Raw genomic sequence first — 288,358 nt, forward strand, 5'->3', positions numbered from 1 at the left:
ACATCATATGTGTAATTCATGGCGCAATTCAAACGGGATCAAAACAATATTTGTGTCTTGCCGTTGTCTTCCGTATATATTTCTTCTGCAATAAGGTCCCCTGGTGGTCGACTGGAAGAGGCTTTTTACTGTAGCATTAAATAATAGACAATTTAAATACGAAACACTTCTTAAAATCTAAAATTATAGTATGACACAACAGAGATTAGTCTGTCTCTATGCGTCAGCCCTGTGATAGTCTGGAAATCTGTCCACTGTGTACCTCGCCTTCGCCCAATGTCAATAAGCGGTTACAGATAATGGATGGATGGACAACAGAGGTCAGATAGAGATAGTAAAGAACCAAAACATCCTGTCTAAATCTGGCTGCCTTAAACATTATGACGGAATGAATCTAAATTAGATGCACCACCAGACTTTTAACTGCACTGTTTAGTACTTAAGGCTTCAATCAATCAATAAGCACATTTATGGTGGCGGGCATTTCATACTTGTTCACTTAAAAATGACTGTAAAACAAATAAGGACAAGAGACATCAGCGTGTACAGAAGCTGATCTGTCAGTCATAAAAACTGTGGGCTCAAAGGAGAAAATACATTTTAAAAAGGAAGTGAATAATTGTCTCTCAAGAGATATCAGAACTCATCACCTTTGCTCTATATTTCCCGAATACAGAGTCATCATCAACAAGACGTGTTAATCTCTGGAGACGACCCGTAATGGAAAGTATGGGACTATTTCCTGCTACAAGCTGTGCTCCATTACTGCCGCTCTCCGATCTAACAGCAGACATCCTTGGAATCACCCCCAGAGAAACTGAGACGGACCCATCAAGCTTTTGCTGTAAGTACATCTTCAATATCCTGTTTACTCCCTCAGCCAAAGTCAACGGTAGTTTACGCCCAAAAACACACACGTCATCTCAACAAAATGCGTACGTTCCCTGACCTGCCGCTCCGCACCGACCCCGCTACACGTTCTGACATTTTTAGTGATAAACTGCCAGCATTTTAAAGCTAATTCCTAGCCGCCCCTCAGCCACAGAGTCACAGCTATTGATTGAGACACTTAAACACTCAGCATCCATCCACCCATGACCACTCGTTGGTGTTGAGCTCAGGTCATGTAGTGCACTACATTTGTTCCTCAGCCGTGTGTCAGCGGTTAAGTTGTGAAATGTTATACTGCATGTGTTAAGTATGTGAGATCCTGAGAGCACTTAACAGGAGAGCTATGTCCTTGACAGCTGGCCTCGAAGAGACGTAGAGACACGCTGGGCTGACGCCGGCTCTAAGGAGACCTTGGCTTTGTCTGCCTTTACATCTAGATGGTGGCAGGTTCAGTGTGAAGGACACGCTCACATCACACTTAATGTCAAGTCTTATTTAACCTTCCTTTACTAAACGCGGCTGATAAAGCGACTCAGTTAAATACGCTTGTTTGCTTTCTTCCTGAGAGTTACATGAGAAGATCGTTATTACTCTAATGTAGTTTTCATTCTGGCAGCTATTCTTTTAAATTTAGTCTTAGTCAAATGTCCTTGTTAGTTTTTATCTTACTAGTGCGATGCCCGTTCGTAGCAGGCTGATTGCTTGGCACCGAGGAAGTGTTGCTTGCAGCGGTGTCGAGAACCGCTCGCTCAGTGGTGGAATGTAACTAAGTACATTTACTTAAGTACTGTACTTTTTTTTTTAGGTACTTGTACTTTATGTAAGTTTTTCCATTTTATGCTATTTTATACTTCACTGATTTCAGAGGCAAATATTTTATTTCAATACATTTACATAACAGCTTTAGTTAGTTAGTTACTTTGCAGATTCAGATTAATACTCAGCAATATATAAACTATTTATTTTCATTACTTTTAAAGTTATGAAAATTAGAAACACACTACTGCATCACTAATTATAATCCGGTAATATAATGTATGTGATGTGATATGATTCTAAAATACCTTTACTTTTTGTACTTTGAGTATATTTTTATGTTGATACTTTTGTACTTTTACTTGAGTAAGATTTTGAATGCAGGTCATTTACTTATAACAAAGTATTTTCACACTGTAGTATTGCTACTTTAACTTAAGTGAAAGATCTGAATACTTCTTCAACCGCTGCGCTCGGTGCTCGTTGACTCCAAGGAAGTGAAGAGGAGTTTGGTTGTAACGTTGGTACATCCAGCAGTAAAACTGAAATATGAATGTTCTGCATAACATTAAACTTTGGTGAAATTTGACACGTGAATCTGCGCCGTTTGCCGAGAGCAAGCCGTCTTGACAGTGCTGACCTTTGAGGGGATGGAGAGCTGGAGTCCAAAAAAGAGGAAGCTATCGCAACTGTTGGACAAAAGAACAATGGTTCGCAGACGGTTATAAGACAGAATTGATGGTACAAATATATGTTACATCTTTTGAATAATCTGCATGAAATTATTGTCCCGTTTGCGGCTGAGCTTTGCTAATGAGCTTGCTAACTGACTGTTAGAAAGTTCGTTAGCTCTGCTAACTTTATTTTTTCCCCTTTAGTATCGTTTTATTGAACAAAATGCCAGGGGGAAGTAAACAGTAGCTATTCTGAGTGACTAGTGCTAACCCGATCAGTCGGGCATTTCAGTTTAACAGTCAGCTAGCCGAGACGTAACTTCTCGGATGTGTCTAGATGGTAACCCCGCAGTTTGCAAAAACTTGCGAAAACTCTCACAAGACTCGTTGTCTGACACCTATCCTAACCTTAACTATTCAAGGTCAATGCCTAACCTTAACCATCTCGTGAGAGTTTTGCAAATTGTTGGGCATCATCTAGACACGACCTAACTTCTCATCTAACTCTCAGCAAAAAAGCACATTTCCCAGAACTATTCCTGTAATACACAAAACTAGACAACTAAATCCAAGTTGTTGTTGTTGTTTTCTGGTGCCGTTAAAAGGTCTGCTTTCATTTGAAATGTCTGTAAACACGAAAGGAAATCAGGTAATATTATCAATTCTAATTTCTAATATTCAATATTTATGGCTGGTCCCCACAGAAAGCACATTGTGCATGAATAACACAGTTCCAAGAAGAGTTCACTGTAAAATCAAGTCATTAGGAGATTGTTAATTTTTTACCAAAATAATAAAATAACTGATCAAAGTCACAGGTCTAGTCTCACGCCCGTCGTAAAATATGAGGAGCATCTCCATGCAAATCATGTGAAAACCTACAGTCTAATCAGCGCACTATTCATGCCCCCTCGCAGATTATTTCCATTTCATTACATTGTCACTCAGCCAGCTTTGTTTGGCTGAGTCTACATTTGCCTTTGAACATCAACGGCACCTTTTGTCAGAAACTGCTGTAACGTTTCCAGCAATGATCAGATAGCACTTCTGCTATTTTTACTTCTAGATGCAGCACTGGCCCAGAAAAATAAGATCTGAGTTGATTAGTGAAGCCTGCAAACCCTTTGTGGTGCATCTAAAAGGAGGCCTTCATCTCATGATACACAATAGAACTGAAATATGCAGATATAACTAAATAACAGGCTCTCTCATTCATCCTATTTAAGCACACTAAGAATATCAGCTATTTCTTTGAATCACTGAATGACTAAGGAGAGACATTTTAAGAAACACATTTATTTTAGGGCAACTGTCGGGTGCTTAGTCAGTCCGAGAAGGTAAGAATCAAGAGTACACTGTGACACAAGATGTCCTTGACTGGTCCTTCAACATTTCTCTTAGAGTCCTGTATCCTCCATTTCAGTACGTTTCCTCTTAAACGTCTCTTTTTCAAACTTGTTCAGTTTAAATGTTTGAATGTTTGAATATCGTGTCAGAGATCATCCTGTTATACAGTAAGTGACGGGATCGATGATTAGGTGGGATAGGCGCAGAGGCAAGTCAGCGCTCTGTGGAGGTCTTCACGCCACCAATCACTAGCGATTACAGTTTGTAGTTGAAAAGTTTATCGAGCAGCAGAAGTGTTGCTGAGTGATGAAGTCAGTATGGCTCATGTACACACACTCACACTCACACACACACCTGAATATGGTCTCAGCGTCCATTATAAGAGGTACTTTTCACTGATTGAAGTCTTAACATTCCCAGCGCTGATTCCCTCATCATTTCGCCTGGATGAGTGTCCCACCCTGTCTTCCAGTTAATCAGCCGGGTTCACTGTGTGTTAACAGCTCCAGCCAGCCTGTGGACGAGGAGGAAGGCAGCACGCAGCTGGATCAATGTCCTGATGTCTGAGGGAGACAAAAGCCAGTGGAGATCCGGGAGGTCTGCAGCCTCCCTGCCGCACTCTGTCAATTCCATCAATCTCCCTCGGCTGGGTCGCCCTCATGAGCCTCTCAGCTGAAGAAATATGTGGATTCTTTCACCCGCTGGAGATCAAAATCACCTAGAGAGGTAAGAGGCGAGGTGTCAGAGCAGGTTAAAGTTTGAACAAGTACTCTGGACAGTAGTTACAGAAAGTAAGTAACATAACAAAACTTACTACATACTATTACAGGATAGGTATGCTAACTGTCGTTGTTCTAATACCGATGCAGGTATCAGAAATACGTCCGATATTGCCCAAAATTCGGGATTGGGTATTGACGAGTACGCTAGTCTGTGCACTGATCCATAATTTATTTACCCAGAAAAAAAATAGGGGTGCACCGATCCAACTTTTTCAGTCCCAATACCAATACCTGGGCTTTGGGTATCGACGAATACTGAGTACCGATCCGATACCAGTGTTTAACTAATAAACTGTATGCCTCACTATGTGACTATGTGACTGCGATCATTCTTTTATGTGTAAGGCAACATCAGGCTTTGACTTAAACATTTAATGATGAAACAATGTAGCGGTTGCACGCGACCGGCCCAGCGATGTCAACAAAAGACGCAGAAGCTCGGATTACAACACAAACGGAGAGAGAGTTCTCTCAGTCTTATTCTCTGCTCAGGTAGACATTAATCCTCTATATCTTTACATAGCAAATAGTTCTTTGATGCTATATTAATACTCTGAATATCGTATAAAGCACCTTTAAGGAAACTTCTAAGACCTGTAGGATGTAGTTTGTAATGAGGTGGATTATAATCCAGAAACACAGAAGAGGTTGATTTTTTTTTAAGTGGGTCAAACTCAGGAACTTTAATTTTAACTTTTTAGTTTGACTGGGCACCACCAGTAAAACTTCTATGAGCTTTAATATACCTCTTGAATATTAATTTCAGCTCTGGGATGAGGCCCTGTCCTGCACTCTGTGTGCTCTTTGCCTCTCTGACAGCAGACTACACCAGCAGGAGCTGCAGCCTGAATTATTGAGGTAAGGCCATAAAAAGTTTAAGAATGCAGAAACTTACTGTAGCTAGAAAATGATGTTAATATGAATGCTTAAGATAATGCATTAACTAACTAATAAATGTCTAGGTACCTGTCAAAACATTAACACGTGCGAGGAACTGATATAAACTCTGTCTTAAAGGTGCAGTGTGGAGGATTTGGCGGCATCTAGCGGTGAGTTTGCAGATTACAACCAACTGAAACTTCTCCCCATAGTGCCAAGCGTGTAGGAGAACTACGGTGGCCGACGCAAAAACATGAAACCGCGAATGGTCCGATCTACAGCCAGCTTTTGGTTTGTCCGTTCTGGGCTACTGTAGAAACATGGCGGCTGCATGAAGAGGACCCGCTCCCTATGTAGATATAAACGGCTCATTCTAAGGTAATGAAAACACAATGTTATTTTCAGGTGAATATACACTAAAGAAAACATACGGTAACACTTCATTCTACATGTCCGCAAATTCCATGGTAATTAGCAAGTAACCTATTTGAAAGTTCTTTTGAATTACTGCCAAATTACCCTAATACTTACCTCACATTTATCACAAATTACTTTGTTTGGCTGTCTTGACTGGACTTTTATTATTATTATTTAATAATTTTATATATATATATATAAATAGCTTGTAATTTATTTAATACATTTCCAGGAAAAGAATACAAAGTTAATTGATATGCTTTATTTCCATGTCTGCTGGTAAATAGATTATAATTATCAAATAACTTCTTTGAAATTTCTATTAAAAAAAATAAATAATTAATTATTAAATAATGTTTATAATAAAGTAATTTGCAGACATTTTTTAGGTAAATATTGGGTTAATTTGGAAGCCATTTCCAAAGAAATTTCCAATAGGTTACTTGCTAATTATCACCTAATTATCATGAAAATGAAGTGTGACCAAACATACTTATTAATATCATATTCTACCAATAGATCCCCATAAATTTTACACAGTTCCTTTAAAACAGTTTTTGTTCTTTAATATGCTCGCAGTAAGGAGCTCCGAACTCCAATCCTCTCCACACAGTAAATGTTTGCACTTTCTATCTTGTATTTTTCTGAAGTTACTGTGTTGTGTAAGAATATTATGTAATCATGGTAACACACAAACAGACTGTTACCATGATGACGTAATGTTCTGCGTTGTGTGCCAAAGTGAAAAAAAATAAGGAGACATTTTTCTTGACAACCACTCACCTTGGGTCTTACAAACTCATATCAAATGATACCAAAGTAAATGTGCCAGTGTTTAAAAGAGAGAAGACATGAGCGCACAGAATAATTTAAAGCGTTTGCTATACAGACAACTACTTTATCATCGTTAAAGTCAGATCCTAGCTGTTGAAACACAGTGATGCAAGTTATTCAGTGTGCTCTCCAGCCTTTTTTCTCCATCTGATGTCCTGCTGGATTACACACAGTAAAACCCGATTCACCTTAATAACAAGTTCAGCATCCTTCACAGTGAAGATTATAGTGGATTTTAGTCCACATCCATCGAGTCCCATATTGAACATTAAGCACAGTGTGTGCACGCACACGCGCACACGCACACGCACACACACACACACACACACACACACACACACACACACACACACACACACACACACACACACACACACACCCCCCTCAGGAGCACACCTGACTGGTCTCAACCACATAAGCTGATTATGCAGAGGAGGGACACAATTAACAGTAATCAATTTATACAACCAGCTGTCAGTGCCAAGCAGACTGTACAGATGGAGATGGAGCGAGGGGTTACATAACAGCAAAGCCTCCATCCACCTGACTGACAGAGAGAGACACTGCCTTTGTATCTCCACTCTGGACAACAATAGACAGACGCTCGCAGTGGCGTCGAAGGAAAACAAGCAAATCTGTATCTGCTAGTGGCCACGCAGGCAGACATGAATACACCACTCATTACTGAAGCTGAAAAATTGATTTTTAGCCAAACTCAATGGATTTTGCTGTTTGAATGAGCAAGCCGAATACCATGTCTGGGCAATACAGACATCTAGACAACCAACTACAGACAACGGGATAACTATACAGACAAAAGGCAACAACAATTAGCAATTATAACCAGGGTAGAAAGTACAGGGTTGTGCGAGAACCCAATTTAACAGCATTCCTGTCATTTCCCGCTAACCTCAGACAGAGCTTCAGGACATACAAGTATTCTTCAATCCAATTAGGAAAAAAAACGCATCCTGCATGTTGACGCCTTCAAACAATACCCCAGCCTTGGCGAAGCCAGGTGTTTGGGAGCCAAACAGCTGCATCGAAACTGACCTGTCTGGGGCACTTGGGCCAGCAGCAGCATCAGCCTCCTGTACTCCTGGTACTTCTTGTTCTTGGCCTCAGTCCTGCAACAAACAAGGAGAATAGAAAAAAAAAAGTTTAGTAACTCTGAGAAGAACATGTTTGTGTGTCTGTAGATGTGCTGAGTCAAAGACAACAGCACTTTCTGAGTTGTCTCAGGGGGGAAGGTTCAGCCCTCATTCACGTGTCTTCATCAGTTCTGCTGACTGATGGTATTTAAACATCTGCAGGTTGTTCGCACCTGGATGTCACATTTGAGCTGTTGATGTTACGAGCGAGATGTTTTTAAGACCAAACGGTTTTGGAGAGGCAGACAGGAGTACCGGCACGGAAGCTAAGCAATGTACTGCTGTAAACGCCACGTTAGTCCGGATCCCGAAAGTCACACAATAACAAACTAACCGATCAAGGCAGCGGTAAAAGGTAAAATTACTGTTTTTGTGAATGGAGTTTGGTGGCTTTGAATACGGCAATATAGCGGCTCCAGCTTACTATGACTCAGCTAGTGCTGGCATTCGCATTATTCATAACCGTATTGATTAGCTTACTTTGATATCCTACGTCACGGCTTTTTGCTAACAGCTAAGTGTTTCCATTTGAAAAAAATCAACAAAAAACCCCGGAAAAGAACGCAGATTGAATTGACCTTTCAGCAGGTATGTTTACCATGGTCACCGACTTGCTTTAGTGTATCAGCATGCTAACTTTTGCTATTTAGCACTTCACACAAAGTACAGCTAATGTGAATGTCATTATTTTTGCCGGCGTTTGGTCATAAACGTATACGAAAGTATTGAATAAATTAAAAATGTTGGCCTGGTGATGGCGCTAGGTGAAAAGTTAAGGTTGCACATGAATGTTTGAACCAAATTCTATGGTATTAAATAGTTGTAGAGACGTTTCACTCAAAGCTACAAATGTTAATAACAACAGATTTAATAATTGTTGAGATATTTCAGTCTGGACCAAAGTGGTGAACCAACCGACAGCCATGTCACCAGTGTTTCACCTATAGGAGGGCAGGCTGACTCAATGGAAAGTCTGTTGGCTGGTCTTCAGTGGCAAATTTAATGGTAACATTAATTAGATGTCAACGAACAACTGAAGAATACTGCGCTGTAACAATAAAATAAATGCTTCAAATTTTAAAAAGTTGTATACTAGGGCTGTCAAAGTTAACGCGATAATAACGTGTTTACGCAAAGTCGTTTTAACGCCACTAATTTCTTTAACGGATTAATGCAACGTGTGATTTTTAGGTTGTAGGGGGCTCAGTTTTAAAGCTAGAGTGAAGATACTGGTATCATATGCAATTACAAAACCTAAGAAATCCATTGGTACCAACCATGTCATACTAGCTTGTTGCAGAGGAGGTTAAATAACGCTCCAAACTTGCGCTAAATTTTGGCGAGGAAAAACTGGCATGTCAATTTCATTAAATATTTTAATCGATTGACAGCCCTACTAAATATATTGTAAGGGTCTAATTAGCAAAACAAATCTATTTAAAGCAGGGGGTTGTTTTATATTTAACAAATTCTTGTAGGGAGAAATCTATACTGTCACATTGCAGCAAGTGAAGGAATCCAAAAAGTCTTTCTATTCCCACTCGTCTATCTCTCTGTGGTGTCTACAAGAATGAATAATGTGTTTGCGAGGCTCAGGGAACAGTAATGTGTCTGTGTGACAGGGAGGGAGAAAGACAAAGACGGCGAGGGCTGCTGTGGAGTAAAGGCTGTAGAGAAGGTGTCCAATTATCCCAAAGAGAGAAAAACACAGTCAGATGATGAGCATAACCCAGCCTGAGGCCAAGACAGATGTATGGAGAGAGAGAGAGAGAGAGAGAGAGGGAAATCATTTTGGATCTAATGTCACGGACAAGTGGAGTAAAAACTCTGGCACGCTAATATAACTTTTACAATCTCATAATCTCTTGTGTGTGTGCACCTTCTGTTTGGACTGTTTTATAATGTATGTACATGGAGGAGTTGCATGTTCAGTGTACGATGGCTTTTGTCTGTACCATAAAAGTCCATAAAAAACACAGACAGAGAGACAGAGACTGATGGCTGTGATGGTTGTTATGTGAGAATAATTCAAACAGAAAAAGAGGCACAGGCTGCAGAAGGTGGTAACTAAGTGGGAAAATATGACCTTGTAACTAAGACATGTAGATACTGTATGACTAAGTATTTGTACCTGAACAGGAGAGGCTGTGAAAAACAGCTTTTTTTTGTCATCATAAACCTGATAGACAGCTGACCACAGTGTTGCTCCTGAAACTCACAGGAACTTCATGTGTGTATGTGAGTGTTGCACAATCAAATGTGTTCCTGCATGCAGGTGTGTAAACTCACGGGAGTGCGGTGCAGTATTTCTGTAGCAGGAAGGTGGACAGCTCTTGAAGGATTGGCTGGCTGTGCAGAGCGACAAACTGTTCCCGACAGACCTGACAGGAGGAAGAAGAGGCAGAGAGAAGTGCACTTTGAGTTACTCTGGTCCAAACCCTCGACAGAAAAGCTCAAACACCGTTGTTGCCACAATTTAATGATAGCTTATATATGGACATTTTGAATATTTAGAAATACAGAAACGTGCTAGATTGGTATGCGGCACATCTGGTGGGTCTGGCTAACTAACATGACACATGGAACTCCAGTTACGCTAACACAAACTACACACAGTTAGTGAGAAATGAACAGTCAGCAGAGGTTGAGAGCACAGAAGCCCCCGCTTACACAAGTAACGTTAACATAAAAAAATGTTAGCATGTATGAACTTCATGCTGTTTAAACATTAAATATATGCCAGACCCCAAATATATGCCAGAATTTGTCTTGAAGTACATTGTAGTATGTATGTGTGCAAAACTTCACGTTTGTAGTGTATACAGGCAAAGCTTCACTCAAAGGAAATAAATGTGAAGTTTTCATCCAAATTTATCGCAAGTTTGTTGTTGTGTTGGCCGAATCGAGATTAACAGTTGGTGGCGCTAATTCTCCAGTCGGGTGCCATTAAACCGTTGTAAGAGACGAGGGTGCAACGAGATGCTTTAATTAAAAGAGGGCCAGTCAAACCTCAAACTTACGAAAACGTGATGGAAATATGGCACGTGTTTGTTTCATGTATTAATTTGAGGAACGTTAAAGTCTCCTAATCGCTCCACACAGATCTGATGTTTCTAATGATTTAAGAGTTACTCGGTAAGTCTCTTTCCACTGCACTTTGTCGTATTTTGCTTTTATCGATACACTAACTATTCTACGTCAGCCGAGCGTAACACTTTTTCCGATATTTTGTTTATGCGCATTTCAGGCGTTTCCATTCCGGTGTTTTTATGCGCAAATTGAAAAGTCACATAAAAACAGGTAGATGGAAATGCACTTTGCCAATAAAGTTTTATTCAAACTTGTTTGTGACTTATTTTTCTCTGAAATATTACAAGCGGAACTTTATGACGCATTTTTTCATCCAAAATCATCAGTCTGCCTCCTCTACCAGCTGTCACCAAGTACCACACTGAAGCTCTAAACACAAGTGAAACTGATCAGCCGAGCACTGATCATAGAGCTTGATTAACTTTTGCATTATTCATTAAAGAGTCATAAACACACAGTAACCGTGTGAGCTGTCTTGCCTTACCTAACGCAGGTGTTTCTTCCTCACAACTTTCTGTGCAAAAACTATCCACCGCCTCATTAAAATGCAGGGATCTGATCAGTGGAGCTAACAGGGAGGTTTCCTTCTTGGAATATTGGACATTTTCCACGCATTACTTTTGTAGTTCGTGCAGTTTAAAGAACAAAAACAGGTCCTCATGTTGATCTTCAAGCTCTTGGTCATTGTGGTTTGTTTTCTACCCCCCACGTGAGCACGTATGATGACGTCACTCAGAAACCCGTCTATACTGGCAGTCAGGGGGTTCAGTTAAATGGGGGGGGGGGGGGGTGAGTGATGAAGGAAGGCTCAGTCGCCATTAATATAAGGACCTTCTTGATGTGCTTAGGTGTTGACTAAGATATTGATTACCCCTCCTCCGCCGCTGTGTTCAATTACCTGTGTAATGAGGAAAGCGTACGCTCACACATCAAGAGAATATGAGAGAGAATAAATGTACTGAGAGGGAACTGCCTCATTGGTTGTAACTCCTCCGAGATTGGATGAAGACATAAAACTGTGACTGTGGTCTGAAGCTACATTTACAGAGAACTGTGACTTTATGGTAATTTGATCAATTTTATGCTACTGCAGCGTCTCAGTCTGGGCCTGTTGACAAGCTAGTTTCAGGAGGCTGGGGCAGACAGCCATTTATTCAGCACAACAGACTCTGTCTAATGGTGCTACCTGCAGCCAGCAGCCTGTAAATGTACCAAACTGTGAAAGGATTTCTTCTTTTTTTTTACTGGCTTCACAAAGCTAAAGCTTCTACTTTATCAGAAGGATGCTACAAAAAGGGAGTCTGGATGTAAAGGCAAGAGAGAGCCAGAGGAATGGAATCACATGTGCCACCTTAAGCTTCAATTAATCAGCAACAAGACTTGGTCAAAACCGAGTATATGTCTGGGCCGTGTACGGTCAGTCTGTGAATTTGTGGCTAAATTGTTACACAAATAGTCAGTAGTCATGTCTATAATGTTAAATCCAGCAGTACATTTCCACCAGATCCGGCGAGGGTGCTAGGGGAGGTGCTGCTCCTCTCAAACAGGAAACAACGTGGCGGCCTGCTCGTAAACTTCCTGTTAGTCCGTCTAAACAATCCACCAAAATCTACTTCTGAAAACATTTTAAGCGAGAAATAGGCGATGCCGCTGCTGAATCTCACTTCATTTGAGAACTAGATCGCCTAGTTTTACAGCTTGGTCCAAGTTTTGTGAGCCGGACGCATCGCGCTGGACGGGCTCATTTGCATAAAGGACTGTTCCCCACCTTTTCATTTTGAAAGAGTAACGGCCAATGAGGAAACTACAACACGTGGCCGACCAATTGTGTAACTTCATCACTCAGTGACAGACTTTTGCATTTGTAGACTAAAAAAAAAGAAGAAAAGAAACCTGATACATGATCAGGCAGGATGAAACAGCTCTGAATGGATGATGAGGAATGGTGACATAATCTGGACAGGCGTGAGTAAAAAGAAAAAGGTTGTACTGTAATGTGATACCTTGTTCATGGTGTCCACAGTGATGGCGTGGGTCCAAAAACAGTCGTGAACTGAGACGAACGTCAGGCCAGCACTGAGACAAGAGGAGAGGGAACAAACAAATGGATGAAGATAGTCCACGTCGTGCAGGGATTGAAATCAGAGGAAGAACATAATAACGGAGAGTAGACAGTCATTAAAAATAGGTAGTCTTAGGTAGAAGGTGCATTACAGCGACAATAATTGCTAAAATCCTGGCGGACGTTCATTCAAAGCCAGTGTGAGTTATCACACCTGTCAAGAGCCTCATTTTGTGAATTGAGCTAATATTACAAGACATCATACAATGCTTATCGGAGGTGATAATTACATTCAAGACGAGAGGGTACATTATCAAAGCTACTTGAGATCATACATACATGGAGAGTCTGTGTCACAAGCATATTACAGACTACCTTTCTAAGAAGAGACTCTGCATGGGGAAGAGGAGATACAAGACATGCATCTCTGTTTGATTTTCTTTAGGTGTTCCAGATGTCCGTGCTCTAAGTAGAGTGTGTTGAGTGATACCTGTAGCAGTGGAGAGCAGTCAGCATCATGTGTGTGGAGTCAAGAGAGTGGATGAAGTTTGGCGGGAAGGCATTCTTCTGTTTAACTGTGTCTGGCCTCCTGAGAAACGACACAAAGCCAAGAAGAGAGATATAAAAAACACACTTTCTGTACTTTGCTGCTTTCCAATACAAAATAGGATGTTTCAGCCAGCTGAAGTGGCCTCATCATGATTCCCCAGAGGAGACAGATAGCAATCCTATATTTCGATTCCCTTTTTAATTTTGAGCGTGTTAGTAACCATTGCATTAAAAACCACTGAACCATTTTAAATCTGATGTTACAGTAAATAGGCAGATGAATAAAGGACTGTTTGAACAAATAATCTGTACATAACAATCACAAAGGAATTGTACAAAGAGAACAATATGCTGCAATTTAAACATTGATTTACTGACCGCTGTTTAAAGCAGTCTTGTATGTGCAGTACAAAAGTATTATTCTGACACCAATTATTAATCTCTGCTTTCATTTAGTAGGAATGTCTTTATCAAACACAGAGCCAACAAAATACCGTCAGTAACATTTGAAATGCAGCATTTAAGTGTTTTTCAGTTACAGGGTTGTCGTTTAGTAAATCAGGCGCTGATGGCGCGGCGCTGTATTATACTTCTTTATATAGGCTTTTTTTGCCTACCAAAATGTTGTGCACTGATCAGAGGGTTAAAATATTTCAATACATTTTTTTTAGAACCACTGGTCTAACTCACTGTTTTTAGTTTTTTTTAGTTTTTATTGTTTTCAAGGTCAGACTCTTAATGGAAAGTCTTACTAACAGACTAACATGTCTAATTAATAACACTATTAGTGTCTGCATCATTCATTTTATTCAGTCCCACCTGTGCTTTCCCTGCTTTGACAAGTCAAAATCACTGCTCTGAAACTCTGCGGCTCTGTGCTTTCTAAACAATAGTCAATATGAGAGCATACAAATATAGAAGTGATTTAAAAGAAATAGTACAAGGTAATATAAATGCAGTGCTGCTGCTGCTACTGATGATGGAACTGGCAGTCAAATAAAAAAATGCATCCTGCCAATCTGTATCCCCGTGTTCCCATTACCCTGAGCCTGTGCCATTCAAATCCTCTGGGCTGCCACAGACCAGAACGCTCCTCTAATGGGAATGGAGACAGAGCGGAGAGAGAGCTTGGGCCAAACCCAGAGCTAAAACACACACACACACACACACACACACACACAGGATGCCTGTCTGTCAGTTTTGTTTACCTTCTGTCCGCTTTATTTTTGGCTTGGAAATGTAAGACTTTTATCAGAGTGCCTTTATTTCTGCTGTTTTGGGCTTGAGCTGAACAAAAAAAAGATTCCTGGAGATTTATTTTCAAGCTCACTCAGCTGTCTACACAAGACTGTCTTTCCCTTTGTGTCACACCAACATGTCGCCTTTAACTCCCATAGGCCTGGAGGTGCACAGTCCGTACTCTAAGGGTTAGCAACCACAGCTCTCTAAAGTGTAACTGTTCTCCCTATAGAGCTGATGGCTCACTTCATGTCACCAGAGATGGTGAACGTTGGCATCGGGCTGAGCATTTAATGTTCTTTTTTTCTCCACTGCAGTTTAGAGGCCTGGATAATCAGCAGTCCTCTAAAGACGAGGAGGAAAAAGCAAGAAAAGCGAGGGCTTGAAGGCTGTCACTACTCCGTCTGTGACTCTATTTACATATTTAGACGCTGGACGAGCTTTTTTTAGGATCTTTAATTACAGCGAGTGCAGTTGTGTGTGCTCCCGTGTGTGTGTGTGTGTGTGTGTGTGTGTGTGTGTGTGTGTGTGTGTGTGTGTGTGTGTGTGGAAGGAAACGTGGAGGAAAATCGACCATGGCGATTGTGTCAAGTTTAGCTCAGAATGTCAGCCTGTGAAACACTGATGCTTTCTCTTGACAGCAAATTTCAAGTTTCAGACGAGACGGCCTTTCTGAGCGGCATCCTGCCCTCTCTCTCTCTCCACCCCTCCCTCGGCTGGTTTTTAAGTATTCACACTGCTGGATCTGTAGAGCACTGTAGATGTCAGATTGAGGACAGCTGTCAGTCGCTCTCACTCCCGTCTTCCCTCGACTCTCCGTCGCTGTCTCTTTTTGTCCTCTACTCACCTCTATCACCGTTTCTCTGTCGTCTCTTTTAAAACTATATCTACACATTGTTCTCTCGCTTCCACGCCATCGCAGTCATTCACACATCCCAAACTGTCACTTATTCAGAAAATACCACAAAATCATGGTCTTCTTTATCCCAAAAGATCAAATATCATCTATTGAAGTGGACTGCCACTCAGTAAATCACAGGTGCAAAAGCAGCTTCTCTGATCAACCTATTGGCATCAAAAGGATGTAGGTTCTCTGTCGTCTGTCATACATAACTGCACTGGAGTAAAACAAAATCTAGAGGTTGAAATCCTTTTTAAGAAGCTACACAAGAACATCAGAGGCGCCTTAATATTACTTGAGGCCCTGGGGCTACGTACGTTTTGGAAGCCCTCCAATCTTTTTACAATATGCCAGAGTAACCTTAATTCAGAACCCTCCGTCAATGGACAACGACAAATAGTGAATGGAGTGTCCTCCTAATCAGTTATAAGACAATACGTCAACAATAAGTCAAAACAAAGCTAGATTATTGAGCCATAGGCCTGTGTGCATAGTGGCACCATGAGAAGATCAGTTTTTTCAAATAAAAATAGGCAAACATCAGAAGCAAAGAACCGGTATAAATCTGAGGTGGGGGTTTTGGGGTCCTCCGTCAAGAAAATTTGAAGGTTTATGACCTAAAACTATGCAATTTTCTATACTTTTGGACCATTATTATTACTATAGAAAATGCCCAAAAAGCTTATAAACAAAACTTGCTGTAGTTAAATAATTACTTTATTTACACATATCACAGCCTTCATCTGAACATTTAATACTTCTGGTAATGTTTGCCATGTGAATTCATATATTCTGTAAATCAACAGAACAGATTCAAAAAAACTTTGAAATAGTGTTTCATTAATTATATTTATTCTAGGCTATAGCCTAGACCCTGGGTTCCCAGCTCCAGACCTCCAGACCCCTTTCCTGCCCATTTTCCATCTCTCTGACCCAACAGTAAGGGCTGCCGAGGTGCATCAGGTGTGTTCAAAACTAGGGCTGTCAAAGTTAATGCGATAATAACGCGTTAACGCAGAATTTGTTTAAACGTCACTAATTTCTTTAACGTATTAACACAACTTGTGATTTTGAGGTTGTAGCGGGCTCAGTTTTAAAGCTAGAGTTAAGATACCGTCTTCTGGTTAATGAGTGCATACTATTTTAGCTGTAATATATATGCTTCTGGACAAAGGAGTTTGAACTACCTTTTTGAATTAATTTCTGAAACTTGAAGTGTAAAACTATGCTTTCAAACACTTCTGATGGGATTTCCTACTTTATGACAAATGAAAAGTTACATCGGAGTTTGAGTAGTAGTTTGAGTTTGGCAATTAGTGGAAATATCCAGTGGAGACAGAGCTTTTGTGCAGCTGAAATTCTTAAAAATGTAAGCTAATTGCCTCCAGAGAGCTCTACTTTCTACTCCCATTCACTGAAACCACAATTTCTCTTCTCAGCTGTCCTCTGTCTTTGTTCCAGGTCACTAATGTGACACTTCAGCACAAAATGTCAATGAGCACCATGAGAGGATAAAGAGGAAACATTACATCTGCTGTGGGTCGGTTTCAGTAGGAGAGTGGAGAAACAGACACAAACAGATGTCAGTCGCAGGAAGACTTACTCTTTGGCGTCGTGGGTGATCTGGAGGTTGATATGCTGCATGGTACTCTTCAGCTGGAGAAACAAAACAAAGAAAGATATCAAAAGGGTTAATAATCTCAAATCCAGCTGGTTGATAACTGTTGTAACTTAAGACCAAGTTTTAACACTGAACTTTCAGATTCTAGTTAAGATCACAAATGTTTCTACAGTAAAATGTTTTGATTGCATGTCGGTAGTTTTGCTCTAATATATTCTCTTTGCTTGCATAATAAAGACATAAAACTCAATAAGAGTATGCCACAAAATTACACCTTACTAAAAGTACTAATAGTATACAGGTATAGAGTATTATCAATACAACCCTAATGACCAACCACCGGTGGAAAAGGAAGGAATTAAGCACAGCGAGGTATTTGCCAGTCTGTGCACACTGAGAGGGCATCTGGCAAATACCTCCATCTCTGCTGTTTTCTTAATTCCACGTTATTTTCAAACACTAAGACCAACACCTAAGCCTTTGGTTCCTAGTGGAGGGAAGACTTAGTGCTCTAATCTCCCGAGCCTTGAGGGTCCATCCAGCCAGCCGTGCCACGGCATCTGTGGCAGGGCAGTCTTCCCCTGACCCTTGGACCCACGCCTGGGTGGGAACGACGGGCGACTATCACGAACCAGATAGGACTGGCAACAGGCAGCCAACTTCAACGTCAATGTGAGCATTAGTCTGTTTACCTTGCATTCAGCCTACACTAATGTATCCGAGTGTTTCTTTGTCTGTTGCTCTGCCTGAACACATATTCTTTTTTCACTGATTGAAAGCCACTTTGACACGAAAACATTTTGCCATTTCAATTCAATGATACTCAGAACGCGGCGAACACTTAGATCCATCTGTACTCTGAATTATTAAAGTGCTTTTATTGTGAAAAGTCATTAGACATGACATCAGTATTCTTAGTACTACATATCCACAATAATAAGAATACATAGAAAATGTGTTTGAGTTATTATATGCACATTATTATAGGTGCAAGGCTATCAGAAAAACAGCATTAGTAAGGAAAAAGTAACGCCCGCACACTCAATGCCACAAAAATGTATTAATGACTTCAATCCTGCTTGGATCTCTGTCAGGTCCGAATTTTTTAAAGTGGAAACTACACCAGATTTATACATCATCTACACTCATAAACAAACAAGCTCTATGATGGCAGGTGTGGTTCATCCAAAAAACAGGGTGATAAAACATCCACAAACAATTATTCAATAAAGTACATAAAAAAACAGTAGTACAAAAGCCATGTTATTTATAAGCATTATGTCATATTCATGAACACATATCAGAAACTACATTCGTTCAAACGCTCTAATGTCGTTGTTAAATAACTCTGACGTCCCTGGGCTGCACCAATGTGGCGTAAACAAAGTGGTCGAGTGGAGTGATAACAATTCCCTTGATATTAACACTAAGTCCACCATCTGACTCTCATAAAGTTCCTGTTGTTATCCATAAAGAAAAAATCAAGCCGGTACTATCATATACTGTCAGTACTTGGGTGTAATGATAAACCATCTGTTATCCTGGAAAGACCACACTGAATCTGTCTGCAAAAGGACAAAACAAAGAATTTATTTTTCTCCGCCGCCTTAGATCTTTTGGGGCGAGTAGACAAATTCTTCTTTTGATCTTTACTTCTGTAAGTATGAGTGTTCTAAAGTATTGTAATACCACATGGTACAAGTGTCTGTCCACCACTTTAAAGTCAAAACAGCTCCACCAAATGTAAATCTGATCAATCAGCCTACCATAATAATATACTAACGCTGGGTAACAACATTGTCTCTGACCCCAACCATGTCCTGAACAAATTGTTGCCATCACATCGGAGATACAGGGTTCCACAATTCAATAGGGTTAGATTTAAGCACTCTTTTGTGCACCAGTCAATCCTAAAATTAAATATGGAGCCTAATTGCAGATCAAATGTACATCGAAGGGTCTTGAATATATTGTCTGCAGTAATTGTAAATGTACAGTATGTATCCTTGTTTATTGTCTTCAATTTTTTGTCAAATGGAGCTCCTGAAATGCAAGAACAATTTCAGACCTAAGCTGAAAAAGTAATATCATCATCTTCATCAAAAAATATTCTATTAAGTTAGACGAAAAAAAGGAAAGAAGAAATCTTGAGTACATGTACAGAAATTGAGTCTAAACATCCTTCTAGTTTTTGTGGCATGGAGTAGTGTGCAGGCGTTACCTTGAGTTTGTTTGTTCCCAATTATTATCAGGCTCACATGAGGACAAATTTGCATTCATGTCTTTGTTTTTAGGTCAAATATATGGAACTGCATCACAAACAGGCAAAATAAAGAAACAAATCAACTCATATTGGGCAGCATGGCGGCTCAGTGTTTAGAGCTGAGCCTTAAAGTGTGGGGTTTATATGTCCTGTTTGCGTGGGGTAGGATAGGCGGAAAGGAAATAGATGGATCAACTCATATTAGTTGTGTGTTTGCTTTATACTTCCACTGACCGACTGTAAACAAATTCCAAATTCGTTACGAGATGGGGGCTTTGAATTCAACTCCTTTATTATCCGTAATACAAACAACTCCTCTGAACAGGAGCGCAGGAGACCGCAGCATGACCGCAGCCGTTCTGACACCCTTAGAAACCTTTAATAATGTGTTTGGTGCTAATGTACAGCTCTTTTGTTTTATCTTGCTTGTTTCTCTGTGGGATGAACACCGAGGACACGCAGGCCCTTTGAAGTGCACATCCCTCCGCAACGTGAACTATTCCCCATTCCCATTTGTGATCTTTCCGAGTCTATAATGACCTCCTGGAAAGTTGGAAACCAGACATTTCATGTGGGATTCTCTCCTGAGTGCTGTAAAGGTTTTAGGATGAGTGCATTATTTTGTGGAGCCTTTTACATGTTTAAAGGGGAAAAAATGCACCCTAGAGTAGAATTACACAGTGCTATCAATGATTCTGTTTACTGATTTTTAAAAACACAGAGCTGGAAATCAGGACATAAAAACCGCCATTTATAACGACATCAGGTGACACTTTTTGAAATTGATCCACTGACATATTGACAGAGACATATCATGTTGCAAAAAAAGAAATGCAAATTAGGCGTGTTTCCATCAACTGGTATTGAGCGAATAAACTCGGCTTGTTGGCTGCAGCGTAGTTTGGTAGTAATAGGCTACGCATGGCTATAATCCGCCAGTAAACAGAGTAGAAGAAGTAGAGGTTGCGAACCGGAAACAATACAAGTCGGCTTGGTCATCTAAACATCTATGAGAGAAAAATGGAGAGAGGTCGTCAGGAATTTGTTTCAATTGGGCGAGTTTTAATTGTTCTTTCATGTCAGCTAGTATTGGACATGTTTCATGTTATCTGGCAAAGACAGGCATTTGCTTATGGGAATATCTGGCATATTTGGCAAAAGGTGCACATACCATTTAGCGCATCAACTCTTTTGACAAAGGCAAAAAAACACCTCAAGCAAGCGTAGAACCTTTTTTTTCTTTTTTACAATTTGAGGAAGTTTTATCAAATCTTGACGTTTCCATACAGCTGTTCTAATGTGATACTTCAAAAATGTGAATTCAACAATACAAAGAATCTACATATGGTATTGAACAAATGAAAACTTTGACCTGATGATGACGCTAGATGAAAAGCTACGAGGTCACCAAGGTTATTATTATTATTCATCTAGAGGGGGGCATGAATGTCTGAACTAAATTTCATGCCAATCCATACAACTGTTTTGGAGAAATTTCAAAAAAGCTAAAATTAACCAACCGTGGTGGCTCACAAAAATCATTAGGATACATTGTCTGCGAATGATGAATGTCTGTCCAAAACGTGTGCCAATCCGTCAAGTAGATCTCGAGATATTACAAGTGAAAACTTTAATCTGCTGGCAGCGCTAGTGGAAAAGTCAAAGTCAGTAGGATTTATCCTCTGGGGACCTTTGATGTCTGCACCAAATGTCATGGCAATCTGTACCAAAAATGTCGATGATGGTGCAAGACGACTACTCACGCCACTAGCTGTATGAAATAGTATTAGTATAAAAATAACTCAAGCGCACTAAGATAATGTTGCAGATTACACTTTTGTTACATCATCTACTTCTCAGAAATGTTAATTATAGAGGAGTACAGCATCAACAAAGCACCTCCTCCACCTTTTTTTCTACTCTATGACAACCTTGTAAAAATTAAATACTGAAATTATTAACTGGATGCATTCAAAAGGGCATGGATATAAAGGGATTAAAGTGACAGGTGTTCATGTGGTTGAAAGTACATTAAAGCCAGCTTCAAGGATCCAGCGAGCTACTCGGTTTGGCGATTCCAGTTGAAAGTTTGAAAGTCGCTGTGTGATGAATGACAGAATCAAACAATTATCGAGAAATGGTTTTAAAATAGAAGCGTAGTGGTAAAACCCCATTAGTTTCTGCCATGGCTGCTATCTCATCCATCATTGCTCTAGGAGGACTTGTGGGGGGGAAACTGTCCATCAACCCCCTCTTTACATCCCGTCTTGTGTGCTAACGGATAGGTTAGGAAAGGTGTCGCTGTGACGCAAAAAGGTGTGAGGGTGAAAGGGATGGAGGTTACCTTTGATGTGAGTAATGGACTGCCACGCTGTAAATGAGGTCACTACCCTACACGGTACATTATAATGCATACGTGCATGATTTGTGTACAAGGCCTGACTCAAACCCTGAGAGGCTGTGATGAATGAGACCTTGGCTAACCCTGCTGTGTGTCTGTGGGGAATAGGCTCCTGCAGTCTAAATCACATGAGAGTGGCAGCACAGATGGTCATGGATACAACAGCCATCACTAACCACATATAAGCCGTGCTGCCAAGAGGGGAATCCCCATTCATCACATAGTGGTTAATAACACACGTCTCATCCATTCAAGTGGAAGCAGCTCTGCGTCACACCTCCTTTCTCTGCTGTTCCGGGTCACCTGGTCCTCCCCCTCGCCTTCTAGCCCTGAAGACAGCTGCAATACACCCCCTGAGTCTCGCCACACTTCCACTGACCTTTTCCAGACCTTCTTTCTACCAAACTTTCCACTCGGGGGTGTCCTTGAAACTCAAACTGCATTCATTATTTTACCCCAAAATGCCACAAGATTCTGCAAGATCAGCGAAACGCCATGCTACCCCTGGGAAAGGCTCGCTTCTGTTCCAAGACAAAGAGAGGCATGGAGGGCATCACGCCGACATTTAGAGATATGTAGTTCCCCAGAATTAGAAAAGCCGACTCACTCCGATTGTACAAGCCCCGAAAATGTTTCCAAGTCTGCAGTAATCCTGCTTCTACACAAAAGAAAAGCAGACCAGACAGACAAAGCATATAATCTATTTAGCAAAGAGATGCAAAACGACTACCAAGAGACACACAATGACCACAGAGACACAAAACGACCAGAAAGAGACACACAACGACCACAAACTACCACAAAGAGTACAAAAACCACTACAGAGACACAAAATGACCACAAAGACTTACAAAACAACTACAAAGAGACACATAACCACAACCACACTCAAATTGACCACAAATGACCATAAAGAGACACAAAACAACAACAAAGAGATGCAGAACTACAAAGAGACACAAAATGACACAAACGGATGCAAAACGACCACAAAGAGATACAAAACAACCACAAAGAGACTCAAATTGACAACAAACGACCATAAAGAGATGCAAAACGACCGCAAAGAGACACAAAACAACAACAAAGAGATGCAGAACAACTACAAAGAGATGCAGAACAACTACAAAGAGACACAAACGACCACAAAGAAATGCAAAACAACCACAAAAAGACACAAAACCACTACAATGAGACACAAAATGACCACAAAGAGACATAAAAACGACCACTGGACTCAAAGTGACCACAAACTGCCATAAAGAGATGCAAAACGACAACAAAGAGACCACAAAATGACTACAAACAAATACAAAGTGACCACAAACTGACAGAAAACAACGACCATAGATGCAAAATTGCCATTGTCTCATAATCTGTCCATGATTAGGAAGATTATTTTTTTTAAACTTTCATTTAAAACGTATTACATCTTATGGCTTATACCACATTATACTAAACTGTTCTTTAATGTTGACAGTTGACTATACCAAAAAATATTCACAAAGCTTAGCTGCCCAGGGAAATCACCAATTACTACCAAAAACCAAAACCGAACTGAATCTTTCCACATAGCGGACATTAGATCACCCAGCTTTTAGTCACGCTATAAACTCACAAATCCAGTCAAATCCGGCCAATCCAGCGGATGACTCCCTTGTGTCACCATCCCCTGAGCGTGAGATTTCACTGTAACCTTGCCCGGGACAGGAGAATGAAAAATAAACACGGAATCTGAGCCAGAGTGACCTCTGATCCGATTAGCATCTCCCAATCCTGTTAAGCAACCTCCCTGATGTATATGCATGCTCCATTCAGCGACTCCATCCTACTCTAATTTCCTCACTTCACATCAGCTATGGAAAATACTAGACTCGGCATTTTGTACTCATCTCTGTATGCACACTGAAAAGAACCAACAAAGAAAAAATGCTAAAAGATACACACACATGCACACACACTTCTTTCTGATTATGTGACACTGTAGCAGCTACTTTCTCTCCACTCATTGGTTTCCTTTCCGTACATCGCACTTCATCTTCCTGCTCTATCTCGAGTCTAATTACTAACGACCCCCAGAAACACTGTGGCCTTGGATTTAAGAGGCAGAGAGGAGACTGGGAGATTGAATTTAATCCAGCCACGCAGGGAAAAGGTGACCTTTCTGCAAGTTTCATTGTTGTTGCCCAGTGATGCAACTGGATTAGAGAATTAATGCAGGGGATAAAAAAAAAAAAAAGTTATCTGTGAAATGTAAGCTAAAAACATCATCATCTCTGGCATCATCACCGGCTAATCAGCTTCCTTGTCCCTGCTGGACATTGAAAGAAGCAGATCAAATCGGGGGGAACTCGCCCTACTACATGGACAGAGAGAGATGCACCCTCAGGGGACCCACCATCTGTCACCATCGCTCTCTTGCACCTTCTTATGAGGTGTCACTCCCCCTCTGAGCCAACCTTCTGCTTGATGTCAGACTAAAAGAGCAGGCAGCATGCCGCTCTATGTGCTAGCTGTGTTTGGCTATATGTCCGTCTCTTCCTCTCACTTAATTAATGAGATTGAGGATATAGAGGTCAAAATAGATTTTATATAATTATCACACACACATGCAGGCTTTTCTTTCCATGTATACACACAAACACACCTACAAAAGCATGCTATCTGCAGATGTGCTGGCACACAGACATGTTGTGCTACTGCCAGGATCTCCATAGTGACGGACAACTCTACTCTGTTGTTGAGCTCCATTAAAGTTGAGCCACTCACAGAAATCACAATACACCATCAGTGGTGCACTCGAGCAACAAACCCATCGTACATTCCAGCCGCAAAGCCTCCAGTGCTTAAAGCTACACGATAGGTTGGGTGTCCTGCATAGAAGAAGACCGAAACATTCATTGTTTTAGGGAGTTGGAGAAGAAAAAGAAAGTAGACTGAGGGAGGGGAATAAAGAGAGGGGGGAGTGAATTAAAACAGCAAACACAAAAATAAGATGGGAATAATTTGGGTTTAAAAATAGTTTGAGGCCAACACAAAGGGATGGGTTGTAGACACACTAAACCCAAAACCAGACTACAGATTATCTCACAATCTTTTTGCTTGGAGATATTAGGGGCCGTACACATGCCACGCCTAAAAGCGCTTTTGTCCTTTTATCCAAGGTGCTTGGGAGGTTACACTCCTGTCGCGCCTGCCGTTACTAAGCAACCAAAACCTGCGTGCTGCGATGACGATTATGAAGTTGCTGAAGTAATTTAGCAGTAAAAGCCTCGCTGACTAAACTCAAAGTCAAAATAAAGATAAATGGATTTCCAGCACCGTCAATCCCGAATAGTAACTTTACTGCTTGATTTGTCCGTGTCAGTTTGCTGACCTTTCAACCGGATGTTGTGACGTCCTCGGACGGAAAGGGGGAAGCAAGTAAAGTCCATGGGACAGATAGTAAAGCTCTGGGTAGCCCTGCTCTAAAGTTCTCCTCCATGTTTTTACTGTAGACTGTCATTTACGGAAGAAAGAAAAGATATCTGCCAGCTGTGATTGGTAGTTCCTCCTCACATAACATGCGGTGCGTGCTGCAGTATATATCTCGCGCAGTGCTTGGGAACGCTTGCGCGCCGTGACGGCATCGCTCTAGCATTTGGGTGTGCCTGCCGCGCATCTACATTGACAACAATAGATTTGAGCGAGCAAAAAACGTGACATGTGAACGGCCCCTTAGTCTGGAAAATAAATCCCTTACCCCTGACAGGTAGCCAGTCTACCACAGAGCTACAACCTCAAGAGTCATCATTTTTTTCCGGATAGAAATCCTGAAGCCTTTTTGAAAACGTGGACAGCCCAGTGAGTGTTGAGTGCATCCAGTCACGTTTGTGCCGAGAAGAAGAGCACTTGTCAATTATCCGTTGAAAACAGGCTGATCGAAATACATGCACAGTAGTGTTGGCCTATGCACGTTGGCAGTGCCCGTAATGCAAGCAAATGCTTATTGAGCCTCGCCAGACCACAATGAGTGAAGCAAAAAATGTGTGGGCAGACTGTGTAAGGACGACAGCTTGCTCTCAGTGGATCAAAACACAGAATGTTAACTAGATTTATAGCTTGTTATAAGATGACAGCCATCAGGAGAACTGCTGTTCTTAGTGTTATTATATTTGTGTGTAAATACTCATTGGACTCATATGCGTGGTAGCATACCGTAGCTTAAAACCAACCAGCTGACTCAAAGCTGACTGGCCACCCTGATTTATTATCAGCTTCATCAGAAATTCCATCAAAGTCCAAATGAAATATAATGAGTGGAAATTGCACTGTGAAATTATTATTATATCAAAAGATGATGATTCAAAGCATCTCACCACCGAACAAAAAGACAATGAGGGGTCCAAATCCAACACATATTACATTATAAGAGCACTAAGCTGGTACACACAGGGGATTCTATTATTAGTCAGTATGCCAACAGAGAGATACATGAGCATAAATGTATATACTGGTACTTATGCTAGTCAAAAAAGTGTAGACAGTGTGTGCTATGAAATTATGTCAGTTGTGGGAGTATTGAGATTGGTGTGAAAGGTGAAACTAAGAGTGAAGAAGAAGAAGACACAAGGTGCAGATACAAGAGGAGAACTTCAGAAAGGTCTGAAAATACAGAGAAATGAAGACAGGCCAGTAATTGGCTAAGCTGTCTATCATACGGTGTATGAAACTACTACTTGGAAAATGTTTTTAATCACCAAATTAGAAGAGCTTTGCTAACATAATACTGCAGGGAGGAAGAGTAAGCAGCAAAAATAACGGGGGACTTTTATTGATAAGAATTTATAGGAGGTTTTATGTGTTTATCCATCATTTTACAACCGCTGCTTTGACCACAAAAAATATATCCGATCACTATCTGATCAGGCAGGTCGCATTGAAGTGTCAAGTGTAGACACACATATGCGGACCCAGCTGAGATATGATCTGATGCATCCGATCACAAAAGTCGCATTGAAAACACAACCTTAGAGAGACGAGTAGAGAACCCCCACACATGCCTTATGCCGACCTTACACCAAACGACTTTTCAAGCGATTTCACTGTCGCAGACACATTTCCGATGTCGGAATAAAATCACGAGAGTTTTGCTAAAGTTGCAGCGCACTCCCGTGATGTCGATTGTTCAGTGTAAGGTTGTCATAAAACTGTCTTAAGTCAGTGTTTTTCTCATCTCGACGTTCTGATAAAAAACAAACAAGTTTAATATCATCCTAAATTCAATGACGCGAACATTGTCAACAGCCAATAGTTGTGCTCTCTCCAGAGCTGCAGTAATTCATGTCCACTTCTTTCTCAACAGTTTTCCTTCTTGTAAATTTCCACCAGGAGCAGGATGTGACATAATCTAAAAAGGAATCTAGTTGTAATCTTGTGTCATTGTGTCAACTAGTGACTCTGCAAAATCCCCAGTCTTTGCAAGTCTCCTAGTGTAAGGTAGGCATTAGTATGAGACTTACCACTTGGTTGCGTTTGCGGTGGTAAGGCTGAATGACGGGTAAACCCAGGGGTGTCACCCACTCCACAGTGTGGCCGGACTTGGAGATGAGCCTGGCGCTCTCTGTCAGCCAATCCTGCAACACATGGATGCCAGCAGAGGTAAATTGAGGACACACAATGGATTGAGGAGCATACTCAGAAAATATGCAAAGCCATTCACCAATAGAGAGTGTGAGTCTGCCTATTTGTTGTGTTTCTAAGTGTGTGTATGAACAGAGCAATCCAGTTCAAATCAGAGAGTTTGGACAGTTGGGTGATGGATTTAATTAATCAGGCTACAAATATAAAGACACAAACTGAAAATAGGAACTTTCTCTCCACAGCATCAACAGATGATCTATGCATTAAGGTCTGCTGTTCTACTTCCCAGAGCAGCAAACAGTTGTTGATAACATGCAGAGGAACAGGTGAGGAGTTGTTGCTTAACTCTAAAAATGAAGCTGTGTCTGACACAGTTTATCTCCAAGAATAGAAGCCATATTAATGCCCCACAAGTGCCTCCTCACACATGCAGGCACACAGAGAGCTGTAGGAAAGATATATATGTATGTCCTAACAACTCGAGGTAGCAGACTGGCCCAAAGCATCTCCATTCATCATCACCTCCCTCCTTATACACCCAGGTACAATGAAATGAAGATAGCATGAAAGCAAAGAAACGGGAGTGAGAGATTAGCTGGCGAGGAAGCTGGAGGTGACTGATCAATCAATACTGATTGATAAAGAGGCAGAGAGAGGAGGAGAGTGAAGAGTGGACAGACAGTGGGAGCACAGTTTGAAGAGAATGAGTAGCTGTGTTGGCAGAATAAATGGGAAATGTACAGAGAGCGTAGGAGAGGTCAGAGATGACAGCACCGGGGATGGATCAGCTGCCTCTCCCTCACTCATACTTCAACTCACCGCTGCGAAATACAAGAGGATGTGACCTATTTAAAAGCAGCAGGTGCACACACACACACAAACACACAGAGCAGCATCAGGTCGACACCAAGGTAAGACAGGGAAGGGGATTTTTCATCTCAGACTGGGCCATCCCCACACATTCCCCAAAGGACACACACACACTAGCAGTGGGTGGTGTTTCTATTTGCTCGCCAGACTCCTCTCTGCCTGTGGAGATAATATACAATCCCCCACCAGTTGCCCGTCCTAAATCTATAAATGGAGTCTATGTGATGAATGGGTGCCGTTCCCAGGGTAATACTGAAGTAAACTAGTCATCAATAAAAAATAAAATACCATCCTATATAGAGTAGTAGGTTAGTAGTCAGAAACTGGAGTAACCTTCTCATATCCTTTCTCTTTTTCCTAAGATTTTCCCCGGAATAAAACAATGTCATTTTGTATTAATTAAAAGGCAAAAGGGGACTTAGTTATGTTATTTAAGTTATCTTATTAAGAGTTAGTAAGTGAGTTAGTTAGTTATGTTGGGTTTATAAATAGTGGTTGATTTCAAGGGAAATTTAATTGAAAAAAAAACAAAAAACAGTAAATTAAAATGTAATATTCATTCAATATTGGAAACTGTATTCTTCATATATGTTGAACTGTTTGTTTGTCTTTCGACAATTTTTACAATTTTGCATGTTAAGCTGACCTGCTGTGGAAGACTCTAGGTTACACTCGCAATTAAATGGAATTGAAGGAATACTTCATGCTTAAAATGACCATTTGTATTTCAATTACTCATCACGTATTACCTTGAATTCTTAAGATCTTTAACCTTAATATTTAAAACTTTAGATTCGTCTGGACTCGCACGGACAAATAGTTCGCCTGCGCAAGCATGAGATGGTAGCGGCGGAAGTGTTTTAAATAGTAAGATTTCGGCGAAAATACATTTGGGAAGTAGTGAGCATACGACTGGATAAATGAGATTTGGATTATACTGCAAGAGTTGTGTGAGTTTGTAAACAAATGTTTTAATATAGTTTTGCAGTTGTTAAACGCGGCCTCCATTTACTTCAATTCATCAAGACTTTTCTCCTTTTTCATTAGTTTCTGAATTCTCCGTTCGCTGTGGAGGCATGCGATAAAAACAAAGTTTTCTTCAAGAGCTCAAGGTAACACGCGGTGAGTAATTGATATACAAATGATCATTTTAAGGGTGAAGTATTCCTTTAAGTTTAAGTGTGTTAATTGACCATTGTCTCTATTTTCCCCATAAAAAGTACCAAATTACATTGTCCGTTATAGAAAAACTTTTATCAGGAAATGACAAAAACCTAAAATACATTTAGCAGAATACACGTTACTCTATACGAGGGGTTAGGATTTACTGAATGTGTGGATGTAGATTCTAGTGAAAATAAAAGGAGCAACTGTATTTTTAGACAATATTTTTACTGAATGTCAGCCCTGTTATGCAATTAGTAACAAACAAATGTGAGTTAATATTGGTGGTGATTTGTTAGATGAGAAAACTTGTACGTATTTGACTTTCTGTAGGTGCAATGAACCCACCTGGATCTCTCTGGTCCCTGTAAACATCTCCTTTAAGCCGCTGAACACCATACGCACCAGGTAATGAGATGCATCCCATACATGCTCCTGGAAATACATGAAACACGTGATTATGTTTGTGTATTTTTTCCACACAGTCACACACATTAACTCTTTGCTCCACTGCATTTCTCATTAAAACAAACTATTGATGGTTATTTTTCCACTTAGTTATTATTAGGGATTAAATGTATAATGCAAATAGAAGTGATAAAAGCTGCAGCACTGAATGAGCGTGGTATATTTCTCATATCATTACAGCGATATGATCTCCTCCTCCTCATCCCCCTCCATCCATCCTCCTGTAATCAATCACAATTACACTCCCCCCTAATTCCCTGTTTAAACAATTAGGGACATTATGCAGAAGTCATTTAGCACAATCCTCCGGCTGCAAGATAGGAGATACGCTGACAGCAGGATCATGCCGATCCCATCTACACAGGCAATGAGATTAACGCCAACTACTGTAAGGAAGTATATAGCTATTTGACAGATAATAAGCACTACAGAGCTGTAAGAAGATTAAATGCCTCCATTCTCCTGCCATGGTGTCATTTTACAGAATGGGTGTGCCCATCAGAGAGCCATTTACGTCCAACCAAAATCAAAGCGCAGTGGTTCTGAACTAAAAATAGATTCATAATGACTGCGCACAGGATATCAAATATATCTATTGTTGTATTACACGCCTGGCTTCCCTGATACAACCATGCAATATCTTATTTCACTGCAATACGATAATACATAAATAAACTTGACTAAAAGAAACTTTAAAGCTCACTTGGAGACAGTGTGGCGGGACTCTTAATGTCAAGGTCGAAGCTACTGGAATCCCTTTGGGCGGACGATCAAAGGTGCTGAAATTATATGCAGTCGCTGTGATAAATGCCTCCATGCACATGCAGGAGACAATGGAGCAATAATATCCGAGGAGGAAAGACCTCAGCAGAGAAGACCTTGTACTTCATTACGAGTCTGTCTGGGCTCAATGTGTGTAAGAATATATAGCCTGAGAGGAAGGCGTAAGGGGAGACCCATATAGAGGAGATCCTGTGCTAACAGGCCACTCGGTCATACCACGCTGACGCTGATACAACACTAAAAATAAAACAGTATGCAGTGCGAGGGAAGCCCCCATCCACCACCACCACCACCACCACCACTGTACCTTGGGGAACTCATCAATCTCCTTCAGTCTTTTCTCTATCTGTAGGCGTCCCCCGTAGCGCGTGACCCCGTACACGACCGTCATCACGGTCTGTTTGACCACCTTCCTGCTGATGAAGCCCTCCAGCACCTGGGCGGTCTTCATACCACTCGCTGCGTCCCGCGCTCTGAACTCCTCGACCTGAAACACATGGACATGTAGAAGGTACACGCAGATGTGTCATTTATGCAAATATCAAAACAGCCTCCGTTCAAAATGTGTCATTTGGAGGATATTTTAATGCTCATCCACAAATCCACATACATATAATTTAAACTTAAAACCTTAAAAAACACCTAAAACTTAAACTTTATTTCAATCGTCACATACATAGTCTACATACATGAAATTTGACCTCTGCATTTAACCCATCCTAAGCATTTAGGGGCAGTGGGCTGCTGTAAAGCGCCCAGGGAGCAACTTGAGGTTGAGTGTCTCGCTCAAGGACACTTCAACATGCGGACAGGAAGAGCCGGGGATTGAACCGCCAACCTTGGGATTAAAAGACGACCCGCTCTATCCCTATCAAATGTCTGTCTTTTAGTCAAAGTTAACACGATAACGCGTTAACGACAATTTGTTTAAACGCCACTAATTTCTTAAACGAAACTTGCGTTAAAATATTTTTTAATTAAGCTCTTAAAAATCCGACGGCCCACCATTGGGCCCGGCCATTATTTGATCTTTCGGGGGTCGTAGCTGGCTCAGCTAGAGTGAAGATACTGGCATCATATGAAACTAAACCTAAGGAATCCATTGGTAACCACAATGTCATACTAGCTTGTTGCGAAGGAGGTTAAATAACGCTCCAAACTTGCGCTAAATTTTGGCGAGGAAAAACTTGCATGTCCATTTTCAAAGGGATCCCTTGACCTCTAACCTCAACATATGTGAAGGTTACTGGACAATATGTGTCATTGTTTTGTGTTGGTAATTGATTTCCAATAATAAATATATACATACATTTGCATAAAGCAATCATATTTGCCCACTCCCATGTTGATAAGGGTATTAAATACTTGACAAATCTCCCTTTAAGGTATATCTTGAACAGATAAAAAAGCTGCAATTAGTTTGCAATTAACTATGGACAATCATGCGATTAATCACGATTAAATATTTTACTCAATTGAAAGCCCTACTATTTTTAAGTGACCAAAAATCAAAACACCAAGATAAGAAAAGAAAAGCAGCAAATGATCACAGTTTAGAAGCTTCAATCAAAAAATGTTTGGCAAGTTCTCCTTAAATATGACTTAGCCAACAGTCAATTCAATTTCTGTTGATCAGCTAATGGAGTTATCAACTAATCGTTCCAGCGGCTCTACTAGATTTAACATCGTCTACAATAATATGACCGTTGCCACCGTTACTTATTGTACAGCTTATCTTTACAAGTTAACAAGATTTATTTTTCCAGCTAGCTGGCTATTTCACCAGCCTGATATGATCTACAATATCTTCTTACAACAACTGTAATGGTAAAAATACATCAGTGAGATAGTGTCCTGCACTCTCAGTCAGCCCCTCGCTCACTGACAACACCACGATGTACTTTGTAATTACAGTCACTGCCGATGATACGTCCTGGGACAGACTCTTTTCCCTCAGCACACTGTGATCCCTCCTGTACTGAAATGTCAGTACATAACAATTAGCTTCAAATTGTTTCTGCTTAAAAATACGCAGGTTCAGAGCAAGCTGGGTTCTTTGATAAATATGTATGCACACATGCCCCTTCAGCCTTTGGATATGTGAGTCTACTTTCACTGCACTTTGATGCAAGGCATGAGAAACTAACCTTTTAATGCACGACCTAAAAAGAGAAACTTGAAATATATTCTCAATGACTTATCTGTCACTCACTACGGGATACAGTGACTCATCTGAATATTAAAAGCTGAGCAACTACTGTACAACCTACGTCAACCGCACTTCAGTTGCCCATGCAGTTCAAAGAAGGGGAACAAAAACAAGGCAAACCAAAAACCAGCCCACTGGTGCTGCTGACCTGCTGTGCTACTCCGCTGTACACATCCTGGGGCACGTCACAGGGCATGAGGTTGACTGATGTTGCACCAATAACATCTCTGCCTAGAGCAGCGTAGTGCTGGAGACCATTACAGGAGCCGTCCTGGAGGAGAGGAAAGATTAAAGCGGTGATGTGGAGGAGGAGAGAACAGAAGCAGAGGAGGAATTACAGGATCGGCACACAATGGGAGGAAAGGTTACAGGTGAACAAAACAAAGAACGGATGATTTAAAGAAGGAGGAAGTGAAAGAACAAGAAAGAAACTGAAGAGAAACAAGGGAGAAAGGGCGATATTTAACACATAAGCATCGGCTCAATAGATGAGGAAAAAGATTTGCTTGAGGCCGTTAGTTCATAACAACATATTTCCATGTCTCACAGCCCAAAGCCACAAAGTGAATATTGCCCTTAAAGGGACAGTTCAACCCTAAATCAAAAATACTTATTTTTCCTCTTACCTGTAGTGCTATTTATCTTTATAGATTGTTTTGGTGTGAGTTGCCGAGTGCTACAGGTATCGGCTGTAGAGATGTCTGCCTTCTCTTCAGTATAATGGAACTAGATCAGCTTGTGGTGCTCAAAGCGCCAAAAAATAGCAATGTCTCTGTCTAGAAATCATGACCCGATTACTACAGATTATCCGTAGTTTAAGTATAGAGTAGGGGTGTGGGAAACTATCAATACACATGAGTATCCCGATATTGTGTTTTGCGATACTGTATTGATTCTCCAAAACACTACAGATTTTTAATCAACTTCTTACAGACGGCCCGCTGTCAAGCCCGGCGGCTATTTCATCTTTTGGAGGTTGTAGCAGGCTCAGTTTTAAAGCTAGACGCACGAGTCTCCTCTTTACAGACATAACGACTTTATGATCATCACATGCAGCCTGATGAGCAGACGGTGTTGCTTTACCCTAAAACATGGTAAACGTCTCAGATTATGCTTAAACCTGTAAATCACTGGATTCAGTTAGAGGGCTTCATAGTGTAGTAAATATAAAAAACAACACTGGCACTATTCTAGAGGATTTGTCTGCTGCTGTGGTTTGTACCTCAGAACAGGATAGCTGAATCTGGGGTCTGGTCGGTAAGATTAGGGCTACAGGTTTATGACAGATAACATGAAATGGCCCCAGATGGCTGGGGAGGTCTTGCCTGTTTAACTTTGATGTGCTTTCTAAAATAGCTCTATAAAGCATGAATGAATGGCACACCTTTATTTTAGGAGGCTGTAAACTGTAAACTACGATCAGCCCAAAGTGTTAATATGTAGTTAGACAGATTTATCTTACATCTGTAGGACATCAAACATGTGTTTCAAATCTCTATACAACTCTGTCAACAGATAAATAACTGTGTTGTTTCATGGTGTACCTGGTGAACAGGAAAATGAGAGATGAACTGTGTTGGATCAGGAGATCTCACAGCGTTGGCTATCTCCATGCAGCAGCCCAGAGCCTGCCACGGCTCATCTGTATTCATCCACCACATCTTGCCCTGAGAAAGACAAACACAAGCACATGACACATTATCCTGCATACATAAACACTGCCGGAAAAGCATTTTCACTTTTTGTTTTGACAGATATCCATATCCCCTTTAGGTTTTGTTCACTGCTTAAACTGACCTTTCCTCCAGTAAGACAGAAAAAGGATATGCTATAATAATCTGCATATTTCCGAAATTTAAAATAGTAACTGTTTTGGTATTTCTGCAAAATTGAATAGCGTATACTTCAAAACTAATAAGTTCTAACAAGAAATGACATGTGGAACTATGAATGTATGGTTGGACAAAGCTATAAAGACAAACTGACATTGAGAGGGTTGTCGGCAGAGTCCAGTACGTCCTCCATGATAGTGTTGGCGTACTCCAGCCGTCCCTCTAGTGAGCTCCTCTTCTTCAGTCCTGTCAGATTGACTAAGTGGATCTTTAGCCAGTCCAGTCCCTTCGGACCGAGGGGCTTCCCCTCTGCAAACACAAGGACAGCCCGTGTGACATCACTTCCTAGGTGATTAAAGTACGGAGGACAGGGGTAGGTACGTCCCCGGAAGTCCATGTTGTGAGGGAACCAGAAGATCTCATCACGCATGTGGTTGGCGATGGAGAGTTTATATAGAGCACTCATACGCAGGCTGTGCATCTCGCTGCTTTTCTTCTTGGCATTTATCACCTCCCTCTTCATGAGGGCTTTCTCAGAAGCGGTATAAGCGGGATCTTGGGCGTTGAAGTGGGGTATTACGGGGGCTTCCGACATAGGAGGAGGGATGTCTAGCTTATCGTTACCCCGATCATTGAAGATGGAGATGATAATATCCAACAAGGGTTTGTTGATACGCCAGGCACAGTTGCCCAGCTGGTTGAGAGAGTCCAGGACAGCGTGGAGGTTCTGGCATCTCTCCAACAAAACCTCGTGTTGTGTGGCCCCTTCCACTGTGCGCATCAGCTTGGTAGGTGTCAGCAGGTAGGCTCCAAACTTGGCAGACGTCCAGGGCACAGGAGGGCAAAGCATCGGCATCACATAGGAGTCAAAGGTCAGCCTGGTCTCCGTGGCCTGCTGCTGCATCTGAGACAGGATGGGGTGAGGTTTGATGAAGCCGACCTGGAGGATGAAGCATCAGAGGAAATCCCATTAGAAGCAGCAATGAGCAGAAAAAATGATTTGAATGTAATTCTGATAAATAAATACCAGTAGATCAGATACATATTCAAACTGATTCATAGAAGAACAATCAACAACTTCTGCACTGAGTACAGACCCAAACAACCAGGCCAAACACAAGTTTCCACTTACTCCATTCAAACAACTGGTCACCAGTGAATATCTTCAAAAGACTACGATAGAAAACTGTAGCTCCATAAACCTTACCGCTAAATTGGTTTGTCCCATTGTCCTAAAAGTGGTCACTGAAATGTTGCTTACATACTTGAGCTTCCACATCGCAGATGATCTGGAAGAACTTCTTTCTTTTCTTTATTTAAAGCTGCTACGAGGAACTTTAATTTTGTGTTTACTTTGGCGGTCCCTGTGGACGAAAGCGGTAGTGTTTCCGAGCACCAGAGTCCCTTCAGAAAACCTCTCATTTTACTGCAGCAGGGTCTGACAGTCTGCCTCAAGCAGTCCTGATTCTGGTTCTCCCGTGCCTTCCTTCCCTCCAGCAGGCCCAGCAAAACGGACTGGGCCTCCAGCAGCGTGCGGTCGGTGTTGGCTTCCAGCGTAAACCGAGGGAGCAGCGAGGCGAAGCTCTGCTCCTGGCATGGAGCTCTCCACCTCCTGCTGGAGTTCCGACTGCGGGTTTAAGGCGGCAGCGAAGCCGGATCTGGGTCTGTCAGCGGTGGGCTGGTCGCTGCCGACCCAGTGGAACCGACGAGAAGCATTAGGAATAACTATAAATAAATAGCCAATCTTCTCGCTGATGCTCTTGTTTGCTAACGTAGGTCAGTTAGAGGCATCAGTATAAAATTGAGACTGTTTCATAACCAGTTGAAAGTTCCTCACAGTAACTTTAATTATGTAACCCAGGTCAGGAGTCAGGGTGGCAGACTGGGGGTGATGTTTTTTCTCAGGCTGTCTTTGTTGTGAATGTAATGTGTGAATTATTGTGTCCTAGTTCTAACTCACTCTTACAACATGTAGGACTGTACATAAGAATACCATCATAAGAATAAATACAGTAACCTGACAGAAAAATAAAACACCTCAGCATTGTTGCATGAGTCAGACTGTCATGCTGTGATGTAAAATCATTAGGATGCTCCCCCGATGGGCTAACCTCCAAAGAGAGAAAGAAAGAAAGGGGAAGAGGAGGATAAGAGAAAAGAAAGTAGAGGGAGGAAGAGAAAACACGCGAACAAAACTCTGCAACAGTGTCAAAGTGCATTAAGTCCAAAAAGTCCACGACTCTCTCTCTCTCTCTTTTTCTGCCTCTCTCCACTGCCACGGTCGGCTCACCCTCCTGCAGGGTCCCGTCGCAGTAAACCAGCGAGCCAATTAAGGGGGACACTAAAAAAGGGATTAGCCCAGAACCTATTCATCTCACTCGACTGTTTCCCCATGCCTATTCACACAAGGGGGAAATGGTTTTATAATTCACACTCTGGAGCTTCACACTGGATAAGCGGGTTCACAAGTGTACGAGGCAATAGGCTTTAGAGTGAAGGTCAAGTGTTTCCAGGTATTTCCTTTGTTTCTGCTCCACTGTGGTTCTTTTCATATTATTGAAAGTATTAACTTTGCAACTTAGGGCTGTCAAAGTTAACACAGTAATAACGCATTAACACAAATTCATTTTGACGCCACTAATTTCTTTAACGCAACTTGTGATTTTTAGGTTGTAGCAGGCTCGGTTTTAAAGCTAGAGTGAAGATACTGGTATCATCTGAAACTAGAAAACCTAAGGAATCCACACTAACTTGTCACGAAGGAGGTTAAATAACGCTCCAAACTTGGGCATTTTGTCGAGGAAAAACTGGCATGGCCATTTTCAAAGGGGTCCCTTGACCTCTGACCTCAAGATATGGGAATGAAAATGGGTTCTATGGGTATCAACAAGTCTCCCCTTTACAGACATGCCCACTTTATGATAATCACATGCAGTTTGGGGCAAGTCATAGTCAAGTCAGCACACTGACACACTGACAGCTGTTGTTGTCTGTTGGGCTGCAGTTTGCCATGTTATGATTTGAGCATATTTTTTATGCTAAATGCAGTACCTGTGAGGGTTTCTGGACAACATTTGTCATTGTTTTGTGTTGTTAATTGATTTCCAATAATAAATATATACATACATTTGCATAAATCAAGCATATTTGCCCCCTCCGATGTTGATAAGAGTATTAAACACTTGACAAATCTCCCTTCAAGGTACATTTTGAACAGATGAAAAATGTGCGATTAATTAAATATTTTAATAGATTGACAGCCTTATATTTGAACAATGTGTGGTAAACCTTTTAATCAGACTAATTGTGTGTCATTTTCAAAAAGTCACAATGGATAAGATGATTATTTTGACTGATGGATGGTTCTCATAATGAACAGCTGTTTCATTTTTAATCCTTTGAATATTTTTCTCAAAGTTGGTTTCCAGGAGATCCCTTTAAACATAATCCTTGACCATTTCCACATAAAATTCAGCTGAAAGGATGTTTTTTTTTGGTCTGAGTGAATGCTCAGGAATCCTGTTACCAGGTTATCAAAGCCCTCTCTATTTATTATACCACTTTAGTATAATCGCTACCAACTCCAGGTTAGACATTTCCTTTGATATCCCTGTGAGCACTTGGAAAGACTTTAACATCCACTGTACCTGTCGGGTGCTTCGGAAGGCGTACATGTGGTAGAGGATGGGGATGAGCTTCCTGTTGAAAGCCGGGTTTATGATGTCGCTATTAATTTTGAGGTTCTTGACCATCATATCCACCATGTAAGTGCCCAGCTTCAGGGATACTATGTATGGCCAGTGGGTCTCTCCTCCCTGCAGCGTGGGTCCTGAACTGTGGTCCATCTCCAGATTACACCAATGCTCTCTGGGAAGGTTGCCGTACTCCTAGAGGGAGAACAATGGAAGTGGGTTGTTTTCATTTTTTGAGGATGGAGTCATCACTCATCACAATAAGCTACAGTGTTTGGAAGGAACCCAAGAGCTCAGTTTTGATATTCAGACCTAAAAGAATTTGTCAAACAGGCACTGTTTTAGTGATCAATCAAAAGATAGCTTTCATGTTTCAAGAAATATGATGAATACTGTAAAAGCCTAGATGTATTAAAAGTTCTGCCAAAAACAAGAACCCACAGCTGCAGAGCCTTCAAGAAAGGGATGATCCGAGAGAATAAAAACATAATTTGGTCCTCAGACAAGTAATTAAGAAGTTGGATTAATGTTTTGTGTCATAACAACAACAACAAAAAACACAATAATAGGCATCATTTTAACTACAAAGGCTGCATGTAAACAAACAGCTAACTAACTTCTAGAATAACTAGCTACTGCAGAGTAATGAGCTGTTGCTCATTACAGTCTTGATGACATTAGCGCTTTTCCCCACCCCAGTGTACCAGAACCATCAAAACGCCGGTGGAACACCGAGTCAGTGATACCGGCTGTGGTGTCGTGACTCCACACATTTTCAACACTAAACAAACAGTGCATGATAACTGAATCTAAGCGCGCTTTCACAAGCCATAGTCCGTTTGGCTAGTCTGAATCAGAGTGAAATGGATACTTTTGGTTTGTTTTCTATTTAATCCGGTTCGGTTTCACAGTGCACAAATTAAAGCAGAACAATTACAAAAATATATTTTCTGAGGGGCGTGTACGAAGGAGCGAATTTATCTTTTTCGTCTCGAGAGCATGCAGGGCATCGCAGACTTTGAAATACTGCTGTCGAAGTTATTTCACTTCGACTTGGCACTGATCTACTGTGCACACAAATTTAATTTTCAATTCACTGTGACATGGAACTTCACAACAGCATAATATCTGAGACTATAACAACTGAGTCATTCAGTATAGTTTCTAGGACACAAAACAAACAGTGCTTTGCAATTAAAGAAAAACACCCACACACTCCAGAAACAGAGGATATCATCTCAGCGCAGCAGTTTTTAAACAAAATGAGATGTGAATTATTGGATTTTACACATCAGAATTGAGAGCATGTATTGTGTTTTCACTTTTCAAGCTTTGCAGTGTCTACTGTGCAGTACAGTACATACAGTATGCCTGTACAGTAGCTTTTATTGTGACACCAAGCAATCTGAATCCTTTCTACGGACTGACAACTGCATACAAATAACTTGTTTAATTGTTTTTATATAATATTATTTAAACAATTACTTTGACTATGTAAGACATATACCCAAATGAAGGGTGACAGCTGCGCCCCAAGAAAAAAAAGTTAAACTTTTGAAACGCTGCAGTGTGCACTACATGTCATGTGACAAGGAACAACCAATCACAGCCAGCAGATAATTGTTCTTTCTTCTGTAAATATCAGTCTACGGTAAATATATGGAGGAGTTAAAAATGTTGGTGTAGGGTTACCCAGAGCTTTATGATCTGTCCGACAGACTATTTTACTTGCTTCACCCATTCCGTCGGAGGACATCACAACATCCGGTTGAAAGATCAGCCAAACTGACACAGAGAAATGGAGCAGCGAAGCCACTGTGAGGGATTTACGGTGCTGGAAATCCATTTATTGTGTATAGTTTAGTTTTTACTGCTAAATTACCGCAACTTCCTCATCATCGCAAAGGTTTTGGTTGCTTAGTAACAGCAGTCACAACAGGAGCGCAACCTCCCAGGCACATTGGAAAGAAAAAAAAGCGTTTTTTAGACGCGGCATGTGTACAGCCCCGAACAGAAGATACATTCTCTTTTGCAAAACTAATACACATGAGAAGTACATACTGTATATACAAGAAGATGTGGAGGATGATGATTTCCCTACCTTTGTATCTTTGGCCAGCAGGTCCGTGTAAGTGTTGTAAATGTTGCCTAACTTTTCCACCATCTGACTTTGGTGCTTCTGCTGCACATAGTACTGGGTGTGGACCCTGTGGCCCAGATCTTTGGCTAAAATCTTCAGCGCCTCTCCACTGGGAGGCAGGACGGCAATGCTCTGAAGAGTACGAAGAGGACACAGTTCAAAACGTCAAACACAAGGAAACATTTATGAAAATTCTGTCACAAAAAGTGGATCTTTTGGCAGGTATGATTCAATTTGAATGAAAAAGCAATCCTTCAGTCAGATGGGAAATCAAAGTGAAAACAGTCTTTTCAGAATTAACATCACATCCTGTGTATTTGTCATTGTTGGAAGCAGAGATATCTGATCAAAGCATGCTCTCCTTTTGCTGCCAAAGATAAAGCCTGATGGTTTTACAGCTGTTGTCACTGTCAAACACTTGATTTGTGTTTTGTGGTTTCCCAGATTGGTCAGGTCGTATTGCACAACGGCAGCGTCGAGAAAACAAAGGAGCATATCGGTGACATCACTACAAATCTTTTTTTTATAATGTCGTAGTAAAGTAGAGCTGTTGTCAATCAAATGTCTTTGACTCAAAACACTGACATGTCTTTGTTAAATCCAAGACTTCTGGCATTTCATTGAGCGGTAGGCTGGGCTAGGTGGGTTTGAATTACCTGAATCATGATGTCAACATACTCGCTATCCTCCAGCACACAGAGGTAGGGATAAAGGTTAAGCCTGAAGTCCTTGGTGTTGGTGTTAGCCAGGATCATCTTACTCTCCCTCAGGGCCTGCAGGAGGATCTTCTGCCACTGTGCCCGCTGATCCGCCAGCGCCTCCCTCTGAAAGGACAACACAATCGGAAAGTCATCCTCTATTCATGACAGTGACTGCCAGCAGAGAAACCCTTAAAGAATGTGTTGAATAAAATGTTGTTTACCACAAGCTGCATGAACCAAATGGAACGTCATTATAAACTGTGAAGCAGTAGACGGGGCCACCTCTCACTGGACGCGAGGTATTGTGAAGCATGAGCGTGCATTCTGTTTGATGGTTAGGCTTGTTTGGCCCAGATACCTCCAGGTGACAGGGAGAAAACAGACTATCTGTCTGAGAGGAACACAACTGGGCCACAGACTGATTCATCTAAGACTAAAACTGGAAGGAGAAACTTTCCCAGAGTCTTGGCCCATTAGAAAGATTTATAGTTGTGATGTATACAATTTATGAATGATACAGTAAATTGTCACTCGTCATTTCCATTCCACCAGACTATAGTTAAGGAACAGTTTGACATTTCGGGAAATACTGTACGTGTAATATTAGCTTTCTTGTCAAGACTTAGATGAGATGATTGATACCACTCCAGTATGAAGCTAGAGCCAGTAGGCAGGTAGCTTGGCTTAGCCTAAAGACCGAAAACAAGGGTAAATAGCGGAGTTACGTGGACGGAGTATAGACTGTATATAAGAAGTGGACGTAGTCAACCGTGACGTCACCCATTGATTTGTGGACTGCCGTTTTGAAGCCTCGAGTTCGGCATCTTGTTTTTTTGCCACAACACAAGAAGGGTGGAGCTAAGTACAACCGAATGCTGAATAAGACATTTTTAAGCGACCACAATGTTACAATAAACTTTCATGAACTGAAAACACAGTGTGAAAGGGTTAAAGTTGTAAGACAAAAACAACTCCCAGACCGGACAACGGTAGCGACCTGCAATCACAAGGTAGCCACGCCCTGAAGCATCCCCTGCTTTATGGTCTATTTGACTCTAAATGGGACCATAATTTACCAAATGAACATCATGCTGTATTGAAGAAGACTTGAAACTAGAGATGAGACCATAAACTCATGTTTACAATATTTATTGAGGTAATAAATCAAGTGAGAAGTAGGCTCATTTTCTAATAAACCTCTATACAGTCTGACTTCTTTTTGCAACCAGAGGAGTCGACCCCTGCTGGCTGGCTATTATTCCCATTTTCATGCTAGGCTAAGTTAATCACCTGCTGGCTTTAGCCTCATATTAAGCACATATACATACATAAGTGTGGTGCTGATCTTCTAATCTACCTCTTGGCAAGAAATCTAATAAGTGTGTTTCGAAAAATGGCAAAATATTCCTTTAATAACTAAATGAGGATGTTCTTTTGGGGTCTTTTAGCTTTGCTTTACACAAAGTGTAAAAAGTATCTACCAGATGATGTGGCTAACGACATTACATTTGCATCACTGGTGACTTCCAGCCCTGTTACTGAGATAAAGTTATAACAAAGAGCTCTTAACCATGATAAAGGTTATTTATTATTTCCCAAGCACAGACTACATCCTTTGGTTAACATAGTCTTAATAACCTTCACTAAGCAAAATCCTGTTCCACAACAGCTAGAAAGAAGAGACCTTAGTATCTTTTAGCTGTGTTGCGCTCCATATCCTGGTACATATTTCGGTGTAATGTGTTTTAATGTGGGAGAAAACCTTTTTTTTGGTGCATTATAATCACATTTTTAGCTGTGCGTCTTGATTTTAATGATTGACATGACACGATTGAAACCGCTGAATAATGGAAAATTAGATTCTGTAAGCGGTTTTGTTCATGTATGTACACGTGCCTGTGGAGGTATTGCGGTTATCGTGTGTTCGGTGCACGACTGTGTGTATGTGTTCACTCTTCAGTCGGTCTGGATTGTGGATTGTGAGGTGACTCTGCGCTCTCTCTCTCTCCAGAGGCTTCCATTACAATACATTATTATTCTGCCCTGCCTGTCTGTAAATGCTTCCTGACCACCAGGGACTCTCAGCCTGCTCGCTTCCCACGTACCCCGTCTGTGAGCCAGGCTGGACTGTAAATGCCAGAGTTGGAAAGAAGGCACACCACAAGAATATGTTTCTTCCTCGAGCCTGTCCGGCCTAAATGCATATTATCTAAAAGTTTATATCAGGTGGAAAGAGAAACTTTACAATGGGTACCCTTAGATACAAAAATAAATAAATGTCAGTACAGCATGAGGATCTCAGGCAGGCAAACTCAATATCTTCCTTTAAATCTCTTCTTAAGACTCACTTTTATCTTATGGCTATTTCTTAACTGATAGTATATTGTTGTAACTATTTATTTACTATTATTATATGATTTTATCTTGTTTAGATCTTAAGCTCTGGATGTTAATTACTTTTATCATGCTTTTATTATTAGGCAATTTGTAGTTCTTTGTGAAGGGTGCAATATAAATAAAGTTATTATCATCATCACTACGTGTGAATCATGTTATATTAGTATAATCACTCCGAACAGACAAGACAACTGTCAAGATAAACACCCCCTCTACGTCTGTATTGTGAGCCAGCATGTTGGACTTTGCAGAACTGACAGCACAAAACAAGAAGATGTTCTTCCAGCACAAATTAAGTAATGCTTTTTCCAACAGGAAGCAACACGGTTTATGGGAAATGTGGTCTTGTAATCTTAAAAACACTGCATCAGCAACAACACTCTTGTAGATACACGGTACCAATTATTTCAACCAGTCTGTCGCAATTAATCTGACAGTAACATATTGAAATACCATATGTTGTACCTCTAGTATATTTTAGGTTTTTCAGCAAATACAGGACTATAAATCCACATTTCTAGGAGTCTAGTGTATTGAGAGAGTGATGAAGATGAGGAGAGGCAACAGGTGGGTTTGTTTACCATTTTGGCCATGTTTTTAGTGACGGGCTTGGCAACCTCTACAGAGTCGATGGTGACGGTGCAGGCCTGTTCCATGCCGAGCTGATGTTTGAAACGTTCCTGAAGCTCCTCCCGAGTTAAGTCCAGTTTGGGGTACTGGTGGTCTGACCTCTAAAACACACACAGACACAATAGTGAGAAGGACAGACAGAAACAGAGCAATAACAACTGCTTCATACTGTGTGATACTAAAGGTGTGTAGGATTTAATGGTATCTAGCGGCGTGCTTGCAGGCTGCAACCAACTGAGTACTCCTCCACTCCTTCCTCCCTCCTCCCTTTCCAAGACTGCAGTAACGTGAGCCGCCGAGTGCAAAACCATGGTAACGCCGTGGTATCTTTCAAGACCTTCTTCTCGTCTACTTAAGGAGCAATGGAAGTCAGATGGCAGCTGCTGGTACCACAGTTTTGCACTCTGCGTCTCACGCTACAACAATTTCCCCAGTGTGTCTGAGAACAATGGTGGCCTTTAGGTCAGTCAAGTCAAGTCAATTTGATTTGTATAGTCCAAAATCACAAATCACAAATTTGCCTCGGGGGGCTTTACAGTCTGTACAGGATACCACACCCTCTGTCCTTCACAGTGCAACACTCACATCAGATAAGGAATAACTTAACCAAAAAAACTTTTAACAGGGAGAAAATATGGAAGAAACCTCATCAAGAGCAACAGAGGAGGGATCCCCCTTCCAGGATGGACAGACGTGCAATAGATGTTGTGTGTACAGAGTAACAACATAATGAAAATACAACATAGACGATCCATATGACAAAAATTAATATGTATAATGTGAATTTAAGTGAGACGGTGGATCCAGGAGGATGTCAAGCAGCTTCCAGGCGTCGACAAACAGATAGAGCCAGAGCAAAACGACCTCCTCTCGGCGCCAAACCGGTAGAGCCAGGGCAAGACGACCTCCTCTCCACGCCAAACCGGTAGAGCCAGGGCAACACGACCTCCTCTCCACGCCAAACCGGTAGAGCCAGGGCAACACGACCTCCTCTCCATGCCAACCAGATAGAGCCTTAGCAAACCAAACCTCCTCTCCACGCCATATAGGTATAACCAGAGCAACACGACCTCTCCACGCCAGATCGATAGAGCCAGAGCAACACAAACTCCTCTCCACGTCAAGATAGAAGTGACCTTTAACATAAAACGAACATCAAAAGGGATTTGTTTATCTTTAATTATTTATGTTTAATTTACCCGAAATATTGTTTTTTATTTTAAAAATACATTTTATTGGTTTGTTATTTATAATTTGCATGTTTGTTTTACTTTTGATGGTAACAATGCAGCTAAGTTAAGAGTGGAGGAGCTGCTGAACAAGATGCACTTGTCATAAGGAGAGGAGCAGCATGTTGCCACGGACAAAATACGACGGAGAGATCTCATTGCAGCCTTATTACCCACATGGGATGAAGAGAGGAGTAAGTAAATAAGTGGTTAGTAGTACATTAGTAACAATATTCGAGCTGTTGCAGAGTTTTGACTCAACGTAACGTTATCGTCAGCAATAGATCCCCCTAAATCCTACACACTGGACCTGTAAGGGACTTCTTGACAGACACTAATCTTACTTTTCAACACCTCTAACCTACCAACCACTTGATTGCTGGAAGTTGCTAGTACACAACCTGGGGATAAGCTTTTCCTGAGAGGATCAATTCAGGGTAAAGAGTCTTTTCGGGCCAAAAAAGTCACAAAACCATCTCAGTCTGCTGCCAATAGATCGTTGAACTGAATTTCAATCTCACACGTTTTTGCTCAGTTTTGCTAGAGAGCAAACAAAAAGATCATTATACTCAGTTTATTACTTTCAAGATTGAACATTTAATAGTAGGTTAGCATGTTTGGATGCTGATTTTTGGAGTCCCTGTTGCATGATGGGAAATAAATCCAGCAAACAAAGTGGTCTACTAAAGCCATTATTGATCTGAAATAGCCTGAACTGAATGAGTGTATAGGCTTAGTGAATCGACCGCTCACGATCAAAACGTCTTGCTAACAGACCCCCTATTACGCTGCTCCTTACATCCCGCCAGATCAAAGTGGTTTGCACTGACAAGGTGACCAACTAAGCAACAGACTTGTCAGACAGACACTGCCACATTTCTTGCTAAAAGTAAAGATATAAAATGTGCTTTAAAAGTCAATTATTGTCTAAAGAGGTAGTGACCTTGCCGAGGGAAGCAGTAAAATGATTATTAAATGATATCATCTGTACACATCGTAGAAAGGTTGTAGACATGAGTAGATGTATTACAGCAGTAAGAACATCAGACAGGATAGACTGTAAATCAGGCCTTGGAGAGACGGAGCATGGACAGTAGCCAGAGCAAAGCTTGAGGTAGTTTGCCACATAAATTGCTCACCAGACAGCTTTTGTACAATAGTGCAACTTCAAAACAATAAATGAGCTACGAAGCCAACACTAAATTATCAGTAGACCAGGGAGAAATGGGCTGCCACGATAGTTTTTAAAGTACAAACTTGAAGCTTCTGGTGTACAAAGAAAAGCAAAAAGCTCTAAAAAAGGACTGTACTGCAATATTGCTTAAGTGCAGCTGTGCGATTTCATGTGAATACAGTGATCAATCACCTATATGGATCAAAAAGCTTGGGGCAGAATCATTCTTTTACAAATGCTGTTTAAATAATTTGCTTATAGTAATTAAGTAGTCCGCCTACAGTGATGATTTGGGATCTTTTCTTACATGACAACATGTAGGAAAAACATTTTAAAACTATGTTAGACTAACGTTAGTTGAATTTTGGTTTTTACTTTACTCTCTTGATACTTTCCCTCGAGGACCGTCGGGGAAAGGGAAAAGGAAAGTCATTTTCTCTGATTAAAAAACAAATGTGCACGGGGAAAGCACATGTGGGTAAAGCCTCCCTCGTCAAGTGGATTGATAATGACTGCTCACGTAATGCCCCTAAAGTAAAACTCTGCTGACCGGCTCCTCGGCACCGCAGCGCCGGCAGCTCATGCAGACCGGCGCCCATCTCCCTCCATGCCGCTACCGGGTGAGAGAACGAGGAGCCCGGGCAAAGGGGCGTCGTTCTGCATGCAATGCTCAAGCTACAGCCGGTCAAAAATGGCAATGCCTCACCCTCGGTGAGGTAAAAAGGCAGTAAATAGCGAAGCTTTCCGTTTCATTACTTTGTCTTCATGTAATAAATATACAAATGTCAATTAGATGGTAATCTGCATGAGAAATGATGCACAACAACAAAAAATTGGGATGAAATCACCCGCTTCTAGTGATCATTTTGACCTGGACAGACTGTACTTTGTCAAACTGAATGAACTCTAATTTCCAAACCTATAATGTTTTTCCTTCTTGTCCCTACTGTGACAAAACCAGTTGTCAGTCAGTTTCCAGATGAAAACAATAATCAAATGATAGAATAGCACAATATCTCTAATGACAAGTTGAAACTAGATCAAACTGCATTTTGTACGAGCATCAGCTTAATCAAAATTCCATCTCACAACAACAAACAATATTCTAATTAGATTGTGTGTCTGCTGCTAACACTGACTCTAAATCCTCCGGAGACCATCCAGTCTGCTCCTCTGTTATCTAGTGGACCAGTTCTTTGGGCAGCCTTTCAGTCATTAAATCAACCTGCCAGAAAAGTCACAGTCATAGTCCGATAAACAGCCTCACAAATGCAATCAGAGTCGACTGTAATGGAGCAGTCACATCTGACCCGTTTCACATTTCACCAAGTGGCATAGTTTCACATACACTCTTAAGATAAAAATACATGACCTGCCGATTGCTGCTACCATCATACACATACACAGGCCAACAATAAGACATAAAGTAGACAAAAAATAGCTAAATACGTCACACAGATGAAGACCAAAGTGAATATGGTGCAAGGATTGAGGCTAAAAATAGTGCAATTGAACAAAAGGCTGTTAATGAATCATGTGAGACTCAGGAGGGGAAGGGAGGGGGGATGGAGGGGAGAGGAGAGAAGGCAAGGAAAGCGGGGGACCCATTAGAAAGCAGAGTTGGCTCGCTATAAATAGGCCAGTGCCTGTCTGGCTGTGAAGGGGTGACAATCAAATCTTTCGTAGTCACGCTGGAGCCTTCTGACAGCTTTCCCAGCTTTGACTCTCAAAACATACACAAGACTCAGCCTTGAAAAAATAACTCTTAATCTGTAATTATAGTAATACATTAATCACTCTTTAACATAATGCCCCCTGCAGTTTCTAGATAAATATAACTCACGAAGTGCATGTCATGGCAGAGACTAGGGAGATCAACTGACAACCAATTTTGGCTGGTTACGCATGTCGGTGTATAGGTTAATTTACAGTCTATATGTTAATTTAACATTAGCGCTGCGGACTGTGTGTGTGTGTGTGTGTGTCCAGCTGTGTCGCTCTTAAGAGTGAATTACAGAGCAGATGAGAAAGCAGACAAATGAGTAAACGTATCAATTCAGAATCAATGCCTCATCTGATTGGCTCTTCTGATCGGCCTTTATGGAGACCACTGATCAAACTATTTAGAAGGAATATCAGCTGATTGGTGCACAGAAGTACGTGACATAACCTATTTTCTAACAGACCCTGCTGCCCACTTCAAGCCAGTGAGAAAAGCAAGGACAAAGAAACAGAAATATCGCATGTAAAATAACATCCCTGTTCAAACTTTGGCAGAAAATGATGTTTTCATGACCATCGCTCATAGTCAGAAGCTGATTGAGAAAATAGGCCGTCCCTGATATTGTTCTGGAGGCTATATAAGATGATCCCGCGGCTAGCGACAGGCATGGCATATTGGTAGCTAGCTAGTTAGATGGTAAAATAATGACCAAGTAGAGTACGGATGGGAATAGTCCGAGATTCCTTAATTGTGTCCTATTCCTCGCTGTGGAAACTACGAGCTAGCTGCTGCCCAAACCCTGTCATGGATTGCTCCGTTCCAAGTGACAGTACCCGGATTAACTATAACTACTGGAAGACGAAAGAAGTCAGACAGGTATGACACAGTTTCCCGGTCTTATTAAGTGTTTATTGTTAACATAAAATAGATTCAGAGAGCGACAGCATGATTATTTATATTGCAAATTTTGTTGAAATTCTATCCTCCATTCATATCGCCACTCCTATAGGTGAAAGCTAGCCTGTGGTACCTGTGTGTAGAACTCCTGAACCAGAGATGAGGCGCACTGGCTTGTGCTCGCGTTGAGGTTGGGCTGGTAGTCGGGCTGGACGATGCGCACGGCCTTTAGCACCATGTCTCTCTCATCCTGCCGGAACACACACCGGCTGAACAGGTCGTCCACAGACAGGCCATCCCCCTCCATCTGGCTCAGGCACCTGGACATACAGGGACATACAGTTGGTGTAGCAGGTTTTTATTGGCCCCTGAAGCAGATTTTGGCAGCGCACCAGTTGTTCTCTATCAGCTGTAGCAGCGCTGTAGCATGTTAGGTGGTTTAGCCCGGTTCGCCGGGTCAATCGAGCTCAATGGACAACCCTGTATGAACGAGCACAAGCTACAGTTCAATTCAGGAATTATCAACCGGTCAGCGTCTTATGATGAAGCATTACAGAATCAGAAAAGCTTTATTGATCCCCAAGGGGGTTACATTTACATTACAGACATTTCTGTAATTTATTTTTGTTATTTATCCATCTTTTATTGACAATATCAGTATTTGAGTGCCTTAACTGTTAAAGTAAGAATAATTGCCAATGAGCATCTGTAAAATTATAACAAATTTCAAAATAAATGAAAAACAAGTTATTTTATGCATTTTTCTTTGCTGAGGCACATACCGAACCATGAATTTTGTGTACCATTACACCCCTAATAACTATGGCTAAAACAACTGAAATATAATAACTATTAAAATATCATTCTCGCATAGCTGTGTGAGGGTATCAGTCCACTTAATGTCAGAATTTCTTTCTTCATATCTTGCCAACAAGAGTAACAGACGTATATATACACTCAAAGATTAAGAAAACATAACCTCCCTACAACTCTGTTGCAGAAAGTAATTACAATACTTTTCCTTCCCATCCGGTTAGCTCAGTGTTTGTTCAGATTTAGCGCTCAGAAAGTTAGCCAGAGAACCAGCCTTTCGGGCGACTAAGTAGATTTTCATTTACGTGGGAGATTATGGTTATCATGATGGAACAGATTTGGAGTCTGATCACAAGTTCAGAGTTTTCAACCCTGTGACCCCATGCCTGTTGATGATAATCATATAACTTGCTGGGCTACTGATTAATTCAGCTTTTAAAAAGCTCCCTTGTCTGTGGGATCATTGTGTATGTTTCGCCTACCCTGATCGACAGTCGCAGAATATCAATCGAAGTATTTGCATTGACGGGGCCTTTCTGTCAGACTCAAAATAGGAGTTTGATCTAGAGGCAGATGGGCACTGACGACATCAGAGAAATGTTTATTTAAACAGAATCTCCCAGAGATTCCTAGAGAGAGCACCGTCTCCATGACTGGACTGCAGAATAAAGATAATACTAATAATGTGCAACAAACCAGCCACTGGAATACAAATGAGAGGTGCAATAGCGTGATTATATTATAACTCAATTTGATATATGTAACTCAGAAAGCCTGTGAATTAATATGCTCAGCCTGGTGGATCTATATTCGTCGGTGATTAATGAGATTCAGGGACTAAAGTGATTAATATTTTATTTGTGTAAATGATTAATGAATTTTTGGTAGATAATGTTATTAAGCTGTACATTGATGTATTATTCCGGTCTATATATTGGGCCAACACAATGTTTTTTTACAATGACTGGCTGTCATCCATGTATGCTATTTGTATGACCTATAGGGTGCATTATTTTTTTAAATGTGTAATTACAGATGTTGTATGTCTACATGAGTAAAACCTTGTTAGAGTCATGCACATTTTAAAGTCCCGGCCAAACGACGACCGAGGAGCCTAAAGACCATGTTTGGTTGCACTGCCCCCTAGAGGTTAATAACAGAACTACATGACTAAGCCAAGCAACAGAAAAGGAAAACCCATTTGTCATCGACCACAGAGGAACACTGCTTCACCATGCACACCTTTCCCTCAAGACAATTATAAATAACAGCACACTAATTACCATTTGGAAGAAACCTTGGCTCAGCAACTTCTACCGACTTAATCTAATCAGAAGTGAGCAGGCTTCTGCACATCAATAAAATACAATGAAGAACAGCATTATATTACAATATTCGGTCTTGTGTTTGAAGTGTATGTTATATTTCTAAAGCAAGCCAAAGAGGTCACGTTTTTTTTTTTAGTATTTGCACTCATGCTTCGGATTCTCCTGTGATGCAATGTGCAATTTTGGTCTGAGTAAATGAGAGAGCCTCAAACAAAGAGAGGATTAGTCTGGGGTGCTGGCACTGTGGTCCAGAGGAACAAAGAGAGCAGAGAGGTTGAAAGATAGAGCATAATCAGTCTGGTGACTGCTCGGCTGCACCCTAGGGAGCCAAGAGCTCTAGAGGACACAGCACTTACAAAAGGGGAACCTTAAAGGGATAAGTGTGTGCGTGTGTGAGAGAGACGGAGGAAAGGGGAACTGATTGGTACATTGAGGGCAAGGATGCTGCTGGGGAGACCTCAGAGAGTGATATTAGGAGAGTACAGCAGTTTGGCCATAATAAACAGGGAGAGAACACAGTAAAGAAAAGAACAGGCGGACTACAAACACACTGAGTGACAAGATAAAATGATGATAGTGAGGACTGTAAGAGAAAAGAGAGGCTGCTGGGCCAGAGACTGAGCAGGAGTGCACCACTGCAGAACAACAATGTCATACAAGCATCAGCTTACAGTGATCGATGGACCAACCTGATACCCGCCCACAACCCTACTGCCCTGCCACCTGTCCCGCTATTGGACCACGCTGCATAGGGTGATGTCCCCCGGCTCCAGGGGGAAACTATGTGTGTCTCTCCATGTGTGTGTGGTTTGTGTAACAGCACTCAACGTGACTGAGGCTGATGAAGCCTTCAAAACAGCTAATCAAGCCAGCAGTGAAATGCAGAGTGTTGATATTTCATCACTTCTCAGACTATTTTGCATGATTGGAAGCTACAGTAGCTGTGCTCCAGTTCACAAGGTGCTTTCTTCAAAGGACAAGTAGCCTATGAAGGTCAGACCTTTAGAAGGCTGAAGGTTGTGTGGGCTGAACCTGCACTCCCTTTCCTAGAACTAGCGGCGACGAAGGCCGACCTTCGAGTCGCCTCACGTCGCCTTTGTCTTGGCCAAAAAGTTACACTCGAACACACCGCAAAGACTACAGCCGACAGCCAACTATCATGTACGTTCTGTGCCCGCGTGAGGAAATAACTCTCCATACCAGAATCCATAAAACAGTTCATAAGGCTTATTAAAAGGCCCAGACACACCAAGCCGACATCAAAGAACTAGCGGCGATGAAGGCCGACTGTTGCCTTGCCTCACGTCGCCTTTTTCTTGACCGACAAGTTGCATTTGAACACACCGCAAAGACTGCAGCCAACGGACGACCATCACGTACATTCTGTGCCTGCGTGAGAGGAAATACCTCTCTACGGTAGTCTGTGTTCGTCATTCAAAAAGGGAAACTGGAAAACCGAGGACAGCGGATGTACAAGCCGTTGTTATGATTCGTACATGAAACAAAGCGGCATTTGCCGACCACTTTCACACCACTATAACTCACCATTTAGCTTCATTCCAGATGGCCATATCGTGAAAATATCCATGTATTGGAATGATCAGATGAGATGAAGATGAAGATGAAAAATGAGAAGCATCTTCTGTGTGCCCCCTTGACTTTACTTGCTTTCTTCACTTGCGTTTCTCTTCTCCTGCACTGATTAATTTAAGCTGAACAGCCAATCCGAATGATTTCTCTCTCCGACGGGCGACACCGCCGAGTCAACATGCTGAATCGTCCGAAAAGACATGTGCAGACTAAAGCTGACGGTACGGGACACACCACAAAGACTAGGCCGACAGATGCTCACCGACGGCCCCAAACTGTCCGACCGCCAACTGTCTGCTTGGTCTGTCAGGACCTTTACTTCAAAAAGACTAAAACTTATGGTGCATTCAGGCAGATCTTGTCAACTTGTAAACTCAAAAAAAAAAAAAAAAATCTACCAAAGGGAAGCTGCCATTTTTGAGGGCGATGTATTTGAGGGTTAACATTTGGACTGGGATAGCCCCGCCTACATGTCATGATGTATTCTTGAAAAGCAGACTGTGAAGGAGGTAACTCCTGAACTGGGACATAACTTAGGTAGCCCATTTCAAAGAGGGCATGAAAGTAGAGCTGCAACGAATAATCTATTAATTGTCAACTATTAAATTAATCCCCCACTATTTTGATAATGGATTAATCAGTTAGATTAATTTCTTAAGGACAAAAAAGTAAAAATTCTCTCATACCAGCTTCTTAAATGTGAATGTTTTCTGGTTTCTTTATTTCTATAGACCAAACAACTAATCGATTGAGAAAATAATCAACAGACTAATCGACAATGAAAATAATCGTTCACTGCAGCCCTACATGAAAGTGCATTGTTCAACGGGGTCTATATATCAACATGCATTGGGGTAAATGAAACAAATACCGCTTGTGCCCTGTAGGTTCTCCTGCTATAATAACTCCAGACTAAGGTTATGCCCCTAAGAAAAAAAAGAAAAGTCAATATGAACCCTGTCACTGCCTGGGCGACAGGCCAGCTGATTGTATTCGCAGCCATCAAACAGACACACACACTGTGACACGTGTGGTGTTCTGCTGAAGCTGTACCCAGTAGGTGTATACTGTATGAGCTAAATGTCATGTAATAAATCTAAATGTGGGGCTGACACACAGTCAGTGACATAACAAATTCATTAATAATACTTAACAGTGATTTTTCAGGATGACCTAGTTACCGCTGAGACGCAACTGGGCTACTGGCTGTCAAGGATGACCTTGATGAAAAAAGTTGTAAAATGTGCAAGGTTGTCTGAGCAAAAATAAATTAAATACACCACTGTGCACGACAGCAGAGCTCTGCTGTCTTGTAACAATTTAATTAGTCTACGCCAACCTCATTAACACTCCGTGTCAGCATGCTGCCACAACCAAAACAATTCTAAGTGGCCTTGTGAAAAGCTACAATAATTACAACGGAAACCTCCACAAATCGACAAAACATTTAAGAAACAACCGTGATGCTGGGTTGCCATGGAAACAATATCAGCAAGGAGGGAAAGGAACAGCTAATGAGGTGCAAAGTGTTAGGAACACTTGATTGTGTCAGCTTAATACAGGAGAGACACCCAACTCTGACACAAAATAAAGCATGCCTTAATTTACAACTGATACACAAGACAACCTGGTTTTTACAACTGGACCGTAACGGCAAAGAGAAGCTTTTACCATCATCCCAGTTGAGATCATATTGTTGAAGCCACAAAAGTATTTAGCATGAAAATAGAATCACAGACTATAAAACAAGCAAAAAACTATTAAAAGAAGCAATGGGTCTGTCAATCTATTGAAATATTTAATCGTACATTTTTTATCTGTCCAAAATGTACCTTAAAGGGAGATTTGGCAAGTATTTAATACTCTTATCAACGTGGGAGTGGGCAAATATTCTGCTTTATGCAACATATATATGTCGGGATCGCAGGTCTCAGGGGGTTAAAAAACATTATAAAAAATAAATAAATCCAAAACAATACCACAAAAAATTCAAAAAGGAAAATCATGAAAACATAATTAATTTTAGTTGCACATGTACTGAATAAGCCCTACTGGGGCCTCTTGAGGTTATACTACTCCTTAATCCCCATGTGACCAAAGTGGTAAAACCACCATCCGACCACACAGCCCTCAGCTAAATCAAAAATAACCCAACAATAAAAAACATGAAGCAATAAAAAAATAAACTGTTGGGTTGTTTACTAGTTCTTTGACACTGTTATTCTTAGATTACAACACTCATAAATAGTGACAATCATGGCTACAATCATAGATAAATAGTATATGCCAGAACTCAGAGAGGATGTGCTGAAACCATGAGCACAGCATGACCTCTGCTGGTAAGACTGTGTATTACCACTGCCCTCCTTTAAAACTCAAATCTCTGGCCCATGACTTTACAGTAATGCCCCTCTTGTTAAAAATCAAATGATACTGAACAAACTTGTTAGTGCTTGTTCTCTAACACACAGCTCTTCATGAGTCTTGTCCATGGGTGGCGTGTGAGTGTCTGTGTGTGTGTACATACCTTGAGATGCTCTTTGGTGAGGAGTTGGAATTGCGGCCCATACACTCCAGGGCACTAGAGTAGGATCCCAGATTTGGCTTCAGACTAGCCTCCTCTAGCAGAATAAATATGCGGCCGATGTGATTTAATGTGCCCTACAAACAGAGAGAGATACATGGCAAGACCATTAAACTTTACTTCAACGTTCCCTTTATACCAATGTTTACTCCAGAAATGTTTATGGACACCAAGGAAACAATTAAACTCAACAAAATTACTGACCAAAGATAAGACTTCATTTAAGCAATATAATGACTGTCAACTACCAGAGAGCCAGAGTATGTGCGAGTATTTACAATACGAACGTATCTCATTCACAAGTAAGTACACAAGTACCATCCAACTGTGGCGAAAGTAACAGAAATCATTTACACATTTTCTACACATGCAGTCTATTGAATTTGTTTTGGTCAGAAGTTTTGAAGTTTATAGAAGACATTTTCAAAAAAAACTCTGTATTTAAAAGCAGAGCATATCATACTCGGGGAAACCCCCAATTGGTCTCGGTAAAGATGAACGTTACTTATTTAGAATACTCCGAATCACAGCACTGAAGCAAATAACAACAGGGTGGAAAAAAAACTAAACCCCCAGATTTTATAAAATGGAAAAGTTTAATTCAAGAAGTAAAAGTTATGGAAAAGGGAAATCAAAAAAATAAGGAATATGGAGGATGTTTTTGAGAAGAGATGGACTCTGACAGAAGGAAAACTATAGCTACGTGGGTTAGCACGTATGCACATATACCTGGAGGTGACCTTACATGTGAAGGCGGACACATGTGTGTACCCATGTAAATGATATTGCTATATCTCAGTGAAAAATATTACTTCATTACCAAGGTTGGAATTGAAATAAAAAAGGATATTGTTTTGTATTTACTTAGGATGTTAGATGTTCAAAATAAATAAATAAAAAATGAAGTGAAACGAAATGGTTGTCACTGTCCACTTATATTTATCAACATGAACAGTGTTGGAAATTAAGTTTTTTGTCCACCTGCCACTGTTGCTGGTGGATTCCAAAATCTACCACTCAGTAGATTACCATTGTTTTTCTGGCTGGTGAGTGAAGCAAATCCAGCAGTGGTTGTTGCTAATTTCCAACCCTGAACATGAATCCCAATTAGTTTTATAAACGGCCGAATGGTGCGTCACTTTAGACAATGACGGCATTTTCTCCTTTTCTTTCGTAAAGGATTTTCCAGTGTATCCTTATCATGGCTGCTACCTAGGTACTTCTGGGTCACTTCATTCATTTAGGAACCTCCCCAAGTAAAAAAAAAAAACTGTTCAACCGCAGCCTTAGCTTCTTTAGTTGTTGAACTCACCTTCTTGGCCCACACTCTCATCATGATGTTGTAGACATCCGTGCTCAGATGTTTACGTCGACTGATGACTCTGTGCTGGCTGAGCAGGAAGCGGTGAGCCCTCTCAACATTCCCAGCAAACACACACGCCTCCAGGTAACAACAGATGCTCAGCTGGATGTCCCCACTTGCAGTTCCCTTGCTGTCCTTCTGTAGGCGTCCTGTCCTCTCCAGGTCCTCCACCTCAGCCAGCTCTTTGGCCCTGTCCTGGGCATCAGTAACAGTCTGCTTCTGGTCCTCTTTACCGGGAACCTGATTTTTAGAGACCTTCTGTTTCCCTTTAGATACTGTATGTGCCATGTCTGCTGTCCCCGCTGCAGCAGCAGCAGCGGAGGTGACTGTTGAAGAAACTGCAGCAGGAATCTCATCCGACAATTTCGTGAGACTTCTGCTGTTCTTAATCAAAGGCACAGTCTTTTTAGCAGAGGTAGATATGATTTTATGTGATGTACCGGGGAACAACGAGCTGCTTTTGCTACCTTTAGATTTGGCTGTAGGTTTCTCCTTTACATTCTTCTGTATTTTCTCACGGAGCTGTATTGTGAGTTTGTTTTTATTCTCCTGATTCAATTTTTCCATCCAGCGCGAGTTAGAAGCTCCTTTAGCAACAGTCTTTCCTGATTTAGGAATGTCAGTTTTCTCTTTTGGTGTGCTTTTGGGACCCTTAGCAGATAAAACCCCTCTTCCAGAAGAGGGGGCTTTAACAAAATGCACATTTGCATGCTGGACATCTAAAACGGTGTCAGATTGGAGTTGCTGGATCCTGGCCTCAAGCACTGAGAGAGAGAGAGAAATAGAAAAGGCATTTTTAACATGAGAAAACAAAATTACTGACTAGCGTGTTTCAGAGTAATAGACAGACAGAACTAGTAATTACTCTAACATCTCTCAGACAGGAGTCTTGGACAAAACAGTTAACAAATGCAGTTTGAGCTGGCAGCATACAGAGAAGAAAAACTGTCTGAGAACTCTGAAATATCAGTATTTGGTATGAAGCTGCAATTATTTATAACATGTTAGTGGCACTGGGGGTTAGAGAGGTGGCAGCATGACAAGCTGCCGTCTACAATTACATACCGTCTAACAACTGAGACTGTTTCAGTACACGTGTCTTAGCATCTTCTCTCCTTGGGATTACAAGCGAAACATTTCTTCTCTGAAGCTGCAAGGGTGTCTCTGCAAAAAAAACAAAAGAAAACAGACCATTAGAGATAATAATGATGTATAAACATGCCTCTACTTGCTAACCAATATGACAGTATTCAGTAACTAAAAACAATAGCATTCTGCTTACTGCTTGCAGTTAATAAACAACTGCATCTTTTACATAAATTACTTCTAACATTACATTCACTTTGATACATTTTTTCTCCACATAGACACAAGGGGCATTTTGGGGTTCAGAGTCCCACTCAAGGACCAGGAGGAGCCATAGGGAGGAGCTGAGGATTGAACCACCAACCTTTTGTCTGACCCGCTCCACCACCTGAGCTTCAGCCACCACACAGTCTGCCAAAATGGGCTAAATCAGGACTTTTCAAAGTCTCAGTAACCCAGATACTGTGGGCCTCCCCTCAGACAAAGCTTGGAAAAAGGCGCCCCCTCACCCACCCTTAGTATATTTGCTTAGATTTGCTCGATCCCTTGCAGTGATTCTCAAAGTGGGGTCTGTGGCACTCTGTCAGGGGGTCTGCAAAATAATTTGCTATAAATCATAAAGCTGTGTTCTATCATCATAAAGTGCATATCTATAGATGAGGATCATTTGCGGCAATAAAACAAGTATATTGTGTCCATTACTCCCATCCACGTTAGCTTTGGGCCAATAGAAATCTCTGATATGATTTTGACACACAGCAATAAGTTCATTATTTTTAAGTTGAAGCACTCACTGAAAGTCAGCCTAACTGATCATTTTAAAGATATGGATTTATAAGAACTATGCCAGTCCTGCTACTGTTCATCTTCTGAAAGCCTTTAAGATACTTTACTTGAAATCTGGGCTATAAATGATGTCAAGATGAGTCCAAATGCAATTTGAATTAAATCATCCTCTGTTTTGAAGGTATAGATCTTATCTTAACGTGATTCAAATTGAAATGTGTTTCAGTTTATCACTATGAAACAGCTCTGAAGTATTTAGGTTGAAAAGTTTCAGAATACAAATAGTTCTAATGGCATCTAGGAGTACAAATGGTAGTAAGCATTATGCTTAATCTGTGTAATGATTAAGAGGATGTCCTTGGGAAATCCCTGGCCCCAAAAAGTTTGGGAACCCCTGCCCTATGGGATCCTTATTATGTTATTTGACACCATAGACCAGGGGTCAGCAACCTGCGGCTCCGGAGCCACAGGTTCTCCAGCGGCTCTCCGTGGATTTATAAAAAAATTAGTGGAAATGGATAACTGTTTTTTTGTTTACATTTTCATTTATATTTATCATTGTTGTAGGTCTATGGTACGACGGTACGGCGGAAAATAAGGGCCACATTGAGGAAAATAAAATAAATCTGAGATTTCGAGAATAAAGTCATAATATTATGAGAATAAAGTCAGAAGTTTACAAGAAAAAAAGTCGTAGTATTATGAGAATAAAAACACAATATTAGTTTATACATGTATAGTAGTATAGTAGTATAGTAGTAGTAATTTTACAAGTTATTTTCTTTTTTTCTTGTAAAGTTATGACTTTATTCTGGTAATTATGACTTTTTCTCGTAAAGTTGTGACTTTATTCTCGAAATCTTAGATTTTTGTTTCCCTCAATGTGGCCCCTACCTCACTGAAAATGTTTTGCGGCTCTAGACAGATTTCTTTTTTTGCCTAAAATGTCTCTTTTGATGGTAAAGGTTCCCGACCCCTGCCGTAGACACTAAACAATTAGGCCAAGATAGTATTTGACATAACTTCAGACTACACCAAATTAAAAAGGTCTGTCTGAAGGCATTTACTAGTTTCTGACTATGGGAAAGTAGGAAAAACAGTAAAATCCCCCCAAACTACTAACATCTCTGAACTCTCTTTAACCAAAATCACACACATTTTAGGCTATTCTATGTGATCTTTTGATACCTAATGTAATATTTTTCACTTCCATTCACTGATCCTTCCCATGAAACTCTTTGAAAACCTCCGTCCTAAATGAAATGACACTGCTACGGTGAAGTAATGTTATAGTTTAGTGAAGTCAGGGTTCTTAATGGGAGTGGTTCTTCAATTAGCTAGATAATTGGTAGGTCCAGCAGGTTTTCCCATAGAGCAGTGGCGGCCGGCCAATAGAGGGCGCTAGGGCGCCGCCCTCCCTGAGTCACACACAAAAAAACATTACTACTACTAATAATGATAATGATAATGATAATGATAATAATACTAATGCTACTACTACTACTAATAATAATAATGATAATACTACTAATAATAATACTACTACTACTACTACTACTAATAATAATAATAATAATACTACTACTAGTAATAATAATACTACTACTAATACTAATAATACTACTACTAATAATAATAATAATAATAGTAATAATAATATTACTAGTAATAATAATAATATTACTAGTAATAATAATAATAATAATACTACTACTACTACTAATAATAATAATACTAGTAATAATAATATTACTAGTAATAATAATAATACTAATAATAATACTAATAATAATACTACTAGTAATAATAATAATAATAATACTATTACTAGTAATAATAATAATAATACTACTAGTAATAATAATAATAATAACAATAATACTCATAGTAATAATAATAATAATAATCATAATAATAATACAAATTATACAAATTGTCAATATTTGTTTTAAATATGGAATGCACCCAATAATATGTGTAATTTGATTGTAATGTGAATATATGTTGTATTAATAATCTGAATCTGTAAAGTAACTAAAGTTGTCAGATAAATGTAGTGGAGTAAAAAGTGTAATATTTCCCTCTGAGATGAAGTGGAGTAGAAGTAGAAAGTAGCAGAACATGGAAATACTCAAGTAAAGTAGAAGTACCTCAACATTGTATTTAAGTACTTAGTTACATTCCACCACTGAGTACATTTTATACTGTTGTGTTTTCCAAAGCATCATTTACTCTTCCTGTTGGAATAAAATAATTGTTAATTATTTAACTGCACAGTAATAATGTGTTAGTGAAGTCATGTTATAGTTTAGTGAAGTCAGGGTTCTTAATGAGAGTGGTTCTTGAATTAACTAGATAGGTCCTGCAGGTTTTCCCATAGAGCTCCTCCTAGCAATATATTAGAGACAGTTATGTCATCTGAAGTTATATAAATGAACAAATGTTTACTAACTCCTCACAAGACCCATTAACCTCTATCAAGCATCCAACATTCGTCCAACATTACAAGAACTACTGGATACAAGCCAGATTAGATGAGCATGTAAGCACATTGACATTCAACACAAGAGTCCTCGAGGACACAGGACACACTTGTCCATCATGCTGTCTGTAACTGTCCGGGACACTCACCTGATATTCGTCTGACTGAGCTGTCCTTTAAAGACACACACAGCTGACAGCGGTCCGCAAGAGACACGCGAACAATGCCAAATAAACTGCGACGACTCAGACATTTCGCAAAGGCACAAACTCTGAGCAGAGACATGTTGACATGTTTCATCAACCGCGTTACTACTGAGACCTAGGACGCCATCTTACAGACCAAGCTAGTCAACGAGGAGCGATCGTCGTACGTTAGAGGCGTGAGTAGAAGATCGCAGATAAATCGAGCAGGATTAGAATCAGAAGGGTTTTTTAAGATTCAAGCCCTTTATTGTCATTCTGTAGTACAACGAAATTAGATTGTGACAATCCCATAGGTGCTAAAAAAGATAATACAATAAAAAAAGAGATAGTACAATATAAATATAAAAATATATAAAAGATAATACAATATAAAATATAAAAATACAATATGTATTGATGAGATGACAGTTTTGCCAGATTATTGCACAAATTGTCAGTCAGATAATTACAGCTGGTTGCTCTTGTATGAATATAAAGAAATGTAAGAAAATAAAAAAATTATGTACATAATGCTACAATATAAACACAATATATGTAAAGAAATATAAGTAACAACTTAATTAAAACAATTAAAAATAAGAAAATGACAGGACAGATAATAATGCACACAGTGCACTTTCATAGACTAAGCTACTGGAGTTACCTGCACTATACTCAATTTTTACAGTCTCTTCTGCACTATATTCACTTTTTTAATAGTCGTGTATCACAGCTGTTACCCTGCACTATATTCACTTTTAACAGTTTTCTTCATATCCTTGTATTTTTATATCTGGTATATTTTTTTGTACTTTGTACTACTAACTTTTTTACTGCCTTTTTACTAACATGTTTTGCACTATGGAACTGTGATGCTGGAAACTTGAATTTCCCTCAGGATCAATAAAGTTACTATTTATCTATCTATCTATCTATCTACCTACCTATCCATCTTCTATCTATATATCTATACATCTATCTATATAAGAAATATGTACAAATATTTGCATTAAGATGTGCAATGTATAACAAATAATCACAGTGCAAATAAGTAAATACAAAATGTTGAGAAGTGGGATCTATTAAGTGTGTTAAATATAAATGCCAGAATGGTATTAATACGATAATACTTTATTGTCAGACAGGTCTGAAATTTGTTTTGCATCACAGCAGCTCCATTTGCAACGTCACAGAAAGGACAAAGACAAGAAAACAAGGATACGCACATTTAAACATTACAATCACAGAAGACGATATTCAGGGCCCTTCAACGTACATTTGATCTGAGATTAGTATGCTCCATATTTAGTTTTTAGGATTGACTGATGCACAAAAGAGTGCTTCTTCAGTCTAACCTTATTAAATTGTGGAACCCTGTATCTCGAGATTTTATGGTAACAATTCATATTCACTGTTCAAAACATGTTGGGATCAGAGATGATGTTAGCCAGCCTTAAGATATTATGATAGGCTGATTCATAGAATTTCTCAAGGACCTACAATCTTTGAGCAGATTTTCATTTGTTGGAGCAGTTTTGACTTTAAAGTAGTGGAGAAACTCTTATACCATGTAGTATAACAATACTGTAGAACACTCATAATCACAGAAGTAAAAAAAACAAAAGAAGAAATTGTTTACTCGCCCCAAAAGACCTGAGGCGGCGGAGAAAGTAAATTTTTTGTTTTGTCTTTTTACAGACAAATTCAATGTGGTCTTTCCAAGATAACAGATGGTCTATCATTACTCCCACATATTTATATGAAAATACCTGCTGGATTTTTTCGTTATGAATAACAATAGGAACTTTATGAGAGTCAGATGGTGAACCAAATTTGAAATGAATAAGATTATTTCTTGAATGTACAGTATAAATGCAGTATTAATGACAGTATTGCACAGTTTGCAGTATAATTCCTTAATTATGATCTAGCTAATCATTTACATGACTGCTTACTGATGTAACTAACAACAATCCTGCTGTAGATCATGGCTCAATTGGGCTTAACAGTAAAACTGAGTAAAAAACCATTACCAGTTGTTTAAATTACATGGTGGATGATTTTGTATGGTCAATGAAACAAGTTAAATTGGAAGTTAATGTAACTCAATGTTAGACACTGACATTGAACAAGCTAGTTGGACATAAGGCTCAGGTTATACAAACTTCCCATCTATTACAAAACCAAGACTCACATTTTCAGACATATTTTAAATAAATCTAAAAAGTTACTTTAATTGTTTCAGATAAATGTTAAAATGAAACAGATATGACGGGAAAGGCAGAAAAATCCCTGGCTTCAGTTAATATTAGCAACTTTTAAAAAAAAAAACTCCACTTCCTGCTGTTGATATATTTTTCTATATTTTATAGACAAGGCAAGTTTATTTATATAGCACCTTATCATACACAGAGGTCATTCAAAGTGCTTTACGGGCAAAATATAAGAAAGATAGAAGAATAAAATAATATAAATAAAAGTACAAATAATATTTATAAAAATACAGACAAGTTTAAAACAAAATAAATAAAATAAATAAAAATACCATAAAAAATGATTAATTAAAATCTGTGGAAAAGAGAACAGTCTTTAGCTTAGTTTAAAAAAATGGCTACAGTTGGGGCATATCATCATCCCAACGCAAGTGACTTATAGACAATAAGTAGGGCCTTGAAATCAATTCTATATTTAACTGGAAGCATTAAAGAAATGTGTTTTATCTTCATGGTGTTTGTCTGCATTCTAGCAGCAGCATTTTGAATCAGTGGTAACTGTCTACTGGTCTTATTGGGGAGAACAGAAAGGAGTGCATTACAGTAGTCCACCCTATAAGAAATAAAACTATGAATAATCTTTTCTAAATTTTGTTTGGACACAAAGTATCGGCAGAACTGCACTTGTTTATTGCTAAATATGTATACAAATGTTTCTCTTTTCCTTTCTGTCCTTTCAATGACTACAATGAAACGTCCATGTACATCAGAGTAGTTTGAAATGGATGGTGAATTCTCTTTGGCCTACAGGTGGCAGTGTCATCACAGTCAATCAAAGTGGGACTAGAGGTCAAACAGGAGACCAAGGTGAAAATGAGTGTCCTACAATGATACAAGCAACATGTTTTCTATCATAATTTTACATATGCATTCACATTGTTATTTTACACTCTATTTAACAATTCTCTTGAGATGTTTTGGTCATGCAACTTTAATGTAATTTGTTATAGCGTATAGTTTAGAATGGAACAGTTATGGCCACGCTCTTGAGTACTGGTTCATTTTAGTAGAAAAGTGGTTGAAACTAAAAGTCCAACATTCGAATTTACTTCCTGCATTAGGTTTCCTTGTGTGGACATAAATATTGAATATGCAGCTTGTAAAGTTGTGAAAAAATGTGCATAAGACTTTTGACTATGAAAGATAACATTAAGTGAAAAGTGAAGTGAAATTCACAATGTTTCAAGGTTCTTTGTAAGCACAGAAACTGACACTTAAAAACAGGTGTGTTTATGTTGTCACAGGAGTTGTACTGTTATTCAGTTATTGTGGCAATTAATATAAACTTCTCATTAATTGTAGAAAACACTGCACATGAGGCTACATTTATTTCCATGAATGTAATCTGAAGCTGGTAGCATACACATGCAACCCATGCTGACTTGACCAAAGTACTTGTTACAGCCAATTTAAAGTGACTGTCTTCTTCTTAATGTCGACGTTTGAAGTTCAAACGTGATGTAGTTTAAATCAAGTGTGACTCGGCTCCAAATTGAAAGTAAAACTGAATGTATCTCATTCACATCCTGTGTACTTTCTGACCCCCAGCAGTGTCAGCCTCCCCTTGTCATGCATCCATAAAGCATTCTTAAACACTTTAGCGGCCCTTTGTGTCTCAGCAGGCTGGAGGTTAACACAAGCACTACTTGACAGAGAGAGAGAGAGAGAGACAGAGGGAGAGAGAAAGAGAGAGAGAGAAGGGGTGAGGGGGGAGGCAGAGAGGGAAATGAGGTCCAGGCAGTACATCTTTTCTCAGTGGAGGCAGTGGCTGAGAGCACAGCGGTGGGTGTCTGCTGCTGAGCTGTAGGTGAGGATCAGGAGGTGTTTGTTGCCACGGTTCACGAGCAGGGCCCCTTGACAGCCTCGTTTGATGTGGTTGGCCCCTGTCGGCGGCTGGCTCTTTGCGCTGGTGTGACAGTCATTGCCGGGTGAGTGACTGTCAATGCCTCGGCCGACAAAAGAGGAGAAGACAGGCATTCATGGGGCCTGATAATGGCCGGGCCAGGACAAGGCTGCCATTCTCACACACTTTGATCATGTGGATTCTTTTGCACACCTTTGTAGGGGCTCCCTATTTGTTTAACAGATGGAGAGAGGGCTGTTTTTTGATGGAGATACTTCTCTGTGAGATGCTTGTGTTGGTAAATGCCTTTGGCATGTGTTTGTGTGTGCGTGCGAGTCTCTTGTGTGTGCACGCACCACTTACATGGAATTAGTGACCTGTGGAAAAAAACTGCCTCTTAAGGAACTCCCCACATGTGTGACATCTGAGAAGTCATATTTAGAGTTGAATTTGAAAACCTCTATGGCTGTCAATGGATTAAAATAGTTCATCACGATTAATCGCATGATTGTCCATAGTTAATCACGATTAATTGCAAATTAATCACACATTTTTTTATCTTTTCAAATTGTACCTTATGGGAGATTTGTCAAGTATTTAATACTCTTATCAACATGGGAGTGAGCAAACATGCTTGCTTTATGCAAATGTATGTATATATTTATTATTGGAAATCAATTAACAAACAAATATTGTTCAGAAACCCTCACAGGTACTGCATTTAGCATAACAATATGCTCAAATCATAACATGGCAAACTCAAGCCCAACAGGCAACAACAGCTGTCAGTGTGCTGACTTGACTATGACTTGCCCCAAAACTGCATGTGATTATCATAAAGTGGGCATGTCTGTAAAGGGGAGACTCGTGGGTACCCATAGAACCCATTTTCATTCACATATCATGAGGTCAGAGGTCAAGGGACCCCTTTGAAAATGGCCATGACAGTTTCTCCTTGCCAAAATTTAGCGAAAAGCTAGTATGACGTAGTTGGTACCGATGGATTCCTTAGGTTTTCTAGTTTCATATGGTACCGATATCTTCACTATGGCTTTAAAGCTGAGCAAGTTGCGTTAATGTATTAGAGAAATTACTGGCGTGAAAACGAATTTGCGTTAACGTGTTATCGCGTTAACTTTGGCAGCCCTAAAAACTTCAATAAACTTTTTTTTTCTTTTTAAAATCACACTTTTGGGCTCAAGCTGAGACGTGCAGCCCATACTATAGTACTTTTTTACAGTCTACTGTAAACGCCCAGAGCACTGACACAAACATTAATTATGAAATATTACTCATCACATCACACACTTTATGTCCATTACTGTCCATTACAGAGAGACAAGACATTAGAATGATCCTTCGGGCTTCTGCACAGGCGGCCTTTACTGGACTCCTGTGACTCACGCAGCTCTTACTGCAAGTAAAGATGGGTTCAATTAGAGAGTCAGTTAAAACGTCTTAAGATGTGTCATGCTACTATTTACAAGTGCATCTTAATAGAATAATTTGAAAGAATTATGTAGGCCTATACTTCAGACTTCAATGATGCTAAGTCAACCTCAACATCCAGACAAAGCTACTATTAGGAGAGTGGTGAAATGCTGAGTCAACAAAGATTTTTAAAGTGCCTTTTTCCATCCTCGCCGCCGCCAGCCTGCTCTGTTCTGTCCGTGTCCTCTGTTACGTGCTTCTGATACATCAGATTAGCAAAGCACAGATGTTTAATCACCCTGACAAGTCATTTTTTTTCCCTCAAACACTATCAGTCAGTTGGATCTCTGCTGAAAAGAAGAACTGGGAGGCTAGATCTATCAGAACTCTGCACAGCATCAGATAGACGACCTACTTATCATAATGCCACTGACAATAGACAATGGTCAAAAAGCAGGATATGCAAAGTCCTCAGCGGGGCTGAGTTGGTGTGGTCTGGTCAGTTCCCTTTAACCACGTCCGGATGTTTGTCAGCCAACCACAGCAGACTGCTCAAAGATATCAAGCACACCTGTGTTGGCTCTGACGCAACAACACAGGCAGTGTTGGACGCGCTGAAAGGATAAATTGCATAATAGCTGAAATTATCAGAATTTACAGCCCGCGAATAACATGTGTGAGATAATTTCCTTATATGAGTGTTGTAACTCCTCGCAGTTTAGCGTCCACAATAGAGAGTTGTCTGGAAACGGTTTCATTTTCAAAACAAACACCTACCTACCGCTGAGTTACAAACTGGCAGGATGTCAGGTCTCTTAAAAGCACGAGGTCATGGGTGAGCTAAAACACAACTACAAGAGAAAGAGGGAGAAAGAGAGAGACAAGGACTTAGCAGGCAGGCAAAACAATTAATAATAGGGAGCTATTACTGAGGGATTGTCAGTGCTAGGAGGGAGGTCGGGTTTCAGACCCTTTTGAAGACTTTGATGGTACAAAACAGGCCTCATTATAGAGATATTATCTCTATTCATACACTTACAGAGCCGCTTGGATTCCTGCTGGGAAAGATTAGGTTCCTCCACTTGAGAACATCCTCCTTGGGTGCCTGGCTCACAGAGTGGTGTTCTCAGCTCGGGGCACACCCACACAGCACGGCTCAACTCAACTCAGTCTGAGAGCCGATTGCCGCCACGTTGGTCCATATCTCTTCAACTATTTAATGGATTAAGAGGAAAATTTTGCACAGACACTCGTGATCCTCAGAGGATGAATCCTAATGACTTTGTTGATCGCCTGACTTTTCCTCTAATGCCACCGTGTGGTTCACATTTGTGGTTTTGAGTGAAATGTTACAACTATTAGATAGTTTGCCATAACATTTGTTTCAGACATTCACGTCATTCATTCAAAAATGTTGGCATTGCACGTGTCTGCAAACCACGGGAATGTTGAATGTCAACGTTTCTGAACCACAAATACGTTTCTTAAATACGTTTCATATCAGCCTCATGTCACGCTTGCAGAAATGCACCATGTCTGGTGCTAATTCACTAATATTAGCATGCTAACATGCTAAAGACTGTGTTAGCCTTTACCTCATAGCACCACTGTGTCTAAATATAGCCTCATAGAGATACTCCCTTTAGTCTTGTTGTTTTCCAAAAGTTTTCTTGTACCTGTTTCTGATCTATGAAATTAGAAGTTATGCAGTGGGTTACACGCTGACCTAATCATAAATTGTAAACTGTACATTTTTCAAATCCTCAGTATATATTATGTAGTTGAAATCATGTAAATTATTACGTTAGCTTCAACATCAAAGATGCACACTGTAAAGCTGCAAGAGATTGCACGTTATGACATTTAACAAAGAAATACATTATGCTTGTGTCTGCTCTAGCACTGAGCTCAGACCCCAAACATTTGCTTGCAAGACACCACAAAGCAATCTGCTGCCACATCTGACACTCACATGAGGCCTGAGCTTTGTTGTTGACCTCAGGGGGCACTCGGATTTTTGAGAAGTTAGAAGTGATAGTATGATTTTAATTATGGGGAATTTTGGCAAAGGAAGGACAACTGGAACTTACTCTTTTTCTCTCTAACCTTCTCTGTCTTTCTTTCTCACTTTGTTTTGTTTGTTTACATGTGTGTTTGCATGTTTGGCACCACTGAGACAACAATCTAACAGAAAATAATAAGATAACTTGTCCTCCATCAAAATAGTGTTTAATATATCTTTTAGAAAAATTTGAGTTCCAGAGACTTTTTTTCCAGCATTCTGGTGACTTTTAAGAATGAAAATAACAAAATAATAAGTACACTGGAACAACATTTTTATGTTAAATAGGCCTACTTTTAATTTTACTTTAATTCTCAGGAAATAAAACTGAATAATTCGCCCCTCTGGCGTGAACTTGTGTGAATCTCTGGCATAAAGTAATATTCATAAGTTTTTATTCATTCGTTAATTTTTTTGTCCCTGCATAAGTATTTCTTTCTCTTACTACTCTCCATTTCCCTCTCCATCTCTCACTCATTGAAGGCCCTTTCAGGCACAATACAACAACAGCACCACTGCGCTCTGAAACCCATTATTTCAAATGGCTTGCGCTGTGCCGCGATGGCTTTTCACTGCGACAAGCAAAGCTCAAACCATGTTGTGTTGGTCTTGAGCATATAATGTATATATCTATGCTCGCCAGCATCTCTTCCGCCGGGAAACAACATTTGGTGTAGTTCTATTGTCGTCCGGGTGGAAACAGTCGGTTTTATACAGGCTGTACAGTGCCAGAAACAGGTTGAGATAATGAAAAGGAAAAAGGTGTAAAAATCGGGAGAAAAACGGGAGAAGTGTGACCCCTGGAGGAAACCGGGAGAGGGCAATGCAAAACGGGAGTCTCCCAGGAAAATCGGGAGAGTTGGCAAGTATGTTCGCCAGCCAGTCGGCCTGGCGGCCCGTAACGTTAGCGAGTGTGCGGTCGGGGAGCAGAGAGAGAGGGAGTGAATGTGTGAAGTAATCAGTAACATTGTAGCAGTGAACATAGCAGTGCAGTGTGTGTACAGTTTATTTGTCGGTGAATAAATGCTACAACTCCTCAAGACTCAAGCCAAGTTCTCGTGTCTTGTTTGCCACCGGCTGATTAAAGTGAAGGAGGTTATCCCCGAAGTTAGCAACAACTTCAGCTCAAGTAAGGTGGGCTGTTAAGGTGGACCAGCTATTCTCATTTTACTGACAAGCGGCTGCTGCGTCAAGTGTGACACCTAGTGGTAAAATTCTGTATACCAGTCCGGTGTTGTGGTTCAATATCAAACCAGTTTTCGTCTGACTAGTCTCTCTACCTAAATCTAAAGGCCCAGACACACCAAGCCGATGGTCGGCTGTCAGAGAGTTTGGGGCCGTCGGTGAGCGTCCCTCGGCCTAGTTTTTTAGCACCGTCGGCTCTAGTGTGCCCGTGTTGAAGGTTTTTTGGCCGATTCAGCATGTTGAAAAAGAAATGGTTAGGGCTGTCGGAGAGTTTTATTATTGACATATGGAATCTGTTGGGACTATTAGCTGGAAGCATCATCTCACTAGCAAACATGTGCAACAAAACAATCCATCTCAATCAACAAGGGAAGGGAGCAGCAGCTTGTGATGCAACATGTTGATTACTTCTCCAGAACAAAAATCATGTCTCGGTTACTAACTGATTAGTTTGTCAAGAGTTCCAAAGTAGCCATGATGAAAACAAATGCAGCTGTTATCCAAATGCCTTATATAAATTTGTTAACACACATTATTTCCCATTATAGTGCTGACAGAGAGAGAACAGATGAAATACTTGAGCCAAGCCTGCAAACACTCAGATGTCCTGAAAACTATCTTTTTGTAGTTGTTGAAGAAGTTCATACAACACTTAACAAAAAACACATTCACAATCATCTCTGTCTCTTGTTTTCTGACTTCCACCAGTTCCAGTAATGTTGAAAAGCTCATGCATGATGGTGACTAAAAACTGTCCACCGCAAAACAGATTTCCAAGGACAGACACAGGAGGAGAGAAAAGACGAGTAAAGAGCCGGAAAAGTGGATGTAACCAGAGGAAGTTAACAGACACGGCTACGTGGTTTAATTTGAGGGTGAAAGACTGATTTTTTACGAAGGGCCCACGTAGATCTGTGCTGAAAGTAGCTTTGATGAGGAGCCTGGCGGGCACCAATGACCAGAACATAGTGGCAGGTAGACAGGAATGGCTTGGGGGAGTTGGGGGGAGCTGGGAGTTTGGAGAAAGAGGTGACTGGTCTCTTTCTCATAAGTGTTTCTTTTATGATGGGAAGGTTTAAATAGGGGGTAGGGGGACAGCAAGTCTCTGGGGGGCAGTTAACAAGCTAAAGAGTGTGAAGTGACTGTCACCCTCTCTGAGCACACACTCTTCAAACACACTTCCAGCACCGGACAAGCGTGGCCTCAGGGTGGTAGGCTACTCATAATTGAAACAGGGACTCCTTTAAAAAGGAGGTAACTGCCACTGGACAGCCCCACTTGAAAACGTCTGCATCTTCTCTCACATTGTAAATCTCTTTTTTATCTTTCCACGAGCTTCTGCAAGAAACAGCTAGTTTTCAATGAATGAATGGAAAATGAAAAACTTAAAGGAATAGTTCAACATTTTTCGGAAATTCATTTATTTGCTTTCTTGCAGAGAGTCAAGGCGAATTCATGGCTGCTGCATGTGTGTGACCGTGAGGGTTCCCATGATGTAAAAACAAAAAGACTGTACATGATCCAGTAAAGTTAACTGGACGCTTGTATCGTGCATGTATGTATGTACTGTATTTCCCATCCCGCGGTCAATCCCTATTCTCTTTAAGCGGTCGCCCACAGCATTTTCTCCTTTTTGTTCAGTCAAATACAACAAACAAAGGAGCTCTTCTTCTTGCTGTTTTGAGGTCACCATCTTGTTTTCTAGTGCAGTGTTTGCAAAACTTTTCTTATGGGGAGCCACGTTTTAAAAATGACAAATCATCGTGACCAGGATTTACTAGTACGTTAGCCAGCATATGCCGGTTTTTAGCCGGTATCACATGTAGTTGTCTGACAGATTAAATGATCAATGGCCAAAATGTCTGTCGGAAAATATGCCAAATAAATAAATGAATTAATTAATAGCATATTAAATAGCTTTAATAAATAACTTAAATACTGTAAGATATGTTGCAAAGACAACTAATCCAATACACTTTTTGTCAAATTCAGTGAATAACTCCTCACTTGCTGTCTGTTCTCGTTTGTGAAAAAAGCCGGTCATACGCAGACAGTGTAAATTCGAAACAAACAGTAAATTGGACCAAGCCACTACATTGATGATATAAATAATGATTACATCCATGTTTCTGCAATAAATTTTGACTTTTTGATTGAGACAATTACAGAGTTGGTCAGGACCAGTACGTTTATGGAGTCCACTGGTTGCCGAGCAACTGATTTTTACCTTTGGACAGAGCCAGCCCAGCTGTTTTGTGCTGTTTCAAATGTTAATACTAAGCTAAGCTAACTGGCTAATAGCTGTATCTTATATCTACTAAGAGAGTGGTATCAATCTTTAACTTGCAGCAAGAAAGCAAATATTTCCTTTAAGATCTATTAGAATAGGATAACATGTTTTTTGTTCTTCACACATAATAATAATAAAGCATAATCACAAATGCTCGAAATAAAGAGTCATCCCTGTTAACTGGAATGGGCTGAGCTTTAATGCCTTGTCCTAATCACGTTCATTACACAGCTTGTAAAAAACAGACAAGAGTGTGGGAAGTCACAAAAAAGGTGTTCTTCATTTCCGTCCTGTTCTCCCAAATGAAACGGCAAAGATCAGAGAGGGTGTTTCATTGAAATATCAACACAGGTGATCAGAAAGTCTCTCAGGCTTCATCTGGACTAACTCTGCCGACACTCCCGCAACCTGCTCTGTGTTTCTGACTGCTTGATGATTCAAACCAGCAGCGGGGAGGAAAAAAAAAAAGAAAGGACACCCTTAATTTGCCCCATGTGGCCAGAGAGAAGAAAAGAGAGTGAAGGTGTCAAAAAACGGTCTCCGAGCTGGTTCACCGGACAGTAATGGAGCTGATCTGACCGTGTTACAAAATGCTTCACCGTTCACATCAAGGGGAGACAGCAGAGGTCACTGGATAGGAAAGGGGATGTCAGGCTGTGTCCGAAATCGCATACTACACAAGTAGTACGTACTGATTTGGCCAAAATGTATGTAGTATGCAAACAAAAGCAAAATCTACAATATGCCAAAAATACCTTGATGTCATACTGACTTGTAAAAAAAACTCCATTATGCATCAGACCTGTCTTCCTCGCCTACTGTATCACACAATGCAAATCGCTGGAACGGTACAGGCTGTGATCACAACAATAGTGGCCTAAATCGGCTAGTTTTTAAAAAATGTTTTGCATCTATTTCATCACTAAATTCACTTCTGAACATTTTTGAGTTGAGAAATCGACTGTGTAGATTTTGAATATTGGCAGTTTTACAATATTAGATGGCGAATCAAACATTTGCTCCAACGTTTTCGGAGTTTAGAAGCTCCACAAGCCGTGACAGCTAGCTAGCGCCTGCCGGGGTCGCTACCTCGCCAGCCGGGCAGTCACGCTCACAGACCGCTATGAGCTGGCTGGAACTCTCTCAAGACACCGCTCTCGTAGACAAGAGGCTTTTAATTCCCTGTTTAAATGTCACAACACAAATGTCCATTATAAAAGTAACGGGATCTGCCTTTTTGGAGTTGGAACGCAATCAAACACAATCGCTCGCGGACGTAGCTCGTCCGAGTGCCGGCCAGTCACGCTCACAGACCGGCTAGAGAGCAGCGGCGAGGGATAGAGCAGCCTCTGACGGGGCAGAGAGATACTGGCTGAGACAACAGGACCCTTTCATTACTAACTTAATACTTAATATTTGTAGGGAAATCATTCCACTATTTTTGTTGCTGTAACTGAAAAAGCAGTTAATAAATAAGTTAGTACATTTTGTCGAGCAAAGTTTAATATTTACATTACAGTCTCCCCTCATTGACGAACCTGTTTGTCTTACTTCCCTGTGATAAGTTGTTTAAGGGGTAGTGGAGCTAAACCTGCAGTATCTTATAAAGTAAACAAACATTGGTCACAAACAAAAAAATCAATGTTGTATTATTTGATGATATTGCAATAATGGTACAAGTTTGTTTATTTGTCCAGTGCTTTAAGAAAATCTGGCCAAGCATACTGCAAAATAAATTGCTTCAACTGTTTCATACGGCACACTACTGAGGAACGCAGTATGTACTATATACTGCATACTGCGTTCATCAGTAGTATGTAGTAGGCAGTTTCGAATACAGCCTAAGTCTTTCCAGGTGTCCGTGACCAAAAAAAGGAAGAAAAAGAAAAGAGGATAATAAAATCCTCAGGTGAAAAGACTTGTTTCTCACAGAACAAACTTTTCTGAGAGAGAATAGAAAGGGGACGGCGCTTGATGCAGCCTTTCTCATGTGTTTGAAATGGTTATGAATGAGTGCGGTGGCCCCACCCCGCCCCCCCTACCCCACCCCTCTCTCTTTCAACCCCCTAGATGCTGGCCCTGCCCAGGATAAAATGCAGGACAACTCAGCCGGTGCCTCCACAGAAGAGAGGACTGACTGACTGACTGACTGACTGACTGACTGCACACAGCAGAGCGTGAGGCCGTTCACTTACTGCTTCGCTGCCCCGTGCTAGCTGACACACACTCACCGCTCACTCTGACACACTCTCACTGCCTCTCTCTCTCTCTCTCTGTCGCAAACACACACCGGCTCTCTCCCTCCCATACTCGCTCACTCCCTCTCTCTTTCTCTCTCTCAGTATCACACACTCACACATACACACACATACACAGTCAGTCACCAACCCTCCTCATTCAACTCCCTCTCAGCCACGGGTCAGCAGCTCAGACAGGCACCTTGTTCCTATTCAGCTGGAAAGAGTAGAGCATCGCAAGGTGCACACACACACACACACACACACACACGCACACATACTTAAACACACACTCGCACAAAAATACACATATCCATACACACACACACACACACACACACACACACACACACAGACAAACACACACATGCGCATCCTCACACAGCCCAGGACTTTTATCTGTGGTACGGGAAAGAAGACCTCAGTCCAAGGAGGAGGACAAACAAGGAGCGACACTAAAGAGGAACTTTTAAAGGTGGATTCATAAACACTTCATGAAAGGATCGGACAAATAGAGTCGGAAACAAGACAAGAAGATGTCAACTGGAGAAACTCTGACCAGCTTGTTGCTGTAGGAAGGCCTGCTGTCAGCCCAAAGAGGAGATTGGTCATCTGTGACATCCAGAGGATCTGTGAGTGCCTCCCTTCTCTCTTCAGGACTCCCACCCTCTTGTCATCCCACCACTGGGACATCTCCCCATCATCAGCATGCCTACAGCTTGCACAAGGTGCACCTTGGGAGTCTGACCCACCATGTGCAGATGGACGCCGTCCGCAGCTCATCTCTGTCCTGAACCTGCCCTTGGCACCGCCACCGCTGCAGCCTACGCCGGGCGACCTCTCCCCCTACCCAGCGCAGCCTCCCTTTGCCTGGCATGCTTCACCCTGCTTCTGGTCACCGCCGGCAGCGCCGCAGGGGCCTGTCCTCCTGGGGTTGGACATGAACCCCTTCAGGTGCTGGCGAGCGGCACCAACTGTTCATGGACGTTGGAAAGGCACACTCGCAGTTACAATCACCTAGAGGGCGACGTCCGACTACGGCGGCTTTACTCTGCCAACAAGTTCTTCCTCTGTATTGACAAAACAGGCAAGGTGGACGGCACCCGGCGGAAAAACTACGCAGACAGTAAGTGCATCTAAGTTCTGTCTCTCAAATGTGTTGTTACAGAGAGGGCAGGATGCCCTGTGACGTTCTCACTTTTATTTTTATGGCTGGACTTTCTTATCTGTTCACCTTTTATAGCAGTTCATAGGGATATCCTGTGGTTCTATCTCTGCTGAGCTATTTGTGTTGTGTTTAGAGCGTGAGAGATGCGTTGCTAGGTAAGAAGGGAATACCCTAGTGTGGATTTAGACTCCTCATGGGACAGCCGGCACAAGAAAGCTGACTTGAGGAGAGACATTGAGCATCAGTTGGTGATGCTTGGAAAAAAAAAGCTTCAGTTTAACCGGGGGATTAACTTGTCAAATCTGTGACGAAAGTGCATCAATTGTAAGTAGCAGGTGTAAAAGGAAACACATTCCTCCGATAAACATGGATCATGTGTATTTTTTCATAGTTTGATTTGTCATAAATAATGAGACAGCTGTTTGAAGTCAGATTTAAAGTGCTGAGAAAAAAAAGTTCAGTTTAAAGCCTCATGCCTTCACTGAGCAATTTACTGTTTGCCGTCACATTTTTCGGACAATCGTGCACACAGCTGTAAATCTCTCTGGCCTGCCCTTGAACCCCACAATCATGCCTTTTAGCACCTTCCCAACGTAAAGTAATCAGCATGCAACGCTGCAGATCCAGATTATTCTGTAGTGTGTACTTCAGGGACACCTGAGAAGAGGCTGCTCTTACAGCAGCCGTGCCGCCCATCAATGGCCGTCTTTCAGATGCTTGACCAGGTCAGATGAGCCGACTGTGGTCATGATCTGACCTCCTTCTCCATTAGTCACTGGCTGACTGACTGACTGGATGGCCCTTAGAGACGTTTATGCCTTTGACTGTAATATTTATGCATTTGCTCGTTAATGCCTTTTTATACAAGTGGGTGAGTCAGAGTTTTTCCATACGGCTACCGGGGGCTGGAGCAGCTGCTGCGTCCTGCTAACAGGCCAGCCAGTCTGTTGCCACTGTTTCAATAAGCTCCAACATGCAGACTGGATGACATTTGTTAACCTGTCGGGATTAGTCACCTGGCAGAATCTTTTAAAACCACACACACTGGTAGAAACTCAAGTTGAGATGAATTATTACGGTGTTAAATGTGGACCTGTGGGCTTCTCCAAGTCGGGACATTATTCTCTCATATTCGTGGTAATTGTCAGCTAATATTATAAAATATTACTCCCAAACGTTGCATGAATTTGACACTTCAGTGCTGGAAGAGTGGTAGCAATAGCAATCTGGCAACATAAAGGAGTTTGAATTGAAATAAATGTCTCTGGAAAGTAGTAAAAGTTACAGCTGAGGATTGTGAAATTTTTCTTGCTATAGCCATGCCGTTATTAACGCTTATGTGGTTGCAGTAGCTCTCTATGAAAAAGTGCAATCCCCTTAAATATAATGTCCTCATACACTTTAGCCATCATCCTCTCATTTCCTTCGGTGGAAAGAACGATTCTATCTGCTCGCTCACACAGAGCGAGGGTGTGAGCTGAGTGCAGCGCCAAACCAGCGGTCATGTAGACCTTGTGGTCAGTCTGTGGTTGTGCCTCACAATGGGGCAGATCTGGTTTAAGGCCGTTTTGAGGTCTCACTCGGTTTCTGTGCGAGGCTACCGTTACTGCCATCCCATAAGGAGGCTTTCAATCAGACTTAAAGCCTCCTGACCCAGACAATTTCTTGATACTGATACGGTGGCCACGCTATAGATTAGAGTGGCAGGACAAGCAGGAAGTTGTGCATATTTAATGACTAAAAGAGCAGTGACGCGAATACCAGAGTGCAACATCGGCTCTCACAGGAGAGAAGACGCATTTCTTTTTCAGGATTTTGTCGATACTTTTGAATTATCTTGTTCTATGTGCTTGCAAAAACAATGGACAATGTTGGAGACACAGTACTGTTTTGGTCTGTATCATAATTTCCACATTCTTCATTTGTTTTGTGCTAGATTAACCTGCTGAGCTCAGGACTGTCCTGAGGCTGCACGCAGCGCTGCCCAGCAGTCTGGCCGACCCCTCCTCTGTCCTCTGTGTTGCCCTTACACTCTTGTCGACACAGCTATATTGCCCCGACAGCTCTGCCTGCTACACCCAGGCCCCGGCCCTCACCTCCACCCCACTCAGTTTTTCCAGCCCCGACTCCCAGCTCCCTCTCAGGTGCAAAAACAGTTGGAATTAGTCAACAGGCTCTCTGCTAATTGAGGTTGGAAAATATTGTATCAATCCCAGCGGAGCAGGGGCATGGAACAGCTGAGGGAAGAGGCGAGAGGGAGGAAGACTGACTTGGAGAGATGAGAGGGCTGGACAGGGTTGAAGGGAGATAGAGGAAAAAATGCAAAACACAAACGGCAAATAAATGCATTTCTGTTTATCAGTCTTGCCTTTCAGTTCATGAGGAATTAGCTACTAGCATGACAAGCAAAAATGATGTGCAGCAGTCATTAAAATGCCGTGTATCAGATGTTATTAACAGGACAGATTAAATGCCCTTCGAGTGATGAAATTCAAAACTTACATCCGCAACAGACAGGACAGGCTGAACGTGTATCAGTTCCATCTCCAAAGTGTTCTGATAAAAATGTCCTGCCGTGTGAGCACGCATGTGGAAATATACACAAACATACACTCAAACACACGCACACACACAAACATCAAAGTTCCAGGTATCCCTTCCTGAAGTTTGTTCCCGGAAACAAGCGAGTTGTGAGCTTACTGGACCTCCAATGCATTTGTTAATCAAACCAGAGAGATAGAACAATTATCTGACTGTGAACTGTGAAACCACAAGCTCTAAATATAGATCCACCTTCCTTTTCTAAAAATAACCTGTTGAAATAGCCGCAAGAAGAGACAATGTACAGTACTCTGAGGGAGCAAAGGGGAGGGCCTCGACATGTTTTTCTTTTGACCTATGGCAAAGCAGAAAATGATCGAGGGGAAAAAACACACCCAAGTGTTTACAAAAGCTCCAGAGGCAGGTACGCATCATATCCTGTCCTGGGTCATCGGTCATAGACTGCTAATTAGACAGCACAACAGCTGTGCGGGCACGCCCAGCAACCGCTTCATGATCAATTGCAACGGCAAATCATAAAGCTAAGTACTGTAAAGTAGTAAATAATAAAGAGTAGATTACAGAGTGAAAACGCTCCATGTACAGTCACTTAAGTCAAATTCAGTTAATACATGAGGGCTAATTGAAATGTTATGGCTTTAATTACAAGCTTGTTTTCTATTTATCCTGCTTTTTCTGTTTTGTTTTACAAATTATTTTTGGGAATGCCGTACTGCATATATTTTATTCAATATTTCATCTCATTTTAAAGGATGGACTGTTAAACTTTGGGTGTGTGTGGCTGAAGGCATCAAAGGTTTGTGCAGCCTCCAGGTAGTGACAGCCCGTTCACCCTTAGGAAATAAGGTCACCTCACCACGCCGCTATAATCACACAAGTCACCGCGGCCAGACCAGCTCCATTCTGCCTCTACAGCCATGCAACCCTCACAGCCAGGGTGTGTTGTGTTTACCGAATTTCTCTTGGTGTGCAACATCTTGCTGTTTGATGTGAGAGTTTTCCTAGTTCACGAGTGTATTTGACTTGGATGGGACCCACGGGAAGAAAATCTTCCACCCTCCTGAAGTATGTTGTGGAAATTATTCAAACTTGTTTTAGACGGGGGAAACTGTCACTTGCCAAGGAGAGACTGAGTTGAATTTGAAAATGGGAAAAGACAGGACGAGCTGCAGACAGATGACTAACTACACCTAAAAGGTTTAACCAGTGACAGCATTGGCAGTGATGAACATTTGTCTCTGCACATGAAGTAGCAAAATGAAGATTAGAGTGAGGAAAAGTTAAACTACCAGTATGTGAATGTATAGAAAATTCTTCATATTTGAAAATCTGTTTAATTTATGGGTCAACTGAACGTGTAGGAGTAAATAACTGGTTCAATCGTACCTCATACTCAGGAAATAGCATCATTATGTACCACTTGTGAACAGTCATATGTAGTTAAGTACTCTCCAGCTCTTGTTAAAGGGTAACTTTGGTATTTTTCAACCTAATTTTCCCAAGTTTTTGTGTCTAAGTGACTAATGGGGACAACAATTTTTGAAATTGGTCCAGAGGGAGCAGTGCACGCTTTAACCGGCAGCCGCAAAACGAGCTGCGAGGCCAAGTGAGCCATGTAATGTTATGTCCACTAAAAGTGCTTGTTTTTGCAACTGACAGGCTCAGATTGTTATTAGAAGTGTCTGACAACATTATGGAAAGGACTCTACAGAGAAATAAAACCTTCTACTTACCTTTCGTCTGTTTGTTATTGTGTCCAAGTCCCGCTCAAGGAGAAGTCTCATTGTGAAATCTGAATATCCATGTACTCTGCCTCAAATAAATACGGGCTGCCGTCGAACTCAAAGACCTCACCACATTGTAGAAATCATCAAAATATTCAGCCATGACATTAAAAATCTTTTAGATAACACTAAGCTACGCTTTCTGTACCCCACTGTTGTCTTCCGGCAACACGTCACCTCGCCAGATTTCAGACTGAGACTTCTCTTTGAGTGAGACTCTTTCCATAACGTTGTCAGACACTTATAATAACAATCAGAGCCTGTCAGTGGCAAAAACAAACACTTTTAGTGGACGTTAATTACGGTGCCAGCTTGCCCCAATAGCAGTTTCAGAAATTGTTGTCCCTATCAGTCAGTCAGACACACAAACATGGGAAAATAGTAGGAGTGGGGAAAAAAATCAATTCACCTATGTATCGCGACTTTGTTTTAACGATTTTGTAATTGTTTTTTTAATGCCAGAATCAATATATTTGCTTCATTTGAGTCTTAAAAAGTGTTAAAAAGTTAACAAAAATACTTGTAGAATCGCAATACATATCGAATCGGCACTCAAGTATCGTGATAGTATCGAATCGGGAGATAGGTGTATCGTCCCAGCCCTAGAAAATAGGGTCCAAGTTGAAAAATACAGAAGTTACCCTTTAAGTACTCATCATTGTAATATACTAAAACAGAAGACACTTCAGATTAATCTGAAATAATATGTGCATACAAAATCTTATTCCTTTTAAATTAACATAAAGTTAGTCTCAAAAACACCACTACTCTCCATCATCAGCTCATGTGTTATCTAGGCTGCAATTTAGGGACAATGGCACACAAATGCCAAAGGGACAGACATGACAAAATGTCTGTTCCGCGCTGTCTGCCATTTTAAAAGGTGTAAGAACGTTTATTCTGTCCTACATCCTTACCATGACTCACCATTAACTCTGGTGGAGCTCAGACAGGGACGTGTGACTGGATCAACAGCACCGGGGCTGGAGGGGCTAAAGAGGGAAGCACCTGGCCGAAGGAAGTGCTTTGGTGTTTTGAATCGGGAGAATACACATGTTAATGAGGCTAGGAGAAGGGCTGGGGCGTGCTCTGCTCAGTATTGAGGTGGAAATTAAAGGCTAGAGGAGTGCTGGAGCGTTTCCCGTTGCTCATTAGGCATTATGTAAGGTTTCCTCTGGGTCGTCTCAACTGAGAGCGGGATTCGTGGACATTTTGGATGCCAACGGGAGGGTAAAATCCCACGAATCATGCATTTATTATCCCTTCAGTAAGGACAGTGCATAGCCTCAGCCTGTGGGAGACAAATGAAAATCGACCCTTTGCCAGCTGTTCCTTGTGTTAAGAGGCCGAAAGCTAAATAAAACTTCACTGGCACACGCATGCACGTTGAACACGCATGTTAAATCACTCTCTCAAACACACACACACACACACACACTATCACTGTCCTGGGAACATTGCAGGACAAGAGTGTCAGTGTCACCCTAATTAGCAGAGGATCCCTGGTTTCTGCCACCAGGGTTTGATATCATGAATGGGCTCTAGAAATGTAGCAATTAGTAGCTAACAACCTTTAGCAGTCTGGCTCCGGCTCCTCTCTGGGATTTACTGGGTTCATCAGCAGGTTTATAGAGTCTGACTTTGGCTCCTTTATAGCATCCCACAGCTCTGGACATCCTGTGGGTGTGAAGGGAACACAAAAGAGACGACTTCACAGTGCCAGTAACCCGCTACTTGGGTCTTAAAGCCATTGATAAAAGGTGTTTGCACTGATGTTCTGAAAAGCCTCTTAAAAAACGGAGAATGACACTGAACACAAGGTTCAAGTATATCCATTTCTAAATGGGGAGAAATAGTGTGAACATCAGAAAATGATTACTAGAGTGTAATAGAGCAAAATTGAGGTTTGACTCTTTAAATATTCTTTTGGGCCAGAAAAAATAACCATTATACTTTTATTTTCCGTCTTTTTTTCTCAAGAGCAGATTGATCTGTTGCCATTCAAAATCTACTCCCAAAATGATTTAGGTGCTTTATACATCATCGTAATGAGCCACAATTAATTGCAGTATGGCAATACAACGTTGAACATAGTCACAGCCAGGCAGTATGTTTTTAAAATGGGGGTTTGAGTTTGGCCTTTTCCTCAATGAGAACACATTAGCACTGTTATTACTGTGTGCTTTTTGTGTGTGAAAGGTGTAAAATAAGTATTAATTAGATCAGATGGGAACAGTCGGCCAGCTAGTCTTACTCATGCAGCACCACATGTTTGAAATCTTTCGCCAAAGGAAATTCTCACCAAGAAGCAGCCGCCACTCACATCTCGGACCCTATACACACACATATGCACTGACGTAATCAGCCCATTGAGTCAGGGGAGACAGGTCTTGCCTCAACCCTCAGATAGACCAAGACAGATTAATGGTTTTGTTTTGACCCTTCTAATAAAGCCTCTCACCTCCCCGCTCAAACTGAGCCAGACATCATGTCTTGGAAGGCGTTTAACCACTGGCCCGGGAATAAAGAAGCTGAAAGAGAACCCCTGCTAGACGGGGTGAAAAAAAACAACTTGGCATCCCTAAATACAGCTACGGCTGACTGGCTACAGCTACAGGAGTTTAAAGGTGTTCATATTTAACCTAAAATCACAAGGAACCCGGGACTAGGAAGCAATAATAGCAGGAATGTAATGCACCTGTTGCCCTGAAGACAGATATCCCTCCTTGGTGGATTTGGTTCAGATCATAAAGGAAGCAATAAGAAGCAGTAAAATCTAGACGCTTCTTTCTCACAGGTGACATTCAGGTAAATCTGGGCTCCCCGCCCTTTTTTTCCCATGAAGCTTTAAGCCACAGGAACACATGAGAGCTCCGTGGACTTTCAATAGACTTTAATCTCAGCTACACAAACAACTCACACACGCGAACGGAGCAACCACAACCTGCCCATCAATCTGTGTAGCTAAATATTGACTTGCTGTCAGGCAACCAAGTCATAAAAGTCGAGTTTACAGCACCTGGCAATGTGTAATAGACTGGAAATCTGTTTGATCATGACACCTCTGTGGAGAAATGGTGCTGCATCACACTGAGGATCATAACTGGAAATGACATATTTACTATATTTAACTGGTCACACTGAACTGTGTGGCAAAAAAGATACTGAGGAAGCTTGCGATTATACAACATTTCTTATCATGCAGACGTCACATCATGTCGTTCTGTGCGAGTTAAGATTTTGTAAAGCAATTTTATACAAGACTAAGAGTCTACAGCCATGCTAGCTGCTCTGTGAGGCTGTAATGCTAATTGTAAACAACAGATGATGGTGCTAATCACCAAAGTCATTAGTATTCATCCTCTGGGCACCATTAATGTCAATACAACATTTCCTGGCAATCCATCCGATCGAGACATTTCTCTCAAAAACAAAAATGCTGCTAGAAGAAAAACACTTGAGGAAAAGTCAGGGGATCCCAGTAGTAGGTAGTAGTAGTGGTATTAGTAGTAGTCAGTATGGTTTATCCTCTGGTGACCATGAATATCAGTAAAAAGCTTTAATGACAATCCATCCAATAGTTGTTCAGACATTTCAGTCTGGACCAAAGTGGTGAACCGACCGACGTTGCCATCCTTAGAACTAAAAAAAATACCAGACAGTATGAGTCTATGAATATGGAAATCAAACTGAATATAGGTACTGAGTTTAAGTAATGAATGCCTGTGACTGGGGCCTTGTATTGGTAAGAATCTGGCGATACGATACGTATCATTATACAGGGGTTACGATTCAATATATTAAGATGTATTGAGATAATGTAAGTGAGGCAATGTATTGCGATTTTTTTTATCTAATTTTAGGAAAATGAGTAGTATAAAGAACACGCCATATGCATAAAAAAACTTTCTTATTATGCAATTGAAATTATCACAGTCCCTGTAACATCCAACGTTATAGCACTACTTGGAGAGGGCACATACACTGAGAGGGTACATCTCTTTGCAAATGAAATAAAGTATTGACTGAGTTAATCTTTGCATGTGACGTATTAATTAAAAATCAAGAGTGTTTTTGAGAATTGATACAGTATCACAAAACATAATATCGCGATATTCGATTTTTTCTCCCACCCGTACCTGTGACTGTGTTTATACAAATGAAAGCAGAATATAAGCGCTAAGAATCTGTAGTTCAAAGTGTTAATTACGATCATATAGCAATTTTTTAAATTTTAATCTTAAAGTTCCTATGCGAGATTAGAGTACATTCATTTTGCACTCTAGTTGCAGTCCATAAAGTAGAGTATAGATAAGATATAGTAAGATAGACCATTTACATTCTAATACAAGGGTCACAATGTAGAAATGCAGACTATATGGACTGACACCTGGGTGGGAATAGGGTACACCTATCTCAAATTTGACCTTAAACTGAAAACTTTAGATCTAATAAAATCACATGCGAGTTATATTTTGGTTTGTCTCTGGAGTTAGATGACAATTTTATGAAAGCAAACAAATAATCAGTGAGATTTTGTTCCATTAGGTGAACAACTTCTGCGCTAAAGCTGCTGTGCCTCGAAGACTGACGCAGATAAGTCCGTCTGGACTGAATAACCGTGTTGCAAATGCTATTTCCTGAAAGTAGGATAATTAATGCAAATGTGGAAGGCTAAAAACGGCGACTTCGATGCAGGTCTGTGCATACCAACAGGTTGAGACCATACAGCGTCTTCTTCTGAACGGCATTACAAACATCCACCCGTACCTGCTTTCTATCTCTACGGCCATTTGGCTAAACGAACACGAGCAGGATGTGTGTATCGTGTCAGGGCTCTTTGAATGTGTGTGTACATTTTAGCAAGCATGTGCCTGTGTTTATACTCGTGCCATTGCAGGAGCATGAAGTGGACCCTAAGCTGAAAAAGATGTGCGTTTCCTCTCCCTAATGGCTAATATGAACCAGACCTTACCTTGCACTCAACTCAGACGCATGCATGTGTGTGTGTGTTTGCGTGCACGCTGACATGTGCAAGCTTGTGTGCACGCGGGTGTTTTTCCCGTCTGGAAGGCCATGCTCCTCATTAGAACACAGAGGGTGGCACAGAGCACTGCAGTGATATAGCTGAAGTAGGACAGTATAAACCACACCATGCATCAGCCCTCTCCTGTATGGATACGGAGATCTTTGTCCTCAACGCAGCCTCCTTCTCGCTGAATGGTTACTACAAATTTTATCTAGCTAATTTTAAGCATTGTTCACACATGCACTGCAACCCTGAAATGATCTAGACTTTAGAGGAGCTGTATGTGAGAATGAAAATGTCCAAATCATTCAGACCAAACATTAAACAGACTTTACCCTGCTAGACCCCTAGTACAAATGCCGTGTAATGTTTTGCGATTTTTAAGTATTGCGATTCTACAAGTATTGCGATTTGATATTACAATTTATTGCAATAAATTGATACAGTAAAATGTGTGATTTTCAGCATGTATGTAGACAGAGATGTCCTGAAGTCAAATATATCATTCATTATTTTACAAATTAAACCGGCTACCTGACCGTGGTGCAATCCACGTCATGTCCTGCACGCTCTACCCGCCTAAATCAAACAGTGTATTTCCAGTAGGTGAGAATGCATCTGACTCAGACAATCGGCATGTTGTGTGCTACATGTGTGAAAGGGAAACTCTGGACAATTGTCTTTAGTTTCTCAGAGCATGAAAAAGTGGACGTAACATCATAAAATTTATATATGACATTCCCCCCTTTTCTTCGGTTATAATACATATTTCTGCCCCATAACTGAGCAGGCAGAGTATAATTCAAATGCATGTGAAACACCAGGTTTTCATCTCACCTTTGCACAGGTAGAAGCTGGTTTGATGTGAACCTCCTGCCTCTCTCTCTGTACCCATTTCTCTTCATATATTTATTTCTACACACATATCTTTCATCTTTCTTTGTCTGCCCCTTTCTACCTATCACCATCGCTCTCTCTCTCCTGCTGTCTCCATTTCCCCCTCTCCTCCCCTGCAGTGGATAGGATTGGGGTCAGGGCCCTTTGGCCAGTGGAGCAAGTGACAGCTCTGACAGGGCCCTGATTTCACTCTTGTGCCTTCTGTCACCTCCCTGTATGCCCATCTCATTTTAATAATGTAAATATGGGGCAGGCTCAGGCCACAGAGAATATTCTGTATCCTGGTGCTCACTCACTGGAACCTCGCTGCACACCTGAGCACTTATAGTTGGCAGTAGTCTCCAAACTAACTCTGTGGGTTTTCAGACTGATGTTGAATACAGAACTACTAGCAAAAAAAAAACCTGTATTCCGTCTCACAAGAGATAGTTTAAACAAAGAATGGTCAAAATCAAAGTTATAAAGACCAAGATATCCTGAGTTTTAGTCCCAAGTATGGGTCAAGCTCATATGGGTCCTACATTTCCCATAATGCATCTGAATAGTGTCTTTCATTAGATCAGCCCTGCCTCAGAAGTGTCCACTTCTTTCAATCATCACACCTCCAATTTGTATTGTAAGCTTTCAGTTAAAAAACTGTAAGTCTCAAGCCCGAGGCGAGATATGACATGACATCATCAGGGTCATTTTTCAAACTTTGGGAATCTCCCACTACAGAAGACGTTATACGACAGTGAATCAGTGAAGTGCCCCTTTAAAAGTAATGTGCATTGACAGTATTTCGCAATATCTATAAAATTTAAGTTTAAATACATTTATCAGCCAACTTTCGTAGATGTGAGGCATCCATGTTTGTTTGTTTGGTTTTCAGCCTCCACTATCAGCAAAAAACAGAAAAGTTTCCCAGTCGTAGTTACGACCTGAAGTTTGACGTGAATGCTATTTACAAGACGGGAAATTACGCTAAATTTTGGTGAATGAAAATGGGTTCTTTGGGTACCCACGAGTCTTTCCTTTACAGACATGCCCACTTTATGATAATCACATGCAGTTGTGGGCAAGTCATAGTCAAGTCAGCATATTGACAGCTGTTGTTGCCTGTTGGGCTTGAGTTTGCCATGTTATGATTTGAGCATATTTTGTATGCTAAATGCAGTACCTGTGAGGGTTTCTGGACAATATTTGTCATTATTTTGTGTTGTTAATTGATTTCCAATAATAAATATAAACACATTTGCATAAAACAAGCATATTTGCCCATTCCCATGTTGATAAGAGTATTAAATACTTGACAAATCTCAGATTAAAAATGTGCGATTAATCGCGATTAAATATTTTCATCGGTTGACAGCCCTACTAAAAATAAACTTCACTGTGGTTAAAACTGACAGAGAATGCTGGTTTGGCACAGATGTGGATGCTCTTCAATAACTACCAGGGAAGATGAAGGTAGAAAACTGTAAACAAGGCTTTTGTTTTGTCCTGATTGTGTTTCCACTCAGAGTGGCTGAGTCTGGTCTGGACAGCCAACCAAACCAGCCACAGATGCAACACACCAGCTTACTGCAATTTAGTGGCACAGAGAGTGACCTCAGTCTAATGTGGATCCCGCTATCCCAGCCGCTGCCCCCCCCCCAGGGCACCAAAGTGCAGGAAACTGCAGAAGCCGTGAGTCACAAAGCTCTCGGCGGGCAGATCTGTTCGTAACTATCTGTGAAGCCTTTGATAGCTCGCTGTTCGCTTGTTACAGATGTGATGCATGATTTGGAGGCAGTTTGCCCTCCTTGATTAAAGAAAAGGCCTCTTGGTCGGTAAAATTGCGGCCCCTCGGTACCACACAGACACAGAGGAGCACACCGCGGGCTTCGTTAACCTTTTTCACCTCTGCTATCCCTCAGCCTCACTACACCAGCCCTCCACCCCACCACTCACCCTCAGGTTGTCCTCTAGTGTTACCTTTTCTGGCTGGCTTGCCCCCACCATGCTTGTAAATTTGGGGTTTGATCAGCGGAGGGTCTTTTCCCTTTGATTCAGCATCCTGGAGGTCCCTAATGAACTGACTGATGTTCCATTACATACAATCACAGCTTAGCATGTCCAAGGAAGTTAGTGTTCAGTGGCACATGGAGTGCATGCTGACAGGACATGCAGATACACTAATCACTGTTTGATGGGCAGTGTGTGTGGTACAAGAGTACCAGTACTGCCAGAGTCTTTGACCTGAGCTTTGCCATTGTTTTTGACTATGAGCCACTGTTTAATGTTAAAAAAATAAATATAAAATAATTTATTCATTATTAGGCTATTATTTTTTTCGTTTTCCCTGTACTGAAAACGTACCGAACCGTGACCTCAAAACTGAGGTACATACTGAACTGTGAATGTTGTATGCTGCTCCACTCCTACTTTGTACTAACATTTAGTGCCCGTTAGTATCACTTTTGCAAGTTCATTGACTGCATAAGCAGTGATTTTGAAGAGTGAAATTGTTCAAACACACATACAGCTGCCTCTCTCCACAAACACACGCACACACACACACACAGATAGATCCAGATGTGGGTGGTGATTCTGGAGTATTGGGTCAGTCTGTCTGGGGATAAATCAGACAGACTAATCTGTCCTGTGAGGGGATGGAGGGTAATTGGTCACATTTGACCCCCGGCCTTGCGGACTGTGGGAACGCGGGCTTTATCTACCAGCGGTAATTGGCTAATGAAACACTTCCGCAACTCCTCCGCTAGATTGTCATCCACCAGTTGGGATTGGGTGAGGCATGTGTGGCCGGCACAAGTGGCCAAGAGGCATGTGTGTGTGCGGGCGAGAGTCTGTGTGCGAGTAGTCAAGAGAAAAGAAAATGGCAGGATGCGGAACTCCCAGTGGCCATCTCCACAACGTTATCAGCAGCATCAGGCTCATGATGCATGCAGCATACTGATACATTGACAAGACACACATTAATGGTTGTGTGGTCCATTACGATTTCAATTTAGGTTTGAAGTAGAATTGGTTAATGTAATTCAAATGAAATCTTTGGCCCAAGGCAGAGCTTTCTGTGTGGCGTAGTGTAGCCAGGACATGACAGAGTTTGCAGCGTTTAGATCATACTCTCAATACCGCGGTCGATATGACACAGCCTTGTGTCGTATTCTATTGAATTTTTCTCATGTTTTATAGTCGTTTTGTGTGATCAGTTATCTGGGCAGAGCCATGCCCACATCAATCGAAAGACGAGAAAACCAGGGTGGGGAGAGTGAGTTGTGGGGGGGTGGGCGGAGGAGTACTAAGAAAAAAAAGGCTAAAGTTACGGTGGTGAGACAATGTCTCTGAGGTCCCATCAAGTGAGCCATTCATAGATGCAGGCCTACCAGTTTGTGGAGCCAGGGAGACACTCCGATAGAGTGGGGCCCAGGGTGGCCTTGTCTTTTTGTCCCAAGCTGACCCCTGCTCTCCCGCCTGGCCTCTGCGCCCCTCACCTGGCCTGTCCCAGCGCACTGGTAACAGGATACCTGTAATTTGCTCTAATGGCCTTTGAAAGACCTGGCTGGGCTAATCCCTGGAGTACTTCTCCCAGCAGCACCGTATGAAAGGGTGGGGGGAACAGGGCCGAGTGCAAGTCCTGAAAGAGGACCGGCCTCTGGATTGTGTGTGAGAGAATGTCACCCCTTGCGGCCGGGGCTGGGGCCGAGGGAGTGTGGGAGTCAGCTTTCAGCAGATCACCACCATGTGGCTTGTTCACATGGCTCAAAAAAACTGGGCCCGGCTTGTAGAGAAGAAGATTGTCTCTGCTTTACACCTCCCTCAGTGGCTCAGTCTGGCAGGCAGCGGGAACTGGCCAAAGACCAGCCTGAGCACACAACTTTGAGTGAGTGCACTTGAAATTGTTTCCAGATTTCCTCTTGTAATTTAAAGGTATTTCTTCACGGATGACATTTGCTCGTTCAATAACAAAAGAGATTGATATCCCCAGTACTGCAGAGCTGCAAGAAGAGCAGAAACAAAGACGGAATGATTTGACGTGAAGTTAAAGCAAAGCAGCCAAAGACTTCGGTCAAGGGGACGAATCATTCCTACATGCCAGTTATGAGCAAAACTAATGATAATAATAATAATGATGATAAAAAGAAGGGCTGTCAAAGTTAACACAATAATAACGCATTAACACAAATTTGTTTTAACGGCACTAATTTCTTTAACGCTTTAACCAGCTTGCAGTTTTTAGCGGAATCAGTTTTAAAGTAGAGTGAAGATACTGGCATCATGTGAAACTAGAAAACCTAATGAATCCATTTACCAACCATGCTTACTAGCTTGTTGCGAAGGAGGATAAATAACGCTCCAAACTTGCACAAAATGTTGGCGAGGGAAAAACTGGCATTGCCATTTTCAAAGGGGTCCCTTGACCTCTGACCTCAAGATATGTGAATGAAAATGGGTTCTATGGGTACCCACGAGTCTCCCCTTTACATACATGCCCACTTTATGATAATCACATGCAGTTTGGGTCAAATCATAGTCAAGTCAGCACACTGACACACTGACAGCTGTTGTTGCCTGTTGATTTCCAATAATAAATATATACATACATTTGCATAAAGCAAGCATATTTGTCCACTCCCATATTGATAAGAGTATTAAATACTTAACAAATCTCCCTTTAAGGTTAATTTTGAACAGATAAAAAATGTGCGATTAACCATGATTAAGTATTTTATTTGATCAACCGCCCTAATAATAATAAAACCCTTGCTGAACAAAAGGCACTGGCCATTGAATATGGCCTGAGATTAAAAAGACAGGAGGAAAATAATCTTATCAGTCTCATCTTGACTCTCATCCCTCCAGAGATTTTAATGGAATGCGGGAACAGCAAGTGATATGTGGGCAGGGAAGACCAGCCCTCTGCCAGTCTTTTCTCTCCTTTCTTCCTGTCCTTTCTATCCATCGTCCTTGTTCCTTTGATGGGGCGGTACACATGCAAGGGAATGTACTCACACAAATACGCACACAATATGCAGACCAGTCTTTCCTGCGTCCTACTTCCTCGAGGTATAGAGGACACTGTACACAGTCGTATTGAAATGGCAGCACACATGCACACTGTGTGTACAGAGCGATTTAGAGAGTGACAGCGTGTTTAGATCTGTGAAAGTTAAAGTGTGTGGAAAAAAAGAAAGGTGCAAAAATAATCCTGTTTCTTATTTCCTTTGCTGTTACTTTAATTATGCATTTTGTTTGATCAAACATAAGTCGAGTTGAAGGATTCCTAACTGTCCAGGAATTCAGAGCTATATTAGGCAAGAGAAACAGACTTCCAGACAGTCTGAGCTCATTTGAGGAACTTAGTTACTTGGCATGTTGGCTTGAATCTGCTGCTGCAGGCAGTTCTCACCCACTGTTCGTACTTGTACCTACGAAAAGTAATACATTGTAATTCGTATATAACCCACGTAATCGTGAGCCAGGACAGGCAGGGCTACCACTAACTCTTACGTTCTTAATACTACGTCACGTGCTCTGACCGTCTAATAACGCCGGTTTTCATTGGCGTTAGTTGAAAGCCTGTTTCGTCACATACCGTCGCTAAAGGTGCTTCCGTCCGTCAGTGTCCGATGCCGAGGGGTACCAAGCGGCAGTACTTGACGAATTGAAAGTGAGACCGGGTTGTAACTTAAGTACTTAACTAAAGGCACCTACGTAAGTTTCACAACAAATAGTTATTTTACATAACAAGCATACCTATTTTAACCCAAATTATGTCTTTTTCCTAAACCTAACCAAGCAGTTTTGTTGCCTAAACTTAACGAAACAGTTTAAACGTACTTATTTTAACCCAAACCACAATCTTTTCCTAAACCTAACCACCTAGTCTTGCTGCCTAAACAACAGGTTCTGCACTGCAGGGGCTTGCGCAGGCGCACTGATCGTTCGTGTTGATGAACACACGAAAAATGAGAAATACATTTTCGCAAGATATCATACAAAGCGTTATACGAGGATACGTGGTGAAAAATGTAGGGATGCACTGATCCGCCTTTTCAGATACCGGTACCGATACCTGGGCTTTGGGTATCGGCCAACACTGAGTATCGCTCTGATTCCAGTATATAATTAATAAGCTGTATGCCGCACTGTATGGAGGTGACTGGGATCATTCTTTTATGTGTAAGGCAACATCAGGCTTGACTTAAATATTGCTTTTCTAACTTTGTAAAACTAAATGTGGCAAATAAATACATAGATATAAATTTACTGTATTGCTATATATTATTAAAATAATAAATCGTACACCAGAAACTTGATAAATCTTCAAAATGAACAGGAAGTACAATTCAAGTGTAAACCTTTTTAATGCAGCAACAAATTGGTCAAAACTTAAACAGGAATTCAAATTCCAGTATATAACGTATATACTACATAGAATTGAATTGAATAGATCGGCCCCATTGTCACCAGTTCCAGCTATTTGAGGCCCGATATCTGATCTGGTATCGGTGCATCCCTAGAAACATGTGGTGAATAATGAGAGTGAGGGCTGTTCAGTTCATTTCATTACTGAATATCTTGGGAGATTTTTCTAGTTTTTCTTATCCTACCTTTTTGTTCTAATCTCGTTTCTATTGCACAAAAAAACCCAAAGTGACAAAAACCTGAGATTTGTAACTGCAGGCTGTGTGTTTTGTGTGTTTTTGTGTGCATGTGTGAGATCAGTCCTACCCGGCTCAGCTCGGGGCAGACATATCTCATAGCTGTTGGTATAGTAAGGGGATGAATAAATCATCCTAGCCCTGTGAGAGTTAATAGGTATGATGCATGTCGGCAGACCCGCTGCAGACAGGCCCAGGAGGGAGGGAGGGAGGGAGAGGAGGGGTGACCCAGGCAGGGAGAGAACCAGACTGTGAGACCAAAGTGCTACGACAGAGGAGACGTGAGGGACAGACGGGCAGTGAAAGGCAAGCTGGCAGATGGGAGACAGGAGGAAGGAGAGAAAGACAGGTACAGTTTGTAGGAAGGGAGGGAGGAACTGCCTGTAGACCGACAGCTGCTCTGCTCCGCAACAGAGGGCCACTCACAAACACCAAAGCACAAATCCTCTCAGAGCTCTCAGAGTGGCAGTCACAGCTCCTTTAAAGAGACTGTAAATTTTATATTGCTGTCCAGAACTGGTCGGTCCATTAAACCAATAAAGGCATTGCATCATGCGTATTTTGAGCCTGATCATCACACTTATTCAAATAAAAATAAATGTCATAATTTCATCACTATGTGTATGAAGTGACTCAACCAGGGTGTTAATTAATGAATGGGGAAATCCTGAGCAAAGCCTCAACTTTAACCAAAATAATGAACCTTTTAGAATTAGACCTTAACCGAAATGTTTCAAATGGACCTGAAACCTCCTAAAAGCTGTATAAAAACTGAACTAGGTGAAAACTTTTAAATTGGAGTGTAAACCTGCAATGTGCGAAGTACATAAAAATGTGCAACTGCTTATAAACTGACTTAATATCCTTGGCATGTCTTCAAAAGTCTGAGCACAATTAGTAATTCAATCAAAGAAGACCTAATTTAAAATGCTATTTAAGATATAGGGCAGAAAATCATTGTGGCACTCCAATCAGTCATGTCAAAGCGGGTACTTCTACCTTCAAAAAACAGATGTAAAACACCTGCTCTGACTTCGCTCGTGGCCAAAATGTGCTCCATGCTCAGAAGTTTCTGCCTGCAGAGCAGTCCAGTCCATTGTGCTGCAGTGCACCCAAAACACAAAGTCTCTGTTCAACATTTCTGTTGATGTCTTGTCTTCTGTTGCAGTACTTGCCTAATGTACTTAAGTACAACTTACCATAGCCGACCCCCTCAACATTGGAAATAGCCATTTAGGGAATGCCACGTCATCTGCTAATCAAGGGCTGTGTGGGGTGGATTTATCTCAGGGGTCACATGTTTGGTTGATAAACTTTACCAGGAGAGACTCTTAGTCATCCACTGAAGGCCTGGTTCATCAGGAGGATCATGTTTACTCTTGCCTTTGACTCAGTTTGGTTGTGTTTTGTATATGTCTTGTGCATTTGTGTGTTGTGATTTGACTCCATCCTCTGGTTTCAACTAATCTAGAGTCTGTGTGGCTGATCAGTGCGGTTCCTGTCCTCCCTTACCTGACCTGTCCTGTATGGTATAAGAAAGCCATGTAGGACCATCCATATCCCCTCAGAAAATATAAATATGCTCAATGTTTCGCTTTCAAGTGGTGCTACAGTCAGTTCCAGTCACACCAAAAAAACATCCTAAACACCTAAAAGTACTGGAAGGTTGCTCTAACTGTCACTATAAATGCTAGTATTGAACTGACTGAGTTCAGCTTCACAACAGACATGACAGGGCTGCTTAAAATAATTAGCATCCTCTTTGTAAGACAATGGAAAACAAAATTATATTCAAATTGCCAACGATTCCAGTCCAGCACACTGTTTCCTGTAAATTATCTCTCCGGTTCCGCAATGCTGTCATATTCCACAGCAAATTGAAGATCAGCTTTCACATCAGCCTCTCACGGCAATGAGATCATCACTGACCCGGTATCATGTGCCACACAGTAGAGATATCAGTGTATTGTATACTGTGTATTGGATTGGAAGTGTTCCTTTATATGTTGAGAAAATTCTCCTGCTTCTTAAGCTAAATAAACTATTTAAAAAGCTTCTTGGATGTCTGTTTTTCTGAGTTCACAAAAAGTTAACTTTTTAGAGACATGAAGTTCTCACAGGACGCTGTGACGTGACGCTACAAACACATGATGATCTTATAAAATATGACGCATTGCTGTAGATTAAACTACCCAACAGTATTTAAAGTAGTTCAAATTAGCCCAAGCTTAAACATCTACAGCTGTAAACTGCAACATACACATTAAAGGTCTAGTGTCTAGGGTTCGGTGGCATCTAGCGGGGAGGTTGCAGATTGCAACCAACTGAAACTTCTCCTATGTGCCAAGCAAGTAGAAGAGCTACGGTGGCCAACGCGAAAATGTGAAAACGTGAACGGCTCTATCCAGAGCCAGTGTTTGGTTTGTCTTTTCGTGTGTACGACTTCAGTACAACACCATGACTGCCTACGAGGGTGCACTGTTATCCCCTTTAACGCGATTTATTGTGTTGAGACCACAATGACAAACGAAACAGAGTTCTTGAAAAGAGATTATATGGCAGTGGGATGCAGCCAGAGGGAGGCTGTGATGGTAGAGTTTTCCCCACTTTCCCCAGTTTTGCATGTAGAATAGATGTGGTCAGACGACACGTTGTAGGACTTAGTTTGTTTACCGCATACTGAAGCCAGAAAGACAGCATGATATTAACCTGAATCTAGACCACATATAAAAAGTGGCAAAAACCAGATCAGTCAGTTGTCGTGTGACTTTTCTGAGTATGCTGCCATTATTAAAAACACATTTGTTTCACTTGCAATGAAAAGAAAAGCTGAGGCTTTACCTGCAGCCTGAAAGGCAGCCAAGAAACACAAGCAGCAACGATAGCACACTGCCCTTTCATTTAATGGGCCATAAAGCATAATCATGACATTGATTTGGGGCAGAGGCCATTGTTTATGCCTTGACGACATAATGTTGAGCCACAAAAAAACTGAGATTATGGCGTGTGGTGACTGATCAAATCCAAGGCAAGTGGTGTGTCAGCACAAGAATCACTGCGTCTGTGTCAGTGGCTCTGAGAGCATGCAGGGAGATGATCAGGGCTCTGCCTTCATTTTCAAACAGTGGTGGAAGAAGTATTCAGATCCCTTACTTAAGTAAAGTAATAATACAACAGTGTGGAAATGCTCCACTACAAGTAAACGTTCTGCATTCAAAACTTTAGCTTAAGTAAAAATATGTAAGTAATGTACTTAAAGTATGAAAAGTGAAAGTACTCATTGTGCAGTAAAATGTTCCCTGTCACTGCTTTACGATTATAAGGACCAGTGTGTAGCATTTAGTGGGATATATTGGTAGAAATGGCATTGATATTAAGAAGTATGTTTTTTTTTCACCTGAAAATGAGAATCTTTGTGTTTCCGTTACCTTAGGATGAGCCGTTTATATCTCCATACAGAGTGTGTCCTCCTCAAGGATCCAGCCGGTATGTTTGTACAGTAGCCGAGAACGGTGATGAAAGTAGTTGTGTGAAGAATGAACATGGAGACCTCTGCCCAGGGAAACACCTGCACGATAGAAAAGCTAAATATATTCATCCTCTTTTTAGTTGTTAAATGATGGTGACGTTGTCCGACAAAATCAACATAAATGCAGGTAAATGACGATAGCTGTGCTGTGTTTTTCAACTATACTAATTAGGTCTGTCAAAGTTAACGCGATAATAACGCAAATTTGTTTTAACGCCACTAATTTTTTTAACGCATTAAGGCAACTTGCGATTTTAAGGTTGTAGCGGGGTTAGATTTAAAGTTGGAGTGAAGATCCTCATCATATAAAATTAGAAAACCCAAGGAATCCATTGGTACCAACCATGTCAAAGTAGCTTGTCCTGAAAGAGGTTAAATAAAACTCAAAGTTATGCAAAATTTTGGCGAGGAAAAACTGGCATGGCCATTTTGGAAGGGGTCCTTGACTTCTGACCTCAAGATATAAAAAAAAAAATAGTTTTTATTGGTACCCACGAGTCTCCCCTTTACAGACATGCCCACTTTATGATAATCACATGCAGTTTGGGGCAAGTCAGAGTCAAGTCAGCACACTGACACACTGACAGCTGTTGTTGCCTGTTGGGCTTGAGTTTGATTGATTTGAGCATATTTTTTATGCTAAATGCAGTACCTGTGAGGGTTTCTGAACAATATTTGTCATTGTTTTGTGTTGTTAATTGATTTCCAATAATAAATATATACATACATTTGCATAAAGCAAGCATATTTGCCCACTCCCATATTGATAAGAGTATTAAATACATGACAAATCTCTCCTTAAGGTACATTTTGAACAGATAAAAATTGTGCGATTACTTTGCGATTAATCACGATTAACTATTTTAAGCGACTGACGGCCGTAGCAAATATACTAAAACATAAATTATGTGCAGGTTACACATTTCCCTCTGGAATTAAACAAAATATCCAAAATTAACAAATCCAAACCCATTCCATCATGGGTTGGTATTTTACTGTACATTCAAGGGTTAATGTCCAAGTTTCCATATCACACCACCTGTGATGGCCTCCACTAGAGCGCCTGTTCTCATGGTAATCTCTCAAGGTGTTTAAAGCAATAGTGAGTGATGCAGCCTTTGTCTGTGCTGATACACACAGGCGGCTGCTTCGCCCAGTACCAGACCCTTCGAGGGGGTCATGGCAGATCAAAGGTGCTGGTCACAGCCATTAGGCCCGGCAGCCCAGACCCGACATGAAAAGCTTGTGTTTTGAAAAGGAGGGCAGAAGGAAAAACACAACAGGGCCCTCTTCGTTTAAAAAGCAAGCAAACTGTGAAATAATTGAAAAGGTATGTCAATCAAGAGCAGGAGCACAGCGGGAACTCCAAGATTCCCAGGCTCTGCTCTGGTCGAGCACTGAGCCATGGAGGGCTGCTCAAGGGGGCAACCCAAGAAATTAAAGACCTGGGAAAAGGAACAAAAAGAAGACAGGAGGAAAGGAGCAGGGAAATCTCTTTTTCTCACTCTCTCTTTGCTCAGTCTTTCACTCTTTTCTGCTTTAAATTTGTGATGAAAGGAACCATTTTGCCACACTTTGTAGAGCCCCATTGAAAACGCTTGGTCATTAATAAGATCTTGTCTAGCTCTTCACCTCTCAGGTGAGTAACAAAGACTTATTCGGGGCAGCAGCCATTGGAAGCGCCTGCCCCCACCTCCGAAACCCCCATCTTATAACCAGCACCTTCACCCTGTACCCGCTCCCTCTTCCTCCCCCATACCATGAGTCTGACAAAAGGGAACCCCGTGAGAGTGTCTCTCTCTTTCCTTTCTGCCTTTTTTTTTCAAAGTCAGAAAAGGCTTGAATGATCTGACGTTGGGCTAACGTCCAAAAAATGGGGGACGGAAAGAAAAGAAAGAGTAAAAAAAAAAAAGACTGGGTAAAAGACTTTTTCTATGCTTTTAAAATTCCCATAGAGGAGAAATAAATGGCAAGTCCACAGTTGACTAGACATGTATAGTGCGGGATTTGCTTGTAATGGCAGCTTGAGTTTATTGACAGTCCCAGCCAAAACATGTCAAAGGTTAAGAGATCTTGCCAATTGCAAGTGGGAAGCCAAAAGTACCTTTTTCATGAGCTCAATAGGGCCATCAGTTGATACTTGCTCAGCAGAACGCGGAGCAGGAGTGACCTTCAGTTTCCAATGCAACTCGGGGACAAAGAATTAATTTGTCTCCATTGTTTCTCTCTCTTCTTTCTAATTGTGATATTGTTCAAAAGATTTGTAACAGTTCTTGAATGAAAATTATTTACAATTTCAAAATACTTTAATTTTCTATAAACGTAGTCAACTATTACACTAGAATAAGGATACTTTTATTAGAGCAAACTGGATATTCCTGTGTAGATACGTTTTTGATAGGGCTGTCAAAGTTAACGCGATAATAATGCTTTAACGCAAATTCATTTTAACATCACTAATTTCTTTTACACATTAACGCAACTTGCAATTTTTAGGTTGTAGAGGGCTCAGAGTGAAGATATTGGCATCAGATGAAATTAGAAAAAACCTAAGGAATCCATTGGTACCAACCATGTCATACTAGCGTGTTGCAAAGGAGGCTAAAGAGCGCTCCAAACTTGCGCTAAATTTTGGCAAAGAAAGACTGTCATGGCCATTTCCAAAGGTGTCCCTTGACCTCTGACCTCAAGATATGTTAATGAAAATGGGTTCTATGGGTACCCACGAGTCTCCCCTTTACAGACATGCCCACTTTATGATAATCACATGCAGTTTGGGGCAAGTCATAGTCAAGTCAGCACACTGACACACTGACGGCTGTTGTTGTCTGTTGGGCTGCAGTTTGCCATGTTATGATTTGAGCATTTTTTTTTAAGCTAAATGCAGTACCTGTGAGGGTTTCTGGACAATATTTGTCATAGTTTTGTGTTGTTAATTGATTTCCAATAGTAGATATATACATACGTTTGCATAAAGCAAGCATATTTGCCCACTCCCATGTTGATAAGAGTATTAATACTAGACAAGTCTCCCTTTAAGGTACATTTTGAAGAGATAAGAAATGTGCGATTGATTTGCGATTTATCGTGATTAACTATGGACAATCATGCGATTAATTGCAATATTTTAATGGACTGACAGCCCTTGTTTTTAACAATTCAGACCAGGATTTATTAAAGAGAGGATTACCCTCTCGTGATGCCTATTCATCCAACCTAAATTTAAGTTGGTTAGCAGGGGGCTAAAAAGTCACATCAATTTAGGATTTCTCAAGAACCGGCAACAATTAAATCTCTGGACTTCTTCAAAAAAAGACTTTTAAAATAAAAAGTTTCAGTCAAAAACGTGTACTTCTAGAAAACCGTATCGATATTACAGCACATTTCTTCAAATCTAAACTCAGCATACAACCTTTCCTTCCAGTAAAGTGACCTTTGGATTTTAGCAGTTAGGAAAACCCTCTAATAGCTCGAAATACCTCACTCTGATTTCTCAGGCTTTGAACACAATGGAGTGACTTTTCAAAGGGGGTACTGTGAGTTATATGGATCTAACTGGTCTTTATAGATGTGTGGTCAAGCGTCCAGAGCCCAAGTGATTCCTCTAGACAATGTGAAATCCCCATTTCATGTCCTCAGATCTTTTGTGTCTTCTGGCTGCTACACCGGCATGTATGAATGAAATGACATGTAGGGTACCTATGAGACCAGAGGAAGGAAAGGACGATATTTAATGTGTTATAGACGCGAGTTTTGTTGAAGTGCTTCACAAAATGATTGCTAACACAAACGTACCTATCCCTACAGATATTAGCCAGCGGATTGATTTATTGAAGACTATACTTTTTCTTCTAATTTTAACATTTTTTACTGTTCACGGTCAACTCTTTACAATGTCTCGGCTGCGACAAACATCCTTCCAACACACCTACTGTGCCTGGAACTCAAAGCAGCAAATAATGGCAATTACTGCTGGCACCACTTTCAGGCACCAGCGGTTTTCATTGGCCTGGACTAATCCCCCATAAATCCTTGCAGCGCTCCAATCACCAGCCGGGCCTCAGCTAATTGCTTATGAGTCCCTTGCACGCTCCAGGTGCCACCGTAGCACACCCGGTGTTTGTAAACACAGCTCGTAAAGAGGAGGCTGCCATCAAAGTGTTAATGTTTCCTCGGAGGATCAGAGGCCGTGCAGGAATGATGGGGGTGCAGCTGGGCTGGTACCTGGATGGACTCGACCGAGGCATTCCCTCCTTCCCTGCAGCTGTGGCGAGCGCAGAGAGGGCTTCATTTACACGGTCTTGTCAGAGAAGAAAGACACTCAACAGGAGTTTGTGTTTGTTTACCTTCCTCGTCTTTTCTTTCCTCCTTTTTACTCTTTGTACTCCTTTGAGTCTGTGCCTAAAGAAGATGACCTCACTTGGTTAGCACGACTGGGGATGCAGAAAAAAAACTTTCAGATAGTTGCGTGTTCAGGGTGATGGGAGCAACAGATGTGTGTTTTTAAGTTTTGGAGCTCTTCAGATGTGCTCCTTGAAAAAGTCTGCGTAGGGAGGTTTGCGTGGATGAAAGGGTCAACAAAACATCAGACTTTAACACGGGAGACTGATGCTCACTTCCCATTTCCAACCGACAGTCAACGGTGCTTTTTTCCTCTGCATGACCACAATGTCTCCCAAACCTCAACCAAGTGTTTATTATTGTAACCATGAAGACGAAGCTCCCATAAGATTAGCAATTTTAGCCCAAACAACAATCTTTTTGTAACCTTAAACAAGTACTTATTTTAACCCAAACCATGATCTTTCCTTAATCTCGCTAAGTCACTTTGGCGCCTAAACCTAACCGAACCTTAACCATAATGTCACATCATAAAACAGAGATAAAATGGTTCTGGCAGACACAGAAAAATTATGTCATCCTGTCAATAGGGGTGTAAGATCAGAGATCACTTCTATGTGTCTTTCTAGGGGGCATGGACAAACAACAAATTTTTATTAGGACTGTCAGTCGATTCAAATATTTAATCGCAAGTATTTAATACTCTTTTCAACATGGGAGTGTGCAAATATGCTTACTTTATGCAAATGTATGTATATATTTATTATTGGAAATCAATTTACAACACAAAACAATGACAAATATTGTCCAGAAACCCTCACAGGTACTGCATTAAGCATAAAAAATATCCTCAAATCATAACATGGCAAACTGAAGCCCAACAGGCAACAACAGCTGTCAGTGTGTCAGTGTGCTGACTTGTCTATGACTTGCCCCAAACTGCATATGATTATCATAAAGTGGGCATGTCTGTAAAGGGGAGACTTGTGGGTACCCAGAGAACCCATTTTCATTCACATATCTTGAGGTCAGAGGTCAAGGGACCCCTTTGAAAATGGCCATGCCAGTTTTTCCTCGCCAAAATCTAGCGCAAGTTTGGAGCGTTATTTAGCCTCCTTCCTGACAAGCTAGTATAACACCATGATACCAATGGATTCCTTAGGTTTTTTTAGTTTCATATAGTGCCATTATCTTTACTCTACCTATAAAACTGAGCCCGCTACAACCTCTGGAAGACCAATTGTGTTAATCCGTTGAAGAAATTAGCGGCGTTAACCCGAATTTGCATTGACAGTCATAATTTTTATGTTTAATTTGGAGAACATGTTGTGTATTAAGATAGACTTGAAAAAAATGTGAACCTACCCTTTAAAGCCTGCTCTAAAACAAATATATAGCTCATTATCATGCAAAAAAATATTAAGTTGAGCCTATGCGCCAAGTTCAGCTTTGCTGCTCTTTCCAAACAAAATCTACATTTGCACGAATAAGTAGGTAAAAAAATCTGCAGTGTAGGGGGAGTAGCAGCTGCAAAACCCCCGGTGTGAGCGTTTATTTTTCATTGCTGGATGGGTTTAACCAGCGAGACGGCTCAGGAACTCAGTCACTGCTTTGCACAAGACTTGCGGTTGTACCGAAGCAGCTGGGGGTTGGTCAGTTGGGTGGCCAGTGGCCCACTGCTGCTTTTATGACGCCTTCATTTCCTACAAGCTTTGGGTCACCCTGTCCTTCAGCACCTTGATCTGGTGCGATGTTTACAGCATCTTTCCAAAGCCAACAATCCCTTTTTTCATAAATATCCAGCAGTGCCTAGCATTTGAGCAGCAACATTTGCATGTTTTCCCTGCACAGATTTGGTTTTCAGGGGTGTAAAAAGAAGATTTCGTGCTCTGATCAGATAGCAGGCCACATCAGGGCGCTTTTGAAGGGCTAAGTGGGTGAATGAAGCCAGAAAAAAATCATCCAAAAGAGAGCTTCCATCTCCAGCAATTAGCTGCTATTCAGAACCCTGCGGTAAGCCCTCAGGTCATCTCCAAAACATCTCCTTGTCGTAGCCATGACAATGGGTGTGTGCCTTTATTTTTGTATGCAGACAAAAACCAGATCAAGAGTGAGCCACATGGGACTTGTTTGCAATCAGTGCCCAGAGGAAACAATTAGCCCACAAGCTTGCCAGCTTTTTCATAGGGTGAAGTGAGTTGGAGAGGCTGCTTAAGTGGCCAGCAGACACGGGTTTTGTGTCCCTCGGTAAACAACGCTGGGCATCATCAGGATGGAGTGTCACATCTGGAGTCAGGAGGCATGAATGGATGCAAGCAGCGAGGCAGAATGACACTGTGCAGGCTCAGACACTGTGTATGTGTGTGCTACAGAAGTGCGTGTTACAAATTTGATGTAGTTCAGGATGTGGTCTGAGACTCAATTAAACTTCTATGAGAAAATAAGAATTTCCCGCCTTTTATGATATGATCAAATCTTAACCTGTTGTTCGAAATGCTCTGAGCTCGACTGGTCTTCACACAAAGGAAGCTCTTTCGGGCCATTGTGCATGTCCTGTGTATGTGTTTTTTTTCTTTTGTCTTGGGCTCTCTCCCCCCCGTAGCATATGGCTGTCTGGTATCCTAATCGCTAATGATAGAGTGGCTTTTGATGGGGAAACTCCCAAAGCTAGATGTTTCTAACCCAGACTCTTGTTCCCTCTTTTATTTTCCAGGCCTGATGGAAATCCGATCTGTCAGTGTGGGAGTTGTTGCCATCAAATCTGTCAGCACCGGGCTGTACTTAGCTATGTCCAAGAAAGGCACGCTCTTTGGATCGGTGCGTATACAACCTGGCAACATTGTCTCTGGAGGTCAAGATGGGAGGGCTGGGAAGGGGAGGAGGGTGGTGAGGGTAGGGGAGGTTTATATGTATAGGGGTCCCAAATGAACGCTTACCCAAACATGTTTGATTTTGCCGTAGCGAAGGGAATCTTCTGCTGGAAAGTCCAGAGAAAGGTCAGAGCGTTACAATCAATCACGGCTGTACACCTGGGCCACGGCTGACGATACCTGCAGCTTGAGTTGGCTTGTTCCACTGTCAAAATAAATAGCAGAGAAAAAGACACCCAGCCAGCAATGACAAAGAGCCAGCTGGGCTCCTTTAAAAGTCTTCGCGTGCCATCTGCCAATTGTTGTTTCACACAGCAAGCTTTGAAAAGTAATCACCTGTCTTTGTTAAAACCAGCCACATCAGACCTGAGGTGTGTGGTGTCTAGCTCATGTATTTACATCTCGGGAAAAGGAGAAATCAGGGACAAGCAATCAGTCAGCAGCAGTGATAAGAGAAGTGCCTGCAACAAGCTAACACGGTAAATAAGACATAAACAGATCTGAAGACCCAGGCCTGAAACATCCCATAATAACAAAAAGGCAGGTGAATCCCGCCAGGCTCATACGATCCTGATGCTATCGCAGACAGGGTCTCATTATGGCAGCACGATAACGATCTGGAAAAGGGAATGCAGCAGAACCTCTTGTCACTACAATATCTTTCAAGACTCTTTGACTAACTGATAAGAAGTGGTAACCACCCATGAAAAAGTGGCTTTGCTGACTGTTGGATTACCTTCACAGTTCAGTATACCTACAGACAAAGCTCGCAGCTTGAATAACAAACTGGATCAGAAAAGAAATACAATGATTTTGATAGAATTTAACAATAAATGTTCATTAAAAAGGTATTGATATATATATTAAAATATATTTAAATTTAAATATTTAATCGCATGATTGTCGCATGATTAGTCACAAATTAAAATCAAATCAAAATGTACCTGAGTGGGCAAATAGGCTTGCTTTATGCAAATGTATGTATACATTTATTATAGGAGATCAATTTACAACACAAAACAATGACAAATTTGTCCAGAAACCCTCACAGGTATTACATTTAGCATGGCAAACTGCAGCCCAACAGGCAACAACAGCTGCCAGTGTGTCAGTGTGCTGACTTGACTAAGACTTGCCCCAAACTGCATGTGATTATCATAAAGTGGGCATGTCTGTAAAAGGGAGACTTGTGGGTACCCATACGACCCATTTTCATTTCACATATGAAACGACATATCTTGAGGTCAGAGGTCAAGGGACCCCTTTGAAAATGGCCATGCCAGTTTTTCCTCGCCAAAATTTTGCGCAAGTTTGGAGCGTTATTTAGCCTCCTTAGCAACAAGCTAGTATGACATTGTTGGTACCAATGGATTTCTTAGGTTCTACTTTCATGTGATACCAGTAACTTCACTCTAGCTTTAAATCTGAGCCCGTTACAACCTAAAAATCATTCAATCTACTGAAATCCAAAAGTTGCGTTAAAGAAATAAGTATCGCTAAAGAACATTTTCATTAACGCAATATCGCATTAACTTTGACAGCCATATTAAGACGTATCTTCACAAACGGGCAGGAATATCTAGTTTGCTCTCATAAAAGTATCCTACCATTGGTATCAATGGATTCCTTAGGGTTTCTAGTTACATATGATACCAATATCTTCACTCTAGCTTTAAAACTGAGCCTGCTACGACCTAAAGATCGCAAGTTCCGTTAATGCGTTAAAGAAATTAGTGGCGTCAAAACAAATTTGCATTAACGCATTAACTTTGACAGCCCTATTAAAAAGTTTTTGTTTTTTTATATTACGACTTTATTTTGATTATTTTGAGCACATTTTGAGTACATTAAGGGTTCTGTTGTTCACCCAAAGTATTCTCAATATTTTTGGTTTTATGTGTGGTATTACAATATGAGGTATTTTGGGGTTTTGAGCTTTGTTTCTGCAACTGAAACCATTAAAAAGGGAAAGCAACATTTCATTCCAGCAACAATGTCCCAGTTATTCAGGATATTTCACAGACCTCATTGTGATCAGTTTCAGAGATCGGTCCCAATGAAAACTTAACTGCGAGTAACCAGAACATTGTTTCTGGAAGGACATGTTGCTTATGGGATTTAATGCGTCAAGCAGCTCAAATGAAATTCCACTGACAAACTGTATTGGGTTGATGGAAATCTGGTTGATATCTCCAAACTCCAAAACTATCTGCATGGCTAGACACACAATGCTGTTTTTTTGCAATCTGGGTGAACCAACCCTTTAATAATTTAGACTAAAAACTTCTATTGTGGCCTCTAGAAGACAAACAAGGGAAATACTTGATGCAAAAACTCAAACTCCTAAAATCAACTACAAACATCTGCAACATCTTTTACTGCAACAACAGACATTAACCTTTGAGCACAGCAGGAATAACCTCTTTAACCTCTCTGTCTTCCTCCCTCTGATCACAGGTAAAGTACAACCCAAGCTGCAAGTTCAAGGAGCGCATTGAGGAGAATGGCTACAACACGTACGCCTCCCTCCGTTGGAAGCACGGCGGCAGGCAGATGTTTGTCTCACTGAACGGGAGGGGGAAGCCACGGCGAGGTCACAAGGCTCGACGAAGACACCCGTCCACTCATTTCCTGCCCATGCTCCCCTCCTAGCTGCCCAAGTCTGAACTCTGACTCTGGCTCACCTGCCTCCTCACACTAGTGTTGATCTAGCCGTGACGGCTATCTTTATTTTTATTATTCCATCCTCCTGTCACATAAATGTACATTTGTTGAGGGTCGTAACATTTGTAGAGCTAGTATAATATGTACTTTTAAGTTATTTTCCCTAATGATGTTCAGTAATACAGTAAATATACAGTAGAATTATACTATCTCCAGGCATCTGTCTGGCTACAGTATCTGTCTGTGTGTCTGAACTGCATGTAAAGGGGTGTTTGGGTGACTTTAAGAGGAATAAAAAGGGACAGCAAAGCTATTTTAGATGCTCAGCTAAATAAGAATGGAAGCATCTGGTACAGCAAAAATTATCTTTTTTACTTTAAGTATGACTATTAAAACAAAAAAGAAGCAACTTTGAAATAGCTATAAATCAGGGCCATAGCTACAATTGAGGACACTGATGTTCTCAGTATTTTGGGGGGCTTTTAGAGGGGTTGTGGTCACTCTCTACAATTACATTTTTCAATGTATCATACCATGTTAAACACCTTTCTCATCTCCATCACATGTGGACCACCATTACTGTATGAAAAATTCCCATATCGAGTGATTTTCGGGTGTCTCACATCTGAAATCTATAACATTATATGTAAAACAAATATATATGTTTAATATTACATGTGCAACACAGTTTCACATATGATTAATTCACATTTACATGTGAAATGTAATAGTGGAATTGACGTGCTATTTTTTGAAAGGTCAAATCAGACTACTTTTAGGCCAACAAAACTAAATAAATGAAAAGCAAAATTGGTGTTCCTCCACCAGAATCTATGTGAGGAGTAATGTGGTGAGGGTGTATATAATTAAAATACAACATGAGAAATCTAAATAATTAATGAAAACTTGGGGGAACTGGACTCATGACCTTAGTATTTCTATCCTGGCTATGGCCCTGCTACAAATCCACCCGATTTGACTGTTATCAGTCCATTAAATAGGCGTTATCAGTCGCTACAAGTACCATAGATGTGGGTCATTAGGGGCCTACTACACCTACTATGTTGTAAAAGTGAAAGTGAAACTTAAAAGCGGCACGTTATAACGTAAAACTGAATGAAACGTCACGTATTGAACACAAACAAAAAGGCTTCTTTAGGTTTAGACAACAAAACTATAACTTCTTTAGGTTTAGGCAAAAAGCAACAGTTAGGTTTAGGCAACAAAACTACAACTTATTTTTGTTTAGGCAATAAAACTACAACTTCTTTAGGTTTAGGCAAAAAAAAACTACAACTTCTTTAGGTTTAGGCAAAAAAAACAGTTAAATTAAGGGAAAAACAGTGTTTTGGGTTAAAATAACTACGAACACAAAGACAACTACACATTGTTGGTTTTACATGGGATGCAAACTCCGGTCTCCTGGGTGAAAACCCTGTGTTTTGTGTCCCATCCATCGTCCCTGACCTCACCCCATATGGAGTTTCAGACTGTCTATACTACAGCGCCTGACTTACACTTCTGCTCCTGTCATAATTACTGCGATCGCTAGAGGTCGCTGTCGTGTTCTTTTATACCTTCTTTCGGTGATCTACCATGTGAATAGATGATAAAAAGATGTAGTAGGCCCCTATTGACTCACATCTATGGGGCTTATAGCGACTGATAACGCCTATTTAATAGCCTGACAACAGTCTAATCGGCTGACAAATCTCTTGGGATATACTGTACTGACACTACTGGATAAGAGACACTGATCTGCACCTGAACTGTACAGATGAGATGGAAATCTCTACTGACTCAAACACATTGATAAATGTGCTGTTCTGTCTGTATATGTCTACATATGACGAGAACACTAAGCTAACTACTGGGATAACATGCTGGATTTTTCTGAGATGACCTTTGTATGTTTATGCATGCTTCTGTCGGACTGCTTCTCCCATTCAGCTACCACAACTAATAGATTAGGAATCAGTATCAGAAAAAATGCATTGTGTCTCATCTAGTCTCTGATTCTTGGTCGTTAGTTCAGTTGTGAAATAATAATATACGTTTTGAGTCATTTAATGCATTATAGCGTAGATAAAGCAGCAACTTCATTAATTTTGTAGTAAATGGTTATTACATACTGCCTCTCTGTTAAGTCTTGCTAACATTTTCTCAACAACAAGGCTGTTGCTAATAGAACATTTAATATATTTAAAACATTTTGTACTCTTTAACTGTTTGAAGTTGATGTTTATTGTTATTTGTGTTGGATTGTAGACATACTGTTAAAAAAAGAAGGGAAAAAAGTAATCATATTCAGCTCATTTTTGTATGGTATTACTACTGGATATCGGTACATTTGTGATCCACGTATCATAAACAGCTGTCAGCTATAGGCCAGTAATAGTAGGTTGTACATAAGGCCAAAGTCTCAGAACAAACAGACTTTAGATTCATTTCAGCAAAGTAAAATCATTTGAGTGCCTTGGTCCATGCTGAGTTTGGTAAACCAATAAAAAATGTGGATAAATCATGAGTCATGGCTCACTCCCTTAAGCTAGCAAGCCTTTTGTAAATCATGTCTCCAAAATTATGAAGTGCAAAAATGGCATTTTAATCTTGTCTCGTGCGTGGCACTGATTGTCAAGTGTTGGTAACATCTCCATTAGAGCGCTCCGACATAATCCCCCTCCTCATCATAATCATGACAAAACTCACAGCAGGAGAGGCGTTGATGTGGAGGACCTCCCCGTGTCTGATGAAAGCTCCGCGGTTATGAACTATGCACCCGAGCATCAAGGTCATTTACACACAGACGAGCCCTCCAGTGGCACAGGAGGCCACTCGGTTCTTTTCAGCGAACAGAAAGGAGAGTCGGGGATGAATAGTGGCTGTTTGGGGTGAATAAAGGCCAACCTTTCAGCCTGTCATAATGTGAGATTACTGTGACGGGGTACATGTCTGGTCAGAATGGCGTGAAGTCACACTGTAGTTCAGCTGCAAAGGTCTGGGTGCAGCACACAAATATCAGTACGGGGGGTCTGGCAGTACTGTTGCCATGCAAATGTCTTTGTCCTCAGCTGTGCACCCTTGAGGGATTGTTACATTTTGAAAAGTAAAGACTACTTGTAATTGCTCCTTTTGTTGCTGTTGTATTTAAACTGTAAAATATAGTAATTTAAAGGAAAAGTTTGGCATTTTGGAAAATACGCTTATTCGCTTTCTAGCCCAGAGTTACATGAGAAGATCGATACCACTTTCATGTTTGTCTGTACCATAGAATGTATATAGAGATGGATGACGTGACAGTTCCCCAAAAGTGAAGCCAAAACATCGCAATCACCCCCTGGTACGGGTCATGAAGACTGCCTCCTCCATGTTAGTGGATGGGACATGGGCCAAACTAAAAAGGCAAAGTACATGTCAAATATATTTTCTTATCACCCTGATGTATGTCCAAGTACTTATTTTTCTGATTAGTTTGGTTTTAATTAGTTATTTGAGGCTGTAAAAAGCGGGTGAACAAGCTGAGGCAGTGCTCGGCTCGTGATTGGTTCGGGCGGGTGACCTCGATACCGCGGCTCCACCGCCTGATCATTACGTCGCAGAATCTGGCTTCAAATTCCGTCAAAATCTCAAGATGGCAGATCCCGTAGCTGGGAAATTTTGGCTTCACTTCTGAACAGTAGGAGGAAGTGGAGACGCGTTGTACATCTTTATATACAGTCTATGGTCTGTACGCTGAATATGAAGCTGCCACCAGCAGCTAGCAAACTTAGGTTAGCACAAAGATTGGAAACATGGGAAACAGCTAGCTGACTCTGTCCAAACGTAACAAAACCAGCCTATCAATGCCTCTTAAGCTCGCTAATTAAAACACATCTCATTTGTTTTACCCATACAAATGCTGCACTATAAAAATTACCAGTTGCCCTGCAACCAGCGGAGACTCCAAGAAATAGCACCCAATTAAGCAACACATTTTCATTCTTCAGTTTTTGCAGCAAGCTCGCAGTCCCCCCATGTTTCCAGTCTTTGTGCTACAACAGAGAGAATATATAGGATATATATTTCTGCTTTTTTGCTTTCTTGTAAGAAAATACTACTGTATGCAACTGTGCAGAATACAGTACATTTCAGTTTTACAGGTGTCTCTGAACATATGATCGTTATCCAACCCTCAGCTGGGACAGACACACTAAAACATGCACGGCACAGAGTAATCCCATTTTCTGCCTGTTCTCTCGATTGACTCGCCTCTTTGTCAGTGTCCTCCATCTTTTCTCCTCTACCTCTCCTCTCTCCTCTTTTAACCGTCCAAGAATCTCTCCTTTCTTCTTGGCCTGAGGGTGCGACTGGCTGTTGGTGCCAGTTCCAGGGACACCAAATGGGAGCTGTAATTATCATTGCTCCACCACTGTCCTGTCAGTGTGCTCGCCAGCAAAACAAGAGGGATCCGTTGGAAGTCCTGATCAAAAGCTTTGGCCTTTGATCGTGAAGCAAAAGGAAAAACCTAAACACTGTGCAAAATCAACGAGGAATGTCCCAAAGAGAGTCCAGGAGAATAGAAATGACAGCCATCCAGAAGACATCCTCGGCTCCTCCTCCGCCACGATGTGTTGATGTCAGGAGCACAGGTGTTTGGGCTGTGTTTGATGTGATCGGTGTAAGCACAGGACTGAGAGAGTGAGTCATGCGATGATGTTGTTGCTGTCAGATAGCACCTGGTAGGCTGCATGGAGCGTCATGTCTTTATGTTTCTGCAAAGGCCTGAATTTGCTGGACCTGTCTGCCCACTTAAGACATCATAAAGTACAGCACATCTTCAAATCAGCACATGCTTGAAAACACTACTTGGATGAAGGTGTTCCTCTGCATGACCCAATAAAAATAGTGTTTATAGAGAAGGTTACATTGACTGCTTCGAAATTAATTTGCAGCTGAGTGACAGAAAAATGTAATAATAGAAGCCCATTTTGAGGGCCTTAGCCAAAATCTACAGGGGCACAAGTCATGCTGCTTCAGCGACAACAAACCACAGCCTCTGGAACCTTTGAAACCCTGTGTGGTCATTTTCTCTCACAGTGACTGAAAAGAACTGTGGTGGGTGGGAAAGAAAAAAAGAGCCCCTCGCCACTCATAATACCAATCTTATGTATGTAGACGAAAATGGGAGGGATGGGAGGGGTTGGGGGGTGGCAGACGGACTAAGGCACAATTTTAAAGCGCTTATTGAATTGCCATTACAGCTCCTGAGACTAATTGTGGCTGTTGTGTGTCTCTCGGTGGCCTAGGGGGCTCTGGAGTGGCCCTGTATGCTCTTACTCAGTGGGGTTTTCAGACCGAGTGGCCCTGAAAGAGAACAGGACCACCGTAGATCAATGGCAAACCTTTCACTCTTTCACAGGCCCTCGCTAATCCTTCTCATTTGTCTGCCATTTGTTGAGGCACATTCACAGCTCCCTGAATTTAGGATTAGGCCTTGTTTTGTTACAAAAACAGCCCAAGTTATAATGCTGAATAGATGGACTAAAGGGTGGACGACGGATGAGTGTGTATGTGAGTTTTCGAGCATGTGTGTGTGTGTATGGTTATCAGGTATACACTACATACATGTATGTTTATGACTAAATTCATGAGAATGCAAAACCTATTCAGGGTTTTGTCTTAAATCCCATTTCAGTGATAAGTGGTGCAAAATGTTTGTAGTTTCCTTTGCGGAGGATTTGTTGTAATGTTCACACAGCAACACAGATCTAAAAAATTGCAGAATCATTCTGAACACTATTGAGTGATGTGAAACAATACCATGTTGAACACAGACACCGTGTGATCATTTTGTCTTTATGCGGGACTAGAAGTGGCAATTTGAATTTAAAATGTTCCAACCTTCTGGACACCAGTGGGTGTATCATTACCTTGTGTTCAGACAGAACACGAGGTGCATTTTAGGGGAGGAACGATTGCATGCAAGGTTTTTGCCCTCATCCCAGCCAGGGCTTCAAGAATTTGCTTCACAAACATTGAACGGTGAGAGAAAAAAGGAGAAAGACTGGGGGGAAATTAGAGAAAAAAATGGATTTACGTCCAGAAGTTCCGCTTGGCCATTTCTAGTTAATTTACAGTTAGAGCACATTGGCTGTTTGGGGTGAATAAACATGGACTGCACAAATGGACCAGTGGTCAAATTTGCGCAAATTACGTGGCAAAATCTCTTTGTTTAGAAATGTGTGTTACACAATTATATAAATTTAAAGGGAATTGTACAAAGTAATGAATGTAAAAAGGGTAGGTGTAATAAGCTAAAGCTTCAGCCTACACCTTTTCAGTGAGCATAAAACTTGCTTTGGTTTGTGACTACCTCAAAAGTAATGAGTTAGGGGCACCGCTGTAGCTCACCTGGTAGAGTGGGCGCCCCATGTACCAAGGCTGAGTCCTTACTGCAGTGGCCCAGGGTTTGAATCCAACCTGTGGCCCTTTGCTGCATGTCATCCCCTCGCTCTCCGTCTTCCATAAGTAACTCTCTCTCACATTCAATAAAGGCATTAAAAAGCCCCCCAAAAGAGGTAATGACTTATTGTTTTTATGTGTGTATTTGAGTTCTGTACGTTGAAAACGACCAAAATAAACTAAACTAAACTATCTCTTAAAACTTTCTATCTCTAGAGATACCAAATATGTCATACTATGGAAGAAAATGTGCATTCAGTTATGCAAAAAAACATAAAGGGCCCTATTTAAACGTTCTATAGAGCATGGTGTAAAGTGCATGGTGCAAGTGTATTTAGGACGTGTCCAACTCCACTTTTGCTAGTTAAGCGGCGCATAATCTAGGCACAAAGTAAAGCGCATGGGGCAAAGGGGTTGTGTTTAATCTCTTAATTAATCATAGGTGTGTTTTGGGCTTAACAGATAAAACCAATCAGTTTCATCTCCCATTCCCTTTAAAAGTCAATATGAGCAATACAGAATGCCCGAGAGCCTTACTTCATTATATTCCATTATATTCTGAATTGCCAGCTGCCGCCTGAATTTTGTGTTTTCCTTAACATAAATAAAAACATTGTTCTAGCGCCGACACTGTGTTTAACTGAGGAGGAGGAGAGCTGCTACACTTCCCAATGTGTGTAACAAGCAGAGTGTACGCGTGTTGTGAACCTGCCTATGAGGCGCATCTTACTATCGGAATAAAAAATAGAAGGAAACTATTGCGCCAGACTTTAGACCAGGTATTTGTTGGTCGATGGTGCAATGGCTTTCTGCTGCCTCAAGATAACAATGCACCAACAAAGCACCTGACCACACCTCATTTTAAGACCAACACGCCCATGGGCGCACAGATGGGCGCATGTATATTTGGTACTTACACGACGTGGACACTGGGCGTGACAATGACAACTGCGTCGGTCTGAAACAGCACTGTGCGCCGCTTTCCGCAGGGTGTAAGACAGGGCCCCTAGACTCCTACTACACTCGATGTAACGGCACAAATTGAGTGTAAAATTTTTGTTATAACTTTGGAGCAACTTCAGGAGGAATGAAAGGGTGAATATCAGGGTTAAAGAGTTTAAAGGTTTGCTGACTTGATGAGACGATTGTCACCACTTAGCAGTGGTATCATTTACGGTTAACATTGCTCTGTCAAAAAATGAAAATACAGGGGTTCTAACAGTTTCACATGCCGTCTTTTCATATATCCACTACTTCATCTGAGAACAAAGTTCACTGTCCCGTGTCTCCTTTTGAAAATAAACATTTCATAAGAAAGAGGAAAAGCATGAACAAATTGATTCATCACAGTCAAATACCTGCAAAGGAAATGCAATTTCATTAAAGTTGCAATGATTCCCTTTGAAGCCTCGAGTTTGTCCTCATTGTGCTCTGTCTGAACCTGAGAGTGTGCTCGGACAGTCTTGGCAGCCTGCAGCAGAGCCATCAGACTGAGAGCTTCTCATCACTGACTGGATTAGTGTTCATGTCTGAAGCCACTTACTGGACATTAGACGGGGCTGCTGAGTGGCACATGCGCCACATTTCTCCTAAAGCCCTGCCATGCCACGCCGCAGGTATGTGGGGCCGACCGGCCAAACCCCATGTCGGGCATTCTCTGGATGCCTGCAGTCGTGCCAGACACCAGGGGACAAGGTGAAGAGGTGGACGGAGGGATGATTGTGTGAATCAGAATGGATGAGAGAGGAACAGTAAGGAAAGTAAATGATTATAATCTCATATGGGTGGATAAACTGGAAAGATTATTATATTAGCAAGATGTACTGAGGAAGAAAATGAAAATTCCTCCTTGTTGTGTTTAAAGTTAGAGAGAGACAGAGTGCAGACATAGATGTCATAGTTACAACGTGTGGTGACATTAAACTAAATTGTTGTATTGGTGGCACAGGTGCTCAAGCACAAAATTTGATCTTAAAAGCTTCAATTTAAAAGAATAGAAATGTAATTATTTGCTTTCTTGCCGAGAGTTAGATGAGAAGATTAATACCACTCTCATATCTGTACAGCAAATGTGAAGCTAGAGCCAGCAGACGGCTAGCTTAGCATAGCATAAAGTCTGAAAACAGGGTCAAACAGCTAGTCTGGCTCTCTGCAAAGGTTATAAATGCACCTACAAGCACCTCTAAAACTCGAATTAACACATTATATAGATGAAGTTATATAAACTTAAGTGTACAAACGATTCCTTGGCCTGGAGCAGTTACTTTGCTCGTGAGGTTGCCAAGCAACCAGTGGAGACTCGAGACTAAACAAATGCAATATAATGTGTTAATTAGTGAGCTTTAGAGGGGCTGAGCCTGGCTAGAAGTTTCCCCCTGCTTCCAGTTTTTATGCTAACTTAAGCTCATCAGCAGTAGAGATACGAGAGTGGTATCTATCTTCTAATCTAACTCTCATCATAAGAGCAAATACATCCTTACCCTTATATAGCCAATATCTCCTTACCAATCTTAACTGTTGTTTGTCTGTCAGAGCATGCATGTTTAAAAAAAAAAAAAAGAAGAAGGAGGAATAATGTGCAATCAACAGTTTAAGTGTGTTTCAAGTAGAGGCCAGTATTAGGACATAGGACACAAGGATACCAGGGCTCGAATTTAAGGGAGTCCCATCGTCCCCGAGACGACAATTTTGGGACTGTCGTGGGACAGAAAGTAGACCTAGCCTAAAAAATGTATATACATAACAGTGATTAAACCATAACATACTCTGACGAAGTTGTAAATGTAGAATTGCGAGAGAGTACACAATTCAAGAGTGCGCGGGCACACAGCGAGAAAAGACAAAGACAGACACAAACTCCAACCACGCTCTCTGTCTCTCTCTCTGTCTGTCTCTCATTGGCGCATGCCAGTCAGGTGGCCTTCTCACATGTGCACACAGGTACGCGCACACCCCCTGTGTTTAGAGATGTCTAAGAAATGGTAACGCAAAGTTTACAGATAATACAATACTAAAAAAAGTTGATTTATTAATTGAATGCATGTGATATTAATAAATCAAATGAATATGTATGAATATGTACAAATGTGAGTCACTTTTTTGTCCTCTCTCACTTTGTTATTCTAGTTTCATTCATTAATTCTTTTGATGTTTTTTTCTGCTGCTTATATTTGAACTGAATTTGCAATAAATTAAAGTATTGCAATCTAATTTACAATACTGCTTTAATGTATGATCATTTTTGTAAAACATTGATTTGTTTTATTTCTGTTTCTAAGTCTGTTTTGTTGACATTTTTTAAGTCTATTTAATATTTATGCCAAGCATCACTTTTGATAATATAGGAGTCATTTTATAATTGGGACCGCTAGTATTTACTTCGGGACGGTTTAAATTTTATTTCGGGACGATTTGGGACGATTTGGGACGGTGGTGAAAAAGTTAAGTCCTGAATGCTACACTCAAGATGTACTTTGGTTTAAAAGGCTAACAAGAAATGCTAACTATTTGGTTGCAATTGTTTAAAACTGCTGCTGTATGTCTTAACTGGAATCATTTTTCTCCATCTACCATCGCTTCACTCTTAGTGTAGTGTTACCTTAAACATGGGAGACAGGTGTGCACTCTAAGAAAAGTCCGTAAAAATACGGGCAAATGTAACGTGTTAATATGAAGGAATTTTCTGTATCAATCTTTTACAGGTTTTTTACCCGTATTTTTAAATGACGCATTGCATTGTGGGAACAAGAACTATGAACTATGAATGTTAACATGAGCAAAAAGTAAATTACAGATTTTTAATGAATTCGTGTTTACAAGAGGGGAAAAAAATTACTTGAAGGAAAAATAAACATGTTCAATTTGTATATATTGTGATGGATTTATTTGATTGCGTTGCTGTAGCCTATTAGCTATTTAAAGCTGTTTATCACAGAACAGTACATTGTGATGGATACCAGTCATTGTGTTGTAATTTTACAGAAATGTCTTCTTTAAGATTTACAGAAGTGTCCGTGAATGGTACGGAGGACATCCTGAATCAACAGAAATTTCCTTTTTAGGGTTGAAGGAAATGTCCGTAAACTTAACGGAAAATGTCCCGGTAATTTTCTGCCAGGACATTATCCGTTTTTCTACAGATTTTTTTCTTAGAGTGTGGGCATCACGGGCCGAACATCAATATATCTCTTTATTTAATGTAGCTTCAGCTACTGGCTGTGATGCTATGATCAACATTTTTGAGTATGTTTTTACACAGATGAGTATAAAGTTGTATAAAGGTGGCACCACTCCTGCGACTGCTAAACTGTCAATATATAGGAACATAATCAAAATGTATATAAGCAATCAAAATAAAATCTAAGAGTATAAGAAGATCACTGAAATGGTGGTGGCAGCCTGAAGGGGCACAGACCATCTCCTATATAGTTTGGCCAGCTGAGGCAGGCCAGCCACATGTTGGCCAGCGTCCCAGTCAACATCATGAGGTTGTCTTTGGCTGTTAGTGACTGGAAAAGACCAAAGTCAGTGCCGCTTCATGCAAAGTTTTAGCCGTGCCAAAGCCTATCCACCCTGCACCTCAAGCCCCGCTGTGTGAAGTAATTCTTCATGCCAGTGAAACCAGACAGACTCTGTGTTTTGTCACCGCATGCATGGCGGTACTTTTTCAACACCACAGTTTTTTTTAATTCAAAGTTTAACAGGTGGATTTTCTTCCATGAAAAGCATTTTTTTCATGAACAATGTCAAAATCTGCTTTCTGTTTCCTGTTAGGAGACTTAGAAATAAAGCAGGTAAGGTTTTTATTGGATTAAAACCTGTGGGCTGTATCAGACAATTAGCATTTCCTCTGTCATGGTCTGTCATCATGTTGTAGGAGAAAGAACTTGACACTAGCTGAGTCTGTAAGGGAACAATCTTCCACTCCAATCCTGGCTAAAACTAGGGCTTTAAAAACAAGCTGTACGTAATGTTTATTTTGTTCTTTACCATAGACATATATGTAGACAGATTGTGGAACAGTAACAGTGAAATTCAGACCGAAGCATTCTAGCAAGACCGCTGTGTCTAGACAGGCTGCGGGGTTCAACATCAGGCCAAAGTCAGGGGCCTAAAGGACCAATGACAAATCCCTCCTGGCTCGTCATCTTTGTACATTATATGAAGGTTCGAAAAACATATGATAGTGACAAACACACTGCCTCTAAAATCGTCCTCAATGTTTCTATGTCTACATGTAGAGTAGGCCCCCTCAGCTCATAATTCCAGCCATAGTAACATATTCACATAAGGTGTCCATCACTTTTCTAACAATCTTTAAAAGTTTCCTGCTCAAACACAGAGGCAGACAGATCAATCTCAACCCTACTGACATTTACATTAACACCAACATGACCACTACAGAAATCAAAACAATGCAGTAGCTATCTAGTACCTTTCTCCCATCCTGTCCTGCACTTCCCCAGCCTCAGCACCAGACTCAGTGGCTGCAGCCCTGAGAACTCAAATTGATCAGGCCTCTGAGGCTCTGAGGTCTTGTGTTTCATCCTCGAACCAGGAAGATTCTGTTGCTGTTTATGAGAAATTTTGATTTTAAAAGTTCTCTATACAGAATTCAGAGCATATCTATTGCCTCCCCACGGCTCTCAATGGTGCTAACAACACGGATAGTGCAAACAACGGTAACAGTGCTAACAGTGTTAACCTGAGGGGGAACCGGAGGGTGGGTGCTACGTTTATGTGAAAACTGTAACCGCTGTATGAGTGCAGTGCAGAGCGGCGGTCGTGAGCTAGCCAGTGGGACACGCTCACATGCACGAACATGCACTAAAAGGCACACGAGGCCGGCCCACCATGAAAACAAAGCACAGAAAAGCTCTGATTACAGCACACACAGAGGGAGAGTGACTTCATTCTCTGCTTCATTACTCCACTATATCTTTACATATCAATATTAATGTTCCTGATATTGAATTTAAAACCTTTAAGCATTTGAAATGTTATGTTTGTATCTGATTATGTGGTGTAGCTGCACCACATAATCAGATATCAGGCTATTGGTTGCCTTCTTTAGGATGTTGAACTGATATGGACATCTCTAAAGCACAGCATTAAATATTCTGGATCTTTTTGGACTTCGCTGCCATGTCAGACCTATTTTATACATTCTTCTAATGTGCTAATTATAACATACAAATATCTAATTTTAAGTAGGGTACAGTCCTGAGAAGGATGGCTCCTTTTCATATATCACTGTCCCACTTAATCCCACGTCACAAACCATGAGACACTACCCCATGTATTTGTAGTGGGATGACACAGTGGGATGATTGCTCAAAGTGAGGGAGTTGACTTTAATGTGGCACAGAGGGCAGACAGATGCTGTTAGGAAGATTCATCAGACAGCTCAATTTGTGACTTTAACATTAGATTTGCATTGATGGAGAAGCAGCACCCTCTGATGGTGAAAAAGCAGAGTAGTTTTTAAAGTCTTGTTGTGAACTCTGGCACGCTCTGCTGGATATCTGGAAGTACTAACAGAGTAACACTAACAGCTGAGATGATATATACCGCAAGTGATGTTACACTTGATGGATGTATCGATCGATGGATTGATCATGTAGATATAGAAAGAGACAACATAATGTAGGAAGACTTGCATCAAACTTAATTTTCCTGTCACCCCTCTCCCCATCAAAGTTACACTCAAATGTACCAAATGACCAAATCCACTAAGATTAAAAGTGGTACAAATGTTTATTGTTGTAGTGAGTATTGAGATTTTGCATAGGGTATGTAAATATTATTTTTTAACTATGCTTTAATTTGGAACAATAGCTGGTGTGTTATGCAAATGCATAAAATTGGCATGATAAAACAGGTATCCACTGTGGAGTAGATGGCAAAGCTGAGCATGGAAATAGCAGCACAGGACACAGATGCCACCGGCTGGCAATAAACTGTAATTACGCAGAAACGTCATCATATTAAAGCTTTACACGGATAATGTTGTGTAGTTTGTGTCAAACAAATGGCAGATTAAACGTTTAATATAATAAATTATTGTTTTACAATATGAGTATAATACTCAAGTCATTATTTGTCTCCAAAGTTTCAAAAATATGAGTGATTATTAAGGGGAAAGATTATATTTTGAACAATATTAAAACTGTGAGATAATCTCACACAATGAGATAAAAAAAAAAAACAGCTAATAAAAACTAAACTAATAAATACTAAAAATAAATTAAAATATTTATATTCAGCCAATTCTCATTCCCAGGGCGTCAAATACAGACGCTTTGTCACCGCCATCGGCATTCGATACCGCCACACAAGGCACCCTCTCACAGCAGTATGAGACATGCCGGGCTTTCCATTAAATACAACGTAAACCCATCTGCAGCACCAGTAAACGCACAGGGAAAGTGCGCCAGGAATGTGGTGACGTATTATAAAGAGCGAAAGAGACACACAGGGCGGGCGGCTGGGGAGGTGGATGGGTCCAACAAACACATGCTTTCATCCAGGGGACCGCTGTTCGTAATCAGCTGTTCGTTTGTGTCCCGTGTCCACAATGTCAAGTCACACTTGCACTGTACAAACGCAGTCATTTTAAGCCCAACCATGTTGTGTATTTCCTAAACCTAACTAAGTGCTTTTGTTGCCTAAACCTAAGCATGTGTTTTTCTTCATTTCACAACATGAAGCACGTGTTTACTGCGACCGAAAAGTGGAGCCGAGGGGGTTGTTAAGCATGTGTTTAGTGCTACAGAAAAAGTGACGCAGAGCGGTCTGACAAAGCGTCAGTATGTGACGAGCTGGGATGAAACCATGTTGTTATTTTATATCTTCAGAAACATCTGTGGAAAAAAATTCTAAATATTGTACATATTATTATTGGATTATAATTATTGATGCAGTCATGTGTACCTCACTTTAATGTTATGGCTGGTAATGTTGGGGCCAATTTTAATATTAACAAAACCCCTCAGGGTAAGTTTAAAGTAGTACTAGTCTTCTATCGCTGCTTGAGGTGTAGAGACTCTGACCTCTGCCTGCACCTAAAAGGCCGTATTGAGTACAACACAAATCCAGCTAGTGTTTATGGATTGCATTAAGCCTTCAGTATCCACAATTAAAAAGATATGTTTTATGGCACTTCAAAACATGTTCCGCTGTCTACAAAATAATGATAAAATCAATAAGCTATGGTTTCACAACTGCGACTGTGGGAACATCAATGCTCAAACATGCAGCTGGAAACTGTGGTTTCTGTGGTTCTTCAAGATTGTCGCACAATTCAAAGAAATGTTTGGGTTGTGGTTTGTATCATGCAGATACACACGACAGAATACTGGTGATGCGTCTGTGTTTTCCGCTTAATCTGTTTATTCAGATCATTTGTTGTAGCAACATAGTAGTATGCACAAAAAGCAAGTGAAGAACAAACATGGTCCAAAATGAATCAAATTGAGAGAATGAAAGTGTCGTAGATTCTAAATGAACATGACTGGTGGAGGAAAATGGATTCATGCAAAATAAGTCTGTGTTGATGCACATGGCGGATTATAGCAAGTAATTCAACCTTTTGATGTTGGATTGAGTTGCAGAAAGCACTGGGAAAAGCTATTGTGGATCCATTTGCTCTTTTCTGCATGCTTCCACGCTTTGAAACCTTTCTCATGTGTCTGATTAATACATTTAGTTGAGTGATGCCTCCTCTTCACATTTTACTTATTTTACCTCATACTTTATAAACACTAACATGTTCCACTGTCGTCAAGAGAAACACTGACAGGTGAGTCATGATGCTCCTTTAGACTTCTAGCTGTCAGTCATTCAGTCACCACGTGACTTTAGAGCATTAGTTTCATACTTATGACTGTGAAAATATCGACACTCAGACCTGAAGCTGAAACTGCGGTTTCTGTTACTCATTTAGTTTTGGTGCAACATCGCAGGGACAAAAGACAACAGCCCAGAAAGTCACAACTAAAAAGTAGATCCATAACAAAGAAATTTGGCTTTTCTCTTCAGTGCATCTAACTAAAGATCACTTAAGATTAATCTGTGTTATTCAAACAGTGAGAAGGACAAAGAATTACCCAAATAATAAAAATACAGAGGTTGTCAGATACTTAAAGTGCCACAGATACAAAAGGAAAACTGAAGATATTGAATGACACCAAATGTATAAAAAGAATAAATGGGTCAACATTACAAACTGTGTGAAAACTCAACCCATGCTGATCACATAATGTTTGTACGTGCTTCAGGCTGCTGAGGCTGCTGAACCACATGCTTTACATTTACTGTAACAATAGCAATACTCATTTCTTTACTGACCACATGCACTCATCACTATAAGACAATTAAAGTTCGCACCCACACACAGAAGAAGCAGCTAAAGCAGTCTTAGTGAAGCAGATGAAAACCACAGAGTCGCTCACTGAGCATACTGCGGAATAAAAGGGTCGACTTGACACCTCAAAGACAACAGGTTGAAATTGCTGCCAGAATGATGCATGCTCCGCACAGGTTTCTGCTTTTTCATCTCCTGACATGTTTTGGACTTCACGGTGAGATTACCACATCTGGTTATAAGTCTCTGATCTACAATTGCTACATTAACTAATCCTTATTTTCCTATTATCTTTAAAGCACTTGGGAGTGAAATCATACATGGGCAAAAAGCCCCGGAGAAGTCAATGCTGTATATGGCCTCGGTGCAGAACAGAAGAAAACATCATGTATGTGGAGGATTCCTCATCAATGAAGACTTTGTGGTCACTGCTGCACACTGTGATGACCAGTGAGTTTTCCTCTATCAGCAATATTTGAACCATGTAATGAGAAGTAAAAACCAAAAAAATTATTTTGTCAACACAACTAAAGAAACAGTACTGACAACCTCTCAATGATCATTCTCTCAGGCATCCTACAAGTGTCGTTCTTGGGGCCCACAATCTCAAGGTTGATAAGAAAATGAGATACCGTGTAAAGAAATGGAAGTTTCCATCTTATGTGAATGTCGAAAAAGGGGATGACATCATGCTCCTCAAAGTAAGTAGATATTTAATCAGTCTAACAGTCTCAGGGGAAGAAAAAACTGTGCTGTAAAATCTCTTACTTTCATGTTCTGTTTAATCCCCCCAAAACTGTAAAACAGCAAAGCACTAATATCAACACTCAGGGCAGCTCCATCTTCCACCAATTCCTTTTTAACTTGAGGCCTAAAGAAGGATAATAAGTATGCTGTAAATTGGTCTTTGCTAGCTTTTAATGTTTACTTTGTGATTTTGTGTGTCTCCAGCTGTCTAGGAAAGCTCGACTGGACAAAAGAGTACAACCGATTGAGCTTCCAGAGACTCAGATTGAGTTAGAAAATAATGAAAAGTGCCTCGTAGCTGGATGGGGTTACACAAGTACTGGTGGTAAAGTTGTTGATGTGCTGCAAGTGGTGGATGTGCCTATCGTTAACCCGGAGGACTGTAAGAAGCAATGGAGTCATAGGAGAGTTAATCTTCCTGCCAATGTTATCTGTGCAGGTGGATATGGCACAGACAAGGGATTCTGTCAGGTCCGTTTTCGATCCGTTCACAAAAATATCAACTGGTTTCTAGTCTAAATGGTTTCTAGTCTTTGAAATTGAATAAACAAATGAAGCTTCTTCCTCCTCACAGGGTGATTCTGGTGGTCCTCTGGTGTGCAACGGGAAGGCTGTTGGTGTTGTCTCTTTCAACTTCAAAAGAAACTGTGACTACCCAAATTTACCTAACGTCTACGTAAATATATCAAAATACCTTTCCTGGATCAAAAAGATTCTCAAGAAAAACTATTGATAAATGTAACAATTCAGCATACTTTTATTGTACTGTATTGTCTGGCTCCTCAGCTCTAGAACAGCTTTCCACTGAGCATCAGGTCCGCTGACACCGTCGCTGCCTTTAAATCAAGTCTCAAAACTCACTTTTACAAAATGGCCTTTCTTAACAGCTGACAAACGTTCTTTCTTATCATGAGCTGGCTGATTGTTTGTTTTTTAATATATATGTATACATGTATTTTTCTTTTCAATATGCTATACAATAATTATCGTTTTCTACCTTTTGCTCTTGTAATTAAATCTGTTTATGCCTTAAAAATGTATACTTTTTGCTTAAAAGTGCTCTATAAATAAAACTATCATTATGATTAGAGGAGGTATTGTTGTGTTTAAGTTGCCCTGTCAGTGTCAGTCTGAAGTTAAAATAAAAGTTCAATGTAAAATGTTAAATACTGTACTTTCTTTCTTGTGGTTACATAAACAATTAGGGCTGTCAATCGATTAAAATACTTAATTGCAAATTAATAACACATTTGTTATCTGTTCAATATGTACCTTGAAGGGAGATTTGTCAAGTATTTAATACTCTTATCAACATGGGAGTGCTTTATGCAAATGTATGTATACATTTATTATTGGAAATCAATTAACAACACAAAACTATGACAAATATTGTCCAGAAACCCTCACAGGTACTACATTTAGCATAAAAAATATGCTCAAATCATAACACGGCAAACTGCAGCCCAACAGGCAACAACAGCTGTCAGTGTGTCAGTGTGCTGACTTGACTATGACTTTTCCCAAAACTGCACGTGATTATCATAAAGTGGGCATGTCTGTAAAGGGGAGACTCGTGGGTACCCATAGAACCCATTTTCATTCACATTATCTTGAGGTCAGAGGTCAAGGGACCCCTTTAAAAATGGCCATGCCAGTTTTTTCTCTGCAAAATTTAGCAAAAGTTTGGAGCGTTATTTAGCCTCCTTTGCGACAAGCTAGTATGACACGGTTAATACCAACGGATTCATTAGGTTTTGTAGTTTCATATGATTTATATGATCATCTTCACTCTAGCTTTAAAACTGAGCCTGATACAACCTTAAAGAACGCAAGTTGTGTGACCGCATGCACTCATCACTATAACACAATTAAAGTTCGCACCCACACACAGAGGAAGCGGCTAAAGAAGTATTAGTGAAGCAGATGAAAACCACAGGGTCGCTCACTGAGCATACTGCGGTATAAAAGGGTCGACTTGACACCTCAAAGACAACAGGTTGAGTTTGCTGCCAGAATGATGCATGCACTGCACAGGTCTCTGCTTTTTCATCTCATGACATGTCTTGGACTTCACGGTGAGATTACCACATCTGGTTATTAGTCTCTGATCTACAATTGCTACATTAACTAATCCTTATTTTCCTATTATCTTTAAAGCACTTGGGAGTGAAATCATACATGGGCAAAAAGCCCCGGAGAAGTCAATGCTGTATATGGCCTCGGTGCAGAACAGAAGCAAACATCATGTATGTGGAGGATTCCTCATCAATGAAGACTTTGTGGTCACTGCTGCACACTGTGATGACCAGTGAGTTTTCCTCTATCAGCAATATTTGAACCATGTAATGAGAAGTAAAAACCAAAAAAATTATTTTGTCAACACAACTAAAGAAACACTACTGACAACCTCTCAATGATCATTCTCTCAGGCATCCTACAAGTGTCGTTCTTGGGGCCCACAATCTCAAGAAGGTTGATAAGAAAATGAGATACCGTGTAAAGAAATGGAAGTTTCCATCTTATGTGAATGTCGAAAAAGGGGATGACATCATGCTCCTCAAAGTAAGTAGATATTTAATCAGTCTAACAGTCTCAGGGGAAGAAAAAACTGTGCTGTAAAATCTCTTACTTTCATGTTCTGTTTAATCCCCCCAAAACTGTAAAACAGCAAAGCACTAATATCAACACTCAAGGCAGCTCCATCTTCCACCAATTCCTTTTTAACTTGAGGTCTAAAGAAGGATAATAAGTATGCTGTAAATTGGTCTTTGCTATCTTCTAATGTTCACTTTGTGATTTTGTGTGTCTCCAGCTGTCTAGGAAAGCTCGACTGGACAAAACAGTAAAACCGATTGAGCTTCCAGAGACTGAGATTGAGTTAAAAGATAATGAAAAGTGCCACGTAGCTGGATGGGGTTTAACAAGTACTGGTGGTGACGTTGTCGATGTGCTGCAAGTGGTGTATGTGTCTGTCGTTAACCCGGAGGACTGTAAGAAGCAATGGCGTCATGAGGAAATTAATCTTCCTGACAATGTTATCTGTGCAGGTGGATATGGCACAGACAAGGGATTCTGTCAGGTCCGTTTTCTATCCGTTCACAAAAAATATCAACTGGTTTCTAGTCTAAATGGTTTCTAGTCTTAGAAATTGAATAAACAAATGAAACTCCTTCCTCCTCACAGGGTGATTCTGGTGGTCCTCTGGTGTGCAACGGGAAGGCTGTTGGTGTTGTCTCTTTCAACCTCAGAGAAAACTGTAACTACCCAAATGTATCGAACGTCTACGTAAATATATCAAAATACCTTTCCTGGATCAAAAAGATTCTCAAGAAAAACTATTGATAAATGTAACAATTCAGCATACGTTTATTGTACTGTATTGTCTGGCTCCTCAGCTCTAGAACAGCTTTCCACTGAGCATCAGGTCGGCTGACACCGTCGCTGCCTTTAAATCAAGTCTCAAAACTCACTTTTACAGAATGGCCTTTCTTAACAACTGCTATACTTCCTATCTTATCATGAGCTGGCTGATTGTTTGTTTGTTTGTTTATTTATATATATACTGTATATACACACTGTATATATGTATTTTTCTTTTTTAATAAAAATGCTATACAATAATTATCGTTTTCTACCTTTTGCTCTTGTAATTAAATCTGTTTATGCCTTAAAAATGTATACTTTTTGCTTAAAAGTGCTCTATAAATAAAACTTTCATTATGATTAGAGGAGGTATTGCTGTGTTTAAGTTGCCCTGTCAGTGTCAGTCTGAAGTTAAAATAAAACTTCAATGGAAAATGGAAAATACTGTACTTTCTTTCTTGTGGTTACATAAAAGATGAGGGCCAAGGCGAGTCATTCTAAACTTGTGGAGACCTGATTACAGTATCCTCCAGCTAAAAATCTTGTTCTTTATCATAATATAATAGTTGCTGCAGCAGTTGTCAGGTTGTATAGTATAAAAAACAATCGGGGCTGTCAATCGATTAAAATATTTAATCGCACATTTCTTGTCTGTTCAATATGTACTTTAAAGAGAGACTTATTCAAACAGAGAGAAGGTCAACGAATTCCCAAATAATAAAAATACAGAGGTTGTCAGATACTTAAAGTGCCACAGATACAAAAAGAAAACTGAAGATATTGAATGACATCAAATATATAAAGAGAATAAATGGGTTAACGTTACAAACTGTGTGAAAACTCATCCCATGCTGATCACATAATGTTTGTACGTGCTTCAGGCTGCTGAGGCTGCTGAACCACATGCTTTACATTTACTGTGACAATGGCAATACTCATTTCTTTACTGACCGCATGCACTCATCACTATAAGACAATAAAAGCTTGCACCCACACACAGAGGAAGCGGCTAAAGAAGTCTTGGTGAAGAAGATGAAAACCACAGGGTCGCTCACTGAGCATACTGCGGTATAAAATGGTCGACTTGACACCTCAAAGACAACAGGTTGACTTTGCTGCCAGAATGATGCATGCACTGCACAGGTTTCTGATTTTTCATCTCCTGGCATGTCTTGGACTTCACGGTGAGATTACCACATCTGGTTATTAGTCTCTGATCTACAAATGCAACATTAACTAATTCTTATTTTCCTTTTATCTTTACAGCACTTGGGAGTGAAATCATACACACAAGCCCAACAGGCAACAACAGCTGTCAGTGTGCTGACTTGACTTATGACTTGCCCCACAACTGCATGTGATTATCATAAAGTGGGCGTGTTTACTTGAACATGTCACAGTATGAGCAACATGAGCAACATGAGGAAATGCAAAACACCAAGATGTAAATGTAGTAACAGACACGGCAGGGCATGTCACCTTATGATAATAAAATGAAAACAAAAATAGAGTCTTGAATACCCAGGACTTTATGGGAACTCTAGTCTATGTTAGGCTCCCATTCTGACATGCATGTTGGAGCTTAATTGAATCCAGATGAAAAGTGTTAGGTCAGTACTCACTGGTCCTTGGGAACTCAGACGTCTGTTGGCAAACAGTTTTGCAACCCCTCTTTCCAACGATGTCCAATATGGTGCAATGGAGAAACACTGTCAACGTACAGTACGTGTGGCACATAGGCTCCTATGAGAAGTGGCATCTCTCTGCAGCAGTGTACAGCAGCATCCGAAGCAAAATATCTAGAAATCCACAAAAATAACGAGTCTCTACTCTATTTAACTACAGTACACATGTCCATATGAACTCAGATTACAGATAAAGACCATACTCACTCAGAAACGGGTGTAACATGTGTTTCCCACACACATAAGTCTCTTTTCGTCCCAGCTAACGTTAGCTAGCTAGCTGGCAACAGTCCACTGCATCGTTACCGCGTTTGCGCCAATTAAGTGAAATTACCAATAGAAAAAAAAATCAAAACAACGCTCAATTTACATGGTAAAACAAAACAATACAAAACGTAATGCTTCTAAGTGAATCTATAAACAATAACTTTACCGAACTTTAAAGGGACTGCTTGTAACTTTCAGAAATGCTTGTTAAAAGCGACACCTAAGTGGCCGTTAAGTCATCGAAAGTCAGCGTCAGGCGCGAGCTCGCTCGCTCGAGCTCGCTCTCACCCACCCAGACAAGTTCAAGGACTCCTCAAAAAGTAGAAAATTTTAGTTGCTTCACAAAACAACAGCAAGATTATTATTCACAAGGAACTATTGAGCCAGTCCATATTCAGAAATGAACATTCGTAACTGAAATGCAACATATGGAAATAGCTGTCCTGGATTAACAAGATTCTCCAGGAAAAGTATTGCTTCAGCAATACTTTTATAGTGTTTGTATTGTCATAAAAAAAAAAAAATTATTGGGAAAAAATTCCACAATAACCTTTCAGCATATATTGTAATTCAAGACTTCTGCACCTCCTCATGACTCTGTTTTCAGGCTTTAAAAAATCTAGCCTGTGATGGGAGAGTTTGGCCAATCAGAGAGATGGCTATTGGTTGTTCATTCAACAGAGGCAGCTGTCAATCACTCGCAAACTCCATTCAAACGGTCAAACTAGAAAGCGCTGATCAAATATAAATCAATATTCTGTTACTGTAATGGCTATTTCTCAAATGTTTTCAGAAACATCTTGTAGTGTACTGTTTAGCTGTAAAATGAGAAAGTTTGCTCCGGCTGGTGGGCGGTGCTTGGTGTTTCCTGAACTGATCTCAAAATGGCATTTACAGCTAAACAGTACACTACGAGATGTTTCTGAATACATTTGAGGCGAGAAATAGACATTACAGTAATAAGATATTGATTCATATTTCATCAGCGCTGCCTAGTTTGACCGTTTGATCGGAGTTTGCGAGTGATTGACAGCTGCTCAGAGATGGCAGGCTCTTGGTTGTGTTCCTCCGGTCTGTGAAATCTTGCAGATGCCATTAGGAGCACTGGAGGACACCAGAGGCCAATTATTTTTCTTTCAGATTACCTGTCTCATGCACTACTGTCAGGACATAGTGACCATTTTATAAAAATAACTTTTTTTAATCTTAAAAAATCTTTGACATTTTCAGACTATATTTGGGCTCATTTCATCTTTGAACGTTACATTCTGTGAATCTTGGCTACTTGTCCAAAGACGTCCGGAGACACTTTCAACTTATTAGCAAAATATTTCCACTGTGGCAACAAATAAGACTTGCTAAGAGAAAGATATTGTAAATTACACTGGGCTTACTGGGCATATTTAGGAATGACTAAGTCTAGCAGAAAGACAGATAGGCACTTGCTAACATAGAAACACTAGGCTACAACGACCCATATAACAGATTCACTCAGAAGGATGACTCAGTTGTTTGGCTTTGACTGAGAGAGGTTTTTAATGCACTGCAGGGTGCAGACGTAACATAAACTGATGGAGTGACGCCCACCGATGGTCAAAAAGAAACTATGCAACTCTTTGGTCTTACTCAGGCCGTCTCTGCTGAGTAAAACCAGACAGCAACAGCTTGTATTTATGTATATTTGAGCTGTATCTGAATATAGATTTGTGAAGAGAAAACACTGAATAATGTAGTCAGATTTGTTCAATGAATAAACATGAATGCATGACTTGTTACATGACAAATCCTCTCACCAAATCATTACAAAACATGACAGGAAGTGAGCATTTTACATACTATATACTATATAATGTTATATGTAAAGCAAGGTAATGATTTCTCTGGCTCGATCTGTGTATGTTTGTGTACTAACTTGATCATTAGTTTCACAACTGTGAGAACAACACTCAAACCTGAAGCTGGAAACTGTGGTTTATGTGGTTCGTCTAGTTTGCTACAGATTTCAGAGAAATGTTTCATGTGCTGTGCTGAGTATTTCCACACCAAACAATAATGTTGTTGCATCTGTGTGCCTCACTTGTAAGATTAATGCAATAAAAAGCTCACCTGCTGTGACCGAGTTGTATCCACAAACAGGGAGAAAAGGTCATTTGAAGGCATCATTAGCTCCACCATCTCGTGTCACTTCTTGTTGCAAAACAACAAGATGGCGACGGCCAAAATGCCGAACTCGAGGCTTCAAAACGGCAGTCCACAAACCAATGGATGGCGTCACGGTGACTACGTCCACTTCATATATACAGTCTATGCTTTTTTCCCACGTTTGAACAAATATTCAAATCTTAATAAAAAGTGACAGTCCTACTGTGTATGTCATTTGCTTGATTTATGTAGGAAAATGTACGATTTAAGAACAATGTATTTGAAGTCATTAAGGCCTTAAAAATAGATTTTAACTAAAGGCCCCTCAACAAGATGGGCTCTCAAGAGCAAATAATAATGCAAGTGTTGCCTGCAGGCTTTAATGCTCCTGTAGACCACTTGCTGTCAAATAATAGTGACAATCACTTCAATTAATTAATTAATTTATTACATTAATTAATGTTCACTTCTGATTTATGACTAGAACAACTTGACACACAGTGCTGAGCTGCATCTGAAATTAACCTTCAGGTTCCCAGCTTTCAGATGATGTACACCACTTCTATGTGACATCTGCTGTTGACCTGCTGTCTCCCCCTAAAGACCCCCTGTACCCCCCTAAAAAAAGACTAAAACTGGTCTATTGTGGGTCTCAGAGGGTTGATAGAATGACCCAAAGCAGCCACATGGCCACAGTGACACTAAATAATCTTGTTGTGACATCTGTGTTCTTCACTTATTGAATTAATCTAACAAAGGTAACTTAATATATAGTAATATTCATAAACAATGAGGAAAGGAGGTTTAAAGTGGTCCAGAATTAATTAAATCAAGAGGCCGAAAGTGTCCTAAATATAAAAGTGAATGATGAATAACATAATAAGTAAGAAGAAGATAGGGTTGTCTGAGGAGGTTTGGGGGAAATTTGCAGTTTTCAATGGTCCTCTACTTACTCCACAGACTGCAGAGAACACTGCTGGAAAAATATTATAAGATATTTTAAGACCCCACACCAGGAAAAATACAAGAACACAAGCTCGACGTGTTGAAGATAATGTGGCTCTATAATGTGGGACTACCCCAAACTGAGTTTATACTGGAAAGGTATTCATAACTCATTAAGCACTGTATTTAAGACTCAAATACCTCTGAACTTGGAGACTCTTTATCTGGGCCACATTTTGTTTTTGAGACAGAGGAGTGATATAAAGCTGCTGCAGGCCCTTTTGGCGGCAAGTAAAAAATCTATCACAAGAAGGTGGCTAAATCCAGTACCACCTACATTGGATGATTGGTATGGAATAACCCTTGAACTATTTCAAATGGAAAAGTTGACTTACTCTTTGAGGATCCAAAAGGGCAAATTTGACCAGATTTGGAATAAATGGATCGAATTTATAACCCCCATAAGAGTAGACTTTGTATGACTCCACTGACTTTTTTTCTCTTTTCTTCCTTTCCTCTTCTTGCTGAGAATAATAAGAATGTAATGTAAGCTCCCTTGGTTCTAATGTATATAGTTATGTCTTTAATAGAGTGTGAGATAGGCATAGGTAAGAAAGCTAAATGTAACTGCTGATAGTTTGATGGAGAAGTATGCATGGGCATGTAGGCTGTATACGCGTGAGTATGCAAGTGAATATCGATGTGTGTAGATGTGTATAATCTGGACTTGTGGAACGGTTTACACGGCCACGTACTTCAGAAAGTGAGGTTGGAGGACCCACAGTTCTCCAAAAGACTGAGTTGACTCACAAGTACTGTGGCATCCGCATGCTTCTTTTCGGGCATATGCATATAGACTGTACATGTATATTAAAATGGGAAAAGAGTTAGGTATAACTATCTGTAAAGTTTGATATACACTGTGATAACGCCTTTTCCAAACAAAAAGAAAATTAAAAAAAAAAAGTAGGAAGAAGAAGAATTAATTAATGTGAAAAGACTGTGTTAAACACACTGATCACATAATGTTTGTTTCAGGCTGTTGAGGCATCAGATCACTGAACTAGATAATGCAAAGATAACATAAGTTGCAAACTTGCAAACATGCCTTGCACGAAAGATGTGGTCATATATCAAGATAGTTGATAATCACACTTGCCAACAGAGCAAACTGCTGTATAAAATGATGATGCCCCTTCAGACCACTTGCTGTCAAAAAATGATCTAAGCGATTAAAGTAGCGCATTAGTTTCAAAACTGAAGCAGGAAACTGGTTTCTGTGGTTCGTCTGGTCTGTCGCTGAATTCAGAAGAAATGTTTGAGTGGGCTATTTTACCAAAACCCCCAAACAGCCAAATGCTGACAGCTGAAAGTCATTAGTATCTGGTATCTTAGCTTTAGTAGCTCATCTTTTCATCTTAATGTAGGTATCTTAATGTTCTAAACCCTTATACACTTTTACAAATCATTTTAATTAATTAATTAATTACATTAATTCATGTTCACTTCTGATTTATGACTAGAACAACTTGACACACAGTGCTGAGCTGCATCTCAAATTAACCTTCAGGTTCCCAGCTTTCAGATGATGTACACCACTTCTATGTGACATCTGCTGTTGACCTGCTGTCTCCCCCTAAAGACCCCCTGTACCCCCTTAAAAAAGACTAAAACGGGTCTATTGTGGGTCTCAGAGGGTTGATAGAATGACCCAAAGCAGCCACATGACCACAGTGACACTAAATAATCTTGTTGTTACATCTGTGTTCTTCACTTATTGAATCAATCTAACAAAAGTCACTTAATATATAGTAATATTCATAAACAATGAGGAAAGGAGGTTTAAAAGGGTCCAGAATGAAATAAATCAAGAGGCCGAAAGTGTCCTAAATATAAAAGTGAATGATGAATAACATAAAAAGTAAGAAGAGGAAGAATGAATTCAAGTGACAGACTGTGTTAAACACACTGATCACATAACGTATGTTTCAGGCTGTTGAGGCATCAGATCACTGAACAAGATAATGAAGGTAAAGATAACATCAGTTGCAGACTTGCAAGCAGGATGTGGTCAGATATCAAGATACTGTAGGTTGGATTCACACTTGCCAACAGAGCAAATTTCTGTATAAAAGGGTCGACTTGACACCCCAAGAAGAAAGACAAGTCAATTGTCTTGCTGGCATCATGCATGCTCTGCACAAATTTCTGCTTTTTCATGTTCTGACATGTCTCGGACTAAACGGTAAGATGACCAAATCTGTTTATTATTCTCCAATCGTTAAATAAGACACTAACCTAACTTTGATGTTTACTTATTTTAGCAGATGGGAGTGAAATCATCAACGGGGAAATAGTCGAGGAGGGATCGATGCAGTATATGGTCTCGCTGCAGAACATCTATAAAGAACATGTATGTGGAGGATTCCTCATCAGGGAAGACGTTGTGGTCACTGCTGCGCACTGTAATGCTTTGTGAGTTACATTTCCTCTTCCAGCAATCTTTGATTCATGTAATTACAAGTCAAATTAAAAAGACTTCAAGATATATCAACCGACTTTCTTTTTTTTTAAAAGACCTATATTATTCATCATTTTCTACTGTTGTTGGCACAATTTTAGGAAATGTACTGACAACCTCTCCATGATCTTTCGTTCAGGAGATTTACATCTGTTGTTCTTGGCACCCACGATCTCAAGAAAAAAGAAAAAGAAATAAGAAGAAATATTGAACAGAGATACATACACGATAAAGCGAATGGACCCAATGGTAATGACATCATGCTCCTCAAAGTAAGTATACTCAAGTGACATCATACTTTTTTGGGGGGGTCAATTTTTTTAAAATGATCAGCTCCATATTCCAACAATTGTTTGTTTAATTGAAGTCTGATGAAATTAGTTTGCTAGTTTTTAAGTTTCTGATTTTGTGTGTCTCCAGCTGTCTCAGGGGGCTGGACCGAACGACAGAGTAAAAACAATTCCACTTCCCACCTCTGAAATGAACACAAACTCAACGGAAACCTGCAGTGTAGCTGGATGGGGTTACACTATAACTAATGGTGGAGTTGTTGATGATCTGAGAGTGGTGAATGTGTCTATCATTGAACTACAAGACTGTGAGAAGCAATGGCGTCGTGCGCATAATCTTCCTGCCAACATAATCTGTGCAGGTGGATACAATACAACAAAAGGATTCTGTCAGGTATGTTTTCTGTCTGTTAATAGAAAATGTCAGTTGGTATATAAATACTATAAACCAGGGCAGCCCTTTTGGTGCCTTTAGGCAAAATTTGGATTTGGATTTATTTTATGTATTTTATGTATGACCAGCGCCCGCCCATTCCTTAAGCCGGCCCTGCTACAAACATCTTAAATTGAATATTGATTCTTCCTCACAGGGTGATTCTGGTGGTCCTCTGGTGTGCAACGGGAAGGCTGTCGGTGTCGTGTCTTTCAACAGGCGCAGAAACTGTAACTACCCAGATCTACCCAACGTGTACTTGGATCTATATAAATACCTTCCCTGGATCAAGAGCATCCTCGGAGACATGAAACATTATGAGTAAAAATCTTGCACAAAGTTTTGCTTCAGCATACATTCATTGTAATATGGAGGCAATGTGTTGTCTCAGATTGCTCTGTCAGTGTTACCAAAATTCAAAATAAAAGCTTATTTCAAATACCATGTTTAATTTTCTTCCGTAACAACTTCATCAGAAGAAACAAATTGTATTTAAGTGAATAATAATAATATCGAGATTCTACACTTATACTTAATATTCTGTCCATCTTTGAAATGATCAAAAAGACACACTTATTCTAAAAAAAAACACAACAACCTGTCAGTAGACTGATAGGACAGCCCGGATCAACAACGTGATGGCAAATAACAAGCATGGACCAGATACTGTCTGGTCCATGCATGTTATTTGGACAATCCAAACATACGGGATCTTATTAATGACTTAATAAAGGCCGTGACAAATTACTCATTTTGTTTGGCAACACCAATACAAATAAAGCTGCAAAAATTAAGCAAAACTCTCTCTTCAAGTCAAGTCAAAGTTGTTTTATACAGCATGTTTAAAAACTACGATTGAGTATTAGGGCCACATTGAGGAAAAAAAAAATAATCTGAGATTTCGAGAATAAAGTCATAATATTACGAGAATAAAGTCATAGGTTTACGAGAAAAAAGTCGTAATATTATAAGAATAAAGTCCTAATATTATAAAGTAGTAATTGTATGTGTTATTTTAGAGGGGAAATAGAGCAGCGTGCCGCCTGTGTGAAAATGAGGAACGTGGAGCATCTTGTGAAGTTATACTTTAGTTTAGGTTTCACAAATAACAAAATACTTCATCTGTTGGCACATCAGCACCACATTATCATCAGCATCAGGACCATGAAAAGATTGTGCAAGAAACTGTGTTTATTCCGAAGAAAGAACCACACGGACCTGATGGGGAAATTGCCTCTTTTATGGAGGAGGAAATTAATATTTTTCTCATAAAGTTATGACTTTCTTTTTCGTAATATTACAACTTTTTTTTCTTGAAATAGTATGACTTTATTCTCATCAAATAACGACTTTATTCTCGTAATACTACTGATTTCTTTTTCCCTCAATGTGGCCCTAATACTCTGTTGTAAAAAAAACACCGGAGTTGACCAAAGTGCTGAACATGTATATAATAAAAATGAATACAAAGCAAGCAACACTAAGAACAGAGTAAAAACAATAAACACATAATAGCAGTAAAAGAGTTGCAGCACAGCAGAAGATAAACTTAATCAAACGCCAGAAGGACTTAAATGTTTCTGTCGTCTGAGCAGTCTTAATATGATCAGGTAAACTGTTCCAGAGATTAGGGGCGGCCACGGCAAAGGCTCGGTCGCCTCTGTTTTTGAGTCTAGTTCTGGGGACATCCAGGGGCATCGGATTGGTCGACCTCATTGCTCTAACTGGAGTATGAAGGTGCAATAGTTCTGATTGGCAGCCCATTTAAATCCTTGAAAACAAGCAATAAAATCTTAAAATCAATCCATAAACGGACAGGAAGCTCCATTTTGTACTAACTGCAGCCGGCGAAGACGACTGTTCTGCACCCACATACAAAGAATTACAGTAGTCTAACCGAGAGGTAATAAAAGCATAACTCTGTCGAGGTCTTTGGGAGACAGATAGGCCTTTACCTTGGCTTGTAGTCTGAACTTAACTGACCTTATACACATACCAATACAACTGCACAACTGCACTGAGACAGAAATAATAATGTAAGCAATGGATTTGTAAAAGGTGTTGGTGATGGGGACACATCCCCATGTTCAGTCTGTCCAAGGTCTCAAGTTCACCACAGGTCACCCTTTTGTTCCTTCCATTCCTCCTTGTTCAAGCCAGCCGATTAGGCTGTTGTCAGGCTATTAAATAGGCGTTATCAGGGGCTATAAGCCTCATGGATGTGGGTCTGTAGGACCCAATATTAAGTGTTATCATGTAATCTCATGGTCGATCAGCGAAAGAAGGTATAAAAGAAGATGACAGCGACCTCTAGTAGAAGCTGAGGTGAGGTAAAACACACAGGGCAGGTGGGATGGTGGAGCATGGGTCAAACGAACACAGGACTTTCGCCCAGTACACTGGGGTTCACATCCTGTGTTGAACCTACAATGTTATTTTAAGCAAAAACATGATGTTTTTCCCAAAACTTAACCAAGTAGTTTTGTTGCCGAAACCTAAAAAGGTTGTAGATTTGTTGCCTAAACCTAAAGTGGAAGTTGTTTTGTGTTGAAAACTTAACGTTTCATTCAGTTTTACGACGCGTTAGAACGCGTTGCTTTTAAGTTTTGCGTGCCGCGGCCCACGTAAAAGGCGCCAGGGGTCTGCGGCAATCCACCCGACCCGTCTTTAAACACGGACCAAAGAGTCTAATGCATGCGCGAGTCAGCTGGTGCAGGCAAAACCCCGTGGCGCAATGAAAGTGAGGGCCGGCGCGCGCTGGCTGAGGTGGGATCCCGGCCCAGCGAGGTCGGGCGCACCACCGGCCCGTTTTGCCCGCACCGTCAGGGAGGTGGAACGTGAGGATCCGTAAGATGGTGACGAGAGGTTAACGTCACGCTGCCGCAAAGTGATATCGGTGCCGTTGTATCGGTGCATCCCTATTTACAACACAGTAGGGCCTTAATGACCCACATGGTGAACATTGGCTCATGAAATAAATGAGTGATAACAGCCTTGTGAACCTACTATTAGTTTAATAGGCCCTATTAGCTGACACACTCGGGACAGATAACACCTATTTAATAGCCTGATAACAGTCAGATCGGGTGCAGCCTTCAAGCTAGACGCAACAAAACAGCTCGGCAGCCCTAGATGCTCACTGTGTCCAGAGTTGTAAATAAAAAAATTTAAAATAAATGTGGAATGACTTGAGAGAAGAGGAGCAATGTGTATGTGTGTCAACATGTACTAATCACATGATGTATGTGCTTTGGAAACTTGCAAAATAGCATCACCGCCCATAGGATGTGGCTGGTAGTCGAGATAAAATAGATGGAAATCAAAGTGTGAAGTAATTCTGCTGCATAAAACAGGACGACTTCACAGCCCCGATACAACAAGTTGAGCATCCTGTCACCATGATGCACGGTCTGCGCAAGTTCCTGCTTTTACATGTTCTGGCATGCCTCGGACTAACCGGTAAGTTGCACAATCCGATAACCTTTTTGTAGCCTGCAAATGGGATATCAATATATTTCTTCTATGTTTCTAGTACCTGGGAGTGCAATCATACACGGGGAAAAAGCCTCAGAGAAGTCGATGCTGTATATGGCCTCGGTGCAGGAAAATAGACGACATAAATGTGGAGGATTCCTTGTCGGTAAAGACCTTGTGGTCACTGCTGGGCAGTGTGATGTGTGAGTTACATTTCCTCTTCCAGCAATCGTTTTTGTAAAAATAAATTAAAAATAAAATTTATACAAACTCCCTTTTTTTCAAAAGAAATGTACCATTTGTTGCTTTGTTTTGTGACCACCTCTCAATTATACATTTTTTTCAGGAATGTGAGAGAAGCAGATGTTGTTTTTGGCCATGATCTCAGGTTGGTAGAAAATCAACGGAAATACATTCTAAAGAAGTGCAAACACCCACGTTCTAAGGAGAAAGAATGGAATGACATCATGCTCCTCAAAGTAAGTATGTATTCATTCAACTCAGTAGTCCCTGATGACATATCTGGCATTTTTACAGTCAAATTATTTGCATTTGGTGGTTTGGTTGGTTCGATAAATTTAAAACAATTAAGTGTTATATCCTGTCAGGGTAAATGTAAAAAAGGTTGAAAAAACATATAAAAATATCCCTGAAATGGAATGATGTCATTTAAAACTCTAGCAAAAACACAACCAGTGCATATACTGTAACACTGTTGACAACAGAGTGCTGCAGGGATGACTTATTTTTGTAAGCCAACCAGGAAGTTAGCATCGCCCTGGTTGCCTCGACAAAATGTCTATGGTATTTTTCCATTGAATTTTGGATTATTGCAGAAAATAAGCTCCGTGGCAAACACATGATCATACTTACACATTTTGTTCAGCAAGATAATCTTCACAATGAACACCACTTTTAGGTTGTTGAAGTGTGAATGCAATCAGCAGAAGTAAAAAGCTAACGTTAGACTATAGACAAACTACCCCACGGTCGCATGAGTGTTGTGTATACACAATGAGGCTGTAAAGGCAGACGAGTCGGCGTGATGACGTTTAGTAGTCTCATTTAGCCACTTGTTAGCAACCGCCTTTTTTAAGACACGTAAAGGCTTCAAAATTCACAAGTGGGGTATTTATTGATGTATTTTATAAATAAAATTATAAAATAATAAAATTTGGCGAAGAAAAACTGTCAGGCCATTTTCAAAGGGGTCCCTTGACCTCTGACCTCAAGATATGTGAATGCAAATAGGTTCTATGGGTACCCACGAGTCTCCCCTTTCGTCAGCACACTGACACACTGACAGCTGTTGTTGCCTGTTGGGCTGCAGTTTACCATGTTAGCATTTGAGCATATTTGTTATGCTAGATGCAGTACCTGTGAGGGTTTCTGGACAATACTTCTCATTGTTTTGTGTTGGTAATTGATTTCCAATAATAAATATATTCATACATTTGCATAAATCAAGCATATTTGCCCACTCCCATCTTGATAAGAGTATTAAATACTTGACAAATCTCACTCTAAGGTACATTTTGAACAGATAAAAAAAATCTGTGATATATTTGCAATTACATATTTGAGTCGATTGACAGCCCTAGTAAAAACCCATTAAAAAAACCCATTGACTTCCAGACGAGGGAACTCATTTCATGGTTTTAGGATTCATTCTTGCACCACTCTATAACCTCCATTTAAATGATTCATCAGCTCCAACTTCTAGCAATTGTTAAACTGAAGTCTGATGAAGAGTAAGACCATGTTCAGACAGAGGGGCGGTTTTAAATGTTTATTTTCTGATTTTTTGTGTCTCCAGCTGGGTGGGGAAGATCGGCCGAACATTAAAGTCAAACCTATTCTCATTCCAACTCCTGACCTGAACATAACAGAAAATGAAAAGTGCCACGTAGCTGGATGGGGTTTCACTGAAACTAGTGGTAAATCTGTTGATGATCTGAGAGTGTTGGATGTGTCTGTCATCAACCCGAAACTCTGTAGGGATCAATTGCGCGGTCTTCCTGCCGATGTTATCTGCACAGGCAAGGGATTCTGTCAGGTATGTTTTCTGTCCTTTTATAACGGTTTCTATAAACATAATTTTGAATGAGCAAATCAAGATATTTCCTCCTCACAGGGTGATTATGGTGGTCCTCTGGTGTGCAACGGGATGGCTGTTGGTGTCGCGTCTTGGAACAGAAGAAATGCCGACTGTAACTACCCGGGTGTACCCAATGTCTACACGGATATCAAGAAGTTCCTTCCCTGGATCAACGCGGTTCTCAAGAAAACTGCTTGTAAAATATAACTATCGTACACAAAGCTTTGCTTCAGCACACTTTAATTGTATTTGGGAGGAGCAGTTGTGTCTGAGTCGCTCTGTCAGTGTTTTCTCCTTAACAGAAAGGCAAAATAATAATAATAAAAAGTCTCAAATATAATTTTCTCTTTTCTTTATCAGAATACACAAATGGTACCAGTAACTTTATAAAAATGAACATGTATTTTTATGCACTTCAGATGAAAAAAAGGGGCAAAGGTCAGCCACTTTAGTCACTGTGTGTGAACGTCTCTGGCCTCTGGTCCATAAGATAAGATCAGTTCTCATGACACTTCTCTTGAAGACATGTCGGAGTCTGGTGTCTGTGTGAGCATCGAAACTGTGGTTACTGTGGTCCAGCTAGTTTGTCACACAATTCAAAGAAATGTTTGAGTGTCAAGTAGATCCACACAAAAGAGCCTTGGTGTTGCGATTGTTATCTAGCCTACTTCTAAAATATTTCCAAATAGAGTTGACTGAATATGGCCACTCCTTGTAAAAAACAATACCTCATTTAAAATCCTGTATTATTTTGTTTCCTTTGATAACATTCTTCATCACAAGATATAAAATGATATTTAAAGGTGCAGTGTGAAGGATTTGGCTGCATCTAGCGGTGAGTTTGCAGATTGCAACCAACTGAAACTTCTCCAGTGTGCCAAGCGTGTAGAAGAATGGTGGCCGATGCAAAAGAAACGCAAATGTCCCTATCTAGAGCCAGTGTTTGATTTGTCCATTCTGTGCTACTGTAGAAACATGGCAGCCGGCTCCATGAAGAGGACTCTTAATTTCAGGTGATTATACACTAAAGAAAACATACTTATTATCCTTATTATACCTTAATTATTATTTTTATTTTCTTTGGATGGAAGTGTTCTCTGGGCTTGCCTATAAGCACAAATGTGAGGACATTTTCAAAATTGGTCAAAAAGAGAGTTTTTCTCATCATAATATATCTAGTCTTGTGACTTCTACAGTACACATGGGATTACTGTTTTTTCAATAGACTCCATTATATTTTAGGAAAAAAACAGTTGTTCCATGTGCCCAAATAATAGATATAGTATGATAAGAAAATGTCTGTATCTCTGAAACTACAAGGAGCACAATCAAGTATTTGGTATCTATGAACTCATAAGAAGTTGAATATCAAAGATATGCACACATATGCACAATTTCAAATATCCTCACTTTGACTATTGATAAAAGTGGGATTTTTTATGTGATCTAAAAATTTCAAAGTTGTACTGTAACTGATACTTGCCATTTTTATTTGACCAATCAGAACAAATGTTGTGGCGTTATTCCTTATCATACAAAATATAGTCTTTGGGCACAAATGGGTTAGTATTATATTCCTCTTCTGCCAATAGATCCTTCTAGATGCTACACACTGTTCCTTTAAAGACATGTTGAAGTCTGGTGTCTGTGTGAGCATCGAAACTGTGGTTACTGTGGTTCAGCTAGTTTGTCACACAATTCAAAGAAATGTCCGAGTTGGCTGTGTCAATTAGGTCCACAAAAAGGGCATCTGTGTTATCTAATAATTAAATTCATCCAAATAGAGCTGACTAAATACGGCCATTCCATGTAAAAACAAGATATACTGTAAAATGGTATTGAAGTCAATAAAACCAATTAGTTTTCTCGTGCTGAGTTGAGCTAAACGGTGTTACTAAAATATAAAAATGGCGACATGTACTTTCATCAACAACTTTCATGAGAAACGTTGCACATTAGAGCAGATGTCTACAGTTGCATTACACAAAACCACAACCTTTCTTCAGAATGCTAATTTTAACACTAAACATGATGTAACCCTGATGAAAAGAGGAAAGTGACTTAACTCTCATAACACTTTGCAAGATTTAAATCTATGCACTAACACTGAGGAATAAAAAAGAAAAAAAAAAGTGTTTCCTTTGTTCAGTCAGAATGGCAGACACTGCAGGCCATTCCTGTTTAAAATGGTTGTAGTGTTAAATTGCCAATGGAGGATGGGCATGACAGGTGTGTTCCATGCTTGGGATATGACCATGCATTGAGGGCTAAAAATGGCCCAGCTTCATGCGTGGATTGGTTTATCATGCCTCTTCGCACAAGGGAAGCCAGACTTCACCTTTTTAGAGGGAAGAGCCCCCGCTCCCCTTCCCAAGGGGTTGAGGGGGGGGGCTAAGCGCCCAAGGCAAACCGCATGGGGTCCCTCTTTTGCTGGGTCTGCCTCTGCCCGCTCACAGGTTGAGAGTCGGCATCGGCTTTTCTCCTCCCTCTCCTCCTCTGGATGGGGAGGAGGAGCAGGTTGATATGTTCTCCCTGTTTCCTTCGGAGGATGAGGCCCCAGCTTGGCATCAGGCCGAGCAGGGCTTAGGGGCAGCTGAGCCACCTTTGGCTTTCCGGTTTAAGGAGGTCATTGACAAGGCGGTAGGAGCGCTGAGATTCCTCTGCCTGAGAACCCAAGAAAAAAAAATCCAAACAACGGTCAATTTCGTTTTACATGGTAGAAGAGCAGAGGAGCAGAGTACAGCAGAGACTCCGGTCCTGGAGACAAAAGCTACGGTCTCCCCCGTGTCCTCTGACCGCGGCCAACAATGTTTTGCAAGAAGGGCTTCACTAGATATAACTTTGCGGTTTTGGTGCGTCCGTGTAGTTTGTGTTGGAGTCTGAGTCTGAAAAGCGTAGCCACACATGCGAGCGCGCATATGCAAGCGTGCATATGCAAGCGAGTGCGCATGTGACACCGACCCGGGTGATTTATACGTGTAAGAAGTTACAAACAGTCCCTTTAAACCAGTGTTTTTGCTTAGCAGCGTCAGTTAGCTTTTCTCACTCGTTCAATTCAGTCCCTCCCTCTCACCCACCCAGACAAGTTCAAGGACTCCTCAAAACGTAGAAAATTTCAGATACTTCACAAAACAAGAGCAAGATTATTATTCACAAGGCATTATTGAGCCAGTCCATATTCAGAAATGAACATTCGTATCTGAAATGCAACATATGAAAATAGCTGTCCTGGATTAAAAAGATTCTCCAGGAAAAGTCACTCTATATTATAGTGTTTGCATTGTCATAAAAAACATGTCATGTCATATTTTTACATGTACAAACAGATTACAACAAATATGTTTTTGTTTTTCAGACATGTAGCCTACCGGTACTCACATAATTAAACCTGCAGTGGGCAGAATATTTTTGGCATCATTGGGAAAAAATTCCACAATAACCTTTCAGCATATTGTGATTCAAGACTTCTGCACCTCCTCATGACTGTTTTCAGGCTTTAAAAAATCCCTAGCCTTTGATGGGAGAGTTTGGTCAATCAGAGAGAGAGCGTTCCTATTGGTTGTTCATTCAACGGAGGCAGCTGTCAATCACTCGCAAACTCCAATCAAACGGTCAAACTAGAAAGCGCTGATCAAATATAAATCAATATTCTGTTACTGTAATGTCTATTTCTCAAATGCTTTCAGACACATCTTGTAGTGTAGTGTTTAGCTGTAAAATGAGAACGTTTGCTCCGGCTGGTGGGCGGTGCTTGGTGTTTCCTGAACTGATCTTTAAATATCTGCCGGGTCACAAACTTTCTCATTTTACAGCTAAACAGTACACAAAGAGATGTTTCTGAATACATTTGAGGCGAGAAATAGACATTACAGTAACAGAATATTGATTCATATTTCATCAGCGCTGCCTAGTTTGACTGCTTGATCGGAGTTCGCGAGTGACTGACAGCTGCTCAGAGACGGCAGGCTCCAGCTCGGCTCTGATTGGTTGTTTTCCTCCGGTCTGTGAAATCTTGCAGATGCCATTAGGAGGACCAGAGGACACCGGAGGACACAGAGGCATATTATTATTTTTTTCCGATTACCTGTCTCATGCACTACTGTCAGGACATAGTGACCATTTTATAAAAATAACTTTTTTTAATCTTAAAAGAAATGAGTTTTGCCCCTCAGATTTTCTTTGACATTTTCAGACTATATTTGGGCTCATTTCATCTTTGAACGTTACATTCTGTGAATCTTGGCTATTTGTCCAAAGACGTCCGGAGACGCTTTCAACTTATTAGCAAAATATTTCCACTGTGGCAACAAATAAGACTTGCTAAGAGAAAGATATTGTAAATTAAACTGGGCTTACTGGGCATATTTAGGAATGACTAAGTCTAGCAGAAAGACAGATAGGCACTTGCTAACATAGAAACACTAGGCTAAAACGACCCATATAACAGATTCACTCAGAAGGATGACTCAGTTGTTTGGCTTTGACGGAGAGAGGTTTTTAATGCACTGCAGGGTGCAGACGTAACATAAACTGATGGAGTGGCGCCCACCAATGGTCAAAAAGAAACTATGCAACTCTTTGGTCTTACTCAGGCCGTCTCTGCTGAGTAAAACCAGACAGCAACAGCTTGTATTTATGTATATTTGAGCTGTATCTGAATATAGATTTGTGAAGAGAAAACGCTGAATAATGTAGTCAGATTTGTTCAATGAATAAGCGTGAATGCATGACTTGTTACATGACAAATCCTCTCACCAAATCATTACAAAACATGACAGGAAGTGAGCATTTTACATACTATATACTATATAATGTCATATGTAAAGCAAGGTAATGATTTCTCTGGCTCGATCTGTGTATGTTTGTGTACTAACTTGATCATTAGTTTCACAACTGTGAGAACAACACTCAAACCTGAAGCTGGAAACTGTGGTTTATGTGGTTCGTCTAGTTTGCTACAGATTTCAGAGAAATGTTTCATGTGCTGTGCTGAGTATTTCCACACCAAACAATAATGTTGTTGCATCTGTGTGCCTCACTTGTAAGATTAATGCAATAAAAAGCTCACCTGCTGTGACCGAGTTGTATCCACAAACAGGGAGAAAAGGTCATTTGAAGGCATCATTAGCTCCACCATCTCGTGTCACTTCTTGTTGCAAAACAACAAAATGCCGAACTCGAGGCTTCAAAACGACAGACAAACCAATGGATGGCGTCACGGTGACTACGTCCACTTCTTATATATAGTCTATGCTTTTTTCCCACGTTTGAACAAATATTAAAATCTTATTAAAAAGTGACAGTCCTACTGTGTATGTCATTTGCTTGATCTATGTACACTGTAAAAACTCTAACTTGTATTTGTTGGCATGACAAAGCGTTAACCTCCGGTTAACACTGTTAGCTCTGTCAGCACTTAGAGGCACTGACACACCAGGCCGATGGTCGACCGACGGACAGTTTGGGGCCATCGGTGAGCGTCCGTCGGCCTTGTTTTTACTGTGTCCCGCTATTAGCTCTGTTAGCTCTGTTAGCTCTGTTAGCACTATTAGCTCTGTTAGCATTGTTAGCGCGGCTAGCCCCCGCCATTTCGGCTCTGCCACCTCCGTGTTTGCTTGTGAGGTCGGAGTGGAGGAGTGGAGAGCCCTGTGCAGACTATTTGCATAAGCTATTCTTTAAAAAATTTAACTATCCAAATGAATGGGACAGAATATTGTATTAAATTTGTCAAAATACTGTCAATTCCAGAGAGCAGTCTGTTTACAATTACATTAAATTGATATGTTTAAAACTTATTAAGAACCTGTGTGAGCGAAATTAACCACATCATTAATTATTCTTCCACTGTCTGCTTTGCTAATTTCCAGCAAATTGTCACCTTTGTCTTTCAGATTGAGATGAATGCAGTCACAGACACTTTTCCTGATTTTAGCTTGCGCCCAAAGTACCACTTTGCGGAACATTATCCTTACCTTATACGCTGCTTTGGTCCATTGGTGGAATTATGGACAATGAGGTTTGAGTCAAAACACACTTTTTTCAATAAGACTGTGCATGATGTTCAGAACTTTAAAAATGTGCTTCTCATGCTGTCCAGAAAACACCAGCAGATGATTGCATGCCAATTTGATAACCAAAGTCTTTTAAGCCAGTGTTACATGTGGAGAAAGTAACTGACATCAAAACACCTTCTTTGGATGCTGTCCTGCGCACAGTGATAGAGAGAAAGTATCCACGTGTTGAAGCTGTGTCCCTTTCTAAAGACATTTGGAAACCGCTATGCAGCGGGTATGATTATATCAGCTGGACACTGCAGTGGACTGCCAGAATTCTATAAATTGTGACCATAGTAGTTAGCCCTGAAAAAGTGGCCTTTGTTGGCAAAAAGCTCACATCTTGGTACCTGGAACATTTTAGGTCTTTCGAGCTTGTGGAGAACATCTATGCAGACACCTGAGATTTTCGATCCTGAGGCTCTCAACAACTGTCATCCATTGACTGCATACACAGTGGGAGGGAAGATACTGGTGACCCCAAAAGTGTGCCTGCTGCATTGAAGGGACGCAGAATGGTGAGTATACTGATTACTCTTCATAGAAAAAACTCGCTTTTACTCTCATTTTCACTCTCTCTTCCATTCAGACAAGATCATAACATATAATGCTCTTCCAAAGTTTCCAACCATGATCTGAGTTTTGATGTGATGTCTCACTACTAGCCTTTACATTTTATAACTTTAACATTATGTGATGACTGTCCCATCACAGGGAGGAGCAAGTTTACTAGAAAGTTCATTTGTTTTTGGGGTGATGAGACGGGACATGAGCTCTTGTGTTGTCACCCCAAAAAACATTCATATTGCCAATTTTTTGCTGGTCACATTTACACACGTGCCGTCGTCCCATGATAGTTTTACATCTGCACACAGCGGCACAGACCATAATGTCACAACAACACACACATCGTCGTCATTGTTGAAGTTCTTCAGCGTGAGTGAAGAACATAAAGCTCAACTGTCACAACTGCAAAATAACCCCTAGAGGAAAAACCATAAAACATTTGGAACAACTAATTTAATCAGACACTTATTACATAATAGATAATTAAAACTACTAACGCCACAATTTTTAAAAATCAAAGCAAATATTTAAAGAAATTATTAAATATTATATTTAAATTTCGAATTATGTTTTTTTATGCAAATAACCACGATAGATTACAATAACCAAGTAAAAAGATAACATTTAGAATTTTTTACGGTTTACACTGACTTTTGGGACAGTTGAAATAATGTTTTGGGACGGTGGTAAAAAAAAGTTAGCCTGGAGTCTTGCTGTCAATTATAGTTCTTAGAAAGAAAATTGGAATCGGCAAAAATCAAAATCGACAGGTCAGACTCTTAAAAAATCGTAATCAGCCAAGAATTGCAATCGGTGCATCTGTAGTAGGTAGTACTGACACAATATAACTATAACAGCGCTGTTTATTAATCTAATTTGTGGGAAATTGTCTTGTTTTTCTGCCTTCTGCAATCTGAACCTTCTGTCTTTTATTCTTTTCTCATCTAACACAGGGTTTATTACTGCTGGTGAAAATCTCCCCATCAATGTCTCGTAAATTGGTGCTTCCTCAAGTACCTGAATCAGTTGAAAATTTGCAAAACATTCTTCTGGAAAATCTGCAACTTCAAGGCAGCTTCACATTACAGTTTGAGGACCCAGATTTTAATAACGCTCTCTGTAATTTGATGGATATTCATGAGTTGCCACCTGAACGTGTTATCTTAGACTCAGACTCTGTTGATTCAGGGTCTTCCCTGGACACAGCCAGTTTATCCACCATAGAGTCACCACAGAGTCCCTCCGCTTTTATCAAGAACTATCTGCGAAGTATATCAGAGTGGCCTTCACCTTTTCCCATTCCAGCCTTTTCCTATGATGTGGAATTGAAGTTACGCAAAGGCAATGAGGCATATGAAAAGACCAAGAAAGGTATCAGCATAACCAGAGACATGAAGATAGACATTTTGGATAAGATTGCTCAGGCAGTTTTTGAAGTGAAAGCCTATCCAGATCAAGACCAGATTGGGTCTGCTGCTTCTGCTCTCGTCAGTAGGCACCCCTGCCTTCGAGAACCGGGCAGTGGAACGGGGTATGATGGATGGAAAATGAGCATAAAATACAAACTTGGTAGTTACAGGTCCAAGCTAAGTAACGCAGGCTGCATTGAGGTCAGCATTAACCGGAGAAGAAGCGGTGAAGATGATGGTGCAGGTCCTTCTTTGAAGAGAGCAAAGCGAGGGGAGATTAACTATGTTCCTGACCACCCAGATACCCATACTGATGACTCGCTGGAGGAGGAAAGACTAGCTCTGGTTGAGGAGTTAAAGAAGAGGAATAAGAATGTTGCACTCATAAAGCAACAGATGGAGGTGACATTCTCCCTGAGGCGCAAGGAGATTGTGGAGCTAGTGCCTATGGTGTCAGAGGTTCAGGAGCGGTGGCCTGCTCTGTTTTACGAGGCAGAGGTAAGCAGCTGAGCAAAGAATATATTATGTTGTGTTTCAGATTTAGTCTTTGCAAAATAAGAATCTGAAGTTGTTTACTTCTATTAACCCTCATCCTACCAACTGGGGTACCGCCAGACCCCAGAGGTATACTTTTTGTCATATCTCACAGGTGCTTTGTTCTATCATTCCAATTTTTCATGACTTTGTCAATCAATTTGTTCCTTATAACTTCATAACATTGTTTTCTGTTTTAATTAGGGCTTTTTAAAAATACCAATGTATTGGGGTCCTTGGGGTCCCTCCAAAAGCACCTAATTGCAGCCTATGCAGTTAAAATAGGTAAAATATAATAAATGGATCAAATGTTTGTCATGGGTCCTAATTTAACTAATTTATTATTAGTGTAATTAATGCCATCCTTCAGATGACATTAATTACACTAATAATGTTTTGAGATGGCATAAGTTAACATGGTGCTATGATGGTTGTTTCTTACAGTTGAACATTCTTGGGGTCCCAAGGATGAGGGTTAATAAAATACATATTTTAACATGAGGATGGTGTTGAAATTGTATTGATTTAGTATTGGACATTTAAGTTTGCTGTTCTGTTGTTCTTCAACAGATCAGGGAAGAGTTTCTTCGGATCACCAACAAGGACCTAATAGACAACTTCAGAGCAGCCATTAATCAGCACACTCCAAGGCTCCTTAAACTCTATCGGGCTAGGCGGACAGCTTTCCCGCCTGAGATGAATCAACTCCTTAACAGACTGGATGAAGAGGTGAATTTCTAGACTTAATAATCTCATTATTCTCGACATTATGGAAATAAATGTATAACAAGGAATTGTTTTTTTTTCCTTTTTATAAAGCTGCACTAATCAATATTTTTAAATAAACTGGGTCAAATTTAAGGTGTTGCTCATAGTGACAAACCATCAGAATAACCCCACCGTACACTACCTAAGGGACAGGCAAAGATAGCGACAAGTAGGTGAAGAAAGTGGAACATCTAACAGCTAAAAAGCCAGCTATTTATATCAGGAGTTAAAAGGAGTAAATCTTAGACTTTTATTCAACAGGTATTTGCTTGATGTGGAAGAGGACAGCTGTTTGCCACATAATCAACCTCATAAGGCCATAATATATCAAGTGTGTGATTGTTTCAGTCTGTTGAGTCCTGCACCTAAGTGGGCAAAATAAATAAATAAATTCCCTATAGGAAAATGTACGATTTAAGAACAATGTATCCCAAAGTCATTAAGGCCTTAAAACTAGATTTTAACTAAAGGCCCCTCAACAAGATGGGCTCTCAAGAGCAGATAGCAATGCAAGCGTTGCCTTCAGGCTTTAATACTGCATATTAACAAACAAACTTGCAATGAAATTAATTATCACAACCTGCTACAAGGTGAGCCTGGAGCCTTTGGGCCCCCTCTGGGTTTGGGGCCCCAGGGCAGTCTATACCCAGCTGATAATCCAGATTTTCTTTAATCTTTTAATCATTTGATTTCACTTTCTAATAAGACAATAACGTATGCAGTTATAAATCTTAGTAAGTATTTCCAACTGCTGTAGGCTACAATATATTTTTTTTAATATACTTTTTACATTTATGAAATTTGTGATGATGCTCCTGTAGACCACTTACTGTCAAATAAGAGTGAAAATCATTTCAATTAATTAATTAATTAATTAATTAATTTCATTAATTAATGTTCACTTCTGACTTCTGACTAGAACAACTTGACACACAGTGCTGAGCTGCATCTCAAATTAACCTTCAGGTTCCCAGCTTTCAGATGATGTACACCACTTCTATGTGACATCTGCTGTTGACCTGCTGTCTCCCCCTAAAGACCCCCTGTACCCCCCTAAAAAAAGACTAAAACTGGTCTATTGTGGGTCTCAGAGGGTTAATAGAATGACCCAAAGCAGCCACATGGCCACAGTGACACTAAATAATGTTGTTGTTACTTCTGTGTTCTTCACTTATTGAATTAATCTAACAAAGGTAACTTAATATATAGTAATATTCATAAACAATGAGGAAAGGAGGTTTAAAGTGGTCCAGAATTAACTAAATCAAGAGGCCGAAAGTGTCCTAAATATAAAAGTGAATGATGAATAACATAAAAAGTAAGAAGAAGATAGGGTTGTCTGAGGAGGTTTGGGGGAAATTTGCAGTTTTCAATGGTCCTCTACTTACTCCACAGACTGGAGAGAACACTGCTGGAAAAATATTATAAGATATTTTAAGACCCCACACCAGGAAAAATACAAGAACACAAGCTTGACGTGTTGAAGACAATGTGGCTCAATAGAGGCAAATCATTTTCATATTTTCTGGGACTACCCCAAAGTGAGTTTATACTGGAAAGGTATTCATAACTCATTAAGCACTGTATTTAAGACTCAAATACCTCTGAACTTGGAGACTCTTTATCTGGGCCACATTTTGTTTTTGAGACAGAGGAGTGATATAAAGCTGCTGCAGGCCCTTTTGGCGGCAAGTAAAAAATCTATCACAAGAAGGTGGCTAAATCCAGTACCACCTACATTGGATGATTGGTATGGAATAACCCTTGAACTATTTCAAATGGAAAAGTTGACTTACTCTTTGAGGATCCAAAAGGGCAAATTTGACCAGATTTGGAATAAATGGATCGAATTTATAACCCCCATAAGAGTAGACTTTGTATGACTCCACTGACTTTTTTTCTCTTTTCTTCCTTTCCTCTTCTTGCTGAGAATAATAAGAATGTAATGTAAGCTCCCTTGGTTCTAATGTATATAGTTATGTCTTTAATAGAGTGTGAGATAGGCATAGGTAAGAAAGCTAAATGTAACTGCTGATAGTTTGATGGAGAAGTATGCATGGGCATGTAGGCTGTATACGCGTGAGTATGCAAGTGAATATCGATGTGTGTAGATGTGTATAATCTGGACTTGTGGAACGGTTTACACGGCCACGTACTTCAGAAAGTAAGGTTGGAGGACCCACAGTTCTCCAAAAGGCTGAGTTGACTCACAAGTACTGTGGCATCCGCATGCTTCTTTTCGGGCATATGCATATAGACTGTACATGTATATTAAAATGGGAAAAGAGTTAGGTATAACTATCTGTAAAGTTTGATATACACTGTGATAACGCCTTTTCCAAACAAAAAGAAAATTTTAAAAAAAGTAAGAAGAGGAAGAATTAATTAATGTGAAAAGACTGTGTTAAACACACTGATCACATAATGTTTGTTTCAGGCTGTTGAGGCATCAGATCACTGAACAAGATAATGCAAAGATAACATAAGATGGAAACTCGCAAACATGCCTTGCACGAAGGATGTGGTCATATATCAAGATACAGACGTGGACAAAGTTGTTGGTAACGTTCCGTTAAAGAAAGAAAAACCCACAATGGTCAATGAAATAACTTGAAACTGACAAAAGTAATAATAAATAAAAATGTACTGAAAATGAACTAATGAAAATCAGACATTGTTTTTGAATTGCTGTTCAACAGAATCATTTTAAAAAACAAACTAATGAAACTGGCCTGGATAAAAATGATGGTACCCTTAACTTAATATTTTGTTGCACAACCTTTTGAGGCAATCACTTCAATCGAGTGATTTCTGTAACTCTCAATGAGACTTCTGCACCTGTCGACAGGTATTTTGGCCCACTCCTCGTGAGCAAACTGCTCCAGCTGTCTCAGGTTTGAAGGGTGCCTTCTCCAGACTGCATGTTTCAGCTCCTTCCACAGATGTTCAATAGGATTTAGATAAGGGCTCATAGAAGGCCACTTCAGAATAGTCCAATATTTTGTTCTTTGCCATTCTTGGGTGTTTTTAGCTGTGTTTTGGGTCATTATCCTGTTTGAGGACCCATGACCTGCAACTGAGACCGAGCTTTCTGACACTGGGCAGCACATTTCGCTCCAGAATGCCTTGATAGTCTTGAGATTTCATTGCACCCTGCACAGATTCAAGACACCCTGTGCCAGATGCAGCAAAGCAGCCCCAGAACATAACCTAGCCTCCTCCATGTTTCACATTAGGTACAGTGTTCTTTTCTTTGGATGCTTCATCTCTTCGTCTGTGAACATAGAGCTGATGTGACTTGCCAAAAAGCTCCAGTTTTGTCTCATCTGTCCAAAGGACATTCTCCCAGAAGCTTTGTGGCTTGTGAATATGCATTTTGGCAAATTCCAGTCTCGCTTTTTCATGATTTGGTGTCCTCCTGGGTCGTCTTCCATTAAGTCTACTTTGGCTCAAACAGCGACGGATGGTGCGATCTGACACTGATGTACCTTGACCTTGGAGTTCACCTCTAATCTCTTTGGAAGTTGTTCTGGGCTCTTTGGTTACCATTCCCATTATCCGTCTCTTCAATTTGTCATCAATTTTCCTCTTGCGGCCACGTCCAGGGAGGTTGGCTACAGTCCCATGGACCTTAAACTTCTGAATAATATGTGCAGCTGTAGTCACAGTAACATCAAGCTGCTTGGAGATGGTCTTATAGCCTTTACCTTTAACATGCTTGGCTATAATTTTCTTTCTAATCTCCTGAGACAACTCTCTCCTTAGCTTTCTGTGGTCCATGTTCAGTGTGGTACACACCATGACACCAAACAGCACAGTGACTACTTTTGACCCTTTAAATAGGCAGACTGACTGATTAAAAGTTTGAAGACACCTGTGATGCTAATTACAGGACACACCTTAGTTTAATATGTCCCTATGGTCAAACTATTTTACATCTTTTCTAGGGGTACCATCATTTTTGTCCAGGCCAGTTTCATTAGTTTGTTTTTTAAAATGATTCTGTTGAACCACAATTCAAAAGCAATGTCTGATTTTCATTAGTTAATTTTCAGTAAATTTTTATTTATTATTACTTTTGTCAGTTTCAAGTTATTTCAGTGACCATTGTGGGTTTTTCTTTCTTTAACGGAAGGGTACCAACAATTTTGTCCATGTGTGTATGTGATAATCACACTTGCCAACAAAGCAAACTGCTGTATAAAATGATGATGCCCCTTTAGACCACTTGCTGTCAAATAATGATCTAAGCGATTAAAGTAGCGCATTAGTTTCAAAACTGAAGCAGGAAACTGGTTTCTGTGGTTCGTCTGGTCTGTCGCTGAATTCAGAAAAACTGTTTGAGTGGGCTGTTTTACCAAAACCCCCAAACAGCCAAATGCTGACAGCTGAAAGTCATTAGTATCTGGTATCTTAGCATTAGTAGCTCATCTTTTCATTAAGTAGATATAAAACAAAGTGTTATTGATTCATTAAATTCACCCAATTTAAGTTTACTTATTGTGAACTTATCAAACAGTGAGGAGAAGTAGGTCCACAATGATCCAGAATGAACTAAATTGAAAGACGCAGAAAATAAATCATGAATGAAGTAAAAAGAAGAAAATCAAGTCTGGATTAACACCCTGAGTCCCGCGATCCCGACTGACTTTACTGTCTTTCAGAGGCTCTAGTAGGTTCAGTTTTAGGGCTAGAGTGAAGACACAGATATCATATGAAGGATATCATGATGTCAGACATCATGTCGGGAAGGAGGCTAAATAACGCTCCAAAGTTGGGCAAAATTTTAGCGAGGAAAAACTGGCATGGCCATTTTCAAAGGCGTCCCTTGACCTTTGACCTCAAGATATGTGAATGAAAATGGGTGCAATGGGTACCCACGAGTCTCCCCTTTACAGACATGCCCACTTTATGATCATCACATGCAGTTTGGACAAAAACATGCTGTTTTTTTCATACAGTATAAATGTGTTATTTTTGCCTATTCTAACATGATGTGTTTGAATATTTCTGCATACTGGGGTCCCTAAACAGTCTTGAATTACATAACATTGTGTATCACTGTAAAGCTGAGACTCTTGTGGATCCAATGAGCCCAACTGTATTCATGTGTGATGATGTTAGTCCCCATAGTAGCCATTTCATTGTAGTGAGACCATTTGACCTCACTGTATAAAACGACCTGTGGTGACCTCTAGGATAATCACAGCCTCATGAAACTTTACAGCCACAACCTAGAGACCTAGAGCATTCAGAGGATGGATGGCTTTCCTAGGTAGACTGACAATAAGGAGGTTTCTGAGCAGTTACCATAACAGAAGTGATCGCCATCTAATTGCTGAAAAATACAATTATCTCAAAATGACAAAAGCTTTTGATACCAAATCAGAGCATGACTTTTTCTACGGTGTTCCTCAAGGACTTGGCGTCTTAATGTGGAACTTTGGAGGGATTATTGATCATTTTTATCAATTTTCGAGTGGTAAAAAATGGTTAAATTTAGCCCCAAATCTGTGTAACAAATGATATCAACCCAAAATTTGCTGAAACAACTTATGAGACATAATAAAGCAAGGGGATGGACATCATATACTTATATCTTAATGTTCTAAACCATTATACACTTTTACAAATCATTTAAAGTAATTGATTTATTACATTAATTAATGTTCACTTCTGATTTATGACTAGAACAACTTGACACACAGTGCTGAGCTGCATCTCAAATTAACCTTCAGGTTCCCAGCTTTCAGATGATGTACACCACTTCTATGTGACATCTGCTGTTGACCTGCTGTCTCCCCCTAAAGACCCCCTGTACCCCCCTAAAAAAAGACTAAAACTGGTCTATTGTGGGTCTCAGAGGGTTAATAGAATGACCCAAAGCAGCCACATGGCCACAGTGACACTAAATAATGTTGTTGTTACATCTGTGTTCTTCACTTATTGAATTAATCTAACAAAGGTAACTTAATATATAGTAATATTCATAAACAATGAGGAAAGGAGGTTTAAAGTGGTCCAGAATTAACTAAATCAAGAGGCCGAAAGTGTCCTAAATATAAAAGTGAATGATGAATAACATAAAAAGTAAGAAGAAGATAGGGTTGTCTGAGGAGGTTTGGGGGAAATTTGCAGTTTTCAATGGTCCTCTACTTACTCCACAGACTGGAGAGAACACTGCTGGAAAAATATTATAAGATATTTTAAGACCCCACACCAGGAAAAATACAAGAACACAAGCTTGACGTGTTGAAGATAATGTGGCTCAATAGAGGCAAATCATTTTCATATTTTCTGGGACTACCCCAAAGTGAGTTTATACTGGAAAGGTATTCATAACTCATTAAGCACTGTATTTAAGACTCAAATACCTCTGAACTTGGAGACTCTTTATCTGGGCCACATTTTGTTTTTGAGACAGAGGAGTGATATAAAGCTGCTGCAGGCCCTTTTGGCGGCAAGTAAAAAATCTATCACAAGAAGGTGGCTAAATCCAGTACCACCTACATTGGATGATTGGTATGGAATAACCCTTGAACTATTTCAAATGGAAAAGTTGACTTACTCTTTGAGGATCCAAAAGGGCAAATTTGACCAGATTTGGAATAAATGGATCGAATTTATAACCCCCATAAGAGTAGACTTTGTATGACTCCACTGACTTTTTTTCTCTTTTCTTCCTTTCCTCTTCTTGCTGAGAATAATAAGAATGTAATGTAAGCTCCCTTGGTTCTAATGTATATAGTTATGTCTTTAATAGAGTGTGAGATAGGCATAGGTAAGAAAGCTAAATGTAACTGCTGATAGTTTGATGGAGAAGTATGCATGGGCATGTAGGCTGTATACGCGTGAGTATGCAAGTGAATATCGATGTGTGTAGATGTGTATAATCTGGACTTGTGGAACGGTTTACACGGCCACGTACTTCAGAAAGTAAGGTTGGAGGACCCACAGTTCTCCAAAAGGCTGAGTTGACTCACAAGTACTGTGGCATCCGCATGCTTCTTTTCGGGCATATGCATATAGACTGTACATGTATATTAAAATGGGAAAAGAGTTAGGTATAACTATCTGTAAAGTTTGATATACACTGTGATAACGCCTTTTCCAAACAAAAAGAAAATTTTAAAAAAAGTAAGAAGAGGAAGAATTAATTAATGTGAAAAGACTGTGTTAAACACACTGATCACATAATGTTTGTTTCAGGCTGTTGAGGCATCAGATCACTGAACAAGATAATGCAAAGATAACATAAGATGGAAACTCGCAAACATGCCTTGCACGAAGGATGTGGTCATATATCAAGATACAGACGTGGACAAAGTTGTTGGTAACGTTCCGTTAAAGAAAGAAAAACCCACAATGGTCAATGAAATAACTTGAAACTGACAAAAGTAATAATAAATAAAAATGTACTGAAAATGAACTAATGAAAATCAGACATTGTTTTTGAATTGCTGTTCAACAGAATCATTTTAAAAAACAAACTAATGAAACTGGCCTGGATAAAAATGATGGTACCCTTAACTTAATATTTTGTTGCACAACCTTTTGAGGCAATCACTTCAATCGAGTGATTTCTGTAACTCTCAATGAGACTTCTGCACCTGTCGACAGGTATTTTGGCCCACTCCTCGTGAGCAAACTGCTCCAGCTGTCTCAGGTTTGAAGGGTGCCTTCTCCAGACTGCATGTTTCAGCTCCTTCCACAGATGTTCAATAGGATTTAGATAAGGGCTCATAGAAGGCCACTTCAGAATAGTCCAATATTTTGTTCTTTGCCATTCTTGGGTGTTTTTAGCTGTGTTTTGGGTCATTATCCTGTTTGAGGACCCATGACCTGCAACTGAGACCGAGCTTTCTGACACTGGGCAGCACATTTCGCTCCAGAATGCCTTGATAGTCTTGAGATTTCATTGCACCCTGCACAGATTCAAGACACCCTGTGCCAGATGCAGCAAAGCAGCCCCAGAACATAACCTAGCCTCCTCCATGTTTCACATTAGGTACAGTGTTCTTTTCTTTGGATGCTTCATCTCTTCGTCTGTGAACATAGAGCTGATGTGACTTGCCAAAAAGCTCCAGTTTTGTCTCATCTGTCCAAAGGACATTCTCCCAGAAGCTTTGTGGCTTGTGAATATGCATTTTGGCAAATTCCAGTCTCGCTTTTTCATGATTTGGTGTCCTCCTGGGTCGTCTTCCATTAAGTCTACTTTGGCTCAAACAGCGACGGATGGTGCGATCTGACACTGATGTACCTTGACCTTGGAGTTCACCTCTAATCTCTTTGGAAGTTGTTCTGGGCTCTTTGGTTACCATTCCCATTATCCGTCTCTTCAATTTGTCATCAATTTTCCTCTTGCGGCCACGTCCAGGGAGGTTGGCTACAGTCCCATGGACCTTAAACTTCTGAATAATATGTGCAGCTGTAGTCACAGTAACATCAAGCTGCTTGGAGATGGTCTTATAGCCTTTACCTTTAACATGCTTGGCTATAATTTTCTTTCTAATCTCCTGAGACAACTCTCTCCTTAGCTTTCTGTGGTCCATGTTCAGTGTGGTACACACCATGACACCAAACAGCACAGTGACTACTTTTGACCCTTTAAATAGGCAGACTGACTGATTAAAAGTTTGAAGACACCTGTGATGCTAATTACAGGACACACCTTAGTTTAATATGTCCCTATGGTCAAACTATTTTACATCTTTTCTAGGGGTACCATCATTTTTGTCCAGGCCAGTTTCATTAGTTTGTTTTTTAAAATGATTCTGTTGAACCACAATTCAAAAGCAATGTCTGATTTTCATTAGTTAATTTTCAGTAAATTTTTATTTATTATTACTTTTGTCAGTTTCAAGTTATTTCAGTGACCATTGTGGGTTTTTCTTTCTTTAACGGAAGGGTACCAACAATTTTGTCCATGTGTGTATGTGATAATCACACTTGCCAACAAAGCAAACTGCTGTATAAAATGATGATGCCCCTTTAGACCACTTGCTGTCAAATAATGATCTAAGCGATTAAAGTAGCGCATTAGTTTCAAAACTGAAGCAGGAAACTGGTTTCTGTGGTTCGTCTGGTCTGTCGCTGAATTCAGAAAAACTGTTTGAGTGGGCTGTTTTACCAAAACCCCCAAACAGCCAAATGCTGACAGCTGAAAGTCATTAGTATCTGGTATCTTAGCATTAGTAGCTCATCTTTTCATTAAGTAGATATAAAACAAAGTGTTATTGATTCATTAAATTCACCCAATTTAAGTTTACTTATTGTGAACTTATCAAACAGTGAGGAGAAGTAGGTCCACAATGATCCAGAATGAACTAAATTGAAAGACGCAGAAAATAAATCATGAATGAAGTAAAAAGAAGAAAATCAAGTCTGGATTAACACCCTGAGTCCCGCGATCCCGACTGACTTTACTGTCTTTCAGAGGCTCTAGTAGGTTCAGTTTTAGGGCTAGAGTGAAGACACAGATATCATATGAAGGATATCATGATGTCAGACATCATGTCGGGAAGGAGGCTAAATAACGCTCCAAAGTTGGGCAAAATTTTAGCGAGGAAAAACTGGCATGGCCATTTTCAAAGGCGTCCCTTGACCTTTGACCTCAAGATATGTGAATGAAAATGGGTGCAATGGGTACCCACGAGTCTCCCCTTTACAGACATGCCCACTTTATGATCATCACATGCAGTTTGGACAAAAACATGCTGTTTTTTTCATACAGTATAAATGTGTTATTTTTGCCTATTCTAACATGATGTGTTTGAATATTTCTGCATACTGGGGTCCCTAAACAGTCTTGAATTACATAACATTGTGTATCACTGTAAAGCTGAGACTCTTGTGGATCCAATGAGCCCAACTGTATTCATGTGTGATGATGTTAGTCCCCATAGTAGCCATTTCATTGTAGTGAGACCATTTGACCTCACTGTATAAAACGACCTGTGGTGACCTCTAGGATAATCACAGCCTCATGAAACTTTACAGCCACAACCTAGAGACCTAGAGCATTCAGAGGATGGATGGCTTTCCTAGGTAGACTGACAATAAGGAGGTTTCTGAGCAGTTACCATAACAGAAGTGATCGCCATCTAATTGCTGAAAAATACAATTATCTCAAAATGACAAAAGCTTTTGATACCAAATCAGAGCATGACTTTTTCTACGGTGTTCCTCAAGGACTTGGCGTCTTAATGTGGAACTTTGGAGGGATTATTGATCATTTTTATCAATTTTCGAGTGGTAAAAAATGGTTAAATTTAGCCCCAAATCTGTGTAACAAATGATATCAACCCAAAATTTGCTGAAACAACTTATGAGACATAATAAAGCAAGGGGATGGACATCATATACTTATATCTTAATGTTCTAAACCATTATACACTTTTACAAATCATTTAAAGTAATTGATTTATTACATTAATTAATGTTCACTTCTGATTTATGACTAGAACAACTTGACACACAGTGCTGAGCTGCATCTCAAATTAACCTTCAGGTTCCCAGCTTTCAGATGATGTACACCACTTCTATGTGACATCTGCTGTTGACCTGCTATCTCCCCCTAAAGAACCCCTGTACCCCCCTAAAAAAAGACTAAAACTGGTCTATTGTGGGTCTCAGAGGGTTGATAGAATGACCCAAAGCAGCCACATGGCCACAGTGACACTAAATAATGTTGTTGTTACATCTGTGTTCTTCACTTATTGAATTAATCTAACAAAGGTAACTTAATATATAGTAATATTCATAAACAATGAGGAAAGGAGGTTTAAAGTGGTCCAGAATTAACTAAATCAAGAGGCCGAAAGTGTCCTAAATATAAAAGTGAATGATGAATAACATAAAAAGTAAGAAGAAGATAGGGTTGTCTGAGGAGGTTTGGGGGAAATTTGCAGTTTTCAATGGTCCTCTACTTACTCCACAGACTGGAGAGAACACTGCTGGAAAAATATTATAAGATATTTTAAGACCCCACACCAGGAAAAATACAAGAACACAAGCTTGACGTGTTGAAGATAATGTGGCTCAATAGAGGCAAATCATTTTCATATTTTCTGGGACTACCCCAAACTGAGTTTATACTGGAAAGGTATTCATAACTCATTAAGCACTGTATTTAAGACTCAAATACCTCTGAACTTGGAGACTCTTTATCTGGGCCACATTTTGTTTTTGAGACAGAGGAGTGATATAAAGCTGCTGCAGGCCCTTTTGGCGGCAAGTAAAAAATCTATCACAAGAAGGTGGCTAAATCCAGTACCACCTACATTGGATGATTGGTATGGAATAACCCTTGAACTATTTCAAATGGAAAAGTTGACTTACTCTTTGAGGATCCAAAAGGGCAAATTTGACCAGATTTGGAATAAATGGATCGAATTTATAACCCCCATAAGAGTAGACTTTGTATGACTCCACTGACTTTTTTTCTCTTTTCTTCCTTTCCTCTTCTTGCTGAGAATAATAAGAATGTAATGTAAGCTCCCTTGGTTCTAATGTATATAGTTATGTCTTTAATAGAGTGTGAGATAGGCATAGGTAAGAAAGCTAAATGTAACTGCTGATAGTTTGATGGAGAAGTATGCATGGGCATGTAGGCTGTATACGCGTGAGTATGCAAGTGAATATCGATGTGTGTAGATGTGTATAATCTGGACTTGTGGAACGGTTTACACGGCCACGTACTTCAGAAAGTAAGGTTGGAGGACCCACAGTTCTCCAAAAGGCTGAGTTGACTCACAAGTACTGTGGCATCCGCATGCTTCTTTTCGGGCATATGCATATAGACTGTACATGTATATTAAAATGGGAAAAGAGTTAGGTATAACTATCTGTAAAGTTTGATATACACTGTGATAACGCCTTTTCCAAACAAAAAGAAAATTTTAAAAAAAGTAAGAAGAGGAAGAATTAATTAATGTGAAAAGACTGTGTTAAACACACTGATCACATAATGTTTGTTTCAGGCTGTTGAGGCATCAGATCACTGAACAAGATAATGCAAAGATAACATAAGATGGAAACTCGCAAACATGCCTTGCACGAAGGATGTGGTCATATATCAAGAAATGTGATAATCACACTTGCCAACAAAGCAAACTGCTGTATAAAATGATGATGCCCCTTATAAACTTTTACAAATCATTTAAATTAATTAATTAATTATATTAATTCATGTTCACTTCTATGTGACATCTGCTGTTGACCTGCTATCTCCCCCTAAAGACCCCCTGTACCCCCCTAAAAAAAGACTAAAACGGGTCTATTGTGGGTCTCAGAGGGTTAATAGAATGACCTAAAGCAGCCACATGACCACAGTGACACTAAATAATCTTGGTGTTACATCTGTGTTCTTCATTTATTGAATCAATCTAACAAAAGTCACTTAATATATAGTAATATTCATAAACAATGAGGAAAGGAGGTCTAAAAGGGTCCAGAATTAACTAAATCAAGAGGCCGAAAGTGTCCTAAATATAAAATTGAATGATGAATAACATAAAAAGTAGGAAGAAGAATAATTAATTAATGTGAAAAGACTGTGTTAAACACACTGATCACATAATGTTTGTTTCAGGCTGTTGAGGCATCAGATCACTGAACAAGATAATGCAAAGATAACATAAGATGGAAACTCGCAAACATGCCTTGCACGAAGGATGTGGTCATATATCAAGATACAGACGTGGACAAAGTTGTTGGTAATGTTCCGTTAAAGAAAGAAAAACCCACAATGGTCAATGAAATAACTTGAAACTGACAAAAGTAATAATAAATAAAAATGTACTGAAAATGAACTAATGAAAATCAGACATTGTTTTTGAATTGCTGTTCAACAGAATCATTTTAAAAAACAAACTAATGAAACTGGCCTGGATAAAAATGATGGTACCCTTAACTTAATATTTTGTTGCACAACCTTTTGAGGCAATCACTTCAATCGAGTGATTTCTGTAACTCTCAATGAGACTTCTGCACCTGTCGACAGGTATTTTGGCCCACTCCTCGTGAGCAAACTGCTCCAGCTGTCTCAGGTTTGAAGGGTGCCTTCTCCAGACTGCATGTTTCAGCTCCTTCCACAGATGTTCAATAGGATTTAGATAAGGGCTCATAGAAGGCCACTTCAGAATAGTCCAATATTTTGTTCTTTGCCATTCTTGGGTGTTTTTAGCTGTGTTTTGGGTCATTATCCTGTTTGAGGACCCATGACCTGCAACTGAGACCAAGCTTTCTGACACTGGGCAGCACATTTTGCTCCAGAATGCCTTGATAGTCTTGAGATTTCATTGCACCCTGCACAGATTCAAGACACCCTGTGCCAGATGCAGCAAAGCAGCCCCAGAACATAACCTAGCCTCCTCCATGTTTCACATTAGGTACAGTGTTCTTTTCTTTGGATGCTTCATCTCTTCGTCTGTGAACATAGAGCTGATGTGACTTGCCAAAAAGCTCCAGTTTTGTCTCATCTGTCCAAAGGACATTCTCCCAGAAGCTTTGTGGCTTGTGAATATGCATTTTGGCAAATTCCAGTCTCGCTTTTTCATGATTTGGTGTCCTCCTGGGTCGTCTTCCATTAAGTCTACTTTGGCTCAAACAGCGACGGATGGTGCGATCTGACACTGATGTACCTTGACCTTGGAGTTCACCTCTAATCTCTTTGGAAGTTGTTCTGGGCTCTTTGGTTACCATTCCCATTATCCGTCTCTTCAATTTGTCATCAATTTTCCTCTTGCGGCCACGTCCAGGGAGGTTGGCTACAGTCCCATGGACCTTAAACTTCTGAATAATATGTGCAACTGTAGTCACAGGAACATCAAGCTGCTTGGAGATGGTCTTATAGCCTTTACCTTTAACATGCTTGGCTATAATTTTCTTTCTAATCTCCTGAGACAACTCTCTCCTTAGCTTTCTGTGGTCCATGTTCAGTGTGGTACACACCATGACACCAAACAGCACAGTGACTACTTTTGACCCTTTAAATAGGCAGACTGACTGATTAAAAGTTTGAAGACACCTGTGATGCTAATTACAGGACACACCTTAGTTTAATATGTCCCTATGGTCAAACTATTTTACATCTTTTCTAGGGGTACCATCATTTTTGTCCAGGCCAGTTTCATTAGTTTGTTTTTTAAAATGATTCTGTTGAACCACAATTCAAAAGCAATGTCTGATTTTCATTAGTTAATTTTCAGTAAATTTTTATTTATTATTACTTTTGTCAGTTTCAAGTTATTTCAGTGACCATTGTGGGTTTTTCTTTCTTTAACGGAAGGGTACCAACAATTTTGTCCATGTGTGTATGTGATAATCACACTTGCCAACAAAGCAAACTGCTGTATAAAATGATGATGCCCCTTTAGACCACTTGCTGTCAAATAATGATCTAAGCGATTAAAGTAGCGCATTAGTTTCAAAACTGAAGCAGGAAACTGGTTTCTGTGGTTCGTCTGGTCTGTCGCTGAATTCAGAAAAACTGTTTGAGTGGGCTGTTTTACCAAAACCCCCAAACAGCCAAATGCTGACAGCTGAAAGTCATTAGTATCTGGTATCTTAGCATTAGTAGCTCATCTTTTCATTAAGTAGATATAAAACAAAGTGTTATTGATTCATTAAATTCACCCAATTTAAGTTTACTTATTGTGAACTTATCAAACAGTGAGGAGAAGTAGGTCCACAATGATCCAGAATGAACTAAATTGAAAGACGCAGAAAATAAATCATGAATGAAGTAAAAAGAAGAAAATCAAGTCTGGATTAACACCCTGAGTCCCGCGATCCCGACTGACTTTACTGTCTTTCAGAGGCTCTAGTAGGTTCAGTTTTAGGGCTAGAGTGAAGACACAGATATCATATGAAGGATATCATGATGTCAGACATCATGTCGGGAAGGAGGCTAAATAACGCTCCAAAGTTGGGCAAAATTTTAGCGAGGAAAAACTGGCATGGCCATTTTCAAAGGCGTCCCTTGACCTTTGACCTCAAGATATGTGAATGAAAATGGGTGCAATGGGTACCCACGAGTCTCCCCTTTACAGACATGCCCACTTTATGATCATCACATGCAGTTTGGACAAAAACATGCTGTTTTTTTCATACAGTATAAATGTGTTATTTTTGCCTATTCTAACATGATGTGTTTGAATATTTCTGCATACTGGGGTCCCTAAACAGTCTTGAATTACATAACATTGTGTATCACTGTAAAGCTGAGACTCTTGTGGATCCAATGAGCCCAACTGTATTCATGTGTGATGATGTTAGTCCCCATAGTAGCCATTTCATTGTAGTGAGACCATTTGACCTCACTGTATAAAACGACCTGTGGTGACCTCTAGGATAATCACAGCCTCATGAAACTTTACAGCCACAACCTAGAGACCTAGAGCATTCAGAGGATGGATGGCTTTCCTAGGTAGACTGACAATAAGGAGGTTTCTGAGCAGTTACCATAACAGAAGTGATCGCCATCTAATTGCTGAAAAATACAATTATCTCAAAATGACAAAAGCTTTTGATACCAAATCAGAGCATGACTTTTTCTACGGTGTTCCTCAAGGACTTGGCGTCTTAATGTGGAACTTTGGAGGGATTATTGATCATTTTTATCAATTTTCGAGTGGTAAAAAATGGTTAAATTTAGCCCCAAATCTGTGTAACAAATGATATCAACCCAAAATTTGCTGAAACAACTTATGAGACATAATAAAGCAAGGGGATGGACATCATATACTTATATCTTAATGTTCTAAACCATTATACACTTTTACAAATCATTTAAAGTAATTGATTTATTACATTAATTAATGTTCACTTCTGATTTATGACTAGAACAACTTGACACACAGTGCTGAGCTGCATCTCAAATTAACCTTCAGGTTCCCAGCTTTCAGATGATGTACACCACTTCTATGTGACATCTGCTGTTGACCTGCTATCTCCCCCTAAAGAACCCCTGTACCCCCCTAAAAAAAGACTAAAACTGGTCTATTGTGGGTCTCAGAGGGTTGATAGAATGACCCAAAGCAGCCACATGGCCACAGTGACACTAAATAATGTTGTTGTTACATCTGTGTTCTTCACTTATTGAATTAATCTAACAAAGGTAACTTAATATATAGTAATATTCATAAACAATGAGGAAAGGAGGTTTAAAGTGGTCCAGAATTAACTAAATCAAGAGGCCGAAAGTGTCCTAAATATAAAAGTGAATGATGAATAACATAAAAAGTAAGAAGAAGATAGGGTTGTCTGAGGAGGTTTGGGGGAAATTTGCAGTTTTCAATGGTCCTCTACTTACTCCACAGACTGGAGAGAACACTGCTGGAAAAATATTATAAGATATTTTAAGACCCCACACCAGGAAAAATACAAGAACACAAGCTTGACGTGTTGAAGATAATGTGGCTCAATAGAGGCAAATCATTTTCATATTTTCTGGGACTACCCCAAACTGAGTTTATACTGGAAAGGTATTCATAACTCATTAAGCACTGTATTTAAGACTCAAATACCTCTGAACTTGGAGACTCTTTATCTGGGCCACATTTTGTTTTTGAGACAGAGGAGTGATATAAAGCTGCTGCAGGCCCTTTTGGCGGCAAGTAAAAAATCTATCACAAGAAGGTGGCTAAATCCAGTACCACCTACATTGGATGATTGGTATGGAATAACCCTTGAACTATTTCAAATGGAAAAGTTGACTTACTCTTTGAGGATCCAAAAGGGCAAATTTGACCAGATTTGGAATAAATGGATCGAATTTATAACCCCCATAAGAGTAGACTTTGTATGACTCCACTGACTTTTTTTCTCTTTTCTTCCTTTCCTCTTCTTGCTGAGAATAATAAGAATGTAATGTAAGCTCCCTTGGTTCTAATGTATATAGTTATGTCTTTAATAGAGTGTGAGATAGGCATAGGTAAGAAAGCTAAATGTAACTGCTGATAGTTTGATGGAGAAGTATGCATGGGCATGTAGGCTGTATACGCGTGAGTATGCAAGTGAATATCGATGTGTGTAGATGTGTATAATCTGGACTTGTGGAACGGTTTACACGGCCACGTACTTCAGAAAGTAAGGTTGGAGGACCCACAGTTCTCCAAAAGGCTGAGTTGACTCACAAGTACTGTGGCATCCGCATGCTTCTTTTCGGGCATATGCATATAGACTGTACATGTATATTAAAATGGGAAAAGAGTTAGGTATAACTATCTGTAAAGTTTGATATACACTGTGATAACGCCTTTTCCAAACAAAAAGAAAATTTTAAAAAAAGTAAGAAGAGGAAGAATTAATTAATGTGAAAAGACTGTGTTAAACACACTGATCACATAATGTTTGTTTCAGGCTGTTGAGGCATCAGATCACTGAACAAGATAATGCAAAGATAACATAAGATGGAAACTCGCAAACATGCCTTGCACGAAGGATGTGGTCATATATCAAGAAATGTGATAATCACACTTGCCAACAAAGCAAACTGCTGTATAAAATGATGATGCCCCTTATAAACTTTTACAAATCATTTAAATTAATTAATTAATTATATTAATTCATGTTCACTTCTATGTGACATCTGCTGTTGACCTGCTATCTCCCCCTAAAGACCCCCTGTACCCCCCTAAAAAAAGACTAAAACGGGTCTATTGTGGGTCTCAGAGGGTTAATAGAATGACCTAAAGCAGCCACATGACCACAGTGACACTAAATAATCTTGGTGTTACATCTGTGTTCTTCATTTATTGAATCAATCTAACAAAAGTCACTTAATATATAGTAATATTCATAAACAATGAGGAAAGGAGGTCTAAAAGGGTCCAGAATTAACTAAATCAAGAGGCCGAAAGTGTCCTAAATATAAAATTGAATGATGAATAACATAAAAAGTAGGAAGAAGAATAATTAATTAATGTGAAAAGACTGTGTTAAACACACTGATCACATAATGTTTGTTTCAGGCTGTTGAGGCATCAGATCACTGAACAAGATAATGCAAAGATAACATAAGATGGAAACTCGCAAACATGCCTTGCACGAAGGATGTGGTCATATATCAAGATACAGACGTGGACAAAGTTGTTGGTAATGTTCCGTTAAAGAAAGAAAAACCCACAATGGTCAATGAAATAACTTGAAACTGACAAAAGTAATAATAAATAAAAATGTACTGAAAATGAACTAATGAAAATCAGACATTGTTTTTGAATTGCTGTTCAACAGAATCATTTTAAAAAACAAACTAATGAAACTGGCCTGGATAAAAATGATGGTACCCTTAACTTAATATTTTGTTGCACAACCTTTTGAGGCAATCACTTCAATCGAGTGATTTCTGTAACTCTCAATGAGACTTCTGCACCTGTCGACAGGTATTTTGGCCCACTCCTCGTGAGCAAACTGCTCCAGCTGTCTCAGGTTTGAAGGGTGCCTTCTCCAGACTGCATGTTTCAGCTCCTTCCACAGATGTTCAATAGGATTTAGATAAGGGCTCATAGAAGGCCACTTCAGAATAGTCCAATATTTTGTTCTTTGCCATTCTTGGGTGTTTTTAGCTGTGTTTTGGGTCATTATCCTGTTTGAGGACCCATGACCTGCAACTGAGACCAAGCTTTCTGACACTGGGCAGCACATTTTGCTCCAGAATGCCTTGATAGTCTTGAGATTTCATTGCACCCTGCACAGATTCAAGACACCCTGTGCCAGATGCAGCAAAGCAGCCCCAGAACATAACCTAGCCTCCTCCATGTTTCACATTAGGTACAGTGTTCTTTTCTTTGGATGCTTCATCTCTTCGTCTGTGAACATAGAGCTGATGTGACTTGCCAAAAAGCTCCAGTTTTGTCTCATCTGTCCAAAGGACATTCTCCCAGAAGCTTTGTGGCTTGTGAATATGCATTTTGGCAAATTCCAGTCTCGCTTTTTCATGATTTGGTGTCCTCCTGGGTCGTCTTCCATTAAGTCTACTTTGGCTCAAACAGCGACGGATGGTGCGATCTGACACTGATGTACCTTGACCTTGGAGTTCACCTCTAATCTCTTTGGAAGTTGTTCTGGGCTCTTTGGTTACCATTCCCATTATCCGTCTCTTCAATTTGTCATCAATTTTCCTCTTGCGGCCACGTCCAGGGAGGTTGGCTACAGTCCCATGGACCTTAAACTTCTGAATAATATGTGCAACTGTAGTCACAGGAACATCAAGCTGCTTGGAGATGGTCTTATAGCCTTTACCTTTAACATGCTTGGCTATAATTTTCTTTCTAATCTCCTGAGACAACTCTCTCCTTAGCTTTCTGTGGTCCATGTTCAGTGTGGTACACACCATGACACCAAACAGCACAGTGACTACTTTTGACCCTTTAAATAGGCAGACTGACTGATTAAAAGTTTGAAGACACCTGTGATGCTAATTACAGGACACACCTTAGTTTAATATGTCCCTATGGTCAAACTATTTTACATCTTTTCTAGGGGTACCATCATTTTTGTCCAGGCCAGTTTCATTAGTTTGTTTTTTAAAATGATTCTGTTGAACCACAATTCAAAAGCAATGTCTGATTTTCATTAGTTAATTTTCAGTAAATTTTTATTTATTATTACTTTTGTCAGTTTCAAGTTATTTCAGTGACCATTGTGGGTTTTTCTTTCTTTAACGGAAGGGTACCAACAATTTTGTCCATGTGTGTATGTGATAATCACACTTGCCAACAAAGCAAACTGCTGTATAAAATGATGATGCCCCTTTAGACCACTTGCTGTCAAATAATGATCTAAGCGATTAAAGTAGCGCATTAGTTTCAAAACTGAAGCAGGAAACTGGTTTCTGTGGTTCGTCTGGTCTGTCGCTGAATTCAGAAAAACTGTTTGAGTGGGCTGTTTTACCAAAACCCCCAAACAGCCAAATGCTGACAGCTGAAAGTCATTAGTATCTGGTATCTTAGCATTAGTAGCTCATCTTTTCATTAAGTAGATATAAAACAAAGTGTTATTGATTCATTAAATTCACCCAATTTAAGTTTACTTATTGTGAACTTATCAAACAGTGAGGAGAAGTAGGTCCACAATGATCCAGAATGAACTAAATTGAAAGACGCAGAAAATAAATCATGAATGAAGTAAAAAGAAGAAAATCAAGTCTGGATTAACACCCTGAGTCCCGCGATCCCGACTGACTTTACTGTCTTTCAGAGGCTCTAGTAGGTTCAGTTTTAGGGCTAGAGTGAAGACACAGATATCATATGAAGGATATCATGATGTCAGACATCATGTCGGGAAGGAGGCTAAATAACGCTCCAAAGTTGGGCAAAATTTTAGCGAGGAAAAACTGGCATGGCCATTTTCAAAGGCGTCCCTTGACCTTTGACCTCAAGATATGTGAATGAAAATGGGTGCAATGGGTACCCACGAGTCTCCCCTTTACAGACATGCCCACTTTATGATCATCACATGCAGTTTGGACAAAAACATGCTGTTTTTTTCATACAGTATAAATGTGTTATTTTTGCCTATTCTAACATGATGTGTTTGAATATTTCTGCATACTGGGGTCCCTAAACAGTCTTGAATTACATAACATTGTGTATCACTGTAAAGCTGAGACTCTTGTGGATCCAATGAGCCCAACTGTATTCATGTGTGATGATGTTAGTCCCCATAGTAGCCATTTCATTGTAGTGAGACCATTTGACCTCACTGTATAAAACGACCTGTGGTGACCTCTAGGATAATCACAGCCTCATGAAACTTTACAGCCACAACCTAGAGACCTAGAGCATTCAGAGGATGGATGGCTTTCCTAGGTAGACTGACAATAAGGAGGTTTCTGAGCAGTTACCATAACAGAAGTGATCGCCATCTAATTGCTGAAAAATACAATTATCTCAAAATGACAAAAGCTTTTGATACCAAATCAGAGCATGACTTTTTCTACGGTGTTCCTCAAGGACTTGGCGTCTTAATGTGGAACTTTGGAGGGATTATTGATCATTTTTATCAATTTTCGAGTGGTAAAAAATGGTTAAATTTAGCCCCAAATCTGTGTAACAAATGATATCAACCCAAAATTTGCTGAAACAACTTATGAGACATAATAAAGCAAGGGGATGGACATCATATACTTATATCTTAATGTTCTAAACCATTATACACTTTTACAAATCATTTAAAGTAATTGATTTATTACATTAATTAATGTTCACTTCTGATTTATGACTAGAACAACTTGACACACAGTGCTGAGCTGCATCTCAAATTAACCTTCAGGTTCCCAGCTTTCAGATGATGTACACCACTTCTATGTGACATCTGCTGTTGACCTGCTGTCTCCCCCTAAAGACCCCCTGTACCCCCCTAAAAAAAGACTAAAACTGGTCTATTGTGGGTCTCAGAGGGTTAATAGAATGACCCAAAGCAGCCACATGGCCACAGTGACACTAAATAATGTTGTTGTTACATCTGTGTTCTTCACTTATTGAATTAATCTAACAAAGGTAACTTAATATATAGTAATATTCATAAACAATGAGGAAAGGAGGTTTAAAGTGGTCCAGAATTAACTAAATCAAGAGGCCGAAAGTGTCCTAAATATAAAAGTGAATGATGAATAACATAAAAAGTAAGAAGAAGATAGGGTTGTCTGAGGAGGTTTGGGGGAAATTTGCAGTTTTCAATGGTCCTCTACTTACTCCACAGACTGGAGAGAACACTGCTGGAAAAATATTATAAGATATTTTAAGACCCCACACCAGGAAAAATACAAGAACACAAGCTTGACGTGTTGAAGATAATGTGGCTCAATAGAGGCAAATCATTTTCATATTTTCTGGGACTACCCCAAAGTGAGTTTATACTGGAAAGGTATTCATAACTCATTAAGCACTGTATTTAAGACTCAAATACCTCTGAACTTGGAGACTCTTTATCTGGGCCACATTTTGTTTTTGAGACAGAGGAGTGATATAAAGCTGCTGCAGGCCCTTTTGGCGGCAAGTAAAAAATCTATCACAAGAAGGTGGCTAAATCCAGTACCACCTACATTGGATGATTGGTATGGAATAACCCTTGAACTATTTCAAATGGAAAAGTTGACTTACTCTTTGAGGATCCAAAAGGGCAAATTTGACCAGATTTGGAATAAATGGATCGAATTTATAACCCCCATAAGAGTAGACTTTGTATGACTCCACTGACTTTTTTTCTCTTTTCTTCCTTTCCTCTTCTTGCTGAGAATAATAAGAATGTAATGTAAGCTCCCTTGGTTCTAATGTATATAGTTATGTCTTTAATAGAGTGTGAGATAGGCATAGGTAAGAAAGCTAAATGTAACTGCTGATAGTTTGATGGAGAAGTATGCATGGGCATGTAGGCTGTATACGCGTGAGTATGCAAGTGAATATCGATGTGTGTAGATGTGTATAATCTGGACTTGTGGAACGGTTTACACGGCCACGTACTTCAGAAAGTAAGGTTGGAGGACCCACAGTTCTCCAAAAGGCTGAGTTGACTCACAAGTACTGTGGCATCCGCATGCTTCTTTTCGGGCATATGCATATAGACTGTACATGTATATTAAAATGGGAAAAGAGTTAGGTATAACTATCTGTAAAGTTTGATATACACTGTGATAACGCCTTTTCCAAACAAAAAGAAAATTTTAAAAAAAGTAAGAAGAGGAAGAATTAATTAATGTGAAAAGACTGTGTTAAACACACTGATCACATAATGTTTGTTTCAGGCTGTTGAGGCATCAGATCACTGAACAAGATAATGCAAAGATAACATAAGATGGAAACTCGCAAACATGCCTTGCACGAAGGATGTGGTCATATATCAAGAAATGTGATAATCACACTTGCCAACAAAGCAAACTGCTGTATAAAATGATGATGCCCCTTATAAACTTTTACAAATCATTTAAATTAATTAATTAATTATATTAATTCATGTTCACTTCTATGTGACATCTGCTGTTGACCTGCTATCTCCCCCTAAAGACCCCCTGTACCCCCCTAAAAAAAGACTAAAACGGGTCTATTGTGGGTCTCAGAGGGTTAATAGAATGACCTAAAGCAGCCACATGACCACAGTGACACTAAATAATCTTGGTGTTACATCTGTGTTCTTCATTTATTGAATCAATCTAACAAAAGTCACTTAATATATAGTAATATTCATAAACAATGAGGAAAGGAGGTCTAAAAGGGTCCAGAATTAACTAAATCAAGAGGCCGAAAGTGTCCTAAATATAAAATTGAATGATGAATAACATAAAAAGTAGGAAGAAGAATAATTAATTAATGTGAAAAGACTGTGTTAAACACACTGATCACATAATGTTTGTTTCAGGCTGTTGAGGCATCAGATCACTGAACAAGATAATGCAAAGATAACATAAGATGGAAACTCGCAAACATGCCTTGCACGAAGGATGTGGTCATATATCAAGATACAGACGTGGACAAAGTTGTTGGTAATGTTCCGTTAAAGAAAGAAAAACCCACAATGGTCAATGAAATAACTTGAAACTGACAAAAGTAATAATAAATAAAAATGTACTGAAAATGAACTAATGAAAATCAGACATTGTTTTTGAATTGCTGTTCAACAGAATCATTTTAAAAAACAAACTAATGAAACTGGCCTGGATAAAAATGATGGTACCCTTAACTTAATATTTTGTTGCACAACCTTTTGAGGCAATCACTTCAATCGAGTGATTTCTGTAACTCTCAATGAGACTTCTGCACCTGTCGACAGGTATTTTGGCCCACTCCTCGTGAGCAAACTGCTCCAGCTGTCTCAGGTTTGAAGGGTGCCTTCTCCAGACTGCATGTTTCAGCTCCTTCCACAGATGTTCAATAGGATTTAGATAAGGGCTCATAGAAGGCCACTTCAGAATAGTCCAATATTTTGTTCTTTGCCATTCTTGGGTGTTTTTAGCTGTGTTTTGGGTCATTATCCTGTTTGAGGACCCATGACCTGCAACTGAGACCAAGCTTTCTGACACTGGGCAGCACATTTTGCTCCAGAATGCCTTGATAGTCTTGAGATTTCATTGCACCCTGCACAGATTCAAGACACCCTGTGCCAGATGCAGCAAAGCAGCCCCAGAACATAACCTAGCCTCCTCCATGTTTCACATTAGGTACAGTGTTCTTTTCTTTGGATGCTTCATCTCTTCGTCTGTGAACATAGAGCTGATGTGACTTGCCAAAAAGCTCCAGTTTTGTCTCATCTGTCCAAAGGACATTCTCCCAGAAGCTTTGTGGCTTGTGAATATGCATTTTGGCAAATTCCAGTCTCGCTTTTTCATGATTTGGTGTCCTCCTGGGTCGTCTTCCATTAAGTCTACTTTGGCTCAAACAGCGACGGATGGTGCGATCTGACACTGATGTACCTTGACCTTGGAGTTCACCTCTAATCTCTTTGGAAGTTGTTCTGGGCTCTTTGGTTACCATTCCCATTATCCGTCTCTTCAATTTGTCATCAATTTTCCTCTTGCGGCCACGTCCAGGGAGGTAGGCTACAGTCCCATGGACCTTAAACTTCTGAATAATATGTGCAACTGTAGTCACAGGAACATCAAGCTGCTTGGAGATGGTCTTATAGCCTTTACCTTTAACATGCTTGGCTATAATTTTCTTTCTAATCTCCTGAGACAACTCTCTCCTTAGCTTTCTGTGGTCCATGTTCAGTGTGGTACACACCATGACACCAAACAGCACAGTGACTACTTTTGACCCTTTAAATAGGCAGACTGACTGATTAAAAGTTTGAAGACACCTGTGATGCTAATTACAGGACACACCTTAGTTTAATATGTCCCTATGGTCAAACTATTTTACATCTTTTCTAGGGGTACCATCATTTTTGTCCAGGCCAGTTTCATTAGTTTGTTTTTTAAAATGATTCTGTTGAACCACAATTCAAAAGCAATGTCTGATTTTCATTAGTTAATTTTCAGTAAATTTTTATTTATTATTACTTTTGTCAGTTTCAAGTTATTTCAGTGACCATTGTGGGTTTTTCTTTCTTTAACGGAAGGGTACCAACAATTTTGTCCATGTGTGTATGTGATAATCACACTTGCCAACAAAGCAAACTGCTGTATAAAATGATGATGCCCCTTTAGACCACTTGCTGTCAAATAATGATCTAAGCGATTAAAGTAGCGCATTAGTTTCAAAACTGAAGCAGGAAACTGGTTTCTGTGGTTCGTCTGGTCTGTCGCTGAATTCAGAAAAACTGTTTGAGTGGGCTGTTTTACCAAAACCCCCAAACAGCCAAATGCTGACAGCTGAAAGTCATTAGTATCTGGTATCTTAGCATTAGTAGCTCATCTTTTCATTAAGTAGATATAAAACAAAGTGTTATTGATTCATTAAATTCACCCAATTTAAGTTTACTTATTGTGAACTTATCAAACAGTGAGGAGAAGTAGGTCCACAATGATCCAGAATGAACTAAATTGAAAGACGCAGAAAATAAATCATGAATGAAGTAAAAAGAAGAAAATCAAGTCTGGATTAACACCCTGAGTCCCGCGATCCCGACTGACTTTACTGTCTTTCAGAGGCTCTAGTAGGTTCAGTTTTAGGGCTAGAGTGAAGACACAGATATCATATGAAGGATATCATGATGTCAGACATCATGTCGGGAAGGAGGCTAAATAACGCTCCAAAGTTGGGCAAAATTTTAGCGAGGAAAAACTGGCATGGCCATTTTCAAAGGCGTCCCTTGACCTTTGACCTCAAGATATGTGAATGAAAATGGGTGCAATGGGTACCCACGAGTCTCCCCTTTACAGACATGCCCACTTTATGATCATCACATGCAGTTTGGACAAAAACATGCTGTTTTTTTCATACAGTATAAATGTGTTATTTTTGCCTATTCTAACATGATGTGTTTGAATATTTCTGCATACTGGGGTCCCTAAACAGTCTTGAATTACATAACATTGTGTATCACTGTAAAGCTGAGACTCTTGTGGATCCAATGAGCCCAACTGTATTCATGTGTGATGATGTTAGTCCCCATAGTAGCCATTTCATTGTAGTGAGACCATTTGACCTCACTGTATAAAACGACCTGTGGTGACCTCTAGGATAATCACAGCCTCATGAAACTTTACAGCCACAACCTAGAGACCTAGAGCATTCAGAGGATGGATGGCTTTCCTAGGTAGACTGACAATAAGGAGGTTTCTGAGCAGTTACCATAACAGAAGTGATCGCCATCTAATTGCTGAAAAATACAATTATCTCAAAATGACAAAAGCTTTTGATACCAAATCAGAGCATGACTTTTTCTACGGTGTTCCTCAAGGACTTGGCGTCTTAATGTGGAACTTTGGAGGGATTATTGATCATTTTTATCAATTTTCGAGTGGTAAAAAATGGTTAAATTTAGCCCCAAATCTGTGTAACAAATGATATCAACCCAAAATTTGCTGAAACAACTTATGAGACATAATAAAGCAAGGGGATGGACATCATATACTTATATCTTAATGTTCTAAACCATTATACACTTTTACAAATCATTTAAAGTAATTGATTTATTACATTAATTAATGTTCACTTCTGATTTATGACTAGAACAACTTGACACACAGTGCTGAGCTGCATCTCAAATTAACCTTCAGGTTCCCAGCTTTCAGATGATGTACACCACTTCTATGTGACATCTGCTGTTGACCTGCTGTCTCCCCCTAAAGACCCCCTGTACCCCCCTAAAAAAAGACTAAAACTGGTCTATTGTGGGTCTCAGAGGGTTAATAGAATGACCCAAAGCAGCCACATGGCCACAGTGACACTAAATAATGTTGTTGTTACATCTGTGTTCTTCACTTATTGAATTAATCTAACAAAGGTAACTTAATATATAGTAATATTCATAAACAATGAGGAAAGGAGGTTTAAAGTGGTCCAGAATTAACTAAATCAAGAGGCCGAAAGTGTCCTAAATATAAAAGTGAATGATGAATAACATAAAAAGTAAGAAGAAGATAGGGTTGTCTGAGGAGGTTTGGGGGAAATTTGCAGTTTTCAATGGTCCTCTACTTACTCCACAGACTGGAGAGAACACTGCTGGAAAAATATTATAAGATATTTTAAGACCCCACACCAGGAAAAATACAAGAACACAAGCTTGACGTGTTGAAGATAATGTGGCTCAATAGAGGCAAATCATTTTCATATTTTCTGGGACTACCCCAAAGTGAGTTTATACTGGAAAGGTATTCATAACTCATTAAGCACTGTATTTAAGACTCAAATACCTCTGAACTTGGAGACTCTTTATCTGGGCCACATTTTGTTTTTGAGACAGAGGAGTGATATAAAGCTGCTGCAGGCCCTTTTGGCGGCAAGTAAAAAATCTATCACAAGAAGGTGGCTAAATCCAGTACCACCTACATTGGATGATTGGTATGGAATAACCCTTGAACTATTTCAAATGGAAAAGTTGACTTACTCTTTGAGGATCCAAAAGGGCAAATTTGACCAGATTTGGAATAAATGGATCGAATTTATAACCCCCATAAGAGTAGACTTTGTATGACTCCACTGACTTTTTTTCTCTTTTCTTCCTTTCCTCTTCTTGCTGAGAATAATAAGAATGTAATGTAAGCTCCCTTGGTTCTAATGTATATAGTTATGTCTTTAATAGAGTGTGAGATAGGCATAGGTAAGAAAGCTAAATGTAACTGCTGATAGTTTGATGGAGAAGTATGCATGGGCATGTAGGCTGTATACGCGTGAGTATGCAAGTGAATATCGATGTGTGTAGATGTGTATAATCTGGACTTGTGGAACGGTTTACACGGCCACGTACTTCAGAAAGTAAGGTTGGAGGACCCACAGTTCTCCAAAAGGCTGAGTTGACTCACAAGTACTGTGGCATCCGCATGCTTCTTTTCGGGCATATGCATATAGACTGTACATGTATATTAAAATGGGAAAAGAGTTAGGTATAACTATCTGTAAAGTTTGATATACACTGTGATAACGCCTTTTCCAAACAAAAAGAAAATTTTAAAAAAAGTAAGAAGAGGAAGAATTAATTAATGTGAAAAGACTGTGTTAAACACACTGATCACATAATGTTTGTTTCAGGCTGTTGAGGCATCAGATCACTGAACAAGATAATGCAAAGATAACATAAGATGGAAACTCGCAAACATGCCTTGCACGAAGGATGTGGTCATATATCAAGAAATGTGATAATCACACTTGCCAACAAAGCAAACTGCTGTATAAAATGATGATGCCCCTTATAAACTTTTACAAATCATTTAAATTAATTAATTAATTATATTAATTCATGTTCACTTCTATGTGACATCTGCTGTTGACCTGCTATCTCCCCCTAAAGACCCCCTGTACCCCCCTAAAAAAAGACTAAAACGGGTCTATTGTGGGTCTCAGAGGGTTAATAGAATGACCTAAAGCAGCCACATGACCACAGTGACACTAAATAATCTTGGTGTTACATCTGTGTTCTTCATTTATTGAATCAATCTAACAAAAGTCACTTAATATATAGTAATATTCATAAACAATGAGGAAAGGAGGTCTAAAAGGGTCCAGAATTAACTAAATCAAGAGGCCGAAAGTGTCCTAAATATAAAATTGAATGATGAATAACATAAAAAGTAGGAAGAAGAATAATTAATTAATGTGAAAAGACTGTGTTAAACACACTGATCACATAATGTTTGTTTCAGGCTGTTGAGGCATCAGATCACTGAACAAGATAATGCAAAGATAACATAAGATGGAAACTCGCAAACATGCCTTGCACGAAGGATGTGGTCATATATCAAGATACAGACGTGGACAAAGTTGTTGGTAACGTTCCGTTAAAGAAAGAAAAACCCACAATGGTCAATGAAATAACTTGAAACTGACAAAAGTAATAATAAATAAAAATGTACTGAAAATGAACTAATGAAAATCAGACATTGTTTTTGAATTGCTGTTCAACAGAATCATTTTAAAAAACAAACTAATGAAACTGGCCTGGATAAAAATGATGGTACCCTTAACTTAATATTTTGTTGCACAACCTTTTGAGGCAATCACTTCAATCGAGTGATTTCTGTAACTCTCAATGAGACTTCTGCACCTGTCGACAGGTATTTTGGCCCACTCCTCGTGAGCAAACTGCTCCAGCTGTCTCAGGTTTGAAGGGTGCCTTCTCCAGACTGCATGTTTCAGCTCCTTCCACAGATGTTCAATAGGATTTAGATAAGGGCTCATAGAAGGCCACTTCAGAATAGTCCAATATTTTGTTCTTTGCCATTCTTGGGTGTTTTTAGCTGTGTTTTGGGTCATTATCCTGTTTGAGGACCCATGACCTGCAACTGAGACCAAGCTTTCTGACACTGGGCAGCACATTTTGCTCCAGAATGCCTTGATAGTCTTGAGATTTCATTGCACCCTGCACAGATTCAAGACACCCTGTGCCAGATGCAGCAAAGCAGCCCCAGAACATAACCTAGCCTCCTCCATGTTTCACATTAGGTACAGTGTTCTTTTCTTTGGATGCTTCATCTCTTCGTCTGTGAACATAGAGCTGATGTGACTTGCCAAAAAGCTCCAGTTTTGTCTCATCTGTCCAAAGGACATTCTCCCAGAAGCTTTGTGGCTTGTGAATATGCATTTTGGCAAATTCCAGTCTCGCTTTTTCATGATTTGGTGTCCTCCTGGGTCGTCTTCCATTAAGTCTACTTTGGCTCAAACAGCGACGGATGGTGCGATCTGACACTGATGTACCTTGACCTTGGAGTTCACCTCTAATCTCTTTGGAAGTTGTTCTGGGCTCTTTGGTTACCATTCCCATTATCCGTCTCTTCAATTTGTCATCAATTTTCCTCTTGCGGCCACGTCCAGGGAGGTTGGCTACAGTCCCATGGACCTTAAACTTCTGAATAATATGTGCAACTGTAGTCACAGGAACATCAAGCTGCTTGGAGATGGTCTTATAGCCTTTACCTTTAACATGAAGGTCTATAATTTTCTTTCTAATCTCCTGAGACAACTCTCTCCTTAGCTTTCTGTGGTCCATGTTCAGTGTGGTACACACCATGACACCAAACAGCACAGTGACTACTTTTGACCCTTTAAATAGGCAGACTGACTGATTAAAAGTTTGAAGACACCTGTGATGCTAATTACAGGACACACCTTAGTTTAATATGTCCCTATGGTCAAACTATTTTACATCTTTTCTAGGGGTACCATCATTTTTGTCCAGGCCAGTTTCATTAGTTTGTTTTTTAAAATGATTCTGTTGAACCACAATTCAAAAGCAATGTCTGATTTTCATTAGTTAATTTTCAGTAAATTTTTATTTATTATTACTTTTGTCAGTTTCAAGTTATTTCAGTGACCATTGTGGGTTTTTCTTTCTTTAACGGAAGGGTACCAACAATTTTGTCCATGTGTGTATGTGATAATCACACTTGCCAACAAAGCAAACTGCTGTATAAAATAATGATGCCCCTTTAGACCACTTGCTGTCAAATAATGATCTAAGCGATTAAAGTAGCGCATTAGTTTCAAAACTGAAGCAGGAAACAGGTTTCTGTGGTTCGTCTGGTCTGTCGCTGAATTCAGAAAAACTGTTTGAGTGGGCTGTTTTACCAAAACCCCCAAACAGCCAAATGCTGACAGCTGAAAGTCATTAGTATCTGGTATCTTAGCATTAGTAGCTCATCTTTTCATTAAGTAGATATAAAACAAAGTGTTATTGATTCATTAAATTCACCCAATTTAAGTTTACTTATTGTGAACTTATCAAACAGTGAGGAGAAGTAGGTCCACAATGATCCAGAATGAACTAAATTGAAAGACGCAGAAAATAAATCATGAATGAAGTAAAAAGAAGAAAATCAAGTCTGGATTAACACCCTGAGTCCCGCGATCCTGACTGACTTTACTGTCTTTCAGAGGCTCTAGTAGGTTCAGTTTTAGGGCTAGAGTGAAGACACAGATATCATATGAAGGATATCATGATGTCAGACATCATGTCGGGAAGGAGGCTAAATAACGCTCCAAAGTTGGGCAAAATTTTAGCGAGGAAAAACTGGCATGGCCATTTTCAAAGGCGTCCCTTGACCTTTGACCTCAAGATATGTGAATGAAAATGGGTGCAATGGGTACCCACGAGTCTCCCCTTTACAGACATGCCCACTTTATGATCATCACATGCAGTTTGGACAAAAACATGCTGTTTTTTTCATACAGTATAAATGTGTTATTTTTGCCTATTCTAACATGATGTGTTTGAATATTTCTGCATACTGGGGTCCCTAAACAGTCTTGAATTACATAACATTGTGTATCACTGTAAAGCTGAGACTCTTGTGGATCCAATGAGCCCAACTGTATTCATGTGTGATGATGTTAGTCCCCATAGTAGCCATTTCATTGTAGTGAGACCATTTGACCTCACTGTATAAAACGACCTGTGGTGACCTCTAGGATAATCACAGCCTCATGAAACTTTACAGCCACAACCTAGAGACCTAGAGCATTCAGAGGATGGATGGCTTTCCTAGGTAGACTGACAATAAGGAGGTTTCTGAGCAGTTACCATAACAGAAGTGATCGCCATCTAATTGCTGAAAAATACAATTATCTCAAAATGACAAAAGCTTTTGATACCAAATCAGAGCATGACTTTTTCTACGGTGTTCCTCAAGGACTTGGCGTCTTAATGTGGAACTTTGGAGGGATTATTGATCATTTTTATCAATTTTCGAGTGGTAAAAAATGGTTAAATTTAGCCCCAAATCTGTGTAACAAATGATATCAACCCAAAATTTGCTGAAACAACTTATGAGACATAATAAAGCAAGGGGATGGACATCATATACTTATATCTTAATGTTCTAAACCATTATACACTTTTACAAATCATTTAAAGTAATTGATTTATTACATTAATTAATGTTCACTTCTGATTTATGACTAGAACAACTTGACACACAGTGCTGAGCTGCATCTCAAATTAACCTTCAGGTTCCCAGCTTTCAGATGATGTACACCACTTCTATGTGACATCTGCTGTTGACCTGCTGTCTCCCCCTAAAGACCCCCTGTACCCCCCTAAAAAAAGACTAAAACTGGTCTATTGTGGGTCTCAGAGGGTTGATAGAATGACCCAAAGCAGCCACATGGCCACAGTGACACTAAATAATGTTGTTGTTACATCTGTGTTCTTCACTTATTGAATTAATCTAACAAAGGTAACTTAATATATAGTAATATTCATAAACAATGAGGAAAGGAGGTTTAAAGTGGTCCAGAATTAATTAAATCAAGAGGCCGAAAGTGTCCTAAATATAAAAGTGAATGATGAATAACATAAAAAGTAAGAAGAAGATACGGTTGTCTGAGGAGGTTTGGGGGAAATTTGCAGTTTTCAATGGTCCTCTACTTACTCCACAGACTGGAGAGAACACTGCTGGAAAAATATTATAAGATATTTTAAGACCCCACACCAGGAAAAATACAAGAACACAAGCTTGACGTGTTGAAGATAATGTGGCTCAATAGAGGCAAATCATTTTCATATTTTCTGGGACTGCCCCAAACTGAGTTTATACTGGAAAGGTATTCATAACTCATTAAGCACTGTATTTAAGACTCAAATACCTCTGAACTTGGAGACTCTTTATCTGGGCCACATTTTGTTTTTGAGACAGAGGAGTGATATAAAGCTGCTGCAGGCCCTTTTGGCGGCAAGTAAAAAATCTATCACAAGAAGGTGGCTAAATCCAGTACCACCTACATTGGATGATTGGTATGGAATAACCCTTGAACTATTTCAAATGGAAAAGTTGACTTACTCTTTGAGGATCCAAAAGGGCAAATTTGACCAGATTTGGAATAAATGGATCGAATTTATAACCCCCATAAGAGTAGACTTTGTATGACTCCACTGACTTTTTTTCTCTTTTCTTCCTTTCCTCTTCTTGCTGAGAATAATAAGAATGTAATGTAAGCTCCCTTGGTTCTAATGTATATAGTTATGTCTTTAATAGAGTGTGAGATAGGCATAGGTAAGAAAGCTAAATGTAACTGCTGATAGTTTGATGGAGAAGTATGCATGGGCATGTAGGCTGTATACGCGTGAGTATGCAAGTGAATATCGATGTGTGTAGATGTGTATAATCTGGACTTGTGGAACGGTTTACACGGCCACGTACTTCAGAAAGTGAGGTTGGAGGACCCACAGTTCTCCAAAAGGCTGAGTTGACTCACAAGTACTGTGGCATCCGCATGCTTCTTTTCGGGCATATGCATATAGACTGTACATGTATATTAAAATGGGAAAAGAGTTAGGTATAACTATCTGTAAAGTTTGATATACACTGTGATAACGCCTTTTCCAAACAAAAAGAAAATTTTAAAAAAAGTAAGAAGAGGAAGAATTAATTAATGTGAAAAGACTGTGTTAAACACACTGATCACATAATGTTTGTTTCAGGCTGTTGAGGCATCAGATCACTGAACAAGATAATGCAAAGATAACATAAGATGGAAACTCGCAAACATGCCTTGCACGAAGGATGTGGTCATATATCAAGAAATGTGATAATCACACTTGCCAACAAAGCAAACTGCTGTATAAAATGATGATGCCCCTTATAAACTTTTACAAATCATTTAAATTAATTAATTAATTATATTAATTCATGTTCACTTCTATGTGACATCTGCTGTTGACCTGCTATCTCCCCCTAAAGACCCCCTGTACCCCCCTAAAAAAAGACTAAAACGGGTCTATTGTGGGTCTCAGAGGGTTAATAGAATGACCTAAAGCAGCCACATGACCACAGTGACACTAAATAATCTTGGTGTTACATCTGTGTTCTTCATTTATTGAATCAATCTAACAAAAGTCACTTAATATATAGTAATATTCATAAACAATGAGGAAAGGAGGTCTAAAAGGGTCCAGAATTAACTAAATCAAGAGGCCGAAAGTGTCCTAAATATAAAATTGAATGATGAATAACATAAAAAGTAGGAAGAAGAATAATTAATTAATGTGAAAAGACTGTGTTAAACACACTGATCACATAATGTTTGTTTCAGGCTGTTGAGGCATCAGATCACTGAACAAGATAATGCAAAGATAACATAAGATGGAAACTCGCAAACATGCCTTGCACGAAGGATGTGGTCATATATCAAGATACAGACGTGGACAAAGTTGTTGGTAACGTTCCGTTAAAGAAAGAAAAACCCACAATGGTCAATGAAATAACTTGAAACTGACAAAAGTAATAATAAATAAAAATGTACTGAAAATGAACTAATGAAAATCAGACATTGTTTTTGAATTGCTGTTCAACAGAATCATTTTAAAAAACAAACTAATGAAACTGGCCTGGATAAAAATGATGGTACCCTTAACTTAATATTTTGTTGCACAACCTTTTGAGGCAATCACTTCAATCGAGTGATTTCTGTAACTCTCAATGAGACTTCTGCACCTGTCGACAGGTATTTTGGCCCACTCCTCGTGAGCAAACTGCTCCAGCTGTCTCAGGTTTGAAGGGTGCCTTCTCCAGACTGCATGTTTCAGCTCCTTCCACAGATGTTCAATAGGATTTAGATAAGGGCTCATAGAAGGCCACTTCAGAATAGTCCAATATTTTGTTCTTTGCCATTCTTGGGTGTTTTTAGCTGTGTTTTGGGTCATTATCCTGTTTGAGGACCCATGACCTGCAACTGAGACCAAGCTTTCTGACACTGGGCAGCACATTTCGCTCCAGAATGCCTTGATAGTCTTGAGATTTCATTGCACCCTGCACAGATTCAAGACACCCTGTGCCAGATGCAGCAAAGCAGCCCCAGAACATAACCTAGCCTCCTCCATGTTTCACATTAGGTACAGTGTTCTTTTCTTTGGATGCTTCATCTCTTCGTCTGTGAACATAGAGCTGATGTGACTTGCCAAAAAGCTCCAGTTTTGTCTCATCTGTCCAAAGGACATTCTCCCAGAAGCTTTGTGGCTTGTGAATATGCATTTTGGCAAATTCCAGTCTCGCTTTTTCATGATTTGGTGTCCTCCTGGGTCGTCTTCCATTAAGTCTACTTTGGCTCAAACAGCGACGGATGGTGCGATCTGACACTGATGTACCTTGACCTTGGAGTTCACCTCTAATCTCTTTGGAAGTTGTTCTGGGCTCTTTGGTTATCATTCGTATTATCCGTCTCTTCGATTTGTCATCAATTTTCCTCTTGCGGCCACGTCCAGGGAGGTTGGCTACAGTCCCATGGACCTTAAACTTCTGAATAATATGTGCAACTGTAGTCACAGGAACATCAAGCTGCTTGGAGATGGTCTTATAGCCTTTACCTTTAACATGAAGGTCTATAATTTTCTTTCTAATCTCCTGAGACAACTCTCTCCTTAGCTTTCTGTGGTCCATGTTCAGTGTGGTACACACCATGACACCAAACAGCACAGTGACTACTTTTGACCCTTTAAATAGGCAGACTGACTGATTAAAAGTTTGAAGACACCTGTGATGCTAATTACAGGACACACCTTAGTTTAATATGTCCCTATGGTCAAACTATTTTACATCTTTTCTAGGGGTACCATCATTTTTGTCCAGGCCAGTTTCATTAGTTTGTTTTTTAAAATGATTCTGTTGAACCACAATTCAAAAACAATGTCTGATTTTCATTAGTTAATTTTCAGTAAATTTTTATTTATTATTACTTTTGTCAGTTTCAAGTTATTTCAGTGACCATTGTGGGTTTTTCTTTCTTTAACGGAAGGGTACCAACAATTTTGTCCACGTGTGTATGTGATAATCACACTTGCCAACAAAGCAAACTGCTGTATAAAATGATGATGCCCCATCAGACCACTTGCTGTCAAAAAATGATCTAAGCGATTAAAGTAGCGCATTAGTTTCAAAACTGAAGCAGGAAACTGGTTTCTGTGGTTCGTCTGGTCTGTCGCTGAATTCAGAAGAAATGTTTGAGTGGGCTGTTTTACCAAAACCCCCAAACAGCCAAATGCTGACAGCTGAAAATCATTAGTATCTGGTATCTTAGCATTAGTAGCTCATCTTTTCATTAAGTAGATATAAAACAAAGTGTTATTGATTCATTAAATTCACCCAATTTAAGTTTACTTATTGTGAACTTATCAAACAGTGAGGAGAAGTAGGTCCACAATGATCCAGAATGAACTAAATTGAAAGACGCAGAAAATAAATCATGAATGAAGTAAAAAGAAGAAAATCAAGTCTGAATTAACACCCTGAGACCCGCGATCCCGACTGACTTTACTGTCTTTCAGAGGCTCTAGTAGGTTCAGTTTTAGGGCTAGAGTGAAGACACAGATATCATATGAAGGATATCATGATGTCAGACATCATGTCGGGAAGGAGGCTAAATAACGCTCCAAAGTTGGGCAAAATTTTAGCGAGGAAAAACTGGCATGGCCATTTTCAAAGGCGTCCCTTGACCTCTGACCTCAAGATATGTGAATGAAAATGGGTGCAATGGGTACCCACGAGTCTCCCCTTTACAGACATGCCCACTTTATGATCATCACATGCAGTTTGGACAAAAACATGCTGTTTTTTTCATGCAGTATAAATGTGTTATTTTTGCCTATTGTAAAATAATGTGTTTGAATATTTCTGCATACTGGGGTCCCTAAACAGTCTTGAATTACATAACATTGTGTATCACTGTAAAGCTGAGACTCTTGTGGATCCAATGAGCCCAACTGTATTCATGTGTGATGATGTTAGTCCCCATAGTAGCCATTTCATTGTAGTGAGACCATTTGACCTCACTGTATAAAACGACCTGTGGTGACCTCTAGGATAATCACAGCCTCATGAAACTTTACAGCCACAACCTAGAGACCTAGAGCATTCAGAGGATGGATGGCTTTCCTAGGTAGACTGACAATAAGGAGGTTTCTGAGCAGTTTCCACAACAGAAGTGATCGCCATCTAATTTCTTAAAAATACAATTATCTCAAAATGTAAAAAGCTTTTGATACCAAATCAGAGCATGACTTTTTCTACGGTGTTCCTCAAGGACTTGGCGTCTTAATGTGGAACTTTGGAGGGATTATTGATCATTTTTATCAATTTTCGAGTGGTAAAAAATGGTTAAATTTAGCCCCAAATCTGTGTAACAAATGGCATCAACCCAAAAATTGCTGCAACAACTTATGAGACGTAATAGAGCAAGGGGATGGACATCATATACTTATATCTTAATATTCTAAACCATTATACACTTTTACAAATCATTTAAATTAATTAATTAATTACATTAATTCATGTTCACTTCTGATTTATGACTAGAACAACTTGACACACAGTGCTGAGCTGCATCTCAGATTAACCTTCAGGTTCCCAGCTTTCAGATGATGTACACCACTTCTATGTGACATCTGCTGTTGAACTGCTATCTCCCCCTAAAGAACCCCTGTACCCCCTTAAAAAAGACTAAAACTGGTCTATTGTGGGTCTCAGAGGGTTGATAGAATGACCCAAAGCAGCCACATGGCCACAGTGACACTAAATAATCTTGTTGTTACATCTGTGTTCTTCACTTATTGAATCAATCTAACAAAAGTCACTTAATATATAGTAATATTCATAAACAATGAGGAAAGGAGGTTTAAAAGGGTCCAGAATGAAATAAATCAAGAGGCCGAAAGTGTCCTAAATATAAAAGTGAATGATGAATAACATAAAAAGTATGAAGAGGAAGAATGAATTCAAGTGACAGACTGTGTTAAACACACTGATCACATAACGTATGTTTCAGGCTGTTGAGGCATCAGATCACTGAACAAGATAATGAAGGTAAAGATAACATCAGTTGCAGACTTGCAAGCAGGATGTGGTCAGATATCAAGATACTGTAGGTTGGATTCACACTTGCCAACAGAGCAAATTTCTGTATAAAAGGGTCGACTTGACACTCCAAGAAGAAAGACAAGTCAATTGTCTTGCTGGCATCATGCATGCTCTGCACAAATTTCTGCTTTTTCATGTTCTGACATGTCTCGGACTAAACGGTAAGATGACCAAATCTGAATATTATTCTCCAACTGTTTAATAAGACATTAACCTAACTTTGATGTTTACTTATTTTAGCAGATGGGAGTGAAATCATCAACGGGGTAAAAGTCGAGGAGGGATCGATGCAGTATATGGTCTCGCTGCAGAACATCTATAAAAAACATGTATGTGGAGGATTCCTCATCAGGGAAGACGTTGTGGTCACTGCTGCGCACTGTAATGCTTTGTGAGTTACATTTCCTCTTCCAGCAATCTTTGATTCATGTAATTACAAGTCAAATTAAAAAGACTTCAAGATATATTAACCGACTTTCTTTTTTTTTAAAAGACCTATATTATTCATCATTTTCTACTGTTGTTGGCACAATTTTAGGAAATTTACTGACAACCTCTCCATGATCTTTCGTTCAGGGGAGTTACATCTGTTGTTCTTGGCACCCACGATCTCAAGAAAGAAGAAAAAGAAATAAGAAGAGATATTAAACAGAGATGCAAACACAAAGATTATTGGGATGTAGAGTATGGTAATGACATCATGCTCCTCAAAGTAAGTATACTCAAGTGACATCATACTTTTATGGGGGGATCAATTTTTTTTAAATGATCAGCTCCATATTCCAACAATTGTTTGTTTAATTGAAGTCTGATGAAATTAGTTTGCTAGTTTTTAAGTTTCTGATTTTGTGTGTCTCCAGCTGTCTCAGGGGGCTGGACCGAACGACAGAGTAAAAACAATTCCACTTCCCACCTCTGAAATGAACACAAACTCAACGGAAACCTGCAGTGTAGCTGGATGGGGTTACACTATAACTAATGGTGGAGCTGTTGATGATCTGAGAGTGGTGAATGTGTCTATCATTGACCCACAAGTCTGTAAGGAGCAATGGCTTCCTTATAATTTTCCTGCCAACGTAATCTGTGCAGGTGGATACCCAACAAAAGAAGGATTCTGTCAGGTATGTTTTCTGTCTGTTAATAGAAAATGTCAGTTGGTATATAAATACTATAAACCAGGGCAGCCCTTTTGGTGCCTTTAGGCAAAATTTGGATTTGGATTTATTTGATGTATTTTATGTATGACCAGCGCCCGCCCATGCCTTAAGCCGGCCCTGCTACAAACATCTTAAATTGAATATTGATTCTTCCTCACAGGGTGATTCTGGTGGTCCTCTGGTGTGCAACGGGAAGGCTGTTGGTGTTGTCTCTTACAACAATGGAAACTGTAACTACCCAAATGTACCCAACGTCTACTTGGATCTATATAAATACCTTCCCTGGATCAATCAGAGCATCCTCGGAGACATGAAACATTATGAGTAAAAATCTTGCACAAAGTTTTGCTTCAGCATACATTCATTGTAATATGGAGGCAATGTGTTGTCTCAGATTGCTCTGTCAGTGTGACCAAAATTCTAAATAAAAGCTTATTTCAAATACCATGTTTAATTTTCTTCCGTAACAACTTCATCAGAAGAAACAAATTGTATTTAAGTGAATAATAATAATATCGAGATTCTACACTTATACTTAATATTCTGTCCATCTTTGAAATGATCAAAAAGACACACTTATTCTAAAAAAAAACACAACAACCTGTCAGTAGACTGATAGGACAGCCCGGATCAACAACGTGATGGCAAATAACAACCATGGATCAGATACTGTCTGGTCCATGCATGTTATTTGGACAATCCAAACATACGGGATCTTATTAATGACTTAATAAAGGCCGTGACAAATTACTCATTTTGTTTGGCAACACCAATACAAATAAAGCTGCAAAAAATAAGCAAAACTCTCTCTTCAAGTCAAGTCAAAGTTGTTTTATACAGCATGTTTAAAAACTACGATTGAGTATTAAGGGCCACATTGAGGAAAAAAAAAATAATCTGAGATTTCGAGAATAAAGTTGTAGGGACCTCACGAGACAAAGAGCCTTGGCCTACGTGGGAAACCAGAGTCCTGATCACAGCAGGGGACCTAACTGCCCACCTCTTGAAATTTCGCATCTACATCCCGGCTTCACCAAGGAAGCCGAGGACAACCGTTCTTCATCAAAGGAAACGAGCGCACCGCCTTTTCCTTCATTTCAGGCTGCTTTCCCCTCCGCTGCCACACGGAGGTCCAGCCTGCCGTTCATCAGCTGACGAGCTCCATAACGGCCCGTTATTGTCCGAGCCAGCGCGACGCCGCCGGACCAATTAACGACGATATACTCCACTATCGCCGAAGAAGCGATTCAAGTAAGAGGCTTGTGTCTGGGCAGAGACTAGTGAAATTGTATATTCCAATAAGTTAATAACTATTGTTGATTTATACTGAACGTACGGACCGCCGAGTCCGTCTGTTTGTTTTGTTTATTTTACTTGCTTTGCTTTGCTTTGCTTTGCTTTGCTTGTTTATGTTGCTTTGTTTACTATTGCTGACTGTCTGATTACTGTGTGCTCCTTGTGTTAGCTTCTGCCAAACGTGAAGATCTGTAGCTGTAGTTTATTATTAAAAGACCAGTGCACGGCTGACTAACGTGAGTTTGCCTGCCGAGCATCTGAGTAATAATAACCCAGCTAGTACATCTCTCGCGCGGCAGTTAGGATTCCTGCTGCTGCGGTGTTTACTGTTTTACTGTGTTGATTGTTGACCACTGTGTGCTCCCCGCCTTGGGTTTTCCTTGAGAAAGTCTTTGTGCTGCACCAGAGCGTCTCTTTTCCGTTCTTTTTCTCTTTCATCGACCGCGTGGGACTTAAACCTCCCGTTCGTACGCAGTCGGTGATTTCCGTGGCGCCTCCGCCACCAGAGTAACTCCTCCCTCGTGACGTAACCACTTACGTGGTGACGCCGCCTCGGGGTTTCCCTAACTCCTCCCTCACGTGACGTAACCACTTACGTGGTGACGCCACCTTGAGCTTTCCCTTGCTCCTCCCACACACGCACACACGTAGATACGCCTCCTCACGTTCCCACCTTACTGATCACGCGGGATTTTCACATCCCGTTTGGGCGTGATCTGTAACGTTCGAGGTGACGTCCACTTAGGGCGTCCTTTGCTCCTCCCACACCACACACACACACATAGACACTCCTCCTTCACACCTAAACACATACACATTTGCATTCACACACACATCTCTCTCTTACACACACATCTCTCTCCCGCACACACATTTTCTTTTGCTTTTGTGTTTTGTTTAATTCTAGTTTAGTGCTTAGAGCTGCGTTGTAGAACATCCATTTGTTTATTAAGTGTTGTTAATTAGTAATTACTGCTGTAATAACTGTTGATTTAGATTGATGTTGTTAGAGTGTTTATTGTTGATTGAGATCACTATATTTAAATAAATGGTCTTATTTTAAATAGCAGTTGTCTGTGTTTATTGTGCATTCATATTGTAATAACGGCTGGTTATGAGAGTTAGTGCTCGGATTCACCCTTCACCGTTCATCTCCTAAGTGTAAAGTAGTGTTTAAATACTGGCATTTGGAGTGAACAATCCCCTTATGAGACTGGATTAACGTTTTGGTTATTGGTCCCTGATTCCAGGGTGGTGCCCCGTTCATTATTAATGTTTATTGATAATTCTTACTAATAATAATAATTCTATGAATATTATTTATTAATTAGCTAATAACCAAACCTGTTCCATTTGTAAATCCCTTACAAAGTCATAATATTACGAGAATAAAGTCATAGGTTTATGAGAAAAAAGTCGTAATATTATAAGAATAAAGTCATAATATTATAAAGTAGTAATTGTATGTGTTATTTTAGAGGGGAAATAGAGCAGCGTGCCGCCTGTGTGAAAATGAGGAACGTGGAGCATCTTGTGAAGTTATACTTTAGTTTAGGTTTCACAAATAACAAAATACTTCATCTGTTGGCACATCAGCACCACATTATCATCAGCATCAGGACCTTGAAAAGATTGTGCAAGAAACTGTGTTTATTCCGAAGAAAGAACCACACGGACCTGATGGGGAAATTGCCTCTTTTATGGAGGAGGAAATTAATATTTTTCTCATAAAGTTATGACTTTCTTTTTCGTAATATTACAACTTTTTTTTCTTGAAATAGTATGACTTTATTCTCATCAAATAACGACTTTATTCTCGTAATACTACTGATTTCTTTTTCCCTCAATGTGGCCCTAATACTCTGTTGTAAAAAAAACACCGGAGTTGACCAAAGTGCTGAACATGTATATAATAAAAATGAATACAAAGCAAGCAACACTAAGAACAGAGTAAAAACAATAAACACATAATAGCAGTAAAAGAGTTGCAGCACAGCAGAAGATAAACTTAATCAAACGCCAGAAGGACTTAAATGTTTCTGTCGTCTGAGCAGTCTTAATATGATCAGGTAAACTGTTCCAGAGATTAGGGGCGGCCACGGCAAAGGCTCGGTCGCCTCTGTTTTTGAGTCTAGTTCTGGGGACATCCAGGGGCATCGGATTGGTCGACCTCATTGCTCTAACTGGAGTATGAAGGTGCAATAGTTCTGATTGGCAGCCCATTTAAATCCTTGAAAACAAGCAATAAAATCTTAAAATCAATCCATAAACGGACAGGAAGCTCCATTTTGTACTAACTGCAGCCGGCGAAGACGACTGTTCTGCACCCACATACAAAGAATTACAGTAGTCTAACCGAGAGGTAATAAAAGCATAACTCTGTCGAGGTCTTTGGGAGACAGATAGGCCTTTACCTTGGCTTGTAGTCTGAACTTAACTGACCTTATACACATACCAATACAACTGCACAACTGCACTGAGACAGAAATAATAATGTAAGCAATGGATTTGTAAAAGGTGTTGGTGATGGGGACACATCCCCATGTTCAGTCTGTCCAAGGTCTCAAGTTCACCACAGGTCACCCTTTTGTTCCTTCCATTCCTCCTTGTTCAAGCCAGCCGATTAGGCTGTTGTCAGGCTATTAAATAGGCGTTATCAGGGGCTATAAGCCTCATGGATGTGGGTCTGTAGGACCCAATATTAAGTGTTATCATGTAATCTCATGGTCGATCAGCGAAAGAAGGTATAAAAGAAGATGACAGCGACCTCTAGTAGAAGCTGAGGTGAGGTAAAACACACAGGGCAGGTGGGATGGTGGAGCATGGGTCAAACGAACACAGGACTTTCGCCCAGTACACTGGGGTTCACATCCTGTGTTGAACCTACAATGTTATTTTAAGCAAAAACATGATGTTTTTCCCAAAACTTAACCAAGTAGTTTTGTTGCCGAAACCTAAAAAGGTTGTAGATTTGTTGCCTAAACCTAAAGTGGAAGTTGTTTTGTGTTGAAAACTTAACGTTTCATTCAGTTTTACGACGCGTTAGAACGCGTTGCTTTTAAGTTTTGCGTGCCGCGGCCCACGTAAAAGGCGCCAGGGGTCTGCGGCAATCCACCCGACCCGTCTTTAAACACGGACCAAAGAGTCTAATGCATGCGCGAGTCAGCTGGTGCAGGCAAAACCCTGTGGCGCAATGAAAGTGAGGGCCGGCGCGTGCTGGCTGAGGTGGGATCCCGGCCCAGCGAGGTCGGGCGCACCACCGGCCCGTTTTGCCCGCACCGTCAGGGAGGTGGAACGTGAGGATCCGTAAGATGGTGACGAGAGGTTAACGTCACGCTGCCGCAAAGTGATATCGGTGCCGTTGTATCGGTGCATCCCTATTTACAACACAGTAGGGCCTTAATGACCCACATGGTGAACATTGGCTCATGAAATAAATGAGTGATAACAGCCTTGTGAACCTACTATTAGTTTAATAGGCCCTATTAGCTGACACACTCGGGACAGATAACACCTATTTAATAGCCTGATAACAGTCAGATCGGGTGCAGCCTTCAAGCTAGACGCAACAAAACAGCTCGGCAGCCCTAGATGCTCACTGTGTCCAGAGTTGTAAATAAAAAAATTTAAAATAAATGTGGAATGACTTGAGAGAAGAGGAGCAATGTGTATGTGTGTCAACATGTACTAATCACATGATGTATGTGCTTTGGAAACTTGCAAAATAGCATCACCGCCCATAGGATGTGGCTGGTAGTCGAGATAAAATAGATGGAAATCAAAGTGTGAAGTAATTCTGCTGCATAAAACAGGACGACTTCACAGCCCCGATACAACAAGTTGAGCATCCTGTCACCATGATGCACGGTCTGCGCAAGTTCCTGCTTTTACATGTTCTGGCATGCCTCGGACTAACCGGTAAGTTGCACAATCCGATAACCTTTTTGTAGCCTGCAAATGGGATATCAATATATTTCTTCTATGTTTCTAGTACCTGGGAGTGCAATCATACACGGGGAAAAAGCCTCAGAGAAGTCGATGCTGTATATGGCCTCGGTGCAGGAAAATAGACGACATAAATGTGGAGGATTCCTTGTCGGTAAAGACCTTGTGGTCACTGCTGGGCAGTGTGATGTGTGAGTTACATTTCCTCTTCCAGCAATCGTTTTTGTAAAAATAAATTAAAAATAAAATTTATACAAACTCCCTTTTTTTCAAAAGAAATGTACCATTTGTTGCTTTGTTTTGTGACCACCTCTCAATTATACATTTTTTTCAGGAATGTGAGAGAAGCAGATGTTGTTTTTGGCCATGATCTCAGGTTGGTAGAAAATCAACGGAAATACATTCTAAAGAAGTGCAAACACCCACGTTCTAAGGAGAAAGAATGGAATGACATCATGCTCCTCAAAGTAAGTATGTATTCATTCAACTCAGTAGTCCCTGATGACATATCTGGCATTTTTACAGTCAAATTATTTGCATTTGGTGGTTTGGTTGGTTCGATAAATTTAAAACAATTAAGTGTTATATCCTGTCAGGGTAAATGTAAAAAAGGTTGAAAAAACATATAAAAATATCCCTGAAATGGAATGATGTCATTTAAAACTCTAGCAAAAACACAACCAGTGCATATACTGTAACACTGTTGACAACAGAGTGCTGCAGGGATGACTTATTTTTGTAAGCCAACCAGGAAGTTAGCATCGCCCTGGTTGCCTCGACAAAATGTCTATGGTATTTTTCCATTGAATTTTGGATTATTGCAGAAAATAAGCTCCGTGGCAAACACATGATCATACTTACACATTTTGTTCAGCAAGATAATCTTCACAATGAACACCACTTTTAGGTTGTTGAAGTGTGAATGCAATCAGCAGAAGTAAAAAGCTAACGTTAGACTATAGACAAACTACCCCACGGTCGCATGAGTGTTGTGTATACACAACGAGGCTGTAAAGGCAGACGAGTCGGCGTGATGACGTTTAGTAGTCTCATTTAGCCACTTGTTAGCAACCGCCTTTTTTAAGACACGTAAAGGCTTCAAAATTCACAAGTGGGGTATTTATTGATGTATTTTATAAATAAAATTATAAAATAATAAAATTTGGCGAAGAAAAACTGTCAGGCCATTTTCAAAGGGGTCCCTTGACCTCTGACCTCAAGATATGTGAATGCAAATAGGTTCTATGGGTACCCACGAGTCTCCCCTTTCGTCAGCACACTGACACACTGACAGCTGTTGTTGCCTGTTGGGCTGCAGTTTACCATGTTAGCATTTGAGCATATTTGTTATGCTAGATGCAGTACCTGTGAGGGTTTCTGGACAATACTTCTCATTGTTTTGTGTTGGTAATTGATTTCCAATAATAAATATATTCATACATTTGCATAAATCAAGCATATTTGCCCACTCCCATCTTGATAAGAGTATTAAATACTTGACAAATCTCACTCTAAGGTACATTTTGAACAGATAAAAAAAATCTGTGATATATTTGCAATTACATATTTGAGTCGATTGACAGCCCTAGTAAAAACCCATTAAAAAAACCCATTGACTTCCAGACGAGGGAACTCATTTCATGGTTTTAGGATTCATTCTTGCACCACTCTATAACCTCCATTTAAATGATTCATCAGCTCCAACTTCTAGCAATTGTTAAACTGAAGTCTGATGAAGAGTAAGACCATGTTCAGACAGAGGGGCGGTTTTAAATGTTTATTTTCTGATTTTTTGTGTCTCCAGCTGGGTGGGGAAGATCGGCCGAACATTAAAGTCAAACCTATTCTCATTCCAACTCCTGACCTGAACATAACAGAAAATGAAAAGTGCCACGTAGCTGGATGGGGTTTCACTGAAACTAGTGGTAAATCTGTTGATGATCTGAGAGTGGTGGATGTGTCTGTCATCAACCCGAAACTCTGTAGGGATCAATTGCGCGGTCTTCCTGCCGATGTTATCTGCACAGGCAAGGGATTCTGTCAGGTATGTTTTCTGTCCTTTTATAACGGTTTCTATAAACATAATTTTGAATGAGCAAATCAAGATATTTCCTCCTCACAGGGTGATTATGGTGGTCCTCTGGTGTGCAACGGGATGGCTGTTGGTGTCGCGTCTTGGAACAGAAGAAATGCCGACTGTAACTACCCGGGTGTACCCAATGTCTACACGGATATCAAGAAGTTCCTTCCCTGGATCAACGCGGTTCTCAAGAAAACTGCTTGTAAAATATAACTATCGTACACAAAGCTTTGCTTCAGCACACTTTAATTGTATTTGGGAGGAGCAGTTGTGTCTGAGTCGCTCTGTCAGTGTTTTCTCCTTAACAGAAAGGCAAAATAATAATAATAAAAAGTCTCAAATATAATTTTCTCTTTTCTTTATCAGAATACACAAATGGTACCAGTAACTTTATAAAAATGAACATGTATTTTTATGCACTTCAGATGAAAAAAAGGGGCAAAGGTCAGCCACTTTAGTCACTGTGTGTGAACGTCTCTGGCCTCTGGTCCATAAGATAAGATCAGTTCTCATGACACTTCTCTTGAAGACATGTCGGAGTCTGGTGTCTGTGTGAGCATCGAAACTGTGGTTACTGTGGTCCAGCTAGTTTGTCACACAATTCAAAGAAATGTTTGAGTGTCAAGTAGATCCACACAAAAGAGCCTTGGTGTTGCGATTGTTATCTAGCCTACTTCTAAAATATTTCCAAATAGAGTTGACTGAATATGGCCACTCCTTGTAAAAAACAATACCTCATTTAAAATCCTGTATTATTTTGTTTCCTTTGATAACATTCTTCATCACAAGATATAAAATGATATTTAAAGGTGCAGTGTGAAGGATTTGGCTGCATCTAGCGGTGAGTTTGCAGATTGCAACCAACTGAAACTTCTCCAGTGTGCCAAGCGTGTAGAAGAATGGTGGCCGATGCAAAAGAAACGCAAATGTCCCTATCTAGAGCCAGTGTTTGATTTGTCCATTCTGTGCTACTGTAGAAACATGGCAGCCGGCTCCATGAAGAGGACTCTTAATTTCAGGTGATTATACACTAAAGAAAACATACTTATTATCCTTATTATACCTTAATTATTATTTTTATTTTCTTTGGATGGAAGTGTTCTCTGGGCTTGCCTATAAGCACAAATGTGAGGACATTTTCAAAATTGGTCAAAAAGAGAGTTTTTCTCATCATAATATATCTAGTCTTGTGACTTCTACAGTACACATGGGATTACTGTTTTTTCAATAGACTCCATTATATTTTAGGAAAAAAACAGTTGTTCCATGTGCCCAAATAATAGATATAGTATGATAAGAAAATGTCTGTATCTCTGAAACTACAAGGAGCACAATCAAGTATTTGGTATCTATGAACTCATAAGAAGTTGAATATCAAAGATATGCACACATATGCACAATTTCAAATATCCTCACTTTGACTATTGATAAAAGTGGGATTTTTTATGTGATCTAAAAATTTCAAAGTTGTACTGTAACTGATACTTGCCATTTTTATTTGACCAATCAGAACAAATGTTGTGGCGTTATTCCTTATCATACAAAATATAGTCTTTGGGCACAAATGGGTTAGTATTATATTCCTCTTCTGCCAATAGATCCTTCTAGATGCTACACACTGTTCCTTTAAAGACATGTTGAAGTCTGGTGTCTGTGTGAGCATCGAAACTGTGGTTACTGTGGTTCAGCTAGTTTGTCACACAATTCAAAGAAATGTCCGAGTTGGCTGTGTCAATTAGGTCCACAAAAAGGGCATCTGTGTTATCTAATAATTAAATTCATCCAAATAGAGCTGACTAAATACGGCCATTCCATGTAAAAACAAGATATACTGTAAAATGGTATTGAAGTCAATAAAACCAATTAGTTTTCTCGTGCTGAGTTGAGCTAAACGGTGTTACTAAAATATAAAAATGGCGACATGTACTTTCATCAACAACTTTCATGAGAAACGTTGCACATTAGAGCAGATGTCTACAGTTGCATTACACAAAACCACAACCTTTCTTCAGAATGCTAATTTTAACACTAAACATGATGTAACCCTGATGAAAAGAGGAAAGTGACTTAACTCTCATAACACTTTGCAAGATTTAAATCTATGCACTAACACTGAGGAATAAAAAAGAAAAAAAAAAGTGTTTCCTTTGTTCAGTCAGAATGGCAGACACTGCAGGCCATTCCTGTTTAAAATGGTTGTAGTGTTAAATTGCCAATGGAGGATGGGCATGACAGGTGTGTTCCATGCTTGGGATATGACCATGCATTGAGGGCTAAAAATGGCCCAGCTTCATGCGTGGATTGGTTTATCATGCCTCTTCGCACAAGGGAAGCCAGACTTCACCTTTTTAGAGGGAAGAGCCCCCGCTCCCCTTCCCAAGGGGTTGAGGGGGGGGGCTAAGCGCCCAAGGCAAACCGCATGGGGTCCCTCTTTTGCTGGGTCTGCCTCTGCCCGCTCACAGGTTGAGAGTCGGCATCGGCTTTTCTCCTCCCTCTCCTCCTCTGGATGGGGAGGAGGAGCAGGTTGATATGTTCTCCCTGTTTCCTTCGGAGGATGAGGCCCCAGCTTGGCATCAGGCCGAGCAGGGCTTAGGGGCAGCTGAGCCACCTTTGGCTTTCCGGTTTAAGGAGGTCATTGACAAGGCGGTAGGAGCGCTGAGATTCCTCTGCCTGAGAACCCAAGAAAAAAAAATCCAAACAACGGTCAATTTCGTTTTACATGGTAGAAGAGCAGAGGAGCAGAGTACAGCAGAGACTCCGGTCCTGGAGACAAAAGCTACGGTCTCCCCCGTGTCCTCTGACCGCGGCCAACAATGTTTTGCAAGAAGGGCTTCACTAGATATAACTTTGCGGTTTTGGTGCGTCCGTGTAGTTTGTGTTGGAGTCTGAGTCTGAAAAGCGTAGCCACACATGCGAGCGCGCATATGCAAGCGTGCATATGCAAGCGAGTGCGCATGTGACACCGACCCGGGTGATTTATACGTGTAAGAAGTTAAAAACAGTCCCTTTAAACCAGTGTTTTTGCTTAGCAGCGTCAGTTAGCTTTTCTCACTCGTTCAATTCAGTCCCTCCCTCTCACCCACCCAGACAAGTTCAAGGACTCCTCAAAACGTAGAAAATTTCAGATACTTCACAAAACAAGAGCAAGATTATTATTCACAAGGCATTATTGAGCCAGTCCATATTCAGAAATGAACATTCGTATCTGAAATGCAACATATGAAAATAGCTGTCCTGGATTAAAAAGATTCTCCAGGAAAAGTCACTCTATATTATAGTGTTTGCATTGTCATAAAAAACATGTCATGTCATATTTTTACATGTACAAACAGATTACAACAAATATGTTTTTGTTTTTCAGACATGTAGCCTACCGGTACTCACATAATTAAACCTGCAGTGGGCAGAATATTTTTGGCATCATTGGGAAAAAATTCCACAATAACCTTTCAGCATATTGTGATTCAAGACTTCTGCACCTCCTCATGACTGTTTTCAGGCTTTAAAAAATCCCTAGCCTTTGATGGGAGAGTTTGGTCAATCAGAGAGAGAGCGTTCCTATTGGTTGTTCATTCAACGGAGGCAGCTGTCAATCACTCGCAAACTCCAATCAAACGGTCAAACTAGAAAGCGCTGATCAAATATAAATCAATATTCTGTTACTGTAATGTCTATTTCTCAAATGCTTTCAGACACATCTTGTAGTGTAGTGTTTAGCTGTAAAATGAGAACGTTTGCTCCGGCTGGTGGGCGGTGCTTGGTGTTTCCTGAACTGATCTTTAAATATCTGCCGGGTCACAAACTTTCTCATTTTACAGCTAAACAGTACACAAAGAGATGTTTCTGAATACATTTGAGGCGAGAAATAGACATTACAGTAACAGAATATTGATTCATATTTCATCAGCGCTGCCTAGTTTGACTGCTTGATCGGAGTTCGCGAGTGACTGACAGCTGCTCAGAGACGGCAGGCTCCAGCTCGGCTCTGATTGGTTGTTTTCCTCCGGTCTGTGAAATCTTGCAGATGCCGTTAGGAGGACCAGAGGACACCGGAGGACACAGAGGCATATTATTATTTTTTTCCGATTACCTGTCTCATGCACTACTGTCAGGACATAGTGACCATTTTATAAAAATAACTTTTTTTAATCTTAAAAGAAATGAGTTTTGCCCCTCAGATTTTCTTTGACATTTTCAGACTATATTTGGGCTCATTTCATCTTTGAACGTTACATTCTGTGAATCTTGGCTATTTGTCCAAAGACGTCCGGAGACGCTTTCAACTTATTAGCAAAATATTTCCACTGTGGCAACAAATAAGACTTGCTAAGAGAAAGATATTGTAAATTAAACTGGGCTTACTGGGCATATTTAGGAATGACTAAGTCTAGCAGAAAGACAGATAGGCACTTGCTAACATAGAAACACTAGGCTAAAACGACCCATATAACAGATTCACTCAGAAGGATGACTCAGTTGTTTGGCTTTGACGGAGAGAGGTTTTTAATGCACTGCAGGGTGCAGACGTAACATAAACTGATGGAGTGGCGCCCACCAATGGTCAAAAAGAAACTATGCAACTCTTTGGTCTTACTCAGGCCGTCTCTGCTGAGTAAAACCAGACAGCAACAGCTTGTATTTATGTATATTTGAGCTGTATCTGAATATAGATTTGTGAAGAGAAAACGCTGAATAATGTAGTCAGATTTGTTCAATGAATAAGCGTGAATGCATGACTTGTTACATGACAAATCCTCTCACCAAATCATTACAAAACATGACAGGAAGTGAGCATTTTACATACTATATACTATATAATGTCATATGTAAAGCAAGGTAATGATTTCTCTGGCTCGATCTGTGTATGTTTGTGTACTAACTTGATCATTAGTTTCACAACTGTGAGAACAACACTCAAACCTGAACCTGGAAACTGTGGTTTATGTGGTTCGTCTAGTTTGCTACAGATTTCAGAGAAATGTTTCATGTGCTGTGCTGAGTATTTCCACACCAAACAATAATGTTGTTGCATCTGTGTGCCTCACTTGTAAGATTAATGCAATAAAAAGCTCACCTGCTGTGACCGAGTTGTATCCACAAACAGGGAGAAAAGGTCATTTGAAGGCATCATTAGCTCCACCATCTCGTGTCACTTCTTGTTGCAAAACAACAAAATGCCGAACTCGAGGCTTCAAAACGACAGACAAACCAATGGATGGCGTCACGGTGACTACGTCCACTTCTTATATATAGTCTATGCTTTTTTCCCACGTTTGAACAAATATTAAAATCTTATTAAAAAGTGACAGTCCTACTGTGTATGTCATTTGCTTGATCTATGTACACTGTAAAAACTCTAACTTGTATTTGTTGGCATGACAAAGCGTTAACCTCCGGTTAACACTGTTAGCTCTGTCAGCACTTAGAGGCACTGACACACCAGGCCGATGGTCGACCGACGGACAGTTTGGGGCCATCGGTGAGCGTCCGTCGGCCTTGTTTTTACTGTGTCCCGCTATTAGCTCTGTTAGCTCTGTTAGCTCTGTTAGCACTATTAGCTCTGTTAGCATTGTTAGCGCGGCTAGCCCCCGCCATTTCGGCTCTGCCACCTCCGTGTTTGCTTGTGAGGTCGGAGTGGAGGAGTGGAGAGCCCTGTGCAGACTATTTGCATAAGCTATTCTTTAAAAAATGTAACTATCCAAATGAATGGGACAGAATATTGTATTAAATTTGTCAAAATACTGTCAATTCCAGAGAGCAGTCTGTTTACAATTACATTAAATTGATATGTTTAAAACTTATTAAGAACCTGTGTGAGCGAAATTAACCACATCATTAATTATTCTTCCACTGTCTGCTTTGCTAATTTCCAGCAAATTGTCACCTTTGTCTTTCAGATTGAGATGAATGCAGTCACAGACACTTTTCCTGATTTTAGCTTGCGCCCAAAGTACCACTTTGCGGAACATTATCCTTACCTTATACGCTGCTTTGGTCCATTGGTGGAATTATGGACAATGAGGTTTGAGTCAAAACACACTTTTTTCAATAAGACTGTGCATGATGTTCAGAACTTTAAAAATGTGCTTCTCATGCTGTCCAGAAAACACCAGCAGATGATTGCATGCCAATTTGATAACCAAAGTCTTTTAAGCCAGTGTTACATGTGGAGAAAGTAACTGACATCAAAACACCTTCTTTGGATGCTGTCCTGCGCACAGTGATAGAGAGAAAGTATCCACGTGTTGAAGCTGTGTCCCTTTCTAAAGACATTTGGAAACCGCTATGCAGCGGGTATGATTATATCAGCTGGACACTGCAGTGGACTGCCAGAATTCTATAAATTGTGACCATAGTAGTTAGCCCTGAAAAAGTGGCCTTTGTTGGCAAAAAGCTCACATCTTGGTACCTGGAACATTTTAGGTCTTTCGAGCTTGTGGAGAACATCTATGCAGACACCTGAGATTTTCGATCCTGAGGCTCTCAACAACTGTCATCCATTGACTGCATACACAGTGGGAGGGAAGATACTGGTGACCCCAAAAGTGTGCCTGCTGCATTGAAGGGACGCAGAATGGTGAGTATACTGATTACTCTTCATAGAAAAAACTCGCTTTTACTCTCATTTTCACTCTCTCTTCCATTCAGACAAGATCATAACATATAATGCTCTTCCAAAGTTTCCAACCATGATCTGAGTTTTGATGTGATGTCTCACTACTAGCCTTTACATTTTATAACTTTAACATTATGTGATGACTGTCCCATCACAGGGAGGAGCAAGTTTACTAGAAAGTTCATTTGTTTTTGGGGTGATGAGACGGGACATGAGCTCTTGTGTTGTCACCCCAAAAAACATTCATATTGCCAATTTTTTGCTGGTCACATTTACACACGTGCCGTCGTCCCATGATAGTTTTACATCTGCACACAGCGGCACAGACCATAATGTCACAACAACACACACATCGTCGTCATTGTTGAAGTTCTTCAGCGTGAGTGAAGAACATAAAGCTCAACTGTCACAACTGCAAAATAACCCCTAGAGGAAAAACCATAAAACATTTGGAACAACTAATTTAATCAGACACTTATTACATAATAGATAATTAAAACTACTAACGCCACAATTTTTAAAAATCAAAGCAAATATTTAAAGAAATTATTAAATATTATATTTAAATTTCGAATTATGTTTTTTTATGCAAATAACCACGATAGATTACAATAACCAAGTAAAAAGATAACATTTAGAATTTTTTACGGTTTACACTGACTTTTGGGACAGTTGAAATAATGTTTTGGGACGGTGGTAAAAAAAAGTTAGCCTGGAGTCTTGCTGTCAATTATAGTTCTTAGAAAGAAAATTGGAATCGGCAAAAATCAAAATCGACAGGTCAGACTCTTAAAAAATCGTAATCAGCCAAGAATTGCAATCGGTGCATCTGTAGTAGGTAGTACTGACACAATATAACTATAACAGCGCTGTTTATTAATCTAATTTGTGGGAAATTGTCTTGTTTTTCTGCCTTCTGCAATCTGAACCTTCTGTCTTTTATTCTTTTCTCATCTAACACAGGGTTTATTACTGCTGGTGAAAATCTCCCCATCAATGTCTCGTAAATTGGTGCTTCCTCAAGTACCTGAATCAGTTGAAAATTTGCAAAACATTCTTCTGGAAAATCTGCAACTTCAAGGCAGCTTCACATTACAGTTTGAGGACCCAGATTTTAATAACGCTCTCTGTAATTTGATGGATATTCATGAGTTGCCACCTGAACGTGTTATCTTAGACTCAGACTCTGTTGATTCAGGGTCTTCCCTGGACACAGCCAGTTTATCCACCATAGAGTCACCACAGAGTCCCTCCGCTTTTATCAAGAACTATCTGCGAAGTATATCAGAGTGGCCTTCACCTTTTCCCATTCCAGCCTTTTCCTATGATGTGGAATTGAAGTTACGCAAAGGCAATGAGGCATATGAAAAGACCAAGAAAGGTATCAGCATAACCAGAGACATGAAGATAGACATTTTGGATAAGATTGCTCAGGCAGTTTTTGAAGTGAAAGCCTATCCAGATCAAGACCAGATTGGGTCTGCTGCTTCTGCTCTCGTCAGTAGGCACCCCTGCCTTCGAGAACCGGGCAGTGGAACGGGGTATGATGGATGGAAAATGAGCATAAAATACAAACTTGGTAGTTACAGGTCCAAGCTAAGTAACGCAGGCTGCATTGAGGTCAGCATTAACCGGAGAAGAAGCGGTGAAGATGATGGTGCAGGTCCTTCTTTGAAGAGAGCAAAGCGAGGGGAGATTAACTATGTTCCTGACCACCCAGATACCCATACTGATGACTCGCTGGAGGAGGAAAGACTAGCTCTGGTTGAGGAGTTAAAGAAGAGGAATAAGAATGTTGCACTCATAAAGCAACAGATGGAGGTGACATTCTCCCTGAGGCGCAAGGAGATTGTGGAGCTAGTGCCTATGGTGTCAGAGGTTCAGGAGCGGTGGCCTGCTCTGTTTTACGAGGCAGAGGTAAGCAGCTGAGCAAAGAATATATTATGTTATGTTTCAGATTTAGTCTTTGCAAAATAAGAATCTGAAGTTGTTTACTTCTATTAACCCTCATCCTACCAACTGGGGTACCGCCAGACCCCAGAGGTATACTTTTTGTCATATCTCACAGGTGCTTTGTTCTATCATTCCAATTTTTCATGACTTTGTCAATCAATTTGTTCCTTATAACTTCATAACATTGTTTTCTGTTTTAATTAGGGCTTTTTAAAAATACCAATGTATTGGGGTCCTTGGGGTCCCACCAAAAGCACCTAATTGCAGCCTATGCAGTTAAAATAGGTAAAATATAATAAATGGATCAAATGTTTGTCATGGGTCCTAATTTAACTAATTTATTATTAGTGTAATTAATGCCATCCTTCAGATGACATTAATTACACTAATAATGTTTTGAGATGGCATAAGTTAACATGGTGCTATGATGGTTGTTTCTTACAGTTGAACATTCTTGGGGTCCCAAGGATGAGGGTTAATAAAATACATATTTTAACATGAGGATGGTGTTGAAATTGTATTGATTTAGTATTGGACATTTAAGTTTGCTGTTCTGTTGTTCTTCAACAGATCAGGGAAGAGTTTCTTCGGATCACCAACAAGGACCTAATAGACAACTTCAGAGCAGCCATTAATCAGCACACTCCAAGGCTCCTTAAACTCTATCGGGCTAGGCGGACAGCTTTCCCGCCTGAGATGAATCAACTCCTTAACAGACTGGATGAAGAGGTGAATTTCTAGACTTAATAATCTCATTATTCTCGACATTATGGAAATAAATGTATAACAAGGAATTGTTTTTTTTTCCTTTTTATAAAGCTGCACTAATCAATATTTTTAAATAAACTGGGTCAAATTTAAGGTGTTGCTCATAGTGACAAACCATCAGAATAACCCCACCGTACACTACCTAAGGGACAGGCAAAGATAGCGACAAGTAGGTGAAGAAAGTGGAACATCTAACAGCTAAAAAGCCAGCTATTTATATCTTTATATAGTTAAAAGGAGTAAATCTTAGACTTTTATTCAACAGGTATTTGCTTGATGTGGAAGAGGACAGCTGTTTGCCACATAATCAACCTCATAAGGCCATAATATATCAAGTGTGTGATTGTTTCAGTCTGTTGAGTCCTGCACCTAAGTGGGCAAAATAAATAAATAAATTCCCTATAGGAAAATGTACGATTTAAGAACAATGTATCCCAAAGTCATTAAGGCCTTAAAACTAGATTTTAACTAAAGGCCCCTCAACAAGATGGGCTCTCAAGAGCAGATAGTAATGCAAGCGTTGCCTTCAGGCTTTAATACTGCATATTAACAAACAAACTTGCAATGAAATTAATTATCACAACCTGCTACAAGGTGAGCCTGGAGCCTTTGGGCCCCCTCTGGGTTTGGGGCCCCAGGGCAGTCTATACCCAGCTGATAATCCAGATTTTCTTTAATCTTTTAATCATTTGATTTCACTTTCTAATAAGACAATAACGTATGCAGTTATAAATCTTAGTAAGTATTTCCAACTGCTGTAGGCTACAATATATTTTTTTTAATATACTTTTTACATTTATGAAATTTGTGATGATGCTCCTGTAGACCACTTACTGTCAAATAAGAGTGAAAATCATTTCAATTAATTAATTAATTAATTAATTAATTAATTAATTAATTAATTAATTAATTTCATTAATTAATGTTCACTTCTGACTTCTGACTAGAACAACTTGACACACAGTGCTGAGCTGCATCTCAAATTAACCTTCAGGTTCCCAGCTTTCAGATGATGTACACCACTTCTATGTGACATCTGCTGTTGACCTGCTGTCTCCCCCTAAAGACCCCCTGTACCCCCCTAAAAAAAGACTAAAACTGGTCTATTGTGGGTCTCAGAGGGTTAATAGAATGACCCAAAGCAGCCACATGGCCACAGTGACACTAAATAATGTTGTTGTTACATCTGTGTTCTTCACTTATTGAATTAATCTAACAAAGGTAACTTAATATATAGTAATATTCATAAACAATGAGGAAAGGAGGTTTAAAGTGGTCCAGAATTAATTAAATCAAGAGGCCGAAAGTGTCCTAAATATAAAAGTGAATGATGAATAACATAAAAAGTAAGAAGAAGATACGGTTGTCTGAGGAGGTTTGGGGGAAATTTGCAGTTTTCAATGGTCCTCTACTTACTCCACAGACTGGAGAGAACACTGCTGGAAAAATATTATAAGATATTTTAAGACCCCACACCAGGAAAAATACAAGAACACAAGCTTGACGTGTTGAAGATAATGTGGCTCAATAGAGGCAAATCATTTTCATATTTTCTGGGACTGCCCCAAACTGAGTTTATACTGGAAAGGTATTCATAACTCATTAAGCACTGTATTTAAGACTCAAATACCTCTGAACTTGGAGACTCTTTATCTGGGCCACATTTTGTTTTTGAGACAGAGGAGTGATATAAAGCTGCTGCAGGCCCTTTTGGCGGCAAGTAAAAAATCTATCACAAGAAGGTGGCTAAATCCAGTACCACCTACATTGGATGATTGGTATGGAATAACCCTTGAACTATTTCAAATGGAAAAGTTGACTTACTCTTTGAGGATCCAAAAGGGCAAATTTGACCAGATTTGGAATAAATGGATCGAATTTATAACCCCCATAAGAGTAGACTTTGTATGACTCCACTGACTTTTTTTCTCTTTTCTTCCTTTCCTCTTCTTGCTGAGAATAATAAGAATGTAATGTAAGCTCCCTTGGTTCTAATGTATATAGTTATGTCTTTAATAGAGTGTGAGATAGGCATAGGTAAGAAAGCTAAATGTAACTGCTGATAGTTTGATGGAGAAGTATGCATGGGCATGTAGGCTGTATACGCGTGAGTATGCAAGTGAATATCGATGTGTGTAGATGTGTATAATCTGGACTTGTGGAACGGTTTACACGGCCACGTACTTCAGAAAGTGAGGTTGGAGGACCCACAGTTCTCCAAAAGGCTGAGTTGACTCACAAGTACTGTGGCATCCGCATGCTTCTTTTCGGGCATATGCATATAGACTGTACATGTATATTAAAATGGGAAAAGAGTTAGGTATAACTATCTGTAAAGTTTGATATACACTGTGATAACGCCTTTTCCAAACAAAAAGAAAATTTTAAAAAAAGTAAGAAGAGGAAGAATTAATTAATGTGAAAAGACTGTGTTAAACACACTGATCACATAATGTTTGTTTCAGGCTGTTGAGGCATCAGATCACTGAACAAGATAATGCAAAGATAACATAAGATGGAAACTCGCAAACATGCCTTGCACGAAGGATGTGGTCATATATCAAGAAATGTGATAATCACACTTGCCAACAAAGCAAACTGCTGTATAAAATGATGATGCCCCTTATAAACTTTTACAAATCATTTAAATTAATTAATTAATTATATTAATTCATGTTCACTTCTATGTGACATCTGCTGTTGACCTGCTATCTCCCCCTAAAGACCCCCTGTACCCCCCTAAAAAAAGACTAAAACGGGTCTATTGTGGGTCTCAGAGGGTTAATAGAATGACCTAAAGCAGCCACATGACCACAGTGACACTAAATAATCTTGGTGTTACATCTGTGTTCTTCATTTATTGAATCAATCTAACAAAAGTCACTTAATATATAGTAATATTCATAAACAATGAGGAAAGGAGGTCTAAAAGGGTCCAGAATTAACTAAATCAAGAGGCCGAAAGTGTCCTAAATATAAAATTGAATGATGAATAACATAAAAAGTAGGAAGAAGAATAATTAATTAATGTGAAAAGACTGTGTTAAACACACTGATCACATAATGTTTGTTTCAGGCTGTTGAGGCATCAGATCACTGAACAAGATAATGCAAAGATAACATAAGATGGAAACTCGCAAACATGCCTTGCACGAAGGATGTGGTCATATATCAAGATACAGACGTGGACAAAGTTGTTGGTAACGTTCCGTTAAAGAAAGAAAAACCCACAATGGTCAATGAAATAACTTGAAACTGACAAAAGTAATAATAAATAAAAATGTACTGAAAATGAACTAATGAAAATCAGACATTGTTTTTGAATTGCTGTTCAACAGAATCATTTTAAAAAACAAACTAATGAAACTGGCCTGGATAAAAATGATGGTACCCTTAACTTAATATTTTGTTGCACAACCTTTTGAGGCAATCACTTCAATCGAGTGATTTCTGTAACTCTCAATGAGACTTCTGCACCTGTCGACAGGTATTTTGGCCCACTCCTCGTGAGCAAACTGCTCCAGCTGTCTCAGGTTTGAAGGGTGCCTTCTCCAGACTGCATGTTTCAGCTCCTTCCACAGATGTTCAATAGGATTTAGATAAGGGCTCATAGAAGGCCACTTCAGAATAGTCCAATATTTTGTTCTTTGCCATTCTTGGGTGTTTTTAGCTGTGTTTTGGGTCATTATCCTGTTTGAGGACCCATGACCTGCAACTGAGACCAAGCTTTCTGACACTGGGCAGCACATTTCGCTCCAGAATGCCTTGATAGTCTTGAGATTTCATTGCACCCTGCACAGATTCAAGACACCCTGTGCCAGATGCAGCAAAGCAGCCCCAGAACATAACCTAGCCTCCTCCATGTTTCACATTAGGTACAGTGTTCTTTTCTTTGGATGCTTCATCTCTTCGTCTGTGAACATAGAGCTGATGTGACTTGCCAAAAAGCTCCAGTTTTGTCTCATCTGTCCAAAGGACATTCTCCCAGAAGCTTTGTGGCTTGTGAATATGCATTTTGGCAAATTCCAGTCTCGCTTTTTCATGATTTGGTGTCCTCCTGGGTCGTCTTCCATTAAGTCTACTTTGGCTCAAACAGCGACGGATGGTGCGATCTGACACTGATGTACCTTGACCTTGGAGTTCACCTCTAATCTCTTTGGAAGTTGTTCTGGGCTCTTTGGTTATCATTCGTATTATCCGTCTCTTCGATTTGTCATCAATTTTCCTCTTGCGGCCACGTCCAGGGAGGTTGGCTACAGTCCCATGGACCTTAAACTTCTGAATAATATGTGCAACTGTAGTCACAGGAACATCAAGCTGCTTGGAGATGGTCTTATAGCCTTTACCTTTAACATGAAGGTCTATAATTTTCTTTCTAATCTCCTGAGACAACTCTCTCCTTAGCTTTCTGTGGTCCATGTTCAGTGTGGTACACACCATGACACCAAACAGCACAGTGACTACTTTTGACCCTTTAAATAGGCAGACTGACTGATTAAAAGTTTGAAGACACCTGTGATGCTAATTACAGGACACACCTTAGTTTAATATGTCCCTATGGTCAAACTATTTTACATCTTTTCTAGGGGTACCATCATTTTTGTCCAGGCCAGTTTCATTAGTTTGTTTTTTAAAATGATTCTGTTGAACCACAATTCAAAAACAATGTCTGATTTTCATTAGTTAATTTTCAGTAAATTTTTATTTATTATTACTTTTGTCAGTTTCAAGTTATTTCAGTGACCATTGTGGGTTTTTCTTTCTTTAACGGAAGGGTACCAACAATTTTGTCCACGTGTGTATGTGATAATCACACTTGCCAACAAAGCAAACTGCTGTATAAAATGATGATGCCCCATCAGACCACTTGCTGTCAAAAAATGATCTAAGCGATTAAAGTAGCGCATTAGTTTCAAAACTGAAGCAGGAAACTGGTTTCTGTGGTTCGTCTGGTCTGTCGCTGAATTCAGAAGAAATGTTTGAGTGGGCTGTTTTACCAAAACCCCCAAACAGCCAAATGCTGACAGCTGAAAATCATTAGTATCTGGTATCTTAGCATTAGTAGCTCATCTTTTCATTAAGTAGATATAAAACAAAGTGTTATTGATTCATTAAATTCACCCAATTTAAGTTTACTTATTGTGAACTTATCAAACAGTGAGGAGAAGTAGGTCCACAATGATCCAGAATGAACTAAATTGAAAGACGCAGAAAATAAATCATGAATGAAGTAAAAAGAAGAAAATCAAGTCTGAATTAACACCCTGAGACCCGCGATCCCGACTGACTTTACTGTCTTTCAGAGGCTCTAGTAGGTTCAGTTTTAGGGCTAGAGTGAAGACACAGATATCATATGAAGGATATCATGATGTCAGACATCATGTCGGGAAGGAGGCTAAATAACGCTCCAAAGTTGGGCAAAATTTTAGCGAGGAAAAACTGGCATGGCCATTTTCAAAGGCGTCCCTTGACCTCTGACCTCAAGATATGTGAATGAAAATGGGTGCAATGGGTACCCACGAGTCTCCCCTTTACAGACATGCCCACTTTATGATCATCACATGCAGTTTGGACAAAAACATGCTGTTTTTTTCATGCAGTATAAATGTGTTATTTTTGCCTATTGTAAAATAATGTGTTTGAATATTTCTGCATACTGGGGTCCCTAAACAGTCTTGAATTACATAACATTGTGTATCACTGTAAAGCTGAGACTCTTGTGGATCCAATGAGCCCAACTGTATTCATGTGTGATGATGTTAGTCCCCATAGTAGCCATTTCATTGTAGTGAGACCATTTGACCTCACTGTATAAAACGACCTGTGGTGACCTCTAGGATAATCACAGCCTCATGAAACTTTACAGCCACAACCTAGAGACCTAGAGCATTCAGAGGATGGATGGCTTTCCTAGGTAGACTGACAATAAGGAGGTTTCTGAGCAGTTTCCACAACAGAAGTGATCGCCATCTAATTTCTTAAAAATACAATTATCTCAAAATGTAAAAAGCTTTTGATACCAAATCAGAGCATGACTTTTTCTACGGTGTTCCTCAAGGACTTGGCGTCTTAATGTGGAACTTTGGAGGGATTATTGATCATTTTTATCAATTTTCGAGTGGTAAAAAATGGTTAAATTTAGCCCCAAATCTGTGTAACAAATGGCATCAACCCAAAAATTGCTGCAACAACTTATGAGACGTAATAGAGCAAGGGGATGGACATCATATACTTATATCTTAATATTCTAAACCATTATACACTTTTACAAATCATTTAAATTAATTAATTAATTACATTAATTCATGTTCACTTCTGATTTATGACTAGAACAACTTGACACACAGTGCTGAGCTGCATCTCAGATTAACCTTCAGGTTCCCAGCTTTCAGATGATGTACACCACTTCTATGTGACATCTGCTGTTGAACTGCTATCTCCCCCTAAAGAACCCCTGTACCCCCTTAAAAAAGACTAAAACTGGTCTATTGTGGGTCTCAGAGGGTTGATAGAATGACCCAAAGCAGCCACATGGCCACAGTGACACTAAATAATCTTGTTGTTACATCTGTGTTCTTCACTTATTGAATCAATCTAACAAAAGTCACTTAATATATAGTAATATTCATAAACAATGAGGAAAGGAGGTTTAAAAGGGTCCAGAATGAAATAAATCAAGAGGCCGAAAGTGTCCTAAATATAAAAGTGAATGATGAATAACATAAAAAGTATGAAGAGGAAGAATGAATTCAAGTGACAGACTGTGTTAAACACACTGATCACATAACGTATGTTTCAGGCTGTTGAGGCATCAGATCACTGAACAAGATAATGAAGGTAAAGATAACATCAGTTGCAGACTTGCAAGCAGGATGTGGTCAGATATCAAGATACTGTAGGTTGGATTCACACTTGCCAACAGAGCAAATTTCTGTATAAAAGGGTCGACTTGACACTCCAAGAAGAAAGACAAGTCAATTGTCTTGCTGGCATCATGCATGCTCTGCACAAATTTCTGCTTTTTCATGTTCTGACATGTCTCGGACTAAACGGTAAGATGACCAAATCTGAATATTATTCTCCAACTGTTTAATAAGACATTAACCTAACTTTGATGTTTACTTATTTTAGCAGATGGGAGTGAAATCATCAACGGGGTAAAAGTCGAGGAGGGATCGATGCAGTATATGGTCTCGCTGCAGAACATCTATAAAAAACATGTATGTGGAGGATTCCTCATCAGGGAAGACGTTGTGGTCACTGCTGCGCACTGTAATGCTTTGTGAGTTACATTTCCTCTTCCAGCAATCTTTGATTCATGTAATTACAAGTCAAATTAAAAAGACTTCAAGATATATTAACCGACTTTCTTTTTTTTTAAAAGACCTATATTATTCATCATTTTCTACTGTTGTTGGCACAATTTTAGGAAATTTACTGACAACCTCTCCATGATCTTTCGTTCAGGGGAGTTACATCTGTTGTTCTTGGCACCCACGATCTCAAGAAAGAAGAAAAAGAAATAAGAAGAGATATTAAACAGAGATGCAAACACAAAGATTATTGGGATGTAGAGTATGGTAATGACATCATGCTCCTCAAAGTAAGTATACTCAAGTGACATCATACTTTTATGGGGGGATCAATTTTTTTTAAATGATCAGCTCCATATTCCAACAATTGTTTGTTTAATTGAAGTCTGATGAAATTAGTTTGCTAGTTTTTAAGTTTCTGATTTTGTGTGTCTCCAGCTGTCTCAGGGGGCTGGACCGAACGACAGAGTAAAAACAATTCCACTTCCCACCTCTGAAATGAACACAAACTCAACGGAAACCTGCAGTGTAGCTGGATGGGGTTACACTATAACTAATGGTGGAGCTGTTGATGATCTGAGAGTGGTGAATGTGTCTATCATTGACCCACAAGTCTGTAAGGAGCAATGGCTTCCTTATAATTTTCCTGCCAACGTAATCTGTGCAGGTGGATACCCAACAAAAGAAGGATTCTGTCAGGTATGTTTTCTGTCTGTTAATAGAAAATGTCAGTTGGTATATAAATACTATAAACCAGGGCAGCCCTTTTGGTGCCTTTAGGCAAAATTTGGATTTGGATTTATTTGATGTATTTTATGTATGACCAGCGCCCGCCCATGCCTTAAGCCGGCCCTGCTACAAACATCTTAAATTGAATATTGATTCTTCCTCACAGGGTGATTCTGGTGGTCCTCTGGTGTGCAACGGGAAGGCTGTTGGTGTTGTCTCTTACAACAATGGAAACTGTAACTACCCAAATGTACCCAACGTCTACTTGGATCTATATAAATACCTTCCCTGGATCAATCAGAGCATCCTCGGAGACATGAAACATTATGAGTAAAAATCTTGCACAAAGTTTTGCTTCAGCATACATTCATTGTAATATGGAGGCAATGTGTTGTCTCAGATTGCTCTGTCAGTGTGACCAAAATTCTAAATAAAAGCTTATTTCAAATACCATGTTTAATTTTCTTCCGTAACAACTTCATCAGAAGAAACAAATTGTATTTAAGTGAATAATAATAATATCGAGATTCTACACTTATACTTAATATTCTGTCCATCTTTGAAATGATCAAAAAGACACACTTATTCTAAAAAAAAACACAACAACCTGTCAGTAGACTGATAGGACAGCCCGGATCAACAACGTGATGGCAAATAACAACCATGGATCAGATACTGTCTGGTCCATGCATGTTATTTGGACAATCCAAACATACGGGATCTTATTAATGACTTAATAAAGGCCGTGACAAATTACTCATTTTGTTTGGCAACACCAATACAAATAAAGCTGCAAAAAATAAGCAAAACTCTCTCTTCAAGTCAAGTCAAAGTTGTTTTATACAGCATGTTTAAAAACTACGATTGAGTATTAAGGGCCACATTGAGGAAAAAAAAAATAATCTGAGATTTCGAGAATAAAGTTGTAGGGACCTCACGAGACAAAGAGCCTTGGCCTACGTGGGAAACCAGAGTCCTGATCACAGCAGGGGACCTAACTGCCCACCTCTTGAAATTTCGCATCTACATCCCGGCTTCACCAAGGAAGCCGAGGACAACCGTTCTTCATCAAAGGAAACGAGCGCACCGCCTTTTCCTTCATTTCAGGCTGCTTTCCCCTCCGCTGCCACACGGAGGTCCAGCCTGCCGTTCATCAGCTGACGAGCTCCATAACGGCCCGTTATTGTCCGAGCCAGCGCGACGCCGCCGGACCAATTAACGACGATATACTCCACTATCGCCGAAGAAGCGATTCAAGTAAGAGGCTTGTGTCTGGGCAGAGACTAGTGAAATTGTATATTCCAATAAGTTAATAACTATTGTTGATTTATACTGAACGTACGGACCGCCGAGTCCGTCTGTTTGTTTTGTTTATTTTACTTGCTTTGCTTTGCTTTGCTTTGCTTTGCTTGTTTATGTTGCTTTGTTTACTATTGCTGACTGTCTGATTACTGTGTGCTCCTTGTGTTAGCTTCTGCCAAACGTGAAGATCTGTAGCTGTAGTTTATTATTAAAAGACCAGTGCACGGCTGACTAACGTGAGTTTGCCTGCCGAGCATCTGAGTAATAATAACCCAGCTAGTACATCTCTCGCGCGGCAGTTAGGATTCCTGCTGCTGCGGTGTTTACTGTTTTACTGTGTTGATTGTTGACCACTGTGTGCTCCCCGCCTTGGGTTTTCCTTGAGAAAGTCTTTGTGCTGCACCAGAGCGTCTCTTTTCCGTTCTTTTTCTCTTTCATCGACCGCGTGGGACTTAAACCTCCCGTTCGTACGCAGTCGGTGATTTCCGTGGCGCCTCCGCCACCAGAGTAACTCCTCCCTCGTGACGTAACCACTTACGTGGTGACGCCGCCTCGGGGTTTCCCTAACTCCTCCCTCACGTGACGTAACCACTTACGTGGTGACGCCACCTTGAGCTTTCCCTTGCTCCTCCCACACACGCACACACGTAGATACGCCTCCTCACGTTCCCACCTTACTGATCACGCGGGATTTTCACATCCCGTTTGGGCGTGATCTGTAACGTTCGAGGTGACGTCCACTTAGGGCGTCCTTTGCTCCTCCCACACCACACACACACACATAGACACTCCTCCTTCACACCTAAACACATACACATTTGCATTCACACACACATCTCTCTCTTACACACACATCTCTCTCCCGCACACACATTTTCTTTTGCTTTTGTGTTTTGTTTAATTCTAGTTTAGTGCTTAGAGCTGCGTTGTAGAACATCCATTTGTTTATTAAGTGTTGTTAATTAGTAATTACTGCTGTAATAACTGTTGATTTAGATTGATGTTGTTAGAGTGTTTATTGTTGATTGAGATCACTATATTTAAATAAATGGTCTTATTTTAAATAGCAGTTGTCTGTGTTTATTGTGCATTCATATTGTAATAACGGCTGGTTATGAGAGTTAGTGCTCGGATTCACCCTTCACCGTTCATCTCCTAAGTGTAAAGTAGTGTTTAAATACTGGCATTTGGAGTGAACAATCCCCTTATGAGACTGGATTAACGTTTTGGTTATTGGTCCCTGATTCCAGGGTGGTGCCCCGTTCATTATTAATGTTTATTGATAATTCTTACTAATAATAATAATTCTATGAATATTATTTATTAATTAGCTAATAACCAAACCTGTTCCATTTGTAAATCCCTTACAAAGTCATAATATTACGAGAATAAAGTCATAGGTTTATGAGAAAAAAGTCGTAATATTATAAGAATAAAGTCATAATATTATAAAGTAGTAATTGTATGTGTTATTTTAGAGGGGAAATAGAGCAGCGTGCCGCCTGTGTGAAAATGAGGAACGTGGAGCATCTTGTGAAGTTATACTTTAGTTTAGGTTTCACAAATAACAAAATACTTCATCTGTTGGCACATCAGCACCACATTATCATCAGCATCAGGACCTTGAAAAGATTGTGCAAGAAACTGTGTTTATTCCGAAGAAAGAACCACACGGACCTGATGGGGAAATTGCCTCTTTTATGGAGGAGGAAATTAATATTTTTCTCATAAAGTTATGACTTTCTTTTTCGTAATATTACAACTTTTTTTTCTTGAAATAGTATGACTTTATTCTCATCAAATAACGACTTTATTCTCGTAATACTACTGATTTCTTTTTCCCTCAATGTGGCCCTAATACTCCGTTGTAAAAAAAACACCGGAGTTGACCAAAGTGCTGAACATGTATATAATAAAAATGAATACAAAACAAGCAACACTAAGAACAGAGTAAAAACAATAAACACATAATAGCTGTAAAAGAGTTGCAGCACAGCAGAAGATAAACTTAATCAAACGCCAGAAGGACTTAAATGTTTCTGTCGTCTGAGCAGTCTTAATATGATCAGGTAAACTGTTCCAGAGATTAGGGGCGGCCACGGCAAAGGCTCGGTCGCCTCTGTTTTTGAGTCTAGTTCTGGGGACATCCAGGGGCATCGGATTGGTCGACCTCATTGCTCTAACTGGAGTATGAAGGTGCAATAGTTCTGATTGCCAGCCCATTTAAATCCTTGAAAACAAGCAATAAAATCTTAAAATCAATCCATAAACGGACAGGAAGCTCCATTTTGTACTAACTGCAGCCGGCGAAGACGACTGTTCTGCACCCACATACAAAGAATTACAGTAGTCTAACCGAGAGGTAATAAAAGCATAACTCTGTCGAGGTCTTTGGGAGACAGATAGGCCTTTACCTTGGCTTGTAGTCTGAACTTAACTGACCTTATACACATACCAATACAACTGCACAACTGCACTGAGACAGAAATAATAATGTAAGCAATGGATTTGTAAAAGGTGTTGGTGATGGGGACACATCCCCATGTTCAGTCTGTCCAAGGTCTCAAGTTCACCACAGGTCACCCTTTTGTTCCTTCCATTCCTCCTGGTTCAAGCCAGCCGATTAGGCTGTTGTCAGGCTATTAAATAGGCGTTATCAGTGGCTATAAGCCTCATGGATGTGGGTCTGTAGGACCCAATATTAAATGTTTTTGTTTTTTTTAGTTTTTTTTTTAGCCTCAAGGCCCATCATCAGGGAAAAAGGAACAATCTATCTAGCCTACTTCTAAAATATTTCCAAATAGAGTTGACTGAATATGGCCACTCCTTGTAAAAAACAATACCTCATTTAAAATCCTGTATTATTTTGTTTCCTTTGATAACATTCTTCATCACAAGATATAAAATGATATGTAAAGGTGCAGTTTGAAGGATTTGGCTGCATCTAGCGGTGAGTTTGCAGATTGCAATCAACTGAAACTTCTCCAGTGTGCCAAGCGTGTAGAAGAATGGTGGCCGATGCAAAAGAAACGCAAATGTCCCTATCTAGAGCCAGTGTTTGATTTGTCCATTCTGTGCTACTGTAGAAACATGGCAGCCGGCTCCATGAAGAGGACTCTTAATTTCAGGTGATTATACACTAAAGAAAACATACTTATTATCCTTATTATACCTTAATTATTATTTTTATTTTCTTTGGATGGAAGTGTTCTCTGGGCTTGCCTATAAGCACAAATGTGAGGACATTTTCAAAATTGGTCAAAAAGAGAGTTTTTCTCATCATAATATATCTAGACTTGTGACTTCTACAGTACACATGGGATTACTGTTTTTTCAATAGACTCCATTATATTTTAGGAAAAAAACAGTTGTTCCATGTGCCCAAATAATAGATATAGTATGATAAGAAAATGTCTGTATCTCTGAAACTACAAGGAGCACAATCAAGTATTTGGTATCTATGAACTCATAAGAAGTTGAATATCAAAGATATGCACACATATGCACATATTTCAAATATCCTCACTTTGACTATTGATAAAAGTGGGATTTTTTATGTGATCTAAAAATGTCAAAGTTGTACTGTAACTGATACTTGCCATTTTTATTTGACCAATCAGAACAAATGTTGTGGCGTTATTCCTTATCATACAAAATATAGTCTTTGGGCACAAATGGGTTAGTATTATATTCCTCTTCTGCCAATAGATCCTTCTAGATGCTACACACTGTTCCTTTAAAGACATGTTGAAGTCTGGTGTCTGTGTGAGCATCGAAACTGTGGTTACTGTGGTTCAGTTAGTTTGTCACACAATTCAAAGAAATGTCCGAGTTGGCTGTGTCAATTAGGTCCACAAAAAGGGCATCTGTGTTATCTAATAATTAAATTCATCCAAATAGAGCTGGCTAAATACGGCCATTCCATGTAAAAACAAGATATACTGTAAAATGGTATTTAAGTCAATAAAACCAATTAGTTTTCTCGTGTTCAGTTGAGCTAAACGGTGTTACTAAAATATAAAAATGGCGACATGTACTTTCATCAACAACTTTCATGAGAAACGTTGCACATTAGAGCAGATGTCTACAGTTGCATTACACAAAACCACAACCTTTCTTCAGAATGCTAATTTTAACACTAAACATGATGTAACCCTGATGAAAAGAGGAAAGTGACTTAACTCTCATAACACTTTGCAAGATTTAAATCTAAGCACTAACACTGAGGAATAAAAAAGAAAAAAAAAAGTGTTTCCTTTGTTCAGTCAGAATGGCAGACACTGCAGGCCATTCCTGTTTAAAATGGTTGTAGTGTTAAATTGCCAATGGAGGATGGGCATGACAGGTGTGTTCCATGCTTGGGATATGACCATGCATTGAGGGCTAAAAATGACCCAGCGTCATGCGTGGATTGGTTTATCATGCCTCTTCGCACAAGGGAAGCCAGACTTCACCTTTTTAGAGGGAAGAGCCCCCGCTCCCCTTCCCAAGGGGTTGAGGGGGGGGGCTAAGCGCCCAAGGCAAACCGCATGGGGTCCCTCTTTTGCTGGGTCTGCCTCTGCCTGCTCACAGGTTGAGAGTCGGCATCGGCTTTTCTCCTCCCTCTCCTCCTCTGGATGGGGAGGAGGAGCAGGTTGATATGTTCTCCCTGTTTCCTTCGGAGGATGAGGCCCCAGCTTGGCAGCAGGCCGAGCAGGGCTTAGGGGCAGCTGAGCCACCTTTGGCTTTCCGGTTTAAGGAGGTCATTGACAAGGCGGTAGGAGCGCTGAGATTCCTCTGCCTGAGAACCCAAGGGCTCCGCCCTCTCTGTTTGAGGATGAGAGCGAAGCTCGACCTGCCCCTACCAGAGTACCCCTCCTTCCAGATTTTGAGGAGGTAGTACAAAAGCAATTTCTTGCGCCTACAGCAGCACACAGGTGGTCTGGTGTCAGTAGGTGGATGGCAGACATAAGTGGAGTTGAGAGGATTGGTTGTGGCCGCTGCCTCCAGCGGACCAGGCATCCCCAGCCCTATGTCTAGGCCTAAGAGTTAGCTGCCCTAGCAAGCCTGTTGCACGACCCCAGCTGGAGGCGTTTCATAGGCAGAGGGCTCGGCGGCAAGGAAAGAAAGGGGGGCGTGGCCAAGGTCAGAGACCCTCCAGGCCATTCCCTCGCTCCTGACGGTGTGCCGGACCCAGACCGCCACTGGCCCTTCTCGGCACGAGACGCGGCATGGGCGGCAGCTCTGGACACAAGTCCCTGAGTTTTTCCACCATGACCCAGGGATACAGGTTGCAATTTCTGTGCAGTCCTCCTCTGGCAAATTCAGCTCCTCGGGCTACATTGGTGGACCCGAAGCACAGGGAAGTGCTGCGGGCGGGGGTGACATCACTCCTGTCCAAGGGAGCCATAAGAGAGGTGGAACAGGGCGACCGGCAAGCTGGGTTTTACTCCCATTATTTCCTTGTCCCCAAACGGGACGGAGGGACTCCGACCAATCCCGGTCCTCAGGGGGCTCAGCAAGTATCTCCGTCCCCTGAGATGCAAAATGCTGACAGTTCAGAGGGTGAGACAGGCAGTCAGCCAAGGCGAGGGGTTCGCTACAATCGACCTCGAAGACGCCTATTTTCAGATACCAAAAGAAAGAGAGATCAGGGAAAACCACTGACACTTCCTGATGTTCGAGTCCAAGGGCAGGACCTACGAGTTTCGAGTCCTCCCCTTCGGTATCTCTGCTGCCCCCTCGGACTTTCGCGAGGTGCACGGATGCTGTCCTAGCACCTCTTTTCGGCGTCTGGGCCTCAAAGTGTGGTTTACCGGATGTGTCCATGCTCCTGGAGCTGCAGGCTCTTTCTATTCTTCAAAGCTGCTGCAGGTTTCTGCCGGATGGTGCAGGGGTGATCGTTCGCCCTAATCCGGCTTTCCTCCCTAAAATACTCTCGGAAATGCACATGAGCCAGTCAGTTGAGCTTCGTCATTTCTACTCCCCTCAAGAGAGGGAGGGAGCCGACTGACAACAGCCGACACTATGCCCGGTTAGGACCCTGGCGATGTACATAAAACAAACGCAGGTGTTTGTTTCAAACCGGAGTGCTTGGGTAGGCCACTGTCGAAGTCAAGGTTGTCACGTTGGGTTGTTGAGACAATCCAACAGGCTTACAGGGAGATGGATGGGCCGTTGCCACCAGGGGTGCGTGCACACTCGACACGAGGCTGCCGTGCCTCTCTAGACGAGATTGCACGGCAGCCACATGGTCAGCTCCATCTACCTTCACCAGATTCTATCGCTGAAATGTTGCAGCCGGCACCTCCTTTGGTGAGTTGGTGCTGGGTGCAACCCGGATGTGACTTACAGTAATCCTAACTGCCCATAGGGCTGGGCCTCCTTATCAGGTCCCCCTGTTGGGGTGATAAGTGTCTCCCCTCAGTCAGCTTAGCGTCTTGCGGGCTGACCTGAGCGGCTTTCCTCCCAGTAGAGGCCTTAGCATCTGGCAGGGCCTGTTAACTGGTTGGAGTGTAATGGTGTACAGTTGTAAACAGTTTGTCTGTGGAGGTGTACATAATTATTGGTCTGCACCGTCTCCTCACGGTGTGTCTTACAGAGTTCCCCATACATATCGAATATGTAAGCTGGAGAGATAGTCTCGATACGATAGAGAACGTTTGGTTACGGTGTAACCTTTGTTCTCTGAGTGAGAGACTATCTCTCCAGTATGAGGCCGCTCGGAGACACGTTACGATCAAAAACTAGCAATGATCCCACGCCAGCGCATGCGCTTTATAGACTCGCGTCTGGGCGTGGCCGGCAGTGCCGGTGTGTCTTAAAAACTATCCACGTCACCTGACCTAGGTGAGATCATTCCCCATACATATGGAATATGTAAGCTGGAGAGATAGTCTCTCACTCAGAGAACAAAGGTTACACCGTAACCAAACGTTACAAGCACTGTTGACAAATGTTCACTGTGGTGAATTACTAACACTTTGAAGTCTCTGCAGGGTGATTGTTGAACTGAAATGAATGGAAAGCACTGATTTGCAGATAGGAAATGTCGGGGAGAGGCGGTACAAAAGTAACACTTTTCAGATAAACGTCATATGTCATGTGTATTCTTATCAATACCAAGCGTGTACAAATATGGAACAACTTCGATATAATTTGACTTTGAGCGGATGATGTGCATCGATACTTTCGACCCTGTCGGTCGGGATGAAAGTTTAAACTTGAATTGTTTATTATATTCTTGTTTTTATTAAACATGTCTGACAATGTCCTTGTTAATATGTGATTGCAAACATTCTATCCTTTATCTGAATAAAACAATATTTAAGGTCCAGTGTGTAGAATCTAGCAGTATCTAGCGGTGAGGTGAGGAGATTGCAACTTTCGTACCGGCTCTCCCCTATCTAAAAACCTAAATTATGCTTTGAAAGGGGTCAGTTTGTTTTCTTCATCATTATTAGCAGCATTAACATCATATCTAATGTTCAGTCATCATTCAACTGTGATTTCTAGACCATACACGGTTATACTTGGAGCTAATTCCCTGGCCGGTAATGAACCCACAACGCAGGTGTTCAGTGCAGTCAGATCCATTCCTCATCCCAACTATGATGGACTTGCCAATGATATCATGCTCCTCAAGGTAAGGACAGCTTAAATTGTTGTTTACTACACTATATCAGATTTTAAGAGAAGAATTCTCTTTATTATTATATGATAATAAAATGAAAACAAAAAAATAGAGTCTTGAATACCCAGGACTTTATGGCAACTCTAGTCTATGTTAGGCTCCCATTCTGACATGCATGTTGGAGCTTAATTGAATCCAGATGAAAGTGTTAGGTCAGTACTCACTGGTCCTTGGGAACTCAGACGTCTGTTGGCAAACAGTTTTGCAACCCCTCTTTCCAGCCATGTCCAATATGGTGCGATGGAGAAACACTCTGTCAACGTACAGTACGTGTGAAACATAGGCTCCTATGAGAAGTGGCATCTCTCTGCAGCAGTGTACAGCAGCATCCGAAGCAAAATATCTAGAAATCCACACAAATAACGAGTCTCTACTCTATTTAACTACAGTACACATGTCCATATGAACTCAGATTACAGATAAAGACCATACTCACTCAGAAACGGGTGTAACATGTGTTTCCCACACACATAAGTCTCTTTTCGTCCCAGCTAACGTTAGCTAGCTAGCTGGCAACAGTCCACTGCATCGTTACCGCGTTTGCGCCAATTAAGTGAAATTACCAATAGAAAAAAAATCAAAACAACGCTCAATTTCGTTTTACATGGTAGAAGAGCAGAGGAGCAGAGTACAGCAGAGACTCCGGTCCTGGAGACAAAAGCTACGGTCTCCCCCGTGTCCTCTGACCGCGGCCAACAATGTTTTGCAAGAAGGGCTTCACTAGATATAACTTTGCGGTTTTGGTGCGTCCGTGTAGTTTGTGTTGGAGTCTGAGTCTGAAAAGCGTAGCCACATATGCGAGCGCGCATATGCAAGCGAGTGCGCATGTGACACCGACCCGGGTGATTTATACGTGTAAGAAGTTACAAACAGTCCCTTTAAACCAGTGTTTTTGCTTAGCAGCGTCAGTTAGCTTTTCTCACTCGTTCAATTCAGTCCCTCCCTCTCACCCACCCAGACAAGTTCAAGGACTCCTCAAAACGTAGAAAATTTCAGATACTTCACAAAACAAGAGCAAGATTATTATTCACAAGGCATTATTGAGCCAGTCCATATTCAGAAATGAACATTCGTATCTGAAATGCAACATATGAAAATAGCTGTCCTGGATTAAAAAGATTCTCCAGGAAAAGTCACTCTATATTATAGTGTTTGCATTGTCATAAAAAACATGTCATGTCATATTTTTACATGTACAAACAGATTACAACAAATATGTTTTTGTTTTTCAGACATGTAGCCTACCGGTACTCACATAATTAAACCTGCAGTGGGCAGAATATTTTTGGCATCATTGGGAAAAAATTCCACAATAACCTTTCAGCATATTGTGATTCAAGACTTCTGCACCTCCTCATGACTGTTTTCAGGCTTTAAAAAATCCCTAGCCTTTGATGGGAGAGTTTGGTCAATCAGAGAGAGAGCGTTCCTATTGGTTGTTCATTCAACGGAGGCAGCTGTCAATCACTCGCAAACTCCAATCAAACGGTCAAACTAGAAAGCGCTGATCAAATATAAATCAATATTCTGTTACTGTAATGTCTATTTCTCAAATGCTTTCAGACACATCTTGTAGTGTAGTGTTTAGCTGTAAAATGAGAACGTTTGCTCCGGCTGGTGGGCGGTGCTTGGTGTTTCCTGAACTGATCTTTAAATATCTGCCGGGTCACAAACTTTCTCATTTTACAGCTAAACAGTACACAAAGAGATGTTTCTGAATACATTTGAGGCGAGAAATAGACATTACAGTAACAGAATATTGATTCATATTTCATCAGTGCTGCCTAGTTTGACTGTTTGATCGGAGTTCGCGAGTGACTGACAGCTGCTCAGAGACGGCAGGCTCCAGCTCGGCTCTGATTGGTTGTTTTCCTCCGGTCTGTGAAATCTTGCAGATGCTGTTAGGAGGACCAGAGGACACCGGAGGACACAGAGGCATATTATTATTTTTTTCCGGTTACCTGTCTCATGCACTACTGTCAGGACATAGTGACCATTTTATAAAAATAACTTTTTTTAATCTTAAAAGAAATGAGTTTTGCCCCTCAGATTTTCTTTGACATTTTCAGACTATATTTGGGCTCATTTCATCTTTGAACGTTACATTCTGTGAATCTTGGCTATTTGTCCAAAGACGTCCGGAGACGCTTTCAACTTATTAGCAAAATATTTCCACTGTGGCAACAAATAAGACTTGCTAAGAGAAAGATATTGTAAATTAAACTGGGCTTACTGGGCATATTTAGGAATGACTAAGTCTAGCAGAAAGACAGATAGGCACTTGCTAACATAGAAACACTAGGCTAAAACGACCCATATAACAGATTCACTCAGAAGGATGACTCAGTTGTTTGGCTTTGACGGAGAGAGGTTTTTAATGCACTGCAGGGTGCAGACGTAACATAAACTGATGGAGTGGCGCCCACCAATGGTCAAAAAGAAACTATGCAACTCTTTGGTCTTACTCAGGCCGTCTCTGCTGAGTAAAACCAGACAGCAACAGCTTGTATTTATGTATATTTGAGCTGTATCTGAATATAGATTTGTGAAGAGAAAACGCTGAATAATGTAGTCAGATTTGTTCAATGAATAAGCGTGAATGCATGACTTGTTACATGACAAATCCTCTCACCAAATCATTACAAAACATGACAGGAAGTGAGCATTTTACATACTATATACTATATAATGTCATATGTAAAGCAAGGTAATGATTTCTCTGGCTCGATCTGTGTATGTTTGTGTACTAACTTGATCATTAGTTTCACAACTGTGAGAACAACACTCAAACCTGAAGCTGGAAACTGTGGTTTATGTGGTTCGTCTAGTTTGCTACAGATTTCAGAGAAATGTTTCATGTGCTGTGCTGAGTATTTCCACACCAAACAATAATGTTGTTGCATCTGTGTGCCTCACTTGTAAGATTAATGCAATAAAAAGCTCACCTGCTGTGACCGAGTTGTATCCACAAACAGGGAGAAAAGGTCATTTGAAGGCATCATTAGCTCCACCATCTCGTGTCACTTCTTGTTGCAAAACAACAAAATGCCGAACTCGAGGCTTCAAAACGACAGACAAACCAATGGATGGCGTCACGGTGACTACGTCCACTTCTTATATATAGTCTATGCTTTTTTCCCACGTTTGAACAAATATTAAAATCTTATTAAAAAGTGACAGTCCTACTGTGTATGTCATTTGCTTGATCTATGTACACTGTAAAAACTCTAACTTGTATTTGTTGGCATGACAAAGCGTTAACCTCTGCTCTGTCAACACTTAGAGGCACTGACACACCAGGCCGATGGTCGACCGACGGACAGTTTGGGGCCATCGGTGAGCGTCCGTCGGCCTTGTTTTTACTGTGTCCCGCTATTAGCTCTGTTAGCTCTGTTAGCTCTGTTAGCACTATTAGCTCTGTTAGCATTGTTAGCGCGGCTAGCCCCCGCCATTTCGGCTCTGCCACCTCCGTGTTTGCTTGTGAGGTCGGAGTGGAGGAGTGGAGAGCCCTGTGCAGACTATTTGCATAAGCTATTCTTTAAAAAATTTAACTATCCAAATGAATGGGACAGAATATTGTATTAAATTTGTCAAAATACTGTCAATTCCAGAGAGCAGTCTGTTTACAATTACATTAAATTGATATGTTTAAAACTTATTAAGAACCTGTGTGAGCGAAATTAACCACATCATTAATTATTCTTCCACTGTCTGCTTTGCTAATTTCCAGCAAATTGTCACCTTTGTCTTTCAGATTGAGATGAATGCAGTCACAGACACTTTTCCTGATTTTAGCTTGCGCCCAAAGTACCACTTTGCGGAACATTATCCTTACCTTATACGCTGCTTTGGTCCATTGGTGGAATTATGGACAATGAGGTTTGAGTCAAAACACACTTTTTTCAATAAGACTGTGCATGATGTTCAGAACTTTAAAAATGTGCTTCTCATGCTGTCCAGAAAACACCAGCAGATGATTGCATGCCAATTTGATAACCAAAGTCTTTTAAGCCAGTGTTACATGTGGAGAAAGTAACTGACATCAAAACACCTTCTTTGGATGCTGTCCTGCGCACAGTGATAGAGAGAAAGTATCCACGTGTTGAAGCTGTGTCCCTTTCTAAAGACATTTGGAAACCGCTATGCAGCGGGTATGATTATATCAGCTGGACACTGCAGTGGACTGCCAGAATTCTATAAATTGTGACCATAGTAGTTAGCCCTGAAAAAGTGGCCTTTGTTGGCAAAAAGCTCACATCTTGGTACCTGGAACATTTTAGGTCTTTCGAGCTTGTGGAGAACATCTATGCAGACACCTGAGATTTTCGATCCTGAGGCTCTCAACAACTGTCATCCATTGACTGCATACACAGTGGGAGGGAAGATACTGGTGACCCCAAAAGTGTGCCTGCTGCATTGAAGGGACGCAGAATGGTGAGTATACTGATTACTCTTCATAGAAAAAACTCGCTTTTACTCTCATTTTCACTCTCTCTTCCATTCAGACAAGATCATAACATATAATGCTCTTCCAAAGTTTCCAACCATGATCTGAGTTTTGATGTGATGTCTCACTACTAGCCTTTACATTTTATAACTTTAACATTATGTGATGACTGTCCCATCACAGGGAGGAGCAAGTTTACTAGAAAGTTCATTTGTTTTTGGGGTGATGAGACGGGACATGAGCTCTTGTGTTGTCACCCCAAAAAACATTCATATTGCCAATTTTTTGCTGGTCACATTTACACACGTGCCGTCGTCCCATGATAGTTTTACATCTGCACACAGCGGCACAGACCATAATGTCACAACAACACACACATCGTCGTCATTGTTGAAGTTCTTCAGCGTGAGTGAAGAACATAAAGCTCAACTGTCACAACTGCAAAATAACCCCTAGAGGAAAAACCATAAAACATTTGGAACAACTAATTTAATCAGACACTTATTACATAATAGATAATTAAAACTACTAACGCCACAATTTTTAAAAATCAAAGCAAATATTTAAAGAAATTATTAAATATTATATTTAAATTTCGAATTATGTTTTTTTATGCAAATAACCACGATAGATTACAATAACCAAGTAAAAAGATAACATTTAGAATTTTTTACGGTTTACACTGACTTTTGGGACAGTTGAAATAATGTTTTGGGACGGTGGTAAAAAAAAGTTAGCCTGGAGTCTTGCTGTCAATTATAGTTCTTAGAAAGAAAATTGGAATCGGCAAAAATCAAAATCGACAGGTCAGACTCTTAAAAAATCGTAATCAGCCAAGAATTGCAATCGGTGCATCTGTAGTAGGTAGTACTGACACAATATAACTATAACAGCGCTGTTTATTAATCTAATTTGTGGGAAATTGTCTTGTTTTTCTGCCTTCTGCAATCTGAACCTTCTGTCTTTTATTCTTTTCTCATCTAACACAGGGTTTATTACTGCTGGTGAAAATCTCCCCATCAATGTCTCGTAAATTGGTGCTTCCTCAAGTACCTGAATCAGTTGAAAATTTGCAAAACATTCTTCTGGAAAATCTGCAACTTCAAGGCAGCTTCACATTACAGTTTGAGGACCCAGATTTTAATAACGCTCTCTGTAATTTGATGGATATTCATGAGTTGCCACCTGAACGTGTTATCTTAGACTCAGACTCTGTTGATTCAGGGTCTTCCCTGGACACAGCCAGTTTATCCACCATAGAGTCACCACAGAGTCCCTCCGCTTTTATCAAGAACTATCTGCGAAGTATATCAGAGTGGCCTTCACCTTTTCCCATTCCAGCCTTTTCCTATGATGTGGAATTGAAGTTACGCAAAGGCAATGAGGCATATGAAAAGACCAAGAAAGGTATCAGCATAACCAGAGACATGAAGATAGACATTTTGGATAAGATTGCTCAGGCAGTTTTTGAAGTGAAAGCCTATCCAGATCAAGACCAGATTGGGTCTGCTGCTTCTGCTCTCGTCAGTAGGCACCCCTGCCTTCGAGAACCGGGCAGTGGAACGGGGTATGATGGATGGAAAATGAGCATAAAATACAAACTTGGTAGTTACAGGTCCAAGCTAAGTAACGCAGGCTGCATTGAGGTCAGCATTAACCGGAGAAGAAGCGGTGAAGATGATGGTGCAGGTCCTTCTTTGAAGAGAGCAAAGCGAGGGGAGATTAACTATGTTCCTGACCACCCAGATACCCATACTGATGACTCGCTGGAGGAGGAAAGACTAGCTCTGGTTGAGGAGTTAAAGAAGAGGAATAAGAATGTTGCACTCATAAAGCAACAGATGGAGGTGACATTCTCCCTGAGGCGCAAGGAGATTGTGGAGCTAGTGCCTATGGTGTCAGAGGTTCAGGAGCGGTGGCCTGCTCTGTTTTACGAGGCAGAGGTAAGCAGCTGAGCAAAGAATATATTATGTTGTGTTTCAGATTTAGTCTTTGCAAAATAAGAATCTGAAGTTGTTTACTTCTATTAACCCTCATCCTACCAACTGGGGTACCGCCAGACCCCAGAGGTATACTTTTTGTCATATCTCACAGGTGCTTTGTTCTATCATTCCAATTTTTCATGACTTTGTCAATCAATTTGTTCCTTATAACTTCATAACATTGTTTTCTGTTTTAATTAGGGCTTTTTAAAAATACCAATGTATTGGGGTCCTTGGGGTCCCACCAAAAGCACCTAATTGCAGCCTATGCAGTTAAAATAGGTAAAATATAATAAATGGATCAAATGTTTGTCATGGGTCCTAATTTAACTAATTTATTATTAGTGTAATTAATGCCATCCTTCAGATGACATTAATTACACTAATAATGTTTTGAGATGGCATAAGTTAACATGGTGCTATGATGGTTGTTTCTTACAGTTGAACATTCTTGGGGTCCCAAGGATGAGGGTTAATAAAATACATATTTTAACATGAGGATGGTGTTGAAATTGTATTGATTTAGTATTGGACATTTAAGTTTGCTGTTCTGTTGTTCTTCAACAGATCAGGGAAGAGTTTCTTCGGATCACCAACAAGGACCTAATAGACAACTTCAGAGCAGCCATTAATCAGCACACTCCAAGGCTCCTTAAACTCTATCGGGCTAGGCGGACAGCTTTCCCGCCTGAGATGAATCAACTCCTTAACAGACTGGATGAAGAGGTGAATTTCTAGACTTAATAATCTCATTATTCTCGACATTATGGAAATAAATGTATAACAAGGAATTGTTTTTTTTTCCTTTTTATAAAGCTGCACTAATCAATATTTTTAAATAAACTGGGTCAAATTTAAGGTGTTGCTCATAGTGACAAACCATCAGAATAACCCCACCGTACACTACCTAAGGGACAGGCAAAGATAGCGACAAGTAGGTGAAGAAAGTGGAACATCTAACAGCTAAAAAGCCAGCTATTTATATCAGGAGTTAAAAGGAGTAAATCTTAGACTTTTATTCAACAGGTATTTGCTTGATGTGGAAGAGGACAGCTGTTTGCCACATAATCAACCTCATAAGGCCATAATATATCAAGTGTGTGATTGTTTCAGTCTGTTGAGTCCTGCACCTAAGTGGGCAAAATAAATAAATAAATTCCCTATAGGAAAATGTACGATTTAAGAACAATGTATCCCAAAGTCATTAAGGCCTTAAAACTAGATTTTAACTAAAGGCCCCTCAACAAGATGGGCTCTCAAGAGCAGATAGCAATGCAAGCGTTGCCTTCAGGCTTTAATACTGCATATTAACAAACAAACTTGCAATGAAATTAATTATCACAACCTGCTACAAGGTGAGCCTGGAGCCTTTGGGCCCCCTCTGGGTTTGGGGCCCCAGGGCAGTCTATACCCAGCTGATAATCCAGATTTTCTTTAATCTTTTAATCATTTGATTTCACTTTCTAATAAGACAATAACGTATGCAGTTATAAATCTTAGTAAGTATTTCCAACTGCTGTAGGCTACAATATATTTTTTTTAATATACTTTTTACATTTATGAAATTTGTGATGATGCTCCTGTAGACCACTTACTGTCAAATAAGAGTGAAAATCATTTCAATTAATTAATTAATTAATTAATTAATTTCATTAATTAATGTTCACTTCTGACTTCTGACTAGAACAACTTGACACACAGTGCTGAGCTGCATCTCAAATTAACCTTCAGGTTCCCAGCTTTCAGATGATGTACACCACTTCTATGTGACATCTGCTGTTGACCTGCTGTCTCCCCCTAAAGACCCCCTGTACCCCCCTAAAAAAAGACTAAAACTGGTCTATTGTGGGTCTCAGAGGGTTAATAGAATGACCCAAAGCAGCCACATGGCCACAGTGACACTAAATAATGTTGTTGTTACATCTGTGTTCTTCACTTATTGAATTAATCTAACAAAGGTAACTTAATATATAGTAATATTCATAAACAATGAGGAAAGGAGGTTTAAAGTGGTCCAGAATTAACTAAATCAAGAGGCCGAAAGTGTCCTAAATATAAAAGTGAATGATGAATAACATAAAAAGTAAGAAGAAGATAGGGTTGTCTGAGGAGGTTTGGGGGAAATTTGCAGTTTTCAATGGTCCTCTACTTACTCCACAGACTGGAGAGAACACTGCTGGAAAAATATTATAAGATATTTTAAGACCCCACACCAGGAAAAATACAAGAACACAAGCTCGACGTGTTGAAGACAATGTGGCTCAATAGAGGCAAATCATTTTCATATTTTCTGGGACTACCCCAAAGTGAGTTTATACTGGAAAGGTATTCATAACTCATTAAGCACTGTATTTAAGACTCAAATACCTCTGAACTTGGAGACTCTTTATCTGGGCCACATTTTGTTTTTGAGACAGAGGAGTGATATAAAGCTGCTGCAGGCCCTTTTGGCGGCAAGTAAAAAATCTATCACAAGAAGGTGGCTAAATCCAGTACCACCTACATTGGATGATTGGTATGGAATAACCCTTGAACTATTTCAAATGGAAAAGTTGACTTACTCTTTGAGGATCCAAAAGGGCAAATTTGACCAGATTTGGAATAAATGGATCGAATTTATAACCCCCATAAGAGTAGACTTTGTATGACTCCACTGACTTTTTTTCTCTTTTCTTCCTTTCCTCTTCTTGCTGAGAATAATAAGAATGTAATGTAAGCTCCCTTGGTTCTAATGTATATAGTTATGTCTTTAATAGAGTGTGAGATAGGCATAGGTAAGAAAGCTAAATGTAACTGCTGATAGTTTGATGGAGAAGTATGCATGGGCATGTAGGCTGTATACGCGTGAGTATGCAAGTGAATATCGATGTGTGTAGATGTGTATAATCTGGACTTGTGGAACGGTTTACACGGCCACGTACTTCAGAAAGTAAGGTTGGAGGACCCACAGTTCTCCAAAAGGCTGAGTTGACTCACAAGTACTGTGGCATCCGCATGCTTCTTTTCGGGCATATGCATATAGACTGTACATGCATATTAAAATGGGAAAAGAGTTAGGTATAACTATCTGTAAAGTTTGATATACACTGTGATAACGCCTTTTCCAAACAAAAAGAAAATTTTAAAAAAAGTAAGAAGAGGAAGAATTAATTAATGTGAAAAGACTGTGTTAAACACACTGATCACATAATGTTTGTTTCAGGCTGTTGAGGCATCAGATCACTGAACAAGATAATGCAAAGATAACATAAGATGGAAACTCGCAAACATGCCTTGCACGAAGGATGTGGTCATATATCAAGAAATGTGATAATCACACTTGCCAACAAAGCAAACTGCTGTATAAAATGATGATGCCCCTTATAAACTTTTACAAATCATTTAAATTAATTAATTAATTATATTAATTCATGTTCACTTCTATGTGACATCTGCTGTTGACCTGCTGTCTCCCCCTAAAGACCCCCTGTACCCCCCTAAAAAAAGACTAAAACGGGTCTATTGTGGGTCTCAGAGGGTTGATAGAATGACCCAAAGCAGCCACATGGCCACAGTGACACTAAATAATCTTGGTGTTACATCTGTGTTCTTCATTTATTGAATCAATCTAACAAAAGTCACTTAATATATAGTAATATTCATAAACAATGAGGAAAGGAGGTCTAAAAGGGTCCAGAATTAACTAAATCAAGAGGCCGAAAGTGTCCTAAATATAAAATTGAATGATGAATAACATAAAAAGTAGGAAGAAGAATAATTAATTAATGTGAAAAGACTGTGTTAAACACACTGATCACATAATGTTTGTTTCAGGCTGTTGAGGCATCAGATCACTGAACAAGATAATGCAAAGATAACATAAGATGGAAACTCGCAAACATGCCTTGCACGAAGGATGTGGTCATATATCAAGATACAGACGTGGACAAAGTTGTTGGTAACGTTCCGTTAAAGAAAGAAAAACCCACAATGGTCAATGAAATAACTTGAAACTGACAAAAGTAATAATAAATAAAAATGTACTGAAAATGAACTAATGAAAATCAGACATTGTTTTTGAATTGCTGTTCAACAGAATCATTTTAAAAAACAAACTAATGAAACTGGCCTGGATAAAAATGATGGTACCCTTAACTTAATATTTTGTTGCACAACCTTTTGAGGCAATCACTTCAATCGAGTGATTTCTGTAACTCTCAATGAGACTTCTGCACCTGTCGACAGGTATGTTGGCCCACTCCTCGTGAGCAAACTGCTCCAGCTGTCTCAGGTTTGAAGGGTGCCTTCTCCAGACTGCATGTTTCAGCTCCTTCCACAGATGTTCAATAGGATTTAGATCAGGGCTCATAGAAGGCCACTTCAGAATAGTCCAATATTTTGTTCTTTGCCATTCTTGGGTGTTTTTAGCTGTGTTTTGGGTCATTATCCTGTTTGAGGACCCATGACCTGCAACTGAGACCAAGCTTTCTGACACTGGGCAGCACATTTCGCTCCAGAATGCCTTGATAGTCTTGAGATTTCATTGCACCCTGCACAGATTCAAGACACCCTGTGCCAGATGCAGCAAAGCAGCCCCAGAACATAACCTAGCCTCCTCCATGTTTCACATTAGGTACAGTGTTCTTTTCTTTGGATGCTTCATCTCTTCGTCTGTGAACATAGAGCTGATGTGACTTGCCAAAAAGCTCCAGTTTTGTCTCATCTGTCCAAAGGACATTCTCCCAGAAGCTTTGTGGCTTGTGAATATGCATTTTGGCAAATTCCAGTCTCGCTTTTTCATGATTTGGTGTCCTCCTGGGTCGTCTTCCATTAAGTCTACTTTGGCTCAAACAGCGACGGATGGTGCGATCTGACACTGATGTACCTTGACCTTGGAGTTCACCTCTAATCTCTTTGGAAGTTGTTCTGGGCTCTTTGGTTATCATTCGTATTATCCGTCTCTTCGATTTGTCATCAATTTTCCTCTTGCGGCCACGTCCAGGGAGGTTGGCTACAGTCCCATGGACCTTAAACTTCTGAATAATATGTGCAACTGTAGTCACAGGAACATCAAGCTGCTTGGAGATGGTCTTATAGCCTTTACCTTTAACATGCTTGGCTATAATTTTCTTTCTAATCTCCTGAGACAACTCTCTCCTTAGCTTTCTGTGGTCCATGTTCAGTGTGGTACACACCATGACACCAAACAGCACAGTGACTACTTTTGACCCTTTAAATAGGCAGACTGACTGATTAAAAGTTTGAAGACACCTGTGATGCTAATTACAGGACACACCTTAGTTTAATATGTCCCTATGGTCAAACTATTTTACATCTTTTCTAGGGTACCATCATTTTTGTCCAGGCCAGTTTCATTAGTTTGTTTTTTAAAATGATTCTGTTGAACCACAATTCAAAAGCAATGTCTGATTTTCATTAGTTAATTTTCAGTAAATTTTTATTTATTATTACTTTTGTCAGTTTCAAGTTATTTCAGTGACCATTGTGGGTTTTTCTTTCTTTAACGGAAGGGTACCAACAATTTTGTCCATGTGTGTATGTGATAATCACACTTGCCAACAAAGCAAACTGCTGTATAAAATAATGATGCCCCTTTAGACCACTTGCTGTCAAATAATGATCTAAGCGATTAAAGTAGCGCATTAGTTTCAAAACTGAAGCAGGAAACTGGTTTCTGTGGTTCGTCTGGTCTGTCGCTGAATTCAGAAAAACTGTTTGAGTGGGCTGTTTTACCAAAACCCCCAAACAGCCAAATGCTGACAGCTGAAAGTCATTAGTATCTGGTATCTTAGCATTAGTAGCTCATCTTTTCATTAAGTAGATATAAAACAAAGTGTTATTGATTCATTAAATTCACCCAATTTAAGTTTACTTATTGTGAACTTATCAAACAGTGAGGAGAAGTAGGTCCACAATGATCCAGAATGAACTAAATTGAAAGACGCAGAAAATAAATCATGAATGAAGTAAAAAGAAGAAAATCAAGTCTGGATTAACACCCTGAGTCCCGCGATCCCGACTGACTTTACTGTCTTTCAGAGGCTCTAGTAGGTTCAGTTTTAGGGCTAGAGTGAAGACACAGATATCATATGAAGGATATCATGATGTCAGACATCATGTCGGGAAGGAGGCTAAATAACGCTCCAAAGTTGGGCAAAATTTTAGCGAGGAAAAACTGGCATGGCCATTTTCAAAGGCGTCCCTTGACCTTTGACCTCAAGATATGTGAATGAAAATGGGTGCAATGGGTACCCACGAGTCTCCCCTTTACAGACATGCCCACTTTATGATCATCACATGCAGTTTGGACAAAAACATGCTGTTTTTTTCATACAGTATAAATGTGTTATTTTTGCCTATTCTAACATGATGTGTTTGAATATTTCTGCATACTGGGGTCCCTAAACAGTCTTGAATTACATAACATTGTGTATCACTGTAAAGCTGAGACTCTTGTGGATCCAATGAGCCCAACTGTATTCATGTGTGATGATGTTAGTCCCCATAGTAGCCATTTCATTGTAGTGAGACCATTTGACCTCACTGTATAAAACGACCTGTGGTGACCTCTAGGATAATCACAGCCTCATGAAACTTTACAGCCACAACCTAGAGACCTAGAGCATTCAGAGGATGGATGGCTTTCCTAGGTAGACTGACAATAAGGAGGTTTCTGAGCAGTTACCATAACAGAAGTGATCGCCATCTAATTGCTGAAAAATACAATTATCTCAAAATGACAAAAGCTTTTGATACCAAATCAGAGCATGACTTTTTCTACGGTGTTCCTCAAGGACTTGGCGTCTTAATGTGGAACTTTGGAGGGATTATTGATCATTTTTATCAATTTTCGAGTGGTAAAAAATGGTTAAATTTAGCCCCAAATCTGTGTAACAAATGATATCAACCCAAAATTTGCTGAAACAACTTATGAGACATAATAAAGCAAGGGGATGGACATCATATACTTATATCTTAATGTTCTAAACCATTATACACTTTTACAAATCATTTAAAGTAATTGATTTATTACATTAATTAATGTTCACTTCTGATTTATGACTAGAACAACTTGACACACAGTGCTGAGCTGCATCTCAAATTAACCTTCAGGTTCCCAGCTTTCAGATGATGTACACCACTTCTATGTGACATCTGCTGTTGACCTGCTATCTCCCCCTAAAGAACCCCTGTACCCCCCTAAAAAAAGACTAAAACTGGTCTATTGTGGGTCTCAGAGGGTTGATAGAATGACCCAAAGCAGCCACATGGCCACAGTGACACTAAATAATCTTGTTGTGACATCTGTGTTCTTCACTTATTGAATTAATCTAACAAAGGTAACTTAATATATAATAATATTCATAAACAATGAGGAAAGGAGGTTTAAAGTGGTCCAGAATTAATTAAATCAAGAGGCCGAAAGTGTCCTAAATATAAAAGTGAATGATGAATAACATAAAAAGTAAGAAGAAGATAGGGTTGTCTGAGGAGGTTTGGGGGAAATTTGCAGTTTTCAATGGTCCTCTACTTACTCCACAGACTGGAGAGAACACTGCTGGAAAAATATTATAAGATATTTTAAGACCCCACACCAGGAAAAATACAAGAACACAAGCTTGACGTGTTGAAGATAATGTGGCTCAATAGAGGCAAATCATTTTCATATTTTCTGGGACTGCCCCAAGCTGAGTTTATACTGGAAAGGTATTCATAACTCATTAAGCACTGTATTTAAGACTCAAATACCTCTGAACTTGGAGACTCTTTATCTGGGCCACATTTTGTTTTTGAGACAGAGGAGTGATATAAAGCTGCTGCAGGCCCTTTTGGCGGCAAGTAAAAAATCTATCACAAGAAGGTGGCTAAATCCAGTACCACCTACATTGGATGATTGGTATGGAATAACCCTTGAACTATTTAAAATGGAAAAGTTGACTTACTCTTTGAGGATCCAAAAGGGCAAATTTGACCAGATTTGGAATAAATGGATCGAATTTATAACCCCCATAAGAGTAGACTTTGTATGACTCCAATGACTTTTTTTCTCTTTTCTTCCTTTCCTCTTCTTGCTGAGAATAATAAGAATGTAATGTAAGCTCCCTTGGTTCTAATGTATATAGTTATGTCTTTAATAGAGTGTGAGATAGGCATAGGTAAGAAAGCTAAATGTAACTGCTGATAGTTTGATGGCGAAGTATGCATGGGCATGTAGGCTGTATACGCGTGAGTATGCAAGTGAATATCGATGTGTGTAGATGTGTATAATCTGGACTTGTGGAACGGTTTACACGGCCACGTACTTCAGAAAGTGAGGTTGGAGGACCCACAGTTCTCCAAAAGGCTGAGTTGACTCACAAGTACTGTGGCATCCGCATGCTTCTTTTCGGCCATATGCATATAGACTGTACATGTATATTAAAATGGGAAAAGAGTTAGGTATAACTATCTGTAAAGTTTGATATACACTGTGATAACGCCTTTTCCAAACAAAAAGAAAATTTAAAAAAAAGTAAGAAGAGGAAGAATTAATTAATGTGAAAAGACTGTGTTAAACACACTGATCACATAATGTTTGTTTCAGGCTGTTGAGGCATCAGATCACTGAACAAGATAATGCAAAGATAACATAAGTTGCAAACTTGCAAACATGCCTTGCACGAAGGATGTGGTCATATATCAAGATATGTGATAATCACACTTGCCAACAAAGCAAACTGCTGTATAAAATGATGATGCCCCTTATAAACTTTTACAAATCATTTAAATTAATTAATTAATTATATTAATTCATGTTCACTTCTATGTGACATCTGCTGTTGACCTGCTATCTCCCCCTAAAGACCCCCTGTACCCCCCTAAAAAAAGACTAAAACTGGTCTATTGTGGGTCTCAGAGGGTTGATAGAATGACCCAAAGCAGCCACATGGCCACAGTGACACTAAATAATCTTGTTGTGACATCTGTGTTCTTCACTTATTGAATCAATCTAACAAAAGTCACTTAATATATAGTAATATTCATAAACAATGAGGAAAGGAGGTTTAAAATGGTCCAGAATTAACTAAATCAAGAGGCCGAAAGTGTCCTAAATATAAAATTGAATGATGAATAACATAAAAAGTAATAAGAGGAAGAATTAATTAATGTGAAAAGACTGTGTTAAACACACTGATCACATAATGTTTGTTTCAGGCTGTTGAGGCATCAGATCACTGAACAAGATAATGCAAAGATAACATAAGATGGAAACTCGCAAACATGCCTTGCACGAAGGATGTGGTCATATATCAAGATACAGACGTGGACAAAGTTGTTGGTAACGTTCCGTTAAAGAAAGAAAAACCCACAATGGTCAATGAAATAACTTGAAACTGACAAAAGTAATAATAAATAAAAATGTACTGAAAATGAACTAATGAAAATCAGACATTGTTTTTGAATTGCTGTTCAACAGAATCATTTTAAAAAACAAACTAATGAAACTGGCCTGGACAAAAAATGATGGTACCCTTAACTTAATATTTTGTTGCACAACCTTTTGAGGCAATCACTGCAATCAAGTGATTTCTGTAACTCTCAATGAGACTTCTGCACCTGTCGACAGGTATTTTGGCCCACTCCTCGTGAGCAAACTGCTCCAGCTGTCTCAGGTTTGAAGGGTGCCTTCTCCAGACTGCATGTTTCAGCTCCTTCCACAGATGTTCAATAGGATTTAGATCAGGGCTCATAGAAGGCCACTTCAGAATAGTCCAATGTTTTGTTCTTTGCCATTCTTGGGTGTTTTTAGCTGTGTTTTGGGTCATTATCCTGTTTGAGGACCCATGACCTGCAACTGAGACCAAGCTTTCTGACACTGGGCAGCACATTTCGCTCCAGAATGCCTTGATAGTCTTGAGATTTCATTGCACCCTGCACAGATTCAAGACACCCTGTGCCAGATGCAGCAAAGCAGCCCCAGAACATAACCTAGCCTCCTCCATGTTTCACATTAGGTACAGTGTTCTTTTCTTTGGATGCTTCATCTCTTCGTCTGTGAACATAGAGCTGATGTGACTTGCCAAAAAGCTCCAGTTTTGTCTCATCTGTCCAAAGGACATTCTCCCAGAAGCTTTGTGGCTTGTGAATATGCATTTTGGCAAATTCCAGTCTCGCTTTTTTATGATTTGGTGTCCTCCTCGGTTGTCTTCCATTAAGTCTACTTTGGCTCAAACAGCGACGGATGGTGCGATCTGACACTGATGTACCTTGACCTTGGAGTTCACCTCTAATCTCTTTGGAAGTTGTTCTGGGCTCTTTGGTTATCATTCGTATTATCCGTCTCTTCGATTTGTCATCAATTTTCCTCTTGCGGCCACGTCCAGGGAGGTTGGCTACAGTCCCATGGACCTTAAACTTCTGAATAATATGTGCAACTGTAGTCACAGGAACATCAAGCTGCTTGGAGATGGTCTTATAGCCTTTACCTTTAACATGCTTGTCTATAATGTTCTTTCTAATCTCCTGAGACAACTCTCTCCTTAGCTTTCTGTGGTCCATGTTCAGTGTGGTACACACCATGACACCAAACAGCACAGTGACTACTTTTCACCCTTTAAATAGGCAGACTGACTGATTAAAAGTTTGAAGACACCTGTGATGCTAATTACAGGACACACCTTAGTTTAATATGTCCCTATGGTCAAACTATTTTACATCTTTTCTAGGGGTACCATCATTTTTGTCCAGGCCAGTTTCATTAGTTTGTTTTTTAAAATGATTCTGTTGAACCACAATTCAAAAGCAATGTCTGATTTTCATTAGTTAATTTTCAGTAAATTTTTATTTATTATTACTTTTGTCAGTTTCAAGTTATTTCAGTGACCATTGTGGGTTTTTCTTTCTTTAACGGAAGGGTACCAACAATTTTGTCCATGTGTGTATGTGATAATCACACTTGCCAACAAAGCAAACTGCTGTATAAAATGATGATGCCCCATCAGACCACTTGCTGTCAAAAAATGATCTAAGCGATTAAAGTAGCGCATTAGTTTCAAAACTGAAGCAGGAAACTGGTTTCTGTGGTTCGTCTGGTCTGTCGCTGAATTCAGAAGAAATGTTTGAGTGGGCTGTTTTACCAAAACCCCCAAACAGCCAAATGCTGACAGCTGAAAGTCATTAGTATCTGGTATCTTAGCATTAGTAGATCATCTTTTCATTAAGTAGATATAAAACAAAGTGTTATTGATTCATTAAATTCACCCAATTTAAGTTTACTTATTGTGAACTTATCAAACAGTGAGGAGAAGTAGGTCCACAATGATCCAGAATGAACTAAATTGAAAGACGCAGAAAATAAATCATGAATGAAGTAAAAAGAAGAAAATCAAGTCTGGATTAACACCCTGAGACCCGCGATCCCGACTGACTTTACTGTCTTTCAGAGGCTCTAGTAGGTTCAGTTTTAGGGCTAGAGTGAAGACACAGATATCATATGAAGGATATCATGATGTCAGACATCATGTCGGGAAGGAGGCTAAATAACGCTCCAAAGTTGGGCAAAATTTTAGCGAGGAAAAACTGGCATGGCCATTTTCAAAGGCGTCCCTTGACCTCTGACCTCAAGATATGTGAATGAAAATGGGTGCAATGGGTACCCACGAGTCTCCCCTTTACAGACATGCCCACTTTATGATAATCACATGCAGTTTGGACAAAAACATGCTGTTTTTTTCATGCAGTATAAATGTGTTATTTTTGCCTATTGTAAAATAATGTGTTTGAATATTTCTGCATACTGGGGTCCCTAAACAGTCTTGAATTACATAACATTGTGTATCACTGTAAAGCTGAGACTCTTGTGGATCCAATGAGCCCAACTGTATTCATGTGTGATGATGTTAGTCCCCATAGTAGCCATTTCATTGTAGTGAGACCATTTGACCTCACTGTATAAAACGACCTGTGGTGACCTCTAGGATAATCACAGCCTCATGAAACGTTACAGCCACAACCTAGAGACCTAGAGCATTCAGAGGATGGATGGCTTTCCTAGGTAGACTGACAATAAGGAGGTTTCTGAGCAGTTTCCACAACAGAAGTGATCGCCATCTAATTTCTTAAAAATACAATTATCTCAAAATGACAAAAGCTTTTGATACCAAATCAGAGCATGACTTTTTCTACGGTGTTCCTCAAGGACTTGGCGTCTTAATGTGGAACTTTGGAGGGATTATTGATCATTTTTATCAATTTTCGAGTGGTAAAAAATGGTTAAATTTAGCCCCAAATCTGTGTAACAAATGATATCAACCCAAAATTTGCTGAAACAACTTATGAGACATAATAAAGCAAGGGGATGGACATCATATACTTATATCTTAATGTTCTAAACCATTATACACTTTTACAAATCATTTAAAGTAATTGATTTATTACATTAATTAATGTTCACTTCTGATTTATGACTAGAACAACTTGACACACAGTGCTGAGCTGCATCTCAAATTAACCTTCAGGTTCCCAGCTTTCAGATGATGTACACCACTTCTATGTGACATCTGCTGTTGACCTGCTGTCTCCCCCTAAAGACCCCCTGTACCCCCCTAAAAAAAGACTAAAACTGGTCTATTGTGGGTCTCAGAGGGTTAATAGAATGACCCAAAGCAGCCACATGGCCACAGTGACACTAAATAATGTTGTTGTTACATCTGTGTTCTTCACTTATTGAATTAATCTAACAAAGGTAACTTAATATATAGTAATATTCATAAACAATGAGGAAAGGAGGTTTAAAGTGGTCCAGAATTAACTAAATCAAGAGGCCGAAAGTGTCCTAAATATAAAAGTGAATGATGAATAACATAAAAAGTAAGAAGAAGATAGGGTTGTCTGAGGAGGTTTGGGGGAAATTTGCAGTTTTCAATGGTCCTCTACTTACTCCACAGACTGGAGAGAACACTGCTGGAAAAATATTATAAGATATTTTAAGACCCCACACCAGGAAAAATACAAGAACACAAGCTTGACGTGTTGAAGATAATGTGGCTCAATAGAGGCAAATCATTTTCATATTTTCTGGGACTACCCCAAACTGAGTTTATACTGGAAAGGTATTCATAACTCATTAAGCACTGTATTTAAGACTCAAATACCTCTGAACTTGGAGACTCTTTATCTGGGCCACATTTTGTTTTTGAGACAGAGGAGTGATATAAAGCTGCTGCAGGCCCTTTTGGCGGCAAGTAAAAAATCTATCACAAGAAGGTGGCTAAATCCAGTACCACCTACATTGGATGATTGGTATGGAATAACCCTTGAACTATTTCAAATGGAAAAGTTGACTTACTCTTTGAGGATCCAAAAGGGCAAATTTGACCAGATTTGGAATAAATGGATCGAATTTATAACCCCCATAAGAGTAGACTTTGTATGACTCCACTGACTTTTTTTCTCTTTTCTTCCTTTCCTCTTCTTGCTGAGAATAATAAGAATGTAATGTAAGCTCCCTTGGTTCTAATGTATATAGTTATGTCTTTAATAGAGTGTGAGATAGGCATAGGTAAGAAAGCTAAATGTAACTGCTGATAGTTTGATGGAGAAGTATGCATGGGCATGTAGGCTGTATACGCGTGAGTATGCAAGTGAATATCGATGTGTGTAGATGTGTATAATCTGGACTTGTGGAACGGTTTACACGGCCACGTACTTCAGAAAGTGAGGTTGGAGGACCCACAGTTCTCCAAAAGGCTGAGTTGACTCACAAGTACTGTGGCATCCGCATGCTTCTTTTCGGGCATATGCATATAGACTGTACATGTATATTAAAATGGGAAAAGAGTTAGGTATAACTATCTGTAAAGTTTGATATACACTGTGATAACGCCTTTTCCAAACAAAAAGAAAATTTTAAAAAAAGTAAGAAGAGGAAGAATTAATTAATGTGAAAAGACTGTGTTAAACACACTGATCACATAATGTTTGTTTCAGGCTGTTGAGGCATCAGATCACTGAACAAGATAATGCAAAGATAACATAAGATGGAAACTCGCAAACATGCCTTGCACGAAGGATGTGGTCATATATCAAGAAATGTGATAATCACACTTGCCAACAAAGCAAACTGCTGTATAAAATGATGATGCCCCTTATAAACTTTTACAAATCATTTAAATTAATTAATTAATTATATTAATTCATGTTCACTTCTATGTGACATCTGCTGTTGACCTGCTATCTCCCCCTAAAGACCCCCTGTACCCCCCTAAAAAAAGACTAAAACGGGTCTATTGTGGGTCTCAGAGGGTTAATAGAATGACCTAAAGCAGCCACATGACCACAGTGACACTAAATAATCTTGGTGTTACATCTGTGTTCTTCATTTATTGAATCAATCTAACAAAAGTCACTTAATATATAGTAATATTCATAAACAATGAGGAAAGGAGGTCTAAAAGGGTCCAGAATTAACTAAATCAAGAGGCCGAAAGTGTCCTAAATATAAAATTGAATGATGAATAACATAAAAAGTAGGAAGAAGAATAATTAATTAATGTGAAAAGACTGTGTTAAACACACTGATCACATAATGTTTGTTTCAGGCTGTTGAGGCATCAGATCACTGAACAAGATAATGCAAAGATAACATAAGATGGAAACTCGCAAACATGCCTTGCACGAAGGATGTGGTCATATATCAAGATACAGACGTGGACAAAGTTGTTGGTAACGTTCCGTTAAAGAAAGAAAAACCCACAATGGTCAATGAAATAACTTGAAACTGACAAAAGTAATAATAAATAAAAATGTACTGAAAATGAACTAATGAAAATCAGACATTGTTTTTGAATTGCTGTTCAACAGAATCATTTTAAAAAACAAACTAATGAAACTGGCCTGGATAAAAATGATGGTACCCTTAACTTAATATTTTGTTGCACAACCTTTTGAGGCAATCACTTCAATCGAGTGATTTCTGTAACTCTCAATGAGACTTCTGCACCTGTCGACAGGTATTTTGGCCCACTCCTCGTGAGCAAACTGCTCCAGCTGTCTCAGGTTTGAAGGGTGCCTTCTCCAGACTGCATGTTTCAGCTCCTTCCACAGATGTTCAATAGGATTTAGATAAGGGCTCATAGAAGGCCACTTCAGAATAGTCCAATATTTTGTTCTTTGCCATTCTTGGGTGTTTTTAGCTGTGTTTTGGGTCATTATCCTGTTTGAGGACCCATGACCTGCAACTGAGACCAAGCTTTCTGACACTGGGCAGCACATTTTGCTCCAGAATGCCTTGATAGTCTTGAGATTTCATTGCACCCTGCACAGATTCAAGACACCCTGTGCCAGATGCAGCAAAGCAGCCCCAGAACATAACCTAGCCTCCTCCATGTTTCACATTAGGTACAGTGTTCTTTTCTTTGGATGCTTCATCTCTTCGTCTGTGAACATAGAGCTGATGTGACTTGCCAAAAAGCTCCAGTTTTGTCTCATCTGTCCAAAGGACATTCTCCCAGAAGCTTTGTGGCTTGTGAATATGCATTTTGGCAAATTCCAGTCTCGCTTTTTCATGATTTGGTGTCCTCCTGGGTCGTCTTCCATTAAGTCTACTTTGGCTCAAACAGCGACGGATGGTGCGATCTGACACTGATGTACCTTGACCTTGGAGTTCACCTCTAATCTCTTTGGAAGTTGTTCTGGGCTCTTTGGTTACCATTCCCATTATCCGTCTCTTCAATTTGTCATCAATTTTCCTCTTGCGGCCACGTCCAGGGAGGTTGGCTACAGTCCCATGGACCTTAAACTTCTGAATAATATGTGCAACTGTAGTCACAGTAACATCAAGCTGCTTGGAGATGGTCTTATAGCCTTTACCTTTAACATGCTTGGCTATAATTTTCTTTCTAATCTCCTGAGACAACTCTCTCCTTAGCTTTCTGTGGTCCATGTTCAGTGTGGTACACACCATGACACCAAACAGCACAGTGACTACTTTTGACCCTTTAAATAGGCAGACTGACTGATTAAAAGTTTGAAGACACCTGTGATGCTAATTACAGGACACACCTTAGTTTAATATGTCCCTATGGTCAAACTATTTTACATCTTTTCTAGGGGTACCATCATTTTTGTCCAGGCCAGTTTCATTAGTTTGTTTTTTAAAATGATTCTGTTGAACCACAATTCAAAAGCAATGTCTGATTTTCATTAGTTAATTTTCAGTAAATTTTTATTTATTATTACTTTTGTCAGTTTCAAGTTATTTCAGTGACCATTGTGGGTTTTTCTTTCTTTAACGGAAGGGTACCAACAATTTTGTCCACGTGTGTATGTGATAATCACACTTGCCAACAAAGCAAACTGCTGTATAAAATAATGATGCCCCTTTAGACCACTTGCTGTCAAATAATGATCTAAGCGATTAAAGTAGCGCATTAGTTTCAAAACTGAAGCAGGAAACTGGTTTCTGTGGTTCGTCTGGTCTGTCGCTGAATTCAGAAAAACTGTTTGAGTGGGCTGTTTTACCAAAACCCCCAAACAGCCAAATGCTGACAGCTGAAAGTCATTAGTATCTGGTATCTTAGCATTAGTAGCTCATCTTTTCATTAAGTAGATATAAAACAAAGTGTTATTGATTCATTAAATTCACCCAATTTAAGTTTACTTATTGTGAACTTATCAAACAGTGAGGAGAAGTAGGTCCACAATGATCCAGAATGAACTAAATTGAAAGACGCAGAAAATAAATCATGAATGAAGTAAAAAGAAGAAAATCAAGTCTGGATTAACACCCTGAGTCCCGCGATCCCGACTGACTTTACTGTCTTTCAGAGGCTCTAGTAGGTTCAGTTTTAGGGCTAGAGTGAAGACACAGATATCATATGAAGGATATCATGATGTCAGACATCATGTCGGGAAGGAGGCTAAATAACGCTCCAAAGTTGGGCAAAATTTTAGCGAGGAAAAACTGGCATGGCCATTTTCAAAGGCGTCCCTTGACCTTTGACCTCAAGATATGTGAATGAAAATGGGTGCAATGGGTACCCACGAGTCTCCCCTTTACAGACATGCCCACTTTATGATCATCACATGCAGTTTGGACAAAAACATGCTGTTTTTTTCATACAGTATAAATGTGTTATTTTTGCCTATTCTAACATGATGTGTTTGAATATTTCTGCATACTGGGGTCCCTAAACAGTCTTGAATTACATAACATTGTGTATCACTGTAAAGCTGAGACTCTTGTGGATCCAATGAGCCCAACTGTATTCATGTGTGATGATGTTAGTCCCCATAGTAGCCATTTCATTGTAGTGAGACCATTTGACCTCACTGTATAAAACGACCTGTGGTGACCTCTAGGATAATCACAGCCTCATGAAACTTTACAGCCACAACCTAGAGACCTAGAGCATTCAGAGGATGGATGGCTTTCCTAGGTAGACTGACAATAAGGAGGTTTCTGAGCAGTTACCATAACAGAAGTGATCGCCATCTAATTGCTGAAAAATACAATTATCTCAAAATGACAAAAGCTTTTGATACCAAATCAGAGCATGACTTTTTCTACGGTGTTCCTCAAGGACTTGGCGTCTTAATGTGGAACTTTGGAGGGATTATTGATCATTTTTATCAATTTTCGAGTGGTAAAAAATGGTTAAATTTAGCCCCAAATCTGTGTAACAAATGATATCAACCCAAAATTTGCTGAAACAACTTATGAGACATAATAAAGCAAGGGGATGGACATCATATACTTATATCTTAATGTTCTAAACCATTATACACTTTTACAAATCATTTAAAGTAATTGATTTATTACATTAATTAATGTTCACTTCTGATTTATGACTAGAACAACTTGACACACAGTGCTGAGCTGCATCTCAAATTAACCTTCAGGTTCCCAGCTTTCAGATGATGTACACCACTTCTATGTGACATCTGCTGTTGACCTGCTATCTCCCCCTAAAGAACCCCTGTACCCCCCTAAAAAAAGACTAAAACTGGTCTATTGTGGGTCTCAGAGGGTTAATAGAATGACCCAAAGCAGCCACATGGCCACAGTGACACTAAATAATCTTGTTGTGACATCTGTGTTCTTCACTTATTGAATTAATCTAACAAAGGTAACTTAATATATAATAATATTCATAAACAATGAGGAAAGGAGGTTTAAAGTGGTCCAGAATTAATTAAATCAAGAGGCCGAAAGTGTCCTAAATATAAAAGTGAATGATGAATAACATAAAAAGTAAGAAGAAGATAGGGTTGTCTGAGGAGGTTTGGGGGAAATTTGCAGTTTTCAATGGTCCTCTACTTACTCCACAGACTGCAGAGAACACTGCTGGAAAAATATTATAAGATATTTTAAGACCCCACACCAGGAAAAATACAAGAACACAAGCTTGACGTGTTGAAGACAATGTGGCTCAATAGAGGCAAATCATTTTCATATTTTCTGGGACTGCCCCAAACTGAGTTTATACTGGAAAGGTATTCATAACTCATTAAGCACTGTATTTAAGACTCAAATACCTCTGAACTTGGAGACTCTTTATCTAGGCCACATTTTGTTTTTGAGACAGAGGAGTGATATAAAGCTGCTGCAGGCCCTTTTGGCGGCAAGTAAAAAATCTATCACAAGAAGGTGGCTAAATCCAGTACCACCTACATTGGATGATTGGTATGGAATAACCCTTGAACTATTTCAAATGGAAAAGTTGACTTACTCTTTGAGGATCCAAAAGGGCAAATTTGACCAGATTTGGAATAAATGGATCGAATTTATAACCCCCATAAGAGTAGACTTTGTATGACTCCACTGACTTTTTTTCTCTTTTCTTCCTTTCCTCTTCTTGCTGAGAATAATAAGAATGTAATGTAAGCTCCCTTGGTTCTAATGTATATAGTTATGTCTTTAATAGAGTGTGAGATAGGCATAGGTAAGAAAGCTAAATGTAACTGCTGATAGTTTGATGGCGAAGTATGCATGGGCATGTAGGCTGTATACGCGTGAGTATGCAAGTGAATATCGATGTGTGTAGATGTGTATAATCTGGACTTGTGGAACGGTTTACACGGCCACGTACTTCAGAAAGTGAGGTTGGAGGACCCACAGTTCTCCAAAAGGCTGAGTTGACTCACAAGTACTGTGGCATCCGCATGCTTCTTTTCGGGCATATGCATATAGACTGTACATGTATATTAAAATGGGAAAAGAGTTAGGTATAACTATCTGTAAAGTTTGATATACACTGTGATAACGCCTTTTCCAAACAAAAAGAAAATTTAAAAAAAAGTAAGAAGAGGAAGAATTAATTAATGTGAAAAGACTGTGTTAAACACACTGATCACATAATGTTTGTTTCAGGCTGTTGAGGCATCAGATCACTGAACAAGATAATGCAAAGATAACATAAGTTGCAAACTTGCAAACATGCCTTGCACGAAGGATGTGGTCATATATCAAGAAATGTGATAATCACACTTGCCAACAAAGCAAACTGCTGTATAAAATGATGATGCCCCTTATAAACTTTTACAAATCATTTAAATTAATTAATTAATTATATTAATTCATGTTCACTTCTATGTGACATCTGCTGTTGACCTGCTATCTCCCCCTAAAGACCCCCTGTACCCCCCTAAAAAAAGACTAAAACGGGTCTATTGTGGGTCTCAGAGGGTTAATAGAATGACCCAAAGCAGCCACATGGCCACAGTGACACTAAATAATATTGTTGTGACATCTGTGTTCTTCACTTATTGAATCAATCTAACAAAAGTCACTTAATATATAGTAATATTCATAAACAATGAGGAAAGGAGGTTTAAAATGGTCCAGAATTAACTAAATCAAGAGGCCGAAAGTGTCCTAAATATAAAATTGAATGATGAATAACATAAAAAGTAAGAAGAGGAAGAATTAATTAATGTGAAAAGACTGTGTTAAACACACTGATCACATAATGTTTGTTTCAGGCTGTTGAGGCATCAGATCACTGAACAAGATAATGCAAAGATAACATAAGATGGAAACTCGCAAACATGCCTTGCACGAAGGATGTGGTCATATATCAAGATACAGACGTGGACAAAGTTGTTGGTAACGTTCCGTTAAAGAAAGAAAAACCCACAATGGTCAATGAAATAACTTGAAACTGACAAAAGTAATAATAAATAAAAATGTACTGAAAATGAACTAATGAAAATCAGACATTGTTTTTGAATTGCTGTTCAACAGAATCATTTTAAAAAACAAACTAATGAAACTGGCCTGGATAAAAATGATGGTACCCTTAACTTAATATTTTGTTGCACAACCTTTTGAGGCAATCACTTCAATCGAGTGATTTCTGTAACTCTCAATGAGACTTCTGCACCTGTCGACAGGTATTTTGGCCCACTCCTCGTGAGCAAACTGCTCCAGCTGTCTCAGGTTTGAAGGGTGCCTTCTCCAGACTGCATGTTTCAGCTCCTTCCACAGATGTTCAATAGGATTTAGATCAGGGCTCATAGAAGGCCACTTCAGAATAGTCCAATGTTTTGTTCTTTGCCATTCTTGGGTGTTTTTAGCTGTGTTTTGGGTCATTATCCTGTTTGAGGACCCATGACCTGCAACTGAGACCAAGCTTTCTGACACTGGGCAGCACATTTCGCTCCAGAATGCCTTGATACTCTTGAGATTTCATTGCACCCTGCACAGATTCAAGACACCCTGTGCTAGATGCAGCAAAGCAGCCCCATAACATAACCGAGCCTACTCCATGTTTCACATTAGGTACAGTGTTCTTTTCTTTGGATGCTTCATCTCTTCGTCTGTGAACATAGAGCTGATGTGACTTGCCAAAAAGCTCCAGTTTTGTCTCATCTGTCCAAAGGACATTCTCCCAGAAGCTTTGTGGCTTGTCAATATGCATTTTGGCAAATTCCAGTCTCGCTTTTTTATGATTTGGTGTCCTCCTCGGTTGTCTTCCATTAAGTCTACTTTGGCTCAAACAGCGACGGATGGTGCGATCTGACACTGATGTACCTTGACCTTGGAGTTCACCTCTGATCTCTTTGGAAGTTGTTCTGGGCTCTTTGGTTATCATTCGTATTATCCGTCTCTTCGATTTGTCATCAATTTTCCTCTTGCGGCCACGTCCAGGGAGGTTGGCTACAGTCCCATGGACCTTAAACTTCTGAATAATATGTGCAACTGTAGTCACAGTAACATCAAGCTGCTTGGAGATGGTCTTATAGCCTTTACCTTTAACATGCTTGTCTATAATTTTCTTTCTAATCTCCTGAGACAACTCTCTCCTTAGCTTTCTGTGGTCCATGTTCAGTGTGGTACACACCATGACACCAAACAGCACAGTGACTACTTTTCACCCTTTAAATAGGCAGACTGACTGATTAAAAGTTTGAAGACACCTGTGATGCTAATTACAGGACACACCTTAGTTTAATATGTCCCTATGGTCAAACTATTTTCAATCTTTTCTAGGGGTACCATCATTTTTGTCCAGGCCAGTTTCATTAGTTTGTTTTTTAAAATGATTCTGTTGAACCACAATTCAAAAGCAATGTCTGATTTTCATTAGTTCATTTTCAGTAAATTTTTATTTATTATTACTTTTGTCAGTTTCAAGTTATTTCAGTGACCATTGTGGGTTTTTCTTTCTTTAACGGAAGGGTACCAACAATTTTGTCCACGTGTGTATGTGATAATCACACTTGCCAACAAAGCAAACTGCTGTATAAAATGATGATGCCCCATCAGACCACTTGCTGTCAAAAAATGATCTAAGCGATTAAAGTAGCGCATTAGTTTCAAAACTGAAGCAGGAAACTGGTTTCTGTGGTTCGTCTGGTCTGTCGCTGAATTCAGAAGAAATGTTTGAGTGGGCTGTTTTACCAAAACCCCCAAACAGCCAAATGCTGACAGCTGAAAATCATTAGTATCTGGTATCTTAGCATTAGTAGATCATCTTTTCATTAAGTAGATATAAAACAAAGTGTTATTGATTCATTAAATTCACCCAATTTAAGTTTACTTATTGTGAACTTATCAAACAGTGAGGAGAAGTAGGTCCACAATGATCCAGAATGAACTAAATTGAAAGACGCAGAAAATAAATCATGAATGAAGTAAAAAGAAGAAAATCAAGTCTGAATTAACACCCTGAGACCCGCGATCCTGACTGACTTTACTGTCTTTCAGAGGCTCTAGTAGGTTCAGTTTTAGGGCTAGAGTGAAGACACAGATATCATATGAAGGATATCATGATGTCAGACATCATGTCGGGAAGGAGGCTAAATAACGCTCCAAAGTTGGGCAAAATTTTAGCGAGGAAAAACTGGCATGGCCATTTTCAAAGGCGTCCCTTGACCTCTGACCTCAAGATATGTGAATGAAAATGGGTGCAATGGGTACCCACGAGTCTCCCCTTTACAGACATGCCCACTTTATGATAATCACATGCAGTTTGGACAAAAACATGCTGTTTTTTTCATGCAGTATAAATGTGTTATTTTTGCCTATTGTAAAATAATGTGTTTGAATATTTCTGCATACTGGGGTCCCTAAACAGTCTTGAATTACATAACATTGTGTATCACTGTAAAGCTGAGACTCTTGTGGATCCAATGAGCCCAACTGTATTCATGTGTGATGATGTTAGTCCCCATAGTAGCCATTTCATTGTAGTGAGACCATTTGACCTCACTGTATAAAACGACCTGTGGTGACCTCTAGGATAATCACAGCCTCATGAAACTTTACAGCCACAACCTAGAGACCTAGAGCATTCAGAGGATGGATGGCTTTCCTAGGTAGACTGACAATAAGGAGGTTTCTGAGCAGTTTCCACAACAGAAGTGATCGCCATCTAATTTCTTAAAAATACAATTATCTCAAAATGTAAAAAGTTGTTGATACCAAATCAGAGCATGACTTTTTCTACGGTGTTCCTCAAGGACTTGGCGTCTTAATGTGGAACTTTGGAGGGATTATTGATCATTTTTATCAATTTTCGAGTGGTAAAAAATGGTTAAATTTAGCCCCAAATCTGTGTAACAAATGGCATCAACCCAAAAATTGCTGCAACAACTTATGAGACGTAATAGAGCAAGGGGATGGACATCATATACTTATATCTTAATATTCTAAACCATTATACACTTTTACAAATCATTTAAATTAATTAATTAATTACATTAATTCATGTTCACTTCTGATTTATGACTAGAACAACTTGACACACAGTGCTGAGCTGCATCTCAGATTAACCTTCAGGTTCCCAGCTTTCAGATGATGTACACCACTTCTATGTGACATCTGCTGTTGAACTGCTATCTCCCCCTGAAGACCCCCTGTACCCCCTTAAAAAAGACTAAAACATGTCTATTGTGGGTCTCAGAGGGTTGATAGAATGACCCAAAGCAGCCACATGGCCACAGTGACACTAAATAATCTTGTTGTTACATCTGTGTTCTTCACTTATTGAATTAATCTAACAAAAGTCACTTAATATATAGTAATATTCATAAACAATGAGGAAAGGAGGTTTAAAAGGGTCCAGAATGAAATAAATCAAGAGGCCGAAAGTGTCCTAAATATAAAAGTGAATGATGAATAACATAAAAAGTAAGAAGAGGAAGAATGAATTCAAGTGACAGACTGTGTTAAACACACTGATCACATAACGTATGTTTCAGGCTGTTGAGGCATCAGATCACTGAACAAGATAATGAAGGTAAAGATAACATCAGTTGCAGACTTGCAAGCAGGATGTGGTCAGATATCAAGATACTGTAGGTTGGATTCACACTTGCCAACAGAGCAAATTTCTGTATAAAAGGGTCGACTTGACACTCCAAGAAGAAAGACAAGTCAATTGTCTTGCTGGCATCATGCATGCTCTGCACAAATTTCTGCTTTTTCATGTTCTGACATGTCTTGGACTAAACGGTAAGATGACCAAATCTGAATATTATTCTCCAACTGTTTAATAAGACATTAACCTAACTTTGATGTTTACTTATTTTAGCAGATGGGAGTGAAATCATCAACGGGGTAAAAGTCGAGGAGGGATCGATGCAGTATATGGTCTCGCTGCAGAACATCTATAAAAAACATGTATGTGGAGGATTCCTCATCAGGGAAGACGTTGTGGTCACTGCTGCGCACTGTAATGCTTTGTGAGTTACATTTCCTCTTCCAGCAATCTTTGATTCATGTAATTACAAGTCAAATTAAAAAGACTTCAAGATATATTAACCGACTTTCTTTTTTTTTAAAAGACCTATATTATTCATCATTTTCTACTGTTGTTGGCACAATTTTAGGAAATTTACTGACAACCTCTCCATGATCTTTCGTTCAGGGGAGTTACATCTGTTGTTCTTGGCACCCACGATCTCAAGAAAGAAGAAAAAGAAATAAGAAGAGATATTAAACAGAGATGCAAACACAAAGATTATTGGGATGTAGAGTATGGTAATGACATCATGCTCCTCAAAGTAAGTATACTCAAGTGACATCATACTTTTATGGGGGGATCAATTTTTTTTAAATGATCAGCTCCATATTCCAACAATTGTTTGTTTAATTGAAGTCTGATGAAATTAGTTTGCTAGTTTTTAAGTTTCTGATTTTGTGTGTCTCCAGCTGTCTCAGGGGGCTGGACCGAACGACAGAGTAAAAACAATTCCACTTCCCACCTCTGAAATGAACACAAACTCAACGGAAACCTGCAGTGTAGCTGGATGGGGTTACACTATAACTAATGGTGGAGCTGTTGATGATCTGAGAGTGGTGAATGTGTCTATCATTGACCCACAAGTCTGTAAGGAGCAATGGCTTCCTTATAATTTTCCTGCCAACGTAATCTGTGCAGGTGGATACCCAACAAAAGAAGGATTCTGTCAGGTATGTTTTCTGTCTGTTAATAGAAAATGTCAGTTGGTATATAAATACTATAAACCAGGGCAGCCCTTTTGGTGCCTTTAGGCAAAATTTGGATTTGGATTTATTTGATGTATTTTATGTATGACCAGCGCCCGCCCATGCCTTAAGCCGGCCCTGCTACAAACATCTTAAATTGAATATTGATTCTTCCTCACAGGGTGATTCTGGTGGTCCTCTGGTGTGCAACGGGAAGGCTGTTGGTGTTGTCTCTTACAACAATGGAAACTGTAACTACCCAAATGTACCCAACGTCTACTTGGATCTATATAAATACCTTCCCTGGATCAATCAGAGCATCCTCGGAGACATGAAACATTATGAGTAAAAATCTTGCACAAAGTTTTGCTTCAGCATACATTCATTGTAATATGGAGGCAATGTGTTGTCTCAGATTGCTCTGTCAGTGTGACCAAAATTCTAAATAAAAGCTTATTTCAAATACCATGTTTAATTTTCTTCCGTAACAACTTCATCAGAAGAAACAAATTGTATTTAAGTGAATAATAATAATATCGAGATTCTACACTTATACTTAATATTCTGTCCATCTTTGAAATGATCAAAAAGACACACTTATTCTAAAAAAAAACACAACAACCTGTCAGTAGACTGATAGGACAGCCCGGATCAACAACGTGATGGCAAATAACAACCATGGATCAGATACTGTCTGGTCCATGCATGTTATTTGGACAATCCAAACATACGGGATCTTATTAATGACTTAATAAAGGCCGTGACAAATTACTCATTTTGTTTGGCAACACCAATACAAATAAAGCTGCAAAAAATAAGCAAAACTCTCTCTTCAAGTCAAGTCAAAGTTGTTTTATACAGCATGTTTAAAAACTACGATTGAGTATTAAGGGCCACATTGAGGAAAAAAAAAATAATCTGAGATTTCGAGAATAAAGTTGTAGGGACCTCACGAGACAAAGAGCCTTGGCCTACGTGGGAAACCAGAGTCCTGATCACAGCAGGGGACCTAACTGCCCACCTCTTGAAATTTCGCATCTACATCCCGGCTTCACCAAGGAAGCCGAGGACAACCGTTCTTCATCAAAGGAAACGAGCGCACCGCCTTTTCCTTCATTTCAGGCTGCTTTCCCCTCCGCTGCCACACGGAGGTCCAGCCTGCCGTTCATCAGCTGACGAGCTCCATAACGGCCCGTTATTGTCCGAGCCAGCGCGACGCCGCCGGACCAATTAACGACGATATACTCCACTATCGCCGAAGAAGCGATTCAAGTAAGAGGCTTGTGTCTGGGCAGAGACTAGTGAAATTGTATATTCCAATAAGTTAATAACTATTGTTGATTTATACTGAACGTACGGACCGCCGAGTCCGTCTGTTTGTTTTGTTTATTTTACTTGCTTTGCTTTGCTTTGCTTTGCTTTGCTTGTTTATGTTGCTTTGTTTACTATTGCTGACTGTCTGATTACTGTGTGCTCCTTGTGTTAGCTTCTGCCAAACGTGAAGATCTGTAGCTGTAGTTTATTATTAAAAGACCAGTGCACGGCTGACTAACGTGAGTTTGCCTGCCGAGCATCTGAGTAATAATAACCCAGCTAGTACATCTCTCGCGCGGCAGTTAGGATTCCTGCTGCTGCGGTGTTTACTGTTTTACTGTGTTGATTGTTGACCACTGTGTGCTCCCCGCCTTGGGTTTTCCTTGAGAAAGTCTTTGTGCTGCACCAGAGCGTCTCTTTTCCGTTCTTTTTCTCTTTCATCGACCGCGTGGGACTTAAACCTCCCGTTCGTACGCAGTCGGTGATTTCCGTGGCGCCTCCGCCACCAGAGTAACTCCTCCCTCGTGACGTAACCACTTACGTGGTGACGCCGCCTCGGGGTTTCCCTAACTCCTCCCTCACGTGACGTAACCACTTACGTGGTGACGCCACCTTGAGCTTTCCCTTGCTCCTCCCACACACGCACACACGTAGATACGCCTCCTCACGTTCCCACCTTACTGATCACGCGGGATTTTCACATCCCGTTTGGGCGTGATCTGTAACGTTCGAGGTGACGTCCACTTAGGGCGTCCTTTGCTCCTCCCACACCACACACACACACATAGACACTCCTCCTTCACACCTAAACACATACACATTTGCATTCACACACACATCTCTCTCTTACACACACATCTCTCTCCCGCACACACATTTTCTTTTGCTTTTGTGTTTTGTTTAATTCTAGTTTAGTGCTTAGAGCTGCGTTGTAGAACATCCATTTGTTTATTAAGTGTTGTTAATTAGTAATTACTGCTGTAATAACTGTTGATTTAGATTGATGTTGTTAGAGTGTTTATTGTTGATTGAGATCACTATATTTAAATAAATGGTCTTATTTTAAATAGCAGTTGTCTGTGTTTATTGTGCATTCATATTGTAATAACGGCTGGTTATGAGAGTTAGTGCTCGGATTCACCCTTCACCGTTCATCTCCTAAGTGTAAAGTAGTGTTTAAATACTGGCATTTGGAGTGAACAATCCCCTTATGAGACTGGATTAACGTTTTGGTTATTGGTCCCTGATTCCAGGGTGGTGCCCCGTTCATTATTAATGTTTATTGATAATTCTTACTAATAATAATAATTCTATGAATATTATTTATTAATTAGCTAATAACCAAACCTGTTCCATTTGTAAATCCCTTACAAAGTCATAATATTACGAGAATAAAGTCATAGGTTTATGAGAAAAAAGTCGTAATATTATAAGAATAAAGTCATAATATTATAAAGTAGTAATTGTATGTGTTATTTTAGAGGGGAAATAGAGCAGCGTGCCGCCTGTGTGAAAATGAGGAACGTGGAGCATCTTGTGAAGTTATACTTTAGTTTAGGTTTCACAAATAACAAAATACTTCATCTGTTGGCACATCAGCACCACATTATCATCAGCATCAGGACCTTGAAAAGATTGTGCAAGAAACTGTGTTTATTCCGAAGAAAGAACCACACGGACCTGATGGGGAAATTGCCTCTTTTATGGAGGAGGAAATTAATATTTTTCTCATAAAGTTATGACTTTCTTTTTCGTAATATTACAACTTTTTTTTCTTGAAATAGTATGACTTTATTCTCATCAAATAACGACTTTATTCTCGTAATACTACTGATTTCTTTTTCCCTCAATGTGGCCCTAATACTCCGTTGTAAAAAAAACACCGGAGTTGACCAAAGTGCTGAACATGTATATAATAAAAATGAATACAAAACAAGCAACACTAAGAACAGAGTAAAAACAATAAACACATAATAGCTGTAAAAGAGTTGCAGCACAGCAGAAGATAAACTTAATCAAACGCCAGAAGGACTTAAATGTTTCTGTCGTCTGAGCAGTCTTAATATGATCAGGTAAACTGTTCCAGAGATTAGGGGCGGCCACGGCAAAGGCTCGGTCGCCTCTGTTTTTGAGTCTAGTTCTGGGGACATCCAGGGGCATCGGATTGGTCGACCTCATTGCTCTAACTGGAGTATGAAGGTGCAATAGTTCTGATTGCCAGCCCATTTAAATCCTTGAAAACAAGCAATAAAATCTTAAAATCAATCCATAAACGGACAGGAAGCTCCATTTTGTACTAACTGCAGCCGGCGAAGACGACTGTTCTGCACCCACATACAAAGAATTACAGTAGTCTAACCGAGAGGTAATAAAAGCATAACTCTGTCGAGGTCTTTGGGAGACAGATAGGCCTTTACCTTGGCTTGTAGTCTGAACTTAACTGACCTTATACACATACCAATACAACTGCACAACTGCACTGAGACAGAAATAATAATGTAAGCAATGGATTTGTAAAAGGTGTTGGTGATGGGGACACATCCCCGTGTTCAGTCTGTCCAAGGTCTCAAGTTCACCACAGGTCACCCTTTTGTTCCTTCCATTCCTCCTGGTTCAAGCCAGCCGATTAGGCTGTTGTCAGGCTATTAAATAGGCGTTATCAGTGGCTATAAGCCTCATGGATGTGGGTCTGTAGGACCCAATATTAAATGTTTTTGTTTTTTTTAGTTTTTTTTTTAGCCTCAAGGCCCATCATCAGGGAAAAAGGAACAATCTATCTAGCCTACTTCTAAAATATTTCCAAATAGAGTTGACTGAATATGGCCACTCCTTGTAAAAAACAATACCTCATTTAAAATCCTGTATTATTTTGTTTCCTTTGATAACATTCTTCATCACAAGATATAAAATGATATGTAAAGGTGCAGTTTGAAGGATTTGGCTGCATCTAGCGGTGAGTTTGCAGATTGCAATCAACTGAAACTTCTCCAGTGTGCCAAGCGTGTAGAAGAATGGTGGCCGATGCAAAAGAAACGCAAATGTCCCTATCTAGAGCCAGTGTTTGATTTGTCCATTCTGTGCTACTGTAGAAACATGGCAGCCGGCTCCATGAAGAGGACTCTTAATTTCAGGTGATTATACACTAAAGAAAACATACTTATTATCCTTATTATACCTTAATTATTATTTTTATTTTCTTTGGATGGAAGTGTTCTCTGGGCTTGCCTATAAGCACAAATGTGAGGACATTTTCAAAATTGGTCAAAAAGAGAGTTTTTCTCATCATAATATATCTAGACTTGTGACTTCTACAGTACACATGGGATTACTGTTTTTTCAATAGACTCCATTATATTTTAGGAAAAAAACAGTTGTTCCATGTGCCCAAATAATAGATATAGTATGATAAGAAAATGTCTGTATCTCTGAAACTACAAGGAGCACAATCAAGTATTTGGTATCTATGAACTCATAAGAAGTTGAATATCAAAGATATGCACACATATGCACATATTTCAAATATCCTCACTTTGACTATTGATAAAAGTGGGATTTTTTATGTGATCTAAAAATGTCAAAGTTGTACTGTAACTGATACTTGCCATTTTTATTTGACCAATCAGAACAAATGTTGTGGCGTTATTCCTTATCATACAAAATATAGTCTTTGGGCACAAATGGGTTAGTATTATATTCCTCTTCTGCCAATAGATCCTTCTAGATGCTACACACTGTTCCTTTAAAGACATGTTGAAGTCTGGTGTCTGTGTGAGCATCGAAACTGTGGTTACTGTGGTTCAGTTAGTTTGTCACACAATTCAAAGAAATGTCCGAGTTGGCTGTGTCAATTAGGTCCACAAAAAGGGCATCTGTGTTATCTAATAATTAAATTCATCCAAATAGAGCTGGCTAAATACGGCCATTCCATGTAAAAACAAGATATACTGTAAAATGGTATTTAAGTCAATAAAACCAATTAGTTTTCTCGTGTTCAGTTGAGCTAAACGGTGTTACTAAAATATAAAAATGGCGACATGTACTTTCATCAACAACTTTCATGAGAAACGTTGCACATTAGAGCAGATGTCTACAGTTGCATTACACAAAACCACAACCTTTCTTCAGAATGCTAATTTTAACACTAAACATGATGTAACCCTGATGAAAAGAGGAAAGTGACTCTCATAACACTTTGCAAGATTTAAATCTAAGCACTAACACTGAGGAATAAAAAAGAAAAAAAAAAGTGTTTCCTTTGTTCAGTCAGAATGGCAGACACTGCAGGCCATTCCTGTTTAAAATGGTTGTAGTGTTAAATTGCCAATGGAGGATGGGCATGACAGGTGTGTTCCATGCTTGGGATATGACCATGCATTGAGGGCTAAAAATGACCCAGCGTCATGCGTGGATTGGTTTATCATGCCTCTTCGCACAAGGGAAGCCAGACTTCACCTTTTTAGAGGGAAGAGCCCCCGCTCCCCTTCCCAAGGGGTTGAGGGGGGGGGCTAAGCGCCCAAGGCAAACCGCATGGGGTCCCTCTTTTGCTGGGTCTGCCTCTGCCTGCTCACAGGTTGAGAGTCGGCATCGGCTTTTCTCCTCCCTCTCCTCCTCTGGATGGGGAGGAGGAGCAGGTTGATATGTTCTCCCTGTTTCCTTCGGAGGATGAGGCCCCAGCTTGGCAGCAGGCCGAGCAGGGCTTAGGGGCAGCTGAGCCACCTTTGGCTTTCCGGTTTAAGGAGGTCATTGACAAGGCGGTAGGAGCGCTGAGATTCCTCTGCCTGAGAACCCAAGGGCTCCGCCCTCTCTGTTTGAGGATGAGAGCGAAGCTCGACCTGCCCCTACCAGAGTACCCCTCCTTCCAGATTTTGAGGAGGTAGTACAAAAGCAATTTCTTGCGCCTACAGCAGCACACAGGTGGTCTGGTGTCAGTAGGTGGATGGCAGACATAAGTGGAGTTGAGAGGATTGGTTGTGGCCGCTGCCTCCAGCGGACCAGGCATCCCCAGCCCTATGTCTAGGCCTAAGAGTTAGCTGCCCTAGCAAGCCTGTTGCACGACCCCAGCTGGAGGCGTTTCATAGGCAGAGGGCTCGGCGGCAAGGAAAGAAAGGGGGGCGTGGCCAAGGTCAGAGACCCTCCAGGCCATTCCCTCGCTCCTGACGGTGTGCCGGACCCAGACCGCCACTGGCCCTTCTCGGCACGAGACGCGGCATGGGCGGCAGCTCTGGACGCAAGTCCCTGAGTTTTTCCACCATGACCCAGGGATACAGGTTGCAATTTCTGTGCAGTCCTCCTCTGGCAAATTCAGCTCCTCGGGCTACATTGGTGGACCCGAAGCACAGGGAAGTGCTGCGGGCGGGGGTGACATCACTCCTGTCCAAGGGAGCCATAAGAGAGGTGGAACAGGGCGACCGGCAAGCTGGGTTTTACTCCCATTATTTCCTTGTCCCCAAACGGGACGGAGGGACTCCGACCAATCCCGGTCCTCAGGGGGCTCAGCAAGTATCTCCGTCCCCTGAGATGCAAAATGCTGACAGTTCAGAGGGTGAGACAGGCAGTCAGCCAAGGCGAGGGGTTCGCTACAATCGACCTCGAAGACGCCTATTTTCAGATACCAAAAGAAAGAGAGATCAGGGAAAACCACTGACACTTCCTGATGTTCGAGTCCAAGGGCAGGACCTACGAGTTTCGAGTCCTCCCCTTCGGTATCTCTGCTGCCCCCTCGGACTTTCGCGAGGTGCACGGATGCTGTCCTAGCACCTCTTTTCGGCGTCTGGGCCTCAAAGTGTGGTTTACCGGATGTGTCCATGCTCCTGGAGCTGCAGGCTCTTTCTATTCTTCAAAGCTGCTGCAGGTTTCTGCCGGATGGTGCAGGGGTGATCGTTCGCCCTAATCCGGCTTTCCTCCCTAAAATACTCTCGGAAATGCACATGAGCCAGTCAGTTGAGCTTCGTCATTTCTACTCCCCTCAAGAGAGGGAGGGAGCCGACTGACAACAGCCGACACTATGCCCGGTTAGGACCCTGGCGATGTACATAAAACAAACGCAGGTGTTTGTTTCAAACCGGAGTGCTTGGGTAGGCCACTGTCGAAGTCAAGGTTGTCACGTTGGGTTGTTGAGACAATCCAACAGGCTTACAGGGAGATGGATGGGCCGTTGCCACCAGGGGTGCGTGCACACTCGACACGAGGCTGCCGTGCCTCTCTAGACGAGATTGCACGGCAGCCACATGGTCAGCTCCATCTACCTTCACCAGATTCTATCGCTGAAATGTTGCAGCCGGCACCTCCTTTGGTGAGTTGGTGCTGGGTGCAACCCGGATGTGACTTACAGTAATCCTAACTGCCCATAGGGCTGGGCCTCCTTATCAGGTCCCCCTGTTGGGGTGATAAGTGTCTCCCCTCAGTCAGCTTAGCGTCTTGCGGGCTGACCTGAGCGGCTTTCCTCCCAGTAGAGGCCTTAGCATCTGGCAGGGCCTGTTAACTGGTTGGAGTGTAATGGTGTACAGTTGTAAACAGTTTGTCTGTGGAGGTGTACATAATTATTGGTCTGCACCGTCTCCTCACGGTGTGTCTTACAGAGTTCCCCATACATATCGAATATGTAAGCTGGAGAGATAGTCTCGATACGATAGAGAACGTTTGGTTACGGTGTAACCTTTGTTCTCTGAGTGAGAGACTATCTCTCCAGTATGAGGCCGCTCGGAGACACGTTACGATCAAAAACTAGCAATGATCCCACGCCAGCGCATGCGCTTTATAGACTCGCGTCTGGGCGTGGCCGGCAGTGCCGGTGTGTCTTAAAAACTATCCACGTCACCTGACCTAGGTGAGATCATTCCCCATACATATGGAATATGTAAGCTGGAGAGATAGTCTCTCACTCAGAGAACAAAGGTTACACCGTAACCAAACGTTACAAGCACTGTTGACAAATGTTCACTGTGGTGAATTACTAACACTTTGAAGTCTCTGCAGGGTGATTGTTGAACTGAAATGAATGGAAAGCACTGATTTGCAGATAGGAAATGTCGGGGAGAGGCGGTACAAAAGTAACACTTTTCAGATAAACGTCATATGTCATGTGTATTCTTATCAATACCAAGCGTGTACAAATATGGAACAACTTCGATATAATTTGACTTTGAGCGGATGATGTGCATCGATACTTTCGACCCTGTCGGTCGGGATGAAAGTTTAAACTTGAATTGTTTATTATATTCTTGTTTTTATTAAACATGTCTGACAATGTCCTTGTTAATATGTGATTGCAAACATTCTATCCTTTATCTGAATAAAACAATATTTAAGGTCCAGTGTGTAGAATCTAGCAGTATCTAGCGGTGAGGTGAGGAGATTGCAACTTTCGTACCGGCTCTCCCCTATCTAAAAACCTAAATTATGCTTTGAAAGGGGTCAGTTTGTTTTCTTCATCATTATTAGCAGCATTAACATCATATCTAATGTTCAGTCATCATTCAACTGTGATTTCTAGACCATACACGGTTATACTTGGAGCTAATTCCCTGGCCGGTAATGAACCCACAACGCAGGTGTTCAGTGCAGTCAGATCCATTCCTCATCCCAACTATGATGGACTTGCCAATGATATCATGCTCCTCAAGGTAAGGACAGCTTAAATTGTTGTTTACTACACTATATCAGATTTTAAGAGAAGAATTCTCTTTATTATTATATGATAATAAAATGAAAACAAAAAAATAGAGTCTTGAATACCCAGGACTTTATGGCAACTCTAGTCTATGTTAGGCTCCCATTCTGACATGCATGTTGGAGCTTAATTGAATCCAGATGAAAGTGTTAGGTCAGTACTCACTGGTCCTTGGGAACTCAGACGTCTGTTGGCAAACAGTTTTGCAACCCCTCTTTCCAGCCATGTCCAATATGGTGCGATGGAGAAACACTCTGTCAACGTACAGTACGTGTGAAACATAGGCTCCTATGAGAAGTGGCATCTCTCTGCAGCAGTGTACAGCAGCATCCGAAGCAAAATATCTAGAAATCCACACAAATAACGAGTCTCTACTCTATTTAACTACAATGCACATGTCCATATGAACTCAGATTACAGATAAAGACCATACTCACTCAGAAACGGGTGTAACATGTGTTTCCCACACACATAAGTCTCTTTTCGTCCCAGCTAACGTTAGCTAGCTAGCTGGCAACAGTCCACTGCATCGTTACCGCGTTTGCGCCAATTAAGTGAAATTACCAATAGAAAAAAAATCAAAACAACGCTCAATTTCGTTTTACATGGTAGAAGAGCAGAGGAGCAGAGTACAGCAGAGACTCCGGTCCTGGAGACAAAAGCTACGGTCTCCCCCGTGTCCTCTGACCGCGGCCAACAATGTTTTGCAAGAAGGGCTTCACTAGATATAACTTTGCGGTTTTGGTGCGTCCGTGTAGTTTGTGTTGGAGTCTGAGTCTGAAAAGCGTAGCCTCATATGCGAGCGCGCATATGCAAGCGAGTGCGCATGTGACACCGACCCGGGTGATTTATACGTGTAAGAAGTTACAAACAGTCCCTTTAAACCAGTGTTTTTGCTTAGCAGCGTCAGTTAGCTTTTCTCACTCGTTCAATTCAGTCCCTCCCTCTCACCCACCCAGACAAGTTCAAGGACTCCTCAAAACGTAGAAAATTTCAGATACTTCACAAAACAAGAGCAAGATTATTATTCACAAGGCATTATTGAGCCAGTCCATATTCAGAAATGAACATTCGTATCTGAAATGCAACATATGAAAATAGCTGTCCTGGATTAAAAAGATTCTCCAGGAAAAGTCACTCTATATTATAGTGTTTGCATTGTCATAAAAAACATGTCATGTCATATTTTTACATGTACAAACAGATTACAACAAATATGTTTTTGTTTTTCAGACATGTAGCCTACCGGTACTCACATAATTAAACCTGCAGTGGGCAGAATATTTTTGGCATCATTGGGAAAAAATTCCACAATAACCTTTCAGCATATTGTGATTCAAGACTTCTGCACCTCCTCATGACTGTTTTCAGGCTTTAAAAAATCCCTAGCCTTTGATGGGAGAGTTTGGTCAATCAGAGAGAGAGCGTTCCTATTGGTTGTTCATTCAACGGAGGCAGCTGTCAATCACTCGCAAACTCCAATCAAACGGTCAAACTAGAAAGCGCTGATCAAATATAAATCAATATTCTGTTACTGTAATGTCTATTTCTCAAATGCTTTCAGACACATCTTGTAGTGTAGTGTTTAGCTGTAAAATGAGAACGTTTGCTCCGGCTGGTGGGCGGTGCTTGGTGTTTCCTGAACTGATCTTTAAATATCTGCCGGGTCACAAACTTTCTCATTTTACAGCTAAACAGTACACAAAGAGATGTTTCTGAATACATTTGAGGCGAGAAATAGACATTACAGTAACAGAATATTGATTCATATTTCATCAGCGCTGCCTAGTTTGACTGTTTGATCGGAGTTCGCGAGTGACTGACAGCTGCTCAGAGACGGCAGGCTCCAGCTCGGCTCTGATTGGTTGTTTTCCTCCGGTCTGTGAAATCTTGCAGATGCCGTTAGGAGGACCAGAGGACACCGGAGGACACAGAGGCATATTATTATTTTTTTCCGATTACCTGTCTCATGCACTACTGTCAGGACATAGTGACCATTTTATAAAAATAACTTTTTTTAATCTTAAAAGAAATGAGTTTTGCCCCTCAGATTTTCTTTGACATTTTCAGACTATATTTGGGCTCATTTCATCTTTGAACGTTACATTCTGTGAATCTTGGCTATTTGTCCAAAGACGTCCGGAGACGCTTTCAACTTATTAGCAAAATATTTCCACTGTGGCAACAAATAAGACTTGCTAAGAGAAAGATATTGTAAATTAAACTGGGCTTACTGGGCATATTTAGGAATGACTAAGTCTAGCAGAAAGACAGATAGGCACTTGCTAACATAGAAACACTAGGCTAAAACGACCCATATAACAGATTCACTCAGAAGGATGACTCAGTTGTTTGGCTTTGACGGAGAGAGGTTTTTAATGCACTGCAGGGTGCAGACGTAACATAAACTGATGGAGTGGCGCCCACCAATGGTCAAAAAGAAACTATGCAACTCTTTGGTCTTACTCAGGCCGTCTCTGCTGAGTAAAACCAGACAGCAACAGCTTGTATTTATGTATATTTGAGCTGTATCTGAATATAGATTTGTGAAGAGAAAACGCTGAATAATGTAGTCAGATTTGTTCAATGAATAAGCGTGAATGCATGACTTGTTACATGACAAATCCTCTCACCAAATCATTACAAAACATGACAGGAAGTGAGCATTTTACATACTATATACTATATAATGTCATATGTAAAGCAAGGTAATGATTTCTCTGGCTCGATCTGTGTATGTTTGTGTACTAACTTGATCATTAGTTTCACAACTGTGAGAACAACACTCAAACCTGAAGCTGGAAACTGTGGTTTATGTGGTTCGTCTAGTTTGCTACAGATTTCAGAGAAATGTTTCATGTGCTGTGCTGAGTATTTCCACACCAAACAATAATGTTGTTGCATCTGTGTGCCTCACTTGTAAGATTAATGCAATAAAAAGCTCACCTGCTGTGACCGAGTTGTATCCACAAACAGGGAGAAAAGGTCATTTGAAGGCATCATTAGCTCCACCATCTCGTGTCACTTCTTGTTGCAAAACAACAAAATGCCGAACTCGAGGCTTCAAAACGACAGACAAACCAATGGATGGCGTCACGGTGACTACGTCCACTTCTTATATATAGTCTATGCTTTTTTCCCACGTTTGAACAAATATTAAAATCTTATTAAAAAGTGACAGTCCTACTGTGTATGTCATTTGCTTGATCTATGTACACTGTAAAAACTCTAACTTGTATTTGTTGGCATGACAAAGCGTTAACCTCCGGTTAACACTGTTAGCTCTGTCAGCACTTAGAGGCACTGACACACCAGGCCGATGGTCGACCGACGGACAGTTTGGGGCCATCGGTGAGCGTCCGTCGGCCTTGTTTTTACTGTGTCCCGCTATTAGCTCTGTTAGCTCTGTTAGCTCTGTTAGCACTATTAGCTCTGTTAGCATTGTTAGCGCGGCTAGCCCCCGCCATTTCGGCTCTGCCACCTCCGTGTTTGCTTGTGAGGTCGGAGTGGAGGAGTGGAGAGCCCTGTGCAGACTATTTGCATAAGCTATTCTTTAAAAAATTTAACTATCCAAATGAATGGGACAGAATATTGTATTAAATTTGTCAAAATACTGTCAATTCCAGAGAGCAGTCTGTTTACAATTACATTAAATTGATATGTTTAAAACTTATTAAGAACCTGTGTGAGCGAAATTAACCACATCATTAATTATTCTTCCACTGTCTGCTTTGCTAATTTCCAGCAAATTGTCACCTTTGTCTTTCAGATTGAGATGAATGCAGTCACAGACACTTTTCCTGATTTTAGCTTGCGCCCAAAGTACCACTTTGCGGAACATTATCCTTACCTTATACGCTGCTTTGGTCCATTGGTGGAATTATGGACAATGAGGTTTGAGTCAAAACACACTTTTTTCAATAAGACTGTGCATGATGTTCAGAACTTTAAAAATGTGCTTCTCATGCTGTCCAGAAAACACCAGCAGATGATTGCATGCCAATTTGATAACCAAAGTCTTTTAAGCCAGTGTTACATGTGGAGAAAGTAACTGACATCAAAACACCTTCTTTGGATGCTGTCCTGCGCACAGTGATAGAGAGAAAGTATCCACGTGTTGAAGCTGTGTCCCTTTCTAAAGACATTTGGAAACCGCTATGCAGCGGGTATGATTATATCAGCTGGACACTGCAGTGGACTGCCAGAATTCTATAAATTGTGACCATAGTAGTTAGCCCTGAAAAAGTGGCCTTTGTTGGCAAAAAGCTCACATCTTGGTACCTGGAACATTTTAGGTCTTTCGAGCTTGTGGAGAACATCTATGCAGACACCTGAGATTTTCGATCCTGAGGCTCTCAACAACTGTCATCCATTGACTGCATACACAGTGGGAGGGAAGATACTGGTGACCCCAAAAGTGTGCCTGCTGCATTGAAGGGACGCAGAATGGTGAGTATACTGATTACTCTCCATAGAAAAAACTCGCTTTTACTCTCATTTTCACTCTCTCTTCCATTCAGACAAGATCATAACATATAATGCTCTTCCAAAGTTTCCAACCATGATCTGAGTTTTGATGTGATGTCTCACTACTAGCCTTTACATTTTATAACTTTAACATTATGTGATGACTGTCCCATCACAGGGAGGAGCAAGTTTACTAGAAAGTTCATTTGTTTTTGGGGTGATGAGACGGGACATGAGCTCTTGTGTTGTCACCCCAAAAAACATTCATATTGCCAATTTTTTGCTGGTCACATTTACACACGTGCCGTCGTCCCATGATAGTTTTACATCTGCACACAGCGGCACAGACCATAATGTCACAACAACACACACATCGTCGTCATTGTTGAAGTTCTTCAGCGTGAGTGAAGAACATAAAGCTCAACTGTCACAACTGCAAAATAACCCCTAGAGGAAAAACCATAAAACATTTGGAACAACTAATTTAATCAGACACTTATTACATAATAGATAATTAAAACTACTAACGCCACAATTTTTAAAAATCAAAGCAAATATTTAAAGAAATTATTAAATATTATATTTAAATTTCAAATTATGTTTTTTTATGCAAATAACCACGATAGATTACAATAACCAAGTAAGAAGATAACATTTAGAATTTTTTACGGTTTACACTGACTTTTGGGACAGTTGAAATAATGTTTTGGGACGGTGGTAAAAAAAAGTTAGCCTGGAGTCTTGCTGTCAATTATAGTTCTTAGAAAGAAAATTGGAATCGGCAAAAATCAAAATCGACAGGTCAGACTCTTAAAAAATCGTAATCAGCCAAGAATTGCAATCGGTGCATCTGTAGTAGGTAGTACTGACACAATATAACTATAACAGCGCTGTTTATTAATCTAATTTGTGGGAAATTGTCTTGTTTTTCTGCCTTCTGCAATCTGAACCTTCTGTCTTTTATTCTTTTCTCATCTAACACAGGGTTTATTACTGCTGGTGAAAATCTCCCCATCAATGTCTCGTAAATTGGTGCTTCCTCAAGTACCTGAATCAGTTGAAAATTTGCAAAACATTCTTCTGGAAAATCTGCAACTTCAAGGCAGCTTCACATTACAGTTTGAGGACCCAGATTTTAATAACGCTCTCTGTAATTTGATGGATATTCATGAGTTGCCACCTGAACGTGTTATCTTAGACTCAGACTCTGTTGATTCAGGGTCTTCCCTGGACACAGCCAGTTTATCCACCATAGAGTCACCACAGAGTCCCTCCGCTTTTATCAAGAACTATCTGCGAAGTATATCAGAGTGGCCTTCACCTTTTCCCATTCCAGCCTTTTCCTATGATGTGGAATTGAAGTTACGCAAAGGCAATGAGGCATATGAAAAGACCAAGAAAGGTATCAGCATAACCAGAGACATGAAGATAGACATTTTGGATAAGATTGCTCAGGCAGTTTTTGAAGTGAAAGCCTATCCAGATCAAGACCAGATTGGGTCTGCTGCTTCTGCTCTCGTCAGTAGGCACCCCTGCCTTCGAGAACCGGGCAGTGGAACGGGGTATGATGGATGGAAAATGAGCATAAAATACAAACTTGGTAGTTACAGGTCCAAGCTAAGTAACGCAGGCTGCATTGAGGTCAGCATTAACCGGAGAAGAAGCGGTGAAGATGATGGTGCAGGTCCTTCTTTGAAGAGAGCAAAGCGAGGGGAGATTAACTATGTTCCTGACCACCCAGATACCCATACTGATGACTCGCTGGAGGAGGAAAGACTAGCTCTGGTTGAGGAGTTAAAGAAGAGGAATAAGAATGTTGCACTCATAAAGCAACAGATGGAGGTGACATTCTCCCTGAGGCGCAAGGAGATTGTGGAGCTAGTGCCTATGGTGTCAGAGGTTCAGGAGCGGTGGCCTGCTCTGTTTTACGAGGCAGAGGTAAGCAGCTGAGCAAAGAATATATTATGTTATGTTTCAGATTTAGTCTTTGCAAAATAAGAATCTGAAGTTGTTTACTTCTATTAACCCTCATCCTACCAACTGGGGTACCGCCAGACCCCAGAGGTATACTTTTTGTCATATCTCACAGGTGCTTTGTTCTATCATTCCAATTTTTCATGACTTTGTCAATCAATTTGTTCCTTATAACTTCATAACATTGTTTTCTGTTTTAATTAGGGCTTTTTAAAAATACCAATGTATTGGGGTCCTTGGGGTCCCACCAAAAGCACCTAATTGCAGCCTATGCAGTTAAAATAGGTAAAATATAATAAATGGATCAAATGTTTGTCATGGGTCCTAATTTAACTAATTTATTATTAGTGTAATTAATGCCATCCTTCAGATGACATTAATTACACTAATAATGTTTTGAGATGGCATAAGTTAACATGGTGCTATGATGGTTGTTTCTTACAGTTGAACATTCTTGGGGTCCCAAGGATGAGGGTTAATAAAATACATATTTTAACATGAGGATGGTGTTGAAATTGTATTGATTTAGTATTGGACATTTAAGTTTGCTGTTCTGTTGTTCTTCAACAGATCAGGGAAGAGTTTCTTCGGATCACCAACAAGGACCTAATAGACAACTTCAGAGCAGCCATTAATCAGCACACTCCAAGGCTCCTTAAACTCTATCGGGCTAGGCGGACAGCTTTCCCGCCTGAGATGAATCAACTCCTTAACAGACTGGATGAAGAGGTGAATTTCTAGACTTAATAATCTCATTATTCTCGACATTATGGAAATAAATGTATAACAAGGAATTGTTTTTTTTTCCTTTTTATAAAGCTGCACTAATCAATATTTTTAAATAAACTGGGTCAAATTTAAGGTGTTGCTCATAGTGACAAACCATCAGAATAACCCCACCGTACACTACCTAAGGGACAGGCAAAGATAGCGACAAGTAGGTGAAGAAAGTGGAACATCTAACAGCTAAAAAGCCAGCTATTTATATCAGGAGTTAAAAGGAGTAAATCTTAGACTTTTATTCAACAGGTATTTGCTTGATGTGGAAGAGGACAGCTGTTTGCCACATAATCAACCTCATAAGGCAATAATATATCAAGTGTGTGATTGTTTCAGTCTGTTGAGTCCTGCACCTAAGTGGGCAAAATAAATAAATAAATTCCCTATAGGAAAATGTACGATTTAAGAACAATGTATCCCAAAGTCATTAAGGCCTTAAAACTAGATTTTAACTAAAGGCCCCTCAACAAGATGGGCTCTCAAGAGCAGATAGCAATGCAAGCGTTGCCTTCAGGCTTTAATACTGCATATTAACAAACAAACTTGCAATGAAATTAATTATCACAACCTGCTACAAGGTGAGCCTGGAGCCTTTGGGCCCCCTCTGGGTTTGGGGCCCCAGGGCAGTCTATACCCAGCTGATAATCCAGATTTTCTTTAATCTTTTAATCATTTGATTTCACTTTCTAATAAGACAATAACGTATGCAGTTATAAATCTTAGTAAGTATTTCCAACTGCTGTAGGCTACAATATATTTTTTTTAATATACTTTTTACATTTATGAAATTTGTGATGATGCTCCTGTAGACCACTTACTGTCAAATAAGAGTGAAAATCATTTCAATTAATTAATTAATTAATTAATTAATTAATTAATTAATTAATTTCATTAATTAATGTTCACTTCTGACTTCTGACTAGAACAACTTGACACACAGTGCTGAGCTGCATCTCAAATTAACCTTCAGGTTCCCAGCTTTCAGATGATGTACACCACTTCTATGTGACATCTGCTGTTGACCTGCTGTCTCCCCCTAAAGACCCCCTGTACCCCCCTAAAAAAAGACTAAAACTGGTCTATTGTGGGTCTCAGAGGGTTAATAGAATGACCCAAAGCAGCCACATGGCCACAGTGACACTAAATAATGTTGTTGTTACATCTGTGTTCTTCACTTATTGAATTAATCTAACAAAGGTAACTTAATATATAGTAATATTCATAAACAATGAGGAAAGGAGGTTTAAAGTGGTCCAGAATTAACTAAATCAAGAGGCCGAAAGTGTCCTAAATATAAAAGTGAATGATGAATAACATAAAAAGTAAGAAGAAGATAGGGTTGTCTGAGGAGGTTTGGGGGAAATTTGCAGTTTTCAATGGTCCTCTACTTACTCCACAGACTGGAGAGAACACTGCTGGAAAAATATTATAAGATATTTTAAGACCCCACACCAGGAAAAATACAAGAACACAAGCTCGACGTGTTGAAGACAATGTGGCTCAATAGAGGCAAATCATTTTCATATTTTCTGGGACTACCCCAAACTGAGTTTATACTGGAAAGGTATTCATAACTCATTAAGCACTGTATTTAAGACTCAAATACCTCTGAACTTGGAGACTCTTTATCTGGGCCACATTTTGTTTTTGAGACAGAGGAGTGATATAAAGCTGCTGCAGGCCCTTTTGGCGGCAAGTAAAAAATCTATCACAAGAAGGTGGCTAAATCCAGTACCACCTACATTGGATGATTGGTATGGAATAACCCTTGAACTATTTCAAATGGAAAAGTTGACTTACTCTTTGAGGATCCAAAAGGGCAAATTTGACCAGATTTGGAATAAATGGATCGAATTTATAACCCCCATAAGAGTAGACTTTGTATGACTCCACTGACTTTTTTTCTCTTTTCTTCCTTTCCTTTTCTTGCTGAGAATAATAAGAATGTAATGTAAGCTCCCTTGGTTCTAATGTATATAGTTATGTCTTTAATAGAGTGTGAGATAGGCATAGGTAAGAAAGCTAAATGTAACTGCTGATAGTTTGATGGAGAAGTATGCATGGGCATGTAGGCTGTATACGCGTGAGTATGCAAGTGAATATCGATGTGTGTAGATGTGTATAATCTGGACTTGTGGAACGGTTTACACGGCCACGTACTTCAGAAAGTAAGGTTGGAGTACCCACAGTTCTCCAAAAGGCTGAGTTGACTCACAAGTACTGTGGCATCCGCATGCTTCTTTTCGGGCATATGCATATAGACTGTACATGTATATTAAAATGGGAAAAGAGTTAGGTATAACTATCTGTAAAGTTTGATATACACTGTGATAACGCCTTTTCCAAACAAAAAGAAAATTTTAAAAAAAGTAAGAAGAGGAAGAATTAATTAATGTGAAAAGACTGTGTTAAACACACTGATCACATAATGTTTGTTTCAGGCTGTTGAGGCATCAGATCACTGAACAAGATAATGCAAAGATAACATAAGATGGAAACTCGCAAACATGCCTTGCACGAAGGATGTGGTCATATATCAAGAAATGTGATAATCACACTTGCCAACAAAGCAAACTGCTGTATAAAATGATGATGCCCCTTATAAACTTTTACAAATCATTTAAATTAATTAATTAATTATATTAATTCATGTTCACTTCTATGTGACATCTGCTGTTGACCTGCTATCTCCCCCTAAAGATCCCCTGTACCCCCCTAAAAAAAGACTAAAACGGGTCTATTGTGGGTCTCAGAGGGTTAATAGAATGACCTAAAGCAGCCACATGACCACAGTGACACTAAATAATCTTGGTGTTACATCTGTGTTCTTCATTTATTGAATCAATCTAACAAAAGTCACTTAATATATAGTAATATTCATAAACAATGAGGAAAGGAGGTCTAAAAGGGTCCAGAATTAACTAAATCAAGAGGCCGAAAGTGTCCTAAATATAAAATTGAATGATGAATAACATAAAAAGTAGGAAGAAGAATAATTAATTAATGTGAAAAGACTGTGTTAAACACACTGATCACATAATGTTTGTTTCAGGCTGTTGAGGCATCAGATCACTGAACAAGATAATGCAAAGATAACATAAGATGGAAACTCGCAAACATGCCTTGCACGAAGGATGTGGTCATATATCAAGATACAGACGTGGACAAAGTTGTTGGTAACGTTCCGTTAAAGAAAGAAAAACCCACAATGGTCAATGAAATAACTTGAAACTGACAAAAGTAATAATAAATAAAAATGTACTGAAAATGAACTAATGAAAATCAGACATTGTTTTTGAATTGCTGTTCAACAGAATCATTTTAAAAAACAAACTAATGAAACTGGCCTGGATAAAAATGATGGTACCCTTAACTTAATATTTTGTTGCACAACCTTTTGAGGCAATCACTTCAATCGAGTGATTTCTGTAACTCTCAATGAGACTTCTGCACCTGTCGACAGGTATGTTGGCCCACTCCTCGTGAGCAAACTGCTCCAGCTGTCTCAGGTTTGAAGGGTGCCTTCTCCAGACTGCATGTTTCAGCTCCTTCCACAGATGTTCAATAGGATTTAGATAAGGGCTCATAGAAGGCCACTTCAGAATAGTCCAATATTTTGTTCTTTGCCATTCTTGGGTGTTTTTAGCTGTGTTTTGGGTCATTATCCTGTTTGAGGACCCATGACCTGCAACTGAGACCAAGCTTTCTGACACTGGGCAGCACATTTCGCTCCAGAATGCCTTGATAGTCTTGAGATTTCATTGCACCCTGCACAGATTCAAGACACCCTGTGCCAGATGCAGCAAAGCAGCCCCATAACATAACCTAGCCTCCTCCATGTTTCACATTAGGTACAGTGTTCTTTTCTTTGGATGCTTCATCTCTTCGTCTGTGAACATAGAGCTGATGTGACTTGCCAAAAAGCTCCAGTTTTGTCTCATCTGTCCAAAGGACATTCTCCCAGAAGCTTTGTGGCTTGTGAATATGCATTTTGGCAAATTCCAGTCTCGCTTTTTCATGATTTGGTGTCCTCCTGGGTCGTCTTCCATTAAGTCTACTTTGGCTCAAACAGCGACGGATGGTGCGATCTGACACTGATGTACCTTGACCTTGGAGTTCACCTCTAATCTCTTTGGAAGTTGTTCTGGGCTCTTTGGTTACCATTCCCATTATCCGTCTCTTCAATTTGTCATCAATTTTCCTCTTGCGGCCACGTCCAGGGAGGTTGGCTACAGTCCCATGGACCTTAAACTTCTGAATAATATGTGCAACTGTAGTCACAGGAACATCAAGCTGCTTGGAGATGGTCTTATAGCCTTTACCTTTAACATGCTTGGCTATAATTTTCTTTCTAATCTCCTGAGACAACTCTCTCCTTAGCTTTCTGTGGTCCATGTTCAGTGTGGTACACACCATGACACCAAACAGCACTGTGACTACTTTTGACCCTTTAAATAGGCAGACTGACTGATTAAAAGTTTGAAGACACCTGTGATGCTAATTACAGGACACACCTTAGTTTAATATGTCCCTATGGTCAAACTATTTTACATCTTTTCTAGGGGTACCATCATTTTTGTCCAGGCCAGTTTCATTAGTTTGTTTTTTAAAATGATTCTGTTGAACCACAATTCAAAAGCAATGTCTGATTTTCATTAGTTAATTTTCAGTAAATTTTTATTTATTATTGCTTTTGTCAGTTTCAAGTTATTTCAGTGACCATTGTGGGTTTTTCTTTCTTTAACGGAAGGGTACCAACAATTTTGTCCATGTGTGTATGTGATAATCACACTTGCCAACAAAGCAAACTGCTGTATAAAATAATGATGCCCCTTTAGACCACTTGCTGTCAAATAATGATCTAAGCGATTAAAGTAGCGCATTAGTTTCAAAACTGAAGCAGGAAACTGGTTTCTGTGGTTCGTCTGGTCTGTCGCTGAATTCAGAAAAACTGTTTGAGTGGGCTGTTTTACCAAAACCCCCAAACAGCCAAATGCTGACAGCTGAAAGTCATTAGTATCTGGTATCTTAGCATTAGTAGCTCATCTTTTCATTAAGTAGATATAAAACAAAGTGTTATTGATTCATTAAATTCACCCAATTTAAGTTTACTTATTGTGAACTTATCAAACAGTGAGGAGAAGTAGGTCCACAATGATCCAGAATGAACTAAATTGAAAGACGCAGAAAATAAATCATGAATGAAGTAAAAAGAAGAAAATCAAGTCTGGATTAACACCCTGAGTCCCGCGATCCCGACTGACTTTACTGTCTTTCAGAGGCTCTAGTAGGTTCAGTTTTAGGGCTAGAGTGAAGACACAGATATCATATGAAGGATATCATGATGTCAAACATCATGTCGGGAAGGAGGCTAAATAACGCTCCAAAGTTGGGCTAAATTTTAGCGAGGAAAAACTAGCATGGCCATTTTCAAAGGCGTCCCTTGACCTTTGACCTCAAGATATGTGAATGAAAATGGGTGCAATGGGTACCCACGAGTCTCCCCTTTACAGACATGCCCACTTTATGATCATCACATGCAGTTTGGACAAAAACATGCTGTTTTTTTCATACAGTATAAATGTGTTATTTTTGCCTATTCTAACATGATGTGTTTGAATATTTCTGCATACTGGGGTCCCTAAACAGTCTTGAATTACATAACATTGTGTATCACTGTAAAGCTGAGACTCTTGTGGATCCAATGAGCCCAACTGTATTCATGTGTGATGATGTTAGTCCCCATAGTAGCCATTTCATTGTAGTGAGACCATTTGACCTCACTGTATAAAACGACCTGTGGTGACCTCTAGGATAATCACAGCCTCATGAAACTTTACAGCCACAACCTAGAGACCTAGAGCATTCAGAGGATGGATGGCTTTCCTAGGTAGACTGACAATAAGGAGGTTTCTGAGCAGTTACCATAACAGAAGTGATCGCCATCTAATTGCTGAAAAATACAATTATCTCAAAATGACAAAAGCTTTTGATACCAAATCAGAGCATGACTTTTTCTACGGTGTTCCTCAAGGACTTGGCGTCTTAATGTGGAACTTTGGAGGGATTATTGATCATTTTTATCAATTTTCGAGTGGTAAAAAATGGTTAAATTTAGCCCCAAATCTGTGTAACAAATGATATCAACCCAAAATTTGCTGAAACAACTTATGAGACATAATAAAGCAAGGGGATGGACATCATATACTTATATCTTAATGTTCTAAACCATTATACACTTTTACAAATCATTTAAAGTAATTGATTTATTACATTAATTAATGTTCACTTCTGATTTATGACTAGAACAACTTGACACACAGTGCTGAGCTGCATCTCAAATTAACCTTCAGGTTCCCAGCTTTCAGATGATGTACACCACTTCTATGTGACATCTGCTGTTGACCTGCTGTCTCCCCCTAAAGACCCCCTGTACCCCCCTAAAAAAAGACTAAAACTGGTCTATTGTGGGTCTCAGAGGGTTAATAGAATGACCCAAAGCAGCCACATGGCCACAGTGACACTAAATAATCTTGTTGTGACATCTGTGTTCTTCACTTATTGAATTAATCTAACAAAGGTAACTTAATATATAATAATATTCATAAACAATGAGGAAAGGAGGTTTAAAGTGGTCCAGAATTAATTAAATCAAGAGGCCGAAAGTGTCCTAAATATAAAAGTGAATGATGAATAACATAAAAAGTAAGAAGAGGAAGAATTAATTAATGTGAAAAGACTGTGTTAAACACACTGATCACATAATGTTTGTTTCAGGCTGTTGAGGCATCAGATCACTGAACAAGATAATGCAAAGATAACATAAGATGGAAACTCGCAAACATGCCTTGCACGAAGGATGTGGTCATATATCAAGATACAGACGTGGACAAAATTGTTGGTACCCTTCCGTTAAAGAAAGAAAAACCCACAATGGTCAATGAAATAACTTGAAACTGACAAAAGTAATAATAAATAAAAATTCACTGAAAATGAACTAATGAAAATCAGACATTGTTTTTGAATTGCTGTTCAACAGAATCATTTTAAAAAACAAACTAATGAAACTGGCCTGGATAAAAATGATGGTACCCTTAACTTAATATTTTGTTGCACAACCTTTTGAGGCAATCACTTCAATCGAGTGATTTCTGTAACTCTCAATGAGACTTCTGCACCTGTCGACAGGTATGTTGGCCCACTCCTCGTGAGCAAACTGCTCCAGCTGTCTCAGGTTTGAAGGGTGCCTTCTCCAGACTGCATGTTTCAGCTCCTTCCACAGATGTTCAATAGGATTTAGATCCGGGCTCATAGAAGGCCACTTCAGAATAGTCCAATATTTTGTTCTTAGCCATTCTTGGGTGTTTTTAGCTGTGTTTTTGGTCATTATCCTGTTTGAGGACCCATGACCTGCAACTGAGACCAAGCTTTCTGACACTCGGCAGCACATTTCGCTCCAGAATGCCTTGATAGTCTTGAGATTTCATTGCACCCTGCACAGATTCAAGACACCCTGTGCTAGATGCAGCAAAGCAGCCCCAGAACATAACCTAGCCTCCTCCATGTTTCACATTAGGTACAGTGTTCTTTTCTTTGGATGCTTCATCTCTTCGTCTGTGAACATAGAGCTGATGTGACTTGCCAAAAAGCTCCAGTTTTGTCTCATCTGTCCAAAGGACATTCTCCCAGAAGCTTTGTGGCTTGTCAATATGCATTTTGGCAAATTCCAGTCTCACTTTTTTATGATTTGGTGTCCTCCTGGGTCGTCTTCCATTAAGTCTACTTTGGCTCAAACAGCGACGGATGGTGCGATCTGACACTGATGTACCTTGACCTTGGAGTTCACCTCTAATCTCTTTGGAAGTTGTTCTGGGCTCTTTGGTTACCATTCGTATTATCCGTCTCTTCAATTTGTAATCAATTTTCCTCTTGCGGCCACGTCCAGGGAGGTTGGCTACAGTCCCATGGACCTTAAACTTCTGAATAATATGTGCAACTGTAGTCACAGGAACATCAAGCTGCTTGGAGATGGTCTTATAGCCTTTACCTTTAACATGAAGGTCTATAATGTTCTTTCTGATCTCCTGAGACAACTCTCTCCTTAGCTTTCTGTGGTCCATGTTCAGTGTGGTACACACCATGACACCAAACAGCACAGTGACTACTTTTGACCCTTTAAATAGGCAGACTGACTGATTACAAGTTTGAAGATACCTGTGATGCTAATTACAGGACACACCTTAGTTTAATATGTCCCTATGGTCAAACTATTTTACATCTTTTCTAGGGTACCATCATTTTTGTCCAGGCCAGTTTCATTAGTTTGTTTTTTAAAATGATTCTGTTGAACCACAATTCAAAAACAATGTCTGATTTTCATTAGTTAATTTTCAGTACATTTTTATTTATTATTACTTTTGTCAGTTTCAAGTTATTTCAGTGACCATTGCGGGTTTTTCGTTCTTTAACGGAAGGGTACCAACAATTTTGTCCATGTGTGTATGTGATAATCACACTTGCCAACAAAGCAAACTGCTGTATAAAAAGATGATGCCCCTTTAGACCACTTGCTGTCAAATAATGATCTAAGCGATTAAAGTAGCGCATTAGTTTCAAAACTGAAGCAGGAAACTGGTTTCTGTGGTTCGTCTGGTCTGTCGCTGAATTCAGAAAAACTGTTTGAGTGGGCTGTTTTACCAAAACCCCCAAACAGCCAAATGCTGACAGCTGAAAGTCATTAGTATCTGGTATCTTAGCATTAGTAGCTCATCTTTTCATTAAGTAGATATAAAACAAAGTGTTATTGATTCATTAAATTCACCCAATTTAAGTTTACTTATTGTGAACTTATCAAACAGTGAGGAGAAGTAGGTCCACAATGATCCAGAATGAACTAAATTGAAAGACGCAGAAAATAAATCATGAATGAAGTAAAAAGAAGAAAATCAAGTCTGGATTAACACCCTGAGTCCCGCGATCCCGACTGACTTTACTGTCTTTCAGAGGCTCTAGTAGGTTCAGTTTTAGGGCTAGAGTGAAGACACAGATATCATATGAAGGATATCATGATGTCAGACATCATGTCGGGAAGGAGGCTAAATAACGCTCCAAAGTTGGGCTAAATTTTAGCGAGGAAAAACTAGCATGGCCATTTTCAAAGGCGTCCCTTGACCTCTGACCTCAAGATATGTGAATGAAAATGGTTGCTATGGGTACCCACGAGTCTCCCCTTTACAGACATGCCCACTTTATGATCATCACATGCAGTTTGGACAAAAACATGCTGTTTTTTTCATACAGTATAAATGTGTTATTTTTGCCTATTCTAACATGATGTGTTTGAATATTTCTGCATACTGGGGTCCCTAAACAGTCTTGAATTACATAACATTGTGTATCACTGTAAAGCTGAGACTCTTGTGGATCCAATGAGCCCAACTGTATTCATGTGTGATGATGTTAGTCCCCATAGTAGCCATTTCATTGTAGTGAGACCATTTGACCTCACTGTATAAAATGACCTCTGGTGACCTCTAGGATAATCACAGCCTCATGAAACTTTACAGCCACAAACTACAGACCTAGAGCATTCAGAGGATGGATGGCTTTCCTAGGTAGATTGACAATAAGGAGGTTTCTGAGCAGTTGGCATAACAGAAGTGATCGCCATCTAATTGCTGAAAAATACAATTATCTCAAAATGACAAAAGCTTTTGATACCAAATCAGAGCATGACTTTTTCTACGGTGTTCCTCAAGGACTTGGCGTCTTAATGTGGAACTTTGGAGGGATTATTGATCATTTTGATTAATTTCCAAGTGGTAAAAAATGGTTAAATTTAGCCCCAAATCTGTGTAACAAATGGCATCAACCCAAAAATTGCTGCAGCAACTTATGAGACGTAATAGAGCAAGGGGATGGACATCATATACTTATATCTTAATGTTCTTAACCCTTATACACTTTTACAAATCATTTAAATTAATTAATTAATTACATTAATTCATGTTCACTTCTGATTTATGACTAGAACAACTTGACACACAGTGCTGAGCTGCATCTCAAATTAACCTTCAGGTTCCCAGCTTTCAGATGATGTACACCACTTCTATGTGACATCTGCTGTTGACCTGCTGTCTCCCCCTAAAGACCCCCTGTACCCCCTTAAAAAAGACTAAAACATGTCTATTGTGGGTCTCAGAGGGTTGATAGAATGACCCAAAGCAGCCACATGGCCACAGTGACACTAAATAATCGTGTTGTTACATCTGTGTTCTTCACTTATTGAATTAATCTAACAAAGGTAACTTAATATATAGTAATATTCATAAACAATGAGGAAAGGAGGTTTAAAAGGGTCCAGAATGAACTAAATCAAGAGGCCGAAAGTGTCCTAAATATAAAAGTGAATGATGAATAACATAAAAAGTATGAAGAGGAAGAATGAATTCAAGTGACAGACTGTGTTAAACACACTGATCACATAACGTATGTTTCAGGCTGTTGAGGCATCAGATCACTGAACAAGATAATGAAGGTAAAGATAACATCAGTTGCAGACTTGCAAGCAGGATGTGGTCAGATATCAAGATACTGTAGGTTGGATTCACACTTGCCAACAGAGCAAATTTCTGTATAAAAGGGTCGACTTGACACTCCAAGAAGAAAGACAAGTCAATTGTCTTGCTGGCATCATGCATGCTCTGCACAAGTTTCTGCTTTTTCATGTTCTGACATGTCTTGGACTAAACGGTAAGATGACCAAATCTGAATATTATTCTCCAATCGTTAAATAAGACATTAACCTAACTTTGATGTTTACTTATTTTAGCAGATGTGAGTGGAATCATCAACGGGGAAATAGTCGAGGAGGGATCGATGCAGTATATGGCCTCGCTGCAGGACAACAATAAAGAACATGTATGTGGAGGATTCCTCATCAGGGAAGACGTTGTGGTCACTGCTGCGCACTGTAATGCTTTGTGAGTTACATTTCCTCTTCCAGCAATCTTTGATTCATGTAATTACAAGTCAAATTAAAAAGACTTCAAGATATATTAACCGACTTTCTTTTTTTTAAAAAGACCTATATTATTCATAATTTTCTACTGTTGTTGGCACAATTTTAGGAAATGTACTGACAACCTCTCCATGATCTTTCGTTCAGGAGAGTTACATCTGTTGTTCTTGGCACCCACGATCTCAAAAAAAAAGAAATAAGAAGAGATATTGAACAGAGATACATACACGATAAAGCAAATGGACCCAATGGTAATGACATCATGCTCCTCAAAGTAAGTATACTCAAGTGACATCATACTTTTTTGGGGGGGTCAATTTTTTTAAAATGATCATCTCCATATTCCAACAATTGTTTGTTTAATTGAAGTCTGATGAAATTAGTTTGCTAGTTTTTAAGTTTCTGATTTTGTGTGTCTCCAGCTGTCTCAGGGGGCTGGACCGAACGACAGAGTAAAAACAATTCCACTTCCCACCTCTGAAATGAACACAAACTCAACGGAAACCTGCAGTGTAGCTGGATGGGGTTACACTATAACTAATGGTGGAGTTGTTGATGATCTGAGAGTGATGAATGTGTCTATCATTGAACTACAAGACTGTGAGAAGCAATGGCGTCGTGCGCATAATCTTCCTGCCAACATAATCTGTGCAGGTGGATACAATACAACAAAAGGATTCTGTCAGGTATGTTTTCTGTCTGTTAATAGAAAATGTCAGTTGGTATATAAATACTATAAACCAGGGCAGCCCTTTTGGTGCCTTTAGGCAAAATTTGGATTTGGATTTATTTGATGTATTTTATGTATGACCAGCGCCCGCCCATTCCTTAAGCCGGCCCTGCTACAAACATCTTAAATTGAATATTGATTCTTCCTCACAGGGTGATTCTGGTGGTCCTCTGGTGTGCAACGGGAAGGCTGTCGGTGTCGTGTCTTTCAACAGGCGCAGAAACTGTAACTACCCAGATGTACCCAACGTGTACTTGGATCTATATAAATACCTTCCCTGGATCAAGAGCATCTTCGGATGCATGAAACATGAGTAAAAATCTTGCACAAAGTTTTGCTTCAGCATACATTCATTGTAATATGGAGGCATTGTGGTGTCTCTGATTGCTCTGTCAGTGTGACCAAAATTCTCTCTTTCTCCCTCCTCTCCCTCCCCTCTCTCTGCAGCGATCTACTCCGCCACCACGCTGACTCCCATTGGCCAGACACTGCCCCAACCACCCCAGGTCATCCAGCAGCAGCAGCAGAGAGAAGGTGAGGGTGATAGAACATTATTACTTTTTTACACATCACACATCTCATCCCTATGTAATAGACACATAAAGAAGATGAGCATGAGAAACCAATATTACTTTAGTGCCGTACACATCTCATTCTCTGTAATAGATATAAAGTGGAGCAATATTACTGAATGCAGTTCACATCTCTATCTTAGGTAATAGATATATAAAGTGCGAGGATGATAGAACAATGTTAATCCCACTGTATTATTCTGTACATCTTCAAAATAGGACATTTTCAAAATTGGTCAAAAAGAGTTTTTCTCATCATAATATATCTAGTCTTGATTGCAACCAACTGAAACTTCTCCAGTGTGCCAAGCGTGTAGAAGAATGGTGGCCGATGCAAAAGAAACACAAATGTCCCTATCTAGAGCCAGTGTTTGATTTGTCCATTCTGTGCTACTGTAGAAACATGGCAGCCGGCTCCATGAAGAGGACTCTTAATTTTAGGTGATTATACACTAAAGAAAACATACTTATTATCCTTATTATACCTTAATTATTATTTTTATTTTCTTTGGATGGAAGTGTTCTCTGGGCTTGCCTATAAGCACAAATGTGAAGACATTTTCAAAATTGGTCAAAAAGAGAGTTTTTCTCATCATAATATATCTAGACTTGTGACTTCTACAGTACACATGGGATTACTGTTTTTTCAATAGACTCCATTATATTTTAGGAAAAAAACAGTTGTTCCATGTGCCCAAATAATAGATATAGTATGATAAGAAAATGTCTGTATCTCTGAAACTACAAGGAGCACAATCAAGTATTTGGTATCTATGAACTCATAAGAAGTTGAATATCAAAGATATGCACACATATGCACATATTTCAAATATCCTCACTTTGACTATTGATAAAAGTGGGATTTTTTATGTGATCTAAAAATGTCAAAGTTGTACTGTAACTGATACTTGCCATTTTTATTTGACCAATCAGAACAAATGTTGTGGCGTTATTCCTTATCATACAAAATATAGTCTTTGGGCACAAATGGGTTAGTATTATATTCCTCTTCTGCCAATAGATCCTTCTAGATGCTACACACTGTTCCTTTAAAGACATGTTGAAGTCTGGTGTCTGTGTGAGCATCGAAACTGTGGTTACTGTGGTTCAGTTAGTTTGTCACACAATTCAAAGAAATGTCCGAGTTGGCTGTGTCAATTAGGTCCACAAAAAGGGCATCTGTGTTATCTAATAATTAAATTCATCCAAATAGAGCTGGCTAAATACGGCCATCCATGTAAAAACAAGATATACTGTAAAATGGTATTTAAGTCAATAAAACCAATTAGTTTTCTCGTGCTGAGTTGAGCTAAACGGTGTTACTAAAATATAAAAATGGCGACATGTACTTTCATCAACAACTTTCATGAGAAACGTTGCACATTAGAGCAGATGTCTACAGTTGCATTACACAAAACCACAACCTTTCTTCAGAATGCTAATTTTAACACTAAACATGATGTAACCCTGATGAAAAGAGGAAAGTGACTTAACTCTCATAACACTTTGCAAGATTTAAATCTAAGCACTAACACTGAGGAATAAACCACGACTTAAGCATCCTCAACATAAACACACACACATTGCACGATTTTCTTTTTGTCACTTGTTAATAACTTATTTATGTGTATTTCAGACCATCCACCAAACCACCGGCACAATGCCAGATGAGGGTACTTTGCAATAAGTAAAGGCCGCGCCCCCTTTTGGGGGAAAGAAAACCGAAGATCCCACTTCCATGCAGTTTGATGTTTGTTTGGATTGTAATTTTGACAAGTTTGTATGCATTCATCTCTCATTATACAAACGTTTGTTTTATACACATGTCTAGCAACCTTGCCTGAACCTGAGCGTTCATGATATCTTAATAAATTAAGGTTGATCGCCGTCATGTCCCTTCAGTCTTCCCCCGTCCAACACAGTGGCCGGATATTGCTTATCCAGACTTCTATACATATTTGATTGGATCACGTTAGGCTAAGTGTTGTCTGTAAATAACCAACCTGTTAATAGCCAACTGGACTGAGATTTAGTTGGACGACGCTATAACGTTAATGTATGACTGTATTACTGCAGAAGCCGCACTCTTTCAAAACATTATAATCACCAGTAACTCTTTTAATGAATCTTCCACTTAGAGGCAGGGCGGAAGGTGTGGGTCACAAAGTGGAGGGAAGGCTGAACCAAGATTATAAAGAATGATGTAGTGAGGGAGCTCTCCGTCTTTGTACACTGACTTGTCTGCTGTATGGACCCAAATGCATTTGCTTAATAAATGGTATTTGCTTCTTAACTGAATGACCAGAGACTGTTTATTAAATAATTTCTCCAACAACGACGCTATAACGTTAATGTATGACTGTATTACTGCAGCAGCCTCCTACTCAAGCTAATGTTATCTAGCCATGCTAGTCACTGTCACCAGCATCATTTAGCCGTTTACCACACTGACAGTGAATATTAACATATCGTATGTGCCCCAAATCTCAGTGTGAAAGCCTCGGTTAACCCGCTACACAACAGCTTTTTGTCATTTCCTCTCCTGTGACAGCAAGTTTCTTTCCCCCAAAAGGGAGCGCAGCCTCGGCGATGACGCCATGCTGGTCTGGTCTATAGCTTTGAGCCATAAAGCCCCTCTATTAGATCTTTTTTTAGGACACGGCAGGGGAACAGATCAGAGATCAGCGGTTTTGGATTTATTGTTACGCTACACATTACTCTTCGGTATAGTGTTATTACTATTACCGGTTTGTTTAAAGTTTGGAGACATGTTTCAACTTCTTCTCTATACTCTGTTACATCTACGAGGGACACGGGATTGTTTTCCCCCAAAAGGGGGCGTGGTTTGCCAGTCTGATTTATGTGGACTTTAACATTTATCCAAAATGTTTACCTTGCTAAACAAGTGTCTAACTTTTGGTTCATAAGTAGATTTTTCGGTGACAGATATGGCAATTTGAACCCTCGCAGCATTGCAGGCCTCAGTATGGCCGTTATATCTCTAACGCCACCGGTTTCTTGCATCAACCCTGTTTTGAAAATCTAAAACCACATCTTCTGTAATCTCACCAACAACTTCACAAAAAGCTCAACGGCATGTTAGCAAACACACTGAAGCAATAAAGACCACAACATAAGCAAGATATTTCCCTCTCTAGAAACTATAAGACCATGAGTGGAAGGTGTGGATTTGAGCAGAGACCATGGCAACCGGCTTTGTACTACTGCTGCTGCTCTTTGTCCTAAATGGTAAGCGCTCTATAGTAAATACATATAAATCTGTAATTACTACAAACCGAAAATAACTTGGATAAGCGAATAATGAGTGATATTTTGTGTTTCAGGAGCTGATGGTTCTCATATTGTTGGAGGCAGAGACTCTGCCCCCAAATCGCGGCCCTACATGGCCTCGCTGCAAGTCCGAGGTCGCCTCAACTGTGGGGGAGCCCTGGTGAAAGAGGACTTTGTGCTCACAGCAGCACATTGTCAGATACCCATGTAAGAATTCAAAAACAGACCAATATGTTTTTCCCTTTTTTCATTACAGCCACTTGTTTCATTTCATGCCAATTCAGTATGAAAATCAACTTGCAGGGACTTTAAAGTTTGCCAGACACAAGTAATCCATCACTGAAAACATTAAAAAAAAAAATATTTCTTGGTCAAACTGAAGCTAAGCTACGAGCACTGTTGACAAATGTTCACTGTGGTGAATTACTAACACTTTGAAGTCTCTGCAGGGTGATTGTTGAACTGAAATGAATGGAAAGCACTGATTTGCAGATAGGAAATGTCGGGTAGAGGGCGGTACAAAAGTAACACTTTTCAGATAAACGTCATATGTCATGTGTATTCTTATCAATACCAAGCGTGTACAAATATGGAACAACTTCGATATAATTTGACTTTGAGCGGATGATGTGCATCGATACTTTCGACGCTGTCGGTCGGGATGAAAGTTAAACTTGAATTGTTTATTATATTCTTGTTTTTATTAAACATGTCTGACAATGTCCTTGTTAATATGTGATTGCAAACATTCTATCCTTTATCTGAATAAAACAATATTTAAGGTCCAGTGTGTAGAATCTAGCAGTATCTAGCGGTGAGGTGAGGAGATTGCAACTTTCGTACCGGCTCTCCCCTATCTAAAAACCTAAATTATGCTTTGAAAGGGGTCAGTTTGTTTTCTTCATCATTATTAGCAGCATTAACATCATATCTAATGTTCAGTCATCATTCAACTGTGATTTCTAGACCATACACGGTTATACTTGGAGCTAATTCCCTGGCCGGTAATGAACCCACAACGCAGGTGTTCAGTGCAGTCAGATCCATTCCTCATCCCAACTATGATGGACTTGCCAATGATATCATGCTCCTCAAGGTAAGGACAGCTTAAATTGTTGTTTACTACACTATATCAGATTTTAAGAGAAGAATTCTCTTTATTATTGTTTCTAGTTTGCACAAAACATAAGGTTAAGAGTACACAAATCGAATACATTTATCCCACTTAACCCAACTTTACTGTCTTTCAGAGGCTGTAGTAGGTTCAGTTTTAGAGCTAGAGTGAAACTACAAAACCTAATGAATCCGTTGTTACCAACCATGTCATGCTAGCTTGTTGGGAAGGAGGCTAAATAACGCTACAAATTTAGGCTAAATTTTGGTATTAATAATTATTCACTATTTTAAAAGGGGTTTCTTGACCTCTGGCCTCAAGATATGTGAATGAAAATGGGTTCTATGGGTACCCACGAGTCTCCCCTTTACAGACATGCCCCCTTTATGATAATCACATGCAGTTTGTGGATCCAGTGATCCCAATTGTATTCATGTGTGATAATGTTAGTCCCCATAGTAGCCATTTCATTGTATTGTATTGTACCATTTTTTAAAACTTGACCTCACTGTATGACCTGTGGTGACCTCTAGGATAATCACAGCCTCATGATACTTTACAACCACAAACTAGAGAGCTAGAGCATTCAGAGGATGGATGGCTTTCCTAGGTAGATTGACAATAAGGGGGTTTCTGAGCAGTTTCCAGAACAGAAGTGCTCACCATGTAATCACTTAAAAATTCAATTCTTGCAGAAATCTCTAAATGTCAAAAGTTTTTGGTACCAAATAACAGCATGGCTTTTTCTTTGGTGTTCCTCAAGGTCTTGGTGTCTTAATGTGGAATTTTGCGAGGGATTATTGATCATTTTTATCAATTCTCGAGTGGTAAAAAATGGTTAAATTTAGCACCAAATCTGTGTAACAAATGGTATCAACCCAAAAATTGCTGCAACAACTTATGAGACTCAATAGAGCATGGGAATGGAAGTCATATACTTCTATCATGCTTCATTTCATATTAATCTTTAGGTTCCAAGCTTTCAGATGATGTACATGACTTCTATGTGACATCTACTGCTGACCTGCTATCTCCCCCTAAAGACGGGTGTATTGTGGGTCTCAGAGGTGTTAACATTTATTGTATTTTTCTACCATTAATCTCCTTGTCTCAGCTCAACGGTAGCGCCCAACTGACTGAAGCAGTACAGCTGATCGCTCTGAAAAGGGGCAGGATGAATACAGCCAGTCAGTGCATCACAGTTGGCTGGGGGGACATAAAGGATAACGGCACCTTACCTGAGAAGCTTCAGGAAGTCAATGTGACCACCCTGCCACAGCGAACATGTCGTAGGAGATGGAGAGCTAGAGGTGATCCGATCAAAACGACTATGGTTTGTGGCGTTGGGGGCAGGTCCTTTCAAGGATTCTGTTCGGTAAGAGAACAAGACATTGATAAGGCACTACCTAACTAACTAACCTTTGAAGGAGTTCTCTTTAGTATGTAAAGTTGGAAGGACACTAAACATCTTTTTGTTAATAGAAAAATATATATTTTTTCCTTGTGCAAAATGATGCCACCTTATTTTAGGTGTACAGCATGCAACTAAAACTGAGCACAGAAAATATAATGACGCAGGCTATTTTAAACACACACCTTGTGTTAAGTGTATCTTTTCTGTTTAAGGGGGATTCAGGCGGTCCGCTGGTGTGTGATGGAGCGGCAGCAGGCGTCGTCTCCTTCTCTGGCCGGCGATGCGGAGACCCCAGGACCCCTGATGTCTACACACGCATTTCGGCCTTCAGAGAATGGATTACAAGCGTGTTGAACAACAATTAGGCAAATTAGATTGAATAG

General features: G+C 40.0%; 15 protein-coding genes and 1 long non-coding RNA gene across 23 annotated transcripts in view; 15 read left to right on the plus strand and 1 right to left on the minus strand.

The window, feature by feature from the left end:
* Nucleotides 1-2,974: 2,974 nt before the first annotated feature.
* Nucleotides 2,975-128,535, minus strand: polrmt (polymerase (RNA) mitochondrial (DNA directed)). 3 transcript variants are annotated; one of them, XM_074635679.1, is made up of 22 exons: nt 128,225-128,535; nt 127,955-128,131; nt 58,132-58,230; nt 57,016-57,830; nt 55,647-55,780; nt 49,522-49,708; nt 44,317-44,466; nt 41,294-41,461; nt 40,599-40,769; nt 38,453-38,692; nt 34,960-35,745; nt 34,518-34,640; nt 33,122-33,244; nt 31,072-31,251; nt 29,862-29,948; nt 27,359-27,472; nt 17,176-17,228; nt 13,374-13,472; nt 12,825-12,897; nt 10,021-10,112; nt 7,634-7,707; nt 2,975-4,386 (listed from the first exon to the last, which is right to left on the minus strand). In XM_074635679.1, exons 2-22 carry the CDS (start codon nt 128,067-128,069, stop codon nt 4,337-4,339), a joined length of 3,933 nt encoding a protein of 1,310 aa, XP_074491780.1. In that variant the 5' UTR covers nt 128,070-128,131; nt 128,225-128,535; the 3' UTR covers nt 2,975-4,336. The 3 variants fall into 3 exon arrangements, with proteins under 3 accessions (XP_074491780.1, XP_074491781.1, XP_074491779.1); XM_074635680.1 differs by lacking the exon at nt 127,955-128,131 and having other exon boundaries at nt 128,225-128,534; XM_074635678.1 differs by lacking the exons at nt 127,955-128,131; nt 128,225-128,535 and adding an exon at nt 61,570-61,786.
* On the plus strand, nt 74,782-109,262 carry fgf22 (fibroblast growth factor 22). Its single transcript, XM_074635697.1, has 3 exons — nt 74,782-76,052; nt 103,597-103,700; nt 106,211-109,262. Exons 1-3 carry the CDS (start codon nt 75,680-75,682, stop codon nt 106,403-106,405), a joined length of 672 nt encoding a protein of 223 aa, XP_074491798.1. The 5' UTR covers nt 74,782-75,679; the 3' UTR covers nt 106,406-109,262.
* On the plus strand, nt 122,334-124,528 carry LOC141767940 (granzyme B(G,H)-like). The gene is made up of 5 exons (XM_074635695.1): nt 122,334-122,439; nt 122,522-122,672; nt 122,794-122,923; nt 123,174-123,440; nt 123,544-124,528. The coding sequence occupies exons 1-5, from the start codon at nt 122,379-122,381 to the stop codon at nt 123,700-123,702; spliced, it is 768 nt and encodes a 255-aa protein (XP_074491796.1). The 5' UTR covers nt 122,334-122,378; the 3' UTR covers nt 123,703-124,528.
* LOC141767939 (granzyme B(G,H)-like) lies at nt 124,859-126,587 on the plus strand. Its single transcript, XM_074635692.1, has 5 exons — nt 124,859-125,044; nt 125,127-125,277; nt 125,399-125,531; nt 125,782-126,048; nt 126,153-126,587. Exons 1-5 carry the CDS (start codon nt 124,984-124,986, stop codon nt 126,309-126,311), a joined length of 771 nt encoding a protein of 256 aa, XP_074491793.1. The 5' UTR covers nt 124,859-124,983; the 3' UTR covers nt 126,312-126,587.
* A 4,840-nt stretch (nt 128,536-133,375) lies between the features above and the next one.
* Nucleotides 133,376-135,270, plus strand: LOC141767938 (granzyme-like protein 1). The gene is made up of 5 exons (XM_074635691.1): nt 133,376-133,616; nt 133,696-133,846; nt 134,032-134,164; nt 134,313-134,576; nt 134,773-135,270. Exons 1-5 carry the CDS (start codon nt 133,559-133,561, stop codon nt 134,938-134,940), a joined length of 774 nt encoding a protein of 257 aa, XP_074491792.1. The 5' UTR covers nt 133,376-133,558; the 3' UTR covers nt 134,941-135,270.
* A 2,644-nt stretch (nt 135,271-137,914) lies between these two features.
* On the plus strand, nt 137,915-140,541 carry LOC141767941 (granzyme-like protein 1). Its single transcript, XM_074635696.1, has 5 exons — nt 137,915-138,074; nt 138,148-138,292; nt 138,436-138,568; nt 139,906-140,145; nt 140,224-140,541. The coding sequence occupies exons 1-5, from the start codon at nt 138,014-138,016 to the stop codon at nt 140,392-140,394; spliced, it is 750 nt and encodes a 249-aa protein (XP_074491797.1). The 5' UTR covers nt 137,915-138,013; the 3' UTR covers nt 140,395-140,541.
* A 5,428-nt stretch (nt 140,542-145,969) lies between these two features.
* Nucleotides 145,970-149,544, plus strand: LOC141767933 (uncharacterized). Of its 2 annotated transcripts, XM_074635686.1 has the most exons (4): nt 145,970-146,203; nt 146,605-146,758; nt 147,761-148,714; nt 149,321-149,544. In XM_074635686.1, the coding sequence occupies exons 2-4, from the start codon at nt 146,756-146,758 to the stop codon at nt 149,489-149,491; spliced, it is 1,128 nt and encodes a 375-aa protein (XP_074491787.1). In that variant the 5' UTR covers nt 145,970-146,203; nt 146,605-146,755; the 3' UTR covers nt 149,492-149,544. The 2 variants fall into 2 exon arrangements, with proteins under 2 accessions (XP_074491787.1, XP_074491786.1); XM_074635685.1 differs by having other exon boundaries at nt 145,970-146,758.
* A 37,793-nt stretch (nt 149,545-187,337) lies between these two features.
* LOC141767937 (duodenase-1-like) lies at nt 187,338-189,342 on the plus strand. The gene is made up of 5 exons (XM_074635690.1): nt 187,338-187,618; nt 187,698-187,848; nt 188,034-188,169; nt 188,318-188,578; nt 188,775-189,342. The coding sequence occupies exons 1-5, from the start codon at nt 187,561-187,563 to the stop codon at nt 188,940-188,942; spliced, it is 774 nt and encodes a 257-aa protein (XP_074491791.1). The 5' UTR covers nt 187,338-187,560; the 3' UTR covers nt 188,943-189,342.
* A 994-nt stretch (nt 189,343-190,336) lies between these two features.
* LOC141767947 (uncharacterized) lies at nt 190,337-255,671 on the plus strand. Of its 2 annotated transcripts, XR_012593967.1 has the most exons (4): nt 190,337-190,467; nt 190,526-190,640; nt 215,125-215,346; nt 255,456-255,671. It is a non-coding gene; the product is annotated as an uncharacterized LOC141767947 (long non-coding RNA). The 2 variants fall into 2 exon arrangements; XR_012593966.1 differs by lacking the exons at nt 190,337-190,467; nt 190,526-190,640 and having other exon boundaries at nt 215,043-215,173; nt 215,232-215,346.
* On the plus strand, nt 193,669-196,292 carry LOC141768600 (granzyme-like protein 1). The gene is made up of 5 exons (XM_074636992.1): nt 193,669-193,828; nt 193,902-194,046; nt 194,190-194,322; nt 195,660-195,899; nt 195,978-196,292. The coding sequence occupies exons 1-5, from the start codon at nt 193,768-193,770 to the stop codon at nt 196,146-196,148; spliced, it is 750 nt and encodes a 249-aa protein (XP_074493093.1). The 5' UTR covers nt 193,669-193,767; the 3' UTR covers nt 196,149-196,292.
* On the plus strand, nt 201,724-205,298 carry LOC141767943 (uncharacterized). Its single transcript, XM_074635698.1, has 4 exons — nt 201,724-201,957; nt 202,359-202,512; nt 203,515-204,468; nt 205,075-205,298. The coding sequence occupies exons 2-4, from the start codon at nt 202,510-202,512 to the stop codon at nt 205,243-205,245; spliced, it is 1,128 nt and encodes a 375-aa protein (XP_074491799.1). The 5' UTR covers nt 201,724-201,957; nt 202,359-202,509; the 3' UTR covers nt 205,246-205,298.
* LOC141767944 (duodenase-1-like) lies at nt 212,047-214,045 on the plus strand. The gene is made up of 5 exons (XM_074635699.1): nt 212,047-212,324; nt 212,404-212,554; nt 212,740-212,875; nt 213,024-213,284; nt 213,481-214,045. Exons 1-5 carry the CDS (start codon nt 212,267-212,269, stop codon nt 213,646-213,648), a joined length of 774 nt encoding a protein of 257 aa, XP_074491800.1. The 5' UTR covers nt 212,047-212,266; the 3' UTR covers nt 213,649-214,045.
* Nucleotides 225,931-254,377, plus strand: LOC141767945 (duodenase-1-like). 3 transcript variants are annotated; one of them, XM_074635701.1, is made up of 6 exons: nt 225,931-226,167; nt 226,569-226,722; nt 227,725-228,678; nt 229,285-229,443; nt 252,735-252,885; nt 253,071-253,126. In XM_074635701.1, the coding sequence occupies exons 2-5, from the start codon at nt 226,720-226,722 to the stop codon at nt 252,762-252,764; spliced, it is 1,146 nt and encodes a 381-aa protein (XP_074491802.1). In that variant the 5' UTR covers nt 225,931-226,167; nt 226,569-226,719; the 3' UTR covers nt 252,765-252,885; nt 253,071-253,126. The 3 variants fall into 3 exon arrangements, with proteins under 3 accessions (XP_074491802.1, XP_074491801.1, XP_074491803.1); XM_074635700.1 differs by having other exon boundaries at nt 225,931-226,722; XM_074635702.1 differs by lacking the exons at nt 225,931-226,167; nt 226,569-226,722; nt 227,725-228,678; nt 229,285-229,443 and adding exons at nt 253,355-253,615; nt 253,812-254,377 and having other exon boundaries at nt 252,657-252,885; nt 253,071-253,206.
* Nucleotides 255,672-266,274: 10,603 nt separating the features above from the next.
* On the plus strand, nt 266,275-269,848 carry LOC141767952 (uncharacterized). 2 transcript variants are annotated; one of them, XM_074635707.1, is made up of 4 exons: nt 266,275-266,507; nt 266,909-267,062; nt 268,065-269,018; nt 269,625-269,848. In XM_074635707.1, exons 2-4 carry the CDS (start codon nt 267,060-267,062, stop codon nt 269,793-269,795), a joined length of 1,128 nt encoding a protein of 375 aa, XP_074491808.1. In that variant the 5' UTR covers nt 266,275-266,507; nt 266,909-267,059; the 3' UTR covers nt 269,796-269,848. The 2 variants fall into 2 exon arrangements, with proteins under 2 accessions (XP_074491808.1, XP_074491807.1); XM_074635706.1 differs by having other exon boundaries at nt 266,275-267,062.
* A 10,680-nt stretch (nt 269,849-280,528) lies between these two features.
* Nucleotides 280,529-282,692, plus strand: LOC141767954 (duodenase-1-like). The gene is made up of 6 exons (XM_074635709.1): nt 280,529-280,586; nt 280,666-280,816; nt 281,002-281,128; nt 281,277-281,540; nt 281,737-282,118; nt 282,556-282,692. Exons 1-5 carry the CDS (start codon nt 280,529-280,531, stop codon nt 281,899-281,901), a joined length of 765 nt encoding a protein of 254 aa, XP_074491810.1. The 3' UTR covers nt 281,902-282,118; nt 282,556-282,692.
* Nucleotides 282,693-285,295: 2,603 nt separating this feature from the next.
* LOC141767953 (serine protease 57-like) overlaps nt 285,296-288,358 on the plus strand; it is a 3,301-nt gene continuing 238 nt past the window's right edge. The window contains exons 1-5 of the mRNA XM_074635708.1: nt 285,296-285,405; nt 285,501-285,654; nt 286,414-286,543; nt 287,676-287,936; nt 288,188-288,358. The exon at nt 288,188-288,358 is cut by the window's right edge and continues 238 nt beyond it. Of these exons, the coding sequence (XP_074491809.1) occupies nt 285,360-285,405; nt 285,501-285,654; nt 286,414-286,543; nt 287,676-287,936; nt 288,188-288,340 (744 nt within the window). The 5' untranslated portion in view covers nt 285,296-285,359 and the 3' untranslated portion in view covers nt 288,341-288,358. The remainder of the gene's footprint in view (nt 285,406-285,500; nt 285,655-286,413; nt 286,544-287,675; nt 287,937-288,187) is intronic.

Source organism: Sebastes fasciatus, chromosome 5 (genome assembly GCF_043250625.1).
Source record: "Sebastes fasciatus isolate fSebFas1 chromosome 5, fSebFas1.pri, whole genome shotgun sequence".
NCBI lineage: Eukaryota > Metazoa > Chordata > Actinopteri > Perciformes > Sebastidae > Sebastes > Sebastes fasciatus.

Coding starts and splice junctions, on each gene's coding strand:
- LOC141768600 (XM_074636992.1), top strand. CDS start 193,768: ATGATGCACGGTCTGCGCAAGTTCCTGCTTTTACATGTTCTGGCATGC. Junction 194,047..194,189: donor ACTGCTGGGCAGTGTGATGT/GTGAGTTACATT, acceptor CATTTTTTTCAG/GAATGTGAGAGAAGCAGATG. Junction 194,323..195,659: donor ATGACATCATGCTCCTCAAA/GTAAGTATGTAT, acceptor TTGTGTCTCCAG/CTGGGTGGGGAAGATCGGCC.
- LOC141767939 (XM_074635692.1), top strand. CDS start 124,984: ATGATGCATGCACTGCACAGGTCTCTGCTTTTTCATCTCATGACATGT. Junction 125,045..125,126: donor GACATGTCTTGGACTTCACG/GTGAGATTACCA, acceptor TTATCTTTAAAG/CACTTGGGAGTGAAATCATA. Junction 126,049..126,152: donor CAGACAAGGGATTCTGTCAG/GTCCGTTTTCTA, acceptor TCCTCCTCACAG/GGTGATTCTGGTGGTCCTCT.
- fgf22 (XM_074635697.1), top strand. CDS start 75,680: ATGTGCAGATGGACGCCGTCCGCAGCTCATCTCTGTCCTGAACCTGCC. Junction 76,053..103,596: donor GCGGAAAAACTACGCAGACA/GTAAGTGCATCT, acceptor TTTATTTTCCAG/GCCTGATGGAAATCCGATCT. Junction 103,701..106,210: donor AAGGCACGCTCTTTGGATCG/GTGCGTATACAA, acceptor CTCTGATCACAG/GTAAAGTACAACCCAAGCTG.
- LOC141767952 (XM_074635706.1), top strand. Junction 269,019..269,624: donor CTCTGTTTTACGAGGCAGAG/GTAAGCAGCTGA, acceptor GTTCTTCAACAG/ATCAGGGAAGAGTTTCTTCG.
- LOC141767940 (XM_074635695.1), top strand. CDS start 122,379: ATGATGCATGCTCCGCACAGGTTTCTGCTTTTTCATCTCCTGACATGT. Junction 122,924..123,173: donor ATGACATCATGCTCCTCAAA/GTAAGTAGATAT, acceptor GTGTGTCTCCAG/CTGTCTAGGAAAGCTCGACT. Junction 123,441..123,543: donor CAGACAAGGGATTCTGTCAG/GTCCGTTTTCGA, acceptor TCCTCCTCACAG/GGTGATTCTGGTGGTCCTCT.
- polrmt (XM_074635678.1), bottom strand. CDS start 61,720: ATGAAACATGTCAACATGTCTCTGCTCAGAGTTTGTGCCTTTGCGAAA. Junction 35,746..38,452: donor CCTTCCGAAGCACCCGACAG/GTACAGTGGATG, acceptor TTCATCCTCCAG/GTCGGCTTCATCAAACCTCA. Junction 33,245..34,517: donor CTCATTTTCCTGTTCACCAG/GTACACCATGAA, acceptor CCTCTCCTCCAG/GACGGCTCCTGTAATGGTCT.
- LOC141767938 (XM_074635691.1), top strand. CDS start 133,559: ATGCATGCTCTGCACAAATTTCTGCTTTTTCATGTTCTGACATGTCTC. Junction 133,617..133,695: donor GACATGTCTCGGACTAAACG/GTAAGATGACCA, acceptor TACTTATTTTAG/CAGATGGGAGTGAAATCATC. Junction 133,847..134,031: donor GCTGCGCACTGTAATGCTTT/GTGAGTTACATT, acceptor TCTTTCGTTCAG/GAGATTTACATCTGTTGTTC.
- LOC141767943 (XM_074635698.1), top strand. Junction 204,469..205,074: donor CTCTGTTTTACGAGGCAGAG/GTAAGCAGCTGA, acceptor GTTCTTCAACAG/ATCAGGGAAGAGTTTCTTCG.
- LOC141767944 (XM_074635699.1), top strand. CDS start 212,267: ATGCATGCTCTGCACAAATTTCTGCTTTTTCATGTTCTGACATGTCTC. Junction 212,555..212,739: donor GCTGCGCACTGTAATGCTTT/GTGAGTTACATT, acceptor TCTTTCGTTCAG/GGGAGTTACATCTGTTGTTC. Junction 213,285..213,480: donor CAAAAGAAGGATTCTGTCAG/GTATGTTTTCTG, acceptor TCTTCCTCACAG/GGTGATTCTGGTGGTCCTCT.
- LOC141767945 (XM_074635700.1), top strand. Junction 228,679..229,284: donor CTCTGTTTTACGAGGCAGAG/GTAAGCAGCTGA, acceptor GTTCTTCAACAG/ATCAGGGAAGAGTTTCTTCG. Junction 229,444..252,734: donor TTAACAGACTGGATGAAGAG/GTGAATTTCTAG, acceptor TACTTATTTTAG/CAGATGGGAGTGAAATCATC.
- LOC141767954 (XM_074635709.1), top strand. CDS start 280,529: ATGCATGCTCTGCACAAGTTTCTGCTTTTTCATGTTCTGACATGTCTT. Junction 280,587..280,665: donor GACATGTCTTGGACTAAACG/GTAAGATGACCA, acceptor TACTTATTTTAG/CAGATGTGAGTGGAATCATC. Junction 281,541..281,736: donor CAACAAAAGGATTCTGTCAG/GTATGTTTTCTG, acceptor TCTTCCTCACAG/GGTGATTCTGGTGGTCCTCT.
- LOC141767937 (XM_074635690.1), top strand. CDS start 187,561: ATGCATGCTCTGCACAAATTTCTGCTTTTTCATGTTCTGACATGTCTC. Junction 187,619..187,697: donor GACATGTCTCGGACTAAACG/GTAAGATGACCA, acceptor TACTTATTTTAG/CAGATGGGAGTGAAATCATC. Junction 188,170..188,317: donor ATGACATCATGCTCCTCAAA/GTAAGTATACTC, acceptor GTGTGTCTCCAG/CTGTCTCAGGGGGCTGGACC.
- LOC141767941 (XM_074635696.1), top strand. CDS start 138,014: ATGATGCACGGTCTGCGCAAGTTCCTGCTTTTACATGTTCTGGCATGC. Junction 138,293..138,435: donor ACTGCTGGGCAGTGTGATGT/GTGAGTTACATT, acceptor CATTTTTTTCAG/GAATGTGAGAGAAGCAGATG. Junction 140,146..140,223: donor CAGGCAAGGGATTCTGTCAG/GTATGTTTTCTG, acceptor TCCTCCTCACAG/GGTGATTATGGTGGTCCTCT.
- LOC141767933 (XM_074635685.1), top strand. Junction 148,715..149,320: donor CTCTGTTTTACGAGGCAGAG/GTAAGCAGCTGA, acceptor GTTCTTCAACAG/ATCAGGGAAGAGTTTCTTCG.